The following is a 276,604-nucleotide window of genomic DNA, read 5'->3' as shown; positions in this document are numbered from 1 at the left end:
GGCACAAAGACAGTGGAACCGGCCCCGACTCCCACCACCACCCGGCCAGGGGTCTTGGCCTGATTTGGCACAAAAAGTCACGGCAACGCAGATACCCCGGCCATGTTCTGTCACCACGGCATGACAGTCGTCCCGGTGGCACCGCGACACGGGTGCAAGTGCCGAACCTCGACACAGACGTGACGTTCAAAATGCCCCGAGGACACAAGTAGGCATGAGCTAAACACAGACTATTAAGAAAGGGAGGAAATCCTTTTCCCCCAGTTTGACTTTATTTCCAACGATTGAGTTTGAAATCAGGGTCAGCCCAATGGACCTTAAAACACACCAAATGCTAACATAAACGGAACTTAACAGTTTGTTTCTCCACCAGAACAGTCTGTTTAATCATCTCACCAGCTTGTTTCACGACTTCAAAGGCGGTGACTTATTGGTGACTCTGCCGCTTTGCATGGTTGGTGGCCTTGACTCTTTCCAGGAAGAATCATATATGACATCGGAGAGGGGAGAAATCCTGCCTCACCTGGACAATAAGCTACCGGGTCCGCGTTAGAGCCGCTGTTGAACCGTAAGGCAGAGGACTGCGCCATTCTGCTCTCCAACGCGGGGCTAGCGGGAAGGGGACAGGAGGGCATGAGAAACCAACGTGTTCAGACCAGAAATCGGCCCATAACCTCCGCGTGCGGCGCCATCCTGCTGGGCTGAGTTGGAACCGTGGTCGAGGTCACTGTGGTTTATTGTCAGAGACTGGAGAGCACGTCACTCCACTGGACATGTAGCAACAGGCTTCACGATCCCCACAACGTCAGCTCGTTTAAAGGTCCAGGTTTACACCTCTGATCTATCCTCAACACCAGGAGAACGCGGTCATTTCTTCAGAGAACAGTGTCTGGCAGAACCTGAGATGCTAGCCTGAGATTAACCACTCAGACTTTGCTACAGACTGAATGTCTGTGCCCCCGGCCCCCCATTCACATGCTGAAGCCTAATCCCCAGTGTGATGGTGTTAGGAGGTGGGGCCTCTGGGGGTGCTGAGGTCGTGAAGAGGGAGTCCTCACGATGGGATCAGTGCCCGTATTAGAGGGACCCCAGAGGGCTCCCTCCTGCCTCTGCCACGTGAAGACACAGTGAGAAGACGCCGTCTATGAACCAGGAAGCGGGCCGCCACTTGACACTGAATCTGCCTGTGTCATGGACGTCCAGCCTCCAGAACTGTGAGAAATAAACGCTTGCTGTTTAGTCTGTGGTATTTTTATTACTGCAGCCTGAATGGACTAAGATAGCACCTTGGTAGAAAGAGGCGACACGATCCCAGAGTCTTCTCCTGACAGCTACTGGGGCAACGTGGTCTAACAAAAGGAGTAAATGGGGGCCTCCCTGGTGGCGCAGTGGTTGAGAGTCCGCCTGCCAATGCAGGGGACACGGGTTCGTGCCCCGATCCCGGAGGATCCCACATGCCGCGGAGCGGCTGGGCCCGCGAGCCATGGCCGCGGAGCCTGTGTGTCCGGAGCCTGTGCTCCGCAACGGGAGAGGCCACAGCAGTGAGAGGCCCGCGTACAGCAAAAAAAAAAAAAAAAGGAGTAAATGGAAAACGGGCTTTTTACAATCCTGCTTGGTTTGAAAAATCTGTATCACTTAAGATTACTAAAAACATGGATTCATGGATTAGACAAAACACAACAAATTCATTAGCTCAGAGGCCACCAAACACATACTTGACATCAGCCTGCCCTCCCGACTCAATGCTCCCAGCAAAGCACTGACTCTTATTAGCTCCAGATGGATGGCTGAGGTGGGGCCTCATGGGTGGAGAAGAGGGGGCTGTCTGTTTCAAGAAGTAGCAGCAGGTTTATTTGGGGCCCATGCGGTTGTGCTAGGCACAGACGGCCGAGTGTGACATGAGGATCATGTGCAGGGTCCAGGCTCACAGCACCAGCGAAGAGAATCATCTTTTTGGCATATCAACTCTGTTCTTCACCAAATCTTCACTGGAAACTCCTATTACCCACAGCTCTAGCAGAGGTCATACACACTCAGGGCTCCATATTCAAGGCTTCTTTCTGTCCGGCATCATCAGACAGACCCTCCTGCACACCCACCCCACCCTCTGTGACAGCCCCCGCAATACTGAAGCTGCTCCTCTGTCGCACGTCGGCCTCAGGCACCCATTCAGCCCATTTAGGCCTGAGGACAGAGCCTCAGCTCTTGCAGTGCTGAGCAAGCCCACTCTGGTCACATCTCTTTCTCTGCCAGTAATCGATCCAGTCTCCCATACTTGGTTGAATTCTGGTCCTTTCTGTCAGTGTCACAGGGGAGCTGTGTGCATGAAAGAGAGCCCGTCCAGGTCAGGAATCACTGGCAGAGGCCCCGCAGGGGATGGAGAAAGGACAGAGGTGGGCGTGGGTTAGTTTGAGATGCAAAAGGTGGAGGCGGGAAGAAAGCAAGGGCCAGCGAGTGGTTACAGAGGAAACAAACACTAACGTCTACTTTGGGACAGGCAGCTTTCCAGTTCCTAGTCCTGTCTGTCTACACATGAGCTGTTCCTATGTTCCTGTACTCAGCGGAATTAATTCTAAAATTCTAACACAGGGCTTGTCAATGTGAGCAAGAGGATTCGAAAATTTAGTTCACTCACTTAGACACAACAAATTAGAAAGACAAACTTCAAAACTTCAAAACAACAAACTATTCTAAATGTCAGATTTTCATTTCCATTACTTAATAAATATTGAATCTATGACTTAATTTCCATTTAATAGAGATGCTAACCCAACAACCTGTTTGAATAGAGAACTTTTAAAAATACTTTAGAGGACAGACCTTCAAGATGGCAGAGGATTAAGATGTGGAGATCGGGCCTCCCTGGTGGCGCAAGTGGTTGAGAGTCCGCCTGCCGATGCAGGGGATATGGGTTCGTGCCCCGGTCTGGGAGGATCCCATATGCCGCGGAGCGGCTGGGCCCGTGAGCCATGGCCGCTGAGCCTGCGCGTCCGGAGCCTGTGCTCCGCAACGGGGGAGGCCACAACAGTGAGAGGCCCGCATACCGCAAAAAAAAAAAAAAAAAAAGATGTGGAGATCACCTTCCTCCCCACAGATACATCAGAAATACATCTGCATGTGGAACAACTCCTACAGAACACCTACTGAACGCTGGCAGAAGACCTCAGACTTCCCAGAAGATATATAATATATATATATATATATATATATATATACATTTCTTTTCCTTTTTCTCTTTTTGTGAGTGTGTATGTGTATGCTTCTTTGTGTGATTTTGTCTATATAGCTTTGCCTTTACCATTTGTCCTAGGGTTCTGTCTGTCCATTTTTTTTTTTGTATAGTTTTTAGCACTTGTTATCATTGGTGGATTTGTTTCTTGGTTTGGTTGCTCTCTTCTTTCTCTTTTTTTATTACTTTTTAATTTTTTCCTTTTAAATAATTTTTTATTTTAATAACTTAATTTTATTATTATTATTTTCTTTCTTTCTTTCCTCCCTTTTCTTCTGAGCCATGTGGCTGACAGGGTCTTTGTGCTCCAGCTCGGTGTCAGGCCTGTGCCTCTGAGGTGGGAGTCGAGTTCAGGACATTAATCCACCAGAGACCTCCTGATTCCACGTAATATCAAACAGTGAAAGCTCTCCCAGAGATATCCATCTCAATGCTAAGACCCAGCTCCACTCATGACCAGCAAGCTACAGTGCTGGACACCCTATGACAAACAGCTAGCAAGATGGGAACACAACCCCACCCATTAGCAGAGAGGCAGCCTAAAATCATAACAAGGTCACAGACACCCCAAAACACACCACCGGACGCGGTCCTGCCCACCAGAAAGACAAGATCCAGCCTCATCCACCAGAACACAGGCACCAGTCCCCTCCACCAGGAAGCCTACACAACCCACTGAACCAACCTTAGCCACTGGGGGCAGACACCAAAAACAACGGGAACTACGAACCTGCAGCCTGCAAAAAGGAGACCCTAAACACAGTAAGTTAAGCAAAATGAGAAGACAGAGAAACACACAGCAGATGAAGGAGCAAGGTAAAAACCCACCAGACCAAACAAATGAAGAGGAAATAGGCAGTCTACCTGAGAAAGAATTCAGAGTAATGATAGTAAAGCTGATCCAAAATCTTGGAAATAGAATGGAGAAAATACAAGAAACGTTTAACAAGGACATAGAAGAACTAAAGAGCAAACAAACAATGATGATCAACACAATAAATGAAACTAGAAATTCTCTAGAAGGATCAATAGCAGAATAACTGAGGCAGAAGAACAGATAAGTGACCTGGAAGATAAAGTTGTGGAAATAACTACTGCAGAGCAGAATAAAGAAAAAAGAAAGAATTGAGGACAGTCTCAAGAGACCTCTGGGACAACATTAAACACACCAACATTCGAATTATAGGGGTCCCAGAAGAAGAAGAGAAAAAGAAAGGGACTGAGAAAATATTTGAAGAGATTATAGTTGAAAACTTCCTTAATATGGGAAAGGAAGTACTCAAGTCCAGGAAGCACAGAGAGTCCCATACAGGATAAATCTAAGGAGAAACATGCCAAGACACATATTAATCAAACTATCAAAAATTAAATATAAAGACAAATATTAAAAGCAGCAAGGGAAAAACAACAAATAACATACAAGGGAATCCCCATAAGGTTAAAAGCTGATCTTTCAGCAGAAACTCTGCAAGCCCGAAGGGAGTGGCAGGACATATTTAAAGTGATGAAAGAGAAAAACCTACAGCCAAGATTACTCTACCCAGCAAGGATCTCATTCAGATTCAATGAAGAAATTAAAACCTTTACAGACAAGCAAAAGCTAAGAGAATTCACCACCATCAAAGCAGCTTTATAACAAATGCTAAAGGAACTTCTCTAGGCAGGAAACACAAGATAAGGAAAAGACCTACAATAACAAACCCAAAACAATTAAGAAAATGGTAATAGGAACACACATATCAATAACTACCTTAAATGTAAATGGATTAAATGCTCCAACCAAAAGACATAGGCTGGCTGAAAGGATACAAATACAAGGCCCATATATATGCTGTCTACAAGAGACCCACTTCAGACCTAGGGACACGTACAGACTGAAAGTGAGGGGATGGAAAAACATATTCCATGCAAATGTAAATCAAAAGAAAGCTGGAGTAGCAATTCTCATATCAGACAAAATAGACTTTATAATGAAGACTATTACAAGAGACAAAGAAGGACACTACCTAATGATCAAGGGATCAATCCAAGAAGAAGATATAACAATTGTAAATATTTATGCACCCAACATAGAAGCACCTCAATACATAAGGCAAATGCTAACAGCCATAAAAGGGGAAATCAACAGTAACACAATCATAGTAGGAGACATAGTAGTGGGACACCCCACTTTCACCAAAGGACAGATCATCCAAAATGAAAATAAATAAGGAAACACAAGCTTTAAATGATACATTAAACAAGATGGACTTAATTGATATTTATAGGACATTCCATCCAAAAACAACAGAATACACTTTCTTCTCAAGTGCTCATGGAACATTCCCCAGGATAGATCATATCTTGGGTCACAAATCAAGCCTTGGTAAATTTAAGAAAACTGAAATCATATCGAGTATCTTTTCCAACCACAACACTATGAGACTAGATATCAATTACAGGGAAAAAAATCTGTAAAAAATACAAACACATGGAGGCTAAACAATACACTACTAAATAACCAAGAGATCACTGAAGAAATCAAAGGGGAAATCAAAAAATACCTAGAAACAAATGACAATGAAAACACGATGATCCAAAACCTATGGGATGCAGCAAAAGCAGTTCTAAGAGGGAAGTTTATAGCAATACAAGCCTACCTCAAGAAACAAGAAACACCTCAAATAAACAACCTAACCTTACATCTAAAGTAATCAGAGAAAGAAGAACAAAAAACCCCCAAAGTTAGCAGAAGGAAAGCAATCATAAAGATCAGATCAGAAACAAACGAAAAAGAAATGAAGGAAACAATAGCAAAGATCAATAAAACTAAAAGCTGGTTCTTTGAGAAGATAAACAAAATTGATAAACCATTAGCCAGGCTCGTCAAGAAAAAAAAGGGAGAAGACTCAAATCAATAGAATTAGAAACGAAAAAGGAGAAGTAACAACTGACACTGCAGAAATACAAAGGATCATGAGAGACTACTACAAGCAACTCTATGCCAATAAAATGGACAACTTGGAAGAAATGGACAAATTCTTAGAAAAGCACAACCTTCCAAGACCAAACCAGGAAGAAACAGAAAATATAAACAGACCAATCACAAGCACTGAAATTGAAACTGTGATTAAAAATCTTCCAACAAAAGCCCAGGACCAGATGGCTTCACAGGCGAATTCTATCAAACATTTAGAGAAGAGCTAACACCTATCCTTCTCAAACTCTTCCAAAAAGAAGAGAGGGAGGAACACTCCCAAACTCATTCTACGAAGCCACCATCACCCTGATACCAAAACCAGACAAAGATGTCACAAAGAAAGAAGAGTACAGGCCAATATCACTGGTGAACATAGATGCAAAAATCCTCAACAAAATACTAGTAAACTGAATCCAACAGCACATTAAAAGGATCATACACCATGATCAAGTGGGGTTTATCCCAGCAATGCAAGGATTCTTCAATACACGCAAATCAATCAATGTGACAAACCATATTAACAAATTGAAGGAGAAAAACTATGTGCTCATCTCAATAGATGCAGAAAAAGCTTTCGACAAAATTCAACACCCATTTATGATAAAAACCCTCCAGAAAGTAGGCATAGGGGTAACTTACCTCAATATAATAAAGGCCATAAATATGACAAACCCACAGCCAACATCGTTCTCAATGGTGAAAAACTGAAACCATTTCCTCTAAGATTAGGAACAGGACAAGGTTGCCCACTCTCGCCACTATTAGTCAACATAGTTTTGGAAGTTTTAGCCACAGCAATCAGAGAAGAAAAAGAAATAAAAGGAATCCAAATCAGAAAAAAAGAAGTAAAGCTGTCACTGTTTGCAGATAACATGATACTATACATAGAGAATCCTAAAGATGCTACCAGAAAACTACTAGAGCTAATCAATGAATTTGGTAAAGTAGCAGGATACAAAATTAATGCACAGAAATCTCTTTCATTCCTATACACTGATGAAAAATCTGAAAGAGAAATTAAGGAAACACTCCCACTTACCTCTGCAACAAAAAGAATAAAATACCTAGGAATAAACCTACCTAAGGAGACAAAAGACCTGTATGCAGAAAACTATAAGACACTAATGAAAGAAATTAAAGATGATACAGACAGATGGAGAGATATACCATGTTCTTGGATTGGAAGAATCAACATTGTGAAAATGACTATACTACCCAAAACAATCTACAGATTCAATGCAATCCCTATCAAACTACCCTATACTACCCAAAACAATCTACAGATTCAATGCAATCCCTATCAAACTACCAATGGCATTTTTTCACAGAACTAGAACAAAAAATTTCACAATTTGTATAAAAACACAAACGACCCAGAATAGCCAAAGCAATCTTGAGAAAGAAAAATGGAGCTGGAGGAATCAGGCTCCCAGACTTCAGACTATACTACAAAGCTACAGTAATCAAGACAGTATGGCACTGGCACAAAAACAGAATTACAGATCAATGGAACAGGATAGAAAGCCCAGGGATAAACCCACACACATGTGATCACCTTATTTTTGATAAAGGAGGCAAGAATATACAGTGGAGAAAAGACAGCCTCTTCAATAAGTGGTGCTGGGCAAACTGGACAGCTACATGGAAAAGAATGAACTTAGAACACTCCTTAACACCATACACAAAAATAAACTCTAAATGGATTAAAGACCTAAATGTAAGGCCAGACACTATAACACTCTTAGAGGAAAACATAGGCAGAACACTCTATGACATAAATCACAGCAAGATCCTTCTTGACCCACCTCCTAGAGAAATGGAAATAAAAACAAAACTAAACAAACAGGACCTAATGAAACTTAAAAGTTTTTGCACAGCAAAGGAAAACATAAACAAGACGAAAAGACAACCCTCAGAATGGGAGAAAATATTTGCCAATGAAGCAACTGACAAAGGATTAATCTCCAAAATTTACAAGCAGTTCATGCAGCTCAATAAAAAAAAAAAAAAAAAAAAACCCAATCCAAAAGTGGGCAGAAGACCTAAAGAGACATTTCTCCAAAGAAGATATACAGACTGCCAACAAACACATGAAAGGATGCTCAACATCACTAATCAAGAGAAATGCAAATCTAAACTACAGTGAAGTATCACCTCACACCAGTCAGAATGGCCATAATCAAAAAATCTACAAACAATAAATGCTGGAGAGGATGTGGAGAAAAGGGAAACCTATCGCACTGTTGGTGGGAATGCAAATTGATACAGCCACTATGGAGAGCAGTATGGAGGTTCCTTAAAAAACTAAGACTAGAACTACCATATGACCCAGCAATCCCACTACTGGGTATATACCCTGAGGAAACCATAATTCAAAAAGAGTCATGTACCATAATGTTCACTGCAGCTCTATTTACAACAGCCAGGACATGGAAGGAACCTAAGTGTCCATCGACAGATGAATGGATAAAGAAGATGTGGCACATATACACAATGGAATATTATTCAGCCATAAAGAGAAACAAAACTGAATCATTTGTAGTGAGGTGGATGGACCTAGAGTCTGTCATACAGACTGAAGTAAGTCAGAAAGAGAAAAACAAATACCATATGCTAACACATACATATGGAATCTAAAAAAAAGAAATTGGTTCCGAAGAACCTAGGGGCAGGACAGGAATAAAGATGCAGACGTAGAGAATGGACTTGAGGACAAGGGGAGGGGGATGGGTAAACTGAGATGAAGTGAGAAACTGGCATGGACATATATACACTACCAAATGTAAAACAGATAGCTAGTGGGAAGCAGATGCATAGCACAGGGAAATCAGCTCGGTGCTTTGTGACCACCTAGAGGGGTGGGATAGGGAGGGTGGGAGGGAGACGCAAGAGGGAGGATATACGAGAACGTATACGTATAGCTGATCCACTTTGTTATAAAGCAGAAACTAACACGCCATTGTAAAGCAATTATACTCCAATAAAGATGTTAAAAAATACTTTAAAAAATATTATATAATTCCCCAAAAGAAACTTTGAAATCAGGCTTTGCTAAATTAGTACCTACGATATCTCACTGGGATCTTGCGAGATTAAAATTGTTATCATAGCTCTGAAAGTAATTGGAAAAAGATTAAGCATCATATTAATATATATTAGAAAAATTAAGTTTCTCACATTTTACTTTGGGTGCCTATAAATTGTCTGTTGCTAATTATAATCCTAATGTATTAGGCAAAAGATTCACTGGCAAAGTAGAAGATGCACAAAGCTGTTGGCTGCAGCACTTTTACAACATCAGAAGACTGGGGACAAGCCAAATGCCCGTACCATCAGCTGTGGACCAGAATGAGGGGCCTCTAGGGACAGTTACAGAGTGACTTACAGACGGATAAAAAACCAAGGTGCAAAATGGAACACATAGTGTGATTCCTGTTGTAGAAGGAATGGTGGGGAAATGAAAACATCTATACGATTTGCTTATATTTTAAAAAAGAAACATTGAAGGATAAACCAGCAAGAAGTAAAAACGATGATGTACAGGGAGGGGAGAACAGGGAAGGTGGGACAGGGTGGAAGCAGACCTCTCTGAATGCATTCTGACTTTAGAACCATGCTAACATCTTACATAATTAAAAGCAAAATTAAATTTAAAAATAATCACCCCCTCAAAATTTAGGCAAACTGAAACAAAGGACCCTAACAATGTATCAAGCTGGAGGCCCCGACCTTCTGCCCTGGAGCACAGGCTCTCTAGCCTCGCCATGCAGGCCTGTGCCCGGGCTTGTGCGTAAGTCCCCGTACCCAAGCTCCAAGCCCCCCACCTGAGATCCTGACAACGGCTGCCCCTTGGCAACCAAGGTGAGACCCCAGGAAAAGGCCCAAATAGGTCCTGGAAGCTGGCCTGGCTTGGGTGGGTCTCCTTGGCCTGTGCAATGGCATTGAAGTCACAGACCAGAGCACCAGACCCCTCGTGTCTGGGATTCTTCTGTTTCTTAAATTGAGGTAAAATCCACATGACAGGACTAACCATTTTAAAGTGTACAACACAGAGGCATTGAGCACATTGGCAAGGTGATGCCACCACCTCCCGTACCCAGTTCCAAGGCATTTCATCACCCCAAACGGGACCCTGTGCCCATAATCAGTTATTCCTCAGCAACCACTCACTGGTCTGTCTCTATGGATTTGCCTGCCTTGAATCTTTCCTACAAAGGGAACCACATACTATGTGCCCTTTTGTGTCGTCAGGCTTATCTCACCCAGCATGTTTCCCAGGTTCATCCATGTTGTAGCAGCCGTCAGGACTTCCTTCTTTTTTTTACAGCTGAGTAATATTCCACTGAATGGATGGTCCCTATTATGTTTATCCATGTGTCAGCGGATGTACATTTAGATTATCTCCAGCTTTTGACTACTGTGAATAGTGCTATGAACACTCATGTAAAAGTTTTTGTTTGAACATCCGTTTTCAATTCTTTTGGGTATATAGTCCACTTAGGAGTGAAATTACTGGGTCACATGGTAATTCTATGTTTAATTTTTTTGAGGAACCACCAAACTATTTTCCACAGTGGCTGCACTGTTTCACATTCACGTCAGCAAGGTACAAAGGTTCCACATCTTCACCGACACTTGTTATTTTCTGATTTTTAAACTGTAGCCATCCTGGTGGGTGTGAAGTGGCATCTCTGCATGGTCTTGTCTGGGTGTTATGGTGGTTCTGTCTGTAGCACTACGAACTGGTGGATTTTTATATATCAGAAGCAAAGATGGCAAAGTGTAAACATATGTTACTAATGGGAGTGGGTATAGGAGTATCTGTTAGACTCATTATGTTAGATGTTTCATAAAGTTTAACAGTCCAAATTACAGATTCAGCTTTTAAAACTATGGATTTAGATTCTACATTTGTATCTCAGGGACCAGACCATCATAGAAAAATGAGCTAGAAAGAAGTTCCAGAGCATGTTTTTAGATATTCTCTTTCTCCAGATAAGAAAGCACCATGGGGGCCTCCCTGGTGGCGCAGTGGTTAAGAGTCCGCCTGCCGATGCAGGGGATACGGGTTCGTGCCCCGGTCTGGGAGGATCCCATATGCCGCGGAGCGGCTGGGCCCGTGAGCCATGGCCGCTGGGCCTGCGCATCCGGAGCCTGTGCTCCGCAACGGGAGAGGCCACAACAGTGAGAGGCCCGCATACCGCAAAAAGAAAAAAAAAAAAAAAAAAAAAAAAGAAAGCACCATGGGGTGTAGGGAAGATGAGGGCTTAGCCAATTTTTATAGCTTCCACCACAGGATCCCTAGAAACTTAGTACATGATATACTGGGCGTGTCATAACCATGGCTGCCTATCGTCTTTCTACATTTTGGGGAAATTCACATCAGGATTACAGCCTCTGCAATGTAGCAGCCAGAACCCAAATTCCAAGTCTCACTGGGGCTAGGATAGAAGCGCATGTGAAAAAGTTGCAAGGAGGATACAAAGAACACCCATACACCCTTTGCGTCGGTTCACCCATCGTGAACATTGTGCCTCGTTCATTTGCTTAACCTTTGTTCCCTTCCTTTCAATTTACAGTTGACCCTTGAACAACATGGGTTTGACTGGCATGGGTTCACTCATATGCACATTTTTTTCAATAAATAGGTACTACATGATCTGAGGTTGCTTGAATCTGCGGATGTGGAACCACAGATGGAGAGGGCCAAGCGTAAAGTTAGACTCGGATTTTTGACTGCAGGGGGGTCAGCGCCCTCCACCCCCATGTTCTTCAAGGGTCAACTGTGTATATATTTCTTATTTTAAAACCATTTGAGAGGAAGTCGTCCATTTACCCCTGAAAACTTCAGTGGATCCGTCCTAAGAACAAGGACCTTTGCTTCTACGACCCTGTAACCCCGGGAGACTTGATGTTGATGTAATCCGTTTATCCTGGCTGCATTTCCTCCTCCAGCACAGAATTCAGTCCAGAACCAAGTACTGCGTTTAGCTGTCATGTCTCTTTTGCCTCCTTTAATCTCAAACACTGATCTTTTTGAAGAATACAGCTGCCCCCCGCCCCAGGTGGGGGTTTTTGTCATGTTTCCAATCTTTACCATGACAGTTGCAAAATGGTTTTCCAATCAGTGCTACAACCACTGGTCTGTGGATGACATTTTCTTGTAAACAAGAGTCCTCCCTTCTCTCCTGTTTCTCTCTTCATTATCTACATGGACTTATAGATGCCTGTATTTCTCAAGGTTTGCAGTTTGCTCCTGTCCTTAATTATTTTGGTGCTTGGACTGAAGACGGTGCTGGCCCTTTCTGGCTCCTTTGCGTTTCCCTCTTAGTTCTGAAACCAGCTGTCAACCTCTACCCTCCCTCCCCACAAAAAACCTGAACAGCCTTTAATTCCTCCTGGTAATGCTTTATAAGTTTTTCTGCACAGAGGTTCTACACGTCTTGTCTTAGATTTCTTCTTAAGTATTTAATCTTTTATGGTGCTTCTTAAACAGCATCTTTAAACATTTTTCGTTTTCTAATTCTCTTGCTAGTGTATAGAAATACAATTGATTCTTGTACATTGACTTGTGTCTAGTAACTTTGCTAAGCTTCACATTCATGCCAACAGTGTATCTGTACTTTCTTGTTAATTTTCCAGGTATACAAGCACATCGTCTGTAAAGGAAGACATTTTGGTTTCTTCCTCTCTCTTGCCTTAGAGCACTGGCTGAGGGCTCTAAGATAGTGCTCAGTGGAGCTGGTTAGACACTGCAGCTTGCCTGCTTCTATCTCAGAGGGAAAACTTTCAATGTTTAATCATTAAAAACGATTCCTGTGGTTCCACTTCCGGCATGAAGGATTAAACTCTTAGCAAAGAGAGTCTCCTGCAGATAACAACCATAAACTCTGGACAAAAGACAAAAAAACAAAGATCTGAGGGTTCTGGAGAGTGAGTAAAAGCAGGCCCATTTTTGGAGGGGAGTAGAAACTTGGAGGAAGTGAACAGCACAGGGCGAATTCCCGTGGCTTTGCCCGAGGTCAGCCACAGTCCGGTGGGATGTGGCAACAACTAACATTCTGATGGAAAGGCTCCCATCTCTTTGGCCAGAGGAAGCAGGGGAAGGAGCCTGGGCAACCAGGACTGGCAGGGGGTGAGGAGGGAAACCTCAGATTCTGTGTATAAACGCTGCCCCAGACTCTGGTTGTCCCTCAACCACTTGTGCACAGGGCCCTGGAAGGGGTCTGAACTGGTATCTGAACCACCACCAACACAGGCATGACAGAGTTGGGACTTTGGGTCTCACCAGGTTAACTGCCTGCTAAAGCAAAAAAATCAACACTGACTGGTGAACATAACAGGATCTAGAGTCCCTCAAACAACATTCATAATGTCCAGGATATAATCCCAAATTACTCAATGTATGGAAAGCCAGGAAAATGGCACTCATCTTCAAGGGAAAAATAATCAATAGATACCAACTCAACCCAGATACTGGAATTACTAGACAAAGACTTTACGTTCAATTAGGTTAAGAAATGCTTATAATGAATAAAGACACAAAAAAATCTTAGCAGATACACAAAATACAAAGACAGCCAAACAGACATTTTAGAACTAAAATGTGTAATGTATGAAATAAAGAATTTAACTGATGGACTTGACAGACTGGAGATGACACAGGAAAGAATGTGAACTTTGAAATTACAGCAATAGAAATTATCCAATCCCGAAAAGAGAGAGAGAGAAAAAAAAGATGAATAAAAGAAGATAATGACTCCAGCATCTTTGGCGGTGATTTCAAAAGGCTGAACATACCTTAACTGGAATCCAACAAGAAAGAACAGGGAGAATCAGGCAGATAAAAAAAAAAAAAAGCAGAAAACTTTCCAAATTTGGTCAAAGACATAAATTTACAGATTCCAAGAAGCTCCACAAATTCCAAACACAATAAATATGAAGAAAACCATACCAAGGATATTAGACAACACACTTCTAAAATAATCCATGGGTCAAAGAAGTCATCACACACTTTTTTTTGTCTGACATGCAAAGAGCTTGGCAGTAGTCACTCCAGTCCTCACAACAAAGAAAAAGCTGAACAAACTGAAAATCAACAACTCTTCTTAGATCCATCAGAGAATTGATGTTTCAGGGCCAATTGTTGTTCTCCCAACTGGAGAGACAGGCAAATACAGAGAATTATGGCTTACCAGGAACAGAAGACACGGCTGGAGCCAGCAACTGATACATCTGGTCTGGTTTTCATTAAATTACAAGGCATACTAAAAGGCAAAAATCACGGTCTGAAGAGACAAAGTGAGCATAAGAACCAGATTCAGATCTGGCAAAAACTCTGGAATGAACAGATCAGGAACTTAAAATAATTATGATTAATATACTAAGGTCACTAATGGAAAAAGGAGACACCTGCAAGAATAGATTGGGTAATATAAGCCGAGAGATGGAAACTCCAAGATTCAAATGGAAATGCTAGAAACCAAGAAGAAATCACAAATTACAAAGTATTTTCAATGGAAAGATAACGAAAATAAAACACCAAAATCTGTAAGATGTAGTTAATGTAGTACTTAGGGGAGAAATCTGTAGGTTGTTTTTTTTTTTTAATTAGAAAAGAAAAATGATCCAGAAACATTGACCAAAGTTTCCATTTCAAAGAGCTTCTAAAAAATGAGCAAAAAGTAAACCCAAGGTAAGTAGAAAAAAGGAAATAATAAAGGCAAGACCAGGTACCACTGAAACAGAAAATGAACAAATAATGGAAAAAATTAACAAGGCCAAAAGTTGGTTCTCCAAAATTGATAATCTGCTAGCTAGAGTAATCCAGTAAGAAAACTAGACATCAAATCACTAGTACCAGGAATGAAAGGAAAGTTACACTACCAGTACTATAGACATTAAAAGGCTAATAGGAGGATAGTTTTTAAAGTTATTTTTTAGTTTATGTTTTATTGAAGTATAGTTGACTTACAATGTTTCAGGCAAACAGCAACGTGATTCAGATTATACAGGTAACAATCTGAACTTGTGATTGGCATGTGAAGTATGTGACTGGGGGACAGTCCTGTGGGACTGAGCCTTCAACCTTGGGATCTGATGCTACCTCCAGGTAGATACTGTCAGAATTGAGTTAAATTGTAGGACACCCAGCTGGTGTCTGGAGGATCTGAGAACTGCTGGGTGTGGGGAAAATCCCCACACATCTAGGCACAGCAGTGTTCCTGTGAACAGTAAAGGAGACACACAGGAATGTGTTTTTCCATACAAGTCAAAACCAACACTGTATAAAAAGGACAATACATCAATAAAACAGAAAATTAAAACCATTTCAACAAAACGAAGAGGAGAAAAGATGAACATTTCAATAGATGCAGAAAAAGCATCTGATAAAATTCAACATCATTCATCGTTGAAAACTCTCATCAAACTGTATATATGGAAAGGAACTTTCTCACTCTGATCAAGGGCATCTATGAAAAACCTACAGCTAACATCATAGTTAATGATGAAAGACTGACTACGCTCACCCTAAGATTGGTTACAAGGCAAGGATGCCCACTCTTACCACTTCTGGTCACCACTGTTCTGGAGAGCCTATAGCCCGTGCAAAACAGCAAGCAAACAAATAAAAGGCATAAGGACCGGAAAGCAAGGAATAAGACTGAATTTGCAGATCACGTAACTGTTTGTTTGCATACAAAATCCTAAGGAAGCTATAAAAAAGCTAACGCTTGAGCCAAGAAGTGAGTTTAGCAAATTCACAAGATACAAGGTTCATATAGAAAAAAAAAAACAAACAAGTGTATTTTTACATGCTAGCAGCCAACAACTGGAATTTAAAATTTGAAAAAAACAGTTCCACGTAGTACTAAGAAACATAAAATATTTAGGAATAAAAATTTTTTTGTTTTGCTCTATGTTTTGTATTTTGAAATAACTACAGATGCACGGGAAGTTGCAGAGATAGCAGAAAGAGGTCTAGTGTACCTGTCACCCCATTTCTCTCAATGGTTACACCTTATGTAATTATATCAAAATCAGGGAACTGACACTGGTACAACACATGTGTATAGTTCTATGCACTTTTATCCACCTGTAGATTCCTGTAATGCGCCAGCCCCCCAGGCTCTGCTCCCCCGATCAAGAGAGAGAACTGATCCATCACCACAGGATCTCCGTCCAGCCCCCCTTTATAGCCACACCCACCCTCTCTCCTCTACCAGTCCTCATCTCTGGCAAACACTAATCTGATTGCCATCTCTACAGTTTAGAGTCATGGACCTGTTTTCTGTCTGTATAGTTTTGCCTTTTCTAGAATGTACTTTAAATGGACTCATACAGCAAGTGACCTTTTAAAAATGGCTTTTTTTTCTTCACTCGGCAAAATGCCTTGAGGTTCAACAAGCTGTTGTGTGTGTCAATAGTCTGTCCTCTTTACTGCTGAGTAGTAACGTCTGGTATGGATGTGCCACGGCTTATTTAACCACTCACCAATCTGGAGACATTTTGGTTGTTTCCACATTTTGGGAATTCCAAATAAAGCTGCTATCAACATTCACGTACAGCTTTTGTAGGGACAAAGTTTTCATTTCCCCGGGGTAAATGCCCAGGATGTGATGGCTGGATTTTACGCTAAGTATACGTTTAGTTTTTTTTAAAGAAACTCCCCAACTGTTTTCCAGGATGTGGCTGTATCACTGTACATTCCCACCAGCGATGTATGAGGGATCTAGTTTCTCCACATCCTCACCAGCCTTTGGTATTGTTCGCTAGTTTTCACGTTCTAAGAAGTGTCTCAACATGGTTTTTATTTGCATTTCCCTTAATCTGCAGTGACCCAATAGCTAGTGAAGTTTGCCATCTGTATGTCCTCTTAGGTGCAATCTCTTATCTTTTGTCCATTTTCTACTTGGATTGTTTTATTACTGTTGAATTTTAAGTGTTCTCTATATACTCTAGATATGAGTCCTTTGTTAGATATGTGGTTGGCAGATATTTTCTCTCAGTCTGTAGCCTGTCTTTTCATGCTCTTAAGAGGGTGTTTTGCAGAGCAAAAGTTTTGGATTTTGATGAAACTAAAACTGATTTTTTTCCCCAAAAAACCCGATTTTATTCTTTTATGGGTCATGCTTTTGGTGTCATATCTAAGAACTCTTCACCAAGCCTTAGGTCCCAAAGAATTTCTACTATGTTATTCTCTCCACGTTTTATAGTTTTACACTTTTACATTTAAGTATGTAATCCAGTTTGAGTTAACTTTTGTATCAGGTATGAGATTTAGGTCAAGGTCCTTTGTTTTTTCCTTTTTTTGCCTACGGATATCCAATTACTCCACACCATTTAATAATAATCATCAAAAGGCGATTCTTCCTTCATTGAACTGCTTTTGCACCTTTGTCAAAAATCAGTTGGGCAGGGCTTCCCTGGTGGTGCAGTGGTTGAGAATCTGCCTGCCAATGCAGGGGACACGGGTTCGAGCCCTGGTCTGGGAAGATCCCACATGCCGCGGAGCAGCTAGCCCCGTGAGCCACAATTACTGAGCCTGAGCGTCTGGAGCCTGTGCTCCGCAACAAGAGAGGCCGCGATAATGAGAGGCCCGCGCACCACGATGAGGAGTGGCCCCCACTTGCCGCAACTAGAGAAAGCACTCGTACAGAAACGAAGACCCAACACAGCCATAAAAAAAAAAAAAATCAGTTGGGCATACTTGTATGGAGCTATCTTTGGGTTTGTTCCATTGACCTATGTGTCTATATCTTTGCCAACACCACACAGTTTGATTACTGTAGCTACACAAAAAGTCCTGAAGTAAGGTAGAGGTGATTCCTCCCACTTTAGTCTTCAATTTCAAAATTGTTTTGGCTATTCTAGTGCTTCTCCATTTAAATTTTAGAATAATCATATTTATATTTACAAAAGATTTTGTTGAGATTTGGGTAGGAGCTGTATTAAATTTGTATATAAATTTAGGGAGAACTGACATCTCTACTATGTTGAGTCTCCTAATCCATGAACACAGTATGCCTCTCCATCAGTTCAGATCTGCTCTGATTTCTTTAATGAATGTTTTATAGATTTTTTTATGTCCTATATATGTTTTGCTAAATCTACACCAAAGTTTTTCTCTTTTGGGGGGAGAAATTGTTAATGGTACTGCATTTTAAATTCTGCTTCAATATGTTCATTGTTAGTATATAGCAATAAAATTGATTTTTTTTTCTATGTTGATTTTATATCCTGTAACCTGGATGGACTGACTTACCAGTTCTGTGGCTTTTGGGGTGGATTCCTTGGGATTTTTCTGTGTCATCTGATAATAGCAACTTTTCTGATTTGTATGCTTTATATTTCCTTTCTTATATTTCTTGCCTTATTGCACTAGCCAAAACGATTTAAAAAAAAAAGTAAAAAACCTCTTCGTTGGAAAATGTAGAACATTGGTATGGGACGGCTCCTTGAGCTCATTCAAAGGGTGACGATCCTGGGTGGGCCTGATCTAATCAGTTGAGCTTTTCAAAGAGGCCTCTCCTGCTGGCCTAGAGGAAAGCAAGCAGCTAAGTTGTGAGAGGAGGGGGCCACAGGGCAGGGAACTGAGGGCAGCCCCTGGGAGCTGGGAGTGGTCCCCGGCCAACAACTAGCAAAACAATGGAGATCTCAGTCAAGCAACTGCAAGGAGGTGAATTCTGCCAAAGACAGGTCATCTGGAAAAGGCCTTAGAGCTTAGATGAGACTGCAGCCGCACTGACACCCTGACCTCAGCCTGGCGAGACCCAGAGCAGGGGACCCTGTCAACCCGGGGCAGCACTCCTGATTGGCACATACCGTGAGGCAGCACATTTGTGCTGCTGTGTGAAGTGTCTACACTGTAATAACTTGTAAACAGCAATTAAACTCATACACTTCTTAGGGCAAAACCCCACGAACCATCAGAGAAAAAGGTCACTTCACTTGTATATCTGCTTGCATTAGTAGCTACTGAAGGAAGATGAGCATTTTTTCAAAGCTGAATCTTAATGTGAACTTAAACATTATTTCCTTTAATAACAGTGAATTCCTGACCTGTTTGCTGTCTAGGACCTATTTAGAAAAGCTTGCTCTCCCCCCACCCCCCATCAGAATAGCAATACTAAGAAATGATTCCTCCTCCTTCCTGATTAACATAAAATAGAAGCATTAAAAACCCAATAAATGTCTGAAAAATCTCTTGCTTAGGCATTAGTCATTACCTAACTCAAAACAAATAGGATGAGTCAGGTTTCTTCAGGCTTTTTATGGAAAGCCCCTGTATTTTTACTAACATTCAAATAACACAAAGAAAAAAAAGCCTCCAAAACGCAATAGCTCCCAAACTACCAATATCTATCGTATTAGAAATTAAACCTGAGAGAATTTAAAAATACAAAAACATACAAGCGTATCCCTAGTTAGCCACCAGTGATGACACTGTCACATGTCACGTAGCCTCTGGAAAACCCTGCTCTACACTCTTGGGAGAATGGAAGTGAAAAAGGCAAATAATGTCTTACTATTATTATGAAAGCAGTTTGACCTTGCGGGGCCCTTGAAAGGGTCTCAGGGATTTCCAGCCCACACTTTGAGAACCACTGCCCTAGAGAGCTTTGGTGCAGCATAATCACCAAAGCCAAAGCTGGAAGCGACCCCAGGTCCATGCGGAGTTCATGCATGCATAAACTGCAGCATCCTCTTAGAACAGAAAACCACAGGAGAATGAATATGAGAGGACCACCACCATGTGCGTCTCAAAACAAAATGGGGAGCTGGAGAGACAAGTCATAGTCAGAGATTTACACTATTCTTTATTCACATGAAGTTTAAAAACAGGCAGAGCTAAACATAATACAACAGTCACAGCCGCTAAAACACATATAGCAGCACTTCCTACGTGCCAGACACCGTTCTGAGCGCTCTTCACGTACTGATTCAATGAATCCTCACAACACTACTGGAGGGAGGTATACTGTTCTCCCCATTTTACAGATGAGAAAACTGAAACAGTGTTTAAGCAACCTGGCCGACGGGAAGTCATATGGTTCCTTGGTCCTGTTTAGGGATACACAGGCGGTAAAAATACCATCAGAACGGTGGTCACAGTGGGGTCCACGGGGTTTATAAGTCACTGCTGATACTCTTAATCTGAGGGGAAGGTACAGACGTGATTGGCTTATTTTTTAAACTGTTTAAACTGTTTTAAACTAAATATGTTTTTAAACCCTCTTCTGTACAGGATATGAAAAACATTTACATATTTTACAATTTTTAAAAAGAGCAAGAGAGAAGGAAACACAGTGAAGGGCATTACAAAACACCCCTTGAGGTCTGGCCACTCCCTCCAAGTAGTTTTTCTGAAAAGTGTGCAGATCTCATTAAATATAATCATTCCACCACTTTTTTTCCAAGTCCCACGATTGGGGCTACTTTCTTTCTACCACCTGATCTCCTGCCACCAGACTGACACCAGTGGCCTTGTCATATGACTATAAACACATAAAACAACACAGATACTCAATATTTAAAGCATTAAAATAGAAAAACACCTGGTATTTCAAGGCTGAGGAACTAAGAGTCAAAAAGAAAGTCCTCTGTTAGCAATATCTAAGTGGGGTACATGGCTGAGAAAAGAAAAAAGCACCATGTGATGAGGTCTGTGTGTTTCTGGAGAGTCGGTCTCCGCTCTGCTCTTTCCTATTGTCCGTGTTTTTGCCTTGGGGAAGAAGTAGAAACTTGAGAGATGACTAAAAACGATAGTAAATTATGAATTATTCAGGATTTCCAAGTAGGAGAGAGGTCACTTCTCCCAAACAAATGATTCAGGCTTACTTCTGGGTAGTGCTGCCTTTTGTAAAGTCCACACATCTCATTCCCTACACATCCCTGAGTCAACAAGCGCTTCATCAGAACCCCAGTGGGGCTGCTCGTTGACAAACCTAAGTAATCAATCCTACTGGTCTTTCCCACACCCAGCACGAAGCACTTAGCTCTAAAAATGCCTTTCCACCCAGAAGTCCACACTATGGTTTTCCTTACTTCTGGGCACCGTTTATTCTTTGCTCCAAAGACACACCTCTGACACGATGGCAGGTCGGTGACCACACTCACAGACGCCACATGGGAGCCTGGGAGGATCCATCCAAGCACACACATCCCACAAGTGTCCCAGAACCATCTTTTAAAACCTGTCGCTGTCCCTTTAAATCTTCCCAACCCCCTCCCCCCAAATCCATCTTCACTTCCTTCTCCTGGCAGCTTATCCAGGGAGCTAAGTTTAGCTACCAAATGCTCCAAACGCTAATCTTTCCTCCAGGGAAGTCGACTTAGCTGGAGGGGCCGCCCTGGCAACAGAGCACTTGCTTCCCCAGAAGAATCAAAGCAGAGCAGCTGTCAAATCCCTGGTAGGAAGGGGTCTCTCCTCACAACATTTTTTTTTGGGGGGGGGAGGCGGGGTGTGGTAGGGAGGGAGCATCTTCTGGGCGAACCGTTCCTCACTCCAGCTCATTCTATCCTTTCCACAGTCTCGACAAGGTCAGCCTGGTCAACCCTCACGGTCCCTGTCTCATCTTGGGACGGCTTGTTATTTTCAACCCAAAGCAATAAAATTTAAACGGAGTCAAAATGCAGCACAGACCTCACAAAACCCATTCTGGTTTCCTACATCACCTGGATCTCAGCCGTGGGAATCCTTTTCGAGTTATACTTATGGAAGGAAAAAGATGACGACCTGCACAAAAGTTCATGCGAAGTTCAAGCCCCTGCTCGGGGGGCTTCACCGTGGTGGCCGGCTCTCTGGCAGTGTGGGCTCTCCAAAGGGAGTGGTTCCTTGGCTGAGGCCAGACCTCCTGTCACATAGGGCTGTAAGATGGCTGACCTGGTGACAGACTCTGAGATACCACAGAAGTAAAAGGAAAGGAGAAAACCCAGTGAGGTTTTTTTTTTTTTACCTGATGATGTTCAGGCTACACAGAAAGAGAAAGCTTAAAGACCTACATCCTCTTCTGTAGCTAATGGAAGTGACTGTGGGATTCTCCAGAATCATGACTACTAGCTCACCTCTTTTAATTCCTAAGGATAGAGACAATTCCCACTTTATAGCGCACATGCTTCCAAAACAAGCCTCTCAACTCTAAACCCAAATAAAATTTCACTTGATTTACAATCTGGAAACTAATGGTTCTTCTTTCCCGTTTACTTGCATTTGCTTTTTAAAAAAATCATGAATAGTTGCCAGAATGGGCTCCTGGAAAACAAAAAACCACCAGCACAGTTGTGATAAAAATGTGAATAGGCAGCAACTAGAAGGACTGCATTCATACTCTCGGGAGTGGTTGGTGCCAAGCAGCTCTTTAGACGACACTTAAAATTCAACTTCCAACCAGTCCACGTCACGCCATCTGTCACACCAACAAAATGCCAGAACTTGAGAACAACACAGGCTGTCCAGCTGCCCACCAGCCGAGCCATTACAGGAGCCTGGCGTCACCTGGCCACCTCACAGGCCTGCAGAAACGCTGGGCTCTACCCTCATTCCTACCACAACTACCAGCTCTGCCCCCAGCCCCTAGAGAAAAATTTAAAGCAGTGGAGAAATCCGTGGAATCAAGACATGCCAAAAATATTGATTCAGACACCACAAAGCTCTGACTCTGAGGCTGAGGAGGGGAACACAGGTTTCATTTCTAGGAGGAGTTATAAGGGCCTAGCACAGTGCCCGGCTAACAGGTGCTCATAGGTACTTGATTTATGGACAATCACAGACGCGCAAGGGGCTGGATCAGCGGAAACCACTCACCCTGCTGGGCAACAACGCCAATTATAGGCTCTCGGTGCCCGGTATTGTGCTACGCTGGCGACGTATGTTATCTTCTTTGATCCAAACATAGTATGATTATTCCTGCTCCCCAGGGGAAGAAAGCAAAGTTTAGAAGCTAACTTGCTCAAGGTCAAAGAGGCTGCTCAACCCCAAGGCCAGGCTCTCACCCCTCCACTTGCAGGGCTGGGCTGTAACCCACGACCAGAGACCACCCGACAGCCTCCAGAGATAAGCGCGAGGGCACTTCCCAGGAATTAAGTTAAGAGATCGGAACAAGCATGGGAATCCCATTCCTGCCACGAAGGCCGGAGACAGCTCCCAGGCAGCGGGACGAGGGGGGACGTCGGCGGGACGGCCCCGCCCCCACGGTGGAAGGGCGCCAGGGCCAGGCCAGGGCGCCTGCAGCGGGCCGCTCCATCCTCCCCCACCTCGGCCGAACAAAAGGGGAAGAGAAGGGCTCAAAGCAGCCCTCTGTCTGCCAAAGCCTGACTCACCCGAGGGCTCGCCGCTTGGCGCTCGGAAGCAGGAAAAGCAAGCTCTGCTCAGGGAACCGGAGGCCAGGGGCGGGGCCGCGCCAGACACTCCCGTGGGCGGGGCCGGCGGTTCGCCCCCGTGGCGGGCAGGTCCGGGCCCCAGGACTCCGGGCTCGGCACCCCCGCCAGCAGACCCTCTGCACCTGGGGCCCCTCCACGAGCCCACTGCCTCTCCGCCCTTAGCCATGCCTCCAGTTTGCCGCTGACGGGAAGTTAAGCAGGATTTCATAAGAGACACCCCCCACCAAAAAGGAAAACCCCACCAGAACACACGACGTAGTGTAAATGCCAAAGGTATTACAATTCACAGGAGAGACTCAGTCCCCGCGACATGTGACAGGAACCAGGGAGGTTTAGAACAGGACGGCTTCATGGCTGCGGGCGGGCCAGTGTGCACTCCGCACCTACGTTTACTTGCTTCACCTGGCAGAGAACACGCGGAGTCCAGCACAGGTGACCCACCAAGGGCTTCTTCCTTTGGCCTTGCCAACTGTCTGAGCACATGCTCGTCTGGAAAAGCTACCCGGGCTCCCTCGACCTCGGCCACCACGCAGCTCTGCTGGGTGGGATGAAGCTCTGCAGACGTGTACTCACTCACTTTTCAGTGACTACACAAAAAAGAATTATTTCAAGATCTGCAATGCCTGGAGAGAGCTGCCACAAAAACATGTATGTTTCCCAATGAGAAGCATCGTAAAGAAGATTCTGGAAGCAGGCACTGACTGGTACCCCTGTTGTATTTATTACTGGGTCATGCTATGGTACTTCAAAATTCAGCACTTCCAGTAACTACTCTTAAAACTAACCTAAAAAAAAAAATCGCATCAGTAAACCTCTGCCTTAAAAAAGGTTATGTCACAAAACAAATCAGGCTGAATAAAGTGATTTTTATTTAGATTCTAGTTTGTCACCAAAGGAGACCATTCAATACAAAGATCAGCCTGTCAAAATCACCTATAAAGGTGATGTGCAATTCAAGACACAAGATGAGTCTTAACACATTACTTTTGTGAAACTGATTTACCAGGCAATTTGGAGAACCAACCTCTGTCAGTAACTAGGCTTCCTGATCAATCCCTGTCTCTTTTCTCTGCAGCAGAAAATGGGATGTGAAATAAATATCCAGCTGGCTTTCTTCCCTCCAGAACGAGCCGGCCAGAGAGAACTTCGACCTTGGCCCTTGTGAGCGAAGTGCCACGTCCCAGAGGGCGTGCTCCCGTGCAGCAGCCACGAATGTGTGGAAGCCCCAATCCGGGCTACTTTTGGGGTTCCTCCTTAGAACAACATCAGGGATTTGCTCAGAAGCAGAGCCAAATGAGACATAAGCCACCCACAGCCTGAGCAGCGGGGGCCTCCTGACAAAGGGCACATTTGAAAGGTGTCAAGAAATTGCTTCTCAAAACAACATGTTTTCCACCTTCTCAAATGGGGAGTTTTGCTTGATATTTCCAAAAAAACACTTTTTTAAGCTCAGTAAATAAAAGGGTGAATTGTAGGGTTATTTCACAAAATCTTGCTTCTTAAAGCTCAGGGAAGACACAACATTCTATCACATTCGGCACTAAGTCTAGTAGAACACGTTCCTTTTTAAAAGAGAATATTCACTGAGAAGCCAAAGTAGAGATTACACGACCCACTTCCAACCTCATAAACTAAAAGCTGTTCCTGGTGATCAGCTTCAGCCAAGGCCGAAATGAGCAATAATGAGAGAAAGGGGGGAACTTCCCTCGTGGGGCCACCACTGCTGATTTATGGTGCTCCATGGAGTTTCTCTGGAGAGACAGGCTCGCCCTTTCCTTTCACCAGAACCGACCACCAACTCACCATCGTTAAGGGACCCTAAATTCTCATGCAATGTTGGGTAAGAAGGAAAGACAGGGAAAAAGTAAAATATCACCTATCGTGAAAATCACCCCAAAAGAGCAAATATTCCTCCCTCTCGTAAGCACCATTAATATATTTATATTTCCTTTAAGAATGATGCATAAGAATGTTCACAGCAGCATTCTTCTGCTGGCCAAAGAGTGGAAAACAACCCAAATGTCCATCACACAACTGGTGAATAGATAAAGGAAATGTTTACCCACATAACAATACTACTTAGGGATAAAAATGAATGAAATACTGACACATGCTATACAATATGAAGGAACCTTGAACACATTAAGCTAAGGGAAAGAAGCCTGGCACAAAAGGCCATACATTGTATGACTCCATTTATAGGGAATATCCAGAAAACCTACAGAGACAGAAAGTGGATGTGGGGCTGCCGGGGACTGGGAACTGGGGTTCAGTGTAAATGGGCATGAGGGACCTTACTGGGACAATGGAAATGTTCTAAAACTGGTTTATGGTGATGGCTGCACAACGTGGCAAGTTTACTAAAAGTCACTGAATTGTACACTTTAAAAAAGCTGCATAAAAAAAGTTTCCATAAAATCAAGTTATTTATTCAAAAATGCTGTTTTGCTCATACTGAGAATTAATCATCTCCATTTAAAGACTCCTAAGTAGGTGAACACTGGTTCAGGTCTAAGAACTATTTCAGGGGCTCAAAATTTTCAGGGCAGGTACAACTCCAACTATAAAGTCTGTTATAGGGCTGTTTTCATCTTTATTAAACCACAGCTACTTAACAAAATAGCAGCAGGAAGTTAAACAGGCCCTGAACGTCACTTAAACGGAAACCAAGTTGTCACTAAATGGAACGACGGGCTCCTGCATGAGCCCCCATCCCCGGCCCCCCAGGCCTAGGCCGGTGCTGCCACAGTGAGTGGAGGAGGATGGCACTGGGACCTCTGGAGGGTCTGAGCTTGACCTTCCTTCCTGTGCAGATGTGAGTCTGGGCCGCTCAGAACCCCCTAAGGAAGGAAGGCGAAAGCGAATTTTGGTGTCGGCCTATCTACCTTCTAGTCCAGGGATTCCCAAAGTGCATCCCCTCTGCCGAGACGCCCTTGGAGCGAGGTCTGGGCCGAAGCAAACGGCCCCTCTTCCCTGGGAGCCGCAGCATCGCGAGAGGCCCGGACACATTCTGCCCGGAGAGGTCTGCTTAGCTGCTGCGTTTTACCCATTTTTCTCACATTTATTCACTGCCAAAATCTTCCTTCACATTAGACTAAAAGTGTACCCTCTTTTAGAAATTAGAAACAAAACCTTCTTTACAATGTGTCCTTATGAAAAAGGGGGAAAATCACTATCCTTGTTAATTTATTAAAACACTTTGGCATCTGACTGGAAGTATATCAGGCCGTCGTGTCTTACAATTTTGACGTAAGGCAAGGATAAAAAAAAAAAAGCATTCAGAGAAAAAATTATATGCAATAGAGAATGCGAAAGGAAGCGGGGAGAGAATGAGAGAAAGCCGATGACTGGAGTCCTCAGCACTCCTCTTGAAACTTTTCTGTAAGTTCGAAATGATGTCAAAACAAAAAGTTAAAGAAATTAAAAATGATAATCGGAGACATTCTGTGCTTGTAAACATGGGCACAAATGCTATCTGAGGAAGGCTTTTAACAATACTTCAGAAAGTAGGCCAGTGAAATACCTACTCAGAGTCTGTTTCCAGAAATCCTCTTGCACAGGTAAGAATAATCAGATGGTGCCACTCTGTAGAAGGGCTGCTTTAGGGACTCACAGATAGGACCAACTGTGTCTGCCTGGTCATGCATGAACTGCCCTATAAAGATGTTACAGGAGAATGGGTCCACAGCTCTCCCCTAAAAGGCATACATTTTCTACCAGTCTCCCGAAGGCTGCTGTACTGGTAGCCTCTCTGGCTTATTGCTGTTTATTATTCACTGGTTTATCATTCGTGTTCCTGGGAATTTGCTGACTAGATTCCAGTTGAGATTAGGCATGAAGTTTATCTGTTCAGCTATTTGAATCCTCCAAATCATTCCTAACAAACAGCTTATTTGTGAATATCATGGGGGAGCTCACTTTTATTTCATAATCCAGACTCCTCTCCGTTGACATCTGGATAGCAGGTTTTGTTTCTAACATATAAATGAATGACTTTCTCTACCATAGCTTAGGGATCCACATTCATAATTTTATTTCACCTAATGCTAAAGAATTTCTTCTTACTCAAATATTTTGTGAAAGTGATAACTTTGAAAAGAACTCAAAACAATTTCTAAGGCTTCAATTCTAATATTCTTACTTGAGGGAAAGAAACCAAAACCACCTCTAACCTAGTGCCTATCAGCTAGCTTCATCAAAGCCACGGCCTGTCCTCTGAGCTGGGGCTGCATGTGAGTGCAGTGGAGTCGTCTTTGTTTCTCTGGGACTGGAGGGGAGCTGAATAAATGGCCCTGGAGGTTTCAGCCACAGTTGGGTTCTAGGGAGGCACCTGAAGTTTCCTCTCTCATGTCTCACGGCAGGTGCCAACGAATCCTGAAGGGAATGCAGAGATTAATTACAGCTGGACTTACTTTGGCCCGATCCTCTTAAAGAATGAAATCCTTGGAGACTTAAGGAAGAATTAATTATTTAAAATGCTTCTGTTCAGGCTGAATGCACAAAGGGTTGAGGTGGGTCTGTTAGATTTTGTGCGGTGAAAAAGTAATAATCTGCATCATGAGGAAAATGAAGACCTTTCCTTGAAGGGAAAGGAGGCATAATCCTAGGAACTCGGATCCCAAGGAACCCCAACTAATTTTCCAAAATTTTAACCCTTGACATTTATCACTTTCATTAAAATTTAAAGGAAAGGTAACACCAATTTTGCCAGGCTGATTGATGGCAGAGGCCAATACGAGATTCTGTTAAGTGAATGAGGAGGAATAGTGGGTACTCTCTAAAGCTGAGAACTCCTGAATTCTGTGGCTCAAACATTCAATTAAAGGTAAAGACACAGACGTAGAGAATGGACTTGAGGACACGGGGAGGGGGAAGGGTAAGCTGGGACGAAGTGAGAGAGTGGCATGGACATATATACACTACCAAATGTAAAACAGATAGCTAGTGGGAAGCAGCTGCCCAGCACAGGGAGATCAGCTCCATGCTTTGTGACCTCCTAGAGGGGTGGGATAGGGAGGGTGGGAGGGAGACGGGGACACATGTATGCATATGGCTGACTGACTGCTGTACAACAGAAACTAACACAACATTGTAAAGCATTTATACTCCAATAAAGATCTATTAAAATTTTTTTAAAAGGTAAAGAAAATCAGTAACAAGTTGGAAGTTCTGTATCCTGTTTTTATCCACAACAATGTATCTTGTATGCTCTGTTGCACGTTAACACACATACATCTTTTTTTTTTAAGAATTGTAAAAAACACGTAACATAAAACTTACCATCTTAACTATTTTTAAGTGTGTGGTTCATAGTGTTAAGTACCTTCACACTGTTGTGAATGGATCTCCAGAATATTTTCAACTTGAAAACCGGAAACTCTGAACCCATTCAACAACAACTTCCCATTCCTCTCCCTCAGCCCCTGGTATTCTACTTTCTGTTTCTATGAATCTACTGTAAATACCTCATGTAAGTGAAATCATACAGTATTTGTCTTTTTGTGACTGGCTTATTTCACTTAACATAATGTCTTCAAGGTTCATCTATGCTGTAGCATGTGACAAGACTTCCTTCCTTTTTAAGGCTGAATCATATTCCATTGTATGGATGGACCACATTTTGTTCATCTGTTTATTTGTCGAAAGACACCTGTGTTGCTTCCACTGCTTGGCTATTGTGAGTAATGCTGATATGAACATGGGTATGCAACTATCCCTTTGAGAATCTACTTTGGATTTTTTTGTATACATGTGCAAAGGTGGTGTTGTGGTTCTACTTTTAATTTTTGGAGAAACCTTCATACTGTTTTCCACAGCACCTGCACCATTTTACAATCCCTGCAACAGTGCAGAAGGGTTCCACTTTCTCATTATTCTCACTAAGACTTGTTACTTTCTGTTTTTTCTTTTTTGTTTTTATCACAGCCATCCTAACAGGTGTGAGAGATAATATCTCACTGTGGTTTTGATTTATATTTCACTGATGATTACTGAGGTTGAGCATCTTTTCATATGTTGTTGACCATTTCTGTTTATCATCTTTGCAGAAATATCTATTCAAATCCTTTGTTCATTTAAAAATCGGGGTTGTTTTTTGCTGTTGAGTCGTAGAGGTTTTTAATATATATATATATTTTAGATATTAACCTTTTATCAGCTATATGATTTGCGAATATTTTCTCCCATTCCACAGGTTGCCTTTTCATTCTGTTGACTGTGTCCCTTTGATGCACAAATGTTTTAAAGTTTGATGTAGTTCCATTTGTCTATTTTTGCTTTTGTTGCCAGTGCTTTCAGGGTTCTATTCAAGAAATCACTGCCAAGTCCAATGTCATGAAGCTTCTCCACCAGTTTTCTTTTAAGTGTTTTCTAGTTCTAGGTCTTAGGTTTAGTTCTTTGATACATTTTGAGTTAACTTATGTATTATAAGTGTCCAAATTAAAAAGAAATTGCTATACAGCATTCCACTGAATACATGTACAAAAACTTAGTTGAGCCTATCAACAGCCATTTAGGGTATTTCCAGTGTTTTGCTATTGTGAACAATGATGACATGAATACTCTTTATGTAAGTTTCTCACACACATGAGAACAAGTATCTCCCAGTCTTTTTAGGAGTTAAAGTTATCTCTTGACTGGCTTATTTTAAATTTTAATTTTTTACTTCTTCACTTCATTTGTATTTCAATCCCTTTCCTTGAAACCCTTAGGACTAGATAAATGTATTTTGGAATTCAGAAATTTCAGATTTTGTCTGTAATTAAAAAAAAAACTCCCTACAAACAAAGAAGTCCTATGATGTCCTGTGGCTTCACAGGCAAATTCTACCAAACATACAAAGAAGAACTTATATTGATCCTTCTCAAACTCTTTCAAAAGACTGAAGAGGAGGGAACACTCCCAAAGACATTCTCTGAAGCCACCATCACCCTGATACCAAAACCAGACAAAGACACTACCAAGAAAGAAAATTACAGGCCAATATCTTTGCTGAATATAGATACAAAAATTCTCAACAAAGCATTAGCCAACTGAATCCAACAACATAAAAAAGATCATACACCACAACCAAGTTGGATTCATCCCAGGGTCACAAGGATGATTCAATCAATGTGACACACCACATCAACAAAAGGAAAGACAAAAACCACATGATCATCAATAGATGTAGGAAAGCGTTTGATAAAAGTCAACATCCATTATTGATAAAAACTCTTACCAAAGTGTGTATAGAGAGACCATATCTCAACATAATAAAAGCTATTTATGACAAACACACAGCCAATATAATATTCAATGGTGAAAAGATGAAAAGTCTTCCTGCTAAAATCTGGAACATGATAAGGATGCTCACTATCACCACTTCTATTCAACACAGTCCTGGAAGTCCTAGCCATAGCAATCAGACAAGAAAAAGAAATAAAAGGTATCCAAATTGGAAGGGAAGAGGTAAAATTGTCATTATATGCAGGTGACATGATACTGTATATAATAAACCCTAAAGACTCCACACAAAAGCTACTAGAACTGATAAGTGAATTCAGCAAGGTAGCAGAATACAAGATTAACATACAGAAATCGGTTGCATTTCTTTAGGCTAACAATGAAATATCAGAATGGGAATGCAAGGAAACAATCCCTTTTACAATCACATCAAAAAATAAAATACTTAAGAATAAACCTGACCAAGGAGGTGACTTATATGCCGAGAACTACGAAACATTAATAAAGGAAACTGAAGATGATTCAAAGAAATGGAAAGATATCCCACACTCTTGGATTGGAAGAATTAACATTGTTAAAATGGCCACGCTACCCAAAGCAATCTACAGATTTAATTCAATCCCTATGAAATTACACATGACGTTTTCACAAAAGTCGAACAAATAATCCAAAAATTTATATGGAACCATAAAAGACCGAGAATTGCCAAAGCAATCCTGAGGTAAAAGAAAAAAGCAGGAGGCATAACCCTCTCAGACTTCAGAGAATACTACAAAGCTACAGTAATCAAAACAGTGTGGTACTGGCACAAAAACAGACATATATATCAATGGAACAGAACAGAGCTCCCAGAAGTAAACCCACACACCTACAGTCAATTAATCTTCAACAAAAGAAGCAAGAATATACAATGGAGGAAAGACAGTCTCTTCAGCAAGTGGTGTTGGGAAAGTTGTACAGCTGCATGGAAATCAATAAAGTTAGAACACACCCTCACACCATACACAAAAATAAACTAAGAATGGCTTAAAGACTTAAATATAAGACATGACACCATAAAACTCTTAGAAGAGAACATAGGCAAAACATTCTCTGACATAAATCGTACAAATGTTTTCTTAGGTCAGTCTCCCAAGGCAATAGAAATAAAAGCAAAAATAAACGGGATCTAATCAAACTTACAAGCTTTTGTACAGCAAAGGAAACCATAAACAAAACAAAAAGAAAACCTACGAGAAAATACTTGCAAATGAAGAGACCAACAAGGGCTTAATTTCCAAAATATACAAACAGCTCATATAACTCAATAACAACAACAACAAAAAAACCCAATCAAAAAATGGGCAGAAGACTTAGACATTTCTCCAAAGAAGACATACAGATGACCAACAGACACATGAAAAAATGCTCAATGTCGCTAATTATTAGGGAAATGCAAATCGAAACTACAACGAGGTACTACCTCACACTGGTCAGAATGGCCATCATTAAAAAGACTACAAATAACAAATGCTGGAGAGGGTGTGCAGAAAAGGGAACCCTTCTACACTGTTGGTGGGAATGTAAATTGGTGCAGCCACTATGGAAAACAATATAGAGGTTCCTCAGAAAACTAAAAATAGAGTTGCCATATGATCCAGCAATCCCACTCCTAGGCATATATCCAGACAAAACTATAATTCGAAAAGATACATGCACCTCTATGTTCATAAAGCACTATTCACAATAGCCAAGAAATGGAAAAAACCTAAATGTCCATCAACAGATAAATGGATAAGGAAGATGCGGTACATATATACAATGGAATACTACTAAGCCATATAAAGAATGAAATGATGCCATTTGCAGCAACATGGATGGACCTAGAGATTATCATACTAAAGTGAAGTCAGAAAGACAAATACCACATATCATTTATATGTGGAATATGAAATATGACACAAATGAACTTATCTACAAAAAAGAAAACAGACATAGAGAACAGACTTGTGGTTGTCAAGGGGGAGGGCCGTGGGGGAGGGGTGGATTGGGAGTTTGGGATTAGCAGATGCAAACTATTATACATAGAATGGATAAACAACAAGGTCCAACTGTATGGCACAGGGAACTATATTCAATATCCCATGATAAACCACAATGGATGATAACATGAAAAGAATGTATATATATGTATAACTGAATCACTTTGCTGTACAGCAGAAATTAACACATTGTAAATCAACTATACTTCAATAAAATAAATTTAAAAAAAGAAATTTCAGATTTTGGAAAGTATTATGGCACACAGGCTACACATTACAAAGTATTATCAGTTGGGATTTAGGGTAGCACCCAGATTGCTTTGTTCTGGGAACTCTTTAAGAAAGGCAGTCTTTTCCTTCCCCTCCCCATCATCAAGTCACATCCCAGATATTGGAGAACTGAGTACATGTTTAAAAAAATAATAATAAGACAGTGACATTCAAAGAAGCTGCCTTTCAATGAGTTACTTTCATATGGCACCAGGAAAAGAATCCATTTAAAACCTGATCCAGTGAATTAAGAAAATTATTTTTTTAAAAGAGCATTACTGAGGTATAATTGACATACAAGGAACTACACATATTCAAAGTGTACAGTTTAATAACTTTTGACATATGCATACACCTGGGGGATCATCACTACATTCAAGGTAATGAACATGAATCCATCACCCTCAAAAGTTCCCACATGTCCCTTCCTCTCTCCTGCAGTCCTTTCCTGTCTCCAGGCAACCACTGTCCTGCTTCTGTCACTATATGTATTCGTCTCCTGGTATCTGCGGGAATCGGTTCCAGGACATACCTTAAAGTTAGGTAGCATCACTCTTCCAAATTTCTTCTTCTCCTTCAATATTGTATTGGCTATTCTGAGTCCCTGCCTCTCCATATAAACATGAGAATCAGTTTGTCGATATCTATGAAATAATGTACTGGGATTTTGATTGGGATTACACTGAATCTATAGATGTTGGGAAGAAGTGACATCTTGACAATATCAAGTCTTCTTATCCATGAAACATGGAATATCTCTCCATTTAGTTCTTTGATTTTGTTCATCTGAGTTTTGTAGTTTTCATCATGTAGACCTTGTACATATTTTGTTATTAGGTTTATGCCCAAGTACTTCATTTGGTTGGGGGGCATTAATGTACATGATATTGTATTTTAAATTTAAAATTCCACTTGTTCATTATTGGTATATAGGAGAACAACTGAATTTTGGAAATTAACCTTGCATCCTGCAACCATGCTATCATTGTTTATTAGTTCTGCAAGTTCTCTGTCAATTCTTTTGGATTTTCTATATAGATGATCACGTTTTCTGCAAACAGTTTTATGTCCTCCTTCTCAATCTGTATACCTTTTATTTCCTTTTCTTGCCTTACTGTGTTAGCATGGATTTCCAATATGATGTAGAAAAGAAGTGGTGAGAGGGGCCATTGTTACCTTGCACATGATTTTAATGGGAAAGCTTTGAGTTTCTCACCACTAAGCATGACGTTATTAGCTGTAGGCTTTTTGTAGATCATCTTTACTGAGTTGAGAAAGTTCCCCACTATTCCTAGTTTGAGAGTTTTTATCCTGAATGGGTGTTGAATTTTGTCACGAGTTTTCTGTATCTATTGATATAATCATGTGATTTTTCTTTTTTACTCTGTTGATGTGATGAATCACACTGACTTTTGAATGTGGAACCAGCCTTACGTACCTGGTATAAAGCCCACTTGGTCATAGTGTATAATTCTTTTTATACCATTTCTGAATTTGATTTGCTAACATTGTTGAGAATTTTGCATCATGTTCATGAGAGAGACTGTTCTCCAGTTCTCTTTTCTGGGAATGTCTTTGTCTGATTTTGGTATTAGGGTAGTACTAGCTTCACAGAATGAGTTAGGAACTATTCCCTCTGCTTCTATCCTCTGAAAGAGACTGCAGAGAATTGGTATAACTTCTTCTTTAAATATTTGGTAGAATTCACCAGTGGATCCACCTGGGCCTGGTGCTTTTGGTTTAGGAAGGTAATTAATTATTGATTCAATTTCTTTTATAGATAAAGGCCTATTCAGAGCATCTACTTCTTCTTGTGTGAGTTTTGGCTGATTGTGACTTCCAAGGAATTGGTTCACTTCATTAGGTTATCAAATTTATGGGCACAGAGTTGTTCATAATATTCCTTTAATATAGTTTCAATTACCATGGGATCTGTAATGATGTCCTCTCTGATTTCTGGTATCAGTAACTTACATGTTTTCTTTTTTCCTTAGATGGCTTGATTAGAGGATGACCGATTTTATTGATCTTTTCAAAAAACAGCTTTTGGTTTTGTTGATTTTCTCTACTGATTTCCTGTTTGCGATTTCATCAATTTAATTCTTTGCTTTAAATCTTTCTTCTGTTCACTTTGGACTTAATTTGCTCTTCTTTTTCTAATTTTCTAAGGTGAAAACTTAGATAATTGATTTTAGATACTTTTCTACTATAAGCATTCAATGCTACAAATTTCCCTCTAAGCACTGCTTTTGCTGCACCCCACAAATTTTGATAAGTCTTGTTTTCATTTTTACTTAGTTCAAAATATTTAAAAATTTCTCCTGAGACTTCTTCTTTTATCCACGTGTTATTTAGAAGTGTGTTGTTTATTTATTTAAAATTTATTTATTTATTTTTGGCTGTGTTGGGTCTTCATTGCTTTCTCTAGTTGCAGGCTTTCTCTAGTTGCAGTGAGCGGGGGCTACTCTTTTTTGCGGTGCGTGGGCTTCTCATTGCAGTGGCTTCTCTTGTCGTGGAGCATGGGCTCTAGGTGCATGGGCTTCAGTAGTTATGGCATGCGGGCTCAGTAGTTGTGGCTCGTGGGCTCTAGAGCGCATGCTCAGTACTTGTGGTGCACAGGCTTAGTTGCTCCATGGCATCTGGGATCTTCCCAGACCAGGGACTGAATCTGTGTCCCCTGCATTGGCAGGCAGATTCTTAACCACTGTGCCATCAGAGAAGTTCCAGAAGTGTGTTGTTTAATCTCCAGTATTTTGGGATTATTGATGTAGCTGGATTAACACCTGTCACATTTGTTACCGTTTTCTACTTGTTACCTTCGTTGTTCCTGTTTTCTCCCCTTTTTGTCTTTTGTATACAACTGCTTAATAGTTCAGCGGTGTTAAACATAGTCATAATGTTGTACAAGCATTGCCACTATTCTCCACAGCTCTTTTAATCTTGTAAAGCAGAAACTCTGTAACCATTAAAAAATAACTCCTCATTCTCCCCTGCTCTTAGCCCCTGGCAATCACCATTTTACTTTCTGTGCCTATGATTTTCAATATTCTAAGTATTTCATATGACTGGAATCATATAGTATTTCTCTTTTAGTAGACTGGCTTATTTTACTTAGCATAAGATCCTCAAGATTCACGCACTGCAGTACGTGACAGGACTTCCTTTTCGAGGCTGAATAATATTCCATTGTATGTATATACAACACACTTTGTTTATCCATTTATCCACTGATGGATACCAGGGTTGCTTTCATGTTTTAGCTATTGTGAATAATGCAGCTATGAACATGGGTGTACAAATATCTCAAGACCCTGCTTTCAATTCTTTTGAGTATACCCAGAAGTAGAATTGCTGGATCATACAGTAATCTTATTTTTAATTTTTTGATGAGTTGCCATTCTGTTTCCCACAGTGGCCATACCTTTTTATAATCCCACAACAGTGCACAAGGGTTCCAATTTCTCTACATTTTCACCAACAATTATTTTTTTAAAAACTGTAGCCATCCTAATGGGTATGAGGTGGAAGATTTGTATTTCTCTAATAATCAGTGATGTTGAGCATCTTTTCATATCCTCACTGGCCATTTGCGTATCTTCTTTGGCAGTGTCTGTTCAAGTCCTTTGTCCATTTTTGAGTCAGATAGGTTTTTTTTTGTCACGTTTGGAGCATTCTCTATATGGTCTGGATATTAATCTCTTATCACATACATGATTTGCAAATGTTTCCTCCCATTCTGTGGGCTGCCTTTTTACTCTGCTGATAGTGTCCTTTAATGCACAAAATCTTATAATTTTCTTGTAGAATCCAATTTGTCTATTTTTCATTTTGTTGCCTGTGCCTTTGGTGTCATATTCACGAAATGATCGCCAAATCCCGTGTCATGAAGTTTTGCCCCATGTTTTCTTCTGTGAGTTTTATAGTGTTCAGTCTTATATTTAGGTCTATAATCCACTTTGAGTTCATTTTTGTATATGGTATTAGGCGAGGGTCCAGCTTCATTCATGTGAAGTTTCAGTTTTTTCCAGCACCAGCACCTTTTGTTGAAAAGACTGTACTTTCCCCATTGAATGGTCTTGGCACCCTTGTCTAAAAATCACTTGAACATATATGCAAGGGGTTATTTCTGGGTTCTCTATAGTATTCCATTGGTCAAAATGTCTGTCTCTATGCAAATACCATACTATTTTGATTACTATAGCTTTGTAGTAAGGTTTGAAACCAGGAAATTTTTGAATAGGTAATACAACACAACACAAAATTAAAAGTTAAAAAAAAAAAAGGGAGGGTGGGAAGTGGGACACTGGAGAAGTAAGTCTGTCTCCCAGCTACCCAGCTCTCCTCTCTACAGGCAACCACTGCAACTAGTTCCTTGGGTTTTAAGGTTTTATTTTAATAGGCTTGATCGAGTTGTCCATTTTCTGGAGTTACTACACTGCTTTTTCTGTATTTTAAAACCTTGTTTGGGGCTAAATATCACCATATACATTGACTGGAATGATATAGAGCCATCCTGAACAGTCTTGGGAGATTGAGATTTAAGTAAGAAGTTCTGGAAGATAAAGAACAGGTAAAGAATAACAGAGAGGAAGAAAAAATATCTGAAAATAGAGCCTTGATTCGCAATCCCTCTGTCTTAGTCACCAGAGCTCAGGAGGACCACTCTGCCCAGTGTCTCAAACAGAACTGTGGCCCAAGTTCTTTGCCAGATCCATTAATACATGAGGACCGCTGAAGGATACTGAAGGTATCATCTGGACAGCAGCCTTGTAAATTTCCCCTACCTGGTGCCTGTGCTTTCAGAGCACTTCCGCAGACACTGTCTTGGCAGGCAGCACACCCGTGAGACAGTGAGAAGGAAATGAGGGCTCTGAGGAGTGTGAGTGATTAAAGTTAGTGTCAGAGAAGGAGAGGCCAGGACTCCCGGCTTCCACTCTGTGGCTCCTGCTCATCTGCTGCCCTCTTCCCTCTCTCAGCCACCCCCAATCCTTCCCCAGGACAACACCTGGGGCCGCGCTGGCGGGCCGCCAGTCTTCTTCTGACTAGAGCAGACTTCTGCAATTCTGCAGTTGCCACGACACCAGCAAAGAGGAGGAACGCATCCCCGTGGACAAAAGCCGGGTGGAGAAAGGTATCCTGGAAGAGAAGCTGAAGGATAAAATATTTGAAATGTGAGAATTGTGAAAGAGAGAGTGAAAAGAAGAGAGAGGCAAGAACAGGCAGCCGATGATCAGCAAGTTGACAGCAGAGCCTGGATTAAGCAGAAGAGGGGACCTGGGGGCTGCACTGGTCACCGCAGAAGTCACTGCCCCGTTGGCTCAGCGGAGCAAGGAGTGATGCCTGGACTCCAGGGACAGTCACATTTGGTCTGAAACATGAACTGTGTTGGTGAGACACCCAGGCTTGTCCCATTATACTGCTTGAGAAATACAAACTCAGAAAAAAGCTCTGGAGGATTTGCTAAAATGCCCCAGAATGATGCTGAATGCCCAGTGCAACAGACCACAGCCAATGGCATTCCTTTTATATCAAACATCGCTTAAGGGGGGAGATCAAAGCCTTATTAAAACAAGTTCCAACCAGAACCGCTTATTCCAATGTCGTGTGTCCACGTCACCAAAGCATCTCATTCCCACCATTAGTTTGGTCTTTAAGAACTTTACAATGAAACACTGTCATGGAAGGAGCAGGTGCCAGATTGTGAATAAAAATTAACTTGTGTTTCAAGGAATAAAACCCATTTACTGCCCAGAGATTCCTGTAACAAGTTTTGTTAACATTATACCAGACTTGAAATGGCAGAGGAAGAAGCAGAGCTTCCTTGTCCTGTGGCTCATCAGGGCTGAATGTGTCTCAGAGCTACCTTACTATTTCTACATCAGCATTCTAAACCGGGCAAACTCAAACCCTGGTCCCTAATTTTCTCTCACTGCATTCTTTCTAAACAGAGACAGGACTCTCCTATATATATAACTGATTTTTAATCTGCTTTTCCCACTTGATTTTTCAGGGACTTCTTTCTATGCCAACACACAGTTCTCTTCTAGGTTTTCTAACAGCTGTATAGCATTCTGTCACATGGTCAGTATTCTAATTTAGTCAGCCAACCCCTACTGGATGGTATTTAGATTATTTCCTTTTTGTTTTTGCTTTTATAAGCAATACAATCAACACTGTTCACAAATAATTTCTGCATATTCATCTAATTATATTTTCCCTTTCAAATTCTTATCATTATTATTATAAATTATGGCACCATATAAGAAAAGTGCATAAAAGAAAAATGCACAACTGAACTGATAAAACAGCAACCCACCAGGGTCAGGAGTGGACCATGACCAGCACCCCAGAAATGCCCTCATGATATGCTCTCTGACTTCTATGCTGATGCTGGTGATACTATTTCTTGACCTATCATTTCTCCCTTGTAGTTTTATCCCATAAGCATGTGTTCCTCAGCACTGTGGCTGCATTTTTAAGGTAATCATGCTGTGCGTATGTACGTTTCATGGAATGAAAGTGCACGCGCACAACGGGTATTCTTCCGTGTCTGCCTCTTTAGTTCAACGTCACACGTCTGTTGAGGGGAGCTGTCCTCTGCCCACGTTCTCTGCAGTACTCAGGAATAAACAACAGTGTATTTACCATCTTACTCTTGAGGGACATTTGGATTGTTTCCAATTATGAATAATGCTGCTATGAACATTTGCATACCTGCCTTTATGTGTTCCTAGGAGTGGGACTATTCAGCCACAAGGAATACATATCTTACGCTTTAGTGAACAATACCAATCTGTTTTCTAAATTGGGGGCCCCAATCTACACCCCCAACCCCAGCACCAGGATGTATTCAATATGAAAGTTCCTGTCCACATCCTTGCCAATCCTTGGAACTGTCAAATATCTTAGTTTCTGAAATCTGGTGAGCATATAATATCATTTCTTCTTCTCAGAAATGCCTTTCAAGCCTTGAATCCATGTTTCTATTGAATTGCCTATTTCTCGCAGGTTTATGGAGGTTCTTTAAACATTCTGGACACGTTTCCTTTGCAGGTTATAGATGGTGAACTTGTACTCTGGATGAACAGAAGTTCTTAATTTGATGGTAGTCAAAGTATTAATCTTTTCCTTCTGCATTTGCAGTTTTAATGACTCCGACTCTTCCCCACCCCCAAGATCATGAAGATTCTTCTACATCACCTCCTAAAAGTTACATCGTTTTGCTTTTCATATTTAGGTCTCTAAGCCATTTGAAATTGGGTGTGTGTATAGGGATCCATTTTCATTGTTCTCTATGTGGTTCCACCAATTTGCTTACCTTATTCTGTTCCAATACCTCCACTATATTGGTTATTAAATTGTTTTAAAAAATAAATCTCAGTATCTATTACAGAAGGAGATAGATAGCAAACTTTTTCTGTAAAGAACCAGATGGTAAATGTTTTAGGTTATGGGGACCACATGCAGTCATCTTTACTGCACATTCTTCTTCTTCAAATGTAAAAAAAAAAAAAAAAAAGAAATTTTTTTTAAACTAGGGGTTCAAACAAAAATAAGCCAAAAGAAAGTTCACCTTCAGGCAGTAGTTTGCTGACCTCCATGAAGAGCAAGTACCTCCCACTTTATTCTTCTTCCAAAGTGGTGTGACATCATTCATCCTCAGGGGAATGCAAACCAAAACCACAATGAGAAAAATAAAACAAAGCTGAAGGACTCACACTTCTGGATTTCAAAACTTACTACAAAACTACAGTAATCAAAATAGTGTGTTACTGGCATAAGGACAGATACATAGACCAATGGAATAGAACTGAGAATCCAGAAATGAACCCAGACATGTATGACCAATTGATTTTCATCAAGGGTGCCAAGATCACTTGATGGGGAAAGAACAGATGTTCGACAAATGGTGCTGGAACAGCGGATGTCCACGTGCAAGAGAAGGAGACTGGACCCCTACCTCATTCCATACACAAAACATTCACCCAGAATGGATAGACAACCACTATGTAGTCGAACAACCTAAATATAAGAAGGAAACACAGGTGTAAACCTTCCTGATCTTGGATCTGACACCAAAAGCATGACCAACAAAAGAAAAAATACCAGGCAAATTAGTCTCCATTCTTTCTTATGCTTCAAACCCTCTACCTGGAATCCCTTTCCTCTTGCTTCCTGGGTAGCCCCTATGATTCTTTTAGGGAGGATTTGCTGATGTTCAACTTTGTTTGAAGATGTCCCTTTTGTGCCCTCAATTTTAGAGAATTCTAGATTAGGAGTTACATTCTCTCACAGGCATGACCTCAAAGTATCATTTATCTTTCTGGCTTCTGTTGCAGCTTTGGGGAAGAAAGCTGTCATACTGCACTCACTGAGAGTTCACCTCTACCTTTTTCTGTAGGTACTTTTAAGATTTTCCTCTGTCTTTGGTTTTCCGCAGTTTCGTTATGATTTATCTAGGTATAGCCTTTTTTTTTTTTTTTTTTTTTTTTTTTTTTTTTTTGCTGTACGCGGGCCTCTCACTGCTGTGGCCTCTCCCGTTGCGGAGCACAGGCTCCGGACACACAGGCCCCGCGGCCATGGCTCGCGGGCCCAGCCGCTCCACGGCATGTGGGATCCTCCGGGATCGGGGCACGAACCCGTGTCCCCTGCATCGGCAGGCGGACTCTCAACCACTGCGCCACCAGGGAGGCCCTAGGTATAGCCTTTTTAAATTACTAATCTTGCTTGGGATTCACTGGGATTCTTGACCCTGTGATTTGACACACTCTGTCAGCCGATACCTGTTCCAGTACCGCCCCTGGCCTGGTCTTCTTCCTGTAAGTCATACTTAAATCACTTCATCCTTGATACCTCTCAACCTATCTTTCATCTTTTCCCTGTTTTTGTCTCTCTGTTCTACATTCTTGATACTTTCTTCCAATATTTCTTCTACTTTATTAATATTCTCTTTTACGGGGTACAAACTACCAAGCTTTTACTTTTGGTTTTTGTATTTTTCAATTCTAGAAGTTCTGGTTTGTTCTTTCAAAATATGCACTTTTAGTAAGTTTCCAGTTTTTCCTGAAGATATTTTCTAACTTTTATTTCTTTATACACATATAAAGTTATATATGTAGAAAGAATAGTTGTTTATACACATACTTTATATGTACAACTTTACATAGGTATAAAGTATAGTTGTTTTAAAATCTGTGTCTGATAAGTCTAATACCTGAAGACTGTGGGTCCATTTCTGCTGTCTGTTCTTTCCTCTGATTCTAGGCATCGTGCCCTGTCTCCTTGTGACTTTGGCTATCTCTGTGATGCCCTGTCCTCAAAAACATCATTTGTGGGCTTCCCTGGTGGCGCAGTGGTTGAGAGTCTGCCTGCCGATGCAGGGGACACGGGTACGTGCCCCGGTCTGGGAGGATCCCACATGCCGCAGAGCAGCTGGGCCCGTGAGCCATGGCTGCTGAGCCTGCGCGTCCGGAGCCTGTGCTCCGCAACGGGAGAGGCCACAACAGTGAGAGGCCCGCGTACCACACACAAAAAAAACAACCAAAAAAACCCATCATTTGTGGGGAATCTCCAAGGTTTAGGACTCGAGTGTCTTTTCCAAAGAGGGTTTCCATTTGCTACTTGGGCACACTACCTGTTTGGTGTCACTTTAACCTAAATTCAGAGCACTGGGGTTCTTGGACTGCTCTTGTAACTCTGGGTGGCAAGTCCCTTGAGGAGCCAGTCTACAGGTGGGTTTTCTTTTGCCTCTTCCTTCCTCCCTGCCCTGGCTCAGCAGCCAAACAAAGCTCTCTTCTCTCCCCCTTTTGTGGCTTTACTTTTGGCTCATCCTCACCCTCTGAGGTCCCAGCTTATTATGGAAGAGTCTCTTACCAATTCCTCAACTTTGATGATCTTAAGTTTCTACCTCTTTTTGAGCCCCTGAAAAGTCTGTCAAACATCATAGCTCAGGTTCATGGTTTAGATCACCAGCTCTCTCAGGAAAAAACCGCTGCTCGGGGTCTGCTTATCTCTCGAGGTTCAACTCTCTCTTAGGATTTGGCCTGGTCATACTTTATAATCTTGTCAGCACTTAGCTGCTTTCATAAAGTTATTTTTAACATTTTATCTAGCATTTTAAATTATTTTCAGCAGAAGTCTCTAGATAACTAGTCCACTGTAATTAGAAGCCGGAAATCTTATAATTATGGCTTTAGGATAAATTCCTTGGAAGTTGAACTACCTCCAGAGGATATAGCACTTTATGTTTTGACACAAACTGAGAAACTGAATCACTTTATACTCCCACCACCTATGTGTATGCAGGACCTATTTCCTATGACCCCAATCAGCCCAGGACATTATTAATCACCACCAATCTAACCGACAAAGGTTATCTCATTACTGCTTTAATTTGCATTTCCATAGTTAGTAGCAAGGCTGGTAATCCTACTTCTTCTTTCACTCAGTCTTCTTTTATACACTTACAAGAGCTCTCTCAGGCAGGCTGCAGCTGTTTTATACCCTCTCTTAACATATAGAAAACACCTTTATGTTGTGGATTTTTTTTCTAATTTGTCATCTGTCTTTTAACTTTCTTTATGCTGACTTTTCCCATACAACAGTTAAAAATGTTTACTTAGTCAAATCCATTATTCTCTTTCTTTGGGGTTTCTGGCCTTGTTATCATGCAACATATTCCATTATTGATTCTACTATATATCACATTTCCCCCCTGGGCCATTATGTCACTGGCTTACACACCCTCCAGAGGTAAAGGTTTACAGCAACATTTTTCACAAAGATCTACGTTAAAATGCATAACACTTCATTTTTATTTTTTTAAGGAATAGCTTTTTTGAGGTCTGTAAGTATATAATACTCTTTGTGATTAATGAAATGGAGGGGAAAGGCCAGCATCACAAGCAGGAACACATAAGTTTCTCACCAGCACAGGATCCAAGAATAGCAAATACCTCCACTTCCTGCTTCTGTGTCCTCAGGCAAGAGCCACCCCAGAGGCAAACTAAGAGTGCCGCCCTCTGCAGAGCTGGGTCCAAGGCCTGAACATGCCTCCAGCAAGAGCTAGTCAAGGTTCCTGCGCCCTAATCTTGGCTGGGCCACTCATCAGCTTTGCCACTTCAGGCACATTTCTTCAACTCCCAGGCCGCAAATTGTCTCAGTATCAAATAGGATTTGGTTAGAGCGTTTCTCAAGTCCCTCTAACCTTAACAGTAAGTTTTAGGAAGACTGAGATTTTCCCCTATGGACCACACTAGCAAAGTTAATTTAGTTTGAAAGGTTAAAAACTCGCACACACACACACCGTATCAAACCCAAACTAAGAAAGTAATTGCCGATAATTCCATTTTCTTTAGAAATTATTCACTAACTTCTGACATTTCTGACGTCAGAAAAAAATGATGCATTCTTCAAATATATGTATATCTAGCTGTATGTGTACATATATGTGTATATGTCTGTGTATCTGACTATAATTAGATAAAAAAACTGTGGCACCTCCACACCATGGAATATGGCTCAGAAAAGATATTCTATCGATACTGCAACAACCTGGGTGTATCTATCTCAACGGCATTATGAGTGACAAGCATCAGCCTCCAAAGGTCACATTCTATCTGATTCCATTTGCACAATATTCCCCAAATGACAGAATGTTAGAGATGGAGAACAAATAAGTGGTTGCCGGGGTGAGGGATGGGGGAGGGAGGAGGGCAGGGTGACTATAGAGGGTCAGCAGGAGGGCCATCTCTGTGGGGACAGGGCAGGTCTTATCTTGATCAAAGTGGTGGTTACGCCAACCCCATGTGATAACACGATGGAGAACCACACACGCACGGGGTACCGATGGCTGGTTCATGGTTTTCATATCAGACTGTAGTCACATAAGATGTAACTTGACCATTAGGGGAAACTGGGTGAAGGATGTGAGGGACCTCTTTGTCCTATCTTTTAGACTTCCTGTGAATCTAGAATTATTTCAATATAAAAAGTTAAAAACAAAATGTGTTAGAAAAAAGGAGCACCTAATGGTGCTTATTCCCAACAGAAAAAAAGAAGCAAAGGGTATCAATAGCAACGCACAAAAGAATAAGTATAAATGGCTAATCAACACATGAAAAGAACTAAAAATCATGGGAATTTTCACTTATCAGGCTGGTAAAAATTTAAGAAGAAGAATAAAACTAGTATGACTGAGGGATTGGAGGAAAATCCTCTGATACACCATTCAAGAAGGTACAGCTGGTAGGAGTGTAAACTGGTACAATTTGCTGGCTTCAGTTTTCACTAATTAAACCCTATAACCAAATACTACCTGGAGACTTCAGAACACAACTCATGGCTACCCAGCACACACTGGGACTGACAGCACCTGGGGGAGGTATGGGGTCTCTAAGCTGCTTTAACTTCGCCTTCCTCAGCTCAAGATCTTTCCTCTTGGCATTCTTAATGGTAAGACCTGAGGAAATGAAGGGCAACTGATCTTCGCAGAAAGGCTGGGTCATACAGTACGAAATGTGTGTCCTGGCGGAGAGCACGGACCTCGAGAATAAGGTGCCGGACACATTTGGATGGGCACGGGTGTGGCTGCACATGCTTTGTGCTCTGGGTGCTGGTCCAGACACGTGGAGCAGCCTGGGAGCCATCACAACGAAGAGAAATGGACTCTCCACCAGTGTCCGAAATTTGAAAGATAAAATACCGGGCTCAATATCGACCATCAGGCCTGATGCCGAGAGAATCCCTAAGCTGGACGGGCAGTGACACTACATAACCTACACACTCCTCTCTGGGTCTCAGATACTCAGACCCAGCCACTCCTCATCGCCCCCGGCACCACCACACTCAGTTCAGCCACTGTCACCTGCCACCTAGATTATGGCAAAAGCCTCCAAAGGGCCTCCCTGTTTCTTTTATCCATTCAGCTGCCAAAGTGATCTGAGTAAAACGTAAATCAAACCGTATGACTCCTCTGCCCAAAGCCGAAGCCCTTCCAGTGGCCCCTCACAAGGCCTCCATAAGCCCCTCTGCTCTGCAGACCCCTCCCCCCATCTGGGACACAACACTTGCCCCCACCCCAGGGCCTTTGCACTTGTTACTCTTCTGGGCTAGAACACGCTTCCCTCTTCCCCCAGGGCTTGCCTTCCCGTCTCCTTCAGAGAGTTCTCAAACGCCACTCAGGGGAGCTCCATCAGTTAGGGCAATGAACGAAAACATGGAGGCTTCAACAAACGTGGGCTGGGGTGCCTCGGCCACATGGTGTGTGTTGCTTCCTCTTAGGTTTGCGCTGCCTGCCCACTGCCCACGTTCTCGACACTGGACGGCTTGCGGGAAGGAGGAGAGAGGCCGGGACGGACTGTCCGGTCATTTTGAGGGCCAGTCTCAGATCTTGGTTCCACAGCTGCACCCAACCAGGGAGAGTAGAACATGCAGCCTGGCCCTGTGGCCACATTCCCAGCTCGGCCACCACGATGGAAGGGAAAACAAAAGGTGGGGAGGCCCAAGAATCGCTACGGAAAGTCCCCGTGACCACCCTGTTTCTCCATCGAGGCTCCTCTCCACACTCTCTACCCAGGTCCCCGCTTCACTTTTCTCTAATCACACAACATGTATGCTCGTGCATGCGTGCACATACTGGTACACATAATGCACGTGCGCGTGCACACACACATCTATTACTAATTTATTTACTGTCTCTCTCCTCTTGTCAGAAAGTCAGCTCCACATGGGCCGGGATTTGTTTGTTTGTTCGCTACTATTTCCCAGGATTTATAAGAGTGCCTGACACGGGGTGGCTGCTCCACAAACATTTGCTGAACGAATGAATTCCATGAAGCTAAAAAAGACACACAAGACCGAAAGCACAGTTGCGAGATTTCGCAGTTGCGAGATTTCACAGCCTCAATATAACGCTGCGAGAATAGCACGCCCGACCCTGCCTTCCCTGGGGTCCACACAAAGTACCAGCAGCCCCCCATCACCGCCCCCTCCCCCATCATCTCAGAGGCAAAAGGTCCAAAAAGGGCTCTGGCAGAGGCTGCAGGACCCAGTACCAGCCGGCGGGGGCGAGGGCAGGGACGGGGGCGAGGCGGGCGCGCTGGGCCGCACCCGCGTGAAGCCGCCCTAAAAGACAGGGCGTGGACTCTCCTTCCGCCCCCTCCTGTCTGGCTGGGACGCAGGCTGGTGGCCACGTCTGAGGACAGGCGCCACGGAGGAGGACACGGGGAAGGGTCTGGACAGAGACCCACCCGGCTACCCCTTCTTTCATGTGACAGGGAAAAGGAAGAGTCACTGCTGTTTGGGGTTTCCCATCACATGAAACTCAGCTTCACGGTAAAAGTACAGACACCCAGGAATCTTGCCGCCTGCCACAAACAGCAGGGGACCACTGGCGTTTCGAAGTAGAAAGACTCTTTGAAATGTTCCAGACTGTACCACAGGAAAATCTGGGCTGAAGGCACCGTCCCTATCACACTTTCTGGGGGTTCCCTTGTCTCCCTCTGATCTAAACTGTGGATTACGGTATTTAAAAAAATCAAGAGATAGGATATCTTAATAGCAGAGAAAAGAGGAAGAAGCAAAAGGATTACAACAAACAAGGGGTGGACCTGGGAAACACTCAAGGCTGGCAGAGAGACCTCTAGACTCTCACAGCACTGCTACCCCCAAATAGCCCACGGGTGTCACCTGTCACTCGCCAAACATGCTGCTACTTTAGGACTTATTCCTAGTCAACCAGCCACCGTGACACTGTCCCTCAAGTTGCTCAAAGTAACCACCAAGCCATTATAGAGTAGATTCCTTTCCTAGAAGGACAGGGGACTGGGCACGGAAAATGCCCCAAATTGCCTGTTCACTACATGTCACTTTGTTTCATGTGGACTCAAAGAAAGTTACAAAAAGTTACTGTGGCTGCAAATCACCCCATCTTCCACTTAGCCCCACCCTCTAGCACCTCAAAAACTTCCTTACTAAGAAAGCTCAGGGAAAGAATTTTGAAACCCAATTAAAATATCAAAAGCACAGGCAAGTTTCCAAAGGAACATTAACCTGGGGTGTCAGGCCTTTCTGGAAAGTGATTGGTTCATTCTTTTTTTTTTTCCTAAAAAGATGTAACCACCACACAGCACAAGCTGATGTTTGTTTCAGGAATGCAAAGGAGAATTCTGGGCACTACTTTATCCCAGAGCTTCACCAAAGAAGCATTCCAAGCCTGAGAACCTGTAAACCATGGTTCTCCAGCCCTTAAAAAGCACATCCATCGGGTGAGGGGTGGGCAAAGACCACAGGCCGTGCTGACAATGTGGACCATGCCTCCGTGAGCTGATGCAATAAACCCGGAGTAATTCCAAAGCCCCAGACATTACAAAAATTGAGCCCAACACGTGGATTTTATGTCAGGAACTAGGCGGGTAATTCCAGTGATTCTTCTTGTACTTATAGCACGTCACTCACTTCGCCGCAGGGTGATTTTCCTCTTAAAACCTCACACCCAACTGGTTCTAACGCAGCAGCATACACACACACAACCGTGATGGATCTCTCCTCTACATGTAAAATTCAGCCTTAGAGTGAGCCTTTTCTAGCAATTTAGCCATCTCTGGTAGTGTTACAAAGACTCAATTCTTCTAAACACTACAGAAAAAAGAAACCTCTGTAATTAGCACAATCACTTGACTTCCAGAAATCAAGAAACACTGTGCCATCAACATAAACCCCCTCCTCTGAACTGAGTCTCCAGCTCCATCTTCCAAAGCCAAGAGGATGAAGACATTTTCAAGAAAGCACAAGGCCCTGCCACTTTGAAATAGGAACTGGAAGGAAGTAAAAAACGATTCACAATACAGTGAACTTTTTTTTAATATCCAAGTGTGAAGCAAAAAGCATCCAAGGAGAGAACGAACTGTACTCTCCATGTGTGCTGAACATTCATCTGTGGAAAGTCCCCCAAACTTCTGAACAAGCAAATGCCAGGCTCATAATCGGACAAGAGGAAGTTAGGTGAGGACTCGAGCAGAGGTACCAAACTCCCCTGTGACTGTCCAATCCTCTAAGAAAAGACACACTGAACCCATAGGAACAGTAAGTTGTTAAATGCAGCTGCTGGGCTGCAATTTCAAGAGTACAGTTGTGAAAAGCAAAAACTGGTTCAGTTTATGCTGGCAGCTCTGTACCTACTGATCTTCCCTGCTCACATGGCATGTTTGGAGGGCACGACGATGATGAAGAGGATGATTAACTGGATAACAAGCAAAGAGTTGTGCAAAGAACCAGGAGTGGTAAATCCTAAGACTAAGGCCTAAGGCTAAGGGAACCCCTCCTGCCCAGGTCCAAGTTCACAGTCCCTTAACCGGACTCCTACAGGAGCCCCCCACGGCCTTCGCCTCCAGTCTGCCCCACTTCAGCCCATCGTACATGCTACCGACAGAGGTTGCTGGAAGCACTGGCAATCGGGTCCGCTCCTCTCTCTCTACACCCCTCACTGGCCCCTCTGCTTACAGGTGACTCCCAGCTGCTCTGTGTGGCCCGCGTGGTCAACCCCCCCACCCCCGCTGTGCCGCCTGCAGACCACGTGCCCGCAGGCAGGAGGGTGAGGGGTGGAGACACTCAGGCCTCGGCAGCCCTGGACAGCACCTCTCTGCACAGGACCCCTCTGCTCCAGGAGGTGGCGGGCACTGCCGAGGCCTTGCTCAGGGGCAGCCAGGCCAGAACTGACCTGGCACGGAGGAGGGGCAGAGGCACGAAAAGCGAGGAGAAGCAGCGCAAACCACACGTAAAGCCCCCGCCTCGCCCCCAGCCCCGCACTTAGCCAACCGAGTCCCTTGTCGTTAAGGCAGTTTGAGTGGGAGAGCTGTTCCCTGCACACCAAAGCCTGCCGACCGGCCGGGGCGGCCTCTCCTGGGGCAGCACCGCTGCTCGGGCTGCACGGAGCTCCGCAGCTCCCTGGCGAGGCTCCCCCTGCCACCTCACTCCCAACCGTGCCCCCGGTTCGCTCCTACCTAATCTTGAGAAGGTCTCCTCCAAAAACATCTCCCCACTCCTCCCGCCAGGTGGGACTGCCTACCTTTTCCCTTTATGCCTAATGTAGCTGGATATTCCTGTTATACTTCTTAGCACATTTTATTCCAATTGTTTGCTGGATATCTGTCTTACCAGCTTTTTGAGGAAACTGCACTTGACCTCGGCAGAGTGCCCAGCACACAGAAAAGGCTCACTGAAAGAGCACCCACCACACTGCCCGGCAGGGAGGACCATGATGTACAAATTCCCAGTCACTATCAGTGCAGGAGTTACATACACACAAAAGACCGCCGGTCCATCTGCTGCACCATTCCAGAACTAGACCCCAGATTAAAAGGTGTATGTAACAGAAAGCAGATCATGGAAATACTATCCATGTGCTGTATCATAAGCACATTAGTTAATGATAATTTGCCAGATGTGTTTAACAAGTTCGAAATTCTCTTACTGGAGAAAGGGCATGTAAGTAGACGATATTTATGCGACTTATACTTATGACAAAAACTTCTCTTTTAGTGTTCTGCTATGTCTTCCTCAAATGTGTTTTAAAAGATACGGTCTAACATAGCAAGGTTATCTTCCTTTCTTTTTTATGAAGCCAGAGAAGTGCTATCGAATCCTGTGTCTCAATGGCAGTTGACATCAGTGAATATGCAGGAACAGGTGACTTGTGAGAAGGGCAAGGTTTCTCCTTTTCGGGACAGGGCGAGACCCCTCTGAGGAGGAAAGGCCCTCACAAGGCAGTCACCAGACACTGCCTTTCTTCTTCCCCTCTTTGTTTCTGCCTCTGCCTGGAATGGCAAGGAAAACCGAGGGAGCAGAGGAAACAGGCAGCGTCTAACACCTGGCTGACAGCAGGTCTCATGGCGGCTGGGTCTCCACTGAGAGACTGTCAAAGGCTCTAAGAGTTCCGTCACCCGGGGAGGGAAGAAAGGTAACAAAACTAGTTGCTGAGACATCACCCTGGAAAGGTTTCTGACACTAAGCAAAGGATCTGAAGAGAAAACTGACCACACCGTGTTAAGACGCTTAGGTTGCAACTGTCTATCTTGACATAAAGACTATTAAGGGCCTATTGTCCATCGAGTTAACAAGATGCTCTATAATTTTTTAAATAAAAATATAGAAAAGTATGAAACATCAGAATAACAGACACTCAAATACCTACCCTCCAATAAACAAAATCAGCAGTTCCATATTTGCTTTCGGTCGTCGCAGTTCAAAAGCACACAACATGTGAACACTTGTCAGGTAACCACACCCTCACAAAGTCGGGCTGTTTGAAGCATAAGATCAAAACGATGGGATGATGGACCCACCTGGAGCCAACCTCCCCCTAATCACTCGCCAGGTTCAGGTCCAGAGCAAAGGCTCTCTGGAGACAGGCTCATTTTTGGTCTTATTCCCTGCCATGTCCCCAGCATACTGCACAGTGCCTCGCACACAGTAGGTGCCCCATAAATTCTTAACTAATAAGTGACTATAGAAAGAAATAAGCAGACTGGCCTTTTAGGCCCGAGTTCCTCATAGTGACTGCTAAGAAGACAGGGCCCTGGAGACTTCTCTGGTGGTCCAGTGGTTAAGACTCTGCGATTCCACTGTAGGGGGCACGGGTGCAATGCCTCGTCAGGGAACAAAGATTCCTGTATGTCACGGTTTAAAAAAAAAAAAAAGAAGATAGGGCTTTGGGAAGCTATGAACTTTGGGCTTATTTCCCCGTGTGTAGCGAGCCAAGGGCTCCGTGTACCAGCCAGGAGGGCCCTCCCTGCTCCAAAACACTGCGCCCCACCGAGGACGGCGAACGCACAAGTCTCACAAAACCATCCCACCACGCTGTTAAACACTACTTGCAAATATTCAGCTCAGGACGTTTATATTTCCTTCTTTGGTAAATTCTCAATTGATAACAGCAATTTCCATCCAAGCTCTAAAGAGAGTAGAATCTTCTTCCCCAGACCATGTGAGTTTATTGGGGCGGAGGGGGAAGGGAAGACTTAAAACCCCAATTTCACACTTAGATATTGTGTATTCCCTCGCTGTTTCTGATGTTCCTGCCCTTTAGAAGATTAAAATTTCCTTTCTATGGCAACTCTGTCTTCTAGTTCATCTGACTCTTTCACTTTAATTTTTAAACTTAACTTGAGAATGAATGTGAAAATGAAAGAGTTCTAAAAATGTCATCCTTCAGATACACCGATGGACAGTAAAATTAGTGGGCAGAAGCTTGAAGAGAAACAGGATATTTGCATAGTTGCAAAGTATCTCCCCCAAATATTTATGTTACAGAGAACAGTAGTAACTTTATAGTGGAGAAACCTGGCAAACACCCTGTTAACCGAGTAATCAAGGCTCATATCGCCAGGAACTGGACATATCGAGAGCATGTACCCCTGACAGGATGCTCTGAGCAGACACATCACTTCAGTGGTTTTCTTGCCAAAAAACGCATCATCTCATTCTAATGATGAGAAAACACCAGACAAACCCAAACAGGGACATTCTACAAAATGACTGACTGGTGCTCTTTCAATGTGTCAAGGTCATGAAAACCCAGGAGAGACCGAGGGGCTGTCACTGACAGCAGACTCAGGAGAAACAAGGACTAAATGCAGGGTGGGGTCCCGAGCCCGATCCTGCCTTGTAAGAAGGGCTTTTAGAGGAAAAGCGGTTAAACCTGAATGAGGTCTATGGGTTAATTAACAGTACCATACCAACATCCATTTCCCGCTTTTGACGAGTGTGCTACGATTGTGTAAGACGTGAGCATCAGGGGAGATCAGGTGAAGAGTACAAGGAAGCTGAACTGAGAGGATTATCAGGCAGACTGTGCAGAAGCCCGCAAATAAATGAGAAAAGTACACATAACTCATTAGAAAAAACTGGCAAAAGACATGAATAGGCATTTCCCAGAAGAGGAAACACATACAGCCAATAAGTCTGGGAAACGTCAATTAAACCCTAAGGAGATACTATAAAAATATAGCATACCTTGGCTCCTTCGGCTAAAAGGAGATTCTTAAAAATTGCTGGCAGAAGCACAACTGGTATAATCACTTTGGAAAATAACGTGACCTATCTTGTCTATTTGGAGGCATATATGCCCTACAACTGGCCAATTCCCCTCCTCGGTAGATGTCCTGGAGACCCCTGAACACGTGCATCTGGGGCGCACGGGAGAGAGCGCAGCAGATTTGTTTGTAATAGCAAAACATGGAAAACGATTCCAAAGTATATGCACGAGAGAACGGATGCATCCGAGTACGTCCACACAATAGGATAGCAGACAGCAGCGAACATGAAAGGACCACAGCCACATGCACTGCATGAATAAATTTCAAAATACTGGGTGAAAAGTGCAAGTCACGGAAGAATACATACAGGATGAAACCATTTACGTAAAGTTTGAAAACAGGGAAAACTCAAGACTCTTTTTAAAAAATAAATACATAGTATGGCAACACCATAAAGAAAGGCAAGGGACTGGTGACTTAAAACTTGGGAACCTGTTTCTCAGGGGCAAAGTGATGTGAAGGTCAGTGCAATTTCTGGATACCCCCCAGGGGGTGCATTTATATCAGCCGGGCACATCTATTCTAGTTATAGGAGAAATATGATACTCATCTTCATATGCAGTTAATGTTGAAGGATACTTAGGAAAAAAACAGAATGCAAATAGGCTAAACACCCCAAATTTTCTGTTTAAAGACTCATATCCTAAATGAAGCTAAGTGACAAAGATGACGAGGCTTTGTGAAACTTTCAGACCTTAAAATAAAAGGAAAGACTCCTAAGGGAACAACTTGGAAGGGTTCAGATTAGCTTCCCAGGCATAGATCTAAAAACATTCATGATTTTCCAGGCAGGACCCATACTTCACAGCTGGAAAGTTCTCTTAAGGACACATTAATTTCCTACTATGAACAAGATCTAGAAAATGTGAGTTCCCTGAGTTACACCAATCTTGACTATTTTATGAATCCTTCATGTTCCTTGGACAGAAACATTTATCTAGCCTGAGTTAATTAATTTTGTTCCTCTCAAACCATTTAGATAGCTCAATTAGCCTCTGTTACGTGTTTCTGTTCTTAAATATCAGGGTTTAGAGCAATTTATAGCTTGCCTGTACTTTTACAGTTTTTAAAGGAAATTCTACCAAAGGTCAAGAACACAGTCGTGTAGTCCAGACAGAGGGCTCACTCACCAGCTGAAACTCGCTCCTCCGGCTGAAAGCTTCCCTGATGCCCGAATCCCTCCAGAGCGCGCTCAGAGCAGGTACGTACAGCTGAAAGGTGGCAGGCTCCACGGGCAGCCCTGCTTTGTTCTCAAAAGCCATGAGGAACATCCCGTGCTTCTCATTTTCAGAATACTGCCAAGGAATACCAAGCTTGTCTCGTGCATCAACCAGAACCCTTGAGCCCTAGGAAAGAAAAGAAATCAAAGGATTTCATTGTGCTGCAAAGGCTAAATCACAGCAGAGAACCTCGACGTGGGCATTAATCGTCATACAGCAGGAAACTCACAAGCTGCAACCAGGACTTGTCTCTTGGTTTGTCCTGGCATGAATGTCTTGCTCCCAGGAATGTAACTGTATTAAGACAGATGGACACACAGATCACATCACAGGCCTGCCCTTTGCTGTCACTCATTTGAAAAGGTCCCGGAAGGCAGAAAATTGAATGGGGAGGAAGCGGCAACAAACTCAGCAAAGTGACATTTGAAAATGAAGCGTGAACCACGTCAGTGAAAGAGACAGTGTTTTAAGACAACTACAACTGTAGTTACAGCTGTCATCATCACTGACATCTGGCAGCTCCTCAACACCAGAGGATGCAATGCTCAGCCCAACTTAAAAGGAGTGGGGAACATAAACACACAGGCAGTCACGAGACGGGAACAGACCGAAATGGACACAAGTCAAGCGGCCCGCCCATTGAAAACAGGAGCTGGGGGATCACGTTCTAGATTTGCGATGATGAGAAACTATTTTTCATTGATTTGCTTGTTTCCTCACTGTTAAAAATAAAGTTAGAAGCAATTATACTCCAATAAAGATGTAAAAAATAAACTAAAATAAATAAAGTTAGGATTTTCTGCCTTTTCCTTACCTCACTGACAGGGTCAAGGGGACAGAGAAACAGCCTAAACTAAAATAGTATTACGGAAAGTGGCCAAATTGTGGAAAATACTATCGTGGTGAAAACTGCCTCTCTGGGCAGGAAGGAAGTAGGTCTATTCCATCTTTCTCAGGTTAGTATTTCAAAGTTAGCAACACAGCATCTAAGGAAGTTTCTAAGTTCTTCTGACTGGACCCCCTGAATACTCCCTGGCAGCATCAGTACTGGATGAGCCAGAGCAGAAGGGTCCCTCCCTACCTGGAAAGGCCTTGGCTGGCTCCGAGTGGCTGGGGGACCTGGAACGATGGACAGCAGTATCCTGTCCCTTAGCACAGAGAATGGCAGGACATCACTGCCCAGCTGACACTTACTTTTTTTAAAACAAAGAACAGCCTTGTTGGAGTATAAGTCACATAACATACAATCCCCCATTGACAGTGTGCAGCTTGATGGTTTACCCCAAACCAGGGCAAAGGAGATGAGTCCGTGCTGCCTGCCTCTGCTGTAGCAGCTGCCTTGAACCACCAAGGTGAGTGGTAATGGTGACCAGAAACTAGCTACAGTCTCCCCTCCAGACCCAGGGACCTGGACTGCCTGGTTAGAGATGTTCCTGTGAGCTCCCTCCTCAGGGTCCAGGCCCATCTGCCACTGGTGACCATGGCCAGTCCTTCTGATCCACAAACTTGTTTAATGCTTCCCTGGGGCAAAGCCCTGAGATAGGCACTGTGGGAAAACAAAATGCTTATGAAGCAATGTCCGAGCTCTGGACACTCAGAATCTGGCTAGGGAGACAGATATGTGGATTTAAAAAATTAACACCCACTAATAATAAAAACTCTCAGAAAACTAGGAATAGAGAACTTCTTTAACTTCATAAAGAACATTGGCAAAAACTCTACAGCTAACATCAAAATCAATGGTGAAAGACTGAATGCTTCCCTCTAAGAGTGAGAACAAGACAAGGATGCCCACTTTTATCACTGCTATTCAGCATGGTTCTAGCCAGTGTGGTAAGGTGAAGGAAAGAAATATAAGGTACATGGATTAGAGAGAAAAAAAATAAAACTAAGCCTATTTACAGATGAAATGATGGTCTATGTAGAAAATCCAAAGGAATATACCAAAGAAACTCCTAGAATTCAAGTTAATTCAGCAAGGATATAGGATGTAGGATATAAAAATCAACCTACAAAAGTCACCTGTCTTTCTATATACTAGCAATTAACATATGGAAATTGAAATTTAAAATGGAATACTATTAATAATCACACAAAAATGAAACACTTAGGTATAAATCTAACAAAACATGTACAGGACTTGTATGCTGAAAACTATAAAATGTGTTGATGAAAGAAATGTGTTGATGAAAGAAATCAAAGATCTAATAAATGGAGGGACATACCATGTTCATGGATTGGAAGCGTCAACATAATAATGATATCAATTCACCCAAATTGATATACAGGCCTAACAATTTCTATAAAATCCCAGCAAAATCTTTTATGGGTATAGATACAACTATTCTAAAATTTATATGGAAAGGCACTAGATTAACTAAAACAACTGTGAAAAAGAAAAATTAAGGGGGAGGAATCCAATTTCAGATTTATTACATAGCTACAGTAAGCAAGACTACGCAGTATTGGTGAAGGGCTAGACACACAGATCAATGGAACATAACAGAAAACCCAGAGATGGTCCTACATAAGTACGGTCAATTGATTTTTTTGAAGATCCCAAAGCAATTAAATAAAGAGTAGCCTTTTCAATAAATGATGTTGGGGGAATTGGATGTCCATAAGCCAAGGGAAAAAAAAAACAAAAACCTTAGCCTAAACCTCACACCTTATACAAAATTGACTCAAAACGTAAAACTATAGCATAGGAGAAAAACTTCAGGACCTACAACTTGGCGAACAGTCCTTAGACATGACACAAAATGCATGGTTCATAAAAGAAAAATATCGATAAACTGGACTTCATCAAAATTAAAGCTTTTGCTCTACAAAAGACTCTTAAGAAAATGAAAAGACAAGCTAGCGACTGGTAGAAAATATCTGCCAACCACATATCTGACAAAGGATTCATATTTAGAATATACAAAGAATGCTCAAAACTCAATAGTTAAAAAAACAAGCAATCCAGTTGGAAAGTGGACAAAGACATGAAGAGTTGTTTCACCAGAGAGCACACACACAGCAAGTAAGCAGATGAAAAACAGGATGTCCAAGTTCACTGGCCATCTGGGAAAAGCAGACTAAGACTTTTTTTTTTTTTTTTTTTTTTTTGCTGTACGCGGGCCTCTCACTGTTGTGGCCTCTCCTGTTGCGGAGCACAGGCTCCGGACGCGCAGGTTCAGTGGCCATGGCTCACGGGCCCAGCCGCTCCGCAGCATGTGGGATCTTCCCAGACTGGGGCACGAACCCGTGTCCCCTGCATCGGCAGGCGGACTCTCAACCACTGCGCCACCAGGGAAGCCCCAGACTAAGACTTTGATGAGACATCACTACACGTCTATTAAAACAGCTAGAACAAAAAGCAGTGACAACACCAAATGCAGAGATATGTGATCTCTAACACACTGGTGGTGCAGATGTAAAATGGGACAACCACTCTAGAAAATCGTTTTTCAGTTTCTTAAAAAAATTCAGCATACGCTTAACATACAACCCAGCAACCTCACTCCTGGGCATTTATCCCAGAGAAATGAAAATTTATGTCCACACAAAAACCTGTGCAGGAATGTTCACAGCAGCTTTATTCACAATGGCCACAAACTAGAAACAACCCAGATGTACTTCAATAAACAAACGGTTCAACTGTGGTACCTCTGTACCATGGAATACTATTCAGCAACGAAAAGGAATGAACTACTAAAGCACACAACTTAGATGGATCTCGAAGGTCACATACTATGTGATTCCATTTATATAATATTCTTGAAGTGAAAAAATCATAGGCGTGGAAAACAAAATTAGTGGCTGCTAGGGATTAGGGCTGGTAGAGGAAAGAGGGTGAGTGTGACTAAAGAGGGGAGGGGGATCTCTGTGGTGATGGGGCAGTTCTGTATCTTGATAAGCAGCACTGGTTACACAAAACTACACAGGTGACAGTAAGTCTCAGAATCCCACACATACATTGTACCAATGTCAGTCTCCTAGTTTTGATATTGCACTATAGATACATAAAATGTAACCACCAGGGAAAATTTCCTGTGAACCTGTAATTATTTCATAATAAAAGTAAAAAAAAAAGTTAATTAGCAATCACAGCGATATATGTTCCAATTACATGGTGTGGAAAGGGAAGGTTACTAGAGGCCAAAGGAAGAGAGACTGGTAGGAAGAGGTGAGGCTCAGAAAACCCTAAGCGCCGAATAATTTCAACAAGTGGCAACAGTGGGTCAGAACCTACCCAGAGGGGAAACAGGACTCAAATCAATCCTCAGCTCTCCTTCCTCCCTGCCCCCTCCTCCACCCATTCCTGCACTCTCTCTGGCGACATCACCCCGACTCCCCCTGCCCCAGAGGACAATAGTGAAAATGTTCCAGAACCATGGAGACAAAGATGTTTCACATTCTCCACATCACACGCAACAGCAAGCATCTGAGCACAGAGAAGGGAGAAGCGATTTCTCTGGTGAGCTTCTAGGCAAAGGGTCACAGCACCTTTGTGTGAATCAGAGGAAGGTTCCCACCGGCTCGGCAAGAAGCTGGGTCAGGACTTCAGCCTCACCTGCCCCCGAGTCAGGCAGCCAACACACCTACCATTCATGATGGCCCTGCCCGCACGACTCAAATGCAGCACCTCCAACCTGACACAAGAGCTATCCTTCCAGTGCTCTGTTTACAAGTTAAAAAGTTTACTTCCCAAGGAGCACACACAGCCTCACTCATGGGTTAAAGCGAGTCTCTACTCCCTCGGGAATCGATGTTGGAGGCAAAGGCAGGGAACCAAACAGGCCTTTAGAAGCCTGAGCCGTCGTTTACCAAGACTGCTTTCAATGCTGCACAGACCAGGCCTGCCCTAATTACTGGGGTGAACATAGGTTTGGCTTAAAAAAGCCCGGTGTATCCAAAAGCAGCCTGTGTTCCCACTGCACACTGCCACCCAGGCAAGCTGGAACTGGTCCAAATTAACTTCACCCAAACACGAAGAAAAGGCTCCTTATTTCTCCTTTTAGAAATTCAGGGAAATTGGCAAAACTGCTGACCAACTTTGAATTCTACCAGTGAGCTATAGTCCATTTTCTATATCTTCCTCACTTCATTTGGAGGGAAAGGGCATCGAGAAAAAAAGACATCTCCTCTTTTGCCCTTATTTTACATTATTCTAGTCAAGAACTATTCTGTTAACTTTGTTCTGAATCACAAAGCTGAGCTCTATGGAACTTTTCTACTCTGGGACATCTGCTTAAAATCTGAGTCCACTTTTTCCTCCTTTTTAGTGGGAGCTTAAGGTCTTTGGAAATGTTACATTCGCTGTATTTTGCAGAAATGATAGTTATATATATCCCCGTCATGATATAGAGTTGCTAAGTCTTAAAAAATACAAATACAGCAGGCATAACAGAATAATAAAACATCTTGCCCCATCCTTTTCCAATAAAAAACCAATTTCCTAAAACACAAAGGCCAGGACAATTCTAAAATCCATATATACTCACAAAAGAAAAAACAACTACGGCAGAAAACAATTTACTGAAGTCTCAGTAATGGCTATTTAAAAAGCCCTTCTTTCGGTAACAGTGTTACTGAAGTATTAATTTTTTCAATAACCATACACTTTTATTCAGTTGCCCAAATATAAACAGTTAAAGTATTAAGCAGATTGATGACTTCATCTCAATACTATGTAACACTTTCAACTGTTCAAAGAACACATTTTTTTGAATTTTATTTTTTTTATACAGTAGGTTCTTATTAGTTATCTATTTTATACATATTAGTGTATATATGTCAATCCTAATCTCCCAATTCATCCCACCACCTCCACCCCACTGCCACTTTCCCCCCTTGGTGTCCAGACGTTATGTTCTCTACATCTGTGTCTCTATTTCTGCCCTGCAAACTGGTTCATCTATACTATTTTTCTAGGTTCCACATATATGCATTAATATACGATATTTGTTTTTCTCCTTCTGACTTACTTCACTCTGTATGACAGTCTCCAGATCCATCCACGTCTCTACAAATGACCCAATTTTAATGCTTCTTATGGCTGAGTAATATTCCATTGTATATATGTACCACATCTTCTTAATCCATTCATCTATTGATGGGCATTTAGGTTGCTGCCATGACCTGGCTATTGTAAATAGTTCTGCAATGAACATTGGGGTGCATGTGTCTTTTTGAATTATGGTTTTCTCTGGGTACATGCCCAGTGGGATTGCTGGGTCATATGGTAATTCTATTTTTAGTTTTTTAAGGAACCTCCATACTGTTCTCCATAGTGGCTGTATCAATTTACATTCCCACCAACAGTGCATGAGGGTTCCCTTTTCTCCACACCCTCTCCAGCATTTGTTGTTTGTGGATTTTCTGATGATGCTCATTCTAACTGGTTTGAGGTGATGCCTCATTGTAGTTTTGATTTGCATTTCTCTAATAATTAGTGATGTTGAGCAGCTTTTCATGTGCTTCTTGGCCATCTGTATGTCTTCTTTGGAGAAATGTCTATTTAGGTTTGCAAATATTTCCTCCCATTCTGAGGGTTGTCTTTTCGTCTTGTTTGTAGTTTCCTTTGCTTTCCAAAAACTTTTAAGTTTCATTAGGTCCCATTTGTTTACTTTTGTTTTTATTTCCATTATTCTAGGAGGTGGATCAAAAAAGATCTTGCTGTGGTTTATGTCAAAGAGTGTTCTTCCTATGTTTTCCTCTAAGATTTTATAGTGTCTGGTCTTACATTTAGGTCTCTAATCCTTTTTGAGTTTATTTTTGCGCATGGTGTTAGGGAGTGTTCTAATTTCCTTCTTTTACATGTAGCTGTTCAGTTTTCCCAGCACCACTTACTGAAGAGAGTGTGTTTTCTCCACTGTATATCCTTGCCTCCTCTGTCATAGATTAGTTGACCATAGGTGCGTGGGGTTATCTCTGGGCTTTCTATCCTGTTCCATCGATCTATATTTCTGTTTTTGTGCCAGTACCATACTGTCTTGATTACTGTAGTTTTGTAGTATAGTCTGAAGTCAGGGAGTCTGATTCCTGAAGCTCCATTTTTTTCCCCTCAAGACTGCTTTGGCTATTCGGGATCTTTTGTGTCTCCGTACAAATTTTAAGATTTTTTTGTTCTAGTTCTGTAAAAAATGCCACTGGTAACTTGATAGGGATTGCACTGAATCTGTAGATTGCTTTGGGTAGTATAGACATTTTCACAATATTGATTCTTCCAATCCAAGAACATGGTATATCTCTCCACCTGTTTGTGTCATCTTTGATTTCTTTCATGAGTTATGAGTACACGTCTTCTACCTCCTTAGGTAGGTTTATTCCTAGGTATTTTATTCTTTTTGTTGCAGTGGTGAATGGGATTGTTTCCTTAACTTCTCTTTCTGATCTTTCATTGTTAGTATATAGGATGCAAGAGATTTCTGTGCATTAATTTTGTATCCTGCAATGTTAACAAATTCATTGATTAGATCTAGTAGTTTTCTGGTGGCATCTTTAGGATTCTCTATGTATAGTATCATGTCATCTGCAAACAGTGACACTTTTACTTCTTCTTTTCTAATTTGTATTCCTTTTATTTCTTTTTCTTCTCTGATTGCTGTGGCTAGGACTTCCAAAACTATGTTGAATAACAGTGGTGAGAGTGGACATCCTTGTCTTGTTCCTGATCTTAGAGGAAATGCTTTCAGTTTTTCACCATTGAGAATGATGTTTGCTGTGGGTTTGTCGTATATGGCCTTTATTATGTTGAGGTAGGTTCCCTCTATGCCCACTTTCTGGAGAGTTTTTATCATAAATCAGTGTTGAATTTTGTCAAAAGCTGTTTCTGCATCTATTGAGATGATCATATGGGTTTTATTCTTCAATTTGTTAATATGGTGTATCACACTGATTCGTGTATATAGAAGAATCCTTGCATCCCTGGGATAAATCCCACTTCATCATGGTGTATGATCCTTTTAATGTGTTGTTGGATTCTGTTTGCTAGTATTTTGTTGAGGATTTTTGCATCTATATTCATCAGTGATATTGGTCTGTATTTTTCTTTTTTTGTAGTATCTTTGTCTGGTTTTGGTATCACGGCAATAGTGTTCTCATAGAATGAATTTGGGAGTGTTCCTTCCTCTGCAATTTTTTGGAAGAGTTTGAGAAGGATGGGTGTTAGCTCTTCTCTAAATGTTTGATAGAATTCACCTGTGAAGCCATCTGGTCCTGGACTTCTGTTTGTTGGAAGACTTTTTTTTTTTTTTTTTGCGGTATGCGGGCCTCTCACTGTTGTGGCCTCTCCCGTTGCGAAGCACAGGCTCCAGACACACAGGCTCAGCAGCCATGCCTCACCGGCCCAGCTGCTCCATGGCACATGGGATCTTCCTGGACCGGGGCACGAACCTGCGTCCCCTGCATCGGCAGGCGGACTCTCAACCACTGCACCACCAGGGAAGCCCTGTTGGAAGATTTTTAATCACTGTTTCAATTTCATTATTTGTGATTGGTCTGTTCATATCTTCTATTTCTTCATGGTTCAGTCTTGGAAGGTTGCACCTTTCTAAGAATTTGTCCATTTCTACCAGGTTGTCCATTTTATTGGCATATAGTTGCTTGTAGTAATCTCTCATGCTGCTTTGTATTTCTGCGGTATCCATTGTAACTTCTCCTTTTTCATTTCTAATTTTATTGATTTGAGTCCTCTCCCTCTTTTTTCTTTTTTTTTTTTTTTTTTTGCAGTACGCAGGCCTCTCACTGCTGTGGCCTCTCCTATTGCGGAGCACAGGCTCCGGACGCGCAGGTCCAGCGGCCATGCCTCACGGGCCCAGCCACTCCACAGCATGTGGGATCTTCCTGGACTGGGGCACAAACCTGCGTCCCCTGCATCGGCAGGCGGACTCTCAACCACTGCGCCACCAGGGAAGCCCTTCCCTCTTTTTCTTGATGAGTTTGGCTACATGTTTATCAATTTTGTTTATCTTCTCAAAGAACCAGCTTTTAGTTTTATTGATTTTTCCTATTGTTTTGTTTCTCTTTCACCTATTTCTGCTCTGATCTTTATTATTTCTTTTCTTCTACTAACTTTATAGGTTTTTTGTTGTTGTTCTTCTTCTTTCTCTAGTTTCTTTAGGTGTAAGATTAGATTATTTGAGATTTTTCTTTTTTTTTTTTTTTTCGGTACGCAGGCCTCTAACTGTTGTGGACTCTCCCGTTGCGGAGCACAGGCTCTGGACGCGCAGGCTCCGGACGCGCAGGCTCAGCAGCCGTGGCTCACAGGCCTAGCCGCTCCGCGGCATGTGGGATCTTCCCAGACCGGGGCACGAACCCGTGTCCCCTGAATCAGCAGGTGGACTCTCAACTACTGCGCCACCAGGGAAGCCCCTTTTCTTGTTTCTTGAGGTAGGCTTGTATTGCTATAAACTTCCCTCTTAGAACTGCTTTTGCTGCATCCCATAGGTTTTGGATCATTGTGTTTCCGTTGTAATTTGTCTCAAGTACTTTTTGATTTCCTCTTTGATTTATTTAGTGATCTCTTGGTTATTTAGTAACACATTGTTTAGTCTCCGTGTGTTTGTGTTTTTTACGTTTTTTTCCCTGTAATTGATTTCTAATCTCATAGCATTGTGGTCGGAAAAGATGCTTGATATGATTTCAATTTTCTTAAATTTACTGAGGCTTGATTTGTGACCAAAGATGTGATCTATCCTGGAGAATGTTCCATGTGCACCTGAGATGAAAGTGTAATCTGCTGTTTTGGGATGGAATGTCCTATAAGTATCAATTAAATCTATCTGGTCTATTGTGTCATTTAAAGCTTGTGTTTCCTTATTAATTTTCTATCTGGAAGATCTGTCCATTGGTGTAAGTGAGGTGCTAAAGTCCCCCACTATTATTGTGTTACTGTCGATTTTCTCTTTCATAGCTGTTAGCAGTTGCCTTATGTGTTGATGTGCTCCTATGTTGAGTGCATATATGTTTATAATTGTTATATCTTCTTCTTGGATTGATCCCTTGATCATTATATTGTATCCTTCCTTGTCTCTTGTAACATTCTTTATTTTAAAGTCTATTTTATCTGATATGAATATTGCTACTCCAGCTTTCTTTTGATTTCCGTTTGCATGGAGTATTTTTTTCCATTCCCTCACTTTCAGTCTGTATGTGTCCCTAGGTCTGAAGTGGGTCTCTTGTAGACAGCATATATATGGGTCTTGTTTTTGTATCCATTCAGCAAGCCTGTGTCTTCTGGTTGGAACATTTAATCCATTCACGTTTAAGGTAATTATTGATATGTATGTTCCTATTACCATTTTCTTAATTGTTATGTGTTTGTTTTTGTAGGTCCTTTTCTCCTCTTGTGTTTCCCACTGAGAAAAGTTCCTTTAGTATTTATTGTAGAGCTGGTTTGGTGATGCTGAATTCTCTTAGCTTTTGCTTGTCTGTAAAGCTTTTGATTTCTCCGTCAAATCTGAATGAGATCCTTGCTGGCTAGAGTAATCTTGGTTGTATGTTCTTCCCTTGCATCACTTTAAATATATTGTGCCAGTCCTTTCTGGCTTGTAGTTTCTGCTGAGAAATCTACTGTCAACCTTATGGGAATTTCCTTGTATGTTATTTGTCGTTTTTCCCTTGTGCTTTCAATAATTTTTCTTTTTCTTTCATTTTTGTCCATTTGATTACTATGTGTCTTGGCATGTTTATCCTTGGGTTTCTCCTGCCTGGGACTCTCTGCACTTCCTGGACTTGGGTGGCTATTTCATTTCCCATGTTAGGGAAGTTTTCGACTATAATCTCTTCAAATATTTTCTCAGGTCCTTTTTCTCTTCTCCTTCTGGGACCCCTATAATGAGAATGGTGTTGCGTTTAATGCTGTCCCAAAGGTCTCTTAGGCTGTCTTCATTTTTTTTCATTCTTTTTTCTTTATTCTGTCTGTGGCAGTGAATTCCACCATTCAGTCTTCCAGGTCACTTATCCGTTCTTCTGCCTCAGTTATTCTGTTATTGATTCCTTCTAGTGTGTTTTTCATTTCAGTTATTGTATTGTTCATCTGTTTGTTCTTTAGTTCTTCTAGGTTTTTGTTAATCATTTCTTGCATCTTCTCGATCTTTGTCTCCATTCTTTTTCCGAGGTGCTGGATCATCTTCACTATCGTTACTGTGAATTCTTTTTCTGGAAGGTTGCCTATCTCCACTTCATTTAGTTGTTTTTCTGGGGTTTTATCTTGTTCCTTCATCTGGTACAAAGTCCTCTGCCTTTTCATTTTGTCTATCTTTCTGTGAATGTGATTTTCCTTCCACAGGTGGCAGAATTGTAGTTCTTCTTGCTTCTGCTCAAAGAACACATTTTTAAGACAACTTATAAATCCAGCAATTTAAACTTTTAGTCAAAGAATAGCTTCCCTGTCTGCTGGGGATGTAGATTTGCGTGTGTGTGTGTGTTCGGTTTTACTGGATGAAGACCAAAAACTGCAAATCCTGTTAACTCGTTTCAAAATAGATTTTGTTAGTTTAGCCCCTAATCAAACCAAATCTTTTTAGATTAATCATTCCTTACTAAAATCTTCCCACAATAAATACTAAAGCTAAGAAAGATGTAAAACGCTAGTAGATCAAATGAGCTTTCTCTACAGAATGAAAGTTACAAGAAGAAAATGTTAAGGTTTTGCATGTTCACCCAATTAGATAACAGCATATGTACTTGGAAAGCTCTGTTTTTGTTTTTTTTTTAAACCCACTAGGCTGAGTTGTTTGCCTTTGGCCAGCATCCAAATAAAAGAAATGTTGCCAGAAATGTAAACAGGATACATTTCTTTAAGTTAATGAGTCCAGCAAGCAAAGGCAGACGGTTCCTCTCAGTTCCTCTCTGAGGCTGGAGTGGAGGCTACCTTCTAATTTAGAGGTCGGAGAAAAAGCGAGGAAGGGGATGTGGCAAGCAGCAAACCAGTCACCAGAGCGCCATCATTTTTACGACACAGAGCTGGACGGCCTCCCGGGCCAGGGTCCTGTCCCCACTACACCTCCTCGTCCTGTGAACTTTGGGAACAAATGCATTGCTCTCATAGAACAGACGGTCCCTCACCACACCCCCTCTCCAGGAAAGCCACCTACAGAGCTCTCCCTGCAGCTAGACTGAAGGCTGCCTGGCAGAGAAAAGTGCCAGGGAACGGGGGAAAGGCCAAAGAGGTGCTCGATGTGGCGCCTGCTCCGAGAGCTTCCAATACTATCACAGGAGTGGGGCAGAGCATCGGAAGCACAGGCCAGAGGTGAACACCACCATCAGGGGTAGATGAAAGGTCTTGGGACAGTCAGCAACAACACATCAGTGAGAGGAGCAGGTTAAAGCCAGACTGTGGCAAGCTAAGAAGTCTGGAATTTACTCTGTAAGAAGCAGGGAGCAATCAAGGCTCTGGGAAGGAGCAGGACAAGGTCAGGGAAGGAGCAACTGCAGGTGGGGAGGGCGCTCAGAAGGGATGCCGAGGCTCTCACGTACGGAGGTGACGCACAGGGAGATCTAAAAGCGGAGAGCGCGGGATGGCTTGGGAGGGGTGAGATTTGGGTGAGTTTATGACAAATTAAATTTAACAGGACAATGGGAAATCCAAGGCAAAATTTTCAGGAACTAGATGGAAGTGCAAGAAAAATTCTAGGTGTAGGAAGTGCACGGAGAAGCACCATTAGCTCTTTTTTTGCTGCCTAGAAAAGGTTGGTTCTCCTAGAAGTTTAAAAAAAAAAAAGAAAGGAATTCCGCATCAGTTCAGAATTCCTCAGATCTCCTTAACTGGAATGTGAAAATCCACGCTCAATTTCAGAACTCAAGAGCCAGCTGACTGGAGGCTTGTGAAGTCATATCCTGGCGCCATGAACCAACCAACCTGTCTCTCATCCACTCTTCCAGGTGTGTGAGCACTGGAAGCTGCTTGACTAAATGATTCACTAAACGTTATAAAGACAAACTATGGTACGAGGGGAAGTGAAGCCTTCCTGTTATGTACAGAAAATATTAAAGAAACTTGAGAATAAATAAATACTAAGTATCATTCCAAGGGGAAAAAATTCCTGCAAACACTACAAACAGGTAACACAGCTTAATGTGCTAGTTCAGGGTTTTCAAAATTCAAGTTGGGACTCACATTGTGAAATAATTTAGCAAGAATTAAAAAAATAAAATACAGTGGTAAATATCTGAATAAACTGTAAATAGTAAAGGTAAGTGCTTCATTGAATTCCAATTTCAGTTTAGACAGATATGCTGATATACAGAGAGATATATATGGATGGGGGTGTGTGGGCGTGTATTAGCTCACTTCATCTTTGTGACCATGCGAGGTATGTAGTATTGTGCCCATTTTACAGAGTAGAAAATGGAAGCTCAATCACCCAGCCACTGAGGGTGATTCAGTGACTCTCAGGCTAGTGTTTTTTCATCTATATTCTCTTCCTCTACAGGTGTGGCTGGGGAGATAAGGGAGCAAAGAAAGAGGCAGGAGGTGGAAGTTGCCCTATTCGTTGTTTTTCACACAGTTGACAGCAGGCACTGAGGCTAGAACCATCTGAATTGACCTTCCATGGACGCAGTGTTTCTGGTATTCTCCAGAATTTTTTTTTTAAAGCAGTAATTAAATCTAGAAGTATGGGATATGTTGCACGCCTGGCTAAATTAGAGGAAATTTATTAAGTTCAGATTCTACTTTAATCTCCAAACAGTAAAAAACCTCATATACATTATCTTGGCACAGAATTAGAAGAGCCTGTGGCCACTCTGTCCAACAGAGAGGCCCCCAGCCACCTGTGTCTGGTGAGCAGTGGAAGGTGGCCAGTCTGAATTCAGATGTGTTAATAAATACATACTGGATTTCAGAGACTATGAAAAGATAAATGTATTTTATCTTTTAATATTGATTACATGTTGAAATTATAACATTTTGGGTAGTTTAAGGTATTAAGATATATTATTAAAATTATTTTTGTGTTTCTTTTACCTTCCTTAATGTGGCTAAAGTATAGATGTGGCTCATGTTACATTTCTGTTGGACAGCATTGCTTATGGGCACATTTCTTAAAATGGAACTTGTTTCTTTCTGATTACGAAAATATTTTTAGTGTAGAAAATAGAGGAAACACAGAAATGAATAAAAAAGATAATTAAATCCTCAAAAATATCACTAACTAGAAATAACTTCTGTTAACATCTTAGAATGTTATCTGTATCATTCTGTATATAAATTCTCTGTGTGCATAAACATTTTATAAATCTTTAAAAACATTTCAAGCAATATATCAAACATTTCCCCATGTCATTAAATATTTCAAAACATAGAGGTTTGTAATTGCTGCATAGCAATCCAACACTGGGATGTACTAGAATTAAACTGATGCCCCGTTGCTGAACACCTGAATTGTTTCCAATGCATGGGAAGTGTGAACACATGTCAGGGACTCCCCAGTACAGGCGTATCTGCACATACCTGACTCTTCTCCTGTGACAGATTCCTAGAAGTGGAACTGCTGGGTCAGAGTATGAACATATTTTGAGGAGTTTGATAAATATTACTAAACTGCTCTCCAGAAAAGCTGTACTAATTTACACACTTATAGTTGGTAACTCTTCATTTTCCTTTAATTTTCCCCAAGTTCTTTTTTTTTTTTTTTTTTGGCCTGTTTGCTTTGCTAAAATTGTCCTCCAGTAATATTTAACCTGTCACATTCTCAAACCATAGCTCCATGAGAAATCACAATAATTAGCAACTGAAAATGAAGCGTACATGCATGCGTGCGTGTGTGTATACTGACAACAGTTAGGGGAAAAAAATAGAAAATTAATAGACATGTGCCTTCTATATTTCAAATAAGCTTTTATATAAGTATTCATTTTCCCCTCTAAGTCCTACTAATAACATTAATAAGTAATAAGCTAAATAAGTTAATAAAATAATGAATGATAAATTAGTTAATTAAAATAATGGAGAAGATAATAATAAAGTAACCATTACTAATAAAAATGTTTGACTTTCCCAAGCATGTGTGACGTCTAAAGTCTCTCACTTCCAATCAGAGAATGTAGATCAGTCAACACTTCCAAACAAACATTTGACATCAAGGCATAAAGAAGAATTCAAAACATTTAGCCCAAGTTCTTAGGAGAAGTTTCCAAATCAGCAGAGCCTTGAATTTGATGAGAGAGTTAACATCAACTTGTGTCTATATAAACAGAAATCCCTTGAAATAATGAGGCCTTAAGAGAAGGCGTAAGAGGGGAAAAATAGCCTGGACAACATGTCAGCTTGTTCACTGTCCCCACCTCTCCCATCTGAAGCTGGCTCAAAGACTGACTACAGAAAAGTTAAAAGAAGATAAAATGACTACTGCAGAATTCAATTACTATGCCACACAATAAAACTCAACGGTAACATAAACGGCACCGACAACACACTTGGACATGTCAGCGTTAGGCAGACTTGCACTGAACTGCTTTGACACTGCAGCATTTCAAGCAAATCAAGTCTTAGGAACTGAGCAGAATCGGTCATCGCAGAGAGGAGAGGGCAGCTACTCAGCTCACTAAAAAGAGCTCTTAGAACACGACAAACCTGCTCTCGTGCCCCACGGAGGAGTACGGTAAAACAAGGTCAAGGTGCCTAAAAACTCTATTATTTGGGCTCTTTCCTTGATCCTGCTCTTTAGAACCTCTCTATGGAATGGACCAGTAGTAGTTTAGGAAGCAAAAAATGAAAATCTTAATTTATGCCTTAATTAGCACTTATAGAGAGCAAAGAGTTGGTCTCCACAACTTTCAATACATATTTCACGTTCATGCATTTCCTCTCACTCATACCAACATGGACAAGACGTGCTGTGGCCTCTAACACCGGCACGTAGAGCACACACGGCAGTACAGTTCAGCAGCAGGCCTGGCAGGACACAGGCTCTGCCACCTCTGTGCCTTTGGAAAGTGACTTCAGGACCCTCTGCGGGGCGCCAAGGCAGGGGCCAAGAGACCTACTTGCCCTTGGAGCCTGCGCCTCCCCCTGCAGCCTGGCACCCACAGCGGCCACCCCGGGAGGCCAACATTCACACGGGGTCGAGAGGGCCTGTGCCGGACAAAGCCGGACCACACGCCCACAGGAGGAGCCTGCAGCACGGAGTAGTAACCAGCACCCCTGCTCCCATCGCCCGGCTGTCAGCAAGTGCCCCAGTGCCACCTTCAAAACAGGTCTAGAGCTTGACCATTTACTGCCACTCCCTTGGCCATCGCTTTGGCCTAGCCACCGTCATCTCTCACCTCGATCACTGCGAATCTTCTAATTGGTCTCCTCATGTCTACACTTGTCCCCATCAGTCTGTTCTCAAAATAAGTCAGTTCACAGCACTCTTTGCCCAAACCCTCTCTCATCAGAGGAGAAGCCCAGAAGGCCTGATCTGGCGTTGTTACTTCTCTGTTACTTCCCCATTCCTCCTGCCTGCTCCACGCCAGTCACATGGCCACCATGCTTCTGCCTCGGGGCCTTTGCACTTCTGGTTCTTGATGCCTGAAACCCTTCTGCCCTAGATATCCACACAACTCACTTCTGTCTCCTGTGAGTCTTTACTCAGATGTCAGCTTAGCAAGGCCTTCCCTGGCCATCTTCTCCTCCACCTGCTCCCACCCCATACCTACCCCTCCCATCCCTTCTGTGCTTATCTCTCGAGCACTTGCTGCTAGCCAATTAGTGTACCTGACAGTTTACTTGTTTATCTGGTTTATTATATTTCTCCCCCACTGGAGCGTGAGGCCCCTGAGGAAGGCTCCTTTGTCTGCTTTGCTCACTCCCGGTATTTCCAGTCCCCGCCCACAGATCTACAGATGTGGACAGGATAAACACACAGATCTCAGGTTCTTCATCTGCTAAACAAGGGGAACAATCCTTTCTATCTCCCGGTCTGCAGCGAGGAATATCTGAAGCAAGAGATATTGTATATTAACAATTAGATTTGCCTTGTACCAAAATTGGTCAGATAGTACGTGAACCAAACATCATTAGTCATTTCAATCTATTTCTCCCTGGACATCTCAGCACATGAGGAATCATTATTGAGGTTAATACACTAATACTGGCCCATATTTTATTTGAAAGCAATTCAGTTATATAACAGGTCTGGAAAATTCCTTTTAAAACTATCTCCTTTTCATATGTCAAAGATAAAAGAAAAGCCCATTTAAAGGAAAAGTTCAACCAAAGAGCTTAATTTACTGTAACAAGTAAATTAAATCTGCAAAGTGACAGTTTAAAATAGAAGCCATTTTCACATATATGTATATTACTTTTTTTTTAAAGGAAAACAACATTTTTTTTTTTTTTTTTTCTTTTTGCGGTATGCGGGCCTCTCACTGTTGTGGCCTCTCCCGTTGCGGAGCACAGGCTCTGGATGCGCAGGCCCAGCGGCCATGGCTCACGGGCCCAGCCGCTCCGCGGCATATGGGATCCTCCCAGACCGGGGCACGAACCCGTATCCCCTGCATCGGCAGGCGGACTCTCAACCACTGCGCCACCAGGGAGGCCCGGAAAACAACATTTTAATACAACCTTTTCAAAATGATTTGAAATATGCTAGCATCATTGGAAAAAAAACTTTCAATATTTACCCACAACATGAATTGATCCCGATTGGATTTTTGGTCTAATTTTTAAAGGTAAATAATGAAATTTATAGGAGAAAACTATGGAAAACATCCTTACATTTTTTTTTAAGTGTCCTTTTTCTTACTTCTTTTAAAAGCATACTGATGCTTTTCTGGTTAATAAGATACAAGTAATTCTTTAAAAGCATACTGAATTTGAAGCAGCCTTCCAGTACGATGCCTTCTCCTAGTCAACAGATACAATAAATACAATCACTTTCTTGTAGGGAGAAGTTCTGACATTAGAAAGGGATCAACCCCAGGAGTAGAAGGGATCTCTTGTGAAATCTCTAGCTTAAATGTTCAGGGTTTGCTGCAATGGGTAAAATAATAGAAGTAATAATAATAACCACAGCATTTCCTTTAGGAGGAACTTAGGATCCTAAGAAGAAGAAGAAGAAGTTGGACCCCAAACAACAGATCCTAGCAGTTGCTGGAAAGATAAGAAGAAACACCTGGGGAAGTGGGGCCCCAGGGAAGATCTCATTCCCAGGGACACCGAGGCAGCTCAGCCTTTGTCGACAGTAGGTGCAGAACCGGAAGGAAGAGGCTTCTTGTGTAGTCAAGTGACGGGACGCCATCCTCTACAACCAAGAGATTAGAAGTTGAAAGAGAGCACAGACTTACTGAAAGCCCAAGCCTGAAGGCCCCTGGGCTTGGCAGATGGGGGGGGTGTCAGAGACCCAGAAAGGAAGGCCCAGCTCCCACCCGGGCAGGGCTGGCTCTGCCTCGGGCCGTGCTTTCCCACGTCCCAGCTCCAGACCCGCATGTTTGCAGGTGAATCAAGCCATCGTACATGGCAGACAAACTGGACCTCCATTCAGCACCTGTCAGCTGCTTCATAGTCCTCAGATAAACTTTATATAATGACCATAAGAGTAACTGTTACCAAACTTTTGTTTACTATATAGACTTCTTAAACAACTCATTTGAGAAGAGACCTCCAACTACAATCAATGTACCTGAAAGTACACCGCCCGTACTCCACAGGCTCTAGAGTAGGAAAGAAGACTGTAAAATGAGAATTCTTTCTATTGACAGGCTCCCAAGGAGCTACACTCGATTCGATTCTGTTCTGCCAGCCCTCACTGAGGAGCTGCTGTGCCAGCAGGACGGGGAGCAATGCTGGTTTCTAACAGTCGACAGCGTACTCCAGCTGCACACATGTGAAACAAGTGCTCCATCGAATGGATTCTGATCACTGGTTCAAAGACAGTCCAGCAGGTCACACACACCACCAATGTCCACTTCCTAAAAAGCACCTTCCATTGGGAACCAGGTGAAGTCACATTTTGCTTCCATATAAAACCAAAGGAAATCTGGTATTTAGCACCTAAAGCATTCGTTATTTAGAGTGTGGACGGAACCTCCTGGAAAGTTTCCCTAGCAATGCGATGCCACAAGACAAAAAGGCTTCCAAGTGCTCAACAGAACAAGCATTTCAGAGCATTCTTCATTAGAAACTCGCAAACTGAGTTAATCCTTTTGTCACTAATTCTGTGAAAAAACTACTTTCAGTTTTCCAGTAAGGAAGACTACTTCCTTAAAGACCCACATCTGCTTTTCCTCAAAATTATGATAAATCATTCAGACAGTGTTTTTCTTAGCTTACTTTCTTTTTCTTTTAAAGCTGCTAAGACATTAACAGACAGTCTTTAGACCTTCGTCATTTGCTAAAACCAGGTAACTTCATGCTCCTGAGCAGCCATTCCCAGTTTCTACGACTTCTACCGAAGCCACATGAATGTACGGACATTTATCATGAACCTCAAGGTCCATGTAGCTAATGTGGGGTGAGTACAGAAAAGACAAACAAAAACCCCACAAAACCTCTACCCCTAATTAATGACAGAGCTGGCAAATGAAATAGTTACTCAACATTTTTAGATGGGTTTAAGGATAAATACATATATAAAAATCAAAAGAACTTGGTACCTTTAAAGTGTAATTGCTTTGTCCCAAGTAAGAAGAGGTTACAGCTCTAAGATGAAACGAAGTTTTAAAATTACAAATATTTACCAGCTTTGATGAAACAGAATGCTCTTGTTCAATAGGATGATGCTTTGTATTTTTCTAATTATTTAAAAAGTATATGAAGCCATGCTCACAGCACAAACTTCATCAGGTACAAAAGGGTATCTGGTGACAAGTCTCCCGCCTGCCGGGTCCTGCTGCCTGGCATCCCCTCCGCACAGGACACGGCAGCCCTGGTCAGCAAAGCATGCTGACGGGTCACAGACACCAAGGAGACCCCCTGTCCGATGCATGTGAAGCACGCGGGTAACAGGGACCGACTGAGCTGCTGCACCTGGAGAGGACGAGGCTGGATGAAGTGACGGCGAAGAGCAGAGGCGGGGGGGGACCGGGCAGGAAGGGAACGCGGGGTGGAAACGGAGCCCGAGGACCAGCGTGCAGGTAGGGTCTGACTGCACTGGACTGATCCCAGACAGGAATGGAAAACTGGGACACACTGGGATGAGTTAGAAGACTCTGGGATGTGAGGCCCAGGCTGTCCCTGCCCGTCTGCGGACTCCTCGGGGCCTGAGGAAGACCCGCCGGCACCCAGGCTGGCAGCGAGCCTGTGTTCAGAGCAGGCGGACGGGAGCTCCCACCCTCTGTCCCGACTCCCATGAGCCCACGCTCATCTTTAGGAATCCCAAGTACCTGAGTTAAAGACAATTAGTGGAGCAGAATAAAGACCCCTCTCGACTTTGTCCAAATTCACAAATAAGGTCAGTGTCACAGCCTGAAACTGTCAGGGGCTTTCTTCTGCAAACGTAAAGTCTTGAATATTCAGGAGTCGCCTTCTCATTGAGGCCTTACCTGGCCACCCTATTTAAAACCACAGCCCCACAAAATTTCTCATTTCCTTTTCCTGCTTTCTTCATGGCCCAGAATTTCACAGAAGGTCAGAGCTGGAATGAACTCTAAAAGGGGCTGCACCAGGTCCCCCTGCAGGTGTGAATCCCTTATAATTAACAGCCTTCCAGCTATAAACAGTTGTCAGACTCACTTTCCGGAAAGGACTTCCTGACTTACCCACAAACCCCCTAAGCACCCTTCCCGTGTCCCCGAGGTGCCCGCCCTCACCTGCACCTCTCAGCAGCTGAATGACCTCCGTGCGGCCCCGTGAGGCCACCTGCTCTCTGAGCGCAGTGCCTGCGACACAATGACCTTTTACTTCTGGAGCCTAACGGACAGCGGGCACTCTGATAGAAGGAAACCACTTCTCTCCTGCAGCCTCGGTCCCATGCAGTTCATCCAAAGACACCAGGTGCCAGCACTGTGGCAGCCACCGAGGCTGCGGCAGAGAGGGAGACAGAGGGGCTCCTGCCCGCATGAAGCTTCCTTGCGAGTGGAGGAGCATTTCAAAGTGCAACTCAACAGAAAGTGAAACAAACTGCAGCCCAGCCCTTGCGATCTGGGATCTAAAGGAAATAAAATACTCAGCAGAGAGAAGCGTAAAGGAGGCTGCTGTCAGCATGGTGGTCAGGGAAGGCCACTTAGGTGCCGTGGAAGCTGACCCTGACGACAGGAAGGGGCTTTCCTAGCGGAAAGGAAGCAAAGGCCCTGCGCTTAGCATTTCTGAAAAACCAAACCTCAGAGAGGCTTGGAGCTTGGTGAGCGAGGGGAGAGGGCGGAGGGTGAGGGAGAGGGCGTTCAGTCAGTCGTGAGCTGTATGTGCAGGGCCACAAAGGCAGCGATGGCTCCCTGGGGGTCATCTGGATTTTTCCTTGACCACCGTTCAATTATAAAATATAATTCAGAACCAGGAGAAATTTAATGTCAAAGTGTCGTTTTATCAAACAATCTTTGAAAGTTAGCCAAAGTAAACTCAGAAATGGCACTGGGATTTGGGATGGTGGGTTTCTGGGTTATTAGTTTACCCAAGTTAGAAGGCAAGGCTCTCTCACCAACGGTCAAGAGGAAAACAAACGGAGGATCCCGAGTACACATGCCTCATTGCACAGCAGGGGAACCAGGCAGAGACTTCAGGAAGTTGTTCGTATTTGCTGGCAAATTGAAACCTCTAGCATTCACCTTTATTCTGAGGTCACCTGAGGCCCCATATTCTTCTGAGATGAACTTTGGTAAGCGGGCTGCACATCACAACAGCGAAGGGTAAATGAAAGTTTCTCCCCATGCCCCCCTAGTCTGAGAACCACCGCAGGGGAGGGACCACTGCTCTGCCCGCAGTGTGGACTCCTGGCCCTGGCTCAGAACTAGGCAGGCCCTCAGCCTGCTGTGTCCAGGGAGGGGCAGGTCGGCAGACTACGACAGCCTGCGGGCCGAATCCATCCTGTGTCCTGACTGTGTCTGGCTTGTGAGCAAAGGATGGTTCTCAGAGATGAATCTCTGCATTTGATTCGATGGTAAGAACACTGACTCTGAGCCCCAGTTAAGTGAAATGTTCTCCCCACAAAGGAATTCCATTCTTTTCAACAGTATACCTGTATTATAAAAAAAATTATACTCAGTTGTCACTACTATAGCATTTTGAAGTTATCAATAAAATCTCTGGACATTTGTTTTCTTTCTCATTAGGGGTACCTAGGTAATATCCCTGATATTGACCCCTGGCCTCCAGAGCCTAAAACACTCTCTGGCCGACTTCTGCGGCTTTGGCTTCTCCCCTCCAAGGCAGTTTATCTGACGTTAAGACCCTTCCACCCCGCCGCCACCACCCCGAGTGGGTGATCACAATCCTCTCTCTCAGATCAGTGCTTCTCAGGCTTGGCTGCCCGTCCATCACCGGGGAGCTTTAAACATCCTGACACCCAGGCTGCATCCCAGGCCCATGAACTCAGGGTCTCTGGGGGTGGAGCCCACGGTGGGCACTTCCGAAAGCTCCTCAGATGACTGTACTGCCCTGACTGCTGCCGACCTGAACTCGGAGGGGCAACCCACTCGCAGGGGAAAAAATGAGCGACTTCCTGTGTCTCGGCACTCCCAGTCTATGGCACGGTGATCATCTTCGGATGATTTCTCCTTGTGTTAATCACGTCTTCTACTTTCTGTATTTATGATGCTTTGACATCTTAGGAGACTTGCTAATCCTGGAGAGACTGCCCCTTCCGGGTGAGCTAATTCCGTTTCACAGGGAAACCGACCAGTCCAGAGCCCATCCTCCCGAACCACCTTCTCTCTCTGGCTTTACACTCCAGGAGGCAGGGCTCCTCTGGCCTCATCGCCCAGCGCCAGGTACTGGACAAGCAGGGACCACCCCCATTGCCAGGGGCCCACCGCATCATTCAACCCAAAGCTGCTCCCCCTGCCTTGCCCACTCCTTCCCACAAAATACCATAAAGGCTCCTGCCAGGCTCTTCCTACCCCCGCTGCCTCCAGACTGACCCTGGTGCTCCCCCGCATGGCCCTGCATGGTGTGCTGGGCCTCCTGTTGCTAGGCATCTGTCAGTGTAGACTTCCTCCTTCAAGGCCATCATTTCCACGTCTGGGAGCCTTTCGATTCCTGATTAAAACAAACCCTGGGAGTGTCCCCTCTCACTCCCCTGCTCCCCTCTGCAGTGCAGGGACTCAGCTAGGCTCCCTAATCTGTCTACTCAAGCACATACATAGTGATTTTTCATGATCTGAAATAAGGACTGAGGTTTCCCGGTTCATTTAACAGCTTTGTTCACTAAGACTCTCCATAGAAGCAATATTTGACATACTTGAGAAGCAATAGTCCAGTAAAGCTGGAATAAACAATATCCAGTAAAGTTGCATAGAACTGACCCAGCAAGTCCACACCCAAGCATACACTCCAGAGAAACTCTGGCCACAGTGCATTGCAGACATGGACAAGGACATCCAGTGAGGCACTTGCTGGTCGCAAAGAAAACAGAAAACAACTAACTGCGCTACTAGGAAATGGATTACAAACCGTGGTAATTACTTTGATGGTTAAAATGAACAAACTAGATCAGTATGTGCCAACATGGACAGGATGCAAACAAACCGCTGAACAAGCCAATGTTTTAAATGATGCATTCAAAATGATACCACTTACATAAATTCTTAAAGAGACATAAATATATATGTGGATTATGGATATACATGTAGGTAGTAGAAGTATAAAGACACAGACTGAATACACACAAAACTCACGACAGCAGTTGCCTCCGGGGAGAAAGGTAGTAGAAGCAGGGGTCATAACAAAAACAAAGCGAGTGTTAACTGAACCCTCACCACGTCCAGGCACAAACCTAGCAAGCATCAACTCATTCGGTTCTTAGAACTACTGTGAGACAGGCACAATTATCCCCGCTTCACAGATGAAAAACCGAGGCTGGTGAGAGGACAGAAAACCACTTCCTCTGCTCCCACCTCAGCAGACATCCAACAGAACGCGCCGGACGCCTGCGGTCCTCCCAGGGATTCCCAACTCCACTCCGGCCCACGCTCCCACCGCCCTAGCCCCGGCTACGTTCCCCACTTAGCAGTACACAAGAGCAACCCTTCTAAAATCCCAAGTCAGGTGGTTTCGCTTCTCTACTCTGAGCATCCCAGTGGCCTCCCGCTGAACTCCGTCTTAAATGTGACATCCCTGGCACGGCCTACAGGACTCTGTAACTTCCCCATCCCAGCCACCGCCATCTCTGACTGCTCACCCGTCTACACCCGCGCTGGCCTTTCTTCTCTCCGACCCCACCCCCACCCCCACCCCCGGGGGCACATCCCAGCCTCCAGGCTTCCCAGACCCGGTTCCCTCTGCCTGGAGCACTCTTTCTGCAGACCGCAGGGTGGCTCACTTCCTTGCAGGCCTCTGCCAGCGGCTTCATTTCCAGACCTGCTCTCACAGTTATGATCTCCTGGTTAGGGGACCACCCCGGCCTCTTCCTTACAACTTTATAAAGAGGAAACTGTAGCCCCATTTTAATCAACACAGACAAAAATCCCACGGGAAACACATTCTACAAAAATGTCAGGTAAGTGAAAGATGCTTCCTGATTTTCTGAGTAACATTCCGCTTATTATAGGCTTGAGAATTTTGTGAGGATTCTTAGATTGCGGATGTTCTACAAGGACAGGCTGAGAAATAAAATCACTCTGATCGCTCCAACTTTATTTCAACAGAGGGAAGCGCACTTCTTCCGGTGGCCGGGGGCCCAAGTCTCGGTACCGCCCCTCGCGAAAGATCACGTGAATGAACCAGCCAACCAGCACCGCCTTCAGCCGTAGGGCCCACAGCGTGCGAAACTGGATGGCAGTCTCCAGCTGACAGCGAGCGAAGTCAGAGCCACGTGTTTTCAGTTACATAGAATAATGAATAGCGAGCTGCTACCCTTGAAACTCCCAAACTGTATGAATGACTCTATCTAAGGGAACAACTGTTGCAACTCCTGACTAACTCACTGGGTGGCCCCGAGCAAATCAATTCACCCCGGAACAACCCCCCCCCCCCCCCCCGGTGGATAGCGGCAATTCCTCCAGTTATTCTATTTTCCGGGCCCTCTCCTCCGCTTTCCCCTCCATCTTCTCACGAGAGCTGGCTACACATAACCAGGTAAGCTCTTTTTCTTCCCTTGGCAAGTCTACAGGCTCAGGGTTAGTTGCCAGGAAACACAGCGTTAGATTATCTTCCTGCTCAGTAGAATCCTGACCTTCATGTACTTAAAACATGAAAAATATTTTGTTTTACAAGATCATCAAGATTAAAGTTTGGTTTTCAAGTTCTTTCAGACTTTCTTCCTCTTCAAGTGTGTATTCATACATCCAACAGATATCTGAATGCCTACTGTGTGCTGGTGCTACGCCAGGCCTGAGAGATACAAGGGCATGAGACCAGGTCCCTGCAAGCCCGCCCAGGTCTGATATTCCAGGTTGCACCCAACTAGAACTATGTAAAAATGGAACACACACATGAAGATTCAGAATGACACCAAAATTTCTTAAGCCAGTTAAAAAAGATTAGATTGTATTTACTCAGTTTTCCTATTCTCTGTTTTGAGAATTTTTTACTTAAATTACAAATTCTGAAGCTACTACCGGAAGCTACTTTTCCTTTGAGATGTTCTCCTTTGTGGGTTTTTTGTTTCCCTTCCCAGATTTCACTGGGACAATAGTCTCAGAATTCAAAGACGATCTACCTGCCTGAACTAACATCTGCAGAGTGTCCAGTAACCAAGAGTAGTAATTCTGAATTACGGGGCCTTAGACCTGGTGCACTCTTATCTCCCAAGTCTAAGATACATCTTAGGAAGCCCCTAGTAAAGATCAAAGACCGTGACTTGCAAAGGAGTGAAACAAAATTAACATTCTCAACCCTCCCCATCTCCAAGATGGTCTGCTAAAGCCACTCCTAAAAGCACTGACTTAAAAGATGCTACAGGAATTTATCATCAGGCTTCCTAACGTCCATCTCCTGACCTCGTATTTACCCGAATTCAATGCAGTTTAAGAGATTACAAACAACACGTCTTTCAGGAACACTGCCATTACCAGTAACTGCTATAGCTTTGAGAAAAGTAACTTTCTTTTTTTTTTAAATAATTTTTATTGAAATATAGTTGATTTACAGTGTTGTGGGGTTTTTTTTTGTTTTGTTTTTTGGCTGCATTGGGTCTTTGTGGTGTGTGGGCTTCTCATTGCGGTGGCTTCTCTTGTTGCGGAGCACGGGCTTCAGTAGTTGTGGCGTGAGGGCTCAGTGGTTGTGGCGTACGGGCTTAGTTGCTCCACGGCATGTGGGATCTTCCCGGACCAGGGCTCAAACCCTGTTGCCTGCATTGGCAGGTGGATTCCTAACCACTGCACCACCAGGGAAGTCCGTAACTTTAACTCTTATGGATTATTCATACATCATTTGTAACAAGAACAACAAGAAGTCAGGTCTGAGGTATTATGACAGGCTTTGTGGGAGGGGCCTCTCCCACACATCCTGGTCCACATGGTCCTGAGCCAGCCCCATGCATTGATGGGTCCTCCTCCCTACTACGTACAATACACAATTAAACCCAAGGGACCTGCCTTCCTATAACTACACAGAGACAAGAGGGAACTATTTACATACAAGGCTACTTATCTACTGAAATATTGACAGCACTATGGGCAAAAGCAAATCCTGAGATTACAGCTTCTATGAGCTCAGATTAGGAACTTTTTGATGGTCTGGGGGAGAGTATCCAGGGAAGTAATTGGAACAGAGACCATGATGAAGACAACAAAAGAACCTGAAGGACTTAGACATTCTTGCTCTTTCAATCGTGCGAACAATAAACCTCTGCAGACTGAGGAGAAAAAAAAAACTGTTTTGGAAGAGGCCCAGTCACTGCTCAAAAGAATCAGAACTCATTCAATAAGACTCAGAATCTGTTACAAGATAGAGCAGAGAGAACATCAAAATGAAATCCTGAACTTCAGAGGAACTTGCATTCTCGTTGGCTAGACACATACAATTAACTAAAAAGGCAAACTGAAGGACTTCCCTGGGGGCACAGTGGTTAAGAATCTGCCTGCCAATGCAGGGGACACAGGTTTGATCCCTGATCCGGGAAGATCCCACATGCCGCGGAGCAGCTAAGCCCATGAACCACAACTACTGAACCCGTGTGCCACAACTACTGAAGCCTGTGCGCCTAGAGGCTGTGCTCCGCAACACGAGAAGCCACGGCAATGAGAAGCCCGCGCACTGCAACAAAGAGTAGCCCACGCTCGCCACAACTAGAGAAAGGCTGCACGCTGCAATGAAGACCCAACACGGCCAAAAATAAATAAATAAATAAATTAATTAATTAAAGGCAAACTGAAGACGCATTTTGTAGACAAAGTACAAACTATGTTTTTTATAAAATGCAATGCAAATGAATGATCTTGATGGAATAAAGGACATGCAGTAGAACTACACAGAGAAACAGGGAAAAGTTGTTTTTATTTTCTATAGAAATAATATATGTTCTTACATAAGTAGGAAAAATAAAAGTAAATCCCCTTTAATTAGAAATAAATACATATTACACTTTGGTGAAAATCATTACTATGTCCCCCCATTAATTTTTTTACACTCAAAATCTGGACCTAAAAACATAAAAAACCTGACTCCTTTTTCAACTAAACACATCACAACCATGCTTCCATGTCTCAAAAACACTACTTCCAGCTTCAGTACCCTCAAAGCCTTTCCAGACCCTGACCACTCCTAACACCCTGGTCTCCCTCCAGTGGCAGCCAGCAACCCTCGAGTGTCCAACCAGGCAGTGTCACTCCAACCTCAAGTGGAGCCCGAGGAGTCCCTCCGACGGCCTGCAAGGCCCCTGGGACCTGCACCGGCTCCGGCCGGTTCCTGGTCTCTAACCTCCCGCCGGAAGCCCCACCTCCCGGGGCCCCTCCACAGGAAGCGCTGTCCCCACGCGACCCCCTCCTCCGCTCACATGCCACCTCTGACAGCCCCTCTCCCCGGCCCCTCCCCTCCACCCCTCCCTCTGCTCCGTTTCTTTTCCCACCAGCACTTCTCACCCTCTGACATTTTAGAGAAGTTACCCCGTCCGCTTCCCACACGGAATGTCGGCTCTGGCAGCACAGGGGTTTGTTTGGTTTTGTTCTGACTGCGGCCTCCTAAGCACCACAAATTTCCGCTGATTCAGGGGCGATTACTACTGGCTGTGCGGTGCCCATCCCACGCTGTAACTAACCGCGCACCCCCGCCACCCCGGGGGCAGTTCGGGTGTTGTGAACACCGCGACTTCAATGCCTGTGCTCGCTATTCAGAGGGTGGTCTGAACGACACAAACCTCCCCGGGAACTGATCAGGAGTGCAGAACCCCAGGCCTACGGAGCTGGCACCTGCACACGCACAAGGTTGCCAGGGGCTCCCGCGCACACGGACGGGCCTGGACCAGGGTGCGGCGAGCAAGCCCAGCACAGACCGAGGAGGCTCCTCTCTCTCGGGTCACCGGAGCCGTGCTTGCCCCCTACCACCCACTCGCCCTGGCCCCGGCTGCACAAGCTCCAGTGGCCATAGTCAGTCATCAAACTGCCCTCAAAAGAGAGAGAATACCAATTCACACCCCAAGTCAATCCGGGTTCCAGAAAGGAAACATACACGGCACACCTGAATTAGGGATTACGGACAAAGGTGTGGGTGTACAGGGAGGATGCTTTGGGGGGATAAACACCCTGATCTCATGCTCTTCTCGCCCTCCCGCCCTCCCTCCTCTGGCCAAGCAGAGACGGGAGCACAAAACCTGCACTGTCAGCCCACAGGACAGAGGGCAGAGTGGGAACGGCGGAGCGAGGATCTGGGGGCAAACGGGACTCCCTGGAGTGGCGCACCACCGCAGCACCCGAGGAAGCCTTTCCCTCTGCCCCAGTTGGCTGTGTTTTCATTTTATGTGATGATATTTAGCAGCCAAGTGGTAAGGAAAGTAAAATAGAACTTAAGGCAGCAGAGAGAAGGCAGCTATCTCAGCAGGGGTAGGAGGGTGTCTGTGCCAGCACACAGCTGCTGGGGTCCTTCCTGGCTTGGAAATTATTTGATCTGAAGGGAGATTAAGGACCACTATAATTTTGGAAGCAGGATGATGGCCTTATTGAAGAACGTCTGAGAAAGCTTATGCTGGAGGATGAAAGGCAGACAAACCAGCACAAGGGCTGCTGTGGAAACACAGGCACGAAGCAATGACGACGGCTGAAAAGAACAAGACTTTGAAGTGTTTTCATTCCAATTTCACATTCCCAACATTCTCTTAAAAACAATAATAAAACTCTTTAAAATCACTGGATATTTCCAATTCTCTGGCATCTGAGTGGCAGAAATGGTCATTAGCCGCCAAATATATATGATCATTATAAAAATATGATGAATCCTCACACAGGTTTGATAAATAGAAAGAAGACCTTAATCAGAAGCAGAACAACAACTACAAATAAACATATGAAAAGATCTTCAATGCCATCGGGACATGCACACCCAAACCACAGTGGCTATTTAAAAACAACAACAACAACAAAAAGACAATAGCAAGTATAGGTGAGGCTGTGGAGAAACTGGAACCCTCATACACTGTTGGTGGGAACATAAAATGGTTCAAAACAGTTTGGCTGTTCCTCAAAATGTAAACACAGTTACCATATATTCCAGCAATTTCACTCCTAGGTACACACCCAAGAGAAATGAAAACATGTTCACATAAAACGTCCATACAAAAACATTCACAGCATTAATTAATAAGAGCCAAAAAGTAGAAACGACCCAAATGTCCACCAGCTGATGAATGGATAAGCAGAATGTGGTACACCCGTACAACGGAATATTATTCAGCCATACAAAGGGATGAAGTACTGATACATGCTACAACGTAGATGAATCTTGTAAACATCAACGTAGATGAATCTTGTAAAAATATCTTGTAGGTGAATCTCTTAAACATTATGCTTAAGAGAATGAAAAGACAAGCCATAGACTGGGAGGAAACTGCAAAATACATATATGATAAAGGACTTGTATCCAAAATACACAAAGAACTCTTAAAATTCAACAAGAAAACAAACAACCCAAATAAATAACGGGCAAAAGATCTGAACCTCACCAAAGATACACAGATGGCAAATAAACATATGAAAAAAGCTCATCATCATATGTCATCAGTGAAATGCAAATTAAAACAAGATACCGGGCTTCCCTGGTGGCGCAGTGGTTGAGAGTCCGCCTGCTGATGCAGGGGACATGGGTTCGTGCCCTGGTCTGGGAAGATCCCTCATGCCGCGGAGCGGCTGTACCCGTGAGCCATGGCCGCTGAGCCTGCGCATCCGGAGCCTGTGCTCCGCAATGGGAGAGGCCACAACAGTGAGAAGCCCGCGTACCGCAAAAAAAAAAAAAAAAAAAGATACCACTGGAACTAGAGTGGCTAAAATCCAAAACACTGACAACATCAAATGCTGGCGAGGATGTGAAGCAACAGGAACTCTGATTTACTGCTGGTGAGAATGCCAAATGGTACGGCCACTTTGGAAGACAGTGTAGTGGTTTCTTACAAAACTGTACATACTCTTACCATATGATCCGGTAATTGCACTGCAAGGTATTTATCCATAGGAACTGAAAACTTATGTCTACACAAAAATTTGCACACAACTATTTATAGCAGCTTCATTCATAACTGCTAACAATTGGAAGCAACTGAGATGTCCTTCAACGGGTAAATGGAAAAACAAACTGTGGTACATCTAGACAAGGGTATATGATTCAGCAATAGAAAGAAATGAGCTACCAGACCATAAAAAGACATGGAGGAACCTTAAATGGATATTGCTAACTGACAGAAGCCAATCTGAAAAGGCTACATACTGTATGATTCCACCTATATGACATTCTGGAAAAAGGCAAAACTATGGAGACAGTAAAAGATCAGTGGTTGCCAGGGGTGGGGGGAAGGATGGAGGGATGGATAGGTGGAACACAGAGCTCTGATTTTTAGGGTAGTGAAACTATTCTGTTCGATACTGTGATGGTGGATCCATTTGTCAAAACCCAGAGAGCTATATATAACACAAAGACTGAACCCTAATGTAAATTATGGACTTTAGTTAATAATAATGTATCAATACCGGTTCATCAATAATAACAAGGTACCTAACTAAGGCAAGATGCGAATAATAGGGAAACTCTTAGGAGGGGTATGTGAGAACTCTATCTTCTGCTCAGTTTTTCTGTAAACCTAAAATTGTTCTAAAAAAAATAAAGCTATTGATAAAAAAATGTTAAGTGAGAGAAGCCAGACACAAAAGATTACACATGATATGATTCAATTTACATGAAATATCCAGAATAGGTAAATTCATAGACAGAAAAGAGATTAGTGGTTGCTGGGGGGAGGGCTAACAGGGAGTCACAGCTTAGCAAGTCAAGGTTTCCTTCTGGGGTGATGGAAATGTTTTGGAACTAGATAGAGGTGATGGTTACACAACATAGTGAATGTACTAAAGGCCACTGAATTCTTCACTTTGAAGTGGTTAATTTTATGTTATGTGAATTTTACCTTGATTATGAAAAAAGCAGAGTAAAAATAAAAAGGTCATATTAAAGAAACTCTATCTGGTTAGGTGACCTTTTTGATGTCCCATAGAAATTCAAACACTGTCGTCCTGATTTAAAACACCTCAACTGAAAGAATAACCACAAAGTGACTCCACCTGGGGCCACTCGGGGGGCTGCTGCACAACTGGCCAGAGGCCAGCGGGGCTTCGACTAGGCTGTGCACAGAGCAGGAGAGAAGAGGACTCCGGATACGTGTGTCATCAGGACACACCAATGGGCTGGATGCTGGGCAAAGTGGTTTTAAAGATGATTCGGTTTTCAGACTGGACAACCAGGCAGTGGGGCCACTAGCTGAAATGTCAGAGGGGAGTGGGACGAGGGCTCAGGAGTTTGGTTTTCTTTGTCGAGTTCAAGATGCCCACTGGACAGAGGCGGAGACATCAAGGAGAATGTGGTATACAGGAGTCCAAAGAGCAAGGGTACAGACAGGGCTACATATATAAATTTGGAAGTTACTGGTAGGTGGACGAATATTAGAGGATTAAGGACACCAATTTTTTTTTACCACATGTTGTAAATACTATTTCCCACTAGACTTCATGCTCTTTTTGGCCGAACAGAATTTTAAAATTTATGGAGTCAAAAACATACACCCCCTGACCTGATCATTTCTGTCTTTGGTGTCGAACTTGAAAGGCTTTCCTTATCCTGAGATCCTAAAAGTGTTCATCTACATTCTATTCTGTCTTTTCATGATCCCCTTTTTAATATTTTTATTTTTAAACCATATGGAATTTACTATTGCATTAGAAACAGATCTTTTTTCCTGAATGGTTAGCCATTTTCACAGCACAACTTACTCAATCATCCATCTTTTTCTACTGTTTTGAAAGCCCTCTTTCATGATATTCTTCAGTCCCAAGCACATGTGGGTCTGTCTGGGATTCTGTTCTATTTCACTGACCCTCTGTGCATGCCTGAGCCAGTACTGCCCTACTTTAATTACGGAAGCTCCATAATACTTTAATATTTCTCATGATAACTACCCCAAACAATGCATTCTCGGAATTTTATTAGTTATTATCATTTACTCATCACACAAACTTTAGAATGGTTCTGTCAAGTTCCAAGAAAAATAAATAGGGATTTGACTGGTGGTGTGCTCAATTCATAAACTGGCATTTTTACAATATCAAGAATTCCTACTCACAAAAAATAATCAATTTTTCCATGATTTTTATGGTCTTCAGTAAAGTTTTATGGCTTTCATCAAATAGATTTTATTCACTTCTTGCTTATTCCTAGGTATTTTATCTTTTTTATTGGTTATGAGTGGGAGATTTTTCTATTACAGAGAAGCAAACACGTTCAGGCACAAACATTTACTTTGTATCCAGCCACTCCTGTAACTATTTTTAATTCCAATAACTTTTAGATGACATTTTGGGTTTACTACTTATAATGTTAATTTTGTTCCTTCCTTTCTAGTAGATACACCCACTTTTTTTTCTTTTATTTAACTGAGTAGAATCTCCAGAACATCACTGAATTATTAGATTAGTAGTTGGCATTCTTGACTTGTTCCAGTCTAAAATAAAAATGTCTCTGTGCAGGCATAACTTTTCCTCAGTCCCCGAAACACCTTCAGGCACTCTAACTGCTAAGTATTTGTGACTGTTATCTATAATTTGAGCACTAAATGATTTCCTCTCTGATCATGTCATTTATATAAGATAGGTCAGATGACAGGATCAATGTCAAAACTATTTGGGGGGAAAAAGTCACATTCAAGGAAACAGTCACCTGAGTATTAATTATAAAAACAACATAAAAGAAAATAACTATTTAGGTATATTTATTACATCGCTAATTAACTATATAAATATTGGACAAAATTGTTTTAGAAGGTTCAATTCAAGATTTAAGTCTTTAAAGATGTGGTATATATACACAATGGAATATTCCTCAGCCATAAAAAAGAATGAAATAATGCCATTTACAGCTACATGGATGGACCTAGAGATTATCATACCAAGCAAAGTAAGTCAGAAGGAGAAAGACAAAAACCTTATGATATCACTTATACGTAGAATCTAAAATATGACACAAGTGATCTTATCTACAAAACAGAAACAGACTCACAGACAGAGAGAAAAGACTTGTGGCTGCCAAGGTGAGGGGTGGGATGGGGGAGGGATGGATTTCGAGTTTGGGATTAGCAGATGCAAACTCTTATATATAGGATGGAAAAACAACAAGCTCCTAATGTATAGCACAGGGATCTATATTCAATATCCTGTGATAGACCATAAGAGAAAAGAATATGAAAAAGAATATATATATCTGAATCACTTTGCTGTGCACCAGAAACTAACACAACATTGTACATAAACTATCCTTCTATAAAATGAGATTTAAGTCTTTTAATCTACTTCAAAAACACCTACATTTAAAACATTCTCCTTATTCCCAATACTTTTATTTTTAAGAATGTTATTAGTAAAAAACATTGTGAAAGACTAGAAAAGGGCATTTTACTTTGTCAGAAGAGTTTTAATCTGTACTAGACAGAGGAAGGAGCACTCAGGCAACCTGGCGGCTCTTTTCCTGAAGTTACCAAGAATTAAGAAGCAAGTTCCCACTTAAAATGCTGAAGATGCTGTGGTCTCCTCAGCAAATATTTACACATTCTGAAAATATTCAAGATTACAAAAATTCTAAAGCCAGATTCAAACCACAAATCTTTTTTTTTTTTTTTTTTTTTTTTTTTAAGAACACCTACGATTCAAAATGAGAATGTCCTGGTAACTGCAGTAAAGTACATAAGGAAATAAAAGCATTAAATCATCACTCCTGGACTGTTCAATTATATTCCTAAGGACTCATACTATAAAATTACTATTACCAAGGCAGTCTTTAAAATAATGTTTACTGTAGAAAGTGTATTTAAAAAAAAACAAATTCATAAGTGTTTCATAGAAATAAAAATATATCAGAAGCATAACAAAATAAGTGTTTAAGGTATGGTTACATATATTTTTATGACAGTATCATAACACATGAACTATTTTATAGTGAGTGGGAGTGTGTGTGTGAGTGTGTGTGTGTTTCCCTGAGTTTTGCACTGTATCCTACATGAGATTCAGTTATGGTTCGGCTCACCTGTAACAATCATCAGTCTATGCTAGCAAAGTTCCCAAATCTACCGCTGACGTCATAATACAGGAAAAACTAAACTTGCTGGGAACATTATCACCATGTGAGCAATACTCCCATTTCTTAAAAAGGTGAGGCTATGTAAGTCCCCATGGTCCCCCGTCACCCACTCCCCAGCAGGTGGAGTCACATGTCACAAAGCGGGGACCACCTCCGTTTTCTCATCAGCAGCATAGACCCCGCCTTGCCTTTCTCTGGTTACTGTAAAGCTGCCACAGTTAACAAACCAGATAATTATGTGAAAGAGGGTTTGAAAACTGTGAAGCCACACACACACACACACACACACGAAAGCAGTCACTTCGGTTACGTGGTGCCGAGGAGGAGATGGAAAAGGACAGAGTTCTTACCAAACTCTGCAGGTGCCGCCCCAAGTTCTCTTCTCCCATGACGTGTCGGCACAAGGTTAAACACCAGGAAAGAGAAACCAGGGAAAATATTCCTGCTGCTGAGGACCTCAGGTTAGCAGGTGGCTAAATAAATGAAGTTCTCTCTGCTCAAAAAGGTCCTTCTTTAGGGGACAGACCCACATCTAAAAGGCCCGTTTGCCACAGGGAAGTACAAAGGGCTCACAGGGGTCACACGGCGATGGGCTGAAAGCACAGAAGTCCACTTGCAGTCCCTGCCCTGGACAGTTTAGACATGAGATGAGAGGAGAGCAAAGTGACCGTCAAGTCGGCAGAAACACCTTTATTTATCTCCCTCTGCGGGCACAGCAGGACTTCTTTGGACATGGAAGTTTAGGGATAAGTTTACATGCACGTGTCTCTCTAAGTCCTAAGTCTACAAACACGGGGGGATCAACAGTGAGTCAGACTGGACACCCCGCCAACCATGTCGTGATTAATTTTCCATTCAGGTCCTTCCTGTTTCTGACCTATTTATGAGATCTGTAATGGTGTTGCCCGAGTTTTCAGTGTATCTCACTAACTCTGCAATTTCCTTTTTTCTCATTCTATTGTTTTATCATACCCTTGAGCTCTGGTTTTATATCATCTAGATGTTTCTTGTTCTTATACAATATAAAGCACTCTTGGGCAGTCTACTTCTGTGTCTGTTTACCTTTTTTTCCAGACTTGGTTTTTCATCTGTCTTTTGCACGCTAGAGGCGCCATGCCATTTCCTTCCAACTTTCTCTTGCTTAACTCTCCACCACCAACCTTTATTCTTTGACTTCAATTTCCCTGATACCACTTCTACCTTAGTTGACATCCCAGATCAGAATTAGAGTTTGACAATGTATGTTGCTTTCAATTTATGTCTGAGGGCATGGAGGTGAAGAAAGCTGAAAACTATGGATTCTCTTCCGAAACCCCACCCAAAGCCCTCCACCTCCACCTCCCCTCCCGGTCTCATGAGCTTTGGCTCGGCGCCGTGCTCTGGCGGCAGCGCACGGTTGGCCCTCGCAGCCGGCCCTCTGCTGGAGCAGACCTCTCCAGGCCCCGGGTCTGCTTCTCTCCAAACTGGAAGCTGTCAGTACAAATGTTCAGGATTCTGCTGACTCACCTTCCTTCCTCGATGTTACTTGCAGAAGGAGGAGCTGAGGTTAAGAGACACACGACGCAGCCCCAGAATCCTCTCTTTTTGTCCCTGGATGCAGTGTTTTTCAGATGTTAGGTTGGACCATATAATACTGACATTTTTATAGGTCAAAAAGGGTCAAATATCAGAATTTTATACAGTTCATGTGTGTAAACTACATGTGTAATCATGTTCTTTTTCCTTCCTTGATTACTTCTGCTGAATTTTCCTATATTCATATGTAAGATTATTTTTTAAATGCACACATGGCTGTTTATGTATGCAGCTATACCACTAGGGAATGGGAGAAGATTCTCTGATCCTGCCTCACTCTAACACATTCCCCCAGACGGAGCTTTGAAAAAGGAGATCAAGGCAATCCTCTGCTTGAAGCGCTGCAATCCGCCTCCTGTGGCCGCTAGGATCACCTCGGCCTGGAAGGCCCTGCCAGGTCTCACCCAGGTTCCCTCTCCCACCTCCCCACCCATTAGGTTTCCACAGAGCTTTTTTCATTCCTTCCAGTTTCTTTCTGGCCTTCCTGCCTCAGGGCATTTGCTCCTGCTTCCTCTGTGTGAATCCTTTCCTTCCAGCTCACCACAGGGCTGTGCCTTTTCTTCCTTCAGGAGTTACAGAACACCCCACTGAGAGATGCATGGGCTGTAAGGATACGGCACGGGGCTGATGGCAGCTCTACCCCAGGAGCGAGGAATTCTCTGTCTTGTTCTTTGCTGTATCACAGTACCTGGGGAATCTGTTGAATAAGCTAACTCACTCAAGGTGGGGGGAACTAATTCATGTAGAAGGAGGCTCTGTATTTTGCGCTGCTCCATAGAACACTGTGTCAAATGGGTCCAAGTATGCCAGAGTCTCCAAAACATACCCATGTCAAGGAAGCTCCTTCAGTGAGGTGAGTTCACCGACATGGGAGAAGTGGGAGGTTAGAAACCCGCAACTCCTAGGCTTGCATCTCACAGAAGCCAGTAAGCACAGCGAACTTCTTCTACTTTCCATGAGGAAACAGAAAGTGATGGTGTCCTTCGGGTACAACTACACTTATTCCTAAAATAATGATCATTTTGCTATTTCCTCTCGTGGCAGAAAAAGAGCCAAACGGATACGTCAACAAGGGAGTTCCAGCCCAGTGGCTGCCCCAGGCAAGCTCGTACTCACGAGTCTCGATCTTCCTCTTCCGCTCCCAAGTCTAGAGTCAACGTGGAGATCAAAACAGGAGTCAGAGATAGATAGATGGAGATCAAAATACTGGCTTTCCTACTAATAAAAGCCAGATGGGAGAGTTTGGTTTGCAATTTGCAGCCAAGTAGGTCTGCTCCCTGGCACAGCTGGACCAACACAGGCAGGGCCACGCCTACAGCTCAGGGCTGAGAGCCGGCCCCTGTGGGCAGGCAGCCGAGCCCACTCCTCCCCGCCCCCTGCGGAGCGGGCAGAGGGATGGCGAGAGAGGCAAAAATACAACTGCATCTGGGAAAGGACCATCCCTCCCGTCAGAGTCAGAAACCCCAACGAGCCGCCTGAGCGGGTCCAACGAGGTAACAGAGAAGGTGCTTTAAACACAAACCCAGAAGCTCCCCACACCAAGGAAAGGTATTGCTCCTTCCAGGCAGAGACGGTGCCCAGCCCATAAACACACGCTTAAGGAGTTGTTGACGTGGCCTCCTGAGATGATTACTTTTAATGAGACATCTGCCTTAACCAGTCTGTTCTGGTAGTTCTGGCTTGTTTGTTTAAAAACACAGTCCCATTACTTTATAGCTGTATCAGATATGTACTGATAGGAAGGGAAACAGCCAGCCTTCTAGTCCTCTGTTCCGATCGGCTCATCTTGGGAGTCCCCGCCCCCTGCCCCCCGCCCCCCCCCCGCCCCGGCTTGTGTTCCACGTCACTGCACGCTTCTAACAGAGCTTTCAACCTCCATCTCCCTGATCGAGTCATCAGACTCCTGGGGAAAACATTTCCTTTCCCCAGCCTAAAACTAAAATTATAGAACTTCATTTCCTTGAAAAAAAAAACCACAAAAAACAAAAAATCCCAACACTTTAAGTGGCCACAAAAAGTATAAATAATTTGGGGGTCATCTCCTGTGTGCCAACAATTGTAGATGGAGAACTGAGTGTCAGTGGAAAACACAGATTAAAAATCCTGCTGACAGGTGTTATAAAAATTCCAAAAACAAACCTCTGAAGCAGCTGTTCCCTTTTACCTGTAAGGGAAACCAGCAGTAAGGTGAGACTTTAATTACTTCCTTTCCTTTCTCGGTAAATGTCAGGTCTTTTGCTTGTAACACTGAGTATCTTGTCTTACAGAGATGCACAAAGATTTACCTTGAAAACGAATGCAATCTGCATCACAGGGCGTGCTGTCAGTGACCATGGAGCTTGCTACAAGCTTCTCCGTGGTCTAAGTCAGTGATGTGGCCCCAGGATATTTACTGTCACACTAGTGGAGATGAATCTCATCATACAACCTGTATTCGGTTGTACAACGTGGTAGCCTCCTTCAGCTAGGCTAGGGCTCCCCGGTCCTGCCAGTGACTTAACCAGGGATGTCCCCTTTCCTGCCCTGCCCTCTCTTGTGTTTCCCATCCCCACTGAAGCCAACCAGGCAGAGAAGCACCGTGAAAGGAGGACTCGCCATCATGCACACAGCACAACACAAAGGGCTTGGCCCGGAATGATGGGTGCAGGTTTCCCATGGCCCTAACCTCTACCCTGGCCTTCCCTGGATATGGCAGGGAACCTCCATGTGACCGCCCCAGAAGGCACTCAAGGCCTCGGTGGAATCCACACCACGCACAATCACCAGAACACTCCACCAAGGTAATGACAGTATTAGCACAGCACAGGACACAAATTCTCTGAGTCTAAGCATTCCCTTGGTTTAGAGTTTTTGCTCAAGTTTACACAGTCACTTGACTACCTAAGGCCTGGGTGCGCTGGCTAACACCAGTGAATGTTCATTAAGGCCGGTCTGCTGCTGAGTCTAACAGGGCTATTTGACAAAGCTGGGGCCGTGGATTGTAGACCACACAGTAAAATGGAGGCCCAGGTTCAGAGAGAAGTGCCAGCTATTCAATACTTGGCCTGTGCTTCCTTAACAAAGCAGGATCAGGAACATTCTCCTCCCCTTGGCATCCAGAACAAGGGCAGTGCTGCTCTCCCACCACCTCTATCCTCTTGCAAATACTCTCAAGAGTAACAGCTGTTCCTTTTCTGTCCTCTGGATGCTGCACCTCCAAAGCACAAGTTCCAAATGATTCAGTTCACCATACCAAGGCAGAAGCGACGGCTTCTCTAACCGACATGCTAACGCAGGATGCAAACTTTGTCTTCCATTCCATAAACCACATACCTGGACCTACTTGAACATTTAACCTAATGTGAGATAAATATCTTAATGCACAAAAGAATCATACAAAAAGATGACTATCACATGGTCAGCAACTATTCTTCGTATCTTGTTCACTCTCAGAGGGCAATGCATTGCAACTGAGCAGCTGCTCTGTCCAGCCCACTTGACAGAAGATGCAAAGAGGACTCTATTGTTTTTGTTTAACTACAAACTATAGTAGTTACAACATGAAGTAAACCAGCCCGTCTTTAAGGGACGGCATTGCCCTTCAGGTAATGCAAGTTAAGCATTAGGTCCATTACACAACATTAGCTTCTTTGGTTTGAAGATCACCCTATAATTAGATCTGTAGGTAAGACTTCAGTTTAAATCTTCAGTTCTATTTAAAACCGATAAGATCCACGTCCCCACTCTCAACTATGTAACAACAAAAAATAATTATGAGCTGCCAACAGAACACTATCTGGCATCAAGCACAGCTATATCCCAAATCCCATGTGACAGATGACTAAAGGTCAAATACTGCTCCCTGAAAAATAGATTTGGTTAAAATAATCAACATGTCAACCTGAAAGCTGGAGGGGAAAACCAACTGTCCATGTGCTCTGAATCCCCAACAATGGCCAGAGGGCAGTCTCTGGATTTTTTTAACCAGTGGAAAAAGATGTTGTTGTTTTTGTTTTTTGGCATTACTAAAGGACCAACCATCTGTGTCCACATGTAAAAGTAAACTTGCTTACTTAAATGCAATTTGCCAAAAAAGCAATAAAAACCCAACTGCTCTTCCAGACCCCGGAAGCACATTTGTGCTTCTGCTCTGACGCAAACCCACTGTAGCATCAAGCCCAGAGTGCTGCTTCGGAACCCAAGAAACAAAGATTCTGCAGGTCAGGAGTTTCAAAGTGCTTAAAAACTCCAGACAGCAGTGGAGGCTTCTTCTAAGTCTTCCTCACCTTAGCAAAAAGGTAAATATAATACAGCAAACAATTCTAAAAAAAAAATAATAATAATAATAAATGTTTTAAAACCTAACATAATCTTGGTATTCTACAACAAAAGTTCTTCAACTGCAGTCCACAGAGCACACGCAGGCCCACTCTTGGGATTTAGCATGTCCAGGGAGCTCCTTGAAACTGTGTGCACACACAAATTTCATAGGAAGAAGGTCCAATTTTCAGCCACAGAGCATTGTGACCACAGGTCCCTAGCAAGCCGTCTCATTACAAGTCCTTGGCACTAGGAAGTTCTGTCTCACTCCTACATTCATTCTTTAATACCTCTACTCACTAGAACTCTGTCTTAACTGATAGACAAACGTAGGGCACTGAGATGGTCTCAGCTGTGAGCTCTTCTCCACCTGCTGGACTCCTGCAGGGCCCTCTCAGGCCAGCTCACATCACGCCTCCTTGGCAGGCTTTCCTGGGTACCTCAGCCAGAGTTACCCTTCCCTACTCGCCACCAGGCCGCCTCCCTGCCCCTGCACTGGAGTTGAGTCTGGTTACACTCCGACTCAACACTAGTTACAAGAGCAACTGTCTCCCCAGCTAGTCAGAGTGCCTGCAGGGTAGGGACTGGGCAGGACTTGTCATTAAATATCCCTCTCTGGGCTTCCCTGGTGGCGCAGTGGTTGAGAGCCCGCCTGCCGATGCAGGGGACGCGGGTTCGTGCCCCGGTCCGGGAGGATCCCACGTGCCGTGGAGTGGCTGGGCCCGTGGGCTGTGGCCGCTGGGCCTGCACGTCTGGGGCCTGTGCTCCGCAGCGGGAGAGGCCACGGCAGTGAGAGGCCCGCGTACCTCAATCAATCAATCAATCAATCAATCAATCAAAAAATATATATATATATCCCTCTCCCCACCAGCACAGAGCACAAATCCTTGGATACATGGTCCAAAAATTTTGTTGAATTGAATTATTTTGTTTCAGTGCCAACAAAAGACCACTAATTCTAATAATTTAATTACTCACAAGGTTTTAAAATCATCAATACGTATATATACAAGGAAGGTCTGCCTTTGTGTGGTTAAATGATGCACCCATGCGATTCTGCATTCGATTTCCAGTCCACGTAACAAAGGATTTTCACACAGGTAACATTTTACTCACCTCTAACTGGATGTAAAAATCGGTTAATTAAAAATGGTTCTTGAAATTACAGATGAGGGAGTGGAAAGCACGGTGAGATGAAGCCAGGCTGGTGTAAAGTCTCCCACACACGTACTGGGGCCCCCGCTAGCACCAGAGGCCTTATTAAATAATTTCTGAAGCACCAAATACATGAACATGTGGGACAGCCCACCTGGGAAGTGACAGACTAGCATCTTTAAGACTATAAAAATATGGAAGCAACCTAAGTGTCCCTCGACAGATGAATGGATAAAGAAGATGTGGCACATATATACAATGGAATATGACTTAGCCATAAAAAGAAATGAAACTGAGTTATCTGTAGTGAGGTGGATGGACCTAGAGTCTGTCATAGAGAGTGAAGTAAGTCAGAAAGAGAAAAACAAATACCGTACGCTAACACATATATATGGAATCTAAAAAAAAAAAAAAAAACGGTTCTAAAGAACCTAGGGGCAGGACAGGAATAAAGATGCAGACGTAGAGAATGGACTTGAGGACATGGGGAGGGGGAAGGGTAAGCTGGGACAAAGTGAGAGAGTGGCACGGACATATATACACTACCAAATGTAAAATAGATAGCTAGTGGGAAGCAGCCGCATAGCACAGGGAGATCAGCTCCGTGCTTTGTGACCACCTAGAGGGGTGGGATAAGGAGGGTGGGAGGGAGATGCAAGAGGGAGGGGATATGGGGAAATAGGTATACACATAGCTGATTCACTTTGTTATACAGCAGCAACTAACACACCATTGTAAAGCAACTATACTCCAATAAAGATGTTAAGAAAAAAATAATTATAGAAATAAAAAGAGGGCTTCCCTGGTGGTGCAGTGGTTGAGAGTCCGCCTGCCAATGCAGGGGACACAGGTTCATGCCCCGGTCCGGGAAGATCCCACATGCCGTGGAGCGGCTGGGCCCGTGAGCCATGGCCACTGAGCCTGCGCGTCCGGAGCCTGTGCTCCGCAACAGGAGAGGCCACCACAATGAGAAGCCCGAGCACAACAAAGAGTAGACCCTGCTTGCCACAACTAGAGAAAGCCCACGTGCAGCAATGAAGACCCAATGCAGCCAAAAATAAATAAATAAACTTTTTATAAAAAGGTGGGGAGGGTAAAGGGATCTAAATGGAAATAAAGTTCCCACACTTCACTTAAAGTTGTAAAACACAGTTTCCAGTAGACTGGGATAAATTGCATATGTATATGGTAAGCTTAGAGCAACTACCAAGAAAATGATACAAAGCTTTGATTGATATGCTACTCAAAAAATCAATCAATCAAGATGTTTAAATAACCTGCAGGAAGGATAGAAACAGAAGAAACAAAAACAAAAATATAAAATAATAAAATAGGAGACTTGTGCCGTAACATGTTAATATTACCTTACCTTAAATGTAAATCATCTGAATATACAAATTAACAGATTGGCAGAGTAGATAAAAAAATATGATATAATAATATGCTGTCTATAAGAAACTCATTTCAAAACAACAGTGTGGGTAGGTTAAAAGGATGTAAACATATACCATGAAAGCATTCATTAAAAAAAAAAAAGTGGCTATGTTAAAATAGCTGATAAAGTAGACTTCAGAGCAAAGAAAATTACTAGAGACCAAAAGGGACATTACATAATGACAAAAAGACCAACCCATCAGGAGGACATAATAATCCTAAATGTTTACGTACCACACAACGAAGTCTCAAAATACATGAAGCAAAACCCAGCAGAACTAAGGGAGAAATGGACAATTATAGTTGGAGACTTCAACACCTCACTCAGCAACTGACAGAACTACTAAAAAGAAAATCAGCAAGGGTACAGAACTCAACACCACCATCAAGCAACCGATCAAACCAACATATGCAGAAAATGCCACCAAACAACAGAATACACATTTTTTTCAAGTACCCATGGAACATTCACCAACATAGGCCCACAGAACATATACCAAGATAGACCATATTCTGAGTCATAAAACAAACCTCAAAAAATTTAAAAGAACTGAGTCATACAAAGTATGTCCTCTGACCATAATGGAGTCATAGAAATCAAGAACAGAAAGATAATAGGAAAATCTCTCAACTCTTGGAAACTGTAACACACTTCTAAACAATCTATGGGCCAAAGAAGCTATCTCAAAAGAAAGAAAAATACATAAGAAACTGAATAAAAATGAAAATGCCACATATCAAAATATGTGACTACAGCTAAAGCAGTGCTGAGGGGGAAATTTATAGCACTTAAAATGTTTACATTAAAAAAGAGGAGAGGTCTCAAGTAAATAATCTAAGTCTCTACCTCAAGAAATTTTTTTTAAAAAGCAAAATAAGATCAGAGCAAGTAGAAGGAAAAACATAATAAAAAGCAGAAATAAATGAAACTGAAAACAGAAGAAAAATCAATGACATAAAAAGCTAGTTTTCAGGGGGAAAAAAAATCAGTAAAAGTGATAAGCCTCTAGGGCCTCCCTGGTGGCGCAAGTGGTTGAGAGTCCGCCTGCCGATGCAGGGGATACGGGTTCGTGCCCCGGTCTGGGAGGATCCCATATGCCGCGGGGCGGCTGGGCCCGTGGGCCATGGCCGCTGAGCCTGCACGTCCGGAGTCTGCGCGTCCGGAGCCTGTGCTCCGCAGCGGGGGAGGCCACAACAGTGAGAGGCCCGCATACCGCAAAAAAAAAAAAAAAAAAAAAAGTGATAAGCCTCTAAAAGACTGAGAAAAATAAAAAGAGAAGACACAAATCACCAACATCAGGAAAGAAACACAAGATATGACTATTCTCACCTCTCTTAATACTGGAAGTTCTAGCCACTGCAGTAAGGCAAGAAAAAGAAATAAAAGCATACCTAACTTTAGGGAAAGAAGAAATAAGTGTCCCTATTTGCAGATAACATGATGATCTACATAGAAAATCCCGAAGAATCTATAGGAAAGCTCTTAGAACCATTAAGTGTATTTGGCAAGGTCACAGGACACATGATTGACACAAAAATCAATCCTATTGCTACATAGTAACAATGAGTATGTGGAAACTTAAAGTAAAAGCACAGTATCACTTACAACTGCTCTAAAGAAAATGTAATACTTAAGTATAAATGTAACAAAACATGTACAGGATCTGTATGTTGATAAGTGCAAAATGCTGATGAAAGAAATCAAAGACAACCTAAATAAATGAGGACATACTATGTTCATGAACTGGAAGACTCAACATAGGAGAGATGTCAATTCTCCCCAAACTGATCTATGGTTTAATGGAAATGCTATCAAAGTCACAGCAAGTTTTTTTTTTAATACAGACATAAGAAACCTTATTCTAAAATTTACAATGGAAAGGCACAGACCCTAGAATAGCTAAAACAATCTTGAAAAATAAATATGAAGTGGGAGAAATCACTTTGATATTAAGCCTACTATATAGCAATAGCAATCAACATCGTGGGATATTGGCAGAAGAGGAGATAGATCGGTGGAATAGAATGGAAAACCCAGAAATAGATCCACACAAATATGCCCACTTGATTTTTGACAAAGATGCAAAAGCAATTCAAAGGAGGAGGGATAGTCTTTTCAACAGATAATCCTGGAACAACTGGACAACCACAGAGGAAAAAACAAGAAAATCTCCACCTAAACCTCACACCTTATACAAAAATTAACCCAAAATGGATCAGGGGCTTAAAAGGAAAATGTACACCTATAAAATTTTTTTTTAAATAGGAGAACATCTTTGGGATCTAGGGTTAGGTAAAGAGTTTTTAGACTTGACACCAAAAGCATGATCCATAAAGGGAAAAACTGATAAATTGGACCTCATCAAAATTAAAAACTTTTGCTCTGTGAAAGACCCTGTTAAAAAGGATGAAAAGACAAGCTACAGGTTGGGAGAAAATATTTGCAAAACACGTATTTCACAAAGGAGTGGTACCTAGAATATATAAAGAACATTCAAAACTCAACAATAAAGAAACAAGGAACCTAATTACAAAATGGCTAAAAAGTATGAAGAGACATTTCATCAAAGAGAATATACAGACGGCAAATGAGCACAGGAAAGTATCATTAGCCATAGGGAAATGCAAATTAAAATGGCAGTAACATAGCACTTACGCACCTATCCGAAATGGCTGAAATAAAAAACAGTGACAACACCAAATGCTAGCAAGGATGCAGAGAAACTGGATCGCTCACTCATACACTGCTGGTGGGAATGTAAAATAGTACAGCCACTTCAGAAACAGTTTGGCAGTTTCTTATAAAACTAAACATGCAACTGCCACACAGCTGAGCAACTGCACTCTTGGGCATTTATCCCAGATACATGAAAATTTATGTACTTACAAAAAACATGTACACAAATGTTCACAGAAGATTTATTCATAATAGGCAGAAACTGGAAACAACCCAGATGTCCTTCAACAGGCGAATGGTTAAATGGTGTACGGTGGTAAATCCTTACCATGGATACTACTGAGCAATTAAAAGGCAGGAACTATTGATTGTGAACACACACAGTAACTGGGGTGTATCTCTAGGGAATCACGCTGCATGATAAAAGCCAATTCCAAAAGGTCACATCTTGCAAGACTCCATTTATATCATATTCATGAAATGACGAAATTATAGAATTGGAAAATAGATCAGTCACTGCCAGGTCGGGGGAGGGCGAAGGGTGGCAGTGGCTATAAAAGGCAACGTGAGGAATACTTGCTGTGATGGGAACGTTCTGTGTCTTCACTTTCTCAACGTTGGTATCTTGGTTGTGATATTGTACTAGTTTTACAAGATCTCACCATTGTGGGGAACTGGTTAAAGGGTACATAGGAGCTCTCTATTATTTATTAAAACTGCATGGGACTCTACAATTCTCTCAGCATTAAAAGTTTAATTTAAAAAAAAGATCAGGTTTGGTTCCCAGCTGTGTCACCTACGAATTAGGTAACTGACCCTTACGCTGCGACAATACCATTTGAAGCGTTAGGAAAATTAAAGGCCATATATGAAAAGGCCTGGCACATAGCTAGTGCTTTAAAAGTAGCCTGTTAACACGAACCCTATTTGTAGACACAAATATTATTCTGAAGAGTTATTATTCAAGTACCTGCTACTAGAGCCACTACAACGCAATTTATTTAAAAAGTCTCTTCCCAAAGTGATCTGTCCAAATGAGGGGAGAGGTAATTATTGGTTTTACATTGAAAGATGAATTGCTAACTACTCATTGAAACGGTCAAAACAGACAAAGTGAGCTTAATATGGAATTACAATTATTAAAAAAGAAAAAAAGTTGACAAGGAAAATAGGATACCGATTAACAAATCTTGTTTCTTGCTGGTAAGGAAGTTAGTAAAAGTTAGTGTCTATATGTATTGGGAAAAGCTAAGACTGAGTTTTCTAAAAATGCACTTAATACACTGATTTAGATTTAAGATTCTGTTTCTAAGTATTTTCTCTGCCTCCCGAGTTGAAAGAAACTGCGAGTCAATCAGCCAAATCTTATAACCTGCTTGGTTAAGAGGTCCAGAAAAGCCGCAAAAATAAAATCCAGCTCTGTGACAGAGAAAGACAATCAAACGAACTTTACCCCAGAAGATGAGGGGAATTTTAAACACACAGTTAATCCCTTGGATCATACTGGGCACCTAGCCTTTAAAGTTTATGAAGTATTGGGCCAGAGCTCTGACTCACAGAGAGGCTTTTGAAAGAGGTGAAAAGGAAACGGGTGTTTTATCATTCAAATTATTCTCTTCCCGGCAGGATCCTAAAAGAGCTATTTCTATCAAAACGAAATGTTTTACTAACGAATACATCAAGTGAGAATACTGGTGTGAGATTCCTGATGCAGGCCTGAAGTCTGGAGCCCGGGGTTCCAGGTCCCAGCGGGGAGCCCCCTTCATCACCAAGGCCCAGAGCTTCCTCATGGGTGAAGTGAAAGACATGTGCCCATGGGTTGGTTCTACAGCCCTTTGCTAAATTTAGAGTTCCTCAGGCACCACAAAATCTCGTCTCCAGAGAGGATTCTGGTATGACAAGCTTCCCTCTACCTCTGTTTTGAGACAACTTTCCTCATACCTGTAATTTGGTTTCCCCAAAATGGGCCATGGAAAGGGCAAGTGAAGGGGAAAGGAAAGGGTACAGGTAAGAAACTATAAGAAAGAAAGAAAAAAAAAAAAAAAAGGAAATGACCCTATTCTAGGTACAGGAGAGGCTCGATTTTCCCCTCATCAGGTTGCTCCAGAATTCCTTTCTTTGGGGCCCTCTACTACAGGTTCACACAGTACACAGAAACTAGAAACCAAACTTGGTCAGCTCTACGCTTTTTTTTTTTTTCTACAAACAAGTAGCAAATGATAAAAACGGAGCAAGGAACAGAAGGAGCACCTGGGGATTAAACACCACCTGAGAGAGATGTTAAAAATTGCAATGCAAAGATTTAATTTATATCCTAACGCAAACAAAACAGTTATGTGACAATGGAGGATATCTGAACCGGGCTGGGTACTTTACCATGATAAGGAGTTATTAAATTTTCAGGGTTCATAAGGCAACATTTAAAAAAACATAACCACCGCACGCTTATCTGTGAGCTCTGTAAACAAACACTTTCCAGTGAATCTATACAGTGTCTGGGGTTTGCTTCAAAATCACAGGGGCACAGGTACAGGTGAAACAAGACGGGCGCTGAATCCATCACTGCTGAAGTTGTGGAGAGGGGCCTGGGTACTTCCTGTTCCTTCTATTTTCTCTACTCTGTATATGTTGGAATTTTTCCTAATAACCAGTTTAAAAGGAGAGACGTGCGGCCGGTTTCCTCTCCAGTCTACACCGCTCTTCTGAACCTACTGGGAGGGCAGGGCAAGGACGGCACCCTGAATCCAGGAGGGGCCCTCCCCACTGCTAAAACCCCCGCGCCTCCAAAGCCCCAGAAGGCGTCCGGCTTCCCCGCTTCCTCAGTCCCCAAATCCCCGAGAAGAGCAGGGGCGAAGGCCACCAGGCCGACGGGGAGACAGGGTGCGCATCCTTGGCCGGCTCCCCCAAAGCTGGGGGCACGGGGCCGCTGCGGCCAGACCAGGGGCAGACAAAGGCGTGGGCCGCGGTGCCGGCCGGGCGCAGGAGTCCGCGGGGCCGCACCTGTGCGCACCTGGGCGCAGGTGTGCGGGCGGGGACGCGGGGAGAGCGCACCTTAAGGATGTTGTCGAAGATGGTGTCGCGGAACTCGAGCAGCGCCTTCTGGTCGAACTCGCGGCCGTGGATGATGCGCATCTGCTTGAGGAAGGTGGACTTGCCGCTCTCGCCCGCGCCCAGCAGCAGAATCTTGACGAGGCGCCGCACGGCGCGCCGCTCGCGGGCCAGCCCCGCGTCGATGTCCCGGCTGCGCCGCCGCGCCTCGCGCTCCGCGTCGCGGGCCCCGCCGCCGCCCGCTCTGCGCTCGCGGGCCCCGCCGGCCTCGGCCGGCAGCAGGCAGCGGCTGAGGGTCCGCACCACGCCGGACATGGCCGCTCAGGCCATGGACCCCGCGGCGGGCGAGGCGGCAGCCGGCCGCTACCTCAGGCCGCGTCCGCCGCCGCCGCCGCCCCGAGGCCCGCTCTTGCCCGCCGCTCGGCCCGGCGGAGGGGCGGGGCGACGCAGCCCGAGGCCCGGGGATTGGGCCGGCTGCCGTCCGTCCGGACGGTCGCGCCCTCCGATTGGGCCATGCTACGCCGAAAGGCGGGCATCTCTCCGGCCCTGGGGGCGGGGTCGGCGCCGAAAGAGGAGGGACCTTTGGGGTGGGGGCGCTTCTCATTGGGCGCCCGGGACGAGGTTCTTTCTTTCAGAATGAAAGGGAGGCGGAGTCTTCGAGGAGGCGGAGCGGCAGTCCGTCATAACCAATTATAACTGTTCTGGGGTCACGTCAATCGCGAAGAACGGGCTTAGGATTGGGGGTGTCGAGAAACGGGGCGGGACCAGAAGTGCCAGGTGTACAGAAAGTCTCTCTGGGTTCCCAGATTGGGGTAACCTGTGAGACCCAGGGGCTCGCGGAGTGGACTCGGCGTTGCCCGAAAGCTGGGAAATGTCGATAAGAGGTCCAGCTGCTCGTCTTAGGTTTAGAGAGAAAGCTGTTCTTTCCAGAAACACTGGAGGGGGATGGGCCAAACATTGCAAACAGATGCATCCTTTAAGGGTGGCGTGGGCCTCTGGGCGGCTTTTCTCACAGCTGGCTGATCATCAAAATCACCAGGAGCCCCTCCCCACCCCCAAACCCACCCCGCCAAAGGCTCCTGTAGCACGGATCTGAGATGGAGTCTCCTGTCGACCCGTTACTAGTTACATAACCTTCTAGGCAGCTACCCCCACCTCCCCCCATTTTTAGCTTAAATTTCTTCCTCTATAAAATAGGGGCCATAATAGCAACTACCTCAGATGGTTGTGAAGATGTAAACTGAGAACATGAACTTGTAAAACACTTAGCACCATGCCTAGACCCAAGCAAGTTCTTGATAAGTGTTAGCAGATCTTATTACTAATTCTTACCTATCCCAGATCTACTGGGAGTCAGAACCTCCAGGAAGGAGCTCAGGTATCTCTTAATCTCCAGGAGATTGGTGGGCTTTGGGAGCCATGGTCTGTTAAAAGATAAACTAAGACATATTTTAAAAGCTTAAGAGTTTATTTGAGCAAAAATCAATTCTAATAGGGTGGTGTCAACGCAGTTGGGAGCACTTTGCAGCAGGGAGCCAGGGGAAACTGATAGAGAGAGAAAGTGCAAAGCAAAGATAGGAAATTATTTGATTGGCTACAGCTTAAAGGCTAGTTAGCTGTTTGTGATTGGTTGTCTTTAGCTTATGGTATCCAATTTGGGGATTTGACAAGGTCTCTGAACACATCTTTCACATTTGTTAAGAGGATGAGGTGCTTGAAATCAACAAGCTTATCTGCATTGTCTTTTGGTTTGTCTTTTGGTTTGGTTTCGTAACCTTGAAGCATTCACAGGCTTAAATTTTGGTCTGCTCCTGTAGGCTGCCAGGGCATTAGGGACACCTCCTTGTTTAATTAAGTAGGTCCTAAAGATCATCCTGTCCAAACCCTCCCTCTCACCAGGTGGATAAAATAAAGACTAGTCTACAAATGACTAACATGCCGTCCCACACAAAGGCGGACAAGAACCCCCTCTGCCTCTAACTAGAGACGGTATGCACAGTGGAAAAAAGAATTCACGGAGGTGATGCCATTCAGTTCTACAAATAAGTGTTGCATAATCGTGAAAACACCAGGCACTGGGGACTTCTGGAGAAGAATCTGAAGATGAAGAAGATGCAGCCTTTGCATCAAGAAATGTTCAGATTTTGGTAAGGGAGCCAGGCTGCTCTAGTTACCAGGCAAAGCACAGACTAAAGGAGTACCTAGTTTCTGCCATAGAACCGCGGTATTCAAGGATTTGACTCAGAAATATAAACTCTCTCAGGACCTTGAATGCCCATGGTGTGTGGCATTTGTCAATTACTGAGGTGTGAATTTGTACCACTTATGAATCAACACATTATCTAGTACTTTCTCATCTTTCAAAATGATGAAAAATAAAGTCTTGTTTCTTTGTGAAAATGGCCTTCCGCAGAAAGCCAAACACTAGTGTATGACAGAAGTGCAGAGGAAGTGGAGAGGCCTAAGAAAGCAATGTTTCTTACACACACACAAAAAGGAATTTTGAACAAATAAAGAGAGGAATGTGGAATTCAGCAGTAGACTAGAGTTAGTCTGTCATTCAGTTAAAAGAAATTAAGAAAAGGTGATTCAGAAAACACTTGGAGCAACTGCTCCAGACATTTACAAGTAACTTTGTATCTTTAAAAACAGCTATGCCTTGTTTCTGCAATCATTATATAGTATCCAGTTTGGAGATTTGACTAGATCTCTGGACATCTCTTTCACATTTGTCAAAGGGCTACAGTGCTTGAAATCAAGAAGCTTAAATGTGTACTCAGAAATAATCTCAATTATTTGTATGGCACGTTATAGTTTTTAAGCTGCTTCCACGTACACGATCTCTTTGACCTCTTCCACACTGCTGGGAGGGAGGCAAGGCAGAGATTATTGTAATAGAAGAATCTAGGTCCCAAGAAGCTAATGTCACTTGTCAGGGGAAGTATGGTTATTAAATTGCAGAAGCTGGACTAGAAATCTGACCCAGTGTATTCTCCATGCAGGGTATGGAAATAGTGAAGGCATGAGAACTTTGAAGCTTGCCTCCATCCCCTATTAGCTGTGTGACCTTGAATAAGTCACTTAACCTCTCTGAGACTTAATTTCCTTATCTGTAAAATCAGGATAAAAATAGGGCTGTGAAATAAGTGTTAAATAAGTTAACACATGTAATGGCCTAGCACATCATGGGCATTCAGTAATTTCTAACATTTTTATTATCATCATCATGGAGCTTTGGGAATCAGGAACTGCAAATTCAGAATCATAATAATGGCGTGATGATGAAGATTCATAAGGACTGTACACTGTATGATATTAAAAATCAAAATCTGGGAAAAGCTCAGGTTAAATAAATTAACGTACAGCCATATAAATGCAATAACATATGGTTCCTAAAAAGAATAAGCAAGACCAAAATTTGTAAACAGATGGCCACTGTGTGTTTAAAAATTGGCAGAGGGGGTGGGAAGGGTGGCCTGAAAGTTCCTGCCAGCTTGTATTCAACTCCACCTCCTGAGCTAAGGGGCAGCCAGAAGGGAGTGTCCGATGGCAGGGCCTGGAGCATATATGTGGAACAGAGAGCTCTTCCAGAATCTCTAGAAAAGGGAACAGCCACCAACTCTCTCACCCTCCAGCTAGGTGGGAGTGAGGGGATCAGAACTCAGAAGCCTAGGATAAGGCCCAAGATTCTGGGGTTCCTAAAAGGAAAAGGGTCCCCTTGGGCCCCATTGTAGTCTCCTGCGAGCTTATAGGGCTACTCTGGCCTGGGGAGGATGTGGGAGAGCCGCATGGGCGAGGGGCCTGGGAGCTTGTCAACACACTGCAGCTACTGACAACTGGGAGCTTCCTCTCAGTGCTCGTCAGGGTAGCAACAGCTGGCTTGTTACCTCGGCTTTCATCACTGCAAAAGAGACCCTAAAAGCTTTCGCTGAAGGCCAAAGAGCTCTGAGCAAGAAAAAGAAAATTTAAATAGGCCTAAGGGGACCCAGGTGCCAGAGAGAAGAAGACAAAACAGAACATCTCAACTTGTGGTAAATAAATGAAAATGTACATCCCCATCACCATCACCGTCATCATCACCGTCATCATCACCGTCATCATCACCGTCACCATCTCCATTGTCGTCACCATCATCATCATTACCACTGTCATCACTATCACTGTCACCATCATCACCCCACCTTAGGAGAATTGTTCATGGCATAAAAAGACATTATACAACAACAACAAACGATTTTTTTCCCCATAGAAGATAGAATGGTAAGCATTGAGAAGGGTTGAGAACAAAATGAGAGAACTGGAAGATAAAGTGAAGGAAATATCTCAAAACGCAGAGGAAAAGTATAAAGAGATGGAAATCTTGAGAGGAAGGATCAGAGACTTACATGTGAATTGTGAGAGTTCCAGCAGCGGGGGAAGAGAAGGAGGAGAGAAATAATAAATAGACTTCCTTTTCTGGCAGTGTGGTAGACCAAAACACCACAACCCTCCTCCAGCAACAATGAAAAATGCTGTATAAACTATTACAACTTTTTAAAAGAGTCACCAAGCTGAGTAAGGAAGTCTCAGAGGGCAAAATCAAAGTAGAAGCAGAAATTCAGAGTTAAACTGGTTAGTGGTGGTCTCCAGCTGCCCTGAGGACATCTGCTGAACCCTTGTAAACCTGACCTTCTATTTTCCTGGCCGCAGGTGAGGGACAGGAGATAAAACCTAGAGATCATTGAAGGTAGTGAGTCTGATAGGAGATGACTGCCTAAACCCAGGACCACAAAGGACTATACATTCAGTGAAAGGGTAAACTAGTAAAATCAGCTGTATGGATATCAATCACTTATCAAGAGACTGAATGGCAAGGAGAGTAAGTTTACATTTAAAAACAAAATCACTGGGACTTCCCCGGTGGCACAGTGGATGGAACTCTGAGCTCTCAATGCAGGCTCCTGGGTTCGTTCCCTGCTCAGGGAGTTGGATCCCACAAGCATGCCACAACTAGGATATCGCATGCCACAACTGGGGAGCCTGTGAGCTGCAACTAAGGAGCCCATATGCTGCAACTAAGACCCAGCGCAACCAAATAAATAAAAATAAATAAATATTTAAAAAATAAAAATAAATCACTAAACACACAAGAAAATAATGCATCATGAGTAAAAGTCCGCCCAAACTACATTCAGCAGAATTGCACCCACAAGGGTTTGAGATGCTGGAACTATCAAACACAGGTCATAGAATAAATATATTTAATATTTCTAAAGAAGAAAAAGAGGGTATTGAAAGTATAAGAGAATATTAAAAATGTCTGGGCAGATGTGAAAAAGAACCAAATAATACATCTAAAAATAAAAAATATAATAACTGTAATAGGTACTTAGTAGGTAAGTTGCAGATTAAGACACAGATGAAGAGAATAAACTGGATTATAGATCTGAAAAAATAACCTTGAATCCAACACAGATAAAGATATGGAGGATAAGAAAGAAACAGGAAAGACAGAGGAAAAATATTGAACATGTATCTAACCAGAGTCCCAGAAGGGGACAGAGAGAAGGAGGAAGAGGAAATATTTGAAGTGATAATGTCTGAGAGTTTTAAATTGACAAATGGCATGAAATGCTTAGCTTGATAAAAAAAAATCCAGGCCAAGATATACCATCATGAAATTCAAGGACATCAAAGACAAAGAGAAGATCTTAAAAGCATCCAGAGAGAAAATAATAACAGCTATTTGTGTGGTTTTTCTGTCTGCTCTGCTTTGCTTTGCAGGATCTTAGTTCCCCGACCAGGGATTGAAACTGGGCCCTTAGCAGTGAAAGCGCTGAGTCGCTGGACCACCAGGGAATACAGGGAATCCCCAATGGCTACTATTTATATAATAGTTACTAGGCGCCAGACACCATTCTAAGCACTTTGCAGGTACTGACTCATGTAATCTTCAACGGAACAGCATAAACGGAGAGTTGATACCTCATCGACAAAAGTAGAAGCCAGATGACAAATAATATCTTAAAAACATTGTGAGGCTTCCCTGTTGGTCCAGTAGTTAAGACACCATGCTTCCACTGCAGGGGGCGTGGGTTCAATCCCTGGTCGGGGAAGTAAGATCTCTCATGCCTTGCGGCACAGACAAAAAAAAAAAGAAAAAAAAAATTGAGAAAAAAATAACCATTAACCTAGAATTATAAACCCAGTAAAATATCTTTCAAGAAAGTGGAGACAATGAGAGCATTTCAAACAAATAAAAATAGAAGATTATTTAATACTAATAATGTATGTTATGGGCTGAATTGTGTCTCCTTCCCAAAATACATATGTTGAAGTCCTAATCCCCAGTACCCCAGCAAGTGGCTGTATTTGGAGATAGCATCTTAAAGAGTGATTAAGTTACAGTGAGGTCACTGGGTGGGCCTTGACCCAATACGGCAGATGTGCTTTACAGAGGCGGACCATGTGAAGACACAGGGAGAAGATGGCCATTTACAAGCCAAGGAGAATGGCCTCAGAAGAAACCAACCCTGCCAACACCTTGATTTCAGACTTCTAGCCTCCAGAATTTTGAGCAAATAAATTTCTGTTGTTAAGCCCCCTAGTCTGTGGTACTTTATTATGGCAGCCCTGGTGATCTAATGCAATGTGCTTCAGGAAGAAGGAAAAATAATCGCCAAAGGAAGGTGTGCCACACAAAAGGGAATGCTGGCTGTTTTGCGAACATATAGGTAATCCTCATTAGAGAATGTATTAAACAACAATAATAATTCTAACTTGCAGAGTGAAGAAAAAAATAGAACTAAAGTACTGGACACTAAAGGTGTATATGTAGGGAGGGGACAGTCATAATTAAAGTGTTCTAAGGTCTTTGAACTGTTTGAGAGGAGAATAAATATTTTGATTAATGTAAACATTGTCAAGTTAAATATCCATGTTAAAATTTTTAGGGTAAACACAACAAGTAGAGAAATAGAGTGTATAAATTCCACACTAGTGGAGGGGAAAAATGGAATGGGAAAACAAAAATCAATCAATACAAAAGAATGTGAAAAATGAAGAAAAAAGTAACATAAGAATAAACACAGGACAAATAGGGAAAAATAAGAAAGTGGAAATAAATCCAAATATATGACTCATCAGAATAAACGTACATAGACTAAAATAGTTAAAAGACAATATTGTCAGACTGGATAAAATAAAAACAAGGTCCAGCTATGTGCTTGTAAATGACATACCTAACAACCCAGAAAAGAGCAAAGTAAAAGAATGGAGAGATTTACCAGGCAAATACCAACAAAAAGAAGTCTGACATATTTACATACATAGGAAACAAAATAGATTTTAAGTCCAAAAGCATTACTAGTGATAAAGAGTCACTTTGTACAATAAAAGGTTTAATTCACTGGTAAGATGTATTGCTAACAATTCTAAACTTGTATGCCCTTAATAACATAGCCTCCAATATATAAGGGAAAAAATTGACCAAAAGTCAAGGAGAAACTGAGGAATCCACCATCATTGCTGGGATGTGGGTGTGGGTTAAATATGCCTCTTTTAGTAATTAATAGTTGAAGTAGTTGAAAAATACAATTGTAGTAGTCTATTGTGTTATGAACCACTAAACCACTAAACCTAAATGAACCACTTCTCCTGGTTCTTCTTCCACTTGAATCTGGATCAGACCTGGGGCTCATTTTGACAAATATCAGTAGAATGTGGCAGAGGTGACATTCCACCAGTTCCAGGCTTAAGCCTTAAGAAAGCCTGATGGCTTCTGTTTTTGCACTTTTGGAGTCCTGAGCTGCCATTTAAGAAGTCCAGCTACTCTGCTGGAGAGACCACGGGAAAAGGTAAAGGCCATGAGACTACTTGGAAAGACCCTCTGCCACCCCAGTGTCCCAGCTGAGCCAAGCCCTCAGCTGATCTGCAACTGAATACGGCCACTGGAAGGACAAGTAGAACTGCCCATCTGAGCCCTGCCCAGTTTGCAGAATCACAATCAAAGAAAATGGGTTAATCCTCTAAGTTGTGGAGTGGCTTGCTATGTACCATTAGATCACTGAAGCAACAATTAACAAGTTTGACCTAAAAAAAAGTATATATACATATAGCTCTCGATAGGTCTCTTTATCTATCTATCTATCTATCCATCCGCCCAGTAAGTAGAGAATGTTATACTCAAATACAAGGAAAATTTTCAAAAATTGAGTGCATAATTGGCCATAAAACAAGTTTCAGCACATTTTAAAAGCTTGGTGTCATATATGCTCTGATCATAGTGCAATGAAATTTGATATCACTAACATAAATACATCTTCTAAAAACTCCAAAGTTATAGAAATGGAATATACCTTCTAAATGAACTTGGCCCAGTGTGTTCAATTTGTTGGTTACTGCATCACAGTAAAAAAAGTTTCTGGGGCTGTTTGTTACTGCCTCATAACCTAACACATCCTTACTGATACAACTTGCACGTGGCAATGTAGTCTAATAGTTAAGAGCATGGACAGCAGGGCCCATGGGCCCGCATTCGAATCTCCATGCTCTACTAGTTGTGTGACCTTGAGAAGATTTCTCAGTCTCACTGTGCATCACTTTTCCTTATCTGTCAAGTGGGAATAATAATGGTACTACAAGAGTGCAAGGTTGAAGTCATTGTTGATTGAATAACATGTGTAAAGTCCTAAGAATGACTGGCACCAAGTAAGATCTCACTAAATGTTAATCATTGTTACTATCTCCATATCATATACAATAAAACGGACACTGAGCAATGTAAAGTCTCTTGCCCCAAATCATGTACTGAGGAAGTGGCAAAACCAGCATTTGAATGCCAGTCTCCTGGCCTCACCTGGAGCCCCATATGCTCCCTTTACGGCATCACGGTTCTCCCCAGGCACAGCCCCGCCACGTGACTAAGAAGAGGGTCTCTACTGCTTCCTCCTCCTGCCTCCCCACAGGCCCATCCGCTCTGAAGAGTCTGGGAGCCCTGGCTCACATTCTGGGAAAGACTGCTCTTGCCTCAGGGCCTTCGCTCCTGGTATTTCTTTCCCACCCTCAGTTCTCTCCCAGACTTTCCTCCTTTAGAGCTGAGCTCACACAGTACTTTCTCAGGAGGCCTTTTCTGACCTGAGATTTCCCCACCACACCCACCCAACCAGGCCCAGTTCCCATTATGTTTCCTCCTAGTGTCCCATACTTTTCATTTCCTAGCATTTATCACATTTAAAATTATTTCTGCGATTACATGTTGAATGTCTGTCTCCGCAACTACGTCCATGAGGCAGGGTCTGTGTCTCTCAGTGTAGAGCTGGAGGCCCTGCACTTGCACATAGTAGAAACTCAAATCACTGTTTGTTGGGTAGATGAGTGGAAGGAAGGAAAGAAGGAAGGGAGGAAGGAAAGATGGGAGGATAGATGGATGGGTGAGTTGATGGCTGGTTGGATGGTTGGATGAGTGGATGGTTGGATGGATGGATGGAAGGAGGGATGAGTAGATAGATGGATAGACAAGTGGACAGATGGATGAGTAGATGGATGGGTGGCAGGCAGGCATAGTCTTCAAGGGTCTTGAGAGCATCACAGAGGGCCCACTCTTTAGGATAGGCCCCGTCACTTCTCTTGGAAGTGGACAAGGGGATTCTCCAGGGTGCTGCCAGCCATGGTTTGGAAGAGAGAATTAGTTGTCTTGCTGGATGATTATCTCAGCCAAAGTCAACATGTTTTAAAGGAAGAGTTAGTTGTGGGACCCAGGTCTCAGGTGCTGAGGCACTTCCCTGTTTGAACCTAGGACCTACTTCTTTGTCCTCCAAACCCCAGAAGGAGAACATTTATGGGAACAAACAGTCAGCAATTTTAGGAAGCAGGTCAGCAGGCTAGACAGCTGGGTGACTTTCCAGTTTGGCGCTGACCAAGGTTCAAACATCACAGGTTGGTGTGTGTTATTTCATCCTCGGTAGCAACTGTGGAGCCTTTCATAACACCACCTATGAGGGCAGGCTAGGATGAGGGGATGCCTCTGGGGGATGCTCAAGAAACAGCAAGCCAGTTCACGAGGGTTGCACGAATGCAAGGTGAAGCAGAGGGACCCAATTTATTTAGACCTGGTTTAGCTTCACAAAATTCTCCCAAATCCAAGTTTTTTGTTTTTTTTTCTGGCTCCCCCTTCAATCACATCAAGGTTGTATGGGAAACCTCTTTCACGTCACCTCAGTCCAGGACCCAGGCTGACCTGGCAGCCCCCATCTTGAACTTTGCTGGTCACTGAGCAGAGCAAAAGTAGGAGGTTTGGAGGGCTTTGCACTGACAATTAAATGCACCACCTGCATGTGACAAGCAAGTTCTGCACAGGGCTTACGGGTCAGAACTGGTGATGGTTAGTTTTATGTGTCAGTTTGGCTGGGCCATCGTACCCGGTGATTTAATCAAACCCTAATCTAGATGCTGCTGTGAAAATGTTCTGGAGGTGTGTTGACTTTAAGTAAAGGACATCACCCTCTATACTGTGGCTGGGCCTCATGCAATCAGTTGAAAGGCCTCACCAGCAAACACTGAGGTTTCCCGGAGAAGAAGCTCCGTCTCAAGCCCTCAGCATCAACGCCTGCCTGAGTTTCCAGCCTGCTGGGCTGCCCTACAAATCTAGGACTTGCCAGCTCCACAACTGTGTGAGCCAACCTCTTAAAATAAATCTTTGGACACATATAACTATATTATGTCTAATTATTACATAATCATTGTATATATAATATATATTATATGTAACATCATATGAATATAATCTCCTGCTGGTTCTACTTCTCTGGAGAACCCCCAAACTAATGCAGATCTAGTTGAGTTCACCCCAACAAAGGGGCCAGAAAGTACCATCTTACCATGTACCATGAAGACATCTGAAATCTTTGGTTAGCATTAATCACCATTGTGGAGTTATTGCAATGGTTAGAGATAACAAATGGAAAACACCCAGGGCACAAAGTATACCCTGGGGACACCGGGGCTCTGCCACTCACTAGTTACAGTGACTCTTGGATCAGTTACTTACCTCTCTGTGTCTCATTTCCTATTCTGTAAAATAGAGATGAAATAGCCAAGCCGGCATGCTTGTGAAGATTAAGCGGGTTAACACACTGACCCCAGTAATGTAGGGAACTCAGCACAGAGCCTGGCGCCCGGGAAGTACTAAGTCTTTGCACTTACTTGATTCCTATTGTGGGACTGTCTCCCTTTTTGCCCTTGGTCTTCTCATTCCATTGCAGCTTCTGGAAATTCTGTGTAACTTCCTGTAGGTTTCTGTGCCCTAGAGGACCTATAGCGCTGCCCACCCCACGCCTCCCCCCCAAAGTGGGCAAGAGCTGTGTCCTATGGTGACCCGCTCCTGCTGGCTGGGGCCCCTCTTCTGGTGGTCTGTGCAGGCCAAGGCTCTCAGAGAAGAGAGGCAAAGTGGGTGGTGGTCTCAGAGCTTTCCTTCTGGGGAAGGAGGAAGGTAGGGAGCCTGCTTGGGCTCAGAGACCCCCAGAAGGTGCCATGGGGAGCAGTTTTCACAGGAGCCCTGGGACCTAGGAGTGGGTTCCATTCACTGGCTGTGACCTTGGGAAGAAAGTAGCCATCCCAGGACCAACTGAATAATTTTCAGGGTCCAGTGCAAAAGGAAAATGTGGGGTCCCTTGTTCACAAAGGTCTTAAGAGTTTCAAGACGGGGACAGCAGAGCATCAAACCAAGCAGGGCATTTCTGTGCACGGGCTCTGAGTCTGCTGAGAGCATGGGCTCTGGGGGGCAGGGGGCGTCCAGGGCCAAGACCCTCATGGGAGCACGTCTGGGGCATGGAACTCCCTGGTGGAGGGAGTGACCCGTCCTCCAGTGAGGCTGGGTCGGCCACCAGCTTGCTCCAGGCGCTGGGAGACACGCTGAGCGGTTCGCCTGTCGGGACAAAGGCAAAGGGAATCACTTGATTTTTTCCCCACTGGCGATTCGTTCTCTCCAGTCTCTGCTTCCCGTCCCTTCGCTGGGGCTCGGGCGGACTCCGTCCTTTCCCGGGGAATTCTGAGAAATAAAATCGCCGGTTTGGTTGAATCTAAAACTTCCTTCTCAAATCCAAGTTCACCCTCATCCTGTCCCCTCCCGCAGAGCAGCCAGGCCGTGCCCTGCTCTCCAGGAGGGAGAGAGGCAACCGCCTGCTTTCCTTCCTCTTCCTCCCTCTCTGCTGGGCCGTGGGTGTTGGGGGAGGGAAAAACCCAAGTCTCTTGCTTAACTCGCTCCCCAGCCCTCCCCCCCAACTCCCCCCCCCCCGCCCCGTGGCCCTGGCCTAGGACTCCTGAAGGTCTCTCTGCCTCTTCCACAGTCTCCTGCTTATGTGCCTGGGGGTGGAAGGATTCGGGGGTGGGGGTGGGGGGAGGGCAGGGCAGCATTTTGGCCACCTCTTCAGCCCTGAGAAGCCTTCTTACCCCCTTTGCTGCTGGCTGGGGTTACCTGATATCCCTCTGCCGCCAGCTTGGAGTCCCAGACCACAATTCAGAGGCAACAGGAAAAGCCCCCTCCATGAGACAAAACACAAGAGGATAAGACTCTCAGAGTCTCTCTGGGAAGCCAGACAACAAACAGCTGCTTGTCTGGCCTCAGGATATAATTACAATATCAATACCAATACCAATACCAATAGCAAGACCAATACCAGCTGCAGCTAACATTTACCTAATGTGTTTTCTGGGTGCCAGGAGACGTGCTGAGCACTTCACTGACATTAAAGCGTTAAATGTTCATAACTAGGAGATGGGTGCTATTAAAAGTCCCACTTTTCACTGGCAAGGAAACTGAGGCTAAGAAAGGTGCCCAGGGGCTTCCCTGGTGACACAGTGGTTGAGAGTCTGCCTGCCGATGCAGGGGACACGGGTTCGTGTCCCAGTCCGGGAAGATCCCACATGCTGCGGAACGGCTGGGCCCGTGAGCCATGGCCCCTGAGCCTGCACGTCCAGAGCCTGTGCTCTGCAGCGGGAGAGGCCAAAACAGTGAGAGACCCGTGTACCGCAAAAAAAAAAAAAAAAGAAAGGTGCCCAAGGTGACAAAATTAGGAAGTGACATTCAGGGCTGGACACGAGGTCTCCCCAGCTCCAAGTCCAGTGCTCATGGTCACCCCACTCTCTTACCTTCTGGAAGAGTCCACACAAGGTGCAGGAATAATATGGTGGGGGGCAAGAGGGCTGATTCTGCCCATGGACTACCAGGGTAGGCTTCATGGAAGACGTGACCCTTGTGTTTAGCTGTAAAGGGCAAGTGGGATTTGTCGGGGGATGAGGTGGGAAGGGCTCTGCAGCTGGAGGGAACAGCATGTGCAAAGGCCCTGAGGCCTGGACGGCAACGTAGATCAGGACCTACAGGGCGCTCCATGGGGGTGGGGCTCGGCCTGTGTCAGCACTGGTGTTGGGAGATGAAGCTGAGATGAGGCTCACAGGAGGCCCTGAGAAAGATTCTGGACTCTATTCTTTCTCTTTTTAAAATAAATTTATTTATTTATTTTTGGCTGCGTTGGGTCTTCATTGCTGCACGTGGGCTTTCTCTAGTTGGCAAGCGGGGGCTACTCTTCGTTGTGGTGCGCGGGCTTCTCATTGCGGTGGCTTCTCTTGTTGCGGAGCACGGGCTGTAGGTATGCGGGCTTCAGTAGTTGTGGCTCGTGGGCTCTAGAGTGCAGGTTCAGTAGTTGTGGCTCACGGACGCTAGACCACGGGCTCAGTAGTTATGGTGCAAGGGCTTAGTTGCTCCGCGGCACATGGGATCCTCCCAGACCAGGGCTCAAACCCGTGTCCCCTGCCTTGGCAGGTGGAGTCTTAACCCCTGTGCCACCAGGGAAGCTGGACTCTATTCTTGAACATTGTAAATTCTCATGGCGCTTAACCCAGCATGACATTGTCTCATGACTTATATGCCTGCCCTCTGCCTCCCCCATTGTGGCGTGAGCTCCGTGAAGCCAGGCACCTCTCTCTCTCTCTCCCAAATGCCCTGCATGCAGGGGGCACTCAGTAGTGTTGGGGGAGGGAAAGAATGAACGCCACCTGACTGGGAGGTGCGGTCCCTGTAGCTTTACCTTGCTGCCTCTGTGCGAAGTCCTCAGGGAGTGCTCCGTGGTGGTCCCGCCTTTGCCCGCAGAGGGTGGGGTCCAGCCTGGGGGTGTCCCTGGCGTCCTGGAGAACATGACTTGCAGTTCCCGCTTTCAACCACCAGGTGTCGCTCACACCACACCAGGACACCCAGCGTGGGGCTCCAGAATCGAGGGCGCGTAGGGCGCGGGAAGTCTCGTCTGCGGGCCACAAATGAGCTCTCCGGGCTGCCGTTTGTCCTCACTAGCGCCCGGAGTCCCCCCTCCAGGACAGGTGTGACCAGCGCTGTGGGCTGAGGGGGCCCCCCTCCCCAGCTATGGGCAGCTGTAGGTGAGGAAGCAGGACGGCCTTGGGGAGGGGTCCCTGGGGCCAGAACCGGGAGGCCTGCGACCATCACTTCCATTCATCCAGCAGTCCTGTCACTGACCACTACTCCTGCCCACCAGCCTTGGCCTTGGCCGTTCCGGGAAGGCTGGTTGTGCAGGGCCGTCTATCAGCCGCCCAACACTCCCCGGCCCAGGCTGCCCTATCTGGACGCTCAGCCGGCCCAGAGGAGCGAGGTCAGCCTCCTGACACAGCTCCAAGGGAGCTGGCCCTGTTCCCTTTGCAGGGTCTTAGCTCGGGGTGTGTGCTTCAAGCCCCAGGGGTCCGGCCATTTCTGTCTTTAGCCACACAGCCGAGATCTGGAAGCTTCCTGGCTGCGTGAGAAGGAAGTGGTCACTCGGGCAGTGGGGATGCATTTCTCACTGCACGGACTCAGGCGAAGCAAAACCAGGCCTGTGTGTTTCTGTGACTCAACCCAGCGGCTACCGGGCCCCTATTCTGACTGATGGCGGATAAAGTCACCTTGGCCAATCAACCCCAGGTAAACGTGATCATTCGAACTCAGACAGTTTGGGGGTGGCCCTTTGCCCTTCCTTTGGCCTGGAGTGGCAGCTACATTCTAGGGTGTTATGGGGACTTACGGCATTGGGGTACGCCTGGTTTTCCATCAGCCCCCCGGCGCTGGCGTCCCCTGAAGGAACACTGTCACATCTGGTCCCCCCGCTCTAGGCGTCCTCCAGGTGCCCCGTCCTCCATGGAGCATGTTTCCTCTGTGTCAGCCTGTCCTCGCTGGCCCGTGTGAACCTCTGGGCCCTCGTCCTCCCCGCCTCCCTGCGTGTGCCTCCACTTACCAGTTCCCCAGGTTCCATCTGTCCTCAGGTGTCTGGCCTCTGGGGGATTCTTGTGCCCCAACTGCCTGAGGGTCAGGACCCCTTCTCAGAGCCCCTGGTAGCATCCGACCTGCTTGCTTCCCCTGGGCCTCTCCTCAGCCCTCCACTGAGGGATCTCCATCTTGTTTGGGAGCGGGGAGAACCCGGATGTTCTCAGGATCTTACTTTCTTCCCAAGTCTTTCTAGAACCACATTTTTAAAAAAAAAAACATAATGGTCAAGGTTTTGCATTAAGTTCTCTGCTCTGCGGGAATGGCTGCCCACCCAACAGGGAGGGTCAGAAAGAAGTGTGTGCACATGCGTGCATGCCCGTGTATATGTGCTTCACATGTGTTAACGCTCCAGGTCCTTCCACCTGGTCCCTCGGAGCCACTCCTGTTCCACGTGACAGGGGTGTGGCCTCATTCCTAAGAACTGGATGCCATGGGCTGGGGCAGGTGTGTGCCAGGCTGTGAATGCGGGCTACCAGCGTGCTGGGCTTCTGCTTCCACTCTGAGAGCAGATCTGACCTTATAAACAGAATGCAGGTCACAAACACAAGCTGTGTAGGTAACCGAAAATTGTCTCCTAGTCCCGTTAAGAAACAGGTGGAATGAATTTTAAGAATATATTTTGTTTAACCCGATAGGTGCCAAATGCCATCGTTTCAACATGGAATCAGTATAAAAGTTGTTGGTGAATAGCTTAAGTTATTCTGTTTGCATGAAGTCTCTGAAATCTGGCGCGTGTTTTACAACACATCTCAACTCGGATGCTACGTTTTTTTTTTTTTTGCGGTATGCGGGCCTCTCACTGTTGTGGCCTCCCCCGTTGCGGAGCACAGGCTCCGGACGCGCAGGCTCCGGACGCGCAGGCTCAGCGGCCATGGCCCACGGGCCCAGCCGCTCCGCGGCATATGGGATCCTCCCAGACCGGGGCACGAACCCGTATCCCCCGCATCGGCAGGCGGACTCTCAACCACTTGCGCCACCAGGGAGGCCCGATGCTACGTTTTAACCAGCAATATTTGACCTGTATTTAGATTTCACGAAACTAACAGTCGGAAAAGTAGGTTAGCATACACGAGTTGACCAAACATACTTAAAAGTTTCCCAATAGTTGAATCTGATATCAGTTTTGTTTTATTTTTAATTGAAGTATAGTTGATTTACAATGTTGTGTTGGTTTCTTCTGTACAGCAGTGACTCAGTTATACATATATCTACATTCTTTTTGATATTCTTTTCCATTATGATTTATCCCAGAACATTGACTAGAGTTCCCTGTGCTATGCAGTAGGACCTTGTTGTCCATCCATTGATATCAGTTTTTAAATTAAAATTGAATAAAATTTAAAATGTGGTTCCTTTGTCTCACAAGCCACATGTCAAGAGCTCAGGAGCTGCCTGGGTCCAGTGGCTACCATCCCGGACAGAGCTGGTCTGGAATGCTCTCTCCTTCTCCCGCTGCATTTTCTCCTCTTTCTTTACCAGGCTAACCCATCGGCTCTGCCCGTGTGCCCAGGATGGCCTCCCGCTGGCTCCTCCAGATGACCCAGCCCTGGCCTTAGGGCTCTGACCACACCACTGAATGGTCACCAGGGCAGATTTGCTTTAAAATAAATGACTGTGACTTAGAGGTACACAGAGACACACCCTTGGGGTCTGGGCCTTGGTCTTAAAATGAGGCTGCAGCCAAACATGTAACTGACAAAGGACTTGTATCCATAATATACAAAGAGTTCTCAACACTCATGAACAAGAAAACAAACCGCCTCATAAAAAGCGGGCAGAAGAGCTGAACAGACACTTTGCTGAAAACAATATTTGGATGGCACATTGGGACGTGAAAAGGCATTCAACATCATTAGCCATCAGTGAAAGGCAGATGAAGACCAGTAGGAGAGACACATCTGTTAGAACAGTAACCACGAGACAACACGGGTGATGCCAAGAATGCAGAGCCCCCGGACTCACATGGCGCTGGTGGGGATGCACAGTGGCACAGTCCCGTGGGAAAGTGGTTTGTCAGTTTTTTATAAAGTTGTTCCCGCGATCCCATTCCTAGATACTTACCCAAGAGAAATGGACACATGGGTTCACACAAAAACCTGTGCGAGAATGTTTATGGAGGCTTAATGCATGAGAACCAAACAGTGGAGACCACTGCAACACCTTTCCACTGGTCAATGGATAAGCATCCGTACAGTGGAACACCACTCAGCACAACAAGAATGCACAACAGATGCATATAACGGCCTGGACGGGGCCAGAGTCACAAGGCAACACGCTGCGTGATTCCATCTGTACGCCATTGTGGAAAAGGCAAAACTACAGGGACAGAGAGCCGATTAGTGGTTGCCAAGGCGGGGGGTGGGGGAAGGGTGGACTCCACAGGGCGGGGAGATTTTGGGGGTGATGCGACTGTCCCGTATTCTGGTGGTGGTGGTCATTACACGGCTGTATCCATTCATACATACAGGTGTATGCCCCAAAGAGTGAATCTTAGTGTTTGTAGATTAGACCACAATTAAAAATAAAAAGCAAAGAAGCAAGCAACCAAGATGTCCTTCAGTAGGTGAATGGATAAATAAATTGTGGTCCACCCAGACAAGGGAATATTATTCAGCACTGAAAGGAAATGAGCTATCAAGGCATGAAAACACATGGAAGAACCTTCAATGCACATGACTAAGTGAAAGAAGCCAATCTGAAAAGGCTACACACTGTATGACTCCAGCTATATGACCTTCTGGAAATGGCAAAACTATGGAGACAGTAAAAAGGTCAGTGGTTGTCAGGGATTTGAGGGAGGGGTGAACAGGTGGAAGGAGCATAGAGCATTTCTAGAGCAGTGAAACTACCCTGGATGATACTATAATGGTACATACATGTCATTATACATTTGTCCAAACCCCTAGAATGTACATCGAGTGAACCCTAATGTAAACTATGGGTTTAAGGTGACAGTGACGTGTCAATGCAGCTTCATCAGTTGTATCAGATGCACCCTCTGGTGAGGTGCTGATAGTGGGGGGGCTGTACCTGTGTGTGTGGGGGGGTGTATGGAAAATCTCTGTACCGTCCTCGCAGTTTTTCTGTGAACCTAAACTGCTCCAAAAAAATGCAGTCTGAAAAGAAAACAAACAATAACAAAGAAGCTGTGTGCCCGGCCCAGTTAATATTTATAACACCTTGGGGCTTCCCTGGTGGAGCAGTGGTTGAGAGTCCACCTGCCGATGCAGGGGACGTGGGTTCGTGCCCCGGTCCGGGAAGATCCCACATGCCGCGGAGCGGCTGGGCCTGTGAGCCAGGGCTGCTGAGCCTGTGCGTCCGGAGCCTGTGCTCCGCAACGGGAGAGGCTGCAACAGTGAGAGGCCCGCGTACTGCAAAAAAAAAAAAAAAAATTATAACACCTTACCAGTCTTGGACATTCACCATGTGTTAAATACTTTACACACATTTATTGAATTTTTACAACAACTTTGCAAGGTGAATATGTGATCATCGTCATTTTACAGGTGAAGAGACTGAGGCTCCGTGTGTTTAAAACTTGCCCGAGACCATCCGCCTTATGAGGAGTGGAGTCCCAGGCCCCTCCAAAGTCTGTGAGGTCCACACCCCACTGCCCTCAGACGTCTTCATTAACTTGCTCATTCATGCAGCGGGTAATTCTTGAGCTCATACGGCCTGTGGAACTCTACGCTGGATGCTGGGGGTTCAGTGATGCACCGGAAAGATGCAGTCCGGCCCTCATGGAGCTTGCAGTCCATCAAGGGGGGACAGATGTCAGGGAGCTCATTACAGATGTCGTCGTCTGGTTACACATGTCAGTTTGGGTTGTGTGGGAAGCAGAGGCCAAGGCAGAGGTGGATGAGGAAGAGATTTATTGGAGGTGATGTCAGTGCAAGATAAAGGGGAGAGGGTGTGAGGACAGGTAGGGAACACCTTCGGACCCTGATGCGGGTCTGATGCCTGTGAACGACAGAGGGGAGGAAGGGAGGTTGGGTAGAAAGAGCCTTGGGCTGCGGTCAGCTCTGGCAGTGTCTGGGCCTGGCCCCAAGGGGCTCTGCGAGGTCCCGGGTGGGTGGGAATGGCCCCCTCAGGCCCCAGGTGCTGTCTCCAGGCCGTCACCTCACTGTGCTCTCTTGGCGGTTGCCTCCTGAAAGGAGAGCTGAATGGTGCGCGCCCGGGGCCACCACAGCACTGCAGCGTTACTGCTACGGGGAGGGGGACAGGCTCACGCATCAGGCTCTCGACCGAGGGCAGAGGGCAGGGAGATGACTGACAGCCAACATATATTTTTTTTAACATCTTTATTGGAGTATAACTGCTTTACAATGGTGTGTTAATTTCTGCTGTATAACAAAGTGAATCAGCTATACATATACATGTATCCCCACATCTCCTCCCTCTTGCGTCTCCCTCCCACCCTCCCTATCCCACCCCTCTAGGTGGTCACAAAGCACCGAGCTGATCAGGAGTGTCAGAGGGCAGGGACCAGAACATCTCTGAGGGACTGGACCAAAGAGCATCTCGGGAGCAAACTGAGGACTGGAATCATGGTTTGAGGCGAGGCTGTGACAGTGGCAAGGGCCCGTCTTGAGGAGCCTGAGGGCCACGTTTGGGGGTTTGGTGCTGTCCTCTGATTTGTTTTATTCCAACAGCCGGTCCGCCTCAGACCAAGCCTCCCCTGCTGACTTGGTGCGGGTCCTGGCCCCAGACCCCCCAACCAGCCTTGGGAATGCCACCTGAGTGTTCTCCAGCATTCCAAGCCCTCCGCCCCATATGGCTGGCCTGGTGCTCTAGGATGAGGTCTAAGAACCTTCTCTTCTGTGTGGGGTTTGGAGAACATCCAGGCAGGGGTGGGGGGAGGGTTGGAGTCCAGAGCTACTCAAAATGCCATCTGTGGTGCAATAGCATCAGCATCACTGGAGAGCTTAGGAGAAGTGCAGAGTCTTGGGTCCCCCTCCAGACCAGCAGAATCAGAATTCCAGAGACAGGGTCCAGGGATCTGCGTTGTTCGAGCTTCGCTGGTTATTCTTATGCCCACTCGAGTTTGCGAAACACTGCTGGTCTAGGGGATCTGCATTTCACAGGTGTGGGGACTTATATACAGAGGATTGGTCTGGGTCCCACTTCTAGAGAGTGGCTGAATGGGACTGGAAAACACATTGGGCCTTTGGGCTCTGAAGAATGTAGTTCAACGCCTTTAGGAAAAAAATTCGGCTGGGGGACCCAACTTACGACTTGTCAAAAACCACCTGGGTGGTTGCCATCATGAAGTAGAGCTCAGAGGCTCATTCTTCTGGAAAAGAAATCCATCCATCTGTTTGCAGTCAGAGGAGGGTGTTCATACAATGCCAGATGCCGTTTTGGGTGCCATGGTAACGGCATGCTTTGGTCAAGACTGTCCTGCCCTGCAGACAATTTCTGAAACAAATTTAAAAGTTGCCATGAAAGTTACTGGCACTTCTGGCTTTGTTCCTGCTCTCCCAGGAAGATGCCCTGCCATCCCCTCCACTTCTGTCTGTCAGGCTCCTACTCACCCTTTCATACCCAGCCCAAATGTCTCCTCCTTCCCACTTGAGCCATTGAATATGTCTTTACATGGTGTTCTCCTTTCTGTGTGCCCCAGTTTCCCTCTTCTTTTTTTTTTTTTTTTTTTTTTTTTTTTCTTTTTGCGGTATGTGGGCCTCTCACTGTTGTGGCCTCTCCCGTTGCGGAGCACAGGCTCCGGATGCGCAGGCCCAGCGGCCATGGCTCACGGGCCCAGCCGCTCCGCGGCATATGGGATCCTCCCAGACCGGGGCACGAACCCGTATCCCCTGCATCGGCAGGCGGACTCTTAACCACTGCGCCACCAGGGAGGCCCCTCCCTCTTCTTATAAAGACACAGGTCATTGGATTGGAGCCCTCCCCACTGCAGTGTGACCTCATCTTAACTAATTACATCTGCAAACACCTTATTTCCAAATAAGATCATGTGCACAGGTTCCAAGAATTAGTACATCAACCTATCTTTTTTGGGGGGACATAATTCAACCCACAACAGAGGGGGTTATAGCTGTGGGCTGCTGGGGTTCAGTCTTTCTGGTGATCCTTTACGAGGCTGGTGGAACATGCCTCAGAACTGTACCCCCGGAGGTGAGGGGCTGAGGTGTTCCCCCACCCGCTCCCACCCTGTGGAGCCGGCTGAGACCAGCCTTGAAGACTTGGTGGGCATCTCTTCTCAACTTTGCATTCATCAGCAGCATGGTGCTAGCTTGACCTTGGCCACGGGGAGGAGTATTTACACCACAGAAATTGGGGAACCTTACCAATCAGGGTTTTTATTTTTTCCTTCAATTACCAACTCACCACACTGCTCCCGCCCCTCCTTGGTTGGGGGTCTGAGCTAACTCCAGCCCTCTGGCCTGCCCTGGAGTTGGCTGGGCGTGCTCTCCGGCAGAGGGCTCCAGAAGGCATGTGCCTCCAGGTGATCTGGACGTGGCTTTGGGGACCAGACTTGGGGGACACCTAGCTTCCCAGGGGATCAGCCAGCCCAGGCCTCTCGGAGGCCTGATTTGCCCATGGGTGTGAGCAATCAGCTGCTGCTTTCAGAATTGTGCTGACAGATGTGGCCAAAGGGCAGAGGGTGTTGTTAGGAAAGAGAGACTGTGTGATTTCCAGCAGTGGTGGCCCGGGACAGCTGGGCCTGTGGACAGTGGGAGGATGGAAGAGTGCCGGCAGGATGCGAACGGGATGAGGGATCTGCATTTCATTGAGACAGTTTTGCTGGAGTCTGCGCTGGCGGAGATTAAATAGCCCGTGCCCTGCATGCAGAAAGGCAGAAATAAATGAGGCTTTCCTGCAAGCAGGGTGGCAGCGAGTTAATTAGGAACGGGAAAAATACATTTCAAGTCACAAAGAAGCCCAGTGAGCAAGCAAGGAGCACTCGGTCCCACCAGGAGTTGTCCCTTTTGTGGAGAGGCTGTGGCCCGCCCCTCCCACTGAAGGATGCGCAGGACCCGGGAGGATGTCAGAGAGGAGAGGAGGGCAGAGGGAGCTGGTGCAGGCGGGAGACCCTTGCTGTGTCCAGCGGGAGGTGATGGTGGCCTGGGCTCGGGGTGGAGGCCATGAGGGGAAGAGAAGGACTGTGCGTGGCACCCCTGCCCCGTGGCCCTCGAGGCTGGACCGCTGCCCAGGCTGGCATGGGCTCACCCTGGGTCCCCGCCTGACTCTCCACGCACTTCGTTCTGCTGCTCTTCCGAGCCGTGAATCCCTGGAGGGCAGGGATCCTGTCTGGGAATTGCAGCGCTCAGGGATGCGAAAGAGGCTTTCATAAACACTAGTTCTCAAAACAGAAAAATGTGAAATGGGGAGAGAATCACCTTCTACTGACCCCCAAAGTGGAGCATGCAATGCTCTGGGAACTTACTGGTGCTGTAGGAATCATCAGCCTGTTTCACAGAGGCTGTGAGCAGAAGTGGAGGCCCGGCTGGGCCCAGTGGAGCAGAAATGATGACTCAGAACCCACAGCATCTCCGAAAGAGATGTTGCCTCAGGGCCACACTTCTTGTTTCCTCCCTCCCTGGGGCTTCCAGCTCTGGCCATCCCAATGTCTCCCCTGAGACTCTGCAGCCCCTGAGTCAACATTCCCCTCCCCCAAGGAGGAGGTCAGAGGACAGGGAGGCTGGCTGGGCATCCCAGTCCTTGTGGGAGGTGCCCAGGGGGTCCCAGTGGGGTGGGCGTGGGGGGCATGAACTGCTGAGCCCTCCTCCTATGGACCCTCTTGGACACCTGACGCCCAGATGGGGGTGTGGAAACTTCCAGATGCAGCCAGATGCTCTGTGAGTGGGAATGTGGGTCTTGAGAGACGCTCTATGGTGTTTACCTTTACAGAAGTATTATATGCGCTCATTGCAACATTCAGATCCTTATAAGGCGGAAAGGGAGCACTGCCCTCCTCCCTCCAGTCCCTAAACCCAGAGGTGAGCCCCGTTGACGTGTGGCATCTCCATCCCCAGACCTTTCTGTGCACATGCAGGCCTGCACACTTAGACATGTACATGCTTTGGGCACATGTAACACATAGTTTCAGAGTTTGCTTCTTCCACATGCCAGTGTATGCCGGACATCTTTGCACGTCAGGACACATGGGGCTCCCTCGCTTACTTCATGAACCTAGAATTCTGTGGGTCCCGTTATTTGCTGCTCTGTGGCCTACTGAGTTCTTCTTTTTTGGGCAATTACAAGCAAGGCTGCCTCAGGCACCCGTGGACACAATTGGTGTGCACTTGGGCTAGTGTTTTGGCAGCGCCGAGGCTGAGTCGGCTCTCTGGGCTTTGGCTCAACAGTGAGCTCTGCTGTTAGCCAGTCCTGGGGTTGAAGCCCAGATCTCCTGGGCAGGTCACTGAACTCTGTGCCTCAGTTTGCTGATCTGAGAAATGGGATTCCACTCCCTCCTTTACAGGATGAAATGGGTGACTCTTCAGCGGGTGTTACCACCCGCGTGGGATGAGCTCTCTGACTCCAGGTCTCTGCCTGGGCGTGGGTGGCTTGGGCCTGGGCCCAGGATCTGGGCCTCCACCAGCACCCGGCCAGCAGGAGAACAACGCCCGGCTCCAGGAGAGCAGCAGGCCCCTCCCTGGCTGTCAGGGCGTGAAGATTAGATGCAGAATAATGCAGTCCCCCATCAAACCTGCAGCTGTAACTCAGGCCCCCGACTCTGCCAGCGCCATAAATTTGGGCAGCCAGAAAGTGCAGCTCTAGCAGTTTGCGAACAAGAGCGGAGGAGGCCAAGTGAATTACGGCGGAAGCGAGGCCCCCTGCCCGGCATTGTTAGCCAGAGCCAGGGATTGATTGCTCACTAGCTTAATGAAATTGAATTTTAATTTATACCCAGCCCACGGTGGCGGTGGGGAGCGCCTGGGCAGAAGTGGGCTCAGCCCCGGGACGGGGGCTCCTTTGCGGGGTGGGGGCCCCAGCAGCCAAGGAGGGGGGAGTGATGGGCAGCCCAGGGTGGCATCTGCTCCCCAAAGTTTCAAAGTCCTGCCAGCAGGGGGCTTTGGGCAAGTTGTGGGACCTCCCTGAGCTTCATCGCGCCGTCTGGTCGTAGCTGCCTGGCTCAGGTACAAACCTCCCGTGGGCTCAGTGAAGGGAGGGTCCCTATCCCGCCCTTTCGTGGGCACTGGAAGCCCCACGAGGTGCTAGGACCAGGTGGGGATGAGATGTTGGGGGAGGGGAGCTCTTTGGGGGTCCCCAACTCACCTGTCCCAGGTGTCCAAAGATGACACTTTCAAACCTGCTTCTGCTGGTGGCCACATGAATGCAGTATTTTCCAAAGCCTGACAAGCGTGGGCCGCCCTGGGTGGCGTTGACCTCTCTGCCGAGTGCACCCGTCACACACGTGCTCTCAGGGCGACGTGACAGAGCTCACAGCGCCGGGTGAGACTGGCCGGCCTGCAAATCCCCGCTGCATGTTTCCTGCCCTGGGAAGCACTGCCCGCTCTCCCCCTTCCTCGGCGGGCGGCGAGGAGAACTTCTCCACCCCAGGTGTTTCGAGGGTTTGGCAGGTCGTGTTCCTAAGTGCCTGGCCCACAGTGCAGGCCACGTTCTCAATGGAGTTTCCGCAGATGCTGCTCAGGCCTCAGCAGACGACACGGTGGGGCTGGCGGGGTGAGTGCCACCAGCACCCACCACTGTGGCCAAGGCAGAATGAGGGTCTTTTTTTGGGCCCAGGGAGAAGGGGCTTCACAGAGCGGCGAGGGTGCTGGGGCATCCCAGGAGCAGGGGTTATCCCTGCCAGGGGCAGGACCGGAGGGCCAGGGCCTTCCCTGAAGCTGGACCGAGGGGCAGAGTGGAGGGGCGAGGAGGGGCTGAGGCCTCCCCCGACTGGCCTGGGAGGCCGGGAGCAACACCTGGAACTTCCTCTGCCCCTCCCACTGTGAGGCCCTGCCAGGCACCTGGATGTCCGTCTGGGCCGTGCCAGTGCCTTCTGGTGTGACCCCGGGCAAGCTGCCTTAGCTGCAGGCCACAGGCCTCCTGTTAGTAAGGCAGTGGGGGTGGCCTGGCTCCTGAACGTCTGTGGACTCTTCTTTACCCTGTGCCCTGACTGTCATCCATCCAGGCACCCACAGGGCCTCTGGGCCGGTCCTGCTCCCAGCCCCGCCGGCAGGTACCAGGGGCCAATGGAGGGGCCAGGAGGCAATGCTGCCTCCGTCACTAAGCTGGGACGAGCTGATTAGGCTGATGAGCCACATGTAAATCACTGGCTTCAGGTGGAAACTCTTTTCTGCTGGCTGGATCTGTCATGTCAAGTAAAGCCATCAGTTTAGACACAGGGTGTGTGCATGGCAGAGGAGTGGGGGAAAAGGGGGAGCCCCAGACTGTCTGTGTTGAGGCACCTTTAGAAGATGTGATACATATATACAATGGAATATTACTCAGCCACAAAGAGGAACGAAATTGTGCCATTTGCAGAAACGTGGATGGACCTAGAGTCTGTCATGCAGAGTGAAGTAAGTCAGAAAGAGAAAAACAAATACCGTATGCTAACACATATAAGTGGAATCTAGAAAAATGGTAGAGGTGAACCTATCTGCAGGGCAGGAATAGAGACACAGATGTAGAGAACGGACATGTAGACATGATGGGGAAAGGGGAGGGTGGGATGAATTGGGAGATTAGGATTGACATATATACACTACCATGTGTAAACTAGATAGCTAGTGGGAACGTGCGGTATAGCCCAGGGAGCTCAGCTCGGGGCTCTGCGATGACGTAGATGGGTGGGATGGAGGGGGTGGGAGGGAGGTCCAAGAGGGAGGGGATATATGTATGCATATAGCTGATTCACTTCGTCATACAGCAGAAACTAACACAACATTGTAAAGCAACTCTATTCCAATAAAAAAACAAACAAGCATTAGAAACCAGCTCCCACCTTTGATTTTACAGATGGAGACACACAGGCCCAGAGAGGGACAGGTGCTTGCCTGAGGTCACACAGCAAGTGAGCGGGAGAGTTGGGACCAGCCTGGGCCACCTTGGCATGGACCCGGGTGTGGCGTCATCAGGACTGTGGGCCCCATGGAATGAGGGGGATGGCAAAAAGGCAGGTTGTTCCTGTGTCATCGGGCAGAAAGGAGGCCGAGTGTCCTGACATCCCTTTCTGGTCCAGAGTTCAAATTCTACCCCTACAATTTTTGGTGCCTGGACAGTTCCTTCAGATACAAAAAAATGCCCATCCTCTGGGCGGCCACAGCCAGTGTGTCCTGGAGAGTGGGCACAGGCAGTCAACCCCACTCAGACCCTGGTGCAAAAGGCCTTGATCCACACCAACGTGCCATCCTGACCCCAGCTGTGTCTTTAAGTCAAGTCACCTTTTCTTCAATATACACAAACTGATGATAAAAGAAAACTATACATTGCCATGATTTATGGGAAACCAGCATTGTTTGCCCAAATAGACAATAACATAAAAATAAATGTCTTCAACACATCTTATAGTATTACACTATAATGTGTATCACATATATATGTATACGTGTATATATTATTTCTATATATCACATATATATCATTATACTATATTTTATCTTATTAAAAAAGCCCACATACCTCTCAGATCACTTGTGTGTTGCATGCTGGAAACACTCCCTTTTCTGAGCCGGTGGCTGAGTGCTTTCGGGTGAAGGTCTTACTGCTGTGCCGGGTGTTGCTAAAACGTGCACAATTTGAGCACGAGCGAACCCACTCAAGAGGATGCGCTGGCCGGGCTGGGTCTGCTGGGGTTGGGGAGGAACATTCTGGCCCAGGTCCGGGCTGGCCGGGAGGTGGGGTGCTGGCCGCAGGGGCTGGGGACGGAGTGGGCTGGGTGTCGGGTGAGCACTTGGCACTGGGCTAGGTGCCTTGCATCCATCCTCCCAGCAGCTTTCGGAGGGGTTTTAATATCCCCACTTCATTTTACTATCTTTTCGTGGAATAATTCAAACATACAGAAGGCCGCAGAAAGTAGCAGCATGAGCCTGTCGTGGGCCCCCCGCCTTCCAGCTCCAGAGTTCCAATGTTTCCTGTGCAGGTGCTTTCCCGGGATTTTATGAAAGAAATAGACAATGACAGGTGTGGCTGAAGCCCCTCTCGCCATGTCCCTTACCCCAATCCTTTCCCTTCTCTCCCCTGAGAAAGAGCCACATTCCCCACTGGTTATTTACTTCTCCATTGCATGAATGTGTATTGTTACTGCATATTATATGTAACCCTATATGATATATGCGGTGTTGCTTTCCAATTTCATACAGATCCATACCCATTTTACAGTTGGAAATACGGAGACAGCTGTTCAAGTTCACACAGTTGTGAGGGGCCAGCCAGGCTCAAATCCTGTTCCTGGGGCCTTCAGTAATCACGGGCGGGCCCGGAGAGAAGCTTCCCTTCCAGCCAGGCCACCCTGGGCCAGCGGTGGAGGGCACTGGATTTATCAGGACGACTTTTAGGGTCTGGGGACCTCCTGGGCAGTGCTGGGTCTCAGAGGAGGGCAGGATAGCCTGCCCTTTCTGCTCCGTGTTGTCTCCCAGAAGGTGAGCCACCGATTCCTGCTCCAGGAGCCAGTGCGGGGAGTCTGCAGCCCCGGGGGTGACGAGGTGAGGCCCCTTCTCCGCAGATCCGGGGTAAGTGTCATCCTGAGAGATTTATGCCACCAAGGACTGCAGAACTCTGGGTTGGGGGTACAGGACCCCAGCCACCCCTCCCTGTCGCTCTGATGGAAAGGTGGGCCATGGGCCTGAGGGAGAGGGTCTGCAGGAGGCTGGGTTTGCCAAGCTGGCAGCAGCCTGTTTTGGAGAATTTGAAGAGGGTGTGGTGCACGGAGGGCAGGTGGCAGGCACAGCCTGGAGGGAACTGGGCCACCAGTGGGGCTGGGGTCCTTCTGCACATGTGTGACCTGTGACCGGGGACCCAGCACCCAAGTGTGCACCACCACAGACCTGACACCCCACACCCCAGCATGAGCAGACATGTGTGCACACACACCCAAACACATGTGCATGCCTGTACATGAGCACACACAGAGATCACATGCACACCCCAAACACACACACACGTCTGTGCATACCCAAACACATGTACATAAACATGTGCACACACACGCAAACACACACATGTGTACACGCCTACACAGCATAGTGAAGCCCTTCTCACCACTAGAGGGTACTAGACGTCTTCCCGGCCTGGAAACTCATTTGCTGAAATTGACGCACACACACGTAGGCGTACACACACACACACACACAGAGTCAAAAAAGAAGAAAGAAAGAAGGGAGGACAGAAAGAAAAAGAAAAGAAAATCCTTAGAAAGATATAGCAGTTGATGGTAATTCAAGCTGACGATGGCTATAAATCCTGGAGGCTGATCGTAGTAAAGTACGAATGGGGCTGTGCCATATTCACAGAGATATTTAATGCTTCCCCTCCGAGATCAATCAGCCGCTCTGAGATTTCTCCCGACATGTACACCCGCTGCCTTGACCCCTCCTCCAGGTTTGGGGCATCCGGGCACCTCCTTCCCTACCCACCTCCTAAGTTCTTTCTGCACCACTAAGAGCTTGGGGGTTGGTGAGAAGTTGCGTTTCAGATGGCTCTTAGCTGGCCATCCTGCTTCCCACTTGCGACCTGAAATGGGTCCAGCAGATGTTGCTGTGTCCGGATTCCCCTGCCTGGGTGGATGCAGCCCAGGTCCCACGCCCAACTTGCCGTCTCTCTGGGAGAACCAGGGCCAGCACGACTGTTCTTACTTGACCCGGGCTTGCAGCATAACTTTCCTCCCTCCCATCTGGTGCACAGGACAATGGTGAGTATCTGGGTAGTTGTTTATTTTAAGCTGTCAGGGCTCCAGGGACAGGGAGGGATGGTTTTTCTCGAGGTGAGTTCTGGGCCAGGCCTCCCAGGCTCAAGCTCTGTCTGAAGGTCTGCCTTCCTTCCTGCTTAGGGGCCCCCAGCCATGCTCAAGGTCAGACACACCCTCAGGGCCACTTGTAAGGAGGCTGGAGGGGCCTCTGCCGGGGGACCCGGGCCCTCTCTCGTCAGGGCTTGGGGACCGAGCGTGCGCTCGGTGGGCCCTGGGTCCGTCCTCGGCTCTCCCCTGCACACCAGACCTTGTCTCTCTTCCCTGTACCATGGGTTCAGGACTGGTTCCCTGCTCCCATCTTGCCACCACTTCATGGTTCCAGGCTTTGCTAGGTTTGGGGAACAGAAGGATGACAGTGACTCAGGAGGGGGTCCCAGGGGTGTGGGGAGTGGCAGAGCCAACACCGACCGCAAACCCAGCCCGAGTCCAGGGGGTGGTCAGCACTGAGACCCGGTGCCTGTGTCGCTGAGGACAAAACTACCGCCCCTGCCGGGACGGAGGTTTACTTCTCTGGAAATGCATTCACCCTTTCCGAACGCTTCGTGAGCACCGACTGTGTGCCAGGCATGTGACTTAGTGACCGAGAAGGCAGCCCAGGCTCTGCTGGAGTTGACATTCTGTGTCTGTTTCTTGTGGCCACCGCAACAAATTACCATAAACCATGGGCTTAAAACAGCAGAAATGTGTTCTCTGGATGCCACCAGTCTGAAATCAAGGCGTCTGCAGGGCTGTTCTCTCTCCAAGGCTCCAGGGGAGGATCCTTCCTGCCTCTTCCCGCTCTGGGGGCCCCTGGGCGTTCCTTGGCTTGTGGCTGCCTCACCCCAATCCCCGCCTCTGTCCTCACAGGGCCGTCTTCCTTCTGTGTCCCTGTATCCAAATCTCCCTCTTGTTTCTCTTATGAGGACCCCAGTCGTTGGATTAGGGCCCACCCTCAAGCCAATATGACCTCTTTCCTTTGTTGCATTCAGAGAAGTTCTTTGACATATAAAAATTGTGTACCTCAAAGTGGTACAACTTGATGTTTTGATAGATGCATTCATTGTGAAAAGATTGCCATAATCAAGTTAAATAACTAATCCATCACCTTGCATGGTTGCCAGTCTGTGTGTGTTGCAAGAACTCTTAATTTAAGATGCATCCTCTTAGCAAACTCCCGTATACAATGCAGTATTTTTACCCATTCTCACTGGGCTATACATTCCCAGAACTCATGCATCTTGTATAACTGAAACTGTGTACCTCATCTTAACCTGATTACATCTGCAAAGGTGCTATTTCCAAATAAGGACATCTCCATGGGTATTGGGGGTTAGCTCCTCAACCTATCTGGGGGGACAGGGAGCGTTAGAGAGGGCTGAGGGGGTGCATCCCTGGCAGAGGGAGCAGCAGCTCTGCAAGCCTCAGACAGGAAGAGTTTGGGGGACCCAGAGGGAGCACGACCAGCATGGCTGAATGTGGAAAGCAGGAGGAAGAATGTTCCGGAAGGGGCTGGATGGGGTCGGCTGCTGGGCCAGGGTCAGTCACTCTCATCCAACCCCAGCATCTCCCAGGGTGAAGGTCTAAAGCAGGGGAATGATGTGACCCAGTCGTGTTCCGGGAAGACCCCTCTGACAACGGTTCTGCGCTTGGGTCCATGCACAGGATCCGGGTCGGGGGGGGAGTCTGTGAGTTTTGACTGGAAAAATTACATCTTCATTTTCTCTTAACCCCTAACTGAAAGTTAGTGTTTCCTTCCACTGTGAACGGACGTGATGACCACAGGGCTGTGGGCGCAGCTCTGGGACTTGCTCACTGACAGAAACCCGGCATCTTTGTGTCTCCTGTGACTGTCACAGGTGACATGAAATACTGCCACGCTCATCACAACTTTGGGATAATGACAGTGGTCCGCCCCATCACTGGATCTTCCTGTTAAATATTGTTATTTAATGCATTTACAACAAAGGCATCAATTACCAGATTACGGGCTTGCTCTTTAAATATTTTGATAACTGTATTTCAACAAAGACAGTTTCCTTTGCAAGCCTGTGCATTTTACTTTATGCATGAAAAATGTTATTTTGAAGCTGGAGAGGGTGTGGAGAAAAGGGAACCCTCCTATACTGTTGGTGGGAATGTATATTGGTGCAGCCACTACAGAAAACAGTGTGGAGGTTCCTTAAAAAACTAAAAATAGAGTTACCATATGATCCAGCAATCCCACTCCTGGGCATATATCTGGAAAACACAAAAACTCTCATTCAAAAAGATACATGCACCCCAATGTTTATAGCAGCACAACTTATAATAGCCAAGATATGGAAGCAACCTAAGTGTCCATCAACAGATGTATGAAGATGTGTGTGTGTGTATACACACACACACACACACACACACACACACACACAATGGAATATTACTCAGCCATAAAAAAGAATAAAATATTGCTATTTGCAGCAACATGGATGGACCTAGAGATTATCATACTGAGTGAAGTCAGACAAAGACAAATATTATATAAGATCACCTATATGTGGAATCTAAAAAATAATACAAATGAACTTATTTACAAACAGAAACAGACTCACAGACATAGAAAACAAACTTATGGTTACCAAAGGGGAAAAGGGGGGAGGGATAAATTAGGAGTTTGGGATTAACAGATACGCACCGCTATATATAAATAAACAAACAATAAGGATATACTGTATAGCACAGGGCACTCTATTATTCAATGTCTTATAATAACCTATAATGGAAAGAAAAAAAATATAACTGAATCACTTTGCTGTACACCTGAAACTAACACAATACTGTAAATCAACTATACTTCAATTTTTAAAAATGTTATGTTGAGAGAGTCTCTGGGTTTTCAGATTCCCAAGGGTTCATGGCACAAAAATGGGTTAGAATTGCTGCTGGCCGACCAGTCAGAGGGTGATCCAGTCAGGAGGGCTGGCCGGGGGTGGGGGCTGGAGAGAAGCAGGTTAAGCTATGAATTGAGGCTGAGTGTTAGCCTTCGAGCTTGAGTGACTGGTGAGGGGGTGATGCCATATACAGAGGGGGAAGAGGAATAGGTTGGGGAGGGAAATGGCACATTTGTTCGGCTTTGAACATCTAATTTGGGCAAATGCCACTGGAGAAGCCAAGGGGCCCTGGCCTCACTAGACCTGCAGTTAGCAACAGCTGAGCCAGAGATGCCAAGTGGAGGGCTCCCTGTGTGAGCTTGCTTGGTCCCCACAGTGACTCCATGTGGTACATCACCCAGGTTTTATAGTCTCACTTTACAGATGACCTTTGCTGGGGTGGGTCATAGAAAGTTATCTTAGAACTCAGAAGTCTCCATTCCATCCCTGGGATGCTGCATTTCCGGCCCACAGGTACCCAAGGACCGCTCACTGTGCAGCCACACCTGAGCACACCTGTCACCGAGATGCCTGCTGTCCCCGTGTCAGATCTTGGGCTGGGGGCACAGAAGGGGAAGAGCGGGCCTTGCTCTGGAGGATGTGAGGGCCTTTCAGTCTTGAGTTCTGTCCCTCTGTGTGTCTGTCTCTTTCTGTTTCTCTGCTCCTCTCCATCTCTCCCCACCTCCACCCTGAGGCAAACACAATTTCACAGCCTCACACCCACATTCACGTTCAGTCAGAGACACAAATGCTGGAGGAGACACGCAGCATCGGTCAAAACAAGATCAGAACCGAACATGACATGTGATAGGAAAGAAAGAAATTCCTGTATTAGAGATTCATTTCCAGTCACCCCGACTGGCTCGGAAACTTTCAATACAATTTTTAGCCACGCACCTGGGGTTTCGAAGCAGCCTGGGCTCAGAGACTAGTGTGAGCTCTCGGCCCCCTCATTCACCCATGGCTAATTTTAGTATCCAAACCAACCAGAAAGCCCCAAGCCTCCGCTCCTCTTTCTCCTCCACACCCGCCCCCCGCCCACCCCCTTCACAGGCAGCTGCGGCTCTGCCCACGGCCGGGAGCCCCCGACTTCCTGCCGCCTTCCAGGGGCCCAGGGACCCAGGCCCGAGTGCCCTTGGGGTAGAGGGCTTTGTTGGCAGCAGGGACAGTGCAGGGAGTGAGGGCGCGGGGTCAGCACGGATGAGTGGCCGGTGAGGGGACAGGACGGAAGGAGGCAAACCCACCTGCGTCTCGGTACCTGTGGCCTCTCCCACAGGCCCCCCAGCACAGGGCTGGGGGCATCCCTCTCTTCAGCGCTCCCTCCTGAGCACTCCAGCCTCCCCGACTTTTGTCTGACCTTGACCCCTGCCCCTAAACTGGAGCCTGATATGAGCTCCAGGTGACCCTCACCAGGGAAGCCCCAGGCAGCTGGGACGAGCGTCCTGAGGTTTCCCTCTTCAAGTCTCAGCTCTGCCCTTTCCTGGCGACGAGGCCCCTCCGAGCTTCAGTTTCCCCATCTATTAAATGGGGTGATATGTGCCGCCAGCACAGATGGGTGCCAGGCTTGGAAATGACATTCGTGAATGTGCCTGGCACACAGTAGGCGCACTGGTCCGCTGGAGTGGGTGGCACTCTTCGGCTAGTTTGGAGGGTCTTTTTTGAGGCCAGAGGTCTAAGGCCCCCAAACCAAAGGGAGCAGCAATCCCGCAGGGCTCACCCGAAGCGGTGCTCGGAGGCAGGCGTGAACAAATAATTAATGGGAGGTGATGGGGAATTGATGTGAGTGTGGGAAGGCGGCCTGCGTGGGCCACAGCGTCCCCGCCCCGGGACTGCTGCTTCATCCATCAGCAGAGCTCTGCTAACAAGAGGCCGGGGAGCTGCCTGGCACAGGGCGGCGGCTTCTGGGCCGGCCAACTGCATCCCCGACCCGGCCTGCGAGGGGCGGACTTGGCCCCTTAGGAGGATCCCAGCCGGGCCCAGCTCCCTGGAGACACCCATGAGCCCCGTGAACAAAAGTGACCTCCACCTTCAGTTTACATTTTAAAAAATGCCTAAAAATTCAACAACACAACTGGACCCAGAGAAAAGTTAGCTGTGAGTTCAGGAAAGGTCAAGGAGTGGGTGAGGCCATGTTCTGTCTTTTTTCTCTCTGAGCTGCATCTCTTGAGCTGCCCACATGGAAAATTATCCCTCTGGTGTCTTGCTTGGATTTTTTCTCCTCTGAAGGCTAAGGCCACAAGGGAAAGCCAGAATCACAGAGTGGGGAACGTCTTTGGGGCTTGTGGGAGTGCCTTGGGGGCCTCCACTTATGACTCCTTTTCTGCAAACGGCAAGTCCCCCAACCCCAGCCTGCTGGTGCCCACAGCTGGTCACACCAGGGGTGGATGCTTGATGTGGCCTGGTCCAAACTCTGTAGGAACATTGGGGGACGCCTCTGATGAATAATCAGAAGATCTGGCAAGACAGGGTCTTGCTGCTTACACGCAACCAAGCAACTGGGTGGGGGTGAGTTCCAGCTGCCCCTTTTGGATGGATTATGTGTTTGCCAGTTTGCTATGGTCCCCACCTGTCCCTATTGCCTTATTCTGGCCCGCATCACTCTTGAACAACCTTGCTGGGCCCTGGGAAATTCCAATGGCAATGCAATGACTTGCTTAATCGTGTGTCCATCCCAGCAGGCCGCCAGCACCCAGGCACTGGAGGCGAGGGGTGAACAAAACAGGCACGCTCTCCACCTTTGTGACCCTCACAGTTAAGACAGACAATCATCAGTCATTCCAACACGGGAAGATGAGGGTTGTGACAGGGTGTGGACCTCAGCTCAGGCCAGGGAGGGAGCCTCTCCACCTCCCAGAGGTGCTGGTTCAGCTGACACCTGAAGGCTGAGTGGCGGTTAATCAGGCAGAGTGAAGGGAACAGTGTTTCAGAGAAGAGGAACAGTGTGTGTGAGGCCCAGGGTCCAGAGGAAAAGCAAGAGGGCTGATGTGGTTGGGTGTGGTAAGTGTGGTGTGGGAGGGTCTCCTGGCCGTCCTGTGAGAGGCAAGGACCACCTGGACCAGGGTGGTGGCCGGGGGACGGGGAGAGGTAAGCCAATGAAGTAGGGAGTAAAGGGTTTAATCAGTGAGATGAGGTGACAGAGAATGCAGTGATGTGAGAGTGTGTGTGTGTGTGAGAGAGAGAGAGAGAAACGGAGACAGAAACAGAGACAGGAAGACAGAGAGAAGCAGGAGAGAGAGAGAACGAAAACCAGGTTTCTGGCTGAGTGACCGGGTCAGGGATGGGCGGGGTGAAGGCGTGAATTCAGTTTTAGGCCTGTGTGGATGAGTGTCTCTGAGAGGATGGGGGAGGGGTTGGCCTGTATCTCGTGGAGGTGGACTGGGGTCCCAGCACCAAACTCCCCCCCAACCCCCCAAGCCCCTGGGAGGGATCACAGTTCACAAACCACACACACCTTTTGGCAGCAAAGATCAGCTCCAGATGTCACGGTCTTGGAACCACCAAGTGTAACCGAGACACGAAGGTGGTGGCGAGTCGGCCCTCCAGAAGCCAGCGGCCCCTGTGGGTCCCATGGGCCCGAACGGAAGAGTCCCAGAGCGGGTCGCCAGGCCATCAGCAGCAGAATTCCCAGGCCGTGAGGACCCGCAGCGCCCGGCAGAGGGCAGTGTGGACCAGGCAAGGGAATCTGCCACTGCAAACCCCTCTCAGGGGAGCATGTCCTGCAGGGCCTCCGGGTAAAGGGATGCAGAGGCACAGCTGTTCCCTGGGTCATCAACGCGGGCGGCCGAGGAAATGACAGGATCCAGACAGGGGACACTAGATAGCTGTGAGAAAGAATAAGGAAAGAGCTCCCAGAAACATGCTTCAGTAAAAAAAATAAAATAAAGGCAAGCAGAGAACAGTGTGAATAATGTCTTTTTGGTCGTGCAGCAGAGGGGGAATAGGCGTGGGTATCGCTCGTCTGTGCATGAAAACTGTGAAAGGCACACAGACCTAAGAAAGGTGGTTTCCTGTGTGTATGGGGGGGATGAGGGTGGGCAGAGGTGAGAATTTTAAATGGATGGCCTTTTAGAACGTGTGGCTTCTGAACTCTGGATGTTGTATTAAAAATAGATACAAAAATTCCAGACTAAACACGATGGTAAACCACGTTTCCTCGAAGCCTCTCCCTTCTCTGAGGTTCCCGGTACCGTGCAGGTGACGGGTGGATGCCCTCATGTCCCCGTGTCCCACGACCGCCTGGGGATGGGCCCGGCAGCTGCTCTGCACTTGCTGCTTCTTTCAAGCTGGTCACAGCCCCTTGAGGATGGAGCTGCCCCCCCGGGGGCTCTCTTCTTCTCCCCAGCTACCCACAGCCCGGTGACCCCAGAAGGATGCGGGCCTCTGGGGGCAGTAAGCTGGCCTGAGTGGGTGGGAGGGTGGGAGCCAGAACAGTGGGCGTGGGGAACACTTCCTGCTGCTTTCGGTTTGGGTTCCTGGGGTGTGAAATTGAAACTAAAAGCCAAGGTTCAGCCTCAGCTAGAGCAGCCCCCTCCCCTTCTGGAGTTTGCATTTCTCCCCTTCTGGTGCCAGGGGCTTTCTGGAAGTTGTTGGAACCCCTGCAGAACACTCTGGATAATAAGATGGGCTGGAGCAGGGCACTGGGAGCCAGGCCTCCCCATCAAGTGGCCATAGCATCCTTGTTGACCTTGGCGGGACTGCCAAAGACAAACCTCGGAGAGGGAGCGAAGCAGGGCTGGGAGGGGGACACCAACCCAGATGGACACACTTACAGGAGAACCAGGCCCTTGGATGCAATGGCTTTTGACAGCAGCATGACAGCAGGGCACTGGAGCTCAGACATTCCTTTCCTGCATTCCCACCCACCTCGCCCCCGACTGTGGCCTGATGACGTAGGAACCCAGGGCCTGCCCAGGTGGCACTGCCGCCTCGGTCCAAGAGAGGAAGTCCACATCCTCTTGGTCTGATCACTGAGTGACCTGGCCCCAAACCAGACACTGCCCTGGACACCAACCACTTCCCCAGTCACTGGAAGAGCAGAGGAGAGGCACACAGATGTCACCAGGGCCCCAAATAGCACCTCTGACTTGGAAGATCCAGTGAAGAGCCTGCAGGTAGCCAATCAGCCAGGCCTGGGTGGAGTTCCAGCTATCAGCTGTGTGACTTTGGTCAGGTTATTGAACCTCTCTGAGCCTCAATTTTCTCCCGTATATAACATGGAGAAGAGTTTTATTTATTTATTTATTTTTTAAATTATTTTTTTTTGCAGTACGCAGGCCTCTCACTGTTGTGGCCTCTCCCACTGCGGAGCACAGGCTCCGGACGCGCAGGCTCAGCGGCCATGGCTCACGGGCCCGGCCGCTCCGCGGCATGTGGGATCCTCCCGGACTGGGGCACGAACCCGTGTCCCCTGCATCGGCAGGCTGACTCTCAACCACTGCACCACCAGGGAAGCCCTGGAGAAGAGTTGTGGGATCAGTAAGTAGAAGGACATTTAGGAAGGGCTTGGCACAGAGTAGGAGCTCAAAAACTTGTTAATATTTGCCCAACCCAAGAGCAATTGTCCTTAATCTTTTGGGGATTACAGGACCCCTTAGGAATCTGAGAAAGCCTGGACCTTCCCGAGAAAAATGTAGGTCTACACGTACAGCGTGCTTTCTGGGGCTCTGAGCTGCGTGGCTGAGGCCCTTGGAGGTGGACCAAGTGTTTGTCAGCGGTGTTATCCGCCTGGCACAGGGTCGTTTCCAGACCCTGGGGCCTGGGCTTGCTGAGCAGGCTGCATGCCCCACTGTGTGGCTCAGGGCAGCCTCCTGGAGTCCTGGGCTGGCTCCAAAGGAAACACTGAGCTTGCAGGCCCTGGTGTGGTAATTCCAGCTGCAGACAGACTTTGCAGAGAGCTCCACGCGCGCCCTCACCACCCAGCCCCGCAGGCCCCTTTCCTTCCCAGGCCAGTCGGGAGCCCGGAGCTTGAGCAGATGCTGTCACGGGTCTCCTTTGAAATCCTCACGTGGCCTGACTCCCTGGGGTACCAAACCCCCGCCTCCCACCGCCTTCTCCCAACTTTCTTTCATGCAGGGAGTGACCCAGGGCACGGAACTCATCCCTCACTTCTCTCCTCCCACACCAGCTGATTAACATAGATACAACCCTGCAGCCCTGTGTCCTGGAGCCTGGCTGAAATTACTTGGGAAAAAAAACCCCACCACACATTCTTTTAAGGTATTTTCTCCAAGCGTGGCCTGTCTTCACCCCTTCTTGTCCACCACCCACCCACCCCCAATTATATGCGAGTTGCGGGTTTGGTTATTCTGCACAAGCCTGAGAATTCTGAAGTTAAATAAATATAAATAAATCAGCCTCTTACTCCGGGACTCCTTTCCAGTCACGTCTGTCCCCTTGGCTCTAAGTACTTACAAGGAAGCACGGTTTCTAAGTGGAAACACGATTGCCTGGGCTTGGGGAAAATTTACTGTTTGACTTAGAGCTCTAACAAGATGGAAGCAGAAGACCTTCCAGCTCCTGCATCTCCTCGTGTGGCAGTTTATCTGGCCCTAAATAATCACGGCTGGACCTCTGGAATCATGGCCTCTCCACACCCAGCACATCCAGCTTGTTTCTGGGGGCTGTTTTGGAGAAAGAAGCATTGCTTACTGGCTCTTGGAGGAATTTTTTTTAAAAATAAATTTATTTATTATTTTTGGCTGCGTTGGGTCTTCGTTGCTACTCTACGTTGCGCTGCATGGGCTTCTCACAGCAGTGCCTTCTCTTGTTGCGGAGCATGGGCTCTAGGCACACGGGCTTCAGCAGTTGTGGCACGCGGGCTCAGTAGTTGTGGAGCCCAGGCTTAGTTGCTCCGCGGCATGTGGGATCTTGCCGGACCACAGCTCGAACCCGTGTCCCCTGCATTGGCAGGCAGATTCTTAACCACTGTGCCACCAGGGAAGCCCTGGAGGAATTTTCTATTTTTTTTAAGGCATCATACTCCCAGGCAAACTCAGACCCTGTGCTGTAGAGATGGGTCATCACAGGGAGGAGAGAACCTGGCCCCCTCCTAGGACCCCCCACCCCCACCTCATACCTCCCAGGGCTCTGTGGTGCTGATGCTATTTCTAAGAGTTGAAATGCTAGAAATTGCTACAGGACACACGCTATTGTTTTAGGATGAGGTATTTGTTAAGAGTTCTTTTATTAATAATTCGTATCTTCAATAAAACCTATCAGAGGGTCATCAACTCATGTCCATGGTATCTGAAACCATAAAGCAATTCAAAACTATGTCTGTTAAGAATTGCTCGAGGCTGGGCTTCCCTGGTGGTGCAGTGGTTGAGAGTCCACCTGCTAATGCAGGGGACACGGGTTCGTGCCCTGGTCCGGGAAGATCCCACATGCCGCGGAGTGGCTGGGCCCGTGAGCCATGGCCGCTGAGCCTGCGCATTCGGAGCCCGTGCTCCGCAACGGGAGAGGCCACAACAGTGAGAGGCCTGTGTAACGCCAAAAAAAAAAAAAAAAATTGCTCAAGGCTGCAAGTAACTGACAACCAAAATAACAGCCATTTAATACAAGATAAAAATTTGTTTCAGTCTCATGTAAAAGAAAGCCAAGCAGCAGTCCTGGGCTCCAAAGTGTCATCAGTGACTCTGGCTTTCTGTTCCACCATCCTCCGTGCAGGGTTTCCCTCTTCAAAGGCACCTCAAGATCCAAAATGACTGCAGGAGATCCAGCCATCACGTCTGTATTTTAGGCAGGAAACGGGAGGAAGGGCTGTTTGTCTGCTTTGTCTCTACCCTAAACCTTGCCTTACATTTCCTTGATTACTCTAGCTGCCAGGGAGGCTGGGGACTATGGTTTTTTAGCTGTGCATGTGGTTTCCGAGGATAAAATCAGGATTCGGTTGGTGAGAAAGGCAGTGTAGACGTGGATTATCAACGAACAGTTGCTCCCACAACTCCCATGAACACACAGACCAAGGTCTGAACCCCAGCCTGCTACCTACCAGCTGCTGAATGAATACTCGCCATGGTGCCTGGCTGGAGCTGGCCTGGTTTGGCTGTGCCTGTTGGGTTTGTACTCAGGAAGTTTGCATTGAGAGGGTCAAGAAGAAGAATGGTTCTAGAGCCCATAAAGCCTTTGCTGTCTGCTGTGGAAGGAGTGTGGCTCCTGGGCCGTGGGCAGTAAGCCCACTGGAGGGCCTTAGCCCACGTGCTGCTTCCTGAACTGAAAGATAGAGCAAGGCTGCATCACGTAGGATGCTCCCCGCACAGAGAGGTGGAGCACACGTGCGGGGGAGCTGAGTCAGGAGGGCCTAGCCTGCGGCTGCAGCCAGGGGACACAGGGGTGTAGACAGCGAGACCTTCCCGGCAGCCTATGAAAGGGGGGGCCCTTCCCAGGGTGACGATACAATTTATCGTCCAAATCAGGACGCATCTTAGTCAGAGGGGGTGCTGTTGGTGATCAGTCCCAAACCCAGCTGTATATCAGGCCTGTCCTGGGAAAACTGGGATGCACGGTCACCCTACCTTCACCCTGCATATGACATGGGGCCTGAACTGAGCTCGCTGGGGGTGGTTTGTAGGTGAGGAACGGTGCAAGAGCCGAAAGCCTCTGCAAACTATTAAACAATTGGTTGAAAACAAGGAATTGGAGAAATTTTAATGCAGGAAAAAATAACAGCAGGGCACACCTCCCCTTCTGCCTGGAAATGTGCATATCCTGTGTCCCGAGGGCTGGGGGATGCCTGGCTTTCAGGTCCCCTCCCTATGGGCAGCACACCTATTCCACGCGTGACATTCAACTGCTGTTCCGTCTTCCAGGGGCCGCTGGCCTCCGACCTGGCTCTGTGTCCTTCGTGGGGTCCTGTCTCCTGACTCACGCCTGCAGGGCTGGCCGACTCAGCATGTCAGCCCCGGGGTGGAGCGGACCGCTCCCTGCTCCCTCCCGACCACCATCTGCCCCCGGGGGGGCTCCCTGGAGGGTCTCCCTCAACGGGAGGACGGAGCTCCCAGGCCGTCTAGGCAGCAGGACGCCCGACGCCCCTCGCCCCTCGGCGTGGCCCCGCGGTATCCGGACCCCCCTCCCGAGTCCCCTTGGGACTCAGCGGTGCCCCCGCCTCACAGCTGGTCCTCGTCCACCCAGACGGTCTTGCGCTGCTCGTCCCCGATCTTGTCTTTTATGACGCGGAGCAGCTCCTCCACGCTGCCCCACATGTCCGCCTCCACGCTGGCGTAGAGGCACGGCAGGGCCTCCAGCTCCTTCTCCTTCAGCCGGCACAGGCGCAGGAACTCCTCCTCAGTCTCCGGCCGGGCCAGCATCTTCCTGCGGGCAGGCGGAGGGCGAGGGAGACGCACAGGGGCGTGGCTTGGCTGGGCGGACCCGTGCTGTGGGACCACCCCGTGCTGCCGCCCACACCCCTGGCCACCCTACCGACGCTGCCTTCCCCGCTTTGTTTCTCCATCCACTTAGCACCTTACGCACTGTCCCCTTTTATTCTGTTCATTAGGGAATCCTAAGAGGTGGGGACTTTAAAAAGAAAGTCTTTTTAATTGTGGTAAAGTACACGTAAAATAAAATTTCCCATCTTGACCACTTGTAAGTGTACATTTCAGCAGTGGTAAGTTATTCGCAGCGAACTGCAACCATCTCCGTAACTTTCTCGTCTTGCAAAACTGAAACTCTACCCATTAAACAATCACTTCCCCCTCCCTCTCAAGCCCTGGCACCCACCCCTCTACTTTCTGTCTCTGTGCATCTGACCCCCCCAGGGACCTCGTAGAAGTGGAAATGCAGTGTCTGTCCTTCTGTGTCTGGCTTGTTTCACTGAGCAGCATGTCCTCAAGGCCCAGCTATGTTTCACCATGTGTCAGTTTCCTTCCTTTTTAAGGCAGAATCATATTCTCTCGTAGGGATGGACCACATTTTGTTTATCCATTTATCTGTCAGTGGACACTTGGGCTGCTTCTGCCTTTCGGCTACTGTGAATAATGCCACTGTGAACATGGGTGTGCAAATACCTCTTGAAGACCCTGCTTTGAATTCTTTTGAGTATAGACTGAGAAGTGTGATTTCTGGATCACGTGGTAGTTCTACTTTAAGTTTTGAGGAAACTCCTTACTGTTTTCCGCGGCAGCTGCACCCTTTTACGTTCCCAACCAGCCGTGGGCAAGGGCTACAATTTCTCCCCATCTGGGCCCACAGGTGTGAGTTCCTGCTTTTTGGACAGCGGCCGTCCTAACGTGTGGGAGGTGGTGCGGTGGGGACTCTGCACTCTTGCTCACTCATGGGGTCCCGGGCCTGGCACTTAATAGGCGCTCGGTAAATATTTGCAGAGAGAATGGAGCGGCCTGACCTCTCTCAGTGTCAGCTGCAGTTGTGTTGCAAGGAAGGGTGGGGATCAGAGATGGTGCCACGTGACAGGCAGGCCACGCCCTTCCCCACCTCAGCATCACCCTGATTTCCTCTTCCTATCCAATCCTACCGCTAACCCTTCCACAATCACACAGGCCCGACCTTGAACACGGACCCAGAACCAGACCTTTCCTCATCGCCCGCCGGACAGGGTGTGGCCCCAGCATCACTACCCCTCGTGTCGGTTGTCACGCTGCCTGTGTCTCAACGCAGCAGCCAGCGGGGCCTTTACATCCCTTAGTAGATTAAGTCACTCCTCAAAACCGTCCGTAGCTCCCGTCTCACTCAGAAGGAGACGTCGCATCCTTCCGTGGCCGACACGGCCCGGTGTGGCCTGGACCCGCTTCGGCCCAGTCACCTCCCACCGCCCTGCCCAGCACACTGGCCTCCTCTGGGCACCCCCGCCTGGGGGTCTGGGCACCAGCCGTGCCCTCTGCACCTGCCCGGCCTGGCCTCGCTGTGGTGGGTCCTGCTCCAATGCTGGCTTCCCGGACCACCTGGGTCCCAGGGCACCCCCATCCCTCCCGGCACCCATCCTCCTGGACGTGTTTTACGTGTGTGTGTGTGTGTGTGCGTGTGTGTTACTGTTTCCATTGCTGGAGGGGTCAGGGCCATGCCCCCTGGACTGGAGACTGACCTTCGATAAGGATTCACTCAAGGGATGCTCGGGGGAGGGGGTGGGCCCAACACAGCCAGCTGTTCTTGGCGGGAACCCCAGAGGCTTGGTGAGGTCGGGGGAGAGGAGGGGTGCTTTAGGGCCCCTGCGGGGAGGTCCCGGAGCCCTACCTGAACTTCTTGATGTTCTTCTCCGACACCCGGACGAAGAGCACGATGGGGTAGATGCGGGACTTGATCAGGTCCCTGGTGCAGCTGATCCCGGCCTCCAGCAGGCAGTGCTTGTTCTGCAGACACAGTGGCCGGTGGTTGGCGGGGGCCCATTGCCTCCTCGGCCTGTGTGGGTGGCCTGGGGCGGGTCCACCGGGCAGGGTCTGGCTCCACGGGACAGAGCCGGGGGCGAGACAGCCCCGCGTGCCCCCCGCTGAACCAGAGAACAAACCAGGCAGAACCCAACCTCTGAGAGACAAGGCCCCCCGTCCAGACGCCTGGCTCCCCCTGCACAGGGATGGGTGCTGGCAGAGCCCGGCAGCCAGCCCGGGGTGAATCAGGCAGTGTGCGTGAGTCTTAATGAAAACCCAGGTCAGTGTGGAGAACACCTGCTCCTCTATTCTGCCTGCAGAGGCGCTCTTGGTACTAGGACGGGGTGGGTGGAAAACACAGGGAAGGTGAGGCGGCTGGATGGCCCCGGTAGGACATAAGGGCTCTCCAGCACGACTCCCTGGGGCCTGAGAGCGCGTCGTTTCTGAAGAAGGACAATCCCTGTTTTGCTGAAGGTGCCACTTAAACCTCTGCACTGAAACAGAACTTGAATATAGAAAAGTGCACGTGCTCCTAAGCCTGCAGCTCAGTGGACTTTCACAAAGTGAACGGGCCAGTGGAACCAGCACCCAGGTCCAGAGGCAGAGGTGGCCAGCCCCAGGCCCCTGCGCCCCCGGTCACTGCTCCTCTGTCTCGCCAGCAGAGCCACTGCTGGGTTTCTAACAGCACGCATTCTTGGATGGGAACCCCTTCGCAGCCAGAATGTTCTCAGCTCCAGCCCTGCCCACTCACTGTCCATCGGCTCCAGCTGTCACGATTCCCTAAGCTTTAAACCCAACAAACTCTTCAAGGCTGGCTGACAGCTCTGCCCGTGCTTCGATCCGTGTGACGACGTGGGAGGGTGCGGGAGTGACCATCGGCTGGGCGGCAAGTTTGGAATCTCCGGCTGGACTTCTGCTCCTGCTGTCCCCCAGGTCACCGTCCCAGACTCCGGGGCCATGACCATCCTCGTGGGCCAAGAGCCCTGCCTTCATCCAGCCCTGGAGCGAGGAAGAACTCCACGCTCAGGGCCAGCCAGGGTTTCAAAGCCTGGCTCCAGAAGACTCCAAACTGCGTGCAGACGCCTTTTCTGCGTCACTGCCAAGAACCCTTCCGATGGTCCACTGCCCCCATTTGGCGAACACAGTGCCTGTCGCCCGCTTGCCCGCTATCTCTGGCCCGTTATCACAGCCAGGCGCACACACATCCCTGAACAACGCGGACCAGAGGACCAGCACCCGGAAGCCATCAGAAACAGAGGAGGTTCCAAATATAAATGCGCATCCGAGCCGCAGGACAGGGCTTGGAGATGTCAGCGCGTGGTAGAGGGAGAGGAAGAAGGCTCCCCCGCGGGGAGGTGAGAGCATCGCCCTCTCCATGGCGCACGTGGCTCACAAGCCCTGTCAGCCTCCAGCCGGCCTCACCTTGGCCGCCACAGCCTCGATGTGGGCGGGAACGACACATTCAAAGGAGTTGGGGTTCTTCTCTCGGGAATAGATGATGGTCTCCGTCTTCTGCTTTCTGAGGAACTCGTCTCTTGTGACAACATCTGCGGGGAGAGGGGCCGGTCCTGAGGGCAGCACAGGTGGTCTCGGGCCGACTGTCCCGTCCAGGCTCCACCCTGCTTCCTGGGCTCGACAGAGCTGCGTGTCTGATCCCTTTCTGGCCACGTGGAAGTGAATCTCGTCTCCTCCACTAGACCCCGAGGCTTCTCAATGGAGGGCAAGGTCAGGGTCCCACCTTACAGTCCCCACGGCAGCCAGCCAGCCACGCCCTCCCGTCGGCTCCTGAGCCCGATGCAGCAGGCGGGGGACGGGGGAGAGCAGCCTGCAGCGGGGGGCTCACCCGGCTTGCACATGGTGAACTCCATCGCGCCCCCGGAGTTGAGCAGCTTCTGGACCAGCGCCTTGGCCAGCATGGTGGGCGTGAACAGGACGGGCCGGCGGCGCTCGCAGTAGAAGGCGCGCACCAGGCTGTAGGGGACCAGGCTGAGGTTCTTGCCGAGCTCGCTCTCGGGGTCCAGCTCTGCAAGGGGACAGGGAAGGGCTGGTACTGCCTGGGGCAGGGGCAGCCCAGGTGCCCTCTTGGCTCCACGGAGCCTTGAAAACCACTTGGGAGTGGGGATGGGACACCGGGGGCTAGTTCTCAAAAACCGCTGCGCAAATCGACGCAAGCCGGCGGCCCAGGACGCCCTTCTGCCGTCCAGGCAAGTTTACAGAGTGACCTGTGGACCGGGCTCTGTTTTGGGAGCTGGGCCAACAGTGCTGGGCCAGGGAGACGGCCCTGCTCACAGGCCAGGAGGCGCCGGCAAGAAACGCGTAACACACCCCAGGTGCTAAGCTGTCCAGGGAGGGCCTGGGCGGAGGCTGCAGTGGAGAGGCGCCCCTGGTCCTCGTCACCATCAGCGCCGGGACCAGCGTGGCCCTGGGAGGGCTTGCTCGCCGCCAGCAGGGCCTTCCACAGGGGACCGCACACCGGGAGGCCCCTCGCTGGCTTCACGATAAATGGCGGTCGGTGCTCAGCGGGGAGAGAATCAGTAAGTAAACGCTCCACAGCAAACAGCTCCAAATAACACGGGCGTCTGGGCTCAAACCAAGTACGGCGGGCGTCGGTCGGGGGAACTTGGCAGGATGTGCCCGGGCGGCTGTCGGTCCTCCTGGCCAGGGCCGGGCAGCTCCTTCCCAGACGGTACCCTTGCTTTGGAGGGAGCAGATGTCCCAGCCCCACTCTCGGGGGCCCCCGCGGCCCGCCCAGACCCCTGAGGCCGCCGGGCGCGCATGGGGCGGGGAGGGGCTGGGTGGTCGGCACCACACCTTCCTGCTTCTCGGTCAGGAGCTTCGTGGCGTCCAGTGAGGACCGGGCCAGGCTCCCCCGCGGGCTCCCCGCGACGATGCGCACGCGCTCATGGCTGTTCATCCGCTTGTACTTGTTCTCGGACCTGCTGACGAACTGCGGACAGAGGAGAGGGGGTGGAGGAAGGCGTAACCCGGGCTCGGGAGACCTCCGTTCAGATCTGGGCTCTGCCCCGGGCGCCTGGGTCAGTCACGACCCCTCTCAACACAGGGGACACCTAGCAGGCGGCGCAAGTTCTTTAGCTGTCTGGGACGCCGTCAGTAGGCAAGTAAGCGAACAAATGCTCACACTCTCTTCCCCGGCTGGGCGTAACCTGCCAGAGGGCTGGTCCCAAGCAGGCCCTCAATGGAGCCCCCTGCAATCCCACCCACATCTAGGGGATCCACGAGCTCTGTGAGGCCTGGAGCGCTCTGGCTGTGAAAGACCCCTGGTCACCCCCAAATGGCCCACCTGGCGGGGGGTGCAGGTGACTTCACCCCCTGCCTCGGCATCCCCGAGTCTTCCGGGGGAGTGCCTGCACCCTTCTACCATTCAGAGTTGAGTCCTGGAGGGTGGAAAGGGATGCCCAGCGGTGGACACCATACTCCCTGGGCTACTTTGAGACTCTCCATGCCCTCCCTCTGCAGGGAGGAAAGTCCAGGGAGCTGGGATGTCAGCCCTGCTCTGTTGTTAACCAGCCTTCGAGCAAGTCACCCAAAAACTCAGGGTTTTGGACTCATGCATGACGTGTGGGCACAAAAAAGTGTGGTCTCACGTGGTCCTGCCTTCAGGGGTGCCTCGGACTTCACCAGGGTTCCCTTCCACCTCCGTGTCTTTCTGCTACCTGTTTGCCTCTGCCTGGGTTTTAGGGTCACACCGTGAACCATTTCTCTGGGTTTCCTATGTTCCAACATTAGGATGGAGCAGTGGAGTGACACCCTAGCTCTGCTGGGGCCTAATTAGCACAGAGCCAACACAGGAACATCCTTGCGGGGCTACATCTTAATAGTACTCTCAGCTTTTGTGAACTGGTGATAGAGAAAAAGCCTGCATGGAATGCTTCTGCGTTTATGTGAAATCACTTCTGAACACATCACCCATGAGGCTGTTCAATGTTCCTCGTATAATGATCCATGCCAAAAAAAGAGAAAAAAAAACCTCTTAGAATCAAGTACAAGGGAAAAATTTTTCCTGGTCCCAAAGAGCTGAAACGTTTTGGCACCAAGTAAGATATAAAGACTCTGCTGGGTTTCCCTTTCTTTCCTGGCTGCTAGGATGCTCAGAGATAAATTTAATGCTCAATCTGAGGACCTGGATATCTTGAACGTTTGTTTTCCTCTCCTCACTTTTCCATTAATATTTGAGCAGCTAAGATGTTTAAGTTTCTTTTAGCCCTAAGTTTGCTCAAATCTTTTATGAAAGCGAGGTTTGCTTCCAACAGGTGCAGACTGTCTACCGACCCATCACTGTGAGAATAAAATGGGACGGAAGATATAAGGTGCCATGAAAAGTTGCAAGTGGGGGACAACCACAGAGCACTGCTGTTCTGATACAGCCTCCTCTTCTCGGTAGGGAGAGGGCAGGGCTGCGGCGAAACGTGGCTGAAGATCAGCAGGCGCTCCGAGAGCTTTACCTGAAGGAGCTGGCCGAAAAGGAAACTCGCTCGTGAGAGGCGGGGGCTGACGCGGGGGTCCGCAGTGGGAAGTGGTTCTTCGGGCTGCAGGGTGTTCTGAAATCAGTTTATCAACCAGTCAGACCCGCTGGCATACTGATGCCGCTGAGTACGGGAGACGGCTCCCAGCCCCGCTCCGTGCTCATGGCGGGAGAACACCCGTTGTGGATCAAAGCACTCCTGACAGGGGAGCAAGCTCAGGGGGTGGGAGGGGCCTCGGGACTTGTTCCAACAACGACCAGAGCGGGCCGAGGGGAGCGTGCACCACAGCTGGGGAGGGTGCAGTGGTGGGGCTCCCTCTGGAGGGGGCGGCCCTAAGGAGCCCGGTTCCCTGCAATCCACCATCCCACGGAGATGGATGGCTCCCACTCGGGATCCCCTCCAAAAAGGGCCCGGGAGGTGGTGTGAAGCCGGCGGGGTGCTGGGTGACCTACCCGGAGGGCCCTCAGGGTGTGGTGGGCCGTGTCCACCTCCTCCCGGCTGCCCCGGTGCATCAGGCGCTGCAGCTTGACCAGGAGGAGCTGCTGGGCTCTGGGGAGGCGAGAGGGGAGGGCGGAGCCTCAGGGGCTGGAGAGACCCCAGGGCCGAGCCTGGGGAAGCCGGCGGGGGCCTGGCCCGGGCAGGGGGCTCTACGCAGTGTGTGAGCTCTGAGCCCCAGGGGTACACCAGGGAGGACTTGGCACTGAGCATCTGGACTTGAATCCTGCCTCTGACACTGACTTATCTTGGTACTGGGGCAAAGTTGCTTAACTTCTCTGAGCCTGTTTCCTCATCTGTAAATCGGGTCTACTGAGGCTGGCTTTGCAGGGCTGGCCTGGGCAGCAGAGTCAGAGTCTGTGGATGCTTTACAGATGCCCGGGGCGTCTAACCAGGGGTAGGCTGATGCTCAGCCCTTGGCGGCTACAGCTATACAATTACAGAACGATGCTGGGGAGATGGGCTGTGGAAAAGATGACTGTGGAACACAGGGAGCATGAACTCAGGCTCTAAGCTGTCCAGTAATGATGGAAAGATGGCACTCTGGGATTTAGTGAAGTAACGGGATTTAAGAGAGCAACATTCCTGGGGGGCTTCAAAGAGGAGGAGGGAATGGGGGGCGGTCACCGGTCGGCAGGCAAAGGCTCCCCACCGTGAGCCCCGCTGCTGAGCTGCACGGCCCCCTCGGCCTCACCGGCTGTAGCTGGGGATGGTGCCCACATCCAGGTCGTGGTCCGTGAAGGGGTCAACCCGTGCACACAGCCACTCGTGCTTGTCCTGGTACATGGTGTCGCGGATGTGCACGACGTCGTCGCACTTCAGGGACATGGAGCAGGCGTCCAGCTGGCTGGAGATGTTCAGGTTAAGCCGGATGTAGAAGGAGTCCCCCGACGTGATGAGGCCCTCCTCCATGTCCTTCAGCAGCTTCCGGTACCCTGTGGAAGGAGAAGACGCAAAAGCCATCGGTGGGGCTTCCCTGGTGGCGCAGTGGTTGAGAGTCCGCCTGCTGATGCAGGGGACACGGGTTCATGCCCCGGTCCGGGAAGATCCCACATGCCGCAGAGCGGTTGGGCCCGTGAGCCATGGCCGCTGAGCCTGCGCGTCCGGAGCCTGTGCTCCGCAACGGGAGAGGCCACAACAGTGAGAGGCCCGCGTACCACAAAAGAAAAAAAAAAAAAGAAAAAAAGCCATCGGTGAAGGGCCTCCCACTGCTGGGCTCCCCGCAGATGACACCCCCGCGATGCGGTCCTCTCATCACGGGGGCGTGGCTAGGGAAACGTCTGTCCTCCCCGGTGAGTGAGCAGCTGAGTTACTGATGGCTTTCTCTCTTTGTCTTGGCTGCCAAGAAGCTCAGAGCGAAATTTTGTGCCAAGTTGCAGCAAATCTAGGACCTCTGCTGCGATCTCCATGTCCCTCCCTACCGATACACAGTGCTTGTGTTTTATCATTTTTGTCTCATTGCTAGGTAACTTACATGCAGTAAGCCCCATCAACCGTAAGCATTCCGCACGACGGATTTTCACAGATGTCTAGACCTGGGTGACCACCACTCAGAACCTTCCCTCATGCCCATGTCAGAACCCTGCAGGGTTCCCTCTACGCTGACTGCCAGCAGCACAGGTAGGTTCTGCCTCGCTTCATGTAAGTGGAAGCAGACGGTACGTGCTCTTCTGCCAGAACGTGTCTGGCATTCACTGCACGACGTCACGCCTGTGAGATTCAACCGCGATGCTGCAACGTAGCATCGTGTGCTCTTTTTTTTTTTTTTTTTTTTTGATGTGGACCGTTTTCAAAGTCCCCATTGAATATTGCCTCTGTTTCATGTTTTGGCTCCTTGGCCACGAGGCATGTGGGATCCCAGCTCCCCAACCAGGGATCGAACCCACACCCCACCATATTGGAAGGAGAAGTCCCAACCACTGCAAAGTCTGGTGTGTTCTTTTTCATTGCTGTAGAGTATTCCACGTGGTGCTGATTTATCCCGTTTCCAGTTTTCGGCGACTATGGATAATACCTCTGCTATGAACACTCTTACACCTTCGTGGACGTATGTACTCATTTCTCTTGGATGTATTCACAGAAGTGGAATTACTAGGTCACTGACTGTGTATACATTCAGCTTTAGTAGATACTGCCACATGGTCTTCCAAAGTGGCAGGACCACGGCACATGTTTTAACCTTAGTTAACACCATTGCCCTTTAGTGTGAAATTTTGACTCCTTTTGGAAGGAAGCAGGGTATAAAATTACGAATACAACAAATGCAAACGTCCAAGACATAAATCCGTAATATAAATCCGGAAACCAGCCCCACATGCAGACAGCCATAACACAGTGGAAGCTAAAACAGTCCTCATCGCCAGGCCCAGAAACAGTTCCTCCAATGCTATTTCTCACAGGCCACACCTCACAGGCCAGGGAGACTTGCGCCAGCAGGCCGGTCGGATCACCTTTCATGGAGAGACGGGGATTCCCGGTTGGGCCCTTCCCACCCACCTGGGCGGAGTCAACACCGATCACCATCTGAGTACTCCACCACCCGGGAGGACAGGCCCTACCAACAGGATCCTGCCGGAGGGAACCCTCCTTCCACTGAATTCCAGACGCAGAGCTGCTGCGACACAAAGCCAGGGGGCGCTGCTCATACTGGGTTCTTTGGCACTGGGGCTGGGGGGCAGGGCAGCGCCCGGAGACTTACTGCTGGGCTGGGATGCCAGCCTGGCAGAGGGGAGGAACCCGCCTGCAGGAGGAGAAGGCTGGGCCCGGGGTGTGGGGACAGAGCATCATTATTGTCTTCCGCACTGACCGGGCACTGCCGGGAAGGAGCACGGGCAGGCAGGCGGCAGTGGGGAACGGCTAGAGAGAGCGTGGCTATTTATGCTCTGTTGAAACATTCATGAGCCCCTGGTGGTTAAAAATAAGTTCCAGCTGCAGAGATAATCATGCAAGAAAAAACCCAGAGGTGAGAACGAGAACTCAGAGTTTGGGACAAGGAAGACGCTGCCTAGGAGTCTGGGCCGAGAAAGAGACACCGTGGAAAAGCTGCCGGGGGGCCAGATGAGAGGGGGGTGAGGCCCGGCTGTCCTGCAGCAGATGGCCTGGCCGCGGTGTGGCTCAGTGGGCCTGTGGGTGCAGGGGCGGTCACCCCAGAGTCACTGCCTACGTCAGGGCCGGGAAGCCCGAGAGAGTAAACAAACCTCAGCCTCGCAGAGAGAGGGGGGAGCTGGCCAGGCAGCCTGCTTGTGGCTGGACGAGCCGCCTCCACCGTGAGCAGGGCGGAGGCCCGAGGCGTGCCAGGGCAGGTGTGTGCCCACGTGGGTCACCGCGTCCGCCCTTCCCGCCCCACACCTGCCCCCTCGGTCCTCCTGACGGGCCGGGGCTGCTTATCCTCCTGATGAGCAGGTGAGCAAGGGGAGGGACCTCCCGCCCCGTCTGGGGTCTTCACCTTCCTGGTTGACCTTGTAGTGCAGTGTGACGGGACCACTGCACCTCTGGATGGTCCAGTGCGCCTCCTCCTTCGTGCACGTCTCCAAGGGGACGCTCTGCTTCTCGCCTTTGATGCAGCCTTCTAGCTAGATATCAAAGACACATTGTCCCGCTTGGGCTCCACGGCGAGGCGAGCGGAGCTGCGGGGGTGAGGCTGCCCCGCCAGGGAACAAAAGCACCGCTGCTCAACAAAGACCAGCTCAGCGCTGCTGAGGAAGAAAGCATCGCACTTAAATGGGGTTCACATGCCTCCTGCCCACCGCCCGGAGCGCGTGTGCGTGTGCACAGGCTCTAGAAACACGAGCAAAGAGTCGTGGAGAGAAGGGCCCTGGGAGGGGCTTCCAGAGGGGAGCTGACAGGCCCGCCCCCTGGCAGCCCCTCCTCCTGGCCGGGAATCCGCAGCTTAATGCAGGCTTGGGGGTGGGGGGTCCCTGCGCTGCCAGCAGATGAGCAGAGGAATCAGAGCCGCTGCCTCCCCCAGCCCCCAGCCCCTCACCAGCAGCAGCTGGTGGCCCTCGCGGAGGCCGGCCTTCTCTGCCAGGGAGCCCGGCTTGACGGAGTGGACGAAGCTCCCGCGCGCATTGCCCCCGAGCAGCGTGAGCTGGGAGATGAGGCTGTCGCCACTCAGCGTGGTGTGCTGTACCGAGGGCCCGGGGCCCCGCACGTGCCCCACGGACGTGACAGACGGCCGGAAGGGTCTGGGTCAGGAGATAAGACGGGGGTTAGGCAGCTGTAGCTAGGACTCCCGGCCGGGACACCCAGAGAGCAGGGCCCGGGCTGCAGCGTCCCCGGGAGTCACAGCAGCAGCCACCTTGAGCTGGCGACCGGCTCCTGCTGTCACAGCACAGACCAGAAGCAGGGGCCCCAGGAGACACTGCCACCGTGAGACTGAGGTCACACATGCCCTGGCTGCTCACATCGGGTGCAAGGGCCGCCGGCCCCTCCTCGCACACCGGGAAGGCCGCGTGGGCACAGCCCACCAGGCTTTGGGGAGTCACTGGTGGGGCCCGGGGCCAGTCCGACATCAGAGTCCCGTTCCTTGCCTCTACCGGGCTGTGTGGCCCTGGGCAAGCCCCTTCCTACATGGGCCTGATTGGGGGTCAGGGGTAGTGATTTCTGACTTTGGGACACTATGATTCCCAGACTCTGATTCTAGAATATGGGTGCTGTGGACGATCCCCTTTGCAGGGGATCGAGGGGTGAGCAGCCTTCACCTCATCCCGGCCCCTCACCCCAGCCTCCCCTCTCCCGTGACCTCGGTACCTTTCTAGAGAGAACTTCCTAAACATGAGGTTGACCTGCTCCAGGTCATAGGCGTCCAGGCCCTCAGACTGGTGCGAGGAGGAGGAGGAGTGGATGGAGGGGGGTCCAAAGGAGTACCGCTCGTGACTGTCATCTGCGAAGGAGCAACGGACCCTCAGACCCCCGAGTGGCCGACGGAGGAGGGAGGGCGGCCCATGGCCTTCCCGGGGTGGCCGAGGGGGGTCAGGGCGGGCCCTCCAGCCCCCGCTCCTCCCTTTCTGCCTCCTGGCAAATCCCCCCCGCCCCGGATGAGGGAGCAGCCTCAGTCAGCGGGTCCCGGAGGCCCGGCGGGGTACAGGGTCCAGTCCCGGCATCCTCTCCATCAGAGCCATTCCCCCGCCTCCAGGGGGGAATCTGGAAAGGGGCAGCCATTAGCAGGCACTTGCTCTGCTTTGGAATCGGGGTCCAAATTTTCATCTGGGGATGTCAGGTCTAACCACCATCTACCGGCCTCTATGGGTCCAGAGCGGGGCTGCAGGAGCAGCGTCTGGACGGAGTAAGGAAGCCCCCCCTCTCCTCCCAACTCAGCGGAACCCCGAGCCCCCCAGGGAAAGACACCCACCCTGCACAGCTCAGGCCGCTGGGACGGGAGATCTGCAAGCCCTGCTCTGGGCTGATAACAAAGCCTTCTCTGCAGAGAGAATTTGTCCAGACACTGCAAAACGCCTTGGACAGCTGCCCAGAACTCTCCTCCCAGCTCTCCCCTTTCCAAACTACTGGAGTTCTTCCCATGACCCAGCCTCGATTAGGTGCCGACCTCTCTTTAACACTTGAAAGCTTCTGATGGTCCCCAATTAAGGAGAGCCACTAATCTTTCATTTTATCTGCTGGCAGCCTGAGCTGGCGAGGGGTGGGTGGAGGCAGGCTGGTGGGAGCCCTGGAACCGAAGGGGCTGGCAGGCCACACCCGGAGGATTCTGAGCCCGCCTCCACGCTGCCAGCTCCACGAGGCCCGAGGACGCTGCCACCATCCCAAGGCGCCGAGCCATCTCCCGAGAAGCCGGAACCCTTCCTGTTCTTCTCCCTCCTGTCCATCCAGTCAGAAGCTCAGGTCTGGGGACTTTCCTGGTGGACCAGTGGGTAAGACCCTACTCTCCCAATGCAGGGGGCCCAGGTTTGATCCCTGGTCTGGGAACTACATCCCACATGCTGCAACTAAGAGTCTGCGTGCCGCAACTAAAAGATCCCACATGCCGCAACTAAGACCCAGTGCAGCCAAAATAAATAAATGATCAAATAAATAAATAAATAAATAAATATTAAAAAAAAAAAAAAAAACAGCAGCAGCGGCTCAGGTCTGCAAATCTGCATTGGTCTCCCCACGGGTTCTCAACTATGCCACCATGGTCTCTGCCACAGCAAGAACTCAGGGACACAGGTTTCTGTGTCCCATGCAGCTGTAGCAGGGCCTGGTGAGGTGCAGGAACTCAATGTGTGCTGGGCCTCGCGGCTGTAAGGGGTGGTGGCTGGCGGGTGCTGCGTGCCTGCTTACTCCCTGGAGACGGAGCCTTCGTTTCTGGCTCTGCGTGGCAACATGCTGGGCCAAGGGAATATCCCCTCCATCATACCAGCTCTGCCCATGGGGCGGGTTCAGGGCTACCACACCCCCTCCAGTCTCCCCAGTGCCTGTCTGCCCCACACCTGCAATTTCAGGGGATGAAAACCAACCTTAATTGCCGCCCCATCTCCATCCCAGGGCCCCAGCCCCATGCCTGCCACTCGTCTCGCTGAGGCTGGTTAACAGCTTAATTAATACCTGGCTTCTTAAGAGGTCCCCCTGCTGCCAGTCCCTCCTCCCCCACACTCCTCCTCAGTCTCCCTAAGACTCTGTTTCTTCATCTGCAAAACGAGGACAACAACAGCATCTCTGAAAACAGCTGCTGAGTCACTGGAACTGAATCACAGTGCTTGGCCACAGTCACGAGAGCTTTGCTTCCTTAAAAACCCGGACCTAACTCTGAGTCAGCATCGGGATGGTTCCTACTGTCTGCAGAACAAAGGACAGGCTCCTCAGGCACTTCCCGGCCCAAGCCACTCAGCGGGCGGAGGCCTGTCTTCCTTGTGCACAGACAGCCCTCTCAGAATCCACTCTGCACACGTGTCCTGAGGACCTACTGTGTGCAAGGCTTCGCCCCAGGCAGGCCCTGCTGGAGGACCAGGATGGGGCCGACGTGGCTGCCACACCTGTAACGCCTCTCAGGTCTGCTGGGTACCTACCGTCAAGGTCTAAGGCGTCGAACCCACCGCTGTCATTGTCTTCTTCAACTGTGCTGCAAGACATAAGGGGGGCATGAGAGCTCTCCTGACTGTGTGTGCAGGTGGGCAAGGGAGGGCGAAGCTTCCGGAACGTTCCGGCTGTCCGAGAGGCTTTGGTTTTGAGAGGGCAGGATGGGCAGCAGAGGAAGGTCAGCAGGTGGGTGGAGGGCTGTGGGCCACGGGAGGGCTGCACGAGGCTGGGTGCTTTGCCGGGAGGGCAGGGCGGCCCCAGAGCCTGCAGAGGCCACATTAGCTGGTGTGAGGACAGACACGAAGAGCTGGTGAGCAGAGTCCCTGGCAGCCCCACCTGCTACTTCCCACTCATTCCTCTCCCTGGACGAAGAGTGTTTGATAGCGTTTATACTCGGACGGGCTGCATTGTGTGACGGGCCCAAACAGCTGAGCCTCCCTCAGACAGGACCGGACGGGAGTGAGGCATGTGTTCCAAGAGTTCTAAGCTGTTCCTGTGATGCAGTAATGAGGCCCAAGCCAGGTGGCTGGCAGGACCCAAGATGGAGATCCAGCCCCACCGGCCACTCCTTGGTCTGGCCCTTCTGGGAACCACCACCAACCTCTGACTCTGAACGTAAGATGCTAAATATCTGGCTGATTGGAAACATCTGGATGCCCAGGCATATCTCTACTGTGGGCTCCACAATGGGGACACTGTTGGTGTCCAAAAGGTGAGGAAAGGGGAGAGGGAGGGGGAATGAGGGGGACACTCACAGGGTCTCTCACTCTTTGGCAGAAAAAGCCAAGCTCTGGAACCATGGGATGGAGAAGCCTGATTTCTCGGTAGCAGGGAGCAAAGCGATGTTGGTTTCATCATTTGCTAGCTAGCTGGGGGGCCCTGGGAAAGCCATGTCCCTTCTTTGAGCCTCAGCCTCCTCATCTGTAAAATGGGCACCATCCTGCCTATATTTCAAGCTTCCCTTAAGGACTTCCGAGCGGCACAACAGGCACCAGGAAAATGTCCCGCCCCCTCCTTCCACCTGTCACCCACCTCCGATGAGGCGCATCTTCCTTGTAGCGTCTGACGATGGAGTCGTTTCCTGGGGGCTCGGCCGTGATTGACATGATGCTGGAACGGCTTCGATGGGGCTGCTTCAAACACACACACAGATATGTTACGGGGAGCTGGATATTTATACGTTGCGCCTCCGCGGGCATAAATATTATATACACACGGACTAAATTTAACTCAGACGCGTCCCTGCCTGCTACACAGGCAGTGTGGGCCCGCAAGCTGGTTCTCAGTGTGACCTTGGCCGAAGAAGGCTCGTGCTCAGCCTGGGGCGGCCGAAGCCACCAAGCCTGGTGCACATCTGCTCGCCCCGGGAACAGGAAGCGGGGAGGCGGGAGGGAACCCGAGGGGCGGTCCTTGTTTGTGCCCAGCACAGGCAGCGTTCTCCGTCCCCAGAGCTGCCCAGCGTTGGGCACCTGCTCTGGACGAGAGGAAGACCTTTGGCGCTGGCAGATGCCCACGCAGACAGCTCGGCTGCTGGAGGGTGGCCCTTTGAGACGAAGCCCACTGGCTCCCGGCAAGGGCTGCCTGAAATGAGAGCCTGGGGTTTCCCGTCCCAGAGCTGGGCTCAGACAGGAGCCATTCCTTATCACGTCTCTCTCCTCCAGGGCCTGATGTTGGGAGCGGAGCTGGCCAGCTTCCCAGGGCTTCCCCTCGGGGTTAGAATTTCTCATCCCACGCCTCTGGCTGCCTGGCTAGGGGGAGTGACATGGCGGTGGCAGCAGCAGTGGCAGCAGGATGACCCTGCCAGGCTCGGCCCAGGTGGGCTGCAGGGAGGAACGCCCTTGCTCTGCCGCTCCGGCCCCCGCCGGCTGCCCCCCTCCAGCTGCCGGAGTCGCCAGGGGCTGAGAAGCGGCCGCAGGATCGTCAGCCGCCTGTGCAACTCGCCGCAGCCCTGCAGAGGCCCGGCTCTTCCACCCACCGAGCGTTAAATTGGGAAAGGAGGCAGCAAGAGGGTGTAAATACATCGCGAGGCCAGAGGACGTGGAGCAGGGCCTGGGCTGCGGCCCCGGGCGAGGAAAGCAAGCGGGCTGGGCCCGCGAGGCGGCGAGGCCGGGGTGGGGGGCCTGGCCCGAGCTCTGAGCCAGAACGGGGAGCGGCGGTGAGGGCCCTGCTCACCATCTTGGAGAAGGAGGTGGTGACGGGCAGTGACCTGGAGGAGCTGGGGCTGGCGTCCATGACGTCTTCTTCGTGTCCCCTCCCTGTCCTCGGCGAATCGGGCAGGAGGCGCAGACGGAAGGGGCAGGGGAGGACGGGGAGGGAAGGGTCAGTGGGGGCCCCTGAGGCACTGCGCCCCTGGGGCCGGCCTCCTCTCCCCTCCGCTTGAGGAAGAGCCGGGTCTTTTCACCACCACGTCCCCCCCGCCCCACAGGCCCGGGGCGGCCTCGTCAAGGCTGGACGATGCCCTCTGTCTTGAGGGCCAAGGTGGGCATCCCGGCTTGCACTCCGTGTGGAACAGCGGGTACTGGGGCCGGAACGTCCCCACTCAACAGGCCGACTGGGGACCGGGGCCGATGGGCTGGGCGTGCCTCCCGCGCAGCCCCGGGCGCCCCTGTGCTCCTTCGAGGCTGCCTGGGGGCTTATGCACACTCCTTTCGGCCCTCGTCTTGCTGCAGGGGAGCGGTCAGCTTCCCTATCCACAGCCCCACGCGCTGGTGTGTGTGCATGCGTGTACATGCGCAGCCAGCTGCACACATGCACCCTGGTCCGTGGCGCCCTCGAGGGGACGAACCACAGTTCCCTCCCTGGCCCAGCGCCCGTCAGGCAGCCGGCAAGGCTCCGTCTCCGCTGCACCCCTTTCCCTCTCCTCGGCACAAACGCCCTCTCCACTTCTGCTGGCCCCAGGCCCTTTACACCTCCCTTCTGTACAAGGTCCCTAAAACACCTAGTCTGGCCACCAGGGAAGTGGCTCGGCCCCCACCTTAGGGCTCCCCTTCCCCCGGTGTCCCCACCAGGCGCAGCCCAGATCTGGACCCCTGGCTACCCTGCTCTCCTCGGAGGGAGGAAGTCCGTGAACTCGGGCCTGGCCGTCAACCTCCGTGGGCTCGTTCCTGGCGCCGTCCTGCTCTGACCCCAGGAGGCAGCACGGCTTTCTGTATCACGCGCTTTCCAGGCTGCACGTCCGTGTCTCTGCTTCCTGCTCCATCCCGGGGGCCCTTCCGGAGGCCATGCCCAGCGGCCTCAATTCTCCCTTTTCTAGACCCCGTCTGCACGTGCCCTTCTTGGCAGATCCTTCTCCAGCCTTCTTCCAACCACTCTCTTGGGTGTCCAGAGCCACATTCCGCCTCCTCACCGATGGCCCTGCCTGAGTACCTGGGCTCTGGAAGCGTCTACATGGACCTGCCAGCACCTGGCACACAGTAGGTGCCCGGTTCACCCAGGCAAACCCTCGCTAGCCAGCTGTCGCTCCAGAGTGGCGCTGAGGATGAGTGAGAGGAATTCTGAGGACAGTGTGTCTCGGAGACTCCGGGGCTTAGGGGTGAACTGGTGGCCTCGCACGCCAGGGACTGCCTGGCCAGAAGTCTGGGAGGGAGGCCAAGTATCGGGGCTCCAGACGGACCCATGGGGAGAGGACCTCAGATGTGACATTTCCGTGGTCAGGGCTCCCGCCCTCTCCGATGACAGCGAACAGTCATCACCATCTGGACACCCTGCCACCCCGGGGCCCCAGGGCCCCCGAGACCCCTCCCAGGTTAACCTTGCAGGATCGATGCCTACGATGGGAGAAACAGATGGACCGAGAGTCAGAGTGACAGACAGGAGAGGGATCGGGCGTCTCACTAACCTTGAAAATCTGATGTTCGCTTCAGGCTGATGGGGGATTTGGCTCTCTGCAGCTGAAAGAGAGGGGAGGGGAAGAAAGGAGACAGAGGACACACATCAAACAAGGCCTGAGACACACGTCACCGGTGCTAAGCAAAGAAAGAAACTGAGGCGAGCCCACGCCGCCCTCGTCACGTGGCTGCAGGAACCACGGAGGGCGCAGGATGCCCACGGATGCTCCACGGCCGTGGCTCCCCCGGCCCAGCGCAGGCAGCTGCTGGTACAGACACGCTCACCCCGCGGGAGGCGGTGCCCCGTGGCTCGGATGGTACAAGGGCCGAGAGTGGAGGTGGGGTGGTATTGTGAGGCTGCATGGCACGGGGGACTTTTCAGGAACGGGCGAGGCTTTTGGGCAGCTGCCCCGGCCACCCCTGGCATGAGGTGCTGGCGGTTCCAGGCCGGCCTCCGGGGTGCTGGCCTACGCCTTCCCGCTCCGTGTGTGCGAGGGCGGGTAGGTCACACTGCCCGGCCCCGCGCGGGAGACCGTCCCCTCCACTCTGTCACATTCCTTCACCCCTCAGCTGACGGGGTGCACTAGAGGCAGAGCAGAGCAGGCAGGACGTGGGCTGTAGCTCCAGCCCCGTCACAAGCCACTGACGTCAGTACACACGCGACAGGCACTCAACACCTATGCGCTAAATAAACGAATGAATTCGGAGATCGTGCTTATTTCATTCTCTCTCCTCTCCTTAACGTGTACTACATTCGTAAGAGATGGAAGAATGAGCCAAAACAAACAAGCAAAAAGCACAAGCGGGCACGGTTTCCGTTCCTAGGGCTGACGGCGGTCAAGTCGCATCAGGGGTCTGAGACCTGCCCCCGGCCCACGGGAGGCCCTGCTGCCTGCTCCCCCGCCGGCAGGGGGCCCCCAGCTCCCCAGTCCCCACCCCCGCCCCAGGATGGCCCGACAAGAACCCTGGCGCCTCCCCGGCTGCGTGCGAGCACCTGGATGCCCTTCAGGTTCATCCTGCGCTTGGGCGGGTGGTACGGCAGGAAGTAGCGGCTGTCCTCTGGCGAATCCTCTGAGGTTGAAGAATCGTCAGCCTCCTGACCGTTGGTCCTGGGGCTGGTGTCCCCAAAGTTCTGAGAGATGATGGTCACTGGTAGGTTCCTGGGCAAACTCTGGAGACAAGGGGAGGCCGTGTCCGTGATGGAGCGTGGAGGAGCAGCCGCCACGCACAGGAACAAGCTCTGATGGCGCCACCACTCCCTCGGGCACACGAGCTTGAAGCTCAGGATGGCCTCCTCCTCTTTCCTGACCCCCGTGTCCGGCCCGATGCCAAGACCTATCGTTCTAGCTCCACTCTCCTCCTCACAAGACCCCCGCCCCCATCTCCCTCCCGCCAGGGCCCGGGCGCAGACCCTCGCACTGTGCTGTTTACAGTCGTAGAGGGTCTGCCTCCCAGATGGTCTTGGCCCCTTATCTGATACACCCCCATCAGATCCACAATTTCAGGCCCTGTGCCTAAGCTACAAATATAAGAAGTGTGGCTGAACGAATGGATCATGATAAAAACAGTGCCAGGTACTGTCCTAAGTACTTTACAGCCATTATCTGAAGCTGAGGTGCAAGAATATTAAGTAACTTCTGGTTGATCCCCTCAGAGCCACACAACACCCTCACGCTACGTTGCCTCCAAACCCAAAGCTTTTGGCCTTACTTCCCCGCACAAAATCCTTCACGTCCAAGAATAACTCGCGACCAAGCTCCTCAGCCGACGGGCCCACTCTGCTCCCTCCTGCGACCCCCTCCGGCCCACCTCCTGCCTGTCCCCGCCTCCCACTCCATGGACGACAGACAGACCTGCCAACCGCGGCCTGCCGACAGCATGCCGTGGCCGTCACACCTCCGGGCCTTTGCTTGTGGTGTCCCCGTGGGCTGGAATACAGCCCCATCTTTCCTCACCTAGCCAGGCACCGTCACAGCTTTCGTTCATAAATTCAGCAGCTGTTCCCCGAGGGTCCACCCTGTGCCTGGCACCGTGCTACACGTTGGACAAACAGAGGGACCTACATGGAGCTTCTGCGCAATTACAAACTGTGGGAAACGCGCAAGAGTTGAGGGCATGACACAGAGGCTGCTGGTTGCCAACAGGAACCAGTGAAGGCCTAGCCGAGGAAGCTGACACTCCAGCCAACCCCAGAAGGGGGTCAGGACTTGGCCAGGTGAAGTCCGGGGACAGCATCCCAAATGGAGGTCCCGAGGCCGGCTTCTCCTGTAGGGAGTCTTTCCCGGAAGCCTGACAGAATGGAGGCCTCCTCCCCTGGGCGCCCACAGCACCCCTTCAAAGCGTAATTTACAACACTTGCGTTGAAACGTCGCGCTCCTGGATCTGCGTCCAGCACTAGATCTGAGTCCTCTGGGCGAGGGGCTGGGAGGGTGGGTCCTATCCTGGTTTCCCCAGGTGACTGACTAGCGATGCCCTTGGGCAAGTTACTCAGCTGCTCGTGTCTGGATTCTACCCTTGGCAAAGGAAGACAGCCATCTTACTGTCCTGGCGGGTAGTCCTGTGGCACGGAAGGCACTTAGCACAGTACATGCAGACAAAGGCACCCAAGCCCACAGCTACGAGAGTGATAATATCATCTGCCTTCATCATGGCATCGTTCACTTTGGAGCGCCTGGGGCCCCGCTGTGACACGTGCCTGAACTTCATATCGATATAAATGATGGTTTCCTTACAGGCCCTACTGACTTTAATGGGAGCAGGGCGTCTTACACCTGACGCCTGTCCAGAGGGGTTTAAGGAAACCCAGTGGCAGGCTAACGGCCGACAGAGGTCACCTGAGGAGGAGCTGCAGTCCTAACGTGGAAGTGACTCGCCCGAGGTCACCCGGCCAGCAAGCGGCCAGGCCAGGGTTTTGTCCTGCCTCTTCTAGCTTCCAAATGAGCGCCTTCTACTCATCACGACCCAGACACGCGACGGTTCAGGGGCACGGCCGTTCGGGGTGTGGGAGGGAAGGGTGTGCTTCCTCGCGGGAGCGTGCGCGCCCGGCCGGCCCCACCTGCTCGAGGCTGCCGCTGTCCTTGGACAGGCGCCGGAGCTTGCTCTCCAGGTTCACGATGCAGGCTTCCCGCCGGACCATCTCGATCCTCATCTCGTCGTTCTTCTCCTCCAGCTCGCGGATCTGTTTCCTGTACTTGTCCTTTTCGATTAAGCACTGGGAGTACTGGGTCTGCGCCTCGTCCCGGGAATGGAAGGCCTGCCCGGAGGAGGAGGAGGAGGACGAGGCCGCTTGGCTCTTCGCCCCGACGCTCCCAAGTCAGACCCAGACGCCCGCTCCCCAGCCCACGCGTCAGTCCCACGGCCTCTGGCCCTTTTCTGGACTCCGACCCTTGGACGTTTCAGTCGATACCATCCTGAACAACACGCCACAGCCCCTGTCTGTCCAGCCCCGGCTGTGTCCCTTGGAGCCCACCCTCCGCCCTAGCGAGTGGCACCATTATTATTCTTCCCATTTCACAGACGAGGCTTCCAGGGAGTGGCAGCTTGCCTGCAGCCACGCGTCTGAACAGTGACAGGGTCTGGACCTGGCCATCTTACTCTAAAGCCCAGGCCGCCGGGGTCCAGCTCAGGCCCCCATGCTATTCAAACGAACTGGGATAGGATTCACTTTGGGATCGGAAGCAGGAAAGATGGATTCATGAGCGATTCCGGTGGAGTTAATGACACTGCCCCGGACAAAACCTCCTGCTGGACCCCACGGCCCGGAGCCCGCAGGCCTGCCGCGCAGCCGCCCCGGGCAGCCCGTACCTGGTCCCGCTCCCGCTCTACCTCCTCCAGCTGCAGCATGAGGGTGTTCATGCGGTGCTTGTACATCTCGCAGTCCTTCCCCAGGGTCGAGCACTTCAGCTGCAGGTCCTCTTTCTCCTCCAGGTACTGTGAGCACAGGGGGAAATCAACACGCATCAAGTGGTCATCAATCGGGGCCGAGAGCCATTTTCTGGCTGCGTCTTCCCCGAGCCGGCCTGCCCCTCCCCACAGGGCCTGACCTTGTGAGAGTCAGCTCTCTGACCAGAAGGGACCAAGGTAAAAGGCCAGTCCATCAACGGAGATCTGCTGTGGACCTACTACGTGCCAGGGAATGAGTGGGAGGCAGGGTGGACGCCACATGCGCCCTCCTGTGGCCTTCAGCCAGGGGGAAGACAGGTGCCGTGCTGACGCTTAGTCATTCACAAGCAACTGCAGGTGCTGACGCACAGGGAATTTACACCAGGGGCCAGACCTGGCCCCTGGAAGAGAGTGTGGGCTCTGGAGGTTCCACTAACGCACATCCGTGCACAGGGGCTCCCAGCCCGAGGATGCCAGCTGGGTGGGTGCTGCCCCAACCTCCCAGGGGCCCCACCTTGTCCCTCAGCTCCTCCGCCTGGCGGACCTCCTCCTGCAGGTTGTAGATCTTGTTGACGAGCTCCTGTCGGTCCTCCAGGGCCTCCCTGCGGTCATGCTCCAGGATGTCCAGGATGGCCTTGTCCGAGTCTGGCAGGCTGCGCTTCCCGGCCTGGGCGGGCGGGGAGTGCGGAAGGGGGGAACATTTAACGGTGCTGGGGGCACGGGAAGGGCAGGGAGCGTGGGGCCCGGAAGGCGGCAGACGACAGCGCCGGTGACACACTGAGCCAGCAGAAGGTTTTGGGCCAGGGGAGCAGAGAGAGGCAAGGGTCGCTGTCTCTTGGGGCCCTTAAGCAGCTTCTTATTTATGAATTTTATCACCTGGAAAGAAGCATAAAACCCACTTCTGCGCAGACACATCTCGATGCCTACTGTTCTGCCCCGGCTCTTATCAGAGCTCAGAGGAGCACTTGCTGCTGCTCCACACACTTCATGGGTGACCACAAAGAGAGGGCTGGTCTGCCTTCCAGATGCCTCCCCTGAAATACCAATTTATCTCTCCGACTAAACCGGGACTCATCCTCTGCTCTGAACTAGAGCCTTCCACGCCAGGCAGCCAATCCTGGGGGGCGAGGGGAATCATTCCGGAGGAAGGGGCGGGTGCCTTTTCTCTTTCCCTGCATATGTATTTTGGGATATTATTCCTCTGTACCTACAGATGATCCTGTAATGGCAAAGGTGGGGAGGTTCTTGAAGTTTTAACAAATCACACAGAGCTGAGAGTTGAGTTTCTTGGGATCTTTAAGGCAAGAAGATTTCTCGGATGTACTTTTCTCACAGCACCCAGGGCAGTGATTTTGTGTGAATGGTGATTTTCACGGAGTGATTCAGCCAAGGGAACATCGTCACAAGTTTTATCTCACATAATGTCGTGTCTCTGAGAAGTGGGTGGTGTGGTCACCCCCGCTGACAAAGGAGGGACTAAGGTGCCCAAGGGTGACATGAATTCTCTGTGGTCCTGCGGTCAGCAAGTGGTGGCTCTGGGACTCACACCCAGACAGGCATGTCCGTCCCCGACCCTCATCCTCCCTTCTGCCCACTGTGCCCGCACTGGCCCTCACCTGGATGATGGACTGCAGCTCCTGGATTTTGGTCTTCAGCATCTCATTCTCCCGCTCCAGCTCCAGAACTTGCTCCTTCTTGGGCCGGTTCTCGATGTCGTTCTTTAGTTTCAGCGACTGATTCCTCTCCAGCTTGCATTCCTCCTCCATCTTATTCAATCGATGCTTGAGCTGGTCGATCTGAAACACCCACAGGGTGCCGAGGGGAGAAGGCAGTTGGCAGGAAACGTTCAGAAAAGGCAGTGCCTCGCAGATCCTCCTGGACTTCCAGCATGACCTGTGCACTCTGCCCCCACCTCCTTCCTCCAGTTGGTGACAGAGAAGGCCTCAAAGGAACCTCTTCCAGTGAAACGAACCACCCCCTCCTTGTTGAGGAAGAGGTCCTGATCCATTAATTTAGAACAGTTCTAAAGCAGTTATGTCCCCTGGAAGACTCCCTCAGGCAATTTTTGTGGGGTGGAACAGATTACAGACTAGGATAAAAGGTACCCAACCTGGTGTTTCCCTGAGGTATGTTATCCATTTTAAAGGTCTTTTAGGATGTGTTTCAAACTCTGATCCTCAGAAGTCAAGATTCCCTCAAGAACCCTCGTGTTATAGAAGGGAGCAAAGAGATGGGGAGGGGGGAGATCCGGGCCCCCCCTGACTTCACACCCCACAGTAGTTCTGCATATGCACCTGTTTTGGCCTCTTGTGTTTCACACAAGATTTTAGTTGAACAAATGGCATTGCTGCCATTGACAGGGTCTCTGGCCTAAAGGACCTGCCCAGACTTAGTGTGTAAGAAAGAGTGGCTTCCTGGAGGAGAAGGCAGTTACTACCCCTGGAAATGGGACAACTTCTCCAGCTGTGCTGAGCTTCACCCAGGAGGCGAGTGTGAGGAACTGAGACCAGGAGGAAGCTTCTCAAACCTCTGTGACTTAGCCTGGCTGCTTCCCCAAACTAATCAGCCTTGGCAAAACACCTAGAAGAAGAAGATTGTTTTCAAGGTCTGCAAGGAAGAGGGCACCAAATTCTAGGCTTATGGGGGGAACATCTCAAGAAATCTGGCAGGTAGAGGGTGGTGGCTTCAGCAAGGAAGGGACCTCGGCTGTACGCCTGTGGTCTGAGGGAAGGAACAAAGAGGAATGCAGGGAAGCAGCCTGGGCCTGAGAAATGGCCTAGGACTCAGCTGGCCAGATGTTCTTTCAAGTTCTAGATATGGTTTCTCACTGTTACTATATGGCCAGAAAAACATAAAACAGGAGAAAGTTCTAGGAGAGAAAGTTTTAAAGCTCCGCCACAGGTTAACACCTCCAAATCCTAGATGAGACAGTACAGAAACCTTGCTTCCTGGACACACACACACACACGCACACACACACAATCCTCCTTAGAGTCTTGGAAGATGAACCCAAGTGACCTGTTCTGGGTCTAGATCCCCAGTCCCATCCAAGTGGACACAAAGTGGGTGCTTACTAGGTCAGCCATCTTGCCAAAGACATATTTCAGTATTTCAGCAATCCTAGGGCATAGGTATTATTTTCATTTCCATGTAACTGGCATTTACAAATGAGGAAACTAAGGCCAAGAACCAACTAAGTGGTAAAGCCAGAAGCCAGAAGTCAGATTTGAAGTCAAATCCAAAGGATTTAAAAGCTCCTGCTCTTTGCCTGCTATGCCACTGACTCAATTCACCTGAATTCTAGTGGATTGTTTACTGATCTGTCTGGTTCAACGAAATTGTAAGTGACCTGGGCACAAATCAGGTTATTTATGCCTATGTCCCCCACAGTGCTTAGCACCATGCCTTACACATGGCAGGTGCTTAATAAATATTCTGAGAGTCTATTTTCCACCCAGCAGCCAGAGTGATCTTTCTAGATATAAATCAGTTGTCCCTCGCAGCTCTCAATCCCTCAGTGGCTTCCATCACTACTGGAATAAATTCCAAAGTTCTTACCAAGCCCCCAGGATCTGGACCCTGGCCATCTCGCATTTGCTCATTTGGCTCCAGCCCCACTGGTTCTCCTGCTGTTTCTCAAAGACACCAAGCACGGCCCCTACCTGGGGCCTTTGCACTTGCTCTTTGCTTTTCCCCTGAGACTTGCATGGCTGGCTCCTCCCTTTCCTCAGATCTCTGCTCCTGCGTATCCTTCTCAGGAACGCTTCCTGACCATCCTATTTAAAACAGCACCCCTAGGGCTTCCCTGGTGGCGCAGTGGTTGCGAGTCCGCCTGCCGATGCAGGGGACACGGGTTCGTGCCCCGGTCCGGGAAGATCCCACATGCCGCAGAGCGGCTGGGCCCGTGAGCCATGGCCGCTGAGCCTGCGTGTCCGGAGCCTGTGCTCTGCAGCGGGAGAGGCCACAACAGTGAGAGGCCTGTGTACCACAAAAACAAAAAAAAAAACAGCACCCCTCACTCACCATCCCTAAACTCTTTTCTTCCTCTTCTTAATACCACGTATTACTACCAGCTATTGATGCATTTTTTTTCTGATTAGAATGGGAGCTCCATGACAGCAGGGCTTTGGTTTTGAGTTATGTATCCCTGGAAAAGAGCCCGGTGCGAGGCGGTGCACAATAAAAGGAATGAATGAGTTAAGCAATCCCTTCTCCATCTCCCTTTTGGAGGTAAACTCATGAATGACACCTATCATTTGGCTGCTGGATTGTTCATTGATAAGTGACTATCCCACCGTGACATGTTGTGCTTTGTGGATACAGCTGTGAAGGGCAGAGTCCCGGCCTCCAGGATCTCATGAATCCACGTGCTGTGCCCACCTCCTCGCTGATTTTCCCGAGGGCCGTAGAGCTGGGCAGGCCCCTGATCCTCCATCTTACCCCTCACCCAGCACGGGTGCAGGGCCCACGTGCTGGGCCCACGTGCGCATGTCTGGTTCATGTGCCTGGTGGGTCCTTATTCCGGAGCAAGAGGGAAGCTCCACCGGGTCCAGGTGCGCAAGTCTGCACATGCGCACAGTGGCCCAGAGGGCTCCTGAGCAGGACACCAAGCTCACTGGGTCTGTGTACACATGTGCACACATGCGCAGTGGATCTGGGCGCTAAACTGCGGCGCCAAGCCTCACTGGGTTGGCGTGCGCATGCGCACCGTGGATCCAGGCTCCCAGAACTCCTGTGTCTTCCCTTCTCCCTCACCTGGCCAGGTGTTAAACCCTGCCTTTGCCCGCCTGGTGGTCTTTGCCCCAGTGGCCTTCGCTCCCCGCTCCCTCACTTTGGCCCAGCAGCTCCCGCCACGCGGCCCTCACCTCGAGTTGGAGGTCCCGGCTCCGCATGACCGCCATGTTCTTCTCTTCGCTGAGCTGGGCGTAGCGCATGGCCAGGTTGTAGTTGTCGTCCTTCACCTTGACCAGCTCGTCGTTGTAGCTGTCCCGCTCCTCCTTCATCTTGTAGTACCGATCCTGGAAGGTCAGCAGCTCCACCTGCGTCAGCGTCAGCTGCTTCTTGTCGTCCTCCAGCTGCCGTGACTTGGCCAGCAGCTCACACCGCTGCAGGTCCTTGGCCTTCATCTGCTGCTGCAGCTTGATGACCTCGTTCATCAGGAAGTGCGTGAGGCCCTCGTGGCCCTCCTCCACTGTGGAGAGGGGGGCACCCAGTCAGGCCTGAGGACTGGGGAGGGGAAGAAGTGGGTTCCAGACGTGGGGCAGGTGTCATTCGTCCACTCATTCACTCACCAACGTTTTACTGAGCTCTTACTACCCATGAGGCACCGGGGATTCAGGGTGCGCAAGACAGCCTTGGTCCCGGTAGAGCTTAGGTCTGGTAAGGGAGACAGACATTAAAAAAGCAAGTGATCACACACAAAGAAAACTACAGATTGAGAGGACTGCACAAAGTAAAGGTATAGGGGACTATGAGAGTGTGTAATGGGGTGGGGGGGACCAGATCCAGCTGAGTGGACAGAGGCATTAGAGAAGGCTGCTGATGGATGAGCTCCAGTATTGAGGAGAGAAAACACATTCTAGGAAGGTGGAACAACATTGCCAAGGTCCTATGGGAAGGGAAGAGGAACCTGGCACATTTCAGAAACTGAAGGAAGACCAAAGTGGCTGGAGCTTAGAGAGAGGGAGAGGCAGAAAGGTGAGGCTGGGAGTATCATCAGGGGCTGGACCATGTAGGGTCCTTGTGGGCTGCCCTGGGGTCTTTAGACGGAAACAGTGGAAAGCCACAGAAAGGTTTTAGGTAGGGGAGGGGAACATGAGGGGTAGAGAACTCACTGGATCAGAGCAGGAATGGATATGAAGAGCTGAGAGGGTTGTATGGGTCTTGACTAGGATAGTGGTGTATACGGAGAAAAGACTGATTTAAGAATATTTAGGAAGGAAAATTAAGATGACAAGTTGACCACGGGCTCTGGTTCATGGGATACTGGCAGGAGGGTAGGCAAGGCAAGGACAAGATCCAGAGGGTAGGGGGAGCTCCACCCCACCAACATTCATGGGGGGTGTTCAGTAAACACCCACTTCTCTTTCCTCTTGATTCAGTTTGTTCCTCTGTGACCTACATTTCATCATCAGGCAGAAGTAAGTGGTTGACAGTTCATAAGTGCCACTGGGGCACTGTCCTGATGTCACAGATCCATAACCTTAGAACTGTCCCACCACTGGACACACACACACACACACCCCTCCCATCGCAGTCCGAATGCTGATGGTAAAGCCACTTACCCACAATGGTGGAGAATCTACGAGTGGGTTCCTTTCCAGTCACCAGTTTGTACAATTCTGGGTAGTAAAATTCCAGACTCTCCAAGAAGGCCACATAGCCCCTTTGCCCCTTCGTATGTAGAATGTCCAGCAGTCGGCCTAGAGGAAAGGCCAAATCACTCAGTGGGCAGAAGCGTACATATCTGATTGGATGCAAGTCTCCAAATCCAGTCTTATGCTGGGCTCACATCCAGTCAGTACACTCTTAAGAAGATAGTCTCACCACAACCTGTCACTCCTGAGTTATATCTTACAGTCCAGATAATGTAAATCAAAGTGCCAGGCCCTCAGCAGGGATATTGAGTGTTAGTTTCCTTTCTCCAAAAGACTGGTAGAACCAGAAGCAGCCATAGGAAACCAACAGTCTGAAAGAGCTTCCCACTTGACCAGGGCTAAAATTAACCATACAGGCATCTGTGATTGAAGGAGGAGGGATGTACAGCAGTGGTTACAGAATAATATATGGTTCTCTGGGACTCAGACCAGGAAGATTAGTATTTGGGTGGGGAGCTAGGAAAAGTCACAGGAAGCAGGAATAGCTCCATGTTCTTCAATGGGATTATCACATAGTCTGGAAACATTTTTAATCTAAGTGTAATTTCCTTGGCAGTTTTCAGTTTTTATCCTACTGGTTCCACTTATTGTTTACATTTCTTGCCCCTTCCTTAAGCATTTTATTTTCAGCTGTTTCTTCCCTTGAGGTCCTAAAACTCAATCCTTCCCCTAGGGTAGACATAATAAATAAATTTCATCTTGTGTCAACTGATTGTTTGTCAAAGCTGCCTGGAGCACCGTGTTGAGAGGGATTCTAAAGTTACATCCAAGCTCAGTATGAAAACATGCTGCGATTAGTGATGTCTGTCATGTATGCAAAAGAGAGGCATAGCATATGAGCTACTTATCACCAGTCATACTGTGGGCAAGTGGGTTTCAAACCTCTTAAACTGTGAACCACAGAAAGAAATGTATTTTACATTGTGACCGCATGCTTACACACAAAGACATATTTTGCTACAAACATATATGTGAATACACACACAGATGTATATAAAACCAAAACAATGTTCACAAACCACACTTACTACCTACCTTTAATGAATGTGATAAAGGGTCATGGACCCCTAGGCAGTCTGGAAAAGCCTATGGACCCTTTATCAGAATAACATTTTCAAACAGATAAAATGCATTGGATTACAAAGGGAATCTATCATAATAAGATACAGTTAACAAATATTAAATTTGTGACTCAGTAATAAATGTGCTTCTTTATTAATGCATTAAATAACCCAATCTCTTGGCAGGTCTAATAACTACTATAATGTCAAGGGAAAGATGAGTGTAAATGATATTCTGGAAATCTGTAATAGCTGTAATGTGATAAGAAGATATCTGTAATGTTTACTGTTGACAAAGACACAAGTATTGCTAATCATTGTGATTTGTTGCCTACCTGCATCCATAATTGAAGGGAATGCTAAGTCTTAGGTTGGTAAAATAAAGATGTAATTTCCCCCTGTCCAAGTTAATAGACCCTCTCTACCCATGGACAGTTTGGTGGGGGACCAGGGGTGGGAAGAGGTCTATGGACTCTAGTTAAACATCCCTGAGAGAAACTTCATTTTGCTACAGCTAACTGTAAGTTATTTCCTGAGGTTACCTGCCCGGTTGATCTTGGACGGCAGCATGGGAGCATTAAGCACTTCATCTTCATCTTGTTCATCAATGACCTTGCACTGGCGCAGGTAGGGGGTGAGCTTGGCTGGGTTGATGTAGCGACTCAGCATGTGCCGGTTGCACTCCACATTCTCCCACAAGGCATCCTCCTCATCCTTCAGTGTCTGCATATAGTCATCCATCTCTGGCGCCCCTCCTTTTAGACATAAACCCCAACAAGGTTAATAAAAGAGCCTCACTGGAATAGCTCTATAAACTTTGGAGAGATCTCCAGTATCCACTGTTAAGTGAAAAAAAAAGTAGAGAAAAGCATATATATTCTACCTTTTATTTGAGAAAGGAAGGGATATGAATAGACATATATTTCTTTATGTACTAAACACAAACGATGGATGGATAAGCCATAAAATTAAAGCAAAAATTATAGGGAGAGAGGGAGAGTTTTGTAGTTGGAGTATATCCTTTCCTTCCAAGTTTTTATATCTTACTAAGAATTTATATTTCCAAAAACAATATATGCTATACTTTTTGTTTTACAGTTTCACATAAATGGGATCATACTATATGCTTTCCTGTTTCCTTTTTCAACTTGCTTTCTTCTCTCTGCATTTACTAAGATTCATCTAGGTTGATACATACAGACCTAATTCATTCATTTTTAAAAACAGCTTTGTTGAGATATAATTCATGTACCATACAATTCACCTTTTAAAAGTGTACAATTCAATGCTTTTTTGTATATTCACGGAGTTGTACAACCATCAGCACAATTAATTTTAGAACATTTTCATCACCCCCCAAAGAAACTTCATACCCTTTAGTAGTCACTCCCCATTTCCCTCCAATACCTGCTCCTCCAACCTTAGACAACCACTAATCTATCTTCTGTCTCAATAGACTTGCCTGTTCTGGACATTTCACTTAAATGGGATCGTACAACATGTGGTCTTTTGTGACTGGCTTCTTTTCAAGGTTCATCCATGTTGTATGCAGCATGTTTCAGTACTTCTTTTTATTGAAGAATACTTTATCATTGTATGGATATATCATATCTTGTTTATTCATCCATTGATAACTTTGGGTTGTTTGGTTATTATGAATTATGCTACTATGAAGATTCATGTACACGTTTTTTTGTCAACACGTTTTTATTTCCCTTGAGCAGATATGCAGAAATGGAACTGATGAGCCATAGGGTAACTCTGTGTTTAACATTTTGAGGAACTGCTAAACTGTTTCCCAAAGTGGCTGCACCATTTTACATTCCTGCTAGCAATGTTTGAGGTTCTAATTTTTTCCTGCTAGCAATGTATGAGGTTCTAATTGTCAACAATTATTCTTGTCCATCTTCTTTAGTACAGCCATCTGAATGGGTGGGAAGTGGTATTTCACTGTGGTTTTGATTTGTAGTTCCCTACTAACTAATGATATTGAGCATCTTTTCATGTGCACATTGGCCATTTGTGCATGAGAAATGCCTATTCAAATCCTCTGCCCATGTTTAAATTGGATCTTTGTCTTTAATATGGAATTTTTATGTGTTCTGGATACAAGTCAGATATATGATTTGCATATATTTTCTCCTATTCTGTTGTTACCTTTTCACTTTCTTAAAGGTATTATTTGTAGCACAAAAGTTTTTAATTTTGATGTAGTCCGATTTCTTTTTTCACTTGTGCTTTTGGTGTGTATCTAAGAAACCATTACTTAATTCAAGGTTATAAAAATTTACTTCTATTTATTTTTCTAAGAGTTTTATACTTTTAACTCTCCCATTTAGGCTTATGATGCATTTTGAATTAATTTTTGTGTATGGTGTGAGGTAAGGGTCCAACTGTTTTTTACATGTGGATATTCAGTTGTTCCAGCACAATTTGCTGAAAAGATTCTTCTTTCCCTATTGACTGGTCTTGGCACCTTTGTCAAAAATCAATTTACCATAAATGTGAGTGTTCATTTCCGGACTCTCAATTCTCTTCCATTGACCTACATGTCTACCCTTATGCTAGTACCACACTGTCTTCATTACTGTAAATGTGCAGTAAGTTTTGAAATTGGGAAGTATGAGGCTTCCAACATTGTGCTTCCCATTTCAGATTGTTTTGGCTATTCAGGTCCCCTTGCAATTCCATATGAATTTTAGGGATCAACTAGTCAATACTTGCAAAAAAAAAAGGAGTTGGGATTTTGACAGTGAATCTGTTGAATATGTAGATCAGTTTGAACAGTATTACTATCTAACCATTAAGTGTCATGCTCCAAGAATATGGGATGTGTTTCTATTAATTTAGATCGTCTTTAATTTCTTTCAGCAATGTGTTGTAGTTTTCAGCGTACACTTCTTTTGCTAAATTTATTCCTAAGTATTTTAATTCTTTTTGATGGCATCGTAAATGTGGACTGTATTCTTAATGTTATTTGTTGAATAAAATTCATTGTTAACATATGGATATGCAATAAATGACTTGTATATTGCTCTTCCATCCAGCAAATGTACCGAAATCATTTATTAGTTCTAATAGTTTGTTAGTGGATTCCTTAGGATAGGACGTTTTCTATATGATTTTCCTATATATAAGATAATGTCATCTGCAGTTACATTGTTTTACTTCTGTGTTTTCAATCTGGATGCCTTTTCTTTTCTTTTCTTCTCTCTCTCTTTTTCCCCCTCTAATTTCCCAGGCTAGAACTTCTAACACAATGTTACATAGAAGAGGCAAGAATGGACATCCTTTTCTTGTTCTTGATCACAGGGGAAAAGCATTCAGTTTTCACTGTTAAGTATGATGTTACCTGGTTAAGTGTGTGTGTGTTTCAGACATTCTTTATCAGGCTGAGGAAATTCCCTGAGTATTTTTGTCACAAAAGGATGTTTGATTTTGTCAAATGCTTTTTCTGCATTCAACTACCATATAGTTTTTAGTTTTGATTCTATTAATATATTGCATTAATTGATTTTCAGGTATTAAACAAACCTTGCATTCTTGCTATGAATCCCAGTTAGTTATGGACTTGTTGGATTTGGTTTGCTAGTATATTTTTGAGCATTTTGGCATCCATACCTGATGAGAGATGTTAGTCAGTAGTTTTCTTTGATGTCTGACTGGTTTTGACATCAGGGTAAATTTTGCCTCATAGAATAAATTGGGAAGTGTTTCTTCCTCTTCTACTTTTTTGGAGAGTTTATGAAGAATTGGCATACTTTTGTCTTTTGTTTGGTAGAGGTCACCAAGGAAGGCTTTTCTTGGTAGGTAGGTTGTTGTTTTTTTTGTTTGGTTGGTTTTTTTGCAGTATGCAGGCCTCTCACTGTTGTGGCCTCTCCCGTTGCTAAGCACAGGCTCTGGACGCGCAGGCCCAGTGGCCATGGTTCACGGGCCCAGCTGCTCCGCAGCCATGTGGGATCTTCCCGGCCCGGGGCATGAACCCGTGTCCCCTGCATCAGCAGGCGGACTCTCAACCACTGCCCCACCAGGGAAGCCCCAGTAGGGAGGTTTTTGATTACTAATTCTTTACTTGTTGTAGGTTCCTGTTTTTCTTGAGTAAGTCTCAGTAATTTGTCTTTCTAGGAATTTGTCCATTTCATGTAAGTTACCTTATTAGAAAAAACTGTTCATATTATTCCTTTATTTTTATTTTGCCTTTTATTTCTGTAAGGTTGGTAGTAATGTCCCTTCTTTTATTTCTGATTCTAGTAATTTGGATCATCTCTCTTTTTCTCTTGGTCAGTCTAGCTAAGGGTTTGTCAATTTTGTTGAAATTTCAAAGAACCAACTTTTGGTTTCATTGATTTTCTCTATTGCTCTTCTCTTCTCTAACTCATTTATTTTTGTCCTAATAGTATTACTTCCTTTCTTATGCTTGCTTCAGTTTTAGTTTGCTCTTCTTTTTCTAGTTTCATGAAGTGGAAGGTTAGGTTACCGATTTGAGATCTTTTAAAAGTATTAACATTTATAGCTATAAATTTCCTTCTGAGCACTGCTTTAGTGACACCACTTAAGTTTCAGTATGTTGCATTTTCATTTCCGTTTGTCTCAAAGTAAATATTCTATTTTCTTGTGTGATTTCTTTGACCTACTGGTTATTTAGAAGTGTGATGTTTAATTTCCCATATTTGTTAACTTCCCAAATTACTTTCTGTTATTGATTTTTAATTTAATTCCATTGTGGTTGGAAAACATACTTTGGATCACTTCAATCCTTTTGAACTTACTTTAGTTTGTTTTATGGACCAGCATATGGAGAACATTCCAGGTGGGTGCTTGAGAAGAGTATGTATTCTGCTGTTAGGTGGCATGTACTATAGACAAGTCCAAGTTCAAGTCTCCTATTTCCTTGTTGATCTTCTGTCTACTGTTCTATCCATTATTGAAAGTAGAGTATTAAAAATCTCCATCCATCTATTATTGTTGAATTTTACATTTCTCCTTTCAATTCTGTTGTTTTCTTTTTTTTGCGGCACACGGGCCTCTCACTGTTGTGGCCTCTCTGGTTGCGGAGCACAGGCTCCGGACGTGCAGGCTCAGCGGCCATGGCTCACGGGCCCAGCCGCTCCACGGCATGTGGGATCCTTCTGGACCGGGGCACGAACCATGTCCCCTGCATTGGCAGGCGGACTCTCAGCCACTGCGCCACCAGGGAAGCCCCAATTCTGTCAGTTTTTGCTTCATGTATGTTGAGGCTCTGTTGTTTGGGTTAGGTTATATTTATAACTGTTACAACTTCCTGGTGGTTGACACTTTTATCATTATGAAATCTCTTCTTTAGTTCTAGTAACACTTTTAACGTCTATTTTGTCTGATATAAGCCACTCTAGCTCTTTTATGATTCTTTTTAGCATAGTCTATATTTCTATCCTTTTACTTTCAACCTCTTTGTACCTTTGGATGTAAGGTTTTTCCTCCTGTAGATAGTATACGTGTGATCTCGTTGTTTCAATCTAATCTGGCAATCCCTTAATTTTTATTGGTTTATTCATTTTTAACTGTTGGATGTATTATTTCATTGCAAGAATATACCATAGTTTATTTCTTCATTTCCCTATAATGGATATTTAATTTCCCCCCGGTTTTTTACTTGAAAATTTAGCACTATTTATAATAGGACAAAAATGTAGACAATCCAAACATTCTTCAGCAGATACTTCATGATCTTTTTGTACTATAGAATAACATTTTGAAAGGATGTGGTGACATAAAAAGATCCCAAGACATCGTTTATTTAAAAAAGTAAAGGGAGGGAGGGAGACGCAAGAGGGAAGAGATATGGGGATATATGTATATGTATAGCTGATTCACTTTGTCATAAAGCAGAAACAAACGCACGATTGTAAAGCAATTATACTCCAATAAAGATGTTAAAAAATAAAAATATAAAAGTAAAAATGTACACACATACATGCGGTATAATTAAAAAATATATTTGGTCTTTGCCCCGGGTTCCCAGCATAGAGTGTAATCTCCAGAGTGACAAGAGTGTGAATGCTTTTTGTATGGTAACAAGATAACTCTTGGGTAAGGGGCCCCTAGTAGCTTTAGGATGGGAGCTGAATGCCAGAAGAACCAGGGGAGTGATTAGAAGGTTGTAACTTTCAGCCCCACATTCCTGCCTCAGGGGAGGTGAGAGGGGCTAGAGATTGAACTCAGTCACCAACAGAGAATGATTTAATCAATCACACACATAATAGCACCTTGATGAAAATCCCTCAACGATGGGGGGCAAAGAGCTTCCAAGTTTCTGAATTCAAGCACATGCTCATCTCAACTCCATGCGAACAGAGGCTCCTGTGCTCGGGACCCTTCCGGACCTCCTCATATGTGTTTTCATTTGTACCCTTTAAAATCAACTGTTATAATAAGTATAGTGTTTTCCTGAGTTCTGTGAGCCATTCCAGCAAATTATTGCACCTGGCGAGGAGGCTGTGGGAGACCCTGATTTAGAGCTGCTCAGGCAGAGGGCAGGTGGCCCTGGGTTTGGGGCCAACATCCGAGGCGGGGGCAGGCTTGTGGGATTGAGCCCTTAGCCTGTGGCATCTTTGCTGCCTCTGGACAGTTAGTGTCAGAATTGAACTGGATTGCTGGACACCCAGTTGGTGTCAGAGAATTGGTGGATGTGTGAAACTATGACACGTATTTGGTGTCAAGAAAAGACTGTACATTTGGTGTCAGAAAAAATATCACAACACAGTATAAAATCATTCATGTAATGCAACACCTATAATTATATAGGTAGGGGTGTGTGTGTGTAAGTGTGTGTGTGTGTGTGTTTGTGTGTGAAAGAGAGAGAAGGGGAGAGAGAAATAGGGAGAGGGGAGGGGAGGGAAAGAAGGAGGGAGGGGAAAAGTTTGACAGGATCTGATTATACTGATTCTATCTAAGAAGAGGGAGGAATTCCGAGGTTAGAGGCCAGGAGGACTTGGACGTTACCTATACTGTTTTAGTGTTTACAACACACACACGTATCAATGTATTATGTGTATAGTTTGAAAAAGGAGAAAAAGAAAAATGAACAAAGATGACAGCCAAGTCTAGGGAAATAGATACGCCAAAATGTAATATCTGCCTTCCTGCTCACGTCCTCAGATGGCCACAGCCCTGATATCCTGTCTGTACCAAATAAACCCTCCAGCCACAGTCAACTGACCTGCTCCAAAGAGGACCAATCCCGAGGCTGGGTGCACTAGTCCAATCCCTTGACCTGGGAATTTCCTATGGGCCAAAGAGACAGTGGAGCGGGTGGGTGTGCTGTGGGGAGTTAGCTAGAAGGTGGCATCAGGGTGGCCACAGTGGGGGCCAGAACTTGGCCACAGTAAAGCAGAGCCCCAGGCAGGTCGAGGCTATGGAAGCGGAGGGAGCTGGTCTGCCAGGCGGAGCTGCAGTGAGAGACCCCGAGGGCCCCTGAGAAGTGGCAAGAGGCCACTCTCTGGGTGCATAACTCTGCTTCCCAGCCCTGTAAGCCTGGCCACATGTGATGCCTGGTCCTTGCTACAGACCTTCAAGAATCTCCCCATTAATTTGAGCTGGAGACTCGGGCATGAATATTCAACAGAGGCATCGTGTATCCAAAAAACCTGGACACCATACAGACGTCCCGACACAAGTAGAGGGGGTAAACAATGTGCGTATTCAACGATGGCATACCCTACAGCAGGGCAGGGGAAAAGAACTACGGCTCCATGCGTCAACACGGACGGACCTCGGGGAGGTGACGCTGAGTGTAAAAGCAAGTCGCGAAAGATTACGTGCGATAGGGGAGCGCCCATGAAATTTCCCAAACACACGCAACTCAGCTATATGGTTGAGGATATACTGCAAAACTGTACTGAAGAGCAGGGGTCTGCTAAACGTCAGAAGGTTGAGGGCAGCAGGATGGCTGTGACGTTGTGGGACACATAGGTGACATGTGTGATCCTGGGAAATACTGCTTCAGCTGGGACACACGTGTCCGTTTTACTGTTGTTTCATAGATACACGTATACATTTTTATTTGTGTGTGTGTGTGTATGTATAAAAATGTATGAAATATTTCACGGGCAGGAACTCTGGATAGTATAGCTAGGCTCAAAAGAAAAAAAACCCACCTTGACCACAATTTCAAATGTATTTCTCTTCTCAAACGCTTCCCTGTAACTCAGCCTGACTTGGCCCCATCACCTGGAGGAACCTGGATGAAACATCTGCTCGGAAACACACTCTTAGACACCGAGGCCCTGAGCTTTAACAACCTATCAGGCTGGACAGTCCTCCCTCCCCTCAGCTGTAGCCAGAGTTGATGGCAACTCGGACAGTACCCTCAGCAGGGCCTGGCTTGGTCTTGAGTCAAACCCTAGACCACATCTGTCTTTCTACACACAACAGCCAGAAAAAGCAGGTTCAAGGCTCCTGGGCCACATTCTACAGGAAGGGCTATTTTGCTCAAGTTTTTACAGGCCAAGGAGACTACCTGCTGGTGGTCAAACTCCGTGGCAGCTGCTGGTCTCACATTCCTCCGCCATTCGCTGGAAACATGGACCGTGTGGCCCCAGCTGCTGCTGTGACACACTTCAGCATCTCTGTCTTGACCTCCGAGCTGAGGGTGGCCCCCCACCAGCGACCACGGTGGCGCCTCGCCTGACGGTCTCTGATTCTCCACCAGGTGCCCGCTTGCTCAGAACCTGCTTCCTGCTCCTCCCTCGGCCTGGAACCCACCCCTCCCCACTCCCCTGGCAAGTCTCAGGTAACCTCGCTTTCTCTTTATTTTACATAAAGGAGACATACGTGAAGTACCTGGCATAGAGTCGGCACCCAATAGACAGGAGGTGACTTGTATTCCTTTTACTCCTTCTGGCTGGGGCTGGTCCTTCCCTGAGCCAGTTTCCTTCTGGATGTGGAGGTCTGATGGGCAGGATCTGTAAGAGGAAAGATAATATGACTTGAAACAAGGCCACAGGTTGCAGACAGAGAACCATTCAAGCAGCAAAGGGGCCCGCTGCTTTGGAAGCAAAGGCCACACAATCCCAGGGCATCTCTTCAGGTGATGGGGATGCAGTGGACCACGGCCTGGAGCTGCTGGGGGAGAAGAGCTTTTGTTCCCACCGATGGACAGCCGGGAAGGCCACTGGCCTCGAAGTCCCAAGACTCTGGGAATGGAGAGAAGGCCACATGGTAACTGTGGGGCTGCTCGTGGCCGCGTGGAAGCTCGTTAGAAGTCTTTGATAGAAGCATTTGCAGAGTGGAGAGGTTCTAATCAGCTAGTAATTCATCAGGTCAGAAGCAGCAAACCAGGCTTCCCTGGTGGCGCAGTGGTCGAGAGTCCGCCTGCCAACTCAGGGGACACAGGTTCGTGCCCCGGTCTGGGAAGATCCCACATGCCGCAGAGCGGCTGGGCCCGTGAGCCATGGCCGCTGAGCCTGCGCGTCCGGAGCCTGTGCTCCGCAACGGGAGAGGCCACAACAGTGAGAGGCCCGCGTACCGCAAAAAAAAAAAAAAAAAAAAAAAGCAGCCAACCACGCTCCTGAGTCCAGAAGCATCCCCGTCACTGGGAATGACGTCTCAGCTCTGATCCCTGCGGTTTTGGGCAGGAACACGCTGTCACCTCCCCAGGGCGGCGTTCCTTATGGTGACTGGCAAGGCTGTCATGCCCAGCCAGTCCCCCCAGGAGCCCAGCTGGGGCTGTGGGTTTTGAGGGAAAGGGCCGGCTCTCCTTCTGGAGAAAGGGCGGTGGAGGAGGGGGCAGGGGGAGGGGGAAGCGCAGACCCTGAGAAGGTGAGGAGGGGGCGACACCGGTCTTCTTGGTTTTTTTAATCTTTTTTTTAGTGGTTTGAGAGATGGCAATTTTATTTATTGATTGATTATTTTTGGCTGCGTTCGGTCTTTGTTGCTGTGCAGGGCTTTCTCTAGTTGCGGCGAGCAGGGGCTACTCTTCGTTGCGATGCGCGGGCTTCTCATTGCAGTGGCTTCTCTTGTTGTGGAGCACGGGCTCTAGGTGTGTGGGCTTCAGTGGTCATGGCTCAGGGGCTCAGTAGTTGCGGCTCACGGGCTCTAGAGTGCAGGCTCGGTAGTTGTGGCGCACGTGCTTAGTTGCTCCGCGGCATGTGGGATCTTCCCGGACCAGGGCTTGAACCTGTGTGCCCTGCATTGACAGGCGGATTCTTAACCACTGCGCAACCAGGGAAGTCCCCGACAGCTGTCTTGACAGCTGCCAGGGTCCCTTGGCAGGGGCCCCAGACGGCTGCTCCAAACCCACAGCTCCACTCAGGGGTGACGGGGACTCTGGGATGCCATCGTTTAATCAGAAACTTGTTGGGTTTTGGCTTTGAGGATTAATCATAGATGACACCAGATCTCCCAGGGCTGACAGCAGCTCTTCTTGTTGGGTGTCAGCTTGGATCGGAGTCAGCTCTCTCAGACCCTCAGCCCCGGGGAGGTGGCGGCGACATGCTTCTCTGGAGGACACTGTCTCCTTGGTCTCCTTGGCTGTGGGGCCCCGGGCGAGGGCTGGGGGAGCAGGAAATCTACGGGCAGGCCAGGTGCCCTAGCCAAGATCGGCAGGGCCGTCCTCAGCCCAACAAACCAAGGCCCAGTGAGGCCCAGGGAAATGATACTTCTCTGTATTTGCATTAAACAAAGAAGTATGCATTTGCATTTTTCCTCTTTTATAATCAGAAGAAAAAGCTTTAAGAAAATTCATAGTAGGAGAGGTTTTAATTGCAGGAAAGGGAAAGCAGGTTTGTACTATCCGATGCTGTGCAATGTAGTTTGGGAAAACTGAGGTACAAGACACCCAGTAATGAGGCTGAACTTTCTATTTCTGCCCTTTGAGTTTTGAGTTCACCCTCGAAAACTTGGTCCTAAGGTCAGGGAAAATGTATCAGCTACGTCTCCTGAGCGATTGACTCAGAGGTATGACATTCAACTGGTGGAAACATCATCCCTGTGTTTATAGACGACTTAGTCTGCCAGGCACGTGGCTAAACCTAACTGCTCAAGAACTCTTTGAGACAGGTGGTTTTATCACCACCACCACCATCATCATCACCGTCATCACCACAGTATAGCCAAGAAAATCAAACCTGGGAGAGGTTCAAAGTCATATGATTAGCGTGGAAGGCTGGATTTGGACTTAATCACTACCATACAGACCCTAGAATTGCCTTTTTTTTAAAAGTTTACCTTTTAAATGACTCTAACCAGAAAGTGTATGTACAAAATCTCCCTGAAATATCACTTTAACACACAAACTTAAGACAGAACTAAAACCAAAGTTCTAAGATGACAGATATTGGCTCAGGGTTCAAAAGAATAACTCCTGCTTCTCAAAAGAGGAGTCAATTGCTTGGTGAGTTATGAGCTCCTCGTCATTGGTGTTATTCAAGCACAGTCAGCCAGTGATTATTCACGCTCCAGGGAGGCCCATTATGCAAGCAGAACTTGCATGCAGTTTTTGTTCCCTCCCACGTAAGAATAAACAGAGAGGCAAGGGGCACTTAATGTTTAAGCAAAGTCTCCACATGAAAGGAAGAGATCGAAATAGACAAACTGATACAGGGAAAGGGCAGACAATGCGTTAAGAGAAAACGGAAAAAACACAATCCAATAATTAAAATCCATTAAGAGATTAGATAACATATTGCAGTCATAAAACAATAGTAGGGTGCTTTGACAAGGGAGCAAAGGACAAGAAAGAGTTCTTCATGATTAAAATAAAGTAGCCGAAGTTTATAATCGATAGAAAGTTTGGAAGATAAAGTTGAGGAAATCGCCCCAAAAGTTAAGAGAAGGAAAATAAGAAAGGAGGGAAATGAAGTCAATTTAGAAGGTCTAATATCCAATAAATAGAAATCATGCAGAAATTATGCTTCCTTTCCTGTATATCATGTGGTGATACAATATCAATTATAGGATGAAATTATCAGAGAAAATAGTATTAGAGGATTCTCCAAATGTAAAAACATGAGTCTTCAGTTTTATTTATTTTTTTATTATTATTTTAAAAATATTTATTTAGTTGCACCAGGTCTTAGTTGCAGCAGGCAGGCTCCTTAGTTGAGGCTCCAGGGCTCCTTAGTTGTGGCATGTGCACTCTTAGTTGTGGCGTGCATGTGGGATCTAGTTCCCTGACCAGGGATCGAAACCGGGCCCCCTGCATTGGGAGCACGGAGTCTTATCCACTGCGCCACCAGGAAAAGTCCCGAGTCTTCAGTGTTAAAGGGTCCTTTGAGTGCTCAGTACACTCAGTGGAAAAGAACCTTCTCAGAAAATCATTCTGAAATTTCAGGCCACCAGGGAGTAAGAGAAGACCCTAAAATCCTCCTGGGAGAAAGCATCAGGTCATGTGCAAAGGACTAGAAGTAAGTTTGGCATCAGGTCTTTCAACAGTAATGCTGGAAGCTGGGTGATGCCTTCACATTTCCAATGGAAGATACTTCTAAACCTAGGATCCTATACCTACCCAAACTATTACGTGTGAAAAGAGAATGATGCTATTTTCAGAAAGGTGAGGACTCTCTAAACATTTAGATCCCACGCACCCTTTCTTAGGAAGCTACTGCAGGCTATGCTCCAGTAAAATGAGGGAATAAAACAATAAAGAAGGTATGAAGGCCAGGAAACAGCAGCAAGGAAAGTTGCAGGATGAGAGGGATGCAGTAAAAAGTAGCTGGCCAAGATTCTGGCAGGATCATGGAGGGCCCACTAGATGCAGACTGCCAGGGGGAAAATAATGAGCCATTATCTGAAATATTTCATAATTTAGGAAATATTATTATTAGGCAAATGACAGGTCTGAGAGTCAGAAAGAAAAAATTGAGGATAGGTACATTAAAAAAGCCTCAGCAAGTGAAAAAAAAAGAGAGGCGATATTAACTTTGGAAAAAACAAAAAGATAGGAAAGGAAACATAATCTCAGCATACAACTCGCTTCAACACGAACAATATTTACCTGGTCACGATAATGTAACAGGTAAAACTGATCTAAATGTACCGAGATGACGGCGGGGTGGGCGGGCGAAGTGCATGGAGTGGGGAACTAGGAAAAGGGAGCTAAATTATCATCCACCTAAAGGCGTGTCAATAAATAATGTCTTAAAAGCGACATATCGATAAATAGCAACGTAAGCATATTATTTAGAAATAAGGAGGTAAATAACAGAAGAAAACGACATGGAGAAAAAGTTAGAAGTAGCTGCCTCTGGGGATCAGGGCTGGGGACGGATGTTTTTCATGACAAGTCTACTTTACTTTTTATCTCTGCATGACGTATGTATTATCATGGTAAAAAAAAATTACCTATGTCAATAGCTGGAACCATTTAAGGCATTTCAGTATAAAGAATCAATCAGCTGCCTCCATTCTCTGAACACGTACTATATTCTACTTGTCGGACGGCTCACCCCTTCGTGAACCAGAAGTGCTGACTGTGTGCTGGGCACGTCACAGATGCTGCCTTGCTTAACACTCACAGGAGCCTGCTAAGGTCGGTTTTAGGATTCCCATTTTATGACGAGGAGGTCAGATCAGAGAGTTAAGTAACGGGGTGAGATCCCACAGCCACTAAGTGGCTGGGCAGAGATTCCACCTCAACCCTCACCGACTCAGCATCACCTGGTCTAAAGCTCGCCATCATCACAGCTAACACTGACGAAGCACAGCATCTAATCTAACTAATCAGATTCCTTGCTTCCTGGGCTCCGTATCTTTCTCTTTTTTTGCTTTATTCCCTCATTTTGCAGGAGCATATCCTCTAATAGCTGTCTAGGAAAAGGGACATGGTAGTTGCTATATAAGCAGGCACTGGGCTAAATGCTCCATGTGGATTATCTCGTTTACTACAACAACCCTATGAGGTAGATACCACTACTATCCCCAACTTATGGAAGAGGAAATGGATTCAGAGGGGTTCAGCTACCTGTCACGTGTCTGCTTCATCTTTGCATCCCCCCCTCACTCCCACCTCCCCGGTAAAATTCAGCACAGGGCCTGACTCTTAGGAGGTGCTCAATATATATATTTGTTGGGTGAATAAATAAAAGTCAGAACCTGAATAAAATAAACAAGGAGGCTGCAATGACTTCAGATCCAGGGAGTGCCAAGCCCTTTGGAAATGAGCTGTCTCTGTGGGACAGACATCTCTCCTCTCCGCGGGCTGCCCCAGCGCAAAAGCTCTGGAATGAGAAGGGGGTCAACCATCAGTTAAATGCGTCTCTGGTTAATTGATCTGCCAGGATGATTTGAGTGAGAGGCTTGAGATGGAGAGTTTAATTATTCCAATGAAACCTCTGCTTAATTGAAAGGACTTCTGACATAAAAACGGGTGAAAGATTATTGAGAAGGATGATCTACTGCCTGTGAGAACAGGCTGGAGACACCGGTACACACCAGCAATGTCTACTGTGTTTACAGCTCTGAAATGAAAGCTTAGTGGGAAAGAACCAGATGCAGCCCTTCCTGTGTGTCTCCTGCCCTACAATCCGTTTCATTCCTACAAAAAGGGCACTTAGAGAAACAGCTAGAAAATTCCTCCTGCAAAATTCTTCTCTGGCACCCCAGTTAACTTCTTTTTTTTTTTTTTTTTTGTGGTATGCGGGCCTCTCACTGATGTGGCCTTTCCCATTGCGGAGCACAGGCTCCGGACGCGCAGGCTCAGTGGCCATGGCTCACGGGCCCAGCCGCTCCGCGGCATGTGGGATCTTCCCGGACCGGGGCATGAACCAGTTAACTTTTTAATCTCTGTCTATCTCAGCTCATTCAACTGAAATATTGAGATGATAATATTTCCCATGAATTAACATGTGTATAGCAATCAGTAGAGCTTCGCTGATACATATTTTGAAAGCAGCAATTATCATTTTAAATTCACAGTGTAGTGGCAGACACTGCCAGCTGCCGACCCAATATCCATTCTCTCTTACTTATCAACAGAGCCCCAATTTTGTTTGGAGCATTACTGTACCCACCTTAAAAAAAAACAACAACTGTATTTCTAGCCTCCCTTGCAGCTGGAATTGTGGGTGTGTGACACAATTCTGGCCAATGAGATGTAAGTGGAAGTTTCTGGGTGAGACATCTAGGAAGGGTCTGTAGAGGAGCAGGAATCAGGTGAGAAGCACCTTTTGTTTGTCCCTGTCTTCCTACATGGGATGTGGATGCAATGCTTGGAAGAAGAGCAGCAATCTTGTGAGCATGAAGACAAAGTCCACACTCTAAGTATGGCTGCATAGGATGCTTCACGGACTTCGGGTCCAAGCTAACCTTTGAGTTCTTGGTTCATGAGAAGAACAAAATCCCTAGTATGTATAAAACTGTGATTTTGTTTCTATAACTTGCAGCCAAAAATCATCCCAGCAGATACACATTACAAACAAGATCTAAGCCTTTTGAGAAAATCGCATTGGTCCCAGCCACACGCTCTTAAGCCCTACAATCTGAGCAACTTCCTTATCTATTTGTTCCTGTTCCTTTTTTTCTAGATACAAAACCAGAGTAAGCAATCAATAAGGACTAAGCACTGCCCATGTACAAAGGCCTGCAGGGGACAGAAACAAACAGCATGACTCTGAGGGAGATGGGGCACTGCCCAGGAGGTGATCACTGACAGCACACCGTTGTCCAACGCATACGCCGGGTGCTTTCTCCTGCCCGCTGGGTCCTGCCTCAAATCCGGAGCCATGCCGCTCACTTTTCAGCCAGTCTCTGGTCACGCCTCCAGCCTCCATCACATCCACTGGAATCCATCTCTTCTCTTTACTCCTCTTTATTCAACAGGCAACCCTCCCCCCAACTCGAGTTACAGCCAAACTTCTCAGCCATCAGCCGAGGCATGTCCTGCCCCTCAGCCTAGGGCACTGCCCACCACCCGCAGAGCATCTCCTTGGGCACCAGGCCACCAGGTAATATTTCCACCTGACACTCCTCAAGGTGCTCCACCCATCCACTTCCAGGTGACCCGGGCAGAGGGCCAATGGCTTCTGTAGCATGAAAATGTCTCAACTTGACAGCTTTCAGGAAAAGAGGAAGCATCTATGGGTAGTCAGGATTTGGGGGTGCTTGGGGGACATGGCAAACACCGGCCCTCCCCCTCCCCAGGCCCTGCCACATATCCAGACATCTCCTGTAGTGGCTTCTGACGTGCGCCCATCAGGGCAGAGAAGTTTGGAAGGGCGTACACCTCTTGCATGACCAAAGGATATCGCTCCCCTCTCCCCACCTCCAGCTCTCATTTTCTACCACTACTGCAGAGAAGCTTTTGTGAAAAGCAGAATTAGGAATGACAAACTTAAATTGTTCTGAAATGTGTATCAATTTATCACATTGGCTCTTTGCAAGCGTTCGCTCCGTCTAGATTCCAGAGCTGCGCACACAGCAAACTGACAGCTCCGATGGTCACCGTGAGCCGTGGTTGGACACCCCTTGGCCAAACCCAAAGCCCAGCGTGAGGTCACCCTCTCTCACTCCCGGAAGGGCAGCTTTGCTCCGGGCCAGCCCTGATGGTAATGAAACACTGTTTTCTCCTGCGGTGCCTTCCAGGCCTGGTCAGCAAGCCTGCCTTGGCCACGGGGGCTGTCAAGTCACCGAGACCACCAGTTGGTTCCAATTCTGGAGCCCTCTGTGCTTTCAAAGAGAGACCGTTGGCTTCATCTAAGCTAAATTCTAGCACAGAAGAGGTGGGTGGAAACCATGAGTTCCATTCCAGGTTGGGGTCTGGGTGAGGCAGTTTGGAAGGGACAAAACTGGACATGGGGCAGGCACAGCCCTAAACGTGAGCACTGACAAGCCAAGTCCTGCTCCTGGGAGGCTGGGGGCTGGCACGTGAGTGTGGGCTGAGCCCAGTGGCCCCAAGAATCTTCTAAGTGAAAAGGTTGGGTCCTTGCATTTCACAGGAAAGGTCACCAGCATCATCAAACAAGAAGCCCACTCTTAGAGCAGCCAAAAATGAGAGCTGGAAGTTTCTGTGGGAGCCACGTGCAGACTTAAACCTCCCCCTTTATCTCCTGCTTGTCTCGTGTGGCTGCAGAGGAATCCCATGGGAGCCTGGGACAAGGTTAAAAAAGGAAACCAGGTGGGGGTCCAAGGCCCTTGGACGTCTACGGGGGCATGTCTTCAGAGTCTGGTAGCGAGGACACGTCAGAGTAGACTTGAAGCAGGAGAGTGGAAGCCTCACTCATTCAGCCATCCATCCACCCATCCACACATCCATCCATCCATCCACACATCCATACATCCACCCATCCATCCACCCATCCATCCATCCATCCATCCACCCATCCACCCAACCACGCATCCATCCATCCATCCATCCATCCATCCACCCACCCACCCATCCATCCACCCACCCATCCATCCATCCACCCATCCACCCATCCACCCATCCATGCATCCACACACTCATCCATCCATCCATCCATCCACCCACCCACCCATCCATCCACCCACCCACCCATCCATCCATCCATCCACCCACCCATCCATCCATCCACCCATCCACCCATCCACACATCCACACACTCATCCATCCATCCACCCATCCACACATCCATCCATCCATCCACCCGCCCACCCATCCATCCATCCGCCCGCCCACCCATCCACCCACCCATCCATCTGCCCACCCATCCATCCACCCACCCATCCACCCACCCATCCATCCATCCACCCATCCACCCACCCACCCATCCATCCATCCACCCACCCATCCATCCATCCACCCACCCATCCATCCATCCATCCACCCATCCACACACCCATCCACCCATCCACCCACCCATCCATCCATCCATCCACACACCCACCCACCCATCCATCCATCCATCCACCCACCCATCCATCCATCCACCCACCCATCCACACACCCATCCACCCATCCACACACCCATCCACCCATCCATCCACTGGGTTCAACAAGCATTACTAGCAGAGAACGACAGAAGTGTAAGAGAAAGAAAGAGACTATGAGAAGGTTCAGGAGAAAAAACAATAAGGACAAGTGAGGATCAGACACAAGTGACCCATTTAGGGATGTTCAGAGAAGAGCCAAGGAGGCAGAGGAAGAAACTTGAAGGAACAAAGGTGAGAAAGCCTCGCAGATTCATCGGAAGAAGAGGTGAGAGAAAGATGGGAGCAGTGACGGGTGAAGAAGGGAAAACAGGATGAGGAGCCTGGACCACAGCCGGGCGCGGCCCTTATTTGAAAGGTGAGCATTAGCTCTGAGAATGCAAATCAGAGGCACAGTGCAGCGCGTCGGGGGAGGGCTGGGGAATGCAGGTCGGTCGAGTGGCCCCCTGCAGCTCAGACGGAGTTATCTCCAGGGCCCAGAGCTGAATCCTTTGAGGCCTCGGGGCGAGGAGGCTGCACACAGAACAAGCACAGCTCTCTCCCTCTGCGTTTATAAGACACACTGAAAATCTACTTAGGATCGATATGGCGATCAATTTAAAATGCATTTCTAGTCGTGGGGCCGTCTATTTTTTGAAATGTTACGGGGACAGGTAAACGCAGTAATACTCCTAAACGCATTTCCATGTGTTTGAACACAATGCTGCCAACGACTTCAATCAACTAGGCTAGTATCTAGAAAAAGGCACATTCCAGGTTTTTTTATATGGGCACAGGGTGGTCGTGTTGGAGGGTGGGGTGTTTCTGATTCTCCCATCACCATCCGGGGAGAATACCAACTGCTGAAATCACGGAGGTCACCCCGGCCACAGCAGGGAAGCCAAGGAGGAGGCCTGAGGCTCTGGCTTTCCCTGGCTGCACGGGGCTGCCCGAGACTCTTTCTAGAAAAGCCTTTGGGGCCAGTCAAAACGCCGGTGCAGGAAGCAGCAGACCAGGCTTTTATGTAGATCTCAGACTTCCGTGAACACCCCGAGGTGTGCAAAGCTTGAGGTCAGAACTGTACTTTCTCAGACCTCAGTCCCCTGGGCAGATTTCCGGGCAGCAGAAGAAAGGAAAGCAGGAGGTGGTGAAGGCTGGGGGAGAGTGATTCTAGGAAGACTCCTGCCGCTGTTGGCTTAGAGAGTTGGGGGACTGAGGTTCCAAGTGAAGCACATCCCGCCCCCCCCAACAAGATGTAACTCCTGCCCTCCAGAGGTTAAAATACATTGTGTTTGTGGGTGGGAAGTGACATGGATTTCCCCACTTCCCCGCGAAAAAAAAAAAGATGGGGGCCGTGGGAGAAGGACTGCAGGAATTCTACTCTAATCAAACAAAAAGAATCAAACCATATAAATCTTTGCCTCAAGAGAGAAAACCAGCAGCTTCTGCTTTCCCTGTGTTCTAGAGGAAAGGACATGGTCCTGGATTCTGCCATTTTTCAGCTGTGTGGCCTCGAGCATGTGGCTTAACCTCTCTGAGCCCCCATTTATTGTTCTGTAAAGTTGGACATGGAGCACCTACATCTTAGGGTTGCTGCAGTGCACACAGGGAGGCACTTAATCAATTATCACTTAGCCCACCCTTTCGGGAGCCCGTGGCAAAGTCAAGATGGAGAGAAGTCTCTGCCTTGGCGTTCTGTATAATTACCTCCACACCAAACAGATTTTAGAGAAAAACTTTATAAAGGTCTGTCCTCAACCCTTCTGTCTGGGCTTCTGATTTGCGACTCTCCCACCTGGTGGTGTGAGCATCTGTCTACCATGCTGCTTACGATCCTCTGGGCAGGACCACCTCCTGCTTCCTTGTACACCCCATGGTCTAGCAAGTATCTTTCACAAATAGGTGTTTAATATTTATAAAGTGATTGATTTCCAATGGATAACTGCTGGCTCTCTTGTTATAGTTTCCTCTCTTCGGTGGATGAGACCTTTCTCTCGGCGGCTGTGGGGAGGGTTTTCACATGACAGCTGGCTGACAGGATCGTATGCCCTTCAGTCATATCCAACTGGTTTTGCTTTGCCTGCAATTCAGATCTAAGTGCCAATCTATCTTGTAGTCTCAGTCAGTGGTGGACTGGAAGTCTAGAATACCCATCCCTCAGACAGAGAAAGACAAATACCATATGATATCGCTTACATGGGGAATCTAAAAAAAAGGGTACAAATGAACTTATCTACAAAACAGAAATAGAGTTACAGATGTAGAAAACAAACTCATGGTTACCAGGGGGGCAGGGGAGGGATAAACTGGGAGACTGGGATTGACACATACACACTACTATATATAAAACAGATAACTAATAAGGACCTACTGTAGAGCACAGGGAACTCTACTCAGTACCCCGTAATGGCCTGTACAGGAAAAGAACTTAAAAAAGAGTGGATACACGTATATGTATGACTGATTCACTCTGCTGTACGCCTGAAACTAACACAACACTGTAAAGCAACTACACTCCAGTAAAATAATAAGTAAATAAAATAGAATACCCATTCCTCCAGCTTCTGACCTACAGGGACAGAGCCATCTTGTCACGAACCATCTCCACCGGGTGAAACGCAGAAACGCCCGCGCGGGCCCTCCATTCTGCTGGGGAGAACCCTCCACCTGCCTTCACTCTCCCCAACACAGGCGTCAGCGTTATGGCAACCACTGGTTTTCTGCAACGTGCTCCTTCCGTGGGGCACTCCTGGAGTCTGAAGCACCTGCTGCATTTTCAAGGAGACCCAGTTCTAGCCACTGGGGCGCTGGGGTTCCGTTTGTGGAATCCTAATTCTTTGAAAATGGATAACCCGACACCAGCCGGCATTTTGGGGAGTAGGCCTCAGGCGTCACCCCTCACCATGGGAGGTGACAGCAAGTTTACAGAAACTGTGTCCCCAGCGGACCTTCAGAAGAAACACTGCTGGACCTCAGGCACAAGGCCTGCTCTGCCATGGGTGCCTGACACCCAGTGGGCACTGGCTCCAGATCTGAGGAGGGCACAGAGTGACTCAGGAACAAAACCCCCGGCGGACGGAGCAGGCAGATCTAAGATGAGACTGCTGTAGGGCGAAGAGGTAGCGGGCCTGCCCCCCACGAGATCGCGGGGTGCGCTGGCACCTCATCTAGGAGACTCCACACGGCGCGGGCCTGCTTCCCAGCGGGAAAGGGACAATCAGGACGCCGGTGATGGAAAACTGAAGGACACAGCAGCGAGTTTTAGTTTTTAACTGGGCAGGAAAACAAGAGAGGCGCCTCACTACCCAGCACATCCGCTGGTTCGGAAAAGGACTCACAGGCAAGCTGCGAATAGCGACAACGACCGTCTCCCAACCCTTCTGGGACCGATGGCCCAGCCTGGGGCGGCTCCAGACGCCCTTTTTTTTCTATTTCCCCTTCGTCTCTGCGTCTTGCGGCAGCATCCTCATTTACTGGAGGCATTTTTAGAAGAATACAGTGTTCTCTTTGCCACTGCTATTACAACAATAAGCGTTTCCCTGCGAGGGAAGTGAAATCCAAACTAGATTTTCTATCCTGAGATGCTCTGCCAAAGAGATGGCAACGGAGTAGGCTAGTTCAAACGCATTCGTGGAGCATCCGCTACATTGGGAGCGAAAGAGGCTTGTGCCGTGCGGCAAGGCTTAGGAGAGGGGGAGGGGGAGGGAGGGGGAGGGGAGGGAAGGGAGGGAGGGGAGGGAGGGGAGGGGGAGGGGAGACTCAGACAGTCACCCTGCTCAAAATTCACTCTGAAATACACGGCTCTCTCACGGAACGGGGCCCCCTCCCTTGCTTCCACCGTGCGGCCCCACATTTCAATGCGCTACCCCTTCGGATAATCAAGGGCTGGCTGTAATTAACCGTTACAATGTCCTCAGGAAAGAGCCGAACCGCAGCTCGGGAAGGCTGGCCGGAGCTGCACCTTCCTGCCCCGCGCCCCTCGAAGGGGTGGCTCGGAGCTGTCACGGCCCCAGGACGGAACCGCCCTGGGGATGGCCGGGGGCCACGGGCCAAGTTCCCGCTTCTCCCACCTCTCCCACCTCCCTCTGCCCAGCCCAGCTTCCAGACCTGCCAGCCACGAACCCTCAGCACCAGAGGCCCTAAACACAAAGACATCTTCTACACACCGTGGAAGACTATTCGGCCGTAAAAAAGGAACGAAGTACTGAGCCACGCTGCAACACGGACGCAAACATCGAAAGCGTTATGCTGAGCGAGACAAGCCCGACTCCAAAGGCCATGTGCTGCAGGATTCCGCTGATATGAAATGTGCCGATCAGGGAAATGCACGCAGACACAAATCCACCGACTGGCGGTGGCCAGGGGCTGCGGTGGAGGAACGGAGGGGGTGACTGCTGACGGGTACGGGGTTTTATCTGGGGGTGACGAGGATGGTTTGGAGCTAGACAGAAGTGGCGGCTGCACGACACTGTGAATGTGCTAAATACCAAGGAACTGTTCACTTAAAAACGGTGTATTTTGTTATGCAAATGTCACCTCAAATCAAATCACATCGCGTCAATCAAAACAGCTACGATGGGTCACCAAGACTAACCCGAACCCTTCAAACCATCAGTTCTGATGAAGAAGTCAGGGAATCGCGGCCGGGGGAGGGGACACCCCAGGGGGGAGGGGAGTCGGGGAGTCACGTGCTCGTCGCGTCTTTCTCAGTCGGCTTTTAAACCTCCGGTTCCGGAAGACTGGGAATCCTGCGAGGGGGTCCTGAGAGCCTCGGTGTCCAGGAAACGGCGAGAGAGAAGAGGGGGCGGCAGAGGGAGGTGGGGCGAGGCTTAGAGGCTGGGGACAGAGAAAAGGGAACCGGAACTCAGACCTTTATTTAGTACCCGCAGGTGCGGGGCCGAGAAAAGGGCAGAGAAATGAAGCAAGACGCCACAGTGAAGGGAGGAGTGTTGGGGGCCAGGCGCCGGGAGGGCTGCGGAAAAGGGAAGCCAGGAAGGACTGCCGCTGTCTCTGCATCCGTGTCAGTCCCATCCTGCCTCTGGAAGCTCCCCAGCGCCGCGCACGTGAACCTGAGCAATTTCCTGTAATCCGGCTCACCTGTTTTGAAGCCACACGCGAGCTCGAAACATACAAATACCGAGACTCACATTTTCCACGAAGCTGTGCGAGATCAGGGAAGTCAGGAAGAGAAGGCAACGTCGCAAAACGTCTCCAAACACGCGGACTTTCCTTCTGAGGAGGGCTGGTGTCGCCCGCCTCTCTTTGAATGGCCTGCTGTGACAAGGTGTCTTTGATTGAACTTGTCGGGGTTGGAGGCTGGTGGGCGTTTCTTTGTCACTTTCTCTGCCACCAGGCACCGGCAAATACGAGCCCGTGTTTTTCTGATGTTGTATCCTTCCCACACAGTTGGGATGGAAATAACTTGACCCAGTCTCTGAAAGTAACAGTGATGGGAATGCGGGAATCTTTATGCTCAGACATCACCTCTAGCTTCTTGCCATGTAAGCGAAAGCTTATGAGTCAAGGTGCAAACTGGAAAGGCTTTTTTTTTTTTGGCATGTGCCAAGTGACACAATCACCAGTAATTAAGGCGCCCATCAAAACGAAACCCAGACACTGTAGACGGTTACTGACTTGAGGCCGTTAGAGATGTTACGTAGCAAGGGCGTTGGGGGACCCCGCTGCTTTTGTGATCGTTGAACGAGTCCACGCAGGAAGCCAGGCTTGTGAGCCGGCCCAGGCTTCACCCGGCAGGCGGTGACATGTCTGCACAGGATGCCTCCACGACCCAGCTGACTTCTTCAAACCAGTGACGTCAGTTTGATTCCCCACCCACCCACCCCTGAAAACTAGACTCCGATCTCTGATAAGCAAAAGACCCGCAGGGGCTGCTGCAAAAGTTTCTTCAGCCTCCCAGGACTCACTGGATTCCTGCAGCATGTTGTTAGGAAATGAGGAACCTTCTCAGATGCCTCCAAGAGGTACTGCAGGGGCGACGTCCCTGGGGGCCTGGTCCTTCTGCCTGCTTGGTAAGCCGCTCGCCCGGCACTGCGCCTTTCCTCCCCGGATTCTGGATCAAACGTCTCCTGCCTGGCCTGGCTCTGCCATCTCTCTCTCTCTCATGCCATTTTGCTTGCGGGCAGGGCCTGGGCCTGCGTTAGCTGTTGGACAACGTTTAGCAACAGGCTCGTTTCTCTGCATACGGAACCTCAATAAACCTCGGAGGAACTGACTGAAAGGTGCTCCCCGGGGAGGGCGGGAACCCCAGAGAGGGCAAGGCTGTGGGGCTGCGAGCTGCCGATAAAGGCAAGGGCCCCAGCTTCTGGGAACAGATGCACACACACTTCCCCTCCACCCAGCTGGGCTGCGGGCATCTCACTCCTTCAACAGAAACACACGCCAGGCACCCGCCCCCACTCCTTGGTCCTCTGCAGCGTCCTCCCTCAGAAGAAAGTTAAAAAAAAACCAGCACGTAAAAATGAGAGCGTTCTGGTCCAAATCAGTCATCAGGCATTTATTGAGAGGCTTCTCTGGGCTCAATTCCACGCTCTGTGCAATCAAAGCTACAGCATAAAATAGCTGCCCCAGCACCCACTGTCGAGTCTCCCCTGTTGTTTAGGAAATTAAAATGGAAAAGAACACGCGTGGAGCCATGAGAGTTCATGCTTCGGAAGAGAGCATGACCGATTGGCGAGGGGGGTGGCGGGCTCCACGGCAGCCCCCAGACCTGCCACAGAAGACGCTCCCTGACTGAGGATGTGGATTCACCAGCTGGGCACACATGTGTCAGAGTAAAGAGGACCGGCCGGTTGGAAAGTATACTCACGTGTTTGCAAACTAGCTCGGCCCCAGGTCTGGCTAGGGGGTCTCTCCGCGGTCCTCTCAAATTCCCTCTCCTCCAGCACAGTGGCTGCCAGGCCCCCAGAAAGCGCTGATGCTGCAGGAAGCAGTGGCCCCCCCCCCCGGAAGCTGGTGCAACACCCCACTCACAGGCTGCCTCTGTTTTTAGCAGGGGCAGAGGTGTGGGCTGGGGTGGGCTGCCATACTTCCCTTTTTATTTTTGTTCTGAGCAGAGGCTGTGGGTGACTTTCTGCAGAGGGGGAGGCTGGGAGAAGAGGAGGAGACTGTGTTCTCTCCGGCAGGGGGTGTGCTGCAGAGAGCGGGGAGCCGTGTCTGCCATGGGGGAAGGTGAGGATGGGAGGGCAGGAGCTCAGCCCTGCCCTTCCTGCTGCTCCCCGCGGCTGTGCCAGCCCTCACCCCGGAGACTATGGTCCTGACTTTGAACTGCACCGAGGAGGAAGGCCAGCTAATGGGAGGTGCGGGGCCTAGAACATTCCAGGGAGGATGCTCCTGTGGGCCTCACGCGGGGCTTCCCAGAGCCAAATACACCATCACCCTCTTTTCTCCTCCAACATCTTGTACTCCCCTACCCGTATCCGCCTTGGCCACTGACCCAGGTCCTCTGACAATCGTGTCTTCTCTCTGCCCAATCCAGCTGGACCTCCACTGCGGGCTGCAGCAGGGCTGGGACCATCCCCACCACCCCACCCCAGGCAGGCCCTACAGTATAGATGCCTGGAGGAGCATGGGTTGGCAAACTCTCGGCGAGAGCACAAGTTAGATTGAGGTGACGGGTGACAGTCGCCTGCCTGCCTGTCCTGTCCGAGCATCCTGCACAAGTAGGAGATCCCTAAAGGTTGGCCCTCCCCCTTTCCTAGAAGCCTGCGAGGCCCCTCTGGTCCCACTCAGCTAGACAGGAGCTTCTCACCCTGTTCTCCGCGGCCCTACACAACAGAGCCCAGACCTACCAGTTCTGCCTAATTCCTCTATTTCCCAGTCTGTAGCCTTTCTGTTCCCTTTCCTTTTCTTAAAAATTGCAGTATGACCAGTAAGCTGCATGCATTTTAAATTTAATGAGTTTTGCAAAGAAGACACCCCGTGACCAAGACCCCGATCAAGAAACAGGGCACGACCACCACCCGAGCAAGTGCCTTCACGGCCCTTTTCATCCTATTCCCCACGCCCACCCCAGAGGCAACCACGACTGTGCTTTCTCAGTTTTAACTTTTTCTGGAACTCAGGAAAATGGATCAGCACGGCCAGCTCTCTCTAGGGTCTGGCTTGTCCCTTTCTGTCCACTGATGTGTGGATCATGGTTTATCCATATGTCTGCTGACGGACATTTAGGTTGTTGGCCCAATTTGTCTATCGGGACATTCCTGTATGCATCTTCGCGGGGGCACATGTTGTCATGTCTTCTGATGGGTCGTCTGGGAGGTGCACGCTGAACTCTGTAAGAAGTCCCCACTCTGTTTCCCGAAAGAGTGGCCCTGTCACCCTGCCTTCCCACCAGCGGTCGCTGGCAGGTGGGTGTCTGGTGAGAGACCCCGTCCTGGGTCACAGGCGGCCGCCTTCTCGCTGTCCTCACGTTTCCTGAGCTCGTGGAGGGCGGGGGAGCTCTGCTGTCTCTTCTTCTCTAAGATCACCAATCCCATCACGAGGGTCCCCCCCAGACCTCATCTAACCCTCATCCCTCCCGAAGGCCCCGCCCCCAATCCCGTTGTGGGTTTGGGCTTCAACATGTGAACTCGGGGGCCCAGCATTCAGCCCACAGCCCGTGAGAAGCGGCGGGCAGTGCTGCCGGTTTGGCTCCGCACGGGACGAGGGGGGACCCGCTGGACCTCCCGTGGGCTCAGGGCCCCCTCGTTACCTGCTGTGCTGTGAGCATCAGTGGGACTTCGTCAACCGAGTGACGACTCCCTGAGCCAATCAATGGGAGCTAAGCACAGCGTGAGGATTCAGTGTTACACGGTCAGAGCCCATACTAATGGAGTTTCAGAGCTGGCAGGGTTCTCGGGGGCCGTTTCAGGCACCAGCACGGCCTCGCACACTCCAGGGGCCGGAAGGAGCCAAGGTGAGCTGAAGGACTGGCTGAGTTACAGCCCTGCGAGAACAGCTCCGTGCCTGCTGGGCCGTCCGTCCGTGTCCCCTCCTGCCGCCCACCCCAGTGGGACAGGGCCCTCTGCCCTCCGTGTTGCAGAAGACGGTCCACAGGTGGAGGCGTTGAACGCCGGGCCTGGGACCCCCAAAGGGGTGAGGGGAGGAGCGGGGACTGACGGTGGTCTTCCCAGCTCGGCACACTGACCTTCCATCACCCCCCCGCCCCCACCTTCGCCCCTCAGAGAAAGCTGATCCTTCCAAGCTCGGGCAGGGCAGGCAGCAAGGATGGCATCGCCCAAGGCAAGCGGAAGGCAGCTGCCCGGCCCTGGGGGAGATTTCAGGGGAAGGACGTGCAGCCATGTTCCCGGGGGGGACCAGATGCCCTCGAAGTCCCTTCCAACTCTGGGATTCTGAAACACGCCCCGTCGGAGAGACCAAACGTAGATGGCACAATTCTTCCACGACTGGGTGAGGAGATTCCCACTGGGCTCGTCAAGGGCCCACAAAAGGGATGCAGCCAACCTCCAAGGGCCCAAGGAGCTGAATTCTTCCAGGAAGAGGGGTGACTCGAGGCCACGGTGGACAGGGTGCCCGGACACCCCTCGGAGAAGCAGCAGTAACCAAGTCACACGTGAAAGGAAGTGGCATTGAGAGTTTCCTGCACACACACCTGGGGAGGTTCGAGCCTGAGCTTGTGGGTGATGATTTTTCTCGTATGGCGAGAACAGAAAAGAACAGAAACAGGTGGCTCTGCGACAGAAACCCGCCCCACGGGAGCTCGGTGACCCCGGAGACGAAACACAGCCGACGTGGACTGGCGGCTTCGGGGTAGGAACCTCGTCCCAGAGCCCTGTCTTTCCCACCGGCAGTCCCGCCGAGGCGAGCCCTGCCCAAGGACTTGGGTTCAGCCTCCTCCCCGCGCTGTTTGCTTATTTATCTCCACCTTGAAACCACGGTCCTGAACACCACAGGCCCTTCACTGCTGACTCAGTTGCTGGAGCCAAAACTCATAAAATCCTATTTCGGAAAGGTCCAATGATTTTATTTTCTGATCATAAATATGAACTTTAATTAGTAGCTTGCTAATTAGCAGTTGCCATGGAAACAGAGAGGGGAAGAGAGCATATCCCGTGTAAAACAGAGACGGCCTCCCGTTAACTCTCGCCTCTCCCTCTGCCCCTCACCCCCTGCAAGGCCTGGAGAGCAGAGAGGCCAGAAAGGACGGGGGCCAGGAGCTCACTCAAGCAGAGAACTGCATGTGTCCGTGGGCTCAGATGTGCCCTCCTTGGGTTGGTGAGAAGTTCCTGGGCACGCTGGCCTGGTCAGAGGCCTGGCTCTGTCTGCCCGGCAGAACGAAGGGGCTGGGAAGAAAGTGGAGTCTTTGCCAAGAAGCTGAAGGAAAAGCCACTAGAGCTTCAAGAGAGCTCAGTGACTCTCCTTGACGCTGAACACTGGTGGGTGAGTGACTTCATGGTGCCCACACTTCACAAAACATGCCAGACCAGACACCCACCCCGTTCCTCCAACTACCTCTCCTCGGTTCCTCTGTAAATAGGAACCCATAAATAACGTATAAACAGTTTATCTATAAAACGGGAATAATAATGCCCACAGCTGGCAGAATTTTAGTGATGATTAAACACGTTTCTAAAGCACCTGCCTGGAATATAGTAGATGCTCAATTAATGGGAGCTTTCATCATTATCATCCGTGTATGAGTTCATTAGTTAAACCCAAAGTCGAGAACTTACTAACATCTGACGTCCTATTAAGAAGAAATGGGGGCCTCCCTGGTGGCGCAGTGGTTAAGAGTCCGCCTGCCGATGCAGGGGATACGGGTTCGTGCCCCGGTCTGGGAGGATCCCATATGCCGCGGAGCGGCTGGGCCCGTGAGCCATGGCCGCTGGGCCTGCGCATCCGGAGCCTGTGCCCCGCAACGGGAGAGGCCACAACAGTGAGAGGCCCACATACCGCAAAAAGAAAAAAAAAAAAAAAAAAAAAAGAAGAAATGGACTATTGCAAGCGTTATCCAAGAAGCTGAGGTTAAAACGTGATTGTTAATTTCCTAAACATGATGGGGAAAAAAACCCAGTCCGTATGGTTGGTGGTGAAATGATCCTAACACCAACAAAAGTGTGTTCTGCATTACAGTGTCTAAAATCCAAGAATGTGTGGATGGTGTGACATGTGTCCTTTACAGGACACGGGAGCAGGTGCATGGACTCCCAAACACGAGTACCTCTTAGATGTGAGAAAGGGCCACACCCTCTCCTGATGGAGTCTGCAGCATCAAACTTTAGACCTCCTCTGTACTCAAGGCACATGAGATTACACTCTAGAAAAAGGTTTATAGGGCTTCCCTGCTGGCGCAGTGGTTGAGAGTCTGCCTGCCGATGCAGGGGACACGGGTTCGTGCCCCGGTCCGGGAGGATCCCACATGCCACGGAGCAGCTGGGCCCGTGAGCCATGGCTGCTGAGCCTGCATGTCCAGAGCCTGTGCTCCACAACGGGAGAGGCCACAGCAGTGAGAGGCCCGTGTACCACAGATTAAAAAAAAAAAAAAAAAAAAGTAAGTTCCAAAAGAATCAAGCCTATCCACACATAACTATTTGCCAGATCAAAATTTATCACAACTTATGGGCAACAAAATCCAGAAACTTGGCATCCACAATGACCAGAATTCAATTAAAAAGTTTTGCTATACATGTGCATAAGCTAACAAATTACAAGGAGAAAAACCAGTCAATAGAAATGGACCCAGAAATTACAGAAATGTTGAACTTTGCATACGAAAACCTTAAAACAGCTATTACAAGTATGTCAAAGATTTAAAGGAAATATGAACGGAATAAGGAAAAAGATGTGAAACAAGAAATAACCAAACGGAAATTCTAAATCTATAAGTTAGAATATATGAATTACAAATTCAATAGATGGGCTTAACAACCATTTGGACATTGCAGAAGAAAAAAATCAGTGAAATTGAAAAAAGGGCAATAGAAACTACACACCTAAGGCATGGAGGGGGAAAAAAGACTAAAAAGAATGAACAGAAAATCCGTGAATTGAGGAATACTATCAAGTGGTCTAACATTCATGTAGTTATTAGAGTCCTAGAAGGAGAGGAAAAAGAGAAATTGTGGAAGAAAAATCACTTTAATTTTCCCCCCAAATTTAATGAAAAATATCAACCCACAGATCCGAGAAATTCAATGAACTCTAAGCAAAATAAACATGAAATCATACATAAGCATATCATAAACTGGTGAAAATTAAATATAAAAAGAAAATCTTAAAAGCAGACAGAGAAAAAAAGATACATTACATATAGTGAAATAGGGATAAAAATACTGATCACTCCTCATAATGAACAATGTCAGAAAGAAGACAATGGAACCACATCTTTAAACTGCTGAAACAAAAGGCTAACATGGAATTCTTTATCCAGCGAAATAACTTGCAAAAATAAGATGACATAAAGGCTCTTTGTTTGATAAATCAGAAGCTGAAAAAAATCCGTCATCAGCAGACCTGCAGTATAAGGAATGTTAAATGATATTTTTCAGACTGAAGAAATATGAAGCCAGATGGAAACTTGGATCTGCACAAAGGACTGAAGAGTGCCAAAATGGTAAATATGTGAGTAAAGATAAAATTTCTTCCATTTGCAATTTCTTAAAAACATAATTGATGGCTTAAAGCAAAACTAACAACAATCTATTGTGCAGTTTATAACATATGTAGAAATAAAATACATGACAATCAATAATCACACAAGGGATGAGAGAGGGTTAAGTGAACATATACTGCCATAAGTCTTGACACTATATGCGAAGTGATGTAATATTAATACAAGGTAGGCGGTGGTAAGTTAAAGGTGCATTGTATAAACCATAGCACAACTGCACATGTACACAAATAAAACAAAGAAATAGGCTAGCAAGTCAACAGAGGAGATAAAATGAAATATCAAAAAAGACCTTGATTCATCCAAAGGAAGTCAGAAAAGGAGGAACAAATAAAACAAAGAAAGGACGCATCAAAAAGAAAACACTTAGGGCTTCCCTGGTGGCGCAGTGGTTGAGAGTTCGCCTGCCGATGCAGGGGACACGGGTTCGTGCCCCGATCCCGGAAGATCCCACATGCCGCGGAGCGGCTGGGCCCGCGAGCCATGGCCGCGGAGCCTGTGTGTCCGGAGCCTGTGCTCCGCAACGGGAGAGGCCACAGCAGTGAGAGGCCCGCGTACAGCAAAAAAAAAAAAAAAAAAAAAAAAAAGAAAACACTTAGATGGTAAATGGAAATGGATTAAACACTTCAATTAAAAGGCAGAGATTATCAGAGTGGATTAAAACATTATTCAACTGTATGCTGTTTATAAGAGACTCACTTTAAATGTAAAGACACAGATAAAGTAAAATAAGGAAGCACTATTCATAAAAACTGGAATGGATACATAATACCAGAAAAGCAGACCCCAGGAAAAAGAGTATTATCAGAGATAAAGAGGGACATTTTACAATGATAATGGAGTCAATTCATCAAGAAAATATAACAATTCTGAATGCACCTAATTACAGAGCTTCAAAACACATAAGGCAAAAATGGATAAAACAGAAAGAATTAGATAATTCCATAATTACAGTTGTAGATTTCAACATTCTTAGTAATTGTTAGGACAGGTAGATTAAAAATTAAGAATACAGAAGATATGAACAACACTAGCAACCAACTTGAACTAACTGACAGTTATGAAACACTCCAGCTAACAACTGCAGGATACCGGCAGAATACATATGCTTTTCAAGTGAATATGGGACAGTCACCAAGACTTTTGGTTGGGCCATAAAATGAGTTTCAATAACTTTAAAAGGATAAAAATTGTATAAAATATGTTCTCTGACAAAAGGGAGTTAAATCAGAAATTGATAATTAAATGTCAGTATCTGGAAAATCCCTAGATATTTGGAGATCAAATGATATAGTCCTAAATAACCCATTGATCAAAGAAACCAAAAGGAAAATTTGAATATGTTTTGAACTGAATACAAATAAAAACAAAATATCAAACTTTCTAGCATGCAGCTAAAGCAATGTTTTTAGGGAAATTTATAATTTTAAATGCTAATATTAGAAAAGAAGAATGATTTAAAATGAATCATCTAAGTTTCTACATTAAGAGGCCTGAAAAGCCAAAGTAAGTAGAGAAAAGAGATAATAAAGATAAGAATGGAAAACAATAAAATAGAAAATATAAGAGCAATGTGGAAAAACCAGTGAAATCAAAAGTTTTGAAAAGATCAACAGAACTGATAAACCTCTAGCTAGACTGATTAAAAAACAGAGAAAACAAAATCACCAATATCAGAAATGAGAGATGAGCTATAACTACAGATCCACCAGGGATTGAGAGGATATTATGGAAATATCATGAAAAACCTTATGACCATAAATTCTACAACACTGATGATAAGCACAAAAATTACTCAAAAGATACAAATTCTCAAAATTGACCCAAGAAGAAACAGAAAAATCTGAGTTAGCCCTTTTTCTGTTAAAGAATTTGAAGTTATTATCAGAAACCCTTCCACAAAGAAAGCTCTAGACTCTTATGGCTTCATTGGTGAATTCTATCAAACATTTAAGGAAGAAATAACACCAATTTTACATGAACTCTTTTTTTTTTTTTTTTTTTTTTTTTTGCTGTACGCAGGCCTCTCACTGCTGTGGCCTCTCCCGTTGCGGAGCACAGGCTCCGGACACACAGGCTCCACGGCCATGGCTCGCGGGCCCAGCCGCTCCGCGGCATGTGGGATCTTCCGGGATAGGGGCACAAACCCGTGTCCCCTGCATCGGCAGGCGGACTCTCAACCACTGCGCCACCATGGAAGCCCTACATGAACTCTTACATAAAATAGAGGGAGAAGAAATACTTCCCATCTCATTTTATGTGGCCAACATTATGCTGAGTCCAAAACCAAACAAAGGCATTACAGGAAAAGAGAAGTATGACCAGTACCCCTCATAAAGATAGTTGCAAAAAAAATCCTTAACATAATTTCAGCACAAAATTTCAGAAGTATAGAGAAAAGGTTATATATCATGACCAAGTGGGACTGATTCCAGGAATGCACGACTGGTTCAACATTAGAAAATCAACCAATATAATTCATCATATTAAGAGAATAAAGAAGAAAACAGCATATGATTATTTCAATAGATGCAGAAATCATTTGGCAAAATTCATCACCTATTCATATTTAAAAACTCTCAGCAAACTGGAATAGATTGCCTTCAACCTGATAACAACTATCCTCATACTTTGTGATGAAAGGCTAAATGCTTTTCCTCTAAGAATTGGAATGAAGCAAGGATATTTATGCTAAGCACTTATACTCAACACTGTACTAGGGTTTCTAGATAGTGCAATAAGGCAAGAAAAAGAATTAAAGGGAACAAAGATTGGAAAGCAAGACGTAAAACTGTCATTATTTGTAGACAACATGATTGTGTACAGAAAAGTAATCCAAAGGAATCTATCAAAAAAGAAACCTACTATCAGAATCAGTAATAATCAATAACTACTAAATTATCATACAATAATTTAATAAGGACACAGGATACAAGGTCAATATACAAAAAAATTTTAAAAACCTAATATAAAAAATAGGATTTAAATATAAGAAAGAGGTGTAAAATATCTACCTTGAAAACTACAAAGAATTGCTTAAAAAAGTTAAAGAAGCCCTAAATCAAATGGAGGGATATATCATGTTCATGGATTGGAAGGCTCCTAAATATTACTGCCAGTTAGGTCCAAATTGACCTAGAACTTCAATAAATTCCAATCAAATATCAACAAGCTTTTTTGGTATGGTATAAACAAACTAATTCCAATATTTATATAGAAAGGAAAGGGACTTTGATAGCTAGAACAATTTTGAAAAAAAATTGGAGGAATACATATTAATATATGTATTAATTATATATACTTACATATTATATATTGTATTATCATTTATATATTATAAATATTTTATAGATAAATATAAGTACCCAATTTCAAGGTTTACTGTAAAACTACAATCAGCAAGACACTGTGGTTTTTATGTAAAGATAAGTAATAAATCAATAAAAAAGAAGAGTGAGTCCAGAAATAGATCTATAGCTTTACAGTCAATTAATTTTTGACAAAGTCACGAAAACAATTCAAAGGTGCCAGGAAAGTCTTTTCAATAGTTGGTGCTGTAACAACTGGATATCCATTTCATGGGAAATAATAAACCTCAACTCCCATGTCACACGGAACACTAACATTAATTCAAAGTAGATCACAGATTTACACATAAAATCCAAAATTACAATGTTTCTAGAAGAAAAAAGAAGACTACCTTTACAAGCTTGAGGTAGGCAAAGATCTCCTAGACAAGAGCCAGAAAGTACTAAATACAAAACTGAAAAAAAAATGAATAAATTGGACTTCATCAAAACAAAAAAACTTAAAAATGAAAAACTGCTCATCAAAAACACTAGTAAGAAAATGAACAGGTCAGTCATAGAAGAAATATTCACAATATGAATGTTTGATAAAGGACTTGTACCCACAACATATAAAGAACATAAATAAAAACTAAAAGCAACAAGTTAATAAAAAGAGGACAAAAGACTTGAATGAGCATTTCAGAAGGGAAGAAATACAAATGGCTAATAAGCACATGAAGAAGAGCTCAAGATCGTTAGTCATCAGGGACGTGCAAATTATAATGAGATACCCCCAAACAACCAGCGGAATGGCTAGAAGTTTTAAACTGATGACATCAAATGTGGTGAGGACGTGGAGCAACCGGAACTCTCAAACACAGCTGGTGGGGCTGTAAAATAGTACAGCCACTTTAGAACATAATTTGGCAGTTCCCATAAAATCAAACATACATCTGTTAAGTCTGAAGGAAAGAGGAGTGGGCTGTGCTGGGGAGAAGCTCCCATCCACAGAGAGAGCCAAAGGCTGGGCCTTTTGCTCTGGTCAGAGTTGCCTTTACCTTTCTCTTTGAAGGAGTTAAGGCCATTTGCTTTCGCCATAGAGGAATTAACCTTTGCAGGGTGAATAATTGATCCTCAGCTGCGGAACCTCCTGCAGGTTTGGCTGCAGAGCTGGTTCTCAGTAAACCTGCCCTGACACACCCCAACACCCCACCCCTCTTCCTTCTCCAGGCAGGAGGGCCCCCGTTCTATCCACCAAGGACTCAAGAGTCCTTATGTCTCTTTAATCTTGTCCCATCAAGACCCTCTCTCAGGAAAGGCATGGAGAGGGGAGACTCAGAGCCACCAGTCGCCTTCTCCAGGTGGAGCGGGCTCACACACCCCTGGGATGCAGATATTCCTGTGCACATTAATTCACGTGAATTCCTTGCCCAAGTAACACAGTGGGCACTGGCCAGGCCCCATCCCCGCTCAGGTACGTCTGGCTCAGCAGCTGGTCATCTCTTCTATGAACACCTGTTCCGGAACCATGAAAATAGCTATGCCTGACAGAGGGTTTTCAAACATCAGCGACCTGAGTGTGTGTGTTGGTGGGGGAGGGGCAGAACTTTTCCAGAAAAGGAGGGGCCGCAAAAACATAACACTGTTTACACACGAGAAAACGTATGTGTAAAGGGTTGAGCTGCAATGGTGTCCACACATGAATGCCAGACAGAGCTCAGAAGTCTGCAAGAATGTTTAAAGATGCCCCCTTTAAAAATGCTGAGTTCTCTGTTGGTAACTGTATTAGTCAGCTCGCCCTGGACTGGGCAGCTTAGACAACAGATACTGATTTTCTTCCAGTTCTGGAGGCTGGAAGTCCAAGGTCAAGGTGCCAGCAGGGTTGTTTTCTGGGGAGGCCTCTCTTAGCTTGCAGACGGCTGTTCCCACTGTGTCCTCACATGGCCTTTTCTCTGGGTGCATTTACCCCTGGTGTCTTTTCCTCTTCTCATAAGGATGCCAGCCCTACTGGATCAGGGTCCCGCCATTATGAGCTCATTTAACCCTAACTGCCTCCTCAAAGGCCCCGTCTCCACATACAGTCACGTTGGAGCTTAGGGCATGAATGTATGAATTTAGGGAGGGCCACAATTCAGTCCCTAAGCAGTAACGAAACATCCCTCCTCTTCCCCCAACGTGACGGGATGTATGAACCAAAATAGACTATTTTTTTTTTTTTTTTTTTTTTTTGCGGTACGCAGGGCTCTCACTGCTGTGGCCTCTCCCGTTGCGGAGCACAGGCTCTGGACGCGCAGGCTCAGCGGCCATGGCTCACGGGCCCAGCCGCTCCGCGGCATGTGGGATCCTCCTGGACCAGGGCACGAACCCATGTCTCCTGCATCGGCAGGCGGACTCTCAACCACTGCGCCACCAGGGAAGCCCCAAAATAGACTTTTTTAAACAAAAGAGACTTCACTGATGACACCCAAACGAACACAGTCCTTTAAGACAGGCTTTCCAACAACGCTGCAACTGCTCAACAAATTTGATGGGAACTCCTTTGAAATGCCCTCAGTGAGGGAGCTACAGAGCGCTACAAGCTACAGTCCCAAAGCTTGAAAAACAATTGCAAAAGGAGAGGACTCCAATCATTTTGTGTGTGTGACATCATCCCTGGAAAAGGTATAGAGCCCACACAGCAGCCATGCCAAAGCATTTTAGCCATGCCTCTGCTGTGTCCACTTGGCAGACTCCTACACACCCGTCAGGGCCCAGAGCCACCACTGCCTGAACCGCCCCCCAGCAGCAGTGTGGCTCCCTCCCTCGTGTCTCCCAAAACCCGACTTTCAGAACAGCGTTTGTCACATCGGGTTGTACTCGGCCCACGTGCCTTCTCTGTTCAGGGATCTGCCCTTCAGGCAGGAGACCCTTCTTTTCACCAGTGGAACCAAGGCCTTCATCGATCAGCTGCCTTCCCTTCCCTGTCCCACTTCCCTGCTCTGTGATCCCAGTTCAAATCCTTGTCTCATAGACCATTTTGAAGGAACCCAGATGACGTCATGGTCTGGAACAGTAGACAGAGCTGTGGGCAGGTGAAGCTGAGCTTAAATCCCAGCTCCACCAAAGGCTCACTGGATTCAAACCAAACAACACACACAAAGCCCCACCCCCAAACCTGAAACCAGGCAGATGGACACGCACCATTTCTCAGGGAGAACAAAGTCGGGAAGCCCAGAAGCTGCCTGCAGCCCAACCTGCGTGGGACGGAGGAGCAAGGCCCTGGGCTGGTGCAGGTGGGCAGAGCTAGCCGAAGCTTGAGGCCACGCCTTACTGGGGGCTTGTGTTAACTCAGTCAGTCCTGAGCCCAGCAGGCCCCTGGCAGGGAAGGCAGCTGCCGCGGAGACATGCCCCATGGCCGCTCCTGGGGGCTCTGTCTAGGAACAGGATGACGGTCTAGGCCCTGGGCTCTGAGCTCACACTGTAAAGTGAAAAGATGGAGTTTTTATTTCCATGCAAAATCAAGCTGACAGGGTCTACTTTTCCTCAAGGAAATAGCAGGAGGGAAGTTTGAACTTGGAACTGTAGAAAGAACCCCGTGCTGGATCCCAGTTCTATTAATGGCTACTTGTGGCAGTTTTAAAATATGACCCCCAATTCTCTGCCATTCTTCCCATCCACAGGTGGGGCCTATGTCTCCTCCCTTGGATCTGGGTTCTGCAACTCCTTGATCCATACAAAAATGTGGAGTGATGCACAGCCAGGGTCCGGACCCAGGCAGCAAGAAACTGGCAGCTCCCACAGCCTGTGTCTTGGGACACTCACTCTAAACACCCAGCCACCATGCTATAAGGGGGCTGAAGCAGCCGGGGAGAGGCCCCTGTGGAGCGGAAGGGAGGTTCCCAGCCCTCAGTCCCAGCTCCCAGCCCATAGCCATGGAGTGCGCTGTCTTGGTTCCCCAGACTTTTCACACATGGAGCAGACACGCTTTTCCAGCCAAGCTCAGCCCATGATGCCGATTCGTGAGCGAAATAAATTATCACTGTGGTTTAAAGTCATTCCGTTTTGGAGTGGTTTTTATGCAACAGCATTTAACCAGAACACCAACTCTGTGGCCTCAGACAGAGGCTTCACTTCTCCAGACCTCAGAGTCCTCAACGGTATAGAGGGCAGGATTCAAAGCCTTCCAGTGTACCTTTCAGCTCAAATAGTCAATGCATTCTTTGAACGTGAATAAGCTTTTTCCTGGTTTTATCATAAAACAGAACACCCTTTCTCCAGTTCACTAAAAAATCCCTTATATGTACAAGAAGACTTGTGTCAGGGCTTCTCAAACATTAAGGTCTAATTGTCTCACCCAGGGATCTTGTCGGATGCAGACTCTAATACAGGAGGCCAGAGGTGGGGCCTGGGAATCTGCATGTTAATGCAACGCTGGACCACTGACAGCACTTTGAGTTGGCAAGGCCTCTGTCCCTTTGTCACCAACAGCAGTCATTAGACACGGGACTAAACACACAAAGGCAGGATCTTATGTAATCCCTGTGACAGTGCTATGAGGAAGGTTTTAGTATCATTTGCACTTGACAGACTGGAGACCCAACGTCTGGAGCGGTCAGGTGACTTGTCCGAGGTCACAGGTAGTGAGTAGTGTGGCCACGGTCTGAATCTAGGTCAGCTCACAGACGCACATTCCCCCGGCTGCCCTCTTTTAAACACCAGGTGACACGAGATTTGCCATTTTGGGGGGTTTAATTTCCCCTCTCCGTGCCTGCAGCTAGCCAGCTGGGATGAAATCTATCACGAAAGGACAGAAGTGGAGACACACCAAGAATAACAAAACAGAGTTCACGAAGATAGAGGTGACGTTTTCAGGTTTCCTATCCCCAGCTGTGATTAATTTACAGCTTTTTCCAGGCTAATGTTTTCCTGCCTTCTGCTAGTAATAAATAACCAATATGCTTCAATACCTAGTCATTAGTCATCCCTTTCAGATATTTGGATTTTGATTCTTCGCTGCAGTTCAATCACATTGAATTTCTTTAACCAGGACTGCTCCATTAAGAGTCCCCTCCAAGGACATCCTGGTAGGGCGGTGGAAGTAATGGATAATGGTGACAAGGTCTCCCGAGACAGGAGATGTTAGTGGCCGTGAGGAAAAGAAGGGGAAACCGTACTAAAAAACACCACCAAATTACGTTTAAGTAATGTTAAGGTTATGACACAGACCAATAAAACCAAGAAACTCAAGAGTTATGGCTGACGCGCCATTCGTAATGCGCCTTCCTTGCCTTTGCCGTTCCTGCAACAGAAACGGGGGACCACTTCATCACCGTCCTGAAGTGGAGGCTCCCCTCTTATACTGGAATAAGTGGACAAGGGCTTGCCAACCCTGACTGTGTATTTCTGGAACTTCCTTGGAGCTTTCTCCATCTACACTTCCTCAAAGTGTTTTTCAAGCAACAAAGGCCAAACCCTACAACCGAAGGCTGGTTAGAAGGATAATTTCCTTCTGAAGAAGCTGTCCTTTGTCCGAGGACCCCAGAACTCTCTGGCCATCTTGTCCTTTGTCAACACACGACAACTCACATTCTTTGGGGCCCACTGAGGACCAGACCTGACAAGCTCCACTCTGCCCTGCGGCCACTTTTAGAATGCGAGCATCACTCCTCTGGGCCCTGGTGTGGCCACCTGGGCCCTTATTTGTCAGAGGCCTTTTCAGGCCTGCCTGCTCCCTTCATTAGAGAACAAGGAGGGGCGTCCCTGTCCCTGAGGGGCGGCGCTTCTTAACTTTCTGAAATCTATTTGGGATCTGGAACCACTTCCAGAATTAAGTTTTTAAATACATGAAATAACATACAGAGGATTACAAATTAGTATATTGAAACAGAGTTATCAAATACTTTAAGAATTGTGAATTTTTAATACGTGTGCCTCCTTATTAATGCATGAACTAATATCTAGCACTGAGGCCTAACAACTGCCCCGATTTTGAAATAGGAATAGACAAACCATATCCTGAGGTATCTGCAAAAACCATAATGGGATATGAAAGAAAATATCTGTGATTTCTGTGGGCGACAAAGTTAAAAGTGCCTCTGATACTACTATGGCTTGTCACCTGAATTCATAATTCAAGGAAATGGCGTATTTTCGTTAGAGTTAGCGAAAATAAAGATGTAATTTCTTCCATCCAAGTTCATGCGCCTCCTGAATTCTCTCCGTGGATCCCTAGGGGGGCCTTTGAGCTCCAGGTTAAGAAACCCTGCCCCAGGGGTCCCCCTCCTCCCATTCCCTTGTAAGCACTCATAGAACCACCTGTCTTCCCTGCAGGAGCCCAAAGGTCAGGAACCCCACCTGTCTTATTCGAAGCGGGCACGTGATGCCTGGCAAAGTGCCCGGCATCTCTGCAGATGCAGGAGAAATACCGATGAGTAATGACTCGGGTACAACTTTTCTTTGCATCTGTGCAGCTTCCTGGTGGCTCCATGAGAAAGGTGATGAACCCTGGGCTTTCCCATTTGCCTCTGTGAGGATTCATCCAATCAACACCCGATTTATATATATGTTTGTTTTAATTGAGCTCTAATTCACATGTCATAATTCACCGTTTCAAGTGTATAATTCAGTGCGTTTTAATCTATTCACAAGGCTGTGCGACCATCACTACCATCTAATTCCAGAACACTGTCCTCCACCCCCAAGGGAAACCCCGTACCCATGAGTAGTCAATCCCCATTCCTTCTCTCCTCCAGCCCCTGGCAACTACTAACCTGCTTTCTGTCTCTATGGATTCCCTCTGTGGACAGTTCACATCAGTGCAATCCTACAACACGTGGCCTTTGGTGTCTGGCTTCTTTGACTTAGTGTAATGTTTTCCAAGTCCATCCATACTGTAGCACACATCAGCACCGCATCCTAGTTATGGCTGAATAGTATTCCGTTGTGTGAATGGACCACAGTGTGCTTGTCCGTCCATCTGTTGATGGACATTTGGATTGTTAACAAACACTTAGTTTGCACAACATGTACCAAATGGGAACTCAAGGCAGGCGGGGTCCCTGCCCTTGCTGGGTCAGAACAGCAGGCTCTGAGACCAGACCCCTAGGTGGGGATCCCTCAGTTTCCTCATCTGTAAAATGGGTGGTGGTGAGGCTTTAGAAAGTGAATACATGCGAAAGACTTAGAACAGTGCTTGGCACATCGTGTGTCTGGGGAACAGACACCATAAATTGCAACGATTAGTGTGATTAATGCCAGGAAAGAAACCAACAGGTGCTGACCGAGGTGCAGGCACTTAGATGAGGTCAGGGAGGCCTATGTCAGTCTTAATTCAAGACCCAAATGGTGAGGAGGAACCAACTAAATGAAACATCAGGGGGCCAGAGATCCTGGCACAAAGATACAGAATAAAAGGGCCTGCAGTGGTCCAGGACAGCGATGTCCAACAGGAAGGCGCTGGCCAGGAATGCAAGCAACAGGTGTCATCTGAAAGTTCCTTATCAGCCGCGTTAAAGAAAGTAAAAAAAAATAGGCAAAGTTAATTTTAAATACCATATTGTATTTTACCTCATATAACCAAAATATGATCATTTGGACATGTGATCAGTATAAAAAACATCGATGAGATCTTCTGCATCCTTTTTCTTTTTCATCCTAAGACTGAAACCCGGAGTGTATTCGCACGTACAGCACATCTCGGTTTGGACAGAACATATTCAAGTGCCCAACAGCCTCGCTGGGGAGCAGCCCCCGCGCTGGATGGCGCAGAGGGAGGGCCTGTCGGACGGTGGGTGGGGCTGGAGCGCTGGGACCACACGGAGAGGAGGCGTGATGTGTCATCAAAATGGGCGGCAGGGCCAGGTCAGGGGGGCCCTGAGGGTCCTGGGAAGGACCCTGGAGAAGCTATTGGAGGGCTTCGGGTCTGAGACTGACAGGATGTGGCTTTTGCATTTGAAACAGACTGAAGAGGCTCAGATGGGGAACAGACTCTGGGGAGATAAGAATGGAGGAGCGGGGGCAGCTTGGGAGGCAGAGGATGGCAGTTACCTTGGACGTCGGATGTTGGCAGTGGACGTGGAAGGGCTGACCGTTTCCACGGAGGAGAAGGACCTTATTAAGGTACCGGATGGTGTGCGCACACAAGACGCTACTGCTGTTGCCATCCCGAAGGTTTCCTGACACTGGAGACCACGTCTCTTTCACTCACCCCTGTCTCCCTGGTGCCTGGCCCAGACCTCATTAAACAGTCACCGAGTGCTGGCCGAGTCCTACCTGGTTCTGAGCCCCCAGTCATTTGGAGGCCGTAGGCACTGAAGCAGATTGCACGAGCTTCCCCAGGTGGTCTGCTGTTCTCCTGCCTAACTAATCATCACAACCTGGCCTATGAATAATGAATCTTTGCCTGAAGGGCCTCTCACTAGCCGTAATCCAGTGTCACATCAGCTCCACGATGCGTTTTTGGTAAGAACGCCAAGTCAGGAAGGGCACAGGACAGGATGCCTCCGATCTGCCCCAGGAGGCACTGCGACCTCCTCTTCCCCTCTCCCCAAATCACTTCTTCTCCACCTGGGGTCCTGGTGCGGAGAGGCCACACCCAAGGACTCCAGGTCCCAGGCCATCACGAGCTTTCTGCAGGCTACTATGGAGACGGGATGTCTGGTCCCCATGGGGACAGGACATTCACAGAGTTGCCGGGTGAACGAGTGTTATGGGTTAAGGGGCTGCGAGACCCGGGACCAGCTAGAGTGGAGATTTCAAAGCTCCAAATGGTCTGGGAAAGAAACTGCAAGAGAGGCCAAAAGAGGAGAAACAGCTGAGATCACCTGCTGGGAGCACACCCAGCCGAGGGCAGCATCCTTGGGCGTTTTGAGGATAACCAACGGCCAACCTCCAGCAGGCTAAAGAAATCAGACGCTGGCTGTAAAGCACAACTATGGGCTGGGAGAGAGGTGAGCAGCTCCCCCGGAGTCCCAGCCTTCCATGAAGACCCCACAGGCCTTCCCACATAAGGACTCATGCCAGCTAATCTCAACTGTTGCTTCTGCAGCTGTCTACGGTGTGCTTTAACATGCCTAGTGCCATGCTAGGTCTCTTTTGGCAGGAAAATTTGACCACGGAGAGGAAAGTGAAATATCCAGAAAGAGACCAGGAAGCTGGTGATGCTTTCGTGGGGTCACCTTCCCCTTGGGCTGTAGGGCTCAGTTTTTTTTTTTTTTTTTTTTTTTTTTTTTTTTTTTTTGCGGTACGCGGGCCTCTCACTGCTGTGGCCTCTCCCATTGTGGAGCACAGGCTCCGGACGCGCAGGCTCAGCGGCCATGGCTCACGGGCCCAGCCGCTCTGCGGCACGTGGGATCTTCCCGGACCGGGGCACAAACCCGTGTCCCCTGCATCGGCAGGCGGACTCTCAACCACTGCGCCACCAGGGAAGCCCTAGGGCTCAGTTTTGAGGAATGTAATACTTTCCTCTTCGTTCTGGGTCATCTGGACTCTTACGGGGCCGACTCATAAACCAGAACACGACTTTATTTTTATTATCGTTATATGTGGTCATTTTCCCCTAGGGGAGCACAGCACAGTGGACTTTGGAGTGAGGCCGGCCTGGGTCTGAACCTGGCTCTGCTGCTTGTTAGCTGAGTGAGTGGGGAAAAGGGCTTCAACTCCCCAAGCCTCGAAGGTGCTGCCTGTAAAATGGGAGTGAGGACAGTGTACAAGCTTCACAGGATGGCTGCAAGGAGGAAACGGATAATGTGTAGGAAGAGCTTAGCTCAGGCCCTGCCACGTGGAAACTCAGCAACACGTTTATTCTGTCAACACATCCTTCTGAGGACCTACTATGTGCCAGCACTTTGCTTGGCACTAAGTTCACAGTGGTGAGTAAAATAGTGTGATTCATGCCTTCATGGAGCTTACGGTCCAGTGGTGGTTCACTAGCATGGAAGAAATAAGCCCATCTTAAGAAACTGTGATATGAGATCAGAAGGAAGGAAACTGAATGTTATGCCAGAGAGAGGATAAAGGAGGGGGGTACCTGCCCAATGGACAAGTTCAAATGAGAGTAGAGAAAGGAAGGTTTCAGGGTCAGGACGTCCCTCAAAGTGTGTTTAGCCAAAAAAAAAAAAAAAAAGGCGAGCAGTCCAGTATGTGATACTGTCAAACTGATTGGAAACCTGGGTTACTGCAGGACTTTTCAAAGCCTTTGCGTGTGAATCTCCCTAAGGGAGGCGCAGCATTCAGCCTTCCCCAAGCTGTCTGACCATGGAATATTTGTTTCATGAGACAACTCACAGGGCTAGTGTTCTGCGGCACCCACTTTGAGAAACACCATCTTGGGGCACGCGTCGATCCACCTGGAGATGCCTGATGAACTCAGGTCCTCCCCAGGCCTTTCTGCGTCTTGTTTGGGAAGTGGGAACTTGTCAGTAGCCTCAGGCCATGGCCTCCCCAGGGCAGCTCAGGTACAAAGCACGTCCGATTCTTACTCTTAGGTAAGAGTGCCCCGCTTCTGTTATGGCGCCATAAGGGACAGGCTCAGTGAATGACATCACCTTGCATTCAGTTACAACTTGGCTTGGTGCTTGTTGGTGAGGTGGGGGAAGGAGCCAGTCCCTCCAGCAAGGCAGCTCAATTGACCTTTTAGGTGGGTGACCCCCTAAAAGGGGATCACCTCATTCATTTTAACCTCAATTCTTGTCAGGTGGAATTTCCGAGGATGGCATTTTCTGAACCTCTTCCCAAATCGTGAGGAAGCATGTGCAATGCAGAGGCCTGGGCTTGGAGACAGACAGTCAAACCAACTCCACTATAACCAGCTGGGTAACTTATGCAAGGTATTTCCCCATCTATAAAATCGAAATCATAACATCTCCAGGACCGTGGTGTGGTGAATTAGATAATTAATTAATACTAATACTAATATTAATGCGAATACTCAGAAAGCGTTGGCTGCCATGGCTTCCATGTCAGAATGAGTGTGTGTGCATAACTATACATCCCCCCACCGCAGGAAATGACATCAATACCCTTCCCCACGAAACCCATTCTCCACCTGGGAAGGTAAACCAATACACCAGAGCAACCGGGAAAAAGCAAGACAGTTACATGCTAATCTGCTAGGATTAACCACCAGTACAGTCCGATAGTAGCTTCTGACTAATTTTTCATGATAACCTTGAGGGTAAGATAATAGAATTTGGATCGACTGTTTTTCCTGATAGGTGAACTCACAAGTTGTTGAACAGCATTACCTAAAGGGTACTGACAACAGCTCTGTCTTTATAAATGTTTGTTGAATAAATAAATAAACCTTGGGCAAGGTCGCAAGCGGTGACACCAAAGAGCTCATTCCTAGCCCCACTGTGTCCAACATTTTTGGCAATGATGGGAGTGGAAACATAAAGGAGAATCTTATCAGTTCTGCAGGTCACACAGAGTTGGAAGAGATAGTTAATATGATAAATGCTCTCATCAATATTGAAAGAGATTTGACAGGCAAGACTGTAAGGCCCAAACCACAAGGTGGAATTCAACAGAAAGAGATGTACAGTGCTGAATTTTGCCCTGAAAAAGTGTACAAGGACAGGATAAGGGAGATTTGGCATGGCAGAGACTTGTGAGAAAAAAAGAAAAAAAGAAACAAAAAACATCCTGGGCTCCTTTGATTAACTTAATGTTCAAAGTGACACAATAATGTAAAACGGGTACTTAAAAAATAATGTAAGATTGTATGATGAAGGAAAATTCTGTATATGATGGAATTTCTCCCTTTCCTCCCATCCCTAACCCAGTGGATGAGAAATTATGAAGAATCTCTTGATAACTAGAAGACTGAACGAGAAAACATGAGTCCAAATGGCAGCAGAAAAGGTCACTTCCAAGCTTGAAAGTGCCAGATACAGCAGTGGCCCTAGGGTGACGAGTTAGAACCCAGCCCAGGGCAGGAGCAGCCAGGCTGGCTGACCCCCTGCAAACCCCTCCACCTCCCGTGGCCAGGCAGCAAACCTTGAGGCCATCTTCCTGCAGGTGAGAGCTGTGACTATGGGCTTGGGGGTCAGAGAGGCAAGGCAGTATCTGGGGTAAGGGATAGGGTGTGCAGGTAAAACCCTGGAGGAACAGGTGGTCTCAGAGCCAAGAAAAGGGGTTCTTGAAGCATCTTTCCCCACAACACACCTGGGATCATGTCTCACACAAAGGCTGCAGTGAACAGATGCAGCCATGGCAGACAGCTTATAGAGAACAAATGTCCAATGTAAATATAGTCCCCTCACCAAGAAACACCAGACTTTCAAGGCAACACCACGACAGAGGAACAACCACGTGCAACAAACAGCCTGCACCAGGGGAGCGGTTCACAGAGCCAGCACAACAAAGCACTAGACCATGCACACTTAACGTCCCCAGAAAGATGCAAGCAATATGGGCTCAGCCAATGCAGATTTAAAAGAACACTGGAACAAAAACCAGCAGGTGGACTGAATTTGCAGAATGGATACAGCCCATAACCGACTTGCTGAGCTGGAAGACTGAACTGAGGAATTCTCCCAGGATCCAGAAAAAAGAAAAAAAAAAAAAAAAAAAAAATGCTGGACAGAAGGAAAGAAAAGTCAAGAGAATGGAATCCCAGACGTTCCAACATTTCTCCTATAGGTGGTTCAGAAGGGGAAAATGAAAAGAATGGACAAGATAAACTCAAAGACATTCTAAGAAAAAAAATTGCCAGAATTGAAAAAAGACAGAATTGAAAAAAGCTTAAAAGGACACACAAAAGTGCAGGGAAGATGCCAAGAGAGAAGACCACGTCTATTCACGTTGTGATGAAGTTTCAGAACACAAGGCTCACAAGGAAAAGTCCTAAAAGCTGGAAGAGATATACTGCCTACAAAGAAATAGAATAAGATCGACTAATTGGCAATACCAGGTTCAAGAAGATAATGGGGGCATTATCCTTAAAGTTCCAAGGGAAAATGATCTTTAAACTAGAATCTATATTCAGCTAAACAATGACTCAAGTATAAGATAGGGAAAAAACATATTTTTCACATATGCAAGGACTCAAAATATTTATCATCCACATACCTTTAATTAAACAATCACCAAATGATGCACATTAGTAAGGAGGAAAGAAATTCCAAGGGGAAAAAATAGGATATAAGAAACAATGGTAGCTGTCTGATATGATGTGAATTGTGTCCCCCAAGTTTACATGCTGACAACCAAACCCCCTGTACCTCAGGATGTAAGTGTATTTGAAGATAAGGTCTTTAAAGAGGTGATTAAGTTAAAATGAGGCCATTAGGATGGGGTCCTAATAAGGATGGCAAAAGATATTCCATCCAAATAGTAACCAAAGAGAGCTGGGGTGACTATACTAATATCAAACAAAATAGATTCTAAGTTAAAAATGTTACAAGAGACAAAGAAGGATTTTATATATTGATAAATGGGTCAATCAATCGATTAAATATGTTATAAACACATATGCATCTAACAACAGAGCCCCCAAAATACATGAAGCAAAAATTGACAGAATTAAGGGGAGAAACTGTAATAGTTGGAGACTTCAGTAACCCACTTTTAATAATGAACAGAACAACTAGACAGATGATCAATAAGAAACAATGATGAGCAAACAGTTACAGGAAAAAGTAGAACAAAGAGAACTTGATTTATGCTGCAAAAGGGAAGAAGCTTAAAAAAAACCTTTGAGAAAAAAAATCACAAGTTAAGGTATTAAGAATAAGTCCAATGCATCATAAATTACAACAAATATAAAAGGGTTAACAAGAAAATTGAGAGGGAAAACATTAAAAAGGACAAAGGAGATTTTATGTTACTAAGAGGAGCTATCAACTATCATGAATGTTTATGTGCCTCACAACATGGCTTTGAAGCACATAAAGCACAACGGAGAGAAATACAAGAAGAAATTGGCAAAGACACTGTTACAGTAAGAGACTTCATAAAGCCCCTAAGAAGGGGACCAATAAGCATGGTTATAGAGGATTCAAAATAATTAACATGTTTGCTCCTAATGGATCTACAGAACTCTGTACCCAACAAACAGGGAATACAAATTCTTCTCAAATACATGTGGAAATTTTACAAAAATTCACCATGTATTAGCCACAAAAAATTCAAGCAATAATGAAAAGCAGAAATAACATGTGGTATATTTGCTGATGAAAACATAAAATTTTTTAAAAATTGCAGAAGAATACCATCTCCAATCTATACACCAAAGAAATATAAAAACATAAATTAAGTTATTTTTAAAGGAACAATAAGGAGATCATAAACTGCTAGAATATAAGAGTTCAGTAAGGTAGCTAAATACAAGTTAACTTGTATCTCTCCAGGTATTAAAACATATTGAGAAACAATAGGCTATAGTGGTACAGAAACAGATAATTAGACCGATGAACAAAAGCCTGGTACACAACTCACCTATGTGTAGAAATTTAGTGCATGATTAGGGTAACGTTTCAAATCAACACAGAGGTAAAAGGAGTATTCAATAACTGTTGGGATAATCTGCTAACAATTTGGAGAAAATTAAATTCCTACTTTGACCCTTTGCAGGAATAATTTGCAGATAGATTAATGACTTAAAATTAAATAATGAATTCCAAAAGTTTCAGAGGAAACAAAATTTAAAATATGCTTATAACCCTGGGATAAGAAAGGCCTTCCTAAACAAGGCATAATATGCTAATGTCATCTGGGAAAGATTGATGAATGTGAGTACATCATAATTTAAAATTTCTGTGTGATGGAAAATAGTGCAACAAAGTTAAAATGTAAGCTGTGTTCTAGGAAAACATCTGTAATATGTGAAATAAAGATTAGTGTGCAAAATGACAATAAGAAAAAGACAAGGAATATGGTAGAAAAGGAAATTAGGAAAATGAACCAGCAAGTTACAGAGTTTTATGTGATCAGTAAACATGAAGCAATACTTTGGCTCAGTAATAATCGAGGAAACATTTGAAACAATAAGATTTCATTCTGCACCTGAGTTTTGTCAGCTATAAAACAGGAACAATAAAGGACCCCACCTCAAAAGATTGTTATAGGATTAACTGAGTCAATATATACAAGTAAAGCTCTTGGGGCAGTGCCTGGAACATAATCAACAATCTATAGGCATTAGCTATGATTACCTTTAGCACACTGCAGCAATCTGGGCAGCAAAAAGTTTCAATTTTGGTAAAATAAAGTTTTGGCAAGAGTGTGAGGAAAAAATACTCTCACACTGTCTTGGTGAGAATATAAGTTGGTCCAGCCAATTTCTGTGGGCAATTTGGCAACATCCATTAAGACACACAATACATGTACCCTATACCTGGCAATTCCGTGTTGGCACCTAAGCTAGAGAAACATTCACCTCTCTGCACAGGAGGCATGTGCAGACAAGGAAGAGCAAAGACTGGAAAAATTCCTAAATGCCCATCAATAGAGGGCTATTACACTAAACATAATGCTTTTATGCTGCAGAAGACCTTGCAGGTGTCAATAAGAATGAGGTGGCACTTAACTAGCATGGAAAGATCTATAAGACGAATTTTTGAGTGAAGAAAACAAGCTGCAGAACAATAAGTATTGTATGACGCTACTTCAGAAGACAAACCCCACAAAACTAAAACATGTATTTCTGTAGCTACATACACATGCCTAGAGAGAGGTCTGGAAGGTGCCATGCCAGACTGACAGCCCTCCTCAGGCTGTGTACCAGGACTGATGATATGCTTGTAAAGGAAAACCTAAGAGCTCTGTCTACATTACTTGAAAAATTTTAAAGAATGTTTTCATGTATGAGTTTTTAGAAATAAAAATAAAATATAAAAGAAACCCAAACAACAATGCCATCTTGGCTACTTCATAATAGTGGGACTAGACTGCCCAGGTCCTAAGAGATTACAGCCTCACGGTGTGTTGGGAGGTCAGAAAACATCTGGAGTTCTGTGTCCAGGCTGAGCATCATGCTCTATCAGAATAATTCCCGATTTGCCCAGGACGACACTGGTTTATGCCTATTGCCCTGGTGTAATTATTAATAGTGCCTCTTCTTAGTCTTAAGAGTAAGTTTGATTTAAAGGAGCTCCAAAAAAACCCCACAGAAAACAAAAAACCCAAAACAACAACAAAAAACAACCAAAACCCAAAATAAAAAACTTAGGTAAAAATCTCCCAAAACAGGAACAGGATCTATTTACTGAACAAACACTGATGAAAGAAATCAAAGAAGGCCTTAATAAAGGGGGGGATATACCATGTTCATGGATTTAAAAACTTGACATGGGGCCTCCCTGGTGGCGCAAGTGGTTGAGAGTCCGCCTGCCGATGCAGGGGATACGGGTTCGTGCCCCGGTCTGGGAGGATCCCATATGCCGCGGAGCGGCTGGGCCCGTGAGCCATGGCCGCTGAGCCTGCGCATCCGGAGCCTGCGCGTCCGGAGCCTGTGCTCCGCAGCGGGGGAGGCCACAACAGTGAGAGGCCCGCATACCGCAAAAAAAAAAAAAAAAAAAAAACTTGACATGGTCAAGATGTAAATTCTTGCCAAACTGATCTACAGATTTAACCCAATTTCAATAAAAATCACAGCAGGACTTTCTGTAGATAAAGACAAGCTGATTTGAAAAACTTACGTGGAAAGGCAAAGAAACCAGAATAATCAAAAAGATTTTGAAAACCTGATTTTGAAACTACTATAAAGTTATAGTCATCAACAGAGTATTGGTGAAAGTATAGACACATAGATCAAAGGAACAGAAGAGAGCTCAGAAATTAAACCCACAGAAATATGGCCAAATGATTTTTGACAAAAGTTCAAAAGCTACTCAATAGAGGAAAAACAGTCTTTTCAATAAATGGTGATGGAATAACTGACAGCCCTATGCAAAACAATTAACTTCAACAGATACCTTACCCCTTATATAAAAATTAACTCAGGGCTTCCCTGGTGGCACAGTGGTTGAGAGTCTGCCTGCTGATGCAGGGGACACGGGTTCGTGCCCTGATCTGGGAAGATCCCACATGCCATGGAGCGGCTGGGCCCGTGAGCCATGGCCGCTGAGCCTGCGCGTCCGGAGCCTATGCTCCACAACGGGAGAGGAAAAAAAAAACAAAACTCATCACATGTTTAAATATAAAACATCCAACTATAAAACTTTTAGAAGAAAACAAAAAAATACTTGTGACAATGGGTTAGACAAGGAATTCTTAGACAAGACACCAAAAGCAAAGTACATGAAAGGAAAAATTGACAAATTGGACTTCTTGAAAATTAAAAAGTTTGCTCTGCAAAAGACACTATTAAAAGAATGAAAATACAAGCTACAGATTGGGAGAAAATTTTTGCATATCACCTTTCAGACAAAGGACTTGATCCAGAACACAGAAGGAACTCTCAGAAGTTACCACTGAGAAAACAACCCAGTTTTAAAATGGTCAAGACTTAGACATGTTATCGGAAAGGATATATGAATGACACATACGCACATGATAAGACATCAATATTGTTAGCCATTAGGGAAATGCAAGTTAAAACCATGATGAGATATGGATACCACGACACCCCTCTTTGCATCCTTAAAATAAAAGTCACTGACAGTACCAAGTACCTGTGAAGACGTGAAGCCAATCGAACTCTCACACGCTGCTAATGGGACTGAAAACTGGCACATACAAGCCACTTTGGAAAACTGTTTAGGCAGTTTCTTATAAAGTTCAATATAAACTTATCCAGCAATCCCACTCTTAGATATTCACCCTAGAAAAATGAAGACTTATGTTCCCACAAAATCCTGTACACGGATGTTTATAATAGCGCTCTTTAATTACCAAAATGGAAGCTACCCCAGTATCCACCAAAGAGTGAACAAACATGGTACATCCATACCATGGATACTACTCAGCAATAAAAAGGAACAAATTATTGATACACACGATAACATGGATGAATCTCAAAGGCATTGCGCTGAATGAACGAAGCTAGTCTCAAAAGGCTACATACCAAATGATTCCATTCATACAATATTCTTTTTGTTTTGTTTTGTTTTGTTTGGTTTGTTTGGTTTTTTTTGCGGTACATGGGCCTCTCACTGTTGTGGCCTCTCCCGTTGCGGAGCACAGGCTCCAGACGTGCAGGCTCAGCGGCCATGGCTCACGGGCCCAGCCGCTCCATGGCATGTGGGATCTTCCCGGACCGGGGCACGAACCCGTGTCCCCTGCATCGGCAGGCGGACTCTCAACCACTGCGCCACCAGGGAAGCCCTCATACAATATTCTTAAAAAAGAAAAAACTATAGTGTCAGAACCCATCAGTGGTTGCCAGGGTTGCGACTAGGGAAGGGTGGACTACAAAGGAGCAGCTTCAGGGAGTTATTTGGGGTGATGGAGCTGTTCTGAATCTGAATTGTGGTGGTGTGGTCACTTGAATCCATATATGGGCCAAAATTCATAGAACTACACACCAAAGGGAGTCAATCCTCTATCTGTTCATTAAGACGAAAAGTGTCCTGGTTTGGACAGTAAGTTATAAGGTCACCCTAACTACCTAGGAGAAGATGGAGTTGGTGATTAATATGAAAACCCAAACAAGGACAGTGGAGGGACCTGGGATCACAAATACCAACAAGGACTGACCTTGTTCTCGGGTGCTTTGTGCCAGGCGTGGCCCTGAGCCTCACAGAGCTGATGTCTCACTTAAATATATCTGATAGATCCCGATGACACCCCCATTTCACAGAAGAGGAACCAGAGCTAAGAGAAGTTGGGAATTTGCCCACTGTCACAGAGCTCCTATTGGCAGAGGCCAGATTTAAACCGAACCTGTCCAGCCCCAAAGTTGAAAAAACATAGCCACTGAGCTATGCTGCTTCTCCACCTGCCGTTGCTGGGAAACCAAAGGCTAAAATAAGAACTGGTAATGTTCCACACGACTGTTGAACAGGGGAGGGAAGGAGAGAAAGGAGGAGAGGGCCACCTTCCCACACCTGAATGCTTGTCACCTGCCTGGGCCCCTTCTCCTCATCAGGTGTCACCTCTCATACATCATGGGTGACTAGGTAGGGAGACTGTTGGGGACACCCTACAGCGTCTTCCTGCATCCCCTACAAGGTTGGACTGGATCAAAGTTCCTTCCAGCTCTAAGAATCCACGGTTTCTCCCTTCTTATGGAGGTGAAATTCACACAACATAAAATTAATCACTTTCAGTGTTCCATTTAGTGGCATTTCGTAAGTTCACAATGCTGTGCAACCATTATCTTTACATAATTCCAAACATTTCATCACCCCTAAAGGAGACCCCAAATGCATTCAGCAGTCAGGTCCTCCCCCCAGCCCTTGCCAGCCACTAATCTGCTGTCTGTCTCTTCGGAGTTGTCAATTCTGGATATTTCATAAAGTGGGATCCTACAATAAGTGGCCTTTTGTGTCTGGGTTCTTTCACTGAGCGTAACGGTTTCTCTTCATTGTAGCTTGTGTCACTGCAACATCCCTTTTTATGGCTGAATAACAGCTTTACCACACTTGGTTTATCCATTGATCTGCTAATGTATATTTAGGTTATTTCCCCCTTTTGGCTTCTCCACTATTTTGTGAATAGTGTTGCTATGAACATCTGTGTGCAGGATTTGTTTGAAAACCTGTTTTCGTTTCTTTTGGGTACCTACCTAGGAGTGGAATTGCTGGGTCACATCGTAATTCTGTGTTTAACCTTTTTAGGAACTGCCAGACTTTTTCACAGCACCTGCACCATTTTACGTTCCCACCATGCTTTTTTTTTTTTTTTTTTTTTTTTTGCGGTACGCGGGCCTCTCACTGCTGTGGCCTCTCCCGTTGCGGAGCACAGGCTCCGGACGCACGGGCTCAGCGGCCATGGCTCACGGGCCCAGCCGCTCCGCGGCATGTGGGATCTTCCCGGACCGGGGCACGAACCCATGTCCCTGCACTGGCAGGCGGACTCTCAACCACTGTGCCACCAGGGAAGCCCCATGCTTTCTTTTTTAATCACAAAATGCAATGGAAATTCAGAGAAGGTAGGCAGCAGTGCTGAGGAAAAGCCAGAACAGGTTTCATGGGGCTTCAGTGAGACACACGACAGGTGGGCTCTGCACCGGCTGATGGCAGAGCAGGTGGCACGGGCAGGGAGCACCGTGGGGTGGAGCTGCAGGTGGGGCAGTGCATCCACTGAGTCTAGAACGCTTACCTGATGGTGGTTTGAGCGCCCTCTAGCAGAGGTGGCCTCGGGAATGTGTCACCAGTGCCCTTTGCGTCTGAGTGGATAATGGGAAGTCTGCGGTAAGAGGCAGACAGGCCTGGAGGGAGGGCGGGGGCCTCGTAACAAGGTCGTTCTTTTGTCCTGACCCCTCCGTGCAGAGGTAGGGCGCCCAGAGCTGTCATCTGCTTCCAAATGTCATGAAAGAGACGTGGCACTCGGGGACGATACCAAACGAGATTTCGCGTGCGACTGGACCAGGGAATTAGGCAGCTCCTGCTTCTTCTCTGACTTTAAAATGAACTCCCAGAAGCTCCCACAGAGGGTCGGGCGAGCCAATTTAAAACAAATTAGCTCAGCACGATGCCCACCGAGGTGCTCCATAATACCGGGAATGGCAGCGGGGATGAGGGGGACAGCATGAACCTTAAATGCTTCTCCTGCAGCCAACCCTCCCGCCCTGCTCTGGGGACCCGAGGGCTGTAGATATGTGAGAAAGATCTCCGCTGAGCCCAGGAGCTGCACTGCGGCCAGCTGCGGTACTTAACGTCGCACCACGACTTCTGGCGCCCAGGGAGGGTGTCTGTGTCCTGACCTCCTCTTTTTATAAGGACACCAGTCCTATTGGATTAGAACCCACCCTAGTGACCTCATTTTACGTGAATCACCTCTGTAAAGACCCATCTCCACCTACAGTCAGAGGTACTCACCGTTAGAACTTTAACATGAATTTGGGGAGGGGACACAATTCAGCCCATAGCACTCCCCCCGCTCAGGGGCCTTCGGCATGGAGTGGCTCCCAGGCCAGCCCCCTCCTCCCCTGGCTGAGTCAGGTGACTCTGCGTGGGCAGCAGGTTCCACACTCTGATTCCAGAGCCCGTCCAGGGAAGTAATTAAGGGCATTGAGCCTCTGTTACTTAAAATACCAACATGAGGCACTGACTCACCGCAGGCTGCATCAAGGAATCTCAAACCACTTTCATAGCACCGTTAGTTAAAACTCACAGAATCACGGTGGAACTTGAGGTGACTCATCCACCTGGCAGATGAGAAAGCAACGGTCCTGGAGAACGGAACTCTGAGAGTGCCCGTCTTCCACTTAGTAATGTTAGGGCACTAAGGCCTGGTTCTTAGAAACAGGTAAAACTAGGATGCGGCGTTAGAAGGATATGGAATGTCAGGCGGCCAGAGTCTTGCTTTACCTGAGGGGCCGGGGTGACCCAACTCATATCACCTGAGACTTCTGGAAGGGTGGGCCCCTCCACCTCTGAGATCAAACAAGGCCACCGAGGGCAAGGCCAGAGCGTCTGGGGAGAAAGATCATGAGGGAATGGAGTTCGACGGCACCTTGTCTCGTGTTTCTTCCCATCCATCCTGGGTCCCCCTGCGGCTCCTGGATCAAGGGATGGAGTTCAGTGGGATGACATTATCACCTGAGGCCTGAGCTTGGCCAGCAAAACACTGGGACCTTCGACTGAATCCAAGATCCCAGGAAAACAAAGTTCTGGGGCTTTTATGACAAGTCCAGGCATCTGACTCCAAGACAATAAAGTGCGAGTGTAACAACGTGTAATTTACATTAAATGCGCAGGAATCTACTGTTTGCCCTCCGGGGCTGTTTCTGATTCTCTAGGATGTTCTCCCAGATCCAGGCTGAGAATGTCTTAAGGTCAAGGGCTGTTTCTCACCATCTCTGCCTCTCCTGGGTATACCTTAGTATCTCCTGTGAAGGTTTTACAGTACTAAGTTCAGAGCCCAGCCCCAAATAAGGATGTGATTAGCCCTGGTGTTGCCCAGGCAGGGTCAGCTCGGGAAGCTGCTTCTAACTTCCAGATGGAGAACGTCTGCACCTAAGCTCCCGGCTTTCTCAGGGACCCAAGGTGGAGAGGGGCAGGGAGCCAGGATGGGAGGAGGCACAGGAAAGGGGAGGGGCCCAGGTGAGACCCTCGGTGCCAACCAGTGCCTCTCAAAGTTCACTGCATGGAGGAATCACCTGGGGCTCTTTTTTTTTAAATTTATTTTATTGAAGTATAGTTGACGTGCAATGTTGTGTTAATTTGTACTGTACAGCAAAGTGCTTCAGTTATACATATATACATTCTTTTTCATATTCTTTTCCATTAGGGTTTATCCCAGGAAACTGAATATAGTTCCCTCTACTATACAGTAGGACCTTGTTGTTTATCCATTCTATATATAATAGTTTTTTTTAAATTTGTTTTCCCAGTTATTGTTTTCTTTCTTTCATTTTTTTCTTTTTGACCGCACCATGCAGCATGCAGGACCTTAGTTCCCCGAACAGGGATCGAACATGCGCCCCCTGCATTGGAAGCACGGGGTCTTAACCACTGGACCGTCAGGGAAGTCCCTCACCTGGGGCTCTTGAAATGATTCAGAAAGTCTGGAGTGGGGTCTAGGGGCCTGGATTTCTAACGAGAATCCAAGAGACATCAGAGCTGCTGGTCTAATGACCAGACTTTTGAGAAGAGAAAGGAGCACCAGAGAAGAGTTATCAGTAAATGCAGAGAAAAACATTACTTAAAATGCTTTTATGACCTCCCTGGTGTCCAGTGGGTAAGACTCCATGCTTCCACTGCAGGGGGAGCGGGTTCCATCCCTGGTTGGGGAACTAAGATCTTGCACGTTACGTGGCACGGCCAAAAAGAAAAAGAAAAATGTTTTTAGCTGAATTTCCAGTTAAATGCATACACATTTCTCTCTGCTCTCTCCTGAAAATGCACCAGTTCAACAGTAAAGGAATGTGGGTGTGGGTGTGGGTGTGTATGTTCACATGGTCATCCAGAATGGAGAAGACCGCAGCAGATGAGAGATGTCAGCAAAATTTTGGAAAATGGAAAGCAGAAAGGGACCACTATTTTGGGGAAGATTATGTGGTCTAAAAGCACTTCCACCATAATATATCTAAAATGCCAGATAAAATACTTTAAAATATTTATTAAAGTGCATAACTGACCTGGCAAGACACTAAGAGAAGTCCTCAGGGGCCGAAAGTGAATCGGCTGCAGAAGTCCAGAGAAGTTAGGGAGGGAACAGGTGCTCAGGCTGCCCGGAAGGCCTCTCCTAAGCCCAGGTGAACCGATTAGGGCCAGACTGCAATGGGGAGTCAGACCAGAGACCCAGGCCTACAGCATGGGACCCCTCAAGGGCTGCATTCCTAGAGAAGTGATGAATTACACAACCCACAGACGGAGACTGCGAGGAAACCCAACAGTCTCAGCCTTAGCTGAGTGGAGGGGAAAGTCTTCTCTCTGAATTTGCAGCCACCACTTTCATGTGGCTTGAGGACCTTAACTCACTCGACTTCATGGACCAAAAAGCACCAAGCTGACGATTTAATTTAAATCACCCCATACTCTTGTGCTGCTGGTGGAAATATAAGTCAGTACGACCATTTTGGAAAACTGTGAGTATTAAAGCAGCAGTATCCTGTGGATGCCCACCACCCTTAGATCCATGCCTACTTATGAATCTGAAAGGAAGTCATGGTATGTTCCCACAACACGTGCACAAGAAGTCTGCAGAAGCACCGTCATCATCCCACAAGTGGGAACCACTCACGTGCTCACCAGCCATAGAAGAGATAACCAAAATGGAATACTATACAACAAAGCAAAATGAACCCTGCCGCTCACGCGTCTACCTGGATGAACCTCACAGACATATGCTAAGTGAAAGAGGCCAGGTACGAAAAAAGAGCACAGGCTGGATGATTCTATTTACACGAAAACTGGTATGCTCAGGACAGTGGTGACCTTTGAGGGGAAGAAGTAACTAGAAGGAGCAGGAGGGAATTCTGTAGTTCTGATCATTTTCTGTTTCTTGGTCACAAAAGCTGTTCACTAATGATCTGTATTTTTTTGTATGTATGTTATAGTTCAATAAAGCGGTCACATTAAACAAACAGTGATCCGTTCATACTACACCTAGTCATTGGCAGAACAAACCCATGCCATCTTTGGGGGAAGCAAACCCTCAATCAGACTTCAAAATTTTCCTGTAGATAAAGTTTCAAAGAACATGAGCTCACGATTTTAAAGAAATCATAAAATGAAACAAAGCCCAATAACCAATAGTTAGCAGGACAGCAAATGCAGCATCAGATACACAAGGAATTCAGATATTAGAAGTTGATCAAATACAGAATATAGAATTATGATATTTAGTATGTTTAAATAAATAAAAAAGAGAACCAAAATATAAAAAGTAAATAACCAAACAGGCAGACTTCTAAAAGAACCAAATAGAATTAGAAATGAAAAACTATAATCATTGAAATTAAAAACTTTATGACTAAAATGGTTAGAGATGAAATGACGTGGAATTTGGGATTTGCTTTAAAGCAAGCTTGCGAAGGGAGAAGTGGTGGGGTGTAAAGATATACAGGAAGGGACTTCCCGGGTGGCACAGTGGATAAGACTCTGCGCTCCCAATGTAGCAGGTCTGGGTTCGGTCCCTGGTTGGGGAACTAGATCCCTCAGGCATGCTGCAAGAGTTCGCATGCCACAACCAAGGAGCCCTGGAGCTGCAACTAAGGAGTCCGCCTGCCACAACTAAGACCTGGTGTGCCCAAAAAAATAAATATTACAAAAAAAAAGATATACAGGAAGAAGGGCCATGTGTGGATAATTACTGAACTTGGACAATGGGAAAAAGGAAGGGGTTCCTTATTTGAATCTCTCTATTTTGTATGTTTGAAATTGTCCTTAGTCATGTGGTTTTTAAAGCCCTCAAAGGATGGTTAAACAGTAGAACAGATACACCTGAGGTGAGAATTAGTCAACAAAAAAATAGATATGGAAATATTACTCAGCCACTAAAAAAATGAAATATTGCCATTTGCAGCAACATGGATGAACATAGAAAATATTATACTTAGTGAAGTAAGACAGACTAGAGAAAGACAAATACTATATGATATCACTTATATGTGAAATCTAAAAAATAACATAAATGACTCTATACACAAAACAGAAACAAACTCACAGACATAGAAAACAAACTTACAGTTACTGAAGGGGAGAGGGAGGAGGGGAGGGACAAATTAGGAGTATGGGATTAACAGATACAAACTACTATCCAAAAATAGATAAGCAACAAGGATTTACTTTTATATGCACTGGGAAACGAAAAAACTCACATGACTTGCTTTACAGAGGTGGTCTGGAAGCGAACCTGCAGTATCTCCAAGGTGTGCCTGTGCAGTTGTTGTAGTAAAAAAAAAACCCAATAATGTAGAAAAAGCACTTGATAAAATTTGACATGCATTCCTGATAAAATACATTGGTGAACTACGAATGGAAAGGAAATAAACATTATTACCTAATTAAATATATCCACAAAAATCCTCTAGCAAACACAATAGTTAAAGGTGAAGCTTTGAAAGCTTTTCCTTCAAGATTGAGGCCAAAGCATAGATGCTCACCATTACCGCTACTATTCAATGCTTTACTGGGGATGCCAACCAGCACAGTAAAAAAATAAATGAAGAAAAGAAAAAGAAACAAAGGATCTAAGAAATGGAAAAAAAGAAAAAACTGTCATAATTCACAAATGATATTATCTACCTAGAAAAATGAAAAAAATTTAGAGATTAGTTATCAGAATGTTAAAAAGAGTTTAGTATAGTTATGAATCCAAGGTTAAATATAAAAAAGATCAACTGTGTTTCTCTACATTAGTAACAACATAAATGCAAAGTTTTAAAAGATATTCTTTATAATAGCAGTAAAAACCAAAAGATATTAAGAATAAGTTGAACAGAAACTAAGCAAAATCTTTACAGAGAAAAATGTAAAGCTTTATTGGAAGACATTATAGAGGATCTTTAAAAATGGGAAGACAAACCAAGTTCGCAGATGAAAAAACTTATTATCATAAAGATGCCAGTCCCCCCTAAATTGATCTACAAATTTAATACAATTGAAATCCCAACAGAGTGTTTAACAGAACACAAGAAGCTGGATCTCAAGTACATAAGGAGAAGCAAAGGACCAAAAGAGTCAAGACACATCTGACAAAGAACATGGTCAAGTAGACTGGTAGAGCTAATGTAAAGCAGTACGTGGCGAGGATGGTAGCTGTTCCTGAAATTCCATTCTCCTTTTCTCTGGGTGCATGGACTGAGTTCTTCTCAATGCAATGTGAACAAAAGTACTGTGCTTTGCTTCTGGGCCAGGTCCATACTAAACCTCCCATACGTGCACCTTTCTGCCCTATTCTTTCTGCTGCCTGGATGCAAACAACACTGTAGCCTGGGCATGGTGGGGCACATGATGGGAAGAGCCTGGGTGCCTGAAGCACTGCATGGAGGAGAGCTATCCTGCTGACCTGAAAGCCACCCTGATTTTACATAAGAAAAAAATATATATACCTCTTGCTCTTTAAGACCTTGATACTTGGGGGGGTCTATTTGTTACGCAGTGTAGCCGACCCTAACTAATATGTTACAGTAATGAAGACAGCTTGGTATTGACCTCTGGTTTCAGCTACAACATGTAAAGAGCTTGAAAGTTATCATTTCCATCCTTCCAAGAAAAAGCTGGAGAAACTGAAAATCAACAATTTTCTTGGGCCCATCAGAGAACTAAGGTCACAGGACAAATGGCATCCTGAAAGCCTGAGAGATGGGGACATCTAGAGGGATACAGCAAATGAGATCTACTTATAGGGAGAAGAATTTGCTGGAGCCATAAACAGGAAGGAACACTTAAATGGTGATTTTGATGAACTGCTGGAGGCTGAGTGAGGACTAGCGTGAAAGTGAAAAACTGGAGGGGACACAGGCTTAGGGGGCCACCACACCCTTTTGGGTTTACCCCCAGGAACCCCTCCAGGTTTTCATGGTGAGGATCTCAGAAAGACCCCCTGGTGTCTCTGGCAGAGGGAGGGGAAGATGAACCACTGTGAAGTAGACCCAGAGCCTTAGTCATAACAAAGGCCTTTTCTCCAGGGGAGAGGACTTGGCCAGATGCAATTCAGAAGCCTTATCCCATCCAGTTGAAGAAGTTCCTCCCTTCTCTGGACCCCTCCAGCCTTCCTGTCTCACCAAAGCGGGAGGGGAGACCATAGTCAACAGGATCGGGCTTCAAGGAGACAGACTGGGAATGCTGCACCTGGGGAGGGAGTGGGGGGCAACAACAGAGGGGAAAACGACATCACCGGAGAATCCCTCGTGAACGCCTCAGCCCCGAAACACAGCCCACGAAAAGACTGAAATTTCGTAGTAGATTATAGACCATTTCCCTCCCCCCACAGCAATGGGGCTCCAGTACCACGGTGGTTAAAGCCACAAGAGCTGAAAAAAACAGACTCTCTTTAAGGACGAGAACAGAGGGAAGCCCAGGGTCAAGAAGGGAGACACAAGCAAGGGTGCTCGAGGAGCTGAAGCCTCTGGCACCTACAGCTGCAAAAAATACTGAACGGAGCCCAAAGCCTGGCCAGATTAACAGATACCCTCACACTTAAAGCCCTAACGCCCTCTTTGCCTCAGTTCCTATTACCCAACACAGCATGTATGTCTCTGAATAAGAAAGCACAAGGTATGCCAAAAGGCAAGAGAAAGTACATTTTCAAGTGACAGCCAAGAAAAAATACATTTTGAAGTAACAAAGCAATGATCAGAACCAGACTCAGATATGACACAAATACTGGAATTACTCTAGACAGAATTTAAAATAACTATGAGTAATAGGTTGAGGGCGCTAATGGAAAAGCTGGACACCATGCAGAAGGGTAACGTAAGCAGAGAGAAGGAAGCTCTTAGGAAGAATCAAAAACACAGTGTCAGAAATAAAGTGTCTTTGACAGGCTCATTGGTAGACTGGATGTGGCCAAGGAAAAAAATCAGCGAGCTTGCGTATAGGTCAATACAACTTCCAAACTGAGGTGTAAAGAGAAAAAAGAACGAAAAGAAAACAGGGCAGAATAAGCAAGAGTTACTGGATGACATCGGACGTGTAGTGTAATGTGATGAGCAGAGGAAGAAGCAAAGGAGAAGAAGGCAAAACAAACAGCTGAAGTAATAATGGCCAAGAACGTTACTAATAGTTGAACTAATAATGGATCTGTAACCAAACCACCCAGATCCAGGAAGTTCAGAGAACACCAAGCAGGGTAAATAACAAGAAAAACACACCTGGGCACATGAGATCCACATTGCAGAAATCCAAAGATGAACAGAAAATCCTGAAAGAAGCCAGAGTGGGGGAAAACACCTTTCCTATGAAGAGATAATGGTAAGAATCACAGTGGACTCCTTATCAGAAACCACGCAAGCAAGAAGGGAGTGGAGTGAAATACTGCAAGTATTAAGAGAGAAAAGACTACCAGCTCAGAAGTCAATTTCCAGCGAAATCGTCCTCAAACGTGAAGGAGAAATGAAGACTTTCTCAGATAAACAAAAATGGAAGAAATTTATGGCCAACAGGCTTGCCCTGCAAGACATGTTAAAAGAGGATCTTCGGGCAGAAGAAAAACATTAAAAAAAAAAAAAAGAAAAAACAAAGAAAGGAAGGGCATTGGTGCAGGAATGAATAAAAGTCAAATGAGATCTTTTCTTTTTTTTTTGGCCCCGCCCATTGGCTTGCGGGATCTTAGTTCCCTGACCAGGGATGGAACCCTGGCCACAGCAGTGAAAGCATCGAGTCCTAACCACTGGACCGCCAGGGATTTCCTTATTTTTCTTATTCTTAATTGATCTACAAGATTACTGTTTTTTTTTTGTGTGTGTGTGTGTGGTACGCGGGCCTCTCACTGTTGTGGCCTCTCCCGTTGCGGAGCACAGGCTCCGGACGCACAGGCCCAGCGGCCATGGCTCACGGGCCCAGCCGCTCCGCGGCATGTGGGATCTTCCCGGACCGGGGCACGAACCCGTGTCCCCTGCATTGGCAGGGGGACTCTCAACCACTGCGCCACCAGGGAAGCCCAAGATTACTGTTTTTTAAAGTAATCATAGTAACAACATATCACATAACTGACAGTGGATGATGAGTGAAATGATGGACAACAATCTCAGAGGTGGGGAGGGAGGAACTGGGAACACTGGGTTATAAGGCGCCTGCTCTACATGTGAAACCATCCAGTGTCATTTCAAGGGGGACGTGGATTAGTTTAAAATGTATTTTCTTAACTACAGGGCAACCACTAACAACAACTTAACAAGAAGTACAATTGAGATGCTGGGAGAGGTAAAATGGGAACATGAAATGCTCATTTAAAACCTGAGAAGGCAGAAAACAAAGGGGGAAAAAGATAGCCTGGTTTTTTGTTTTTTGTTTTTTCTGGCAAAAGATCTAAGGAACAGAACTGTGAGCTCAGATTTAGAGCCAGGGATATAATGCATGAGAAACTCACCACCGCAGGTCAGAGGGGAAGGGATGGGGCTGGGATAGCCCTTATGGAAATAAATTTAATTTAACTTAACACATTTAATTGGATTTCAAACTACTCACAAAAATAAATTCCACAGACTGAAATATGAAGCCTTTTGTTAGTATTCTTTATATGTATATATTCTTTTGTTTGACTTTTTAAAAAAGAAATTTAATTTATAATGTAAAAATGTCTAATGTGAGTAGAGAAGAAAACCTAAGTGCTTAACAGCAGAAGAGCTGGAAGGAACAAAAGCCAACTGCTCTGCAGAATCCCAGAAAAGCCCCGAAAATAGAGGTACCTTGGACCACAGAAGGGGACAACCAGGGTGGGATTAACACCAGGAGGATCTGCTGAAGGTATGTAAAAGGGGCAGTTAAACCCCCAGACCCTCTCCCCAGCTCTGGCAGAAGGAACATTTACTCACTGGAAAACCGGACTCCGGTGTGAGGGATAAGGGGTCATCCAAAAAGTAGGTGATTAAAATGTCAGAGGAGTGGGGAGGGGTAGGCTGGAGAACTGCTGTTTTTTATTATAAGCCATGTGGAAGTATTCGATATTTTAAAGCAGTACATATATTACATAAAGATAAAAATTAAACTTAAAAAAAAAAAGAAAAGTAAAAAAGAACACAACAAACCGAAAATTATGGTCTTTCTGGACTTGGTCCTTAGGACGGCTTTCTCCACGCTGGTCCAGGGCACAGACCAGGAAGCACTGCCCCAGGAGCTCAAGCCTCCCCAACGGCAAATATTGTGTCTCTGCTTTGCAGGACATCAGCGGGGCCAGGTCTCCAGGAGAGGAAGTGGTCCAGGGAGTAGAGGGTGCTCCTGTAATATAATGACTTCAAAATTTCTTTCCAACTTTGTCTTTCTCTTCTCTTTCATTTTTTCCGCAAACTCAATAATCTATCATTTACCTTGGCTTGCTTCAGGCAGTCACTAATAACAATAGAAAAAGCATTTTTTGCTTGTCACCTTTCTTCAGAGGAACCCAGATTGTCTCCAAACTTTAAAGTGCATACAAAGTACTAGGAATTTTGTTAAAATGCAGATTCTAATTCAGCCGGCCTGGGGTGGGGCCCGAGAGTCTGCATTTCTAACCGGCTCTTAGGTGAGGCCGATGCTGCTCGTCCATGGACCACACTCTGAGAAGCAAAAGGACATAAAGCAACTTTATGGGGTGATGGAAATCTTTTACATCTTGCCTGTGGTTGTGGTTACATATGTATATACTTTTATCAAAATTCACTGGACTGTGTACTTAAAATGGGTGTGTTTTATTGTACGTACGTTATCCTTTATTAAAGGGAAAATCCATTCTAGATGGATTATAGATCTAAATGTGAAAGATGAAACAATAAAGCTTTTAGGAGGAAACACACACTTTGGGGTAGACATATCTTTCCTTCTTTTTTGTTTTTTTGAACCACACATATAATTTTAATTTTTAAGTAGCCACATTAAAAAATGTAATGAAACTGGATAAATTAATAAGGCATATCTTTCTTAAACAGGACTCAAAAAAGAGTGAACCATGATGGAAAAACCTACACGAGCTGGACTACATTAAAATTAAAAACTTCTGTTCATCAGCAGACTCTAATAAGAGAGCGAAAGGGCAAGCTATAAACTGAAGGAAGATATCTGCAATACATTTATCTGACAAAGGACTCCTCATATATGAAGAACTACTCCAATTCAGTAAGAAAAAGACATGACAACAGAAAAGTGGGCAAAACTCTAACAGACACTTCACAGAGGAGGACAGCCCAAATGGCCGATCAATACATGAAAAGGCACTCGGCTCAGCCACAAGTGAAACGCAAACTAAAACTACACAATGCTTTGTTTTGACTGCACACCCACTGGAATAGCTAAATGAAGAGACAGACGATGCTGTGTGAGAAAAGATGCGGAGCAACTGGAACGCTCTTCCACTACTGACGGGGTGTAGTTTGCAGCAACGTTCTTGGAAAACTATTTGGTGGTATTTATTAGAGCTGAAGAGAAACATGCTCTAAGATCCAGCAAATCCACTCTTGGGTGGAAATACGAGCCCGTGTCTCCAGAAGGTAAGTGTAAGGGTGCTCAGAACAGCCTCCTTCATCATGTCCTCAAATTGGAAACAACTCAGTTATCCATCAGGGGTAGTCTCGATAAACTGTGCAACAGTCAGAAAGCAGACTCTTGCTGGCAATAAAAACATGAAAGAATTGCTGCCACCTGCAGCAATGTGGATGCATCCAGGGTGATCAGGTAAAACACAGGGCGCTCAGTTAGACTCGTATCTTGAATAACCGATCATTTTGAGAACGTGAATGTCCCGTGCAGTATTTGGGACAGACTTATACTAAAAATTACTATGCTATGAAAAGCCATCATTGTTTTTCATTAAAATATTATTTTTCAGCTGGTCACGTTCTGTTTCTTGATCTGGGTGCTGGGGACACCGTGTGTTCACTTTGCGAAAATCCGTCGTGCTGCACACTTAGGATGTGTGCACGCCTCCTGCAGGAATGTTATGCATCCATACAAAGTTTACTTAAAATAAAGACACAGGGCCTCCCTGGTGGTGCAGTGGTTAAGAGTCCGCCTGCCGATGCAGGGGATACGGGTTCGTGCCCCGGTCTGGGAGGATCCCATATGCCGCGGAGCGGCTGGGCCCGTGAGCCATGGCCGCTGGGCCTGCGCGTCCGGAGCCTGTGCTCCGCAACGGGAGAGGCCACAACAGTGAGAGGCCCGCATACAGCAAAAAGAAAAAAAAAATAAAAAATAAAAAAAATAATAAAATAAAATAAAGACACAGCTCATCCTGGCCCACGTCCCATCAGAGGGGGCCCTCCGTGCCTCTTGCCCCCAGTCTCCCACCTGTTCTCCGCACCGCTGTGTGTGATCTTTCGAAACTGCACGTCCATCCTGGCTCCCAGTCACGGCTCAGTCGCCCCAGTATCTGGTGCTCGCCCACAGGACAGCATCTGCCCCCTCGGCAAGACATCCGGGGGCTCTCGGTGGCTCCTCCTCCCCCGTCCCCACATCTTCCCGGGGGCTGGGCCCACCTCCAGGGCTGGGCACATGCGGTTTCTCTACCTAGAGGGCCCTTCCCACGTCTCTGCCTGGCAAAAGCCTCGTTATTTTCCAAGTCTCATTTCAGCTTCTATTGGCCCTGGGGGTCTCTGTCTCCCCGGGCAGACCCGGGTGCCCCTCTCTCTCACACCCGTCTTCAATGCGTGCCTCCTTTATCTTGCAGCTGACTGTCTCCTCACCTGAGTACCGGCTTATTGGGGTGAGGACCCCGCCCTTACATCTTTTTATCCCTGGCACCTAGCGAAGTGCCCAGGAGTCGCAGGCACTGGGTACTCGTTAAGGGATGAATAAAAGGATAGTGGTAGTAATGGATGTTAACGAATGGGGATCAGGCAAGGGATGTAAGCAAATGGCTCATGCTAGATTATAGGTTTGTCAGGGGCCCTTCTGAACCTTCTCCAGGGCATCCTGCTAACGAGCATGGCACACCTGTATCACGAGTGCACACCTGTCCCAACCGTGCCTCCCTGGATGTCTTGCCTGCCTCATGGCACCTGGGAGGTGGTACCTCATCTAACTTCCTGTGGGAAGGGTGCCGTCTTATCCCCATTTCACCAATGACTTCAGCGACTTGTCCAAGGTCGCCTGCTGGGAGAGGGAGAGCTCACGCTCACTGCACCCATTAGTCTGTGGGTAACACCATGCACTGAATCCCTGAAACGCCTCACGGAGCAGGAAAGGCAAGGCAGGAAGTGTCAGTGCCCACTCTGCCTTGGGCAGCTCTGTGACTCAGGTAGCCTTTCTGGTCCCTCTCAAATCAGTCTCCGTGGGTGGCCACCCCCTCTCCCGTAGAATGGCCCACAGGGAAGGGACATAACCCTAAACCCCCAAACACAGCACTCTGTCCAGAGACTCTCAACTGCTGCCTGAGATTTTCAGGTTTTAAGCAAAACAAAAATCTGATTCACTGTTTCCAGGCCTACAGGAAACTCAAGTCCTTTATTCTTCTAGCACTTAAAAAAAAAAAAGAGAGAAAAGAAAAAAAAATCAAACCTTTATGTCTTAGAAGAGTTCTGAATGCTGCTCATTTCACACCACACCGAACACTGTTCACGACAAAGGCTGCAGGAGGGAAGAAGGAAATGAGACGCACTCGCCAATAAATATGAGCCTGAGCAAAGAAACCAACTCAGAATACACCGCTGGCAAGAAGAAATGCCCCAAAGCTTTGCTTACACCAAATAATGTAGGAACAGATAGCTCCCCTGGGTCTCTGGGAAAAGTTAATGCACACAGGAAGCTGCAAACAGACTCTCTTTGGGATTTTGGCAGAAAAGACGGGGCATTAACAACATTCAAGGTGAAAGAGGGGAGAATTGTAGATTGAGGGAAGGGATGCTTTTTTCATCAGGTAACAAAAATAGCTCTATCTGGATATCTCCCCTGGATTCCCACAGGCTGCAGGGCAGGTGCCTGCTCCAGAAATTAACCAGAGCTGTGCTCAGCAGGGCTCAGGGGAGACCCACCACTCCCAACTGCCCAACCAGAGAATTAATTTAATTCCAGACATTTGGATAATACAGATGAACCCTTGAGGGAGACAAAAATTTACTTTGGGAAGATTTTTCCCCACCTGTTGTGCAGAAGTGTCACAAAGTGGTGGGGTGACGGTGCGAGGGTAAGATGGTGCCGAGTAGCTGAAAGGCTCTGGAGAAGGCTTCCTGGTTTCACCTGCCCCGGGGGCTGTGAAAGATGCTGAGATCTTCCAAGCACAGAAAGATCACCGCACACCCAGCATCCATACTAATCCCCTTTCTCATCATCACAAGGGAAATCCAAATGGCACTTTGCCCGAGGTGGGGGGCAGGGGCAAAAATGAAAGCAAAGGCTTCTTGCCCAGCCCTAGAAGACGGTTCAGAGGAAGGCATGACTAACACAAATCATGACCAGGGAGGTCAGCTAATAACAAGGAAACCTTGCATTTATATAACGTGCTGCTATTTTCCAAGCAATTTTTCACCCACTATCTCATACGCTCCTCAGAGCAATTTTGTGTGGTAGGAAGGCAGGGATTATTTATCTCCACCTCGCTTGCGAAGAAACAAAATCTTGGGACAGTGAAGTGATTTGCTCAAGGTCAGGGCGCGCTCACAGATTTTTAAAGCTGGAAGGGTTCGTGGCTGTAAGGAACCAGGGCAGGGGTGACTAATCGGCGGCACTCGGCCTCCAATTGTCAGTTTCACACCCACAGCAGACATGGGCAATCGATCACAGAACTCTCTTCCGCGGAGCTGGCCCTCAAGGTGAAACCCATTTGTCATCCCCGGCCCCGTCTCCTGTCTCACTTCACATATGAGGAAACTAAGCCCAGAGCAGAGAAGGGACTTGGCCAAGACGGCCCAATGGGTTAGTGGCCCAGAACCCGAATCTCACCCCTGCCTTCCGAGCCCCGGGTTCTCTCCAGCACATCATGCTGTGCCCAATCTGTTAGGGGTACAAGTCCCCTGAAAGATGCACCAACAAGGCATGGGAATGACATTCTTTGTGACCAAGCCAGAACACTTGCGTTTTCTGTGCTGAGCAAGTGGACACATTCCTATTTCTAAGAGAGGAATCAAAGACCACCCCAAGGTTTCAAAGCCTGAGCGCTTGGCAGGATGGAAGAGAGGACTTAGGGATGGGAAAATCACATCAACTCCATGTCCAGGTAGTCAAGACCATTGGCTACTGAAGTGCACAGTTCATAAACTTGGGAGTCATGAGCACAGAGATGGCTTTGAAGCCGTGAGACTAGATGAGACCATCCAGGAAGGAGTGCAGAGGGAGAAGAGGCCGAGGCCCTTTGACCTCAGAGGTCAGGGGACACAGAAGAATCAGAAAAGAGAGACTAGGAAGGAGTGGCCGGGAAGGCGGGAGACACCAAGAGAGGCAACCCACGCCACACTCCGAGGAGGAGAGGTAGACAGACTGAGCTAATTCCCCCGAGGACTAAGAGTGGACCTGGACTTGGGGACTCTGGGGGCGGAAGTCTCACTGAAGTGGGTCCAGGACAGAATGCAGGGACAGGAAATGGGGATAGACAGTGTAGACAACACTTTCAAAGAGACTGTCTGTAAAGGTGTGATGGCTGAGTTGCATCCCCCCAAATTCATATGCTGAAGCCCTAGCCCCACTACCTGTAGTTGGAGATAAAGCCTTTAAGGAGTGACTGAGTTCGTGTGAGACCGTTAGGGTGAGCCCTAATCCAGGGGGGCTGGTGTCCTTGTCAGAAGAGGAGGTTGGACACACAGAGAGACACCAGGGGTGCATGCACGCAGAGGGCTGACCACGTGAGGACACAGCTAGAAGGCGGCCACCTACAAGTCAAGGAGAGAAGCCTCAGGAGACACCAGCCCTGCCCACACCTTGATCTCGGACTTCCAGCCTCCAGAACTGGGAGAATAAACTTCAATTGTTTAACCCCCCTTCACCCCCGCCGCTCCCTGGTCTGCAGTACTCTGTTACAGCAGCCCCGAAAGACTAACAGAAGAGGGGTACAGAGCAAGGCAGTGACAACTACAAGGGAATATGAAATCAAGGCAGGTCTGGGTTTTTCCTTTAAAGATGGGGGGAACTGCAGCATATTTGTACTCTGGTCGGAATGATCCTTGGAGAGAAGGAAAAAAGTTGATGATACTGGAAAAAGGAGACAACCGCTACAGAAGCATCTCTGCATGGACAAGGTGGTTCTGGTGCCTGTGTGGAGGCAGGACCAGGCCGATGGAGGAGGGGGCCGGGGGCCCGGAGAGGCGGGCGGCGGCTGGTGGGTCGAAGGACGAAGGATGGTCATCAGCTTAGGGCAGGGGAGCCTCTTGGGCCCAGGTAGTCCGACATAAATGGTTGGGTTCCAAAAGCATATTTTTAAATCAGTTAAGAAAGATACAACATTACACGGAATTTCTGTACAAAACTGAGGGGGTCTTGTTTATGGTTTCCTTTGCTGTGCAAAAGCTTTTCAGTTTCATTAGGTCCCATTTGTTTATTTTTGTTTTTATTTCCATTTCTCCAGGAGGTGGGTCAAAAAGGATCTTGCTGTGATTTATGTCATAGAGTGTTCTGTCTATGTTTTCCTCTAAGCGTTTGATAGTGTCTGGCCTTACATTTTGGTCTTTAATCCATTTTGAGCTTATTTTTGTGTATGGTGTTAAGGAGTGATCTAATCTCATACTTTACATGTAGATATGGGAACATATGTATATATATAACTGATTCACTTTGTTATAAAGCAGAAACTAACACACCATTGTAAGGCAATTATACTCCAATAAAGACGTAAAAAAAATAAAATAAATAAAATAAAAATAAGAAAAAAAAAAAACTGAGGGGGAAGGAGATTGACCCATTCCTTGGGGACAGCCCTCTGCTCTGCTGTCGTTGGGTGGTCTCCCCTGCTCGGCGCAGTTACAGGAAACCACCCTCTCCTTCCTAGGGCCACTTTCCTTTACAGCCTAAACCTCCCCAAACTCAGAACGCCTGCGTCTCCAGGGCCCCGTGAAAGAACCTCCTCTAAGAGTACAGAAGACACGATTTTTGAGGATGGAGAACTCCCAGAGGAACTGGAAATCGCCATGCGTCTCTGCCTCCCACCCGCAAACCGGCTTATGGCTGTGGCCTCAGCTCCCCAGGCACCACGGAGCTTCACAAGTTGATTTTGAAAAGCATCTGAGAACTGAAGCCAGGAGACTCGGAGAGAAGTGCAAGGTATCATTATTATTCAACCGCACACTCCCCCACACCCCCCCGAAACCAGCTACACTCGAATCCCTTTTTAAAAAGGCCAGTTCTTCTTAGAAAAGTTCAGTGAATGAGCGAATCCTTACTCAGGGGCAGGGAACGAAGCAGTAATGTCAATAAAACGCAGTTTTACTTCGTATCCCCATTCATCCACTGAAATAACAATTGGCTAAACCTCCAGTAATGCCGGCACAAGGTTTCTATTTGCCCTCAGATTTAAAAAAAAGTGGATCATCACCACCAAGACTTCTCCAAGAGTGTTCGCAGCAGCTCTCACAATAGCCCCAAACGGCACATAACGCGCACGTTCATCAGCGGTAGGATGGATACATAAATTGTGGTCAACGCTCACAGCGCAACACTATACAGCAAGGAACAAACCCCAATGACTGCCACACCCATGGATGAATCAAGCTGGAGACACAAGAGCGCCCTCTGTGTGATGCCATTTATGTGACATTCAAGGACAGGCAAAAGGGGTGGGGGGCTTAGCAACCGGGAAGGAGCATGAGACCCCTACCCCCTGGAGGCCTGGAAAGGACCCGTGTCTCGATCTGGATGATCGGCTACGTGGGTGGGTGTGAAACCTCCCCCATAGGGCACTTCAGATTTGGGACGTGTACTGCGTGTGTGCTATGCCTTAATTTAAAATAAATCCTTTTTTTTTTTTTTTAACCAATCAGTTTTGCCTTTCCACAGGAGCGCAGAGGCCCTGTGATTTCTCTTACTGGGACACAGCTGAAATCAGAAGTCACTGCAAGAGGAACTCTCTTCCTGCAACCCAGCAGGTTGGGAATGAGGACAGCTAAGACTAAGCGGGAAAGCAGTTCATGGGGACCACCCTTGCTGTTCTCTTCTGAACCTGGCTTTTCCTTCTTGCTTTCTTAATCAGAATGATAACAGTTGCTCAGGGTTAGAAAACAAAAGAAAAGGACACAAAATGAACACTAGAGGAGAAGACTCAAATCAATAGAATTAGAAATGAAAAAGGCGAAGCAACAACTGACACTGCAGAACTACAAAGGATCATGAGCGATTACTACAAGCAACTACATGCCAATAAAATGGACAACCTGGAAGAAATGGACAAATTCTTAGAAATGCACAACCTTCCGAGACTGAACCAGGAAGAAATAGAAAATATGAACAGACCAATCACAAGCACTGAAATTGAAACTGTGATTAAACATCTTCCAATGAATAAAAGCCCAGAACCAGATGGCTTCACAGGCGCATTCTATCAAACATTTAGAGAAGAGCTAACACCTATCCTTCTCAAACTCTTCCAAAATATAGCAGAGGGAGGAACAGTCCCAAACTCATTCTATGAGGCCACCATCACCTTGATACCAAAACCAGACAAGGATGTCACAAAGAAAGAAAACTACAGGCCAATATCACTGATGAATATAGATGCAAAAATCCTCAACAAAATACCAGCAAACAGAATCCAACAGCACATTAAAAGGATCATACACCATGATCAAGTGGGGTTTATTCCAGGAATGCAAGGATTCTTCAATATATGCAAATCAATCAACGTGATTCACCATATTAACAAATTGAAGGAGAAAAACCATATGATCATCTCAATAGATGCAGAGAAAGCTTTCAACAAAATTCAACACCCATTTATGATAAAAACCTTCCAGAAAGTAGGCATAGAGGGAACTTTCCTCAACATAATAAAGGCCATATATGACAAACCCACAGCCAACACTGTCCTCAATAGTGAAAAACTGAAACCATTTCCACTAAGATCAGGAACAAGACAAGGTTGCCCACTCTCACCACTATTATTCAACATAGTTTTGGAAGTTTTAGCCGCAGCAAACAGAGAAGAAAAAGAAATAAAAGGAATCCAAATTGGGCAAGAAGAAGTAAAGCTATCACTGTCTGCAGATGACATGATACTATACATAGAGAATCCTAAAGATGCTACCAGAAAACTACTAGAGCTAATCAATGAATTTGGTAAAGTAGCAGGATACAAAATTAATGCACAGAAATCTCTGGCATTCCTGTACACTAATGATGAAAAATCTGAAAGTGAAATTAAGAAAACACTCCCATTTACCATTGCAACAAAAAGAATAAAATATATAGGAATAAACTTACCTACGGAGACAAAAGACCTGTATGTAGAAAATTACAAGACACTGGTGAAAGAAATTAAAGATGATACAAATAGATGGAGAGATATACCATGTTCTTGGATTGGAAGAATCAACATTGTGAAAACGGCTATACTACCCAAAGCAATCTACAGATTCAATGCAATCCCTAACAAACTACGAATGGCATTTTTCACAGAACTAGAACAAAAAATTTCACAATTTGTATGGAAACACAGAAGACCCCGAATAGCCAAAGCAATCTTGAGAAAGAAAAACGGAGCTGGAGGAATCAGGCTCCCTGACTTCACACTATACTACAAAGCTACAGTAATTAATACAGTTTAGTACTGGCACAGAAACAGAAATATAGGTCAATGGGACAGGATAGAAAGCCCAGAGATAAACCCACACACATATGGTCACCTTATCTTTGATAAAGGAGACAAGAATATACAGTGGAGAAAAGATAGCCTCTTCAATAAGTGGTGATGGGAAAACTGGACAGCTACATGTAAAAGAATGAAATTAGAACACTCCCTAACACCATACACAAAAATAAGCTCAAAATGGATTAAAGACCTAAATGTAAGGCCAGACACTATAACACTCTTAGAGGAAACCATAGGCAGAACACTCTATGACATAAATCACAGCGAGATCCTTTCTGACCCACCTCCTAGAGAAATGGAAATAAAAACAAAAATAAACAAATGGGACCTAATGAAACTTAAAAGCTTTTGCACAGCAAAGGAAACCATAAACAAGACCAAAAGACAACCCTCAGAATGGGAGAAAATATTTGCAAATGAAGCAACTGACAAAGGATTAATCTCCAAAATTTACAAGCAGCTCGTGCAGCTCAATATTAAAAAAAAACAAACAACCCAATCCAAAAATGGGCAGAAGACCTAAATAGACATTTCTTCAAAGAAGATATACAGATGGCCAACAGACACATGAAAGAATGCTCAACATCATTAATCATTAGAGAAATGCAAATCAAAACTACAATGAGATATCATCTCACACCGGTCAGAGTGGCCATCATCAAAAAATCTAGAAACAATAAATGCTGGAGAGGGTGTGGAGAAAAGGGAACCCTCTTGCACTGTTGGTGGGAATGTAAATTGATACAGCCACTATGCAGAACAGTATGGACGTTCCTTAAAAAACTAAAAATAGAACTACCATATAACCCAGCAATCCCACTACTGGGCATATACCCTGAGAAAACCATAATTCAAAAAGATTCATGTACCAAAATGTTCATTGCAGCTCTATTTACAATAGCCAGGACAGGGAAGCAACCGAAGTGTCCATCGACAGATGAATGGATAAAGAAGATGTGGCACATATATACAATGGAATATGACTCAGCCATAAAAAGAAATGAAACTGAGTTATTTGCAGTGAGGTGGATAGACCTAGAGACTGTCTTACAGAGTGAAGTAAGTCAGAAAGAGAAAAACAAATACTGTATGCTAACACATATATATGGAATCTAAACAAACAAACAAAAAATGGTCATGAAGAACCTAGGGGCAAGACGGGAATAAAGACGCAGACCTCCTAGAGAGAATGGACTTGAGGACACAGGGAGGGGGAAGGGTAAGCTGGGACAAAGTGAAAGAGTGGCTTGGACATATATACACTACCAAATGTAAAACTGAGAGCCAGTGGGAAGCAGCCGCATAGCACAGGGAGATCAGCTTGGTGCTCTGTGACCACCTAGAGGGGTGGGATAGGGAGGGTGGGAGGGAGGGAGATGCAAGAGGGAGGAGATATGGAGATATATGTAAATGTATAACTGATTCACTTTGTTATAAAGCAGAAACTAACACACCATTGTAAAGCAATTAGACTCCAATAAAGATGTTAAAAAAAAATGAATACTAGAATTTTCCCCTTCGTCCACCCAGCCACCATTCCCTAGACGTCCTATTAGAGCAGTTTCTTATACGTGCTGGTGCTTTCTTCCAGAAACTCCCTCTATGCCCCTGTCTCATTAATGGCCTCACAGAATTCCAATGGATGGATGGATCTTGCTTTTGAGGAGCATTTGTGTGGTTTCAAGTTTTTTCCCATTAAAAACAATGCTACAATTAACATCAGCGTGCACAGAAAGATGGACAAGTCTATCTGTGAGATGATTCTTAGAAGTGGAATTCTTGGGTTGATTCACTTATCATGCTGGTACATACTGTCAAATCCATAGCGTATTAGACTACCTGCTTCCCGTTTCTCTCGCCAATATAACGTTTTATCAAATGTTTTGATCTTTGCCAGTCTGACAGTGAAAAAAGGCATCTCTCTGTTGTATTACTTCGCATTTATTCATTGTAAATTGATTGGTCTGTTCATATTCTGTTTGTTCACATCCTTTAAGCATTTTTCTCTTCGGTCGAGCTCTCTCTAATTCTGGAGTCAGCAAACTGCAGTGGAGTGCCCACCCCTGCACTGCCCATCCTGCCCCACTGGCCAAATCCGGCCACATGGCAAGAACAGAGCAGAGCCGTTTCCACAAGGACCTTCTGGCTCTCCGAGCCTCAGGTATTTACTATCTGGACCTTTACAGAAGAAGTGTGCCGATTCCTGCATCTCACTGATTTCTTTTCAGAGTTCTCTGTAAATTAAGGAAATAGCTCTCTCAGATAAATTCACTTTTGCATCAAATTCATCACTCTATTCTACCTCCTACCCCCAACTCTGTCAAAAATAACCAAGTCAGAAGTACCTTTAAAAGCAGAGCAAGCTCTCATTTGGAAACACTTTGGTCTATGTTAATTTAGGGGTGGTACTTTCATTTTACACACGTGGCCACTGAGGCTCAGAGCCACTGGTGACTTTCCCGAGGTCACACCCTTTCTGCCTGCCTCCAAGTCCGCAGATGTTTCCACTTGGAGGAGCCTGCCTCTCAGTGGACGGGTCCAGCACGGGGGATGGCGCTGACTGTACAAAGCAGAGTGTGACAGGTGTTGCTGTGGTACCTGCAGGATTTGTCAGGTATGTGGACAGAGCCTGGGGCCCCGCTTTGTCAGCGCCACACTCGAGTATGAGGACGTACATTCCAGAGTTGGATTTGGGGTGAGAAGGAAGGTTACACCCCTGACACAGAAACCACCCGGGGAGAATGGAGCCCTTGCTCTGGCTCACCCACTTGTGAGGAGCTGGGAGGACCAGAGGACCGGGACCTAAGACATGAGCCTGGGGAGCCTGACTGCGGGACTGGACCAGCAAAGACAGAGTGCTTTTGCCAGAGGCAGGAGCAGGGACCCTTCATTACCCCGCGGCACTGGCCCATTACACCAATCTGACAGCGACCGTTATATTCTCAGAGCCCTGAACAAATCACAACCAAAAAGGTGAGCCCCCCCTGGAAATAGTCACCCCATTAAAACCACTGACCCACAAGCAGGAGCTGCTCAAGGAGACTCTGGGGGAAGGTGTACGGGGGCGTGTTCCTTGCGTGTGAAGTGCACAAGCCGTGTTCTTCCCGTGCGCGTGGCACGGGTGAGGAGGGTGGCACCTGGGAATCTGCCAATCTAATTTTTCTTTAGCAGAAAAGCGGTTTTAAGGGGCTTCCTTGATAGTCTTCTTTTCCTTTTCTTTCTGTTCCCGTATTTAAATCAATTCAAAATGCTCTACACCTCCTGGATAATGCAGTACATCTACAGGGTAGATTTCCTTCAATCCTCTCGGCTGCTCTGGAAGATTAGGACTGCAGAGCAGGAGACTAAGAAAGGAAGTCCACCCGGCGCGGGGTGGGGAAAGCCGCACTCTGGCCCCAGGTCCAGACCTAAGCGTCCACCCTCCCCGGATCTCAGGAATAACAGCAACGGGAAGAATATGGCACAGCTCGAGTTTTCTCATTTTATGCTTGGTGTAACTGACAAGACTGAAAAGAATCAGTATTAACATCCTGATTTCACTGGGGAGAGATGTCTCCCAGAGAGCTGAAGGGATGACAGGCCGGCCCAGGTGGGCAGTCATGACTGGAAGCCGCGTCTGGAACACAGCCCAAGGCTCCTTCCCGCTCCCCGCCTCAGCCTCCGATCCAGAAGGCTGACCGTGGACCTCCTGAGGCCTTTCCCCCTCATTCTGACCTCTTTTAACCCAAGCTTCACAGATCTGGTCACGCTCTGCTTCGGGGTGGTCATCTGAGCTTTTTGGCCCTCGAGGGACTTCACCATCAGGCCCGATTACCAGGAGGCACTCCCTGCCTTCAAGGCCAAGGGTGGGGACAGAGCAAGAGAGAACGGAAGGCAGTTTTAAGCTCATGGGAGGAGCTCCGTTTATCAGCATCTGGTGTCCCTTTTCACCATAAGCACCTGAGCACTGGGACTCGATCTGGCCCTTCACGCATGAAGTGCTATAATCAGCAAACCAGGAACCGCAAGGTTTCCACTGGAAAGGTGGAGAAACGCATGTCGGACAGTGGAGAAGTCCGTTGGGACGTTGCCCCACCAGCACAGTCTCAGCCTGGAACCTTCCACCAACTGCTGGGCTCCCTGAGTCCCACCATCGCCCACACTCGCCTCCTGCCACCCTTCCTTCCCTCAATCCTTTTCTCTAGTTTGAGTCTCTGCCCCCCTCTGGTCACGGCAACACGACTGGAGGGCCTGAACTATTTAGGGGAGGATGTCTGGGTCTCTAGTTCCTTCTGTGTGTCCCCGACGGTACCTGGTACAGTGTCACCCAGACAGTGCCCACTGAGTGATTCAAACAAGGGCCACCACCTTAAGAAGAAGAGTTAGGTTTACAAGTCATTTTAAAAGATCACATAGGGATTTCCCTGGTGGCGCAGTGGATAAGAATCTGCCTGCCAATGCAGGGGACACAGGTTCGATCCCTGGTCCAGGAGGATCCCACATGCCACGGAGCAACTAAGCCCGTGCGCCACAACTACTGAGCCTGCACTCTAGAACCGCGAGCCACAACTACTGAGCCTGTGCTCTAGAGCCCATGAGCCACAACTACTGAAGCCAGCGCGCTTAGAGTCCAGGCTCCGCAACAAGAGAAGCCACCGCAAGGAGAAGCCTGCACACTGCAATGAAAACCCAACACAGCCAAAAATAAATAAAATTAAATCTTTAAAAAAATAAAAAATAAAATAAAAGATCACATAAAGGAATAATGGATAAACAAACTGTGGTCCATCCACACAATGGAATATTATTCAGCCTTAAAAAGGAAGGAAACTCGGACACCTGCTACAACATAGATGAACCTTGAAGACATGATGCTCAGTGAAATAGGCCAGTCATACAAGAACAAATACTGCAGGATTCCACTTCTATGGGGTCCCTAGAGGAGTCAAATTCATAGAGACAGAAAGTAGAAGGGTGGTTTCCAGGGGCTGGAGAAGGGGATGGGGAGTTGTTGTTTAATGATGACAGAGTTTCAGTTTGGGAGGACGGAAAGTTCTGGAGATGATGGTGGGGATGGTTGTACAACAATGTGAATGTACTTAATACCCCTGAACTATACACTTAAAAGTGGTTAAGATGGTAAATTTTATGTCATGTGTATTTTACCACAATTAAAAAAAAAATCACACAAAGGAGCATTTGTACACAGAGTCAGTTCTGTATGGGCTGGTGGGGCTAAGAGACTTCCTTTTTGATATGGGTGCTAATAAAATGCACAGACATCCAAACCATTTTGCTGGGATGTGATGAGGCTGAGTCAGTCCCAGGCTCCCTTTGCCCTCTGATCAGCCGCGGCCCACAGCGGGGACCATCATTTCTTTACAGCGGCCTGGGGGTTAGAGAGAAGTGGAGGCTCCAGGCAAGGACACAAGTGGAACGCTGTGGCTAAATTCCTGTCCTCGCATTAACCTACGGCTCGGGCTCGGGACTTCCGGCACCCAATAACCACAGAGGAGGCACCCAATAATCGCCCAGGGATGGACCAACGTTTCTTTCCTTCCTTGGGAGGCTGGTAGCCTTACACTTTCAGGAGAGGTGGTAAATGTCAAGAGAAAGTCTTTCCTACCACAAATCAAAGGTTTGGGGGCAGGCTGGGCCACAGATGGGTTTGGTCCACAGGACCAGGTTTGTGGGGATGGTCCTCTGCTGACACTCTGCAGACCAGGTGCCAGGAAGCTGGGAGCTCCGACGCACGCCCCGTCAAGCAGGCCCTGCTCCCTGCACCGTAACTGTCTCCCTGGGGCCCCTCCAACTGTGCTCTGAACTCTGAAGGGACAGAGAAGCCCTCTCCCTTGCCTGTGCCCAGAGTTCAGGAGACCACGGGGGGCCCTTCCAGCCTGGGCAGTGTCCTGGGGTGGGGGTCAGTGTCACGGAGGTGGGGACTTCAGGCACGAGGCCACTAGGACCTCATCCTGGCTTTGCGGGGAACCTGGGCCCCTCCTGGTTCCACACTCTCCCCGTGGGAGGGGCTGTCCTTCCCTCTGCCCTCCCCTGCCCTGCCCTCCCCTCCCCTCCCAGGGGCTCCACCTTCTCGGGAGCCTCAGGCCCGGCTGTGGTCTGGAAACTTCCTGTCCTTTCAGGTCTTAGAAAAGTTCTTTTCCTCCTTCTGGGGCAGGGGCACCGAGGGGCGCCCTGCCGGGCCCGCCCCCCCTTTCATCCCTTTCTTCTCTGAGGGGCTGGGGGCTTTGCCAGGCGGGGCCACCCAGAGACAGACGGTCCGAGAGGAACTCGGAGGCGGGATACAGGGAGGTGGAAAGTGGAGATAAAGTTTTCCAAAGGCAGGCGGGGAGAGGGAGATAGAGATGGAGCCAGAGGGAAAAGGGGGAAAGAGATGGTGAGACAGGGATGGCGGTCCGTCAGCGGGGCACCAGAAAAGCGAGCCCCTCCAGACCCCCGCACGGCGCCGCGACTCCGCGCCGCGCGCCGAGGACCCCGGGCCCCCCGCGTGCCCCCTGCCCACGACCGCGCCGCCCCAGCGCGCCCTCGCCGTCCCCCGTGTCCCCACCCCCGCGTCCGCCGCGCCTACCTGGGCCGCTCATGCTCCGCGCAGGCCGCCGTCTTCCCCCCGGGGCCCCGGCCCTCGGTCCCCGCCGCCCGGACTGTCCGAGGGGCGCAGCCGACCCAGGGGCTGCAGGGCCGGTAGGGGGCCGCGCGCCACCCGGGCAGCAGTCCGGAGGCCAAAGGAGGCAAAAGAGAGAAAAAAGGAGAGAAAGTGTGTCACAGGCTGGAAGGGGGAGGGGAATGCAAAACCCGACAGGAAATGAGACTTAAAAAAAATGCAAAAGGTTAGAAAAAGAGATAAGGAAGAGGGGGAGGGGGAGGGGCGGAGCCTGGGTCCCGGCCGCGGGGAGGGCGGCGAGGAGATGGGGCGGGAGAGCCGGGTCCGGGGCCGCGAGACCCCGGCAGGCCCCGCCCCGCGTCGCGTGAGGCTGGACCCCGGCCTGGGCCGCAGGCCCCAGCCGGCTCCGATACCAAGGCCACCGAGCCCGGCTCAGAGCCCGGAGCGGCCGTGGGAAGGGACACCCCCTTGAAGGCTCTCCAGGCTCTGCGTGGGAGGGGGGTTGGAGCAGCTGCCCTCTCGGAGGAATTGGCCCCGTTTTGAAGAACTCCCAGAGGCGTCACTGCGATCTGCGGGGGAGGCTTTTCCCACAAAGAAGTGGGAAGCAAGGGATCCTGCAGCCTTGGGCACCCCCAGGGCTCTTCTCTCCCTCAGCCTCTGTTCTGGAAGCTTCCTGGGGCTTGCCTGGCGGTCAGCACACCTCCGAGAGCCGCACACACCCCTCCTGGACCCGTGATGGCGACAGAGTCTGTCACCCCACTGCCTCTGGCCCTCCGCACCCACCCTCCCCCGCCCAGTGCTCTCAGACTCAGCACCTGTAGGGGAAATTGTGACTTCTGGATGTCATCGGTTTAATAATTTGGCCCCAAAGCTGCGGCCCAGGCCCCTGGGTGTGTTACTCTCTCACAGGGCTGTAAGGGGGGGGGGGGGGAAGGTCCCAAGGGTTTTTCTGAATTATGAACTTAAAAATCTGGGCCAACCAGGCTCATCCAGAGAACTCTGGGTTCTGCTCATGTGCCGGTTTCCCCAGCCCCTGCACCTCTCCTTCTCCTCTGCCTCAGTGACCCCTGACTTCTGTCCATCCTGCACCTCTTGGTTCCCCCATTACAGCTGGAGAACATTCCCTCCTGTTTCGTGTTGTCAGTTCTTTGAGAAAAGTTCCTTGAGCTCCTGGAGGGAAAGGCGTTCAATAAATTAAGCAACTAAGCACGAAGATCAATAAATGATGGTGCTGTGGTCCAAGCACAGAAGACTAAAATCTTGGCGGTTTTGAGGAGTGCAGTTGATGGATGCACAGGGGCCAGGAACTAAAGGAGACATGAGTTTGCTGTCTGCACAGCATGTTCAAAAACTTAATCAGGAACCACAGAGAGAGAAAGTTCCTAAAATAAATGCCAAGGCCCACAGCATCCAGGTCCTCCATCCTCAGTGACTCGCTGGGGACCTGGGTGGAATCTCTTGCACTTGGTGAACTTTTAAATCAACCCGTGTAGTTTTGAAACGGAACTCTGGTTTTCCTCATGCAGGGTACGAAGTGCAGGCAGACCTTAAATCAACAACAAAAACTGATAGAAATTCTGCAAAAAAGCTCAATGAATGTTCATGAACACACCCAAGTTACCGAAACAGAGAATTTTGCACCCCAGAACTCCCCCTGACGCACCCCTACTTGTCAGCCCCTCCCCCCCACCAAGGATAAACCACTTTCTGACCTCCAGCAGCATAGGTCAGTTTCGCCAGGTGTCTTGTCTCTAAAGGTCAGAAACTTTATATAAATGGAGCCATCCATAGATTCCCTTCTGCGTCTAGCTTCTTTCGTTCAATATGATGTTTTTCAGATTTAGCCATGGGATTACATGCAGGTATGGTTTGTTGAAGACATGTTGTCTCTTTTCCTCCCCAACACCTTATTAGACTTTTTAAACATTGGGAAGAGTTAGAAGGATTGTATAGTGAATACCCATATATCCCACCACCTGATTCTAAAAATGAACATTTGCTATATTTGCTTTATCACATGCATACCATCTGTCCCCTCTAGCCATCCATCCTTCTTTGTTTTTTTGATGCATTTCAAAGTTGATGACATCAACATACTTCACCTTTAAATACTTCATCATGCATATCATTAACTAGAGAGATTTTTTAGGTGAAATTTACCTACAGATTTTAATGATATCATAAAATGAGTTTTGACAAATGTATACACCGTGTAACCCCAATCCCTGTGAAGATATAGAACTGTGTGGTCCAGTATGGCAGCCACTACCCACACTTGGCTGTTGAACATGTGGCTAGTGTGAATAAGGAACCGTATTTTAAATTCCATTTAATTTTAATTAAAATCTAAAAACTGCTACTCAATTCTGTTATTGGAAAACTTTTAAGTATGTTGGGAGCATCTTGAGTATATTAATCTGCTTTTTCAACTGTAAATTTTATAAAAGCTCAATACAGGTGAAGTATTTTCAAGGAAAATTGAGGTGCTGTAAGTGTAAAAACTGCACCAGGCTTTGAAGACATGGTATGTAAAAAGGAATGCAGGGCCTCCCTGGTGGCGCAAGTGGTTGAGAGTCCGCCTGCCGATGCAGGGGATACGTGTTCGTGCCCCGGTCTGGGAGGATCCCATGTGCCGCGGAGCGGCTGGGCCCGTGAGCCATGGCCGCTGGGCCTGCGCGTCCGGAGCCTGCGCGTCCGGAGCCTGTGCTCCGCAGCGGGGGAGGCCACAGCGGTGGGAGGCCCGCATACCGCAAAAAAAAAAAAAAAAAAAAAAAAAAAAAGGAATGCAGAACATCTCACTCATAATTTTGATATTGATTGCATGTTGAAATAATAATATTCTGGATATGTTGGATTCAATAAAATATATTATTAAAATGAATTTCATGTTTCTTTTTTAATGTTGCCACTAGAAAATTTTAAATTTTACATTATATTTTTATGGGACAGTATGGATATAATGTAGAATGCTACCATCACCCAGGAAGTTCCCTCCTGCCCAGGCATGCCCCCCTTTTTTTTTTTACATCTTTATTGGAGTATAATTGCTTTACAATGGTGTGCTAGGTTCTGCTTTATAACAAAGTGAATCAGTTATACATATACATATATCCCTATATCTCTTCCCTCTTGTGTCTCCCTCCCTCCCACCCTCCCTATCCCACCCCTCTAGGTGGTCACAAAGCACCGAGCTGATCTCCCTGTGCTATGCGGCTGCTTCCCACTAGCTATCTACCTTACATTTGGTAGTGTATATATGTCCATGCCTCTCTCTCGCTTTGTCACAGCTTACCCTTCCCCCTCCCCATATCCTCAAGTCCATTCTCTAGTAGGTCTGTGTCTTTATTCCTGTCTTACCCCTAGGTTCTTCATGACATTTGTTTTTTTTTCTTAAATTCCATATATATGTGTTAGCATACGGTATTTGTCTTTCTCTTTCTGACTTACTTCACTCTGTATGACAGACTCTAGGTCTATCCACCTCATTATAAATAGCTACAATGAGATATCATCTCACACCAGTCAGAATGGCCATCATCAAAAAATCTAGAAACAATAAATGCTGGAGAGGGTGTGGAGAAAAGGGAACCCTCTTGCACTGCTGGTGGGAATGTGAATTGGTACAGCCGTTATGGAGAACAGCATGGAGGTTCCTTAAAAAACTACAAATAGAACTACCATATGACCCAGCAATCTCATTACTGGGCATATACCCTGAGAAAACAATAATTCAAAAAGAGTCAGGCATGCCCTTTTAAAACTTGATTCTTCTGTGACCCCAGGGCGAAGGTGATTTGAATGTCTTTGAAGGATGATGGTTCGAGACTACAAACTAAATGCAAACATTCATCTCCCTTTTTGGAAACCTGCTGGAATGACAGAAAAGAACAGTGGGCGATGAGTTAATCCAGGTGCCAGGAAAGTAAGCGAGTGGACAGGTGAATAGAAGGCAGGTGAACAGAAGCCCCAGCTCAGAGCGGCCAGGGGAAAAGGCAGCAGCAAAGATGGGGGTGGTTCTCTCACTGGGAACCCCACAGATCTATCGGGTTTGAGGGTAGGGCAGGGCGGAATGCGGGGCAGACACTGAATGATGGATGGATGGAATTGCTGAGTGTAGAGTACCCTGGGCGCTCCCCGCCTCTGACCTTCCACTGTGCGCCTTAAGCTTCTCCCCCAGGCGAAGCCAGAGAAGTATTTCTAAGGAAACCTGCTCCGAGGGAGGGTCAAGGGCTCTTGGAATGAGGGCAGCGGCCCAAGGAGACCCCTTCCCGTGTGACATTTAGCAGAAGGGCGGCCTGCCTAGACCTCGCTCTGCCCGGGCCCCCTGGGGCAGTGCTGTCTGAACTGTCTGTAGTGAGAGACACCCTCCATCCCCCACAGCCTTAGAAAAAATTCTGATCTGTTACAGACTGATACTTTTGTAAAATATAATAAAAATGAATTTAGAAAATCGATTTAAAAATAAGATGCTCGGGCTTCTCTGGTGGCGCAGTCGTTGAGAGTCCGCTTGCCGATGCAGGGGACACGGGGTTCGTGCCCCGGTCCGGGAGGATCCCACATGCCACGGAGCGGCTGGGCCCGTGAGCCATGGCCGCTGAGCCTGCGCGTCCGGAGCCTGTGCTCCGCAACGGGAGAGGCCACAACAGTGAGAGGCCCGAGTACCGCAAAAAAACCCCAAAAAAGATGCTCAAGGTACAGGCCCGCTGATCACGCTTGGTTATCGTGGCAATGTCAAAACGCTGTAAAGGTTTCTGAGTTCTCAGTCTTGATTTCTGTTCTCATCGCACTCGTCAAGGACTAGCGCGCAGGAAGACACGGGTCCACGGGCCAGATTTTGCGTGGTGCGGCCCTGGAGGGAAGGCAGCCTGCTGGGGCACCGCATCTGCCCTGAGAGCCCAGCCAGCCTCTCGACGAGGAGGTCGGGAGACATCAGTCACCCTGGGCCTTCGCAGAGACGGGCAGAAACCAGCTGTTTGAAAGTGAGGGATCCAGATGAACAAATAGAACAACTGTCTCCCAAGGGTGGAGAGGAAACGGGCATCACTGGGAAGGGAACAGAGTATAATGATCCAAAAAACCCTCTAACGAGTGTCCTCGGAGAGATGCAAGCAGAAATCACATCCATAAAATAGGAACAGATTGCTATGAAACGGGCTGCCTGAAGAAAGGACAGTTCACGGAAATTAAAAATACAATTGCCAAAATAATAGGAAAAATAAATAAAATTTAATAGAAGGGCTGGAAGAAGATGTCTGTCGAGTGTGTCTCTTGGGCTGGAAGCCAAAACAAATGAAACCCACCAAGATGGGAAAAGTGTGAGAGAAAAGTTGAGACATAAATCATCAACACGAAAAGTTCCTTGTCCACTTAGAAAGCGTTCCAGGCAGGAAAAGAGAGAAACTAGAGGGAGGAGTTAATCATGAAATGATAATAATATTTGCCAGACCTGCAGAGTGATATGATTCTCCACAATGAGAGGGTCCAGTGAGAAGCAATGTGATAAATAAAAAAAGACCTGCCTCTAGATACATTCTCATGAAATTTCAGGAAAGAAAAGGAAAAGATGGATAATGAGAAGATTCTGAGACCTTGTAGGAGGGGGAAAAAAAAAGCACACTGATGCTGAGGCTCAAATGGGGCTCAGAGTTCTCATCAGCAACACCGGATTGTCTTCCAGCAAGGAGATAATGAAGTAATGCTTCAACGTTCTCACGAAAACTTACTTTAAATGTAGAGTCCTGTATTCAACCAAATTTTTGATCAAGTGTGAGAGCAAAATAAACATATTCTTAGACATGCAGGGGCTTTGGAAATTTATCCCCCAAGCACTTCTCCAGAAACACAATTACTTTCCTTTTTTTTTTTAACTTAAAAAAAAAGTGTTTGTTATGGGAAGTTTCAAAAATAAACAAAACTAGAGAACATAACATAATGAAGTCTCATGTACCCCAAGTCAGTTTCAACAATTATCAACTCATTACCAATCTTGTCTATGCTCCAACACACTTCCCTCCATTTCCAGATTATTTTGAGTCACATCCCAAATATCATATAATTTCATCTGTAAATATATAGGCATATATATGAAAAGAAAAGGATACTTGAAAAACAAAACACGACTTCCCTCGTGGTCCAGTGGTAAAGAATCTGCCTTACAATGCAGGGGACACGGGTTCGATCCCTGGTCGGGGAACTAAGATCCCACATGCCGCAGGGCAACTAAGCCCACGTGCCACAACTGCTGAGCTCACACGCCTCAACTAGAGTGCCCGCGTGCCGAAAACTACAGAGCCCACGGACTCTGGAGCCCGCACCACAACCTGAGAAGAGAAAACGCCATAACTAGAGAGAAGCCTGTGCGCCACAATGAAAGATCCCACATGCCACAACAAAGATCCCATGTGCCACAACAGACCAAAATAAAATAAATAAATATTTAAAAAAATTAAAAAGTTAAAAAAAAAAACACCCATGGAATGTATACTACCCACAGAATGTAACAGTAAGGTATACTGTGGACTCTGGGGGACTATGATCTGTTGTTGCGGGTTCATGTACTGCTCTGATGGGGAATGTTGATAAAGTGGGAGGCTGTGCATGTTGCAGGGGCAGGGGCAGGGGAGAAGAACAATTACTTGAGAAGGTACTACAGTGAAATGAAAAAGAAATCTAGGGAAGAGGAAGACATGGGATCCGGGAAAGAGTAAAATAAATCCATGAAAATAATAAAAAGGAATAGCAACTATGCAGGAGGCCTAAAAAAAAAGAGTCAGGATGTATCTGAGCTTTCAGTCAGATCCTCGCCACCCGAAGAACTGGAAAGCACTGTGAAGTTACTGGATTGGACAAAGTATGACGTCAGATGGATCTGAAAGGCGTATTTGGTGAAAAATGGTCATTTCTAAGGGACTGAACTAGGAAGGAGCAAGGAGGGTCAAAGGGTCTTCACTGGATGTCCTTCTATACCAGAAACGGTGTATTTCCATACTGTGTAATTCTTTTATAATAAAAATAAATCATGTCTACAAGAAACGGGTGGGAGAACCCAGAGGGAACCGATCAGTTTAGTTCCCATGTCTCCCTGCATTCAAGTTATAATCTGAGCCCCTGCTGGGGTCGCAGTGTCGCTCACACCACCGGATGTATGTTCAGAGAAAACCTCTATTGTATCTGGAAGTTATCTGGTCTTCCTTCTGGGCCCCCCCCCTCCACGTTAGTAGGAGAAATAAAACTTGTAGCTCTATCTGCCTTAAAATATAGCCCAATCCAGTAACTTAACAGTCCTTTTAGGTTTTCTGGAATAAAAATGTTTAGTCTCTCCTACGGCCGCCCCTCCCTCTGTGTTCCCCACAAGATGCACCCGAGTGTGAGGGAAGAAAGTGGCTTGGAGGACCTGAGGACCACGAGGAAGACGTCTCTTTCTTGCCTGGTTGCCCCTCACCCTGCGGGAATTCAGGGCTGACCTCCAGCTCCAGTAGGGTCCTGGTCTGCTTCCCTCTTGACTTGGGTGAGCATCTGCCGTGGTCTTACCCAGCCCGAAGGCTCCCTGCAGCCTCTGCTCTGGGGTCTCCTCGAGGGCTGTAGCAGGCTCTCACTCGCCATCCGGGCCACCTGTCTCAGGGGAGCTTGGGACGAGCTTGGGAAAGCCCAGGCTTCAGGTCTCTCTCCGCAGGACAGGCTGCGGCAATCAGGTTTCGCAAGGGGCAGACCCACACCCACGCCTGAGAGGGGTCCTTTTGTGCAACTATTGGGAGAGCTCCAGGAGACCCCACTTTCCCAAACGTGGGGCGGGGTGGGGCTGAAGGGGAAGGTGATCCCAGCTGGAGTCTAGCCTGATCCCTCTGGGAGCACTGGAGCTTGGGGTTGATTACCCACTGCCTGAGGGCTGCCAGGGGGAGGTGCGTGTAACAGGGCTTCTCTCAAGAGGGGGTCACCTTGAACCAGCCTCTCAGAGATGGAAAGGGCAGAACAGCAGGGAGCCGTGTCTCAGCTGCATAATTGGAGGCAGGTCATGAAATCAGTTCCGTTCCTGGAATTGTCAGCTCTGTTTGCTGTGCCCCCCTTTCTCACTCTTGGTCCCCTGTAGGTCTCAATATGTCTGCCCAACGCTCCCCAACTTCAGTTTTCCTCCCTGCTGAAAAATTTCCGCTGTACCTCGCAGCTGCAGAGTTTTCTGAGCCCCAACAGGAGATCAGAAACGGGAAAAATGAGAGATGGGTTTTACCCGGCGCCATATCCTAGCTCCGGTCACAGTGCTGTGCCCTGAGATGTTTCTGTGTTGCCTTGAAAGCCAAATGCAGTGAGACCCGGAACCCAGGGCAGGACGTGGTTCTGTCCTCCCCTCTCTTAAAGGACCCCTCCTCTGCGGGTGCTGCGCCTCCGGTCACCCCTCCCCTCCAGAGAGCGCTCTCCTCCTGTGAAGGCTGCCTTCACCGCCCAGAAAATCCTTCCTTATCAGGGGCACAGTCACACACTTGGGACAGCAAAAAGGTATTTCACAAACTATTGATCCGAGAATGTATTGCTTTTTTCCCCGATGCCACCCCTTATTGCCATTCTATGTATTAATACCACACACACCCCCTAAACCCACCCCTACCGCAAAGTAGCGCCGAGAGCAAAGCAGAACCTACCAGGCCTTTAATTATGTTTTACGTACTTTATACTTTTATGTTCTCATTGATTTTGCTGCCCCTTCAAGCTCATTCCTCTTAGTTTCAGATTTTTTTAATGCCATCTCCCTACAGAGAGCTGATTCCAGAAAGGCATCAGTGTATCCATTATCCCACACAAAGAAAAGACAACCCACCGAAAGGTCCACCTTTTGGTGAACACCTTAAATGACCCTTGACTTGTTTTTTTTTAATTCTTTTTTTCTTGGATGTCCCTCTTCATGTGAGTTTTATTTTTTAAGAACAAAAGAGCAACAAATATAAATAACTGTTAAGAGCAAAGATCATAGTTCTTTCTAAAATGAGGATCACATTTATTTATTTTTCTTCTTCTAAGCATGGCTTAAATCCAGGAGGAAAATGTCCCCATGTGTAGGCTGGTAATGTATGTTCAGTAGTTTTCAATTGCTTGAGTTGTGAAATATGATGAAAGCCATCTAAATATCTCATGGGGGAAAATACCTTGAATTTCACTCTAAAAACAGTACAGTGGGGAGACATTTCTGCATGAAATGTGCAAAATGATGGTGGGCCCATTGTTGCAATGAGCTTAGGGCTTTTTGGTCTAAGCCCAGGAGGGCAGGTTCAGGATGGGCCCTGGAGGCACCATCTTGCGCAGGAGGCAGATGTCGAGAAAATGTAGAATCATCCCAGTCACTGCACGCTCCTGCATCCTGTCCATTTTTCCTCTCCAAGGGGATGGATGACAGTCTCTGAAACTTGACCACCATTTTTTTTCTTAGTTAGTCAGCGTTAGGGTAATTGGCATGTTACATCCATTTTACAGTGTGGTGTATGTGCTGGCGGTGCTATATAAATTATGAATAATCTCAGTAATGACCAGAAATGTGTGTGAGCAATTGCATCGAGCACATACTGGTTGCTTTGTTTGTCTTCACGGACTGTATTACCAGCATGCAACTTTGAAACGCTCTGGGTTACCAGAGGCCTGAAAGGTGCTCCATCAAGTAGGAGGCCGTTCCTCTCTGCACGGACCTGAAGAGTGGCCCACTATTTGCTTAGGTTCCCCCTGTTTGAAAATGGAAAATATTTAGCTCTGCTCATCCATCATCATGCCTGCCAATTGCTTTTTTCCCCTTCTCCTTGCTTTTAGAGAAAGCAACTAGAAACACCCAAGCAATATAAATGGCTCTGAGCAACTAGAAACACCCAAGCACACAACGTTTGAGCAGGAAATTCAGGGCTCATTAAAAATACGAATGTTGTAACTTATAGAATTGGCTGCTTTAAACACAGTCGTCTACAAACCAGTGGTTCTCCAAATGTTTTACAGTAGTCGGGGTGTTTATGAGGCATCTCTCAATATCTATCTGCATATCACACTTCAGTATATTTCCCCAAGGTCCAGCTGGGCACGGCATTCACAAGAGCACTCCAGCCAATGAGGAGGAAGTCAGCCGTCCATGACTGATGTGAAAAGCACCTGTCACTTTATCAATGTCGACACCAACGTGTGACAATTGTGTTACGACTATTTAGAAGAATTATATGCATTTCTGCGCACGCGTATATGCTATCCTTTTAGCTTAAGCCCTCGAATTGTTTACATTCTATAACATTAAGTGCATTGTTATCTACTTGGAACTCAACTGTGCCTAGAGTGTTTGGAAGATTTGTTTCTCTGACCTTTGATTTTCTTAATCAAAGAATTGTGTCCATTGGAAATGTTTGTACAGAAATGGCTGAGTTGATTGTGTAAGAACATGGAGAAACTGTACCACTGCTAATAAAAGGTTAGTTGAGAGAGCAAATAGGAGGGGAGGAAATGTTCCAAGGAGGAAGAAAGAAATTTTCTTTCTTTGAAGAAAGGAAAGAATGGCTGGAAGTGAGAGCAAGAATGAACCACTCTAGGGTTGATTGTACAGAAGCAAATGTTGGGAAGAACCAATAAGGTTCAAAACTATTCAGCCCAAAGGACCGAGGCCACGAGATAAACACACCAAATAAATACACTAACCACTGCCGAGGTGGAAGGGCTTCATCTGGCATACTGTGTGAGCCGCCCATCCTGAGAGCTGTAACATGGGAAACACGCAGAGCAAAATCAAAACCAAACCAAATGAGAACCAACAACCACACACGTACACACAACATATGCCAGTTATGTATTCCATACATACACATGTGTGTTTTTTTTTTTTTTAGCATTGGCTTTTGTACTTGGGGATGCTGAGGTTAAATTATGAAATGGTCCATAATGTTAAAGTACGTGTTAAAGTACATGACTAGATACATGAAATATATCAATATCTTATTGATAACTCTTAAGATCCATTGGGCCTGCATATATTACTCTGGGTACAGTTAGTTTCTTTAAAGTGTGTCCTTTCAACCATTTATGACATGTCCAACTCCCAGTAGCACCAGCTTACCTGACACATGGAGCAGATCATTTTTAACAATCTCCTCTATATTTCAGAATTATTTTCAGTAATAATTATACTAGAATCAGTAACAATCATTATTTGTTTGTGTTTTGGTTTTAAAACAATTATCTGTTATAAAAAGAATGAATTTAAATATTAAAGATAGTGTTCAAATTCAGGAAAATATTTCACATATGAACCAAAATTTGTACTTACCCCCCCAAAAATTATAGCTTGTGATCATGCGGACTTTCATACCTGGCTTCTTTCACTTAGCAAATTGCTTTCAAGGTTCACCATGTTGTAGCATGTATCAGTATGCCATTCCTTTCATTCCCAAATATTATTCCCTGCTGTAAGTACCCCACATTTTGTTTATCTGTTTATCAGTCGATGGACATTTGGGTTGTTTCCACTTTTTGGCTATTATGAATAATGCTATGAACACTTATGTACAAGTTTTTGTGTTGACATATGTTTTTATTTATCTTGGGTAGATACCTAAGAGTGGAATTTCTGGGTCATATGGTAGTTCCATGTTTAACATTTTGAGGAACTATCAAATTCTTTTCCAAAGCAGCTATACCATTTTGCATTCCCACCAACAGTGTGTGAGGCTTCCAATTTCTCCGTTTCTTTGCCAGCATTTGTTACTGTCTGTCTTTTTTAGTATAGCCATTCTAACAGGTGTGAAGTAGTATCTCATTGTGGTTTTGATTTGCATTTCCTTAATGACTAATGATGTTGAGCATCTTTTTATGTGTTTGTATACTTTCTTTGGAGAAATGTCTATTCAAATCATTTACCCATTTAAAAAGTGAGGTTGTCTTTTTATTATTGATTTGTAAGAGTTCTTTATATATTCTGATCCAAGTCCTTTATCAGATTTATCATTTGTAAATGTTTTCTCCTATTTCTGGGTTGTCATTTCACGTTCCTGATGGTATTGTTTGCAGCACAAAAATTTTAATTTTGATGTAGTCCAATTTATTTTTTTCTTTTGTTACTTGTGTATTTCATGAAATATTTAAGAAATCATCGACTAACCCAAGATCACAAATATTTACTCCCATGTTTTCTTCTAACAGTGTCATATTTTTAGCTCTTACATTTAGGTCTGTGATACATTTTGATGTAATATTTGTATATGGTGTGAGGTATGGGTTCAAATTTATTCTCTTTCACCTGGATATCTTTTTGTCCCAACACCATAATTAAAAAGATAATTCTTTCCTCATTGAATTGTCTTGACTCCTTTTGTCAAAAATCAATTGACTATAAATTAGGGTTTATTTTTGGATTCTCAATTTTATTTCATTATCCATATGTCTATCCTTATGCTAGTACCACGACTTCTTGGTTATAATAGCTTTGTGGTAAGTTTTGAAACTGGGAGGTGTGAGTTTTTCTACTTTGTTTTTCATTTTCAAGAATATTGAAATATTCTTGGATACCCTGGGCCCCTTGGATTTCCATATGAGTTTTAGGGTCAGCTTGTCAATTTCTGCCAAAAAAAGGAGATTTTGTTAGGAATTGTGTTGAATCTATACATCAGTTTGAGAAGTGAGAACATGGGATGTCTTTCCATTTATTTAGATTTTGTTTCAATGATGTTTTTATAGTGTTCAGTGTATAAGTTTTCACTTTTTTGTTAAATTTATCCTTAAGTATTTTATTCCTGTTGATGCTATTGTAAATGAATAGTTTTCTTAATTTTGTTTCCAAATTGTTTTTTGCTAGTGCATAGAATTACAATTGGTTTTTATATTGATCCTGTATCTCTCAATCTTGCTGAACTTGATTATTACTTCTAATGGTTTTTTTAGTGGATTCCTTGGGATTTTCTATGTATGAGAGCACATCATCTGTCTGTGAATAGAGATAGGTTTACTCTTTTTATTTCCCAATCTGGATGCCTTTCATTTCTTTATTTCTATTTCTTTGTCTTTTTGCCTAATTGCCTTGGCCAGTCCCTCTGATAGAAGTACCCAAGACAAGTATCCTTGTCGTGTTCCACAGGAACTTACTTTTAAAATGAGCATGTTGTGTAGCTGGGTTGATGTGTATTGGGGGCAGACTGCAGAACTAAGTTAACTCCCTAGGAGAGTACAATATTTGTTAAAGTTCAAGTAATAAAAATGTGCTAATCTGAAGCTCACATATATATTATTAAAACCCAACATGGGAATGTAAATTGGTGCAGCCAATTTAAGGAGTTTCCTTAAAAAACTAAAAATAGAGCTACCGTATGATCCAGCAATCCCACTCCTGGGCATATATCCAGAGAAACCCATAATTCAAAAAGGTACATGCACCCTAATGTTCATTGTAGCACCATTTACAACAGCCAAGACATGGAAGCAACCTAAATGTCTATTGACAGATGAATGGATAAAGAAGATGTGGTACATATATACAATGAAATACTACTCAGCCCTAAAAAAGAATGAAATAATGCCATTTGCAGCAACATGGTTGGACCTAGAGATTATCATACTAAGTGAAATAAGTCAGATAGAGAAAGACAAATATCATATGATATTGCTTATATGTGGGATCTAAAAAAAAATGAAAACAAAACCACACAAATGAACTTATTTCTAAAACAGAAAGAGACTCACAGATGCAGAAAACAAACTTATGGTTACCAAAGGGGAAAGAGGGGTGGAGGGATAACTTAGGAGCCTGGGATTAACATGCACACTACTATGTATAAAATAGATAACCAAAAAGGACCTACCGTATAGCACAGGGAACTATACTCAATATTATATAATAACCTATAAGGGAAAAGAATCTGTGCTGTATACCTGAAACTTATATGCTATTGTAAATCAATTATACTTTAATAAAAACATCAGAAAAACTCCCCCAAAACCAACAGTAACCACAGTCATTGTTTAGAACTCAGACCAACCAAAGATACTTTCCAGGGGAGAGCAGTTTATCACTGGTATTGTGTAGAATTATACACAATATAATTGTGGCATTATCTTGTGCTGGTGGCACCTTGATAATAGAAACAGACCGACTTTCAGTTGGTTTTCTGTTACTTTACAATTCTCCATGGAGAACATGCCCCCTACTGCCTGCACCCAGGGCGGACGGCTCCCACTGCCCCACCACTGGCGCACCCGTGCCCACCCCTCTTAGCGGCAGTCTCTGAACCCTGCTTTGACACAGTTCTGTCTCTGATGTGCACAGCAGATCGCACAGAGGCACGGCTGTGTCTTATCCATTTGTGTCTGCCTCCCCTCCCTGTGCACAGAAGACCCTTCACACTTGCCTGCTGAGTCGACTGAGATGGTCTGGGGACCGGCTGGTTGGCAGTCTCTGTTCTCTCTCAGCACTGCTCTCGGGGGCCTGTGGGCAGAGGGCACGGGATGACAGTGCTGTAGGGGCTGCAGGGTTGTGTCCGCACCCCCTTGGGGGGAGCAAGCGCATGTGAGGACGACGTGGTTCTGCTGTTACTCACCGTGTGACCCTGGGCCCACGGCCGCGGCTCTTCTGGTTTTTCTTCTGTGAAAAATGGGGATCAACGTGCAATCTTGACCTGGTGCCACCACGCAGGGCCCCTCCCCCTTTCGCTGCCCACCTTGGAATGGGAAGACTGTCAGTGTGGCTAGGTTACTGAGCCTTTTGAAGGAATGAGGCCTTGTGAATAAAAAGGGGGAGAAACAACCTGCTTTTATCATTCCCGCCCTCTAGGGGCTCACAGCCTTGAGCTCGTCAAAATATATTTTAAAACGTGTTTCATTTTTTTGCACAGATTAGGGGGAAATGAGGAGGGTATCGTTTCCTTACAGGAGCGCACTATTTCTAGGGAGAAAAGGAATTTTTTTGCAAAGAAAGCGTGTGCTCCTGAAGATGCTGTAAAGGAGAGGATGCTAGCAGGGCCCCACTCAAGGTCCCTGGTACTTCGCCACTCCAGCTACAAAGGCCCTGCTGTTGTCAGCTGCAAATGCTGGGGAGCCACACTGACCCACAGGAGCAGCCCCTGGAGGAGCGCTCAGCTAATAACTGGTGGGGCTGGAGGACAGTTATCCCGAGGCACTCCCTGGGTAGTAGGGTAACTCCAAGGTGTGTTCTGTCTCCGGAGGTCCCAGCAGGACCAGCTCCAGCCGCCCGCCGTGCTTACTGGATCAACGGCAGACCGTGCACTTCTTGCCTTCCCTTTCCCATATCATTTCCTCACTGCCCTGCTGGGGAGTTTGGGGACCACCTCCCATATAAATGACAAGCCCTCGAATCTTTGTTTCAGGGTCCCATTTTGGGGTCCCCAACCCAAGACAGAATGAAAGGCAAAATGAAGAGGGCTGATTGAGGGGCTCTCGGGAACCAGGAGAGGCCAGAGCCACTTCCTTTTTTTTTTTTTTTTTTGCGGTATGTGGGCCTCTCACTGTTGTGGCCTCTCCCGTTGCGGAGTACAGGCTCCAGACGCGCAGGCTCAGCGGCCATGGCTCACGGGCCCAGCCGCTCCGCGGCATGTGGGATCCTCCCGGACCGGGGCACGAACCCGTGTCCCCTGCATCGGCAGGCGGACTCTCAACAACTGTGCCACCAGGAAAGCCAGCCACTTCCATTTTTTCCTAGATAATTCATCATCCGCCAGAGTAGGGGGTCAGCAAACACCAGCCCATGGACCAAATCTGCCCTGCAATCTGTTTTTGTAAAGTCTGTGAGCTAAGAGTTGTCTTTACTTGTTTTGTTATGATCTCATGATAGAAGGATGTTTACTCTTAGAGAATCTCACTTAAGTTATTTGCCCTCGAGTTTTATTGAGATATAATTGACCTATAACATGGTATTAGTTTCAGGTGTACAATGTACTGATTTGATATGTGAATATATAGCAAAGGGTCACCACAATAAGTTTAGTTAACATTCATCACCTCACATAGTTAGAAAAAAAATTTTTTCTTGTGATGAGAACTCCAATTGTGCTTCTTCCAAGCTGGTTAGGGGATTTATTTTAAAAAGACATTGACTCGTTCTGCAGGGTGGTGTGTGGGTTGCTTTATAGATGAATGAAGAACGTTGTCTTCTTTCTAACATGTCGGTGGACTTCACCTGGAGATCTCACAGGTCTGTGTGAGGGGCCCTTTGGGAATGTGTGGTCTGGGTCATGTGTCCTTACATTGAGAAGCCAGTAAATTTGCTTTTGGGAAGCTCTTTTCTGTATCTGTGGAAAGGGGATCATAACTCCTACCTCACTGGTCTGTTGTGAGAAGTCGGTGGGGATGGTGAGTAAGCCTGTGATGCGTTTCCTTCCCCACCCCAGTGCTGGCCTTTGACAGGAGGGTGGAGTCAAGCCCACCTTTGTTTGGCTTCTTTAAAGTTTCAGAGCCTTTGGTGAGTGTCAGACATGTGTCAGATGAAAGGCGGTTTATAAATATAACATGTTGCTCTGATGCTAATTAAGCTTTATGCACAAATTGATATAAATAACAATAATAATTTAAAAGAAGGAAAAATGTGTAGTCTAGGTGAAGGAGTCCACCTTTCCTACCTGAACTGTGGGCGTGAGGACAATGATAGACCCCCCTTTCCACCAGAATGACAGAGCTACACAGAACCTGGGCAGCAGGGGCACAGACCCTGAGAAATTAAGTTCATTCCTGCTGAGAATGAGAACTTGAGGAGTATAAAGCTCTCTGTTCCGGGGCGGGTGATGTTGGCCAACCCTTCTACTCTTCCGGCGCCTCTTTCTCCTACCCCTAGGTGGCGCTCTTTCTCCTGCCTCAGCACCACCCTTTGGTGACTTTGTCCACCACCTCCTTTCCACCTGGACCACCTCCAATGCCCTCTATGGCCAATCTCCCCTCCAAATCCCACCCATGCAAAGGCTACGATTGCACCTGATATTTACTGCACCTTCCTATGTGTCAGCACTGTGTGAGCTCTTTATATAGAAGCTCAGTTAATCCTCACGATAACTTTGCCTCTTGGTTTGGGCTTCCCCAGAAGCTGACACTGAGATGAGGATTTCTGTGTAAGTGGTTTATTGGGGAGGTGATCCCAGGAAACACTGGTAGGGGTGAGGGAAAATGAGGCCAAGAAGGGAAGGCGGTGAACACAGGGTATCTGATGAGCAAGTCACCACTGGGAACAAGAGGACCTCAACCCCATGGGGGATGACTTACAATGGCATCAGGATAATCTCACCTGGGGACAAAGGAGCTGTTCTTGATATTTTTATTTTTATTTTTTGTTATTTTTGGCTGCACCGCATGGCTTGTGGGATCTTAGTTCCCCAACCAGGGATTGAACCTGCACTGTTGGCAATGAAAGCACAGAGTCTTAACCACTGGACCGCTGGAGAATTCCCACTGTTCTTTATATAACAGCTCTTGGAGTGTCTGGAAAGCATCCCTTGGGCACAGAGATGCAGGTATAGCTAAGGGGAGCCTGTAGGTGCTCACGAAAATAGTCAGGTCCCAGGGGAGGATGCTGGCTGTGTTTACCTGATTCTCAGAGTGAGTCAGTCCCCATTTGGCAGATCAGGAAGTCAGTGCTGACTGAAAGAAGCTCAGTCATTAGCCCGTGGCCACTGACTCGTAGTAGAACCGGACATTCCCACTGTCCCTCCCACTCCGTGCCCTGTACCCAGCACCAGGAGGGACCGAGTCATATAGGAAAAAGCACAGATAACATCCACGACCAAACTGCCAGCCCCTAGGCCCAGGGCCTTGTCTTTTCATCTTTGGGCTCCCACTGGGCCTAGCTCACACCTTTCCTGCCTGTACCTGAAGGTCGAAGCACAGGCTGAATTTGAACTGGCTCCATGTGTGAGGATGGCATGTGAAAGAGGAAAAGTTCACCATCAGGAGGAGAAGATCTATATATGCACAAAATCACGATTCATCCCAGGCGGACGAGCCTCACAGCTCAATCTTTGCAGAGAGAAGACATTTAAAAGCACGGGTCCACAGTCAAAAGAAATCCAAACGAATTTCATTCCTACGTCATGTTTCTCCAAACATATTACAGGGAGTCCAACCTAAAACCATCACGAGCACTCCTTAAAGCCCCTCCCACTGCCCCTGATCCCCAGCTGCTCCCACCATCCACTCATCCTCCCCCGCAACAACCTTTTCCCAAGCCCTGGCTCTTGGGTCCCTTTTCCCCCCTTCCCAGGCTGTCCTGTAGATAAGATTCCAGCAAGCAAGAATCCTTTCTCTTTAGGTGATGGAAAACGGACCCAGTGACAACAGATTTTTATCAGCTCAAGAGGAGAGAGAATACTTTCTTAATTTGGGCCCCACCAATTGTATTGTGTTGTATAAGAACAAGTCTGGTTGTCTCCAGTTCCTGGGAGGGGCCTTCTAAACCTTTGGAATCTCCCATGTGACAGGAGTGTCTGTTGTTCATGGTGGGCCTCTCAGACCACACCTGAGTTTATGCTAGAAAGATAATGCAGGATGGGGACCCACCACACCAGAAGAACCAACCATGTGATTAGAGGGTGGGGCGCTGAGCCAGCTGGAAATTGAGTTAAACCATGTAACCAATGAATCAAACAATAATGCCTGTGTAGTGAAACTCCAGTAAAAACTCTGGACACTGAAGCTCATTGCCCTATTTGTTGGTAATCAGACCTCTCTGTTTGGGGAGTGTGAAGTGTCTGAGGACATAGAATCTTGCCTTTGGGGTTTTCCCAGTCATCAGCCTATGGGTCTCTTCTTTTGGTTGGTCCTAATTTGTGTCCTTTATAAAAAAAATAGTAATAGTTGGTACAGCACTTTCCTGAGTTCTTGGAGTCATTCTAGTGAATTACCAAACCTGAGGGAACAGTGGGGGCCCTGAATCTGTAGCCAGATGGTCAGAAGTGCAGGTGGCCTGGGGACTCCTGAGCTTGCAGTGTCTACAGTGAGGACTGTCTTAACCTGTAAAATTTGACCCAACTCCCCATAGTTTGCATTGTAATGTGTTTCCTCCTTGTATCGTGGCTAAGAGGATACAATTTAGATGAGCACTTGCCATTTCTGGGTGGAAAAATCACTTTTTAGGGTTTGACTAATTCATTACTCGGGGTCCCAGCTTTTCCCCTTAGAAAATCTTCTGCCCTTCTGTTTTTGATCACAGTGAGGATAAGGGTGGAAAATGATTGCCTGGGGATTGAAAACCAGGCTATAATGAACTGGCAGCCCCAGAGCTGGAAGTCCTGACTGTGTTTCCCTCCCCCTTTTTTTTTTTTTTTTTGCAGTATGCGGCCCTCTCACTGCTGTGGCCTCTCCCATTGCGGAGCACAGGCTCCGGACACGCAGGCTCAGCGGCCATGGCTCACGGGCCCAGCCGCTCTGCGGCATGTGGGATCTTCCCGGACCGGGGCACGAACCAGTGTCCCCTGCATCGGCAGGCGGACTCTCAACCACTGCGCCACCAGGGAAGCCCTGACTGTGTTTCCCTTTTAAGAGAAGATGGGCAGTGAGGGTCAGAGGCCAGATTCATAAAGAATCCTAACCTCCCTCCACACTTTGTGCTACCTAATGGCTCTGCATAAATACTTCCACAAGAGCCAACAAATTAATGGCTCATAAGATCTTTAAAGCCCTGTAAGCAGCAAAGAAATGAGAAAGAAGACCCAATTTGTTTGGTTCAGAGTTATTGGGATCAAGCTGGGTTTGGTTTCTTTTGTTTACTCATTGGTTTCGAAAACTAAATTTCGGGAGGACAGATCCTTAAGGATAAAAGATGCTCCAGTGTACTTGAAACTGTTTGAGAACCAGGTAAAAATGCAATAAAATACAAAATCGATTGTGGCTGAGGGTTTTTCTAATGCCAAGGACAACAGCAGTAGACAGAAGCACAAACTATGGACCATTGATCTTGGCCAGATCATGCCCCACCCTCCCGCAACCAGTTTTCCAGGTCAAACGTCCCCATTGGGTAGACATGAAAGAGAAATGCACTATTTGTGTTTAGAACCTGGAATTTGGGGTTCTTTTGGAATATTCATTTCAGTTATGCAACTAACATTGATTGAGCCTGAATTGTGCCTGGTCCACCTCTGGCCAATCTTGCTGGGAACGTTTTCTTAGAGCTTCCCATAGCTCCGCAGCCTCCCTATAGAGGATCCAGTGAGACTTCAAGCACTTGGGTGTCCTAAAAACCTGTGCTGAAATCATCCGTGTTCCACACACAAACTCTGTGATCTTAGGCAAACTCAATTCCCTCATTTGTAAAAATGCCAATGCTACAACTACTTATAGTGGGTTAAATGGTGTCCCCCCTAAATTCATGTCCACTTGAACCTCAGAATGTAGCCTTCTTTGGAAATAGGGTCTTTGTGGATGTAGTTAGTTAAGGATCTTGAGATGAGATCATCTGCGTTTGGGGTGGACCCTAAATCCAAGGATGAGTGTCCCTATAAGAAGAGGAGAAGATACAGAGAGGCATACCCTGGCACCCTGGGGAAGGCCACGTGAAGATGGAAGCAGAGACTGGAGTGATGTATCTACAAGCTAAGGAACACCAAGGATCGCTGGCGACCACAGGAGCTAGGGTAGAGGGGCATGGAGTGGATTCTCCCTTGGAGCCTCCAGAAGGAACCAGCCCTGCCAGTGCCTTGATCTCAGACTTCTGGTCTCCAGAACTGGGAGACAGTATTCTTCTGATGTCTTAAGCCCCCCAGTTTGTGGTCATTTGTTACAGCAGCCTTAGGAAACTGACCTAGTACTCTATACAGAATTAGGGCACAGAAAGTGGAAAGATGGACACAAGTGTTTGATCAAGGCCAGCACTCAACCAGCGCTATAGCTCTTCTTGCTGTTCCAGGCATTCTTAATAGGTCACATTGGAGCTATGGGTTGGTATTCAGCTTCATCTATCAGCGTCCCAATGTATTCACTGAAAAAGGTCTTAGTGCATGTCCAACATCGTGCCCTAGCTTGGGCTTTCACTTTTGAGTTTTTTGTTTATCTTCGTACATGTAGTAGACATTGTTGGTGCCTTGCCCACGTGCCCTTGGCAGTCCTCATTTCTATGCACATTGACCCACCACTGGCTTGTAACTGCAGCAGCTATAGCTCTTTCTGAGAGCTCTCTCCGGCTGCTGGCACCTGCTTGGTTTGCACCTGGGACAGAGAGTGGAGCCTCCCAGGAAGGCCTTTTGACCAATGACTGATGAGACTGAATCAATTACCCAGTTCCTCATCCCCCAGCTGGGATGGCTCTGAGGTGGGATCCACAGAGTGTCCCGCTGGCCCTGCAGGTCTGAGCCCCAGTTGCCCACAGCACTAAGCTGCTTGGTGACATGCACAGTATTGGTTTTCTTCCTATATTGGTTTCCCGTGGTTTCCATAACAGATGGCCACAGACTTGATGACTGAAAAACAACAGACACTGTTTTCTCACAGTTCTGGGGGCCAGACGACTGAAATCAGTATCTTTGTTTTGAAACCAAGTGTTGGTGGGGCTATGCTCCCTCCAGGGTCTCTAGGAGACACTCGGTTCCTTGCCTCTTCCAGTTTCTGGTGGCTGTCAGCATCCTCGGCATTCCTTGACTTATGGTGTATTTATTCAAAACACAATGGAAAGCCACCAAAGGCCTGGAGGAACGTCATGATCTGATAGATGTTTTAAGAACATCCCTCACTCTGGCTACTGTGTGCAGAAAGCACTAGGAATGGGGGAGGGTGGGAGCAGGGAGGGCAGGTTCAGCTCTTGGGCATCTGGTGAGACAAGCTGGTGGCTGGCTGGAGGGTCACTGGGGCTTTACACTCCATTATGGTCTGAACTGTGTCCCCCATGAATTCATGTTTTGAAGACCTGACCCCAGGACCTTGGAACATGACTGTGTTTGGAGAATGGGGTCTCTAAAGAGGTAATTAAGGTAAAATGAGATTGTAAGGATGGACCCTAATCTAATCTGACTATGTCCTTATAGGAAGAGGAGATTAGGACCTAGATGCACACGGAGGGCCAACCACATAAAGATGGGGGGGGGCGGGGAGACAGTTGTCTATAAGCTAAGGAATGGTGCTTCAGGAGAAACCAACCTGGCAGACAGTGCAGCCTTGGACTTCCAGCCTCCAGAATTGTGAGAAAATGAATTTCTGTTGTTTAAGCTGCTCCGACTGTGGTACTTTGTTAAGGCAGCCCCGCCCCCCAGCCCCTGCAAACTAATACACACGGTGTTAGCTAAAACCCGGCCAGCCCATGTGGTCCAGCTGCCACCCCTTCCCCTTCTGCTTCCTCCACAGCCTTGCCTTCTCTCTGTCCACAGCTGTCTCTCAGGTAGAAGGGCTATATTTCCCATGGACTCGCCTGCTTGCCAGCCAACAAATGCCATCCTCTGGAAAGCCAGTTGGCCTCCTGTCCTCTGCAGCCTGTATCCCAGAAGTCTTTTGCACAGTCTATTTCCAGAGAACTCACTCAAAAATTCTGAGCTGCCCCAT

General features: G+C 47.0%; 2 protein-coding genes across 9 annotated transcripts in view; both read right to left on the bottom strand.

The window, feature by feature from the left end:
* Positions 1 to 103,801, bottom strand: part of GNA12 (G protein subunit alpha 12) — a 107,661-nt gene extending 3,860 nt beyond the window's left edge. Inside the window, exons 1-2 of the mRNA XM_060119869.1 lie at positions 103,412 to 103,801; positions 54,309 to 54,524 (exon numbers count right to left, since the gene is read on the bottom strand). Coding sequence (XP_059975852.1) covers positions 54,309 to 54,524; positions 103,412 to 103,723 — 528 coding nt within the window. The 5' untranslated portion in view covers positions 103,724 to 103,801. The remainder of the gene's footprint in view (positions 1 to 54,308; positions 54,525 to 103,411) is intronic.
* Positions 103,802 to 144,087: 40,286 nt separating this feature from the next.
* Positions 144,088 to 254,368, bottom strand: CARD11 (caspase recruitment domain family member 11). 8 transcript variants are annotated; one of them, XM_060078570.1, is made up of 26 exons: positions 254,114 to 254,368; positions 241,323 to 241,391; positions 182,722 to 182,843; positions 174,444 to 174,656; positions 172,748 to 172,885; positions 171,329 to 171,654; positions 168,080 to 168,259; positions 166,978 to 167,130; positions 166,386 to 166,511; positions 165,637 to 165,834; positions 163,576 to 163,752; positions 162,593 to 162,644; positions 160,927 to 161,009; positions 159,787 to 159,887; positions 158,745 to 158,797; positions 156,490 to 156,622; positions 155,723 to 155,924; positions 155,186 to 155,312; positions 152,435 to 152,675; positions 151,698 to 151,794; positions 151,225 to 151,320; positions 149,573 to 149,708; positions 148,605 to 148,784; positions 148,184 to 148,308; positions 146,631 to 146,746; positions 144,088 to 144,755 (listed from the first exon to the last, which is right to left on the bottom strand). In XM_060078570.1, exons 3-26 carry the CDS (start codon positions 182,726 to 182,728, stop codon positions 144,551 to 144,553), a joined length of 3,465 nt encoding a protein of 1,154 aa, XP_059934553.1. In that variant the 5' UTR covers positions 182,729 to 182,843; positions 241,323 to 241,391; positions 254,114 to 254,368; the 3' UTR covers positions 144,088 to 144,550. The 8 variants fall into 8 exon arrangements, with proteins under 8 accessions (XP_059934553.1, XP_059934552.1, XP_059934554.1 ...); XM_060078569.1 differs by lacking the exon at positions 241,323 to 241,391; XM_060078571.1 differs by lacking the exon at positions 241,323 to 241,391 and having other exon boundaries at positions 159,787 to 159,884.
* Positions 254,369 to 276,604: the final 22,236 nt, after the last annotated feature.

This window comes from Mesoplodon densirostris, chromosome 16, assembly GCF_025265405.1.
Source record: "Mesoplodon densirostris isolate mMesDen1 chromosome 16, mMesDen1 primary haplotype, whole genome shotgun sequence".
NCBI lineage: Eukaryota > Metazoa > Chordata > Mammalia > Artiodactyla > Ziphiidae > Mesoplodon > Mesoplodon densirostris.
Note: the sequence above shows the minus strand (reverse complement) of the source record. Positions and strands in the feature narration are given on the sequence as shown.

What these genes read in the sequence shown, in the direction of transcription:
- CARD11 (XM_060078570.1), bottom strand. An exon ending in TAGAGCGGGAGCGGGACCAG is followed by an intron (nt 165,835 to 166,385) that starts GTACGGGCTGCC and finishes TCCTCCGGGCAG; the next exon opens with GCCTTCCATTCCCGGGACGA. An exon ending in CTACAAGGTCAACCAGGAAG is followed by an intron (nt 152,676 to 155,185) that starts GTGAAGACCCCA and finishes CTCCTTCCACAG; the next exon opens with GGTACCGGAAGCTGCTGAAG.